This window comes from Passer domesticus, chromosome 27, assembly GCF_036417665.1.
Source record: "Passer domesticus isolate bPasDom1 chromosome 27, bPasDom1.hap1, whole genome shotgun sequence".
NCBI classification, from domain to species: Eukaryota; Metazoa; Chordata; class Aves; order Passeriformes; family Passeridae; genus Passer; species Passer domesticus.
In genome coordinates, this window is record NC_087500.1 from 3,734,796 (window position 1) to 4,007,168 (window position 272,373).

At 52.2% G+C, this 272,373-nt stretch overlaps 22 protein-coding genes across 33 annotated transcripts in view; 17 read left to right on the forward strand and 5 right to left on the reverse strand.

Moving 5' to 3' along the window:
* Window positions 1–1,468: 1,468 nt before the first annotated feature.
* LOC135286767 (keratin, type I cytoskeletal 13-like) lies at window positions 1,469–6,917 on the forward strand. Its single transcript, XM_064399989.1, has 8 exons — window positions 1,469–2,072; window positions 2,947–3,029; window positions 3,539–3,695; window positions 4,504–4,665; window positions 5,114–5,239; window positions 5,400–5,626; window positions 6,089–6,207; window positions 6,744–6,917. The coding sequence occupies exons 1-8, from the start codon at window positions 1,584–1,586 to the stop codon at window positions 6,767–6,769; spliced, it is 1,389 nt and encodes a 462-aa protein (XP_064256059.1). The 5' UTR covers window positions 1,469–1,583; the 3' UTR covers window positions 6,770–6,917.
* A 7,307-nt stretch (window positions 6,918–14,224) lies between these two features.
* LOC135286848 (keratin, type I cytoskeletal 10-like) lies at window positions 14,225–19,982 on the forward strand. Its single transcript, XM_064400089.1, has 9 exons — window positions 14,225–14,848; window positions 14,938–15,020; window positions 15,653–15,809; window positions 16,219–16,380; window positions 16,656–16,785; window positions 17,438–17,660; window positions 17,951–18,258; window positions 18,708–18,815; window positions 19,671–19,982. The coding sequence occupies exons 1-9, from the start codon at window positions 14,264–14,266 to the stop codon at window positions 19,694–19,696; spliced, it is 1,782 nt and encodes a 593-aa protein (XP_064256159.1). The 5' UTR covers window positions 14,225–14,263; the 3' UTR covers window positions 19,697–19,982.
* Window positions 19,983–22,881: 2,899 nt separating this feature from the next.
* Window positions 22,882–32,172, forward strand: LOC135286789 (keratin, type I cytoskeletal 13-like). Its single transcript, XM_064400004.1, has 9 exons — window positions 22,882–23,191; window positions 23,334–27,214; window positions 27,985–28,067; window positions 28,485–28,641; window positions 29,240–29,401; window positions 29,755–29,880; window positions 30,098–30,324; window positions 31,036–31,403; window positions 31,858–32,172. The coding sequence occupies exons 2-9, from the start codon at window positions 26,540–26,542 to the stop codon at window positions 31,881–31,883; spliced, it is 1,824 nt and encodes a 607-aa protein (XP_064256074.1). The 5' UTR covers window positions 22,882–23,191; window positions 23,334–26,539; the 3' UTR covers window positions 31,884–32,172.
* A 3,083-nt stretch (window positions 32,173–35,255) lies between these two features.
* On the forward strand, window positions 35,256–38,793 carry LOC135286817 (keratin, type I cytoskeletal 14-like). The gene is made up of 8 exons (XM_064400042.1): window positions 35,256–35,696; window positions 36,476–36,558; window positions 36,750–36,906; window positions 37,097–37,258; window positions 37,422–37,547; window positions 37,640–37,866; window positions 38,016–38,104; window positions 38,523–38,793. The coding sequence occupies exons 1-8, from the start codon at window positions 35,256–35,258 to the stop codon at window positions 38,540–38,542; spliced, it is 1,305 nt and encodes a 434-aa protein (XP_064256112.1). The 3' UTR covers window positions 38,543–38,793.
* Window positions 38,794–43,560: 4,767 nt separating this feature from the next.
* Window positions 43,561–46,504, forward strand: LOC135286844 (keratin, type I cytoskeletal 14-like). The gene is made up of 6 exons (XM_064400084.1): window positions 43,561–44,212; window positions 45,008–45,090; window positions 45,244–45,400; window positions 45,595–45,756; window positions 45,920–46,045; window positions 46,138–46,504. Exons 1-6 carry the CDS (start codon window positions 43,772–43,774, stop codon window positions 46,450–46,452), a joined length of 1,284 nt encoding a protein of 427 aa, XP_064256154.1. The 5' UTR covers window positions 43,561–43,771; the 3' UTR covers window positions 46,453–46,504.
* Window positions 46,505–56,280: 9,776 nt separating this feature from the next.
* LOC135286770 (keratin, type I cytoskeletal 19) lies at window positions 56,281–61,322 on the forward strand. The gene is made up of 8 exons (XM_064399990.1): window positions 56,281–56,891; window positions 58,272–58,354; window positions 58,667–58,823; window positions 59,062–59,223; window positions 59,360–59,485; window positions 59,599–59,819; window positions 60,538–60,566; window positions 61,057–61,322. Exons 1-8 carry the CDS (start codon window positions 56,454–56,456, stop codon window positions 61,074–61,076), a joined length of 1,236 nt encoding a protein of 411 aa, XP_064256060.1. The 5' UTR covers window positions 56,281–56,453; the 3' UTR covers window positions 61,077–61,322.
* A 3,829-nt stretch (window positions 61,323–65,151) lies between these two features.
* LOC135286759 (keratin, type I cytoskeletal 15-like) lies at window positions 65,152–70,144 on the forward strand. The gene is made up of 8 exons (XM_064399976.1): window positions 65,152–65,954; window positions 66,434–66,516; window positions 67,317–67,473; window positions 67,757–67,918; window positions 68,046–68,171; window positions 68,284–68,504; window positions 69,306–69,331; window positions 69,830–70,144. The coding sequence occupies exons 1-8, from the start codon at window positions 65,400–65,402 to the stop codon at window positions 69,910–69,912; spliced, it is 1,413 nt and encodes a 470-aa protein (XP_064256046.1). The 5' UTR covers window positions 65,152–65,399; the 3' UTR covers window positions 69,913–70,144.
* A 3,487-nt stretch (window positions 70,145–73,631) lies between these two features.
* KRT23 (keratin 23) lies at window positions 73,632–84,000 on the forward strand. The gene is made up of 8 exons (XM_064399978.1): window positions 73,632–74,130; window positions 77,587–77,669; window positions 79,008–79,164; window positions 80,618–80,779; window positions 80,869–80,994; window positions 81,738–81,958; window positions 82,633–82,658; window positions 83,254–84,000. The coding sequence occupies exons 1-8, from the start codon at window positions 73,717–73,719 to the stop codon at window positions 83,352–83,354; spliced, it is 1,290 nt and encodes a 429-aa protein (XP_064256048.1). The 5' UTR covers window positions 73,632–73,716; the 3' UTR covers window positions 83,355–84,000.
* Window positions 84,001–94,025: 10,025 nt separating this feature from the next.
* On the forward strand, window positions 94,026–98,470 carry LOC135286761 (keratin, type I cytoskeletal 20-like). The gene is made up of 8 exons (XM_064399977.1): window positions 94,026–94,523; window positions 95,289–95,371; window positions 95,577–95,733; window positions 96,236–96,397; window positions 96,479–96,604; window positions 96,777–96,997; window positions 97,565–97,599; window positions 98,249–98,470. Exons 1-8 carry the CDS (start codon window positions 94,101–94,103, stop codon window positions 98,344–98,346), a joined length of 1,305 nt encoding a protein of 434 aa, XP_064256047.1. The 5' UTR covers window positions 94,026–94,100; the 3' UTR covers window positions 98,347–98,470.
* A 1,747-nt stretch (window positions 98,471–100,217) lies between these two features.
* On the forward strand, window positions 100,218–103,576 carry LOC135286766 (keratin, type I cytoskeletal 12-like). The gene is made up of 8 exons (XM_064399988.1): window positions 100,218–100,856; window positions 101,197–101,279; window positions 101,500–101,656; window positions 101,930–102,091; window positions 102,189–102,314; window positions 102,677–102,894; window positions 103,158–103,240; window positions 103,449–103,576. Exons 1-8 carry the CDS (start codon window positions 100,224–100,226, stop codon window positions 103,544–103,546), a joined length of 1,560 nt encoding a protein of 519 aa, XP_064256058.1. The 5' UTR covers window positions 100,218–100,223; the 3' UTR covers window positions 103,547–103,576.
* Window positions 103,577–105,475: 1,899 nt separating this feature from the next.
* On the forward strand, window positions 105,476–112,120 carry KRT222 (keratin 222). Of its 2 annotated transcripts, none has more exons than XM_064399986.1 (6): window positions 105,476–105,631; window positions 107,249–107,377; window positions 108,086–108,306; window positions 108,569–108,645; window positions 108,812–108,917; window positions 110,244–112,120. In XM_064399986.1, exons 1-6 carry the CDS (start codon window positions 105,536–105,538, stop codon window positions 110,455–110,457), a joined length of 843 nt encoding a protein of 280 aa, XP_064256056.1. In that variant the 5' UTR covers window positions 105,476–105,535; the 3' UTR covers window positions 110,458–112,120. The 2 variants fall into 2 exon arrangements, with proteins under 2 accessions (XP_064256056.1, XP_064256057.1); XM_064399987.1 differs by having other exon boundaries at window positions 105,529–105,713.
* Window positions 112,121–115,041: 2,921 nt separating this feature from the next.
* Window positions 115,042–130,708, forward strand: SMARCE1 (SWI/SNF related, matrix associated, actin dependent regulator of chromatin, subfamily e, member 1). 7 transcript variants are annotated; one of them, XM_064399979.1, is made up of 11 exons: window positions 115,042–115,186; window positions 115,915–115,965; window positions 116,488–116,531; window positions 119,443–119,547; window positions 121,788–121,868; window positions 122,972–123,103; window positions 124,603–124,774; window positions 126,440–126,612; window positions 127,619–127,720; window positions 128,252–128,462; window positions 129,200–130,708. In XM_064399979.1, the coding sequence occupies exons 2-11, from the start codon at window positions 115,959–115,961 to the stop codon at window positions 129,409–129,411; spliced, it is 1,239 nt and encodes a 412-aa protein (XP_064256049.1). In that variant the 5' UTR covers window positions 115,042–115,186; window positions 115,915–115,958; the 3' UTR covers window positions 129,412–130,708. The 7 variants fall into 7 exon arrangements, with proteins under 7 accessions (XP_064256049.1, XP_064256051.1, XP_064256054.1 ...); XM_064399981.1 differs by having other exon boundaries at window positions 129,203–130,708; XM_064399980.1 differs by lacking the exon at window positions 115,042–115,186 and adding an exon at window positions 115,351–115,506.
* A 6,071-nt stretch (window positions 130,709–136,779) lies between these two features.
* CCR7 (C-C motif chemokine receptor 7) lies at window positions 136,780–148,454 on the forward strand. Of its 2 annotated transcripts, XM_064399802.1 has the most exons (4): window positions 136,780–137,060; window positions 137,696–138,023; window positions 143,858–143,907; window positions 145,201–148,454. In XM_064399802.1, the coding sequence occupies exons 2-4, from the start codon at window positions 138,014–138,016 to the stop codon at window positions 146,263–146,265; spliced, it is 1,125 nt and encodes a 374-aa protein (XP_064255872.1). In that variant the 5' UTR covers window positions 136,780–137,060; window positions 137,696–138,013; the 3' UTR covers window positions 146,266–148,454. The 2 variants fall into 2 exon arrangements, with proteins under 2 accessions (XP_064255872.1, XP_064255874.1); XM_064399804.1 differs by lacking the exon at window positions 137,696–138,023.
* Window positions 148,455–167,368: 18,914 nt separating this feature from the next.
* TNS4 (tensin 4) lies at window positions 167,369–184,156 on the forward strand. 2 transcript variants are annotated; one of them, XM_064399906.1, is made up of 13 exons: window positions 167,369–167,447; window positions 173,028–173,629; window positions 177,352–177,778; window positions 177,929–178,338; window positions 179,183–179,269; window positions 179,688–179,807; window positions 180,050–180,142; window positions 180,387–180,464; window positions 180,842–180,913; window positions 181,837–182,005; window positions 182,267–182,335; window positions 182,550–182,576; window positions 183,089–184,156. In XM_064399906.1, exons 2-13 carry the CDS (start codon window positions 173,158–173,160, stop codon window positions 183,216–183,218), a joined length of 2,154 nt encoding a protein of 717 aa, XP_064255976.1. In that variant the 5' UTR covers window positions 167,369–167,447; window positions 173,028–173,157; the 3' UTR covers window positions 183,219–184,156. The 2 variants fall into 2 exon arrangements, with proteins under 2 accessions (XP_064255976.1, XP_064255977.1); XM_064399907.1 differs by lacking the exon at window positions 167,369–167,447 and adding an exon at window positions 171,885–172,000.
* Window positions 184,157–186,141: 1,985 nt separating this feature from the next.
* Window positions 186,142–194,369, reverse strand: IGFBP4 (insulin like growth factor binding protein 4). The gene is made up of 4 exons (XM_064399908.1): window positions 193,938–194,369; window positions 188,228–188,382; window positions 187,988–188,122; window positions 186,142–187,722 (listed from the first exon to the last, which is right to left on the reverse strand). The coding sequence occupies exons 1-4, from the start codon at window positions 194,299–194,301 to the stop codon at window positions 187,594–187,596; spliced, it is 783 nt and encodes a 260-aa protein (XP_064255978.1). The 5' UTR covers window positions 194,302–194,369; the 3' UTR covers window positions 186,142–187,593.
* Window positions 194,370–196,405: 2,036 nt separating this feature from the next.
* On the forward strand, window positions 196,406–202,677 carry LOC135286746 (collagen alpha-1(X) chain-like). The gene is made up of 23 exons (XM_064399949.1): window positions 196,406–196,741; window positions 196,937–197,076; window positions 197,426–197,494; window positions 197,684–197,746; window positions 197,835–197,900; window positions 198,129–198,344; window positions 198,532–198,894; window positions 199,087–199,206; window positions 199,283–199,336; window positions 199,476–199,502; window positions 199,781–199,882; window positions 200,053–200,097; window positions 200,246–200,326; window positions 200,414–200,455; window positions 200,542–200,569; window positions 200,789–200,838; window positions 200,923–201,057; window positions 201,164–201,226; window positions 201,353–201,421; window positions 201,612–201,674; window positions 201,833–202,027; window positions 202,216–202,319; window positions 202,431–202,677. Exons 1-23 carry the CDS (start codon window positions 196,585–196,587, stop codon window positions 202,642–202,644), a joined length of 2,466 nt encoding a protein of 821 aa, XP_064256019.1. The 5' UTR covers window positions 196,406–196,584; the 3' UTR covers window positions 202,645–202,677.
* A 1,220-nt stretch (window positions 202,678–203,897) lies between these two features.
* On the forward strand, window positions 203,898–221,914 carry TOP2A (DNA topoisomerase II alpha). The gene is made up of 35 exons (XM_064399778.1): window positions 203,898–204,016; window positions 204,321–204,464; window positions 204,658–204,748; window positions 205,163–205,226; window positions 205,660–205,805; window positions 206,412–206,509; window positions 206,797–207,009; window positions 207,207–207,380; window positions 207,573–207,674; window positions 208,100–208,237; window positions 208,348–208,486; window positions 208,770–208,927; window positions 209,323–209,448; window positions 209,884–209,994; window positions 210,086–210,191; window positions 210,553–210,662; window positions 211,390–211,482; window positions 211,952–212,066; window positions 212,367–212,488; window positions 213,046–213,194; window positions 213,505–213,736; window positions 213,860–213,994; window positions 214,092–214,292; window positions 214,848–215,043; window positions 216,314–216,405; window positions 216,592–216,735; window positions 216,864–216,947; window positions 217,050–217,250; window positions 218,167–218,272; window positions 218,560–218,700; window positions 219,148–219,292; window positions 219,422–219,483; window positions 219,607–219,726; window positions 220,679–220,878; window positions 221,270–221,914. The coding sequence occupies exons 1-35, from the start codon at window positions 203,984–203,986 to the stop codon at window positions 221,405–221,407; spliced, it is 4,629 nt and encodes a 1,542-aa protein (XP_064255848.1). The 5' UTR covers window positions 203,898–203,983; the 3' UTR covers window positions 221,408–221,914.
* Window positions 221,915–223,950: 2,036 nt separating this feature from the next.
* Window positions 223,951–224,670, forward strand: GJD3 (gap junction protein delta 3). Its single transcript, XM_064400156.1, has one exon. The coding sequence runs from the start codon at window positions 223,951–223,953 to the stop codon at window positions 224,668–224,670; it is 720 nt and encodes a 239-aa protein (XP_064256226.1).
* An 856-nt stretch (window positions 224,671–225,526) lies between these two features.
* Window positions 225,527–248,123, reverse strand: RARA (retinoic acid receptor alpha). Of its 2 annotated transcripts, XM_064399890.1 has the most exons (9): window positions 247,969–248,123; window positions 240,446–240,744; window positions 229,552–229,700; window positions 229,306–229,447; window positions 228,287–228,447; window positions 228,022–228,198; window positions 227,741–227,945; window positions 227,403–227,561; window positions 225,527–226,209 (listed from the first exon to the last, which is right to left on the reverse strand). In XM_064399890.1, exons 2-9 carry the CDS (start codon window positions 240,624–240,626, stop codon window positions 225,998–226,000), a joined length of 1,386 nt encoding a protein of 461 aa, XP_064255960.1. In that variant the 5' UTR covers window positions 240,627–240,744; window positions 247,969–248,123; the 3' UTR covers window positions 225,527–225,997. The 2 variants fall into 2 exon arrangements, with proteins under 2 accessions (XP_064255960.1, XP_064255962.1); XM_064399892.1 differs by lacking the exons at window positions 240,446–240,744; window positions 247,969–248,123 and adding an exon at window positions 234,554–234,823 and having other exon boundaries at window positions 225,528–226,209.
* A 3,096-nt stretch (window positions 248,124–251,219) lies between these two features.
* CDC6 (cell division cycle 6) lies at window positions 251,220–256,001 on the reverse strand. Its single transcript, XM_064399731.1, has 12 exons — window positions 255,692–256,001; window positions 255,241–255,486; window positions 254,890–255,108; window positions 253,673–253,872; window positions 253,432–253,595; window positions 253,190–253,296; window positions 252,931–253,070; window positions 252,744–252,844; window positions 252,556–252,620; window positions 252,215–252,414; window positions 251,986–252,126; window positions 251,220–251,824 (listed from the first exon to the last, which is right to left on the reverse strand). The coding sequence occupies exons 1-12, from the start codon at window positions 255,951–255,953 to the stop codon at window positions 251,735–251,737; spliced, it is 1,935 nt and encodes a 644-aa protein (XP_064255801.1). The 5' UTR covers window positions 255,954–256,001; the 3' UTR covers window positions 251,220–251,734.
* A 325-nt stretch (window positions 256,002–256,326) lies between these two features.
* WIPF2 (WAS/WASL interacting protein family member 2) lies at window positions 256,327–267,423 on the reverse strand. 2 transcript variants are annotated; one of them, XM_064399682.1, is made up of 9 exons: window positions 267,309–267,348; window positions 261,910–261,979; window positions 261,150–261,262; window positions 260,858–260,990; window positions 260,600–260,719; window positions 259,541–260,185; window positions 258,343–258,552; window positions 258,146–258,247; window positions 256,327–257,461 (listed from the first exon to the last, which is right to left on the reverse strand). In XM_064399682.1, the coding sequence occupies exons 3-9, from the start codon at window positions 261,210–261,212 to the stop codon at window positions 257,421–257,423; spliced, it is 1,314 nt and encodes a 437-aa protein (XP_064255752.1). In that variant the 5' UTR covers window positions 261,213–261,262; window positions 261,910–261,979; window positions 267,309–267,348; the 3' UTR covers window positions 256,327–257,420. The 2 variants fall into 2 exon arrangements, with proteins under 2 accessions (XP_064255752.1, XP_064255751.1); XM_064399681.1 differs by lacking the exon at window positions 261,910–261,979 and having other exon boundaries at window positions 267,309–267,423.
* Window positions 267,424–267,944: 521 nt separating this feature from the next.
* Window positions 267,945–272,373, reverse strand: part of RAPGEFL1 (Rap guanine nucleotide exchange factor like 1) — an 11,034-nt gene continuing 6,605 nt past the window's right edge. Inside the window, exons 9-15 of the mRNA XM_064399680.1 lie at window positions 271,678–271,856; window positions 271,505–271,595; window positions 270,092–270,142; window positions 269,772–269,859; window positions 269,627–269,691; window positions 269,297–269,351; window positions 267,945–268,442 (exon numbers count right to left, since the gene is read on the reverse strand). Of these exons, the coding sequence (XP_064255750.1) occupies window positions 268,318–268,442; window positions 269,297–269,351; window positions 269,627–269,691; window positions 269,772–269,859; window positions 270,092–270,142; window positions 271,505–271,595; window positions 271,678–271,856 (654 nt within the window). The 3' untranslated portion in view covers window positions 267,945–268,317. The remainder of the gene's footprint in view (window positions 268,443–269,296; window positions 269,352–269,626; window positions 269,692–269,771; window positions 269,860–270,091; window positions 270,143–271,504; window positions 271,596–271,677; window positions 271,857–272,373) is intronic.

Consider the following 272,373-nt stretch of genomic DNA (forward strand, 5'->3'; position numbering starts at 1 on the left):
GGCCCAGTGTGTCAGGCAGGGTCCAGCTGCAGCTTGGCCAGCTTGGAGTAAATCACTTTGGGAAGCCTCTCCACAGCTGCTGGAGAGATCACTGGAATGATTCTTCCTTTCATGGCAAGGATAAGGAACATCCAAGGAGGCAAAGAAAAGGGGAGGCATCTTTCCAACAGAAATAGAGTAATAAAATGATGGGTAACTCCATGAATACTGGGATAAATCAGTCCTTAAGTAAAGGGATCATTTACCTGCCATAACAATAGCTGTTCCAATCCACAGTCCTGACACTGAGTGAGGATTTCAGCAAGAGTTTGAACTCACTTTTCTCTGGTGAAGGAGGTTTGGAGAATTTCTTACAAGGACCATTTGGGCTCAGAAAGCCATGGAATGCCTGTCCCTTGCTCCATGGCCACTGGAAAGGGGCTCCCTAGGGAGAAGGCCAGTGCTCTGGAGCCTCAGCAAAACATCTCATGAATTTTGATTACAAAAGTGTGAAAGGATTCTTACTTTTTATTTTCTTTGCTTAATTAAGATTTAGAAACGTTACTGATAGAGAGCCTCTAGTTTGTAGCAAATCCAGCTTCTCCAGCCCAGGTAGAACTGCACAGGGCAGTGACTGCTCTGCAGCTCTGTCAGGAATTCTGTCTTTATATGTCCCAGGACAGCAATCTCAAAGCTCTGATTAAAATGCAGCATGGATTGACAGAGAAATTGGCCATAGGATGTTTCTACTCCCATCCACTGTTTCAAAACCACCCTTTCCCAGCAACAATTACAATCCATAATGAGGAGAAGTGCAGAAATTATCTTTCACCGAACAACAGGAAATACTTAAAGCACTTTTACCTTCCTTTACACTCTCCACATAATGAAACAAATCCTTTGTGGATTACTGGAGAGCCACAATCATGTATGAAGAACCTTTCATCCGTGCCCATTACGAGATCCCTCCTTGGTCTCGCTTGTCTCACAGCAGTGTTTCAGATTTGTCATTTTGGCAGTGGAGAGATTTAAAGGTTAATCTCTGTGTCTCTGATCTTTCCAGAGTTCTTACATCATTCTTCATACATCACTCAAAAAGCAAACTTGGTATTTCTTCTTTCTGTTTCATCTTACATATTCCAACCTCAGCACCTTGCATCAAAACTGCTTATTCAACTCAAAATAAAATGAAAATAAATTAATGAGAGATAAAGACCTCTTTGATGCAATAACCTTTAATGATTTCTTCCTGGTATGTAATTTAGGACAGTGTTTTTCCTGGCTTAATGCTGTAAGTTTGCATCATAAACAAAAAGCTGATGATTCATAAAACATTATTGCTAATGTATTTTTGAAATTAGCAAGAGACATGTAAAGTATCTTCCTTGTCTACCAGGCTTCTTGAAAGGAAACTTCCCTTTGAGAAATTATTCTTGGCACCAATGGCTGGGGTAGCCAGCCTCATGGGAAGAAGAAGCAGTGGTGACACCCACTGTGGAAGGTATAAATAGGGATGGGCGGCCACGGCCAGCCTGCAGTCTGATTTCGTATCAAGCTGTGCATCTTGCTTTGGGCTTCTGCTTGCATTTCCAACCGCTGTCGCCATGAGTTGCAACATTAAGGAGACTATTACTGTGTCTAGCAAAGGCAGGAGCAGCGGTGGCAGCTGCATCATTGGTGGTGGTGGTGGAGCACGGATTTCTTCCTTTGGCATAGGCAGTGGCAGAGGTTTTTCTGGAAGGAGCTACTGCGGTGGAGTGAATTATGGAGGGGGACTGAGCGTTGGTAGCTTGGCTGGTGGGAGCTATGGAGGTGGCAACTGCTATGGCAATGGCCTCGGGTTTGGCATCGGAGGTGGTGTGGTTGTTGGGGGTCTCGGTGGCGACTGCTTGCTTTCATCCTGCGATGAGAAGGTCACCATGCAAAACCTCAATGACCGCCTGGCCTCCTACCTGGACAAGGTGAAGTGCTTGGAGAAGGAGAATGCTGAGCTGGAGTGCAGGATCAGAGAGTGGTACGCAACACAGGGCCTGTCCTGCGAGCCCCGTGACTACAGCTGCTACTACAAAGAGATTGAAGACCTTCAGAACCAGGTAATCCCCCCTCGGGTTGTTCCTCCCCTTCTGAAAGCCTATTCCTGAGTTTGTGTGTAGAACTTACTGCAGTTGTTGGAGGGAACTTTGGTGCTTGTGAATGTCGTTGCAAACAGAAATTTTGGCAAATTCCTCAGTGATATTGCTTAGTGTGCATGCTGCAAGGTGGTATGGGTGGGAGAATGCTCTGAAAGAGGAAAAGGATGCTTTGGTACCTTGTATTTGACCATACAATTGTAAATGTAATATTACCAATGTAATATTACCAATGTACTCTAAGGAAATGTAGTGGTGTCAGCCCCACAGGGAGAGCAAAGCAAACTATGGGACAATCAAAAACATACACTTTGGATGCTTTATCAAATGAAACATTATAAATCTCTAGGTGAGAAAGCTGAGAATTGAAACTGATTGTCACAGTGACACAAACAGCCTGATATTAATAAGTCCACAATGAAAGTTATGGCTGATCCTAAGGCTTAAAGACACCTTCCCACCATGTTCCCTGAAGGTCCTTAAATCTGAAGCCCAGAACATGTCAGCTTGAATGTCAGTTGAGATTTACTATCTTAAGGAAGGTTCTTTAGGTTTATTTTTTGAAGCATCTTTGGAACTTGCCTTCAGATGCTGAAACTGGAAAGTCCCATCCCACAACTCTTTAATTCCCAGCTCAGTGTGGTTGATCTCCTTTCTTCTGTGAGTAAAGGAGGCAAAGCCACCTCCTTCAACTTCTCTGCTTAAGGGACAAGGTAACTTAGGTAAGAAGGTAACAGAAAAAGGGAAATGTGAAGAGTTCCTACCTAACTGCAAGGCAGAAAAACCTATAGATAAAACAGGAGAGAGGAGACATCTCTCATGGTTTGCTGTTTTCCAGATTGTCTGCGCAACCATTGACAACAACAAGATCATCCTGGACATTGATAACAGCAGGATGGCTGCTGATGACTTCCGTGTGAAGTGAGTGCCCCTCTATCAACCTGCTGCCTCCCCCCTGCTCCTTTCCCCCTCCCTGGGAGGCTCAGAGCACTAATTACAGAGGCTCCAGACACGTCTCTCCACACCACTTTGGTAGGGCAGGATGATGAAAGGCATTTTGCTCCTGGTCACCAGCCCTACCTTAATTAGTGTTCTTGGGTAAAACATTTAGCAACGGCGTTTGTGGTGAGGCTGGGGACAGGCAGCCCAGGGAGTGGCCCATTTTCACCCCAGACCAGCACAGACGAGATCAACAAAGCAGAAATGCAGCTGAGTAAGTGATACCAAATATACAGTGAGCAGGAGCAGGGAAAAAAAACCTGAGAAAGAAAAGCCTTCATGTAATGACATGAAACGGCACAGAAATCCAAGGCATGCAGAAATCCAGCAAAACGCAGGTCAAAGCACGGAGCTGGGGAGGGAGATCCTGGCACAAACACGAGCCGTGTGGCACGTCCCCATCCTGAATCTGTGCTTTTCACACAACCCAGGTACGAGACGGAGCTGGCGCTGCGCCAGAGCGTGGAGGCCGACATCAACGGGCTGCGCCAGGTGCTGGACCAGCTGACGCTGTGCAGGTCTGACCTGGAGGCACAGCTGGAGTCGCTGCGGGAGGAGCTCTGCTGCCTGAAGAAGAACCACGAGGAGGTAGGTCCTGCCCTCTCCCCTACGAGCATCATGGAGTGTTGCGGTTGGTTTGAGGGGGCTCCCTGGGGAGTCCCCAGAGGGCTCCCCAAGCTGTGTGTTGGCTGGTAGCAGCAGGCAGGCAAGGAGACTCCACACAGCTTCTGAGGGTGCTGATTAGGTGAGGGTTTTTTGGGGGTCCCACCACCAGGAGCAACATGGTTACTGAGGGAGAAGGGGGGAAGGGGGAGGGAGGGGGAGAGAAAGGCCAAGAGAGAGTCTGGTCCACCTCACACAGCTTAAGAGGGAGATTCAAAGTGGGCACGGGATAAGACTTGGGCCAGTGGGGTTACAGACACATGAGACTTCAGGGCAGGAACACAGCTTGGAATAAACTGTACATTTTGGAGGGGTGAGACAGAGCCTACCATTTAACTAAAATACAACACAATGGCCCTGGTAGAAAGCATTGCCACTGTGCTTGGAGTTTAAATTGTCCACTTTCAGGCCACAGCTTTCTCACCAAGCTTTCTGGGGCTCAGGCTACTCAGCCTCAGAAGGGAAGGGAGCTCTGGCAGGAGCAGCGATGCTTCTGGGGCTGTGCTCACACTGGGAGCTCCAGAGAGGGGAAAGCTGCTGCTGATTCCAGTGGATGAAGAAACAAATTAGCCAACGGATTCCTTGGGCAAACACTTGCGCCATCCTCCAGTGCCTTTCACAGCCACAGCAGGGAGGAAGGTCGCACAGGGAGGGCAGTCCTTGGCCACTGAGCTTTGCTCTTCTGTGCTGCCTTCCAAAAACCAGCATGATCTGATCTGGGGTTTATTTCCAGGAAATGAGTTGCCTGAGGAAACAATCAACTGGAGATGTGAGTGTGGAGGTCAATGCCTGCCCGGGACCAGATCTCAGGCAAATCTTGGAGGATTTGAGATGCCAGTATGAAACACTGATAGCGCGCAACCGCAAGGAAGTCGAGGATTGGTACGAGTGCAAGGTAAGCAAACTTTGTGCTGCAAATCAGACTGACACACACAGCCCCGGGCCCATGAGCCCTTCAGAGACCAGACATGGAGACAATAAGCAGTTCTTCCTTGCCAGTGAAGCCCGAGAGCAGTACTCATTATACCCTGTGTTCCACAGGAGCCACAGGCCTGTCTGACCAGTTTGTTATGTCCCATCTGGAACAGCAGCATTTGCCACAAGGCCTTGTGGTGTGTTGTTGGAACAGAAATATTCCACATTTGGATTAAAGAAAATTAATAGCCATGAGGTTAATGGGATTTGTAAAAAGAACAAGCAGTGAAGCTGGTAGGGAACACCCTGTACACAGAGAACCTGCCCTGCTCCCTGTTTCCTTTTGATGAACACTCACCATGTTCTGCTCCTGTAAAAGCAAATCCAGCACACCCAGCTATCCCTAAAGCTCTTTTCCTGGATTTCAGATTGAGGAGGTGAATCGGGAGGTTATTACGAGCGGTCAGGAGGTGGAGACGTGCAACAACCAGGTGACTGAACTGAGACGCCAATTGCAAACCCTGGAAATCGATCTCCAAGCTCAGCTCAGCCAGGTGGGTGAGGAGCTGACTCACAGCTCCAGCTGGTCACTGCTGGGTTTCTTAGCATGAACAGCCAGACCCAGCAGCCAGCACAATGGTGGTGAATGGCTCGTTCGTTTTTGGACTGGAGGGTGACACTAAAATGATTGGGGTTTTTTTGCTTTCTTATCAGAGAAATAACTTGGAATCATCTCTGGCTGAAACGGAGTGCCAGTACAACAGTCTCCTCAGTGAGCTACAGAACCAGATCACGTGTGTGGAGCAGCAGTTGGCTGAAATAAGAGCAGAAATAGAGTGCCAGAACCAAGAGTACAAGACCTTACTGGACGTCAAGTGCCGCCTGGAGCAGGAGATCCAGACCTACCGGTGCTTGTTGGAAGGAGGACAGCAGGACCTCATGTAAGTACCTCTCCAGATCCACGAGAGAATAAATGAAAATGTCAGGGGTCTGCATTACAGATTGTGTATCCAAGCTGATCTTCAGTTCTTCTTAAGGCTTTCTCTGAGATGAAAATTTGCCTCATGAACAATTTCCTTGCGATGAACATTCCAATCCAAACTAAATGTCAGTCCTCGGGATCTGCAAAGTAGAACACCAAAGCTGCTGGTGACAACAATGTCACTCCTGGCATTATATCAGCATTTGTGACAGTCCCTTTTTTATAGTGAGATGGGTGAGAACTGTCCATGCAAAGGGGGAGCACAAATGTAAAGCAACTCTGAAAGTGAAAGAAAATTTCATGTAAAATACTGTAACACTTATAAAGGCCATAGTTTGAGACTTTGTGTCATGTAAGCAGTCAGCAGTGACATGTAAAGTTCTAAAATTCCCTATTTCTCTCACCAAATTTATCCCACTAGTCACGGAGGAGGAATTGGAACTGGTGGAGGGGTCATTAGGACGAGCCACACCTACACAACAACTTCAGGTGCCCACTGCCAGGCCCAGGTCCCACCCTGCAAGACTGGAGACATACAAGGTAAGGGCTGAGTTTTCCCAAAAGGAAAACTGGCTTTGTTCGTTTCCTCAGGCACAGGAGACAGCACGTTCCTAGGATGTGCCATAGGCATCCTCTCAGAGTCACTGTGCCACAGGGGGGGCTCTGATACAGTGGTGGTGTCACTGAGAAATGGGTTTAAAGAGAGCTTGGACTGAACACAGGGTAGAGGAAGCAAATAGGAGACAAAAAGGAGCAGTAGAATGCAAGAGGAGAAGGCCAGGGAGATAAAGCATGACAGGAAGAACTGGAAGAAGAAGTGAAGAAGACAACAGCCAAAGCTTAGCAAAAGAGTCTGGAAAGAGTGAATAAAAGAGTATATACTTATAATTTTACAAGTGAAAATTCCCATTAAAGCAAATTATTTAGGGAATTTCTGGAGTTTCCTGGGTTGCTGTCAGGTGCACCAGCTTAGCAGTATATTCCAGAAACATGGGCACCACCAGGATCTGAGATCTGTTATGTGAAAGATTTTACTTCTGTTCCAATCAAATAACACTTCTGTGTTTTCTCTCCAGTGACCTGCAGGAGAATTTGTGATTAAGGAGAAACGGACTGGAAGGTGACAGGGAAACCCAGAGACACCCCAAGAAGAGTCCCTGTTCACTGCACCCTCTGTGCAGAGAAAGTAGAAGTAACTCAGTGATGCTTGGCCACGTAGCTAAAGGGGGTGTCAGGAGCCACCTCCTCTGTTCTGCTCTTCTGTTCTGCAACGCTGTAACCTCTAGAAGTTACCTGAGTTAGTCAGGTCACTTATGCACCTGCTGGTGAAAAATGTCTCTAATAAAACTTTGCTTCTGCCTAATGCAATCAAGAACCTGTGTCTGAAACTGAGTTCCTTTCAAACACCACCTGCTGATCCATGAGCAAGGGGCACCTAAACTGGTCAGGATCATCCTGCACTGGGAACAAAGCTGCTTTGCCAGCAGGAGAGAGTGGCCCTGCTGACCTGGCAGGTCTTGTCCAGCTGCTCCCTGCTGTCACACCCTGAGGCAGATGTTGCCCATTCCTGGGTGGCACAGGAGGAGTCAGGCCAGCAGAGCTGGAGCTCATCAGTGAAAGAACAGTGGCAGAAATTTCCAAGGCTCAGGCAGGTGTGTATCCACATACAGGTACCACCTGAGCAGCCACCTCTGGTGCACATCTCCAGCTGCTCTCCAGATGTGGCAGACATTAAACTGGGAGATGTGCTGGTGTGTCAGAACCCAGGACACCCCTCTGGGTGCCCTGAATGGCTCAAGATCCTGGCAGGGGCTTGGAGACCCTGGCAGGAAGCCAAAGACACTTGGGATTTGGATCTTAACCCATGGAGCAAATTACCAACTTTGTATGAAGAATTACAAGTCACAAAAGTTTAAGTAGCATAATAGCAGTTGTCACAGGGTGAAAAGTAGAATTTTGGGATTTTTAGAATGGGGGTTTGGAGTCCCAAGATGGAGGAAGTTGGGTGTTCCCTGTCCTTATTCTTTCTTCTTCCTAACCTCCATCTTCTTGGTGATGGTGGTGTTTTTAGATTGGTTTAGAGTAGAAGGAGACAGTCTAACATAGGCAATAGGTATTGGAAAATAACTGCAAATAAAGTACACATAGATTTTAGTATAAAAAAACAACACCAGCCCAGGGGCGGGCAGTGTGCCCTTGGCAGACCTGCAGATCAGACCTCTGCACGTCTGAGAAAAAATATTTTAGATAAGAGACAATAAACAACCTTGTGAACCTCAGTGTCCAACCACTGCCAGGGAGGGACCCTGCGGGCACAGTGCCCTGTCAGCAGGGCAGGGGATGGCCGATGTCCTCAGCTCCTCTGCTCTTCAGGCAGCCGGGGGTGCTTGGACATCCACAGCTGTGCAGAGACACCCGCAGGACGGAAAGAGCTGATGGCCTGGAAGACGTTTTTGTACCGTACAAAGATTCCTCACACTTAAACACGTATGGAATATTTTGGATTCCTTTGCTGAGAAATTAAAAACCATTTGAAACATAGAGGCAAATTCATTTCCCCGAGTCCCGCCCTGACTGTGCCACACGCGTGCAAAGGAGAATTTCTGCATCTGCTCTGGCCGGTTCCTGCGCTGCAATAAACCTGGAGCAGAGAAGCGGCAGAGGGAGGGCGGAATGTTGGCAGTGAGGAAGAGGAGAAGGGACAAGGGTGATCCCTGGCGGCGGGGACGGGCACGACCAGAGATGCTCATCCCGAGCCGCGGATCCTGCCGGCAGCGCTGCGCCTTGGGCCGGGCCAGGTCTCCCCCTGCTCTTCCCACACTCGAATTTCTCCCTGCCCAAAACCCTGAACAACCCGGAGCTGCTGCTCGCTCCTCCCAGCAGAACAGCGTGAATCAGATTCTCCGTGAGCGAGAGGCAGATGCTCATCGAAACTAAAATCCTGGGAATTTGGCATCTGACTTTTCACCTTCTGCTCCATCTTGTAGCACAGAATGAAATACCAACCTGAAGAACCTGTGGAAATAGTTACACTGGGTTGGGTTTGGTTGTTTTTCCCAGAGGAAAGAGAAATTTAAAATACCTGTACTGGGTTGGTTTTGTTTTATTTTATTTGTTTTCCCAAGAGGACAGAGACATTGAGCATGCCTGAGAATACAGGGCAAAACTGGCCAATCCAAAAACTGTCCAGTTTGGAGTGAGTCTGAAACACAGGTTTGCCATTAACACTGTATTTCTGTATTTAAAGTCACATAAAAATTTAAGAGAAGCTGGAATAATCAGTAATCCTGACTGCCTGCAAATGCTTCTTGTGCTGAAAAACAAGGAAATGGAGAAAGTGCCTGGGAAATCCTGGCACTTCCCAGCTCCCCCCGTCAGGTGTCAGCCGTTCCCAGCCGGCAGATCCCAAGGAAACACTGACCTGTCGGTGTCCTGGTCCCAGCCCTGCCCTGTCCCCAGCCTGTCCAGTCCCGGCTCTGCTCCAGGTGTGAAAACAAGTCTGAAACTCTGCTTAAAAACCGAGCTTCCATTTTCCTAAGGGGCCCAGAGACGCTAAGTTAATGGAGAGCTAATCCTGACTCTGCCTAAGTAGAAGCAGTTGCTGTTAGCCTATCCAACAGAAGTACAATAATATGTGATTAAAATGATATTAAAATGCATTAATCCACGATCTGCAGCAATTTCAGCCCTGTCCAGCCCCCTTGCCCTGCAGTGGGGTGGGCAGCGCTCCTCGCCCACCATGCCGAGGGATCCTGATACATTCTGCGTGTCAGCACACGGGATATTTGGAGATTTTTTGGAGATTTGTTGGAGATGCAGGGTGAAGGATCCCGGCCCTGAGCTGCAGGTGCTCTCTAGAGGGCACTCGGCTCCCACCGAGCTGCCGAGGCTCGGCTCTCCCCTCCAGCCGGGCGAAGCGGTGTCTGCGGGACGCGCTGCGGACACCGCAGTGTCCCAACCACGGAACGCGCCACCAGCCCTGGCATCCTGCTCCAGATCCGCCCGGATTTAATGCTCACGCTCTCAGTGAGGTTGCTGTGACCAGGTTTTGGCTCCAGGGATGGTGCAGGTGTCCCCCTGCCTCCCGCTCTCGCAGGTGTGGGGGTGTGTGGGATGGGCACCAGACTGAAACTCGCTCAGCCCTTTGCTAATACCTGTTTGTTTTCCAAACGGCACCCGAGTATTTTGCATTGTGTCGTTAGGTGGGAGCACAGTGAAAGGCAGGGTCTCCTCAGGGGCTGTAAATGTGCTGTAATGACCCTTTGCTAATGAGGGTCTTGCAGCTGAGACCCCAGAGAGACAGCCGGGCCAGGGGCTGTTTGGACCCACACTGAAGCAGCTCCGAACCAAAGGGTTTGTGCTCTGAAAGTCTCCTCCAGCTCTGACTCACCTAATTACTGCTCCTATCACAACCACCATCGCTCTGTTGGGTGGTGGAGCTTTTGAAGGTGCTCTTTAATGTTTCATCACTGCTCGGCTCTGCAACAGTGAGTGAGTAACAGATCAGGCAGAATGTAGGCAGGAATTATGCTTTTCCTAAAGGAGGGATGTTTGCTGCACTGGACTCTCCCACTGCCCTTCCCCAGGTCACCTGTCCATGCCAAATCCAGCTTTAAGTGACCAGAGGGTGAACGTGCTGCATTAGGACCATTGGACACAACAGGAGAGATTCCAGGGATATTCCTGTGGCCACACACCTTGGGGTGTGGGTGGACACCAAGATTACACCCTGTCTTGCGGAATAGTTCAGGAGAGGTGGGGACTTTCTCACTTCAAAACAGATATTTTAAAACCCATCGCTTAAATAGAGCCTAAATAGTTTTTGGCATAAGGGAATCACAGAATTATTTAGGTTGGAAAATCCCTTTAAGATTCTGGAGTCCACCCCTTCACCCAGCACTGCCAAAGCCACCACTTGCAGATGATTTTCACAGAATATCACTGAGATCTAAAACAATCCTGTGTGTTTTGGGTTGTGGGAACAAACCCAAGCACACTGGTGAGGAGCCCCATGCCTGGAGAAGAATGAGGCACCGTCTTTTACAGAGTTACTTCTAATTATAAAAACACATTTTTGGAAAATCACATTTTTCACGGGAAATTGTTGGAACTGAGCATTTTTTTCCTCCAATATTTCTGGATGGAACTGCTGCCAGGCACCCACAGCTGTGTTAGTGGGAGGGACAAAAGATTCCAAACACATTGTACTCTCTCTACAGAGTGAACAATTATGAATTGTTAAGGTAGGAATTACTTTTTGCTTAGAACTCTCAGTTAATCCACTATTGAAAGAATAAACATGATTGAGCTCTAATGCATTACAACTGATCTAAATCAGATTTTTCCATTTTCAAACATCTAGCTTTTTATTGGATAAGAAGAAGATCTTCATAATTTAAATTTTAATGGGGAAGAGAACAGCTTAATGCTAAGTGTCAGGCAGCTGAAGCTCACTGGAATGAAGAGCAGAGTACAAAGAATGATGTTCACCCTCCAACACAGTCACACTGCATGGTCTGGCTTTCTTTTCTGCTATGGAGAAATCCTATGGGATTATCTGATGTTAATAAAACTGCCTGATGATCGTATAATGGGAGTTATTTTATAACATATAATTATGACAATGAGTCATATTCCCCAGGTAAATATTTCATAGTTTTTCTCTGTGTGGCAACATACAAGAATTGAATTTTCCAACAAGACCTGACCAGAAGCAGGAAGGATGGAAAAGGATCCCAGTGAAGCACCAGAAAGGGGGACAACAGTCCAGTTGTGACCCCACAAATGTGCTCAGCAGCCTCAGTGGTTCCTCCCAAACACAACAGTGTGGGGAGGGTGTGGAGCTGGGGAAGGTGGTCCTGGGGCTGAGAGGAGCTGGCATCTGCTCATCCACAGCCCCTTCCTGCTGCCACACTCCCAAAGGAAAACATTCTCCTGCAGCCTCTGCTTCAGCCAACGCACACCTGGCCGTGCAGAGCACACAGAACACGGCCTTTGAAATGCTGAGGGAATTCCTGCCCATCCCGGGAGAATTCCTGCCGGGGCTGGGTGAGCTGCTCAGGCTTAAATAGTCCATCCTCCTCTTTGGGCAGAGCTCGTGGCAGTTTCATCACAGGAAAAGGGAGAGGCCTCACTGCAAAGAAATGTGGAGCCACCTCCTCCTCCTCCTCCACATGCCCCAAACCCTCCATCCCCCCATCCCAGTTTTTGGCTGTGCTGCAGTGAGCAGCACCAGCCCCAGATTCTGTAACGTTTCACTCTCCCATTTCACAGGTACTGCTGGGGATCCCTCCAGCTCCTGAAGCTTATTGTGATCACTTTTACGTGAAGGTTTCCCAGCCCTCCAGCAGCATCTCTGGATTTTGCTGGAACATTATCTAAGATACCCAGGAAGCTCAGTGTGTTGCAAGGACAATACCATGAGACAAAACTGCAGAGAAAATTACCACCTCATAAACCAGCTTCCACCTTACAGCAGCTCTGAAATATAAAGAATTCCTTTCAGGAACCATTTGTTCTGTAACTTCTATCTCTGATCCTGGCCAGGATTTCCAGACATGATGGATCTGTCAGGCTTCTTCAGTTTTAAAGAGCTAAGTTTCACTCCTGAAGCACATTGCCTACACAAGTTCTAGGGGGAAAATGGCAAGAAATCTTCCTTTCATGTATTAAAAATGAAGTTATGCACACAAGCATCCTCTCTGATATTCAAGCCATCCAAAAATGTTATTTTGTTAAGGGAAGACAGGAATGTTGGTCTTCCTAAGGGAAAACCTAAAGTCATTCCTAAAAGGAATGACTGATACAGAAGATGTAATAAACATTCTTCCACGTTTAAAAAACAAAACAAAGCCTTTCTTCAGAATTATACAGAACAACACTGATTTGTTCCCATGTCTCTGTATCAGGGGTGTCAAAGCAACAGTTAAATGGGACAAGACCCAGGTGCTTCTTGAGCCAAAGTAGCTGCAAGTCTAGAAGAGAATCTCATTCCCTTTGGGAGAAAAGGATTTCTCACTGGAGAAAATGATCCCCCAGACTCCACTGAGCGTTGGGGTGAACCACTGAAATTTCTACAATGCAGGGGAGGCCTTGCTGCCTCAGATGTTCCAGAGATGAAGTGGAGCAGCAGGTGGAAGGTGAGGCATGTCCTCTGCGTGGGCCAGGCTGTGCTGGGAGGGGCCTCTGCCAAAAGCTGTCTCCACAAACAAAGCTGTAACAAACAAAACTTAATTAGCAACAACCACCACCACAAAGGCTGAGTGAGAAAACAGTAATATCCCAAATCAATACCGGAAATTGGGTGTCACAGCAGTTCCACCTACAAGGTGAGACAGATAACAGACTGGGATTTGCTAAGGATCAGGTACCTGGGCAGGAGGAGAGAGGTGAGAGGTACCCAGGGCAGAAATGTCACAGTCTGAGGCTCAGGGTGCTGTGAGAGCTCACAGGGCAGATGTACAGCTGAACTATCCACTGCACTGGGCAAAGATACAGTCTTGAAAGAAGAAAATGGAACATAACAAATATTTCCTACTTTTGGTCATGCTGTGTCTGTGAATGGAAACCAAATCTGAATGAAAAATGCTGTTTTGCTGTAGTTTATTGACTTAATCCCCAAACCAGGAATTTTACCTTTCTCATCCAAGTATTGTATTTGTGCTGCATAGGGAAAACATCCTGATAAAATTCTGAATCCCCTTCAGGAGCATGACCAATGACACCCCCAGCTATGTCAGGAGAGACCAGCCCCAAGCCTCAAAGCTTTCCCAGGTCTCTCAACCATCCTGTACTTCCACTTGGCCCAAGCAAGGGTTTTTCCCTGCAACAACTTGCCACACTTCCTTCCCTCAGCCTGACACAGAGCAGTTCTGCAGTTGTTGTGATACCATTTTTCATCATTAATTTGCTATTTATAAAACACAATTATAGAGGTGTGATTGAAATAATTGCTGACACGTGATTTTTGCCATTATTCACCGAGTTTTTATGAGATATTACAAATAGATCAGAGTGGTTCTGTGTACCTACAACATGCATCCTTCAGTGGGCTTTCCAAAGACATAAAGCAAATAAGGAGCATACAGCATAGGATAATGATAAACCTATGAAAATCTGAGTTAGCTATAAAAAAATCAGCCAGAATTCCTTGACAAATATCTGAGCATTGGAAGAGGGATGGGAACATCCACTGCTGTCCTGTACTGTGGCAGTGTGGGGCTGTGCTGAGAGGGCTGTGACCAGGACCGGGTGAGTGGGATGAGTTTGTTTCGGGTGACTGTGAGCCCGTGCACTAGATCTCAACAGAGATCTCCCTAATTCAGAGCCACCCAACAGAAATTACATGTTTTGTGTTAATAAACAAATGGTCACAAACACTTAGAGGAAGGGTTAAGCTTCCTGCCACTGCCAAGCATCTCCCTTTAGCAAATTAGGGCTTGCAACCACACATGGAAAGCGGGTACTCCCTTCCACGGTGACACCCACTGTCTCAGGTATAAATGCAGAGGAGGCTGCCTGGAACTTGGAGCTATGATTCCAGAACAACTGTAGGACCAGCTTTGACTTTTCACCTGACTTATTTGCTGCTGCCACGATGAGCTGTGGCTCCAAGCAGCCCCTGAAGAGCTGCCTGCGGGGGAGCAGCGCTGGAGGGGGCAGCTCTCATTCCTCGGCCTCCTCGAGGACAGTCACCTCCAGGACGAGTGGTGGTGGCAGGTTTTCTGGCAGCAGTTGTGGTGGAGGAAGCTCCCAGGGCAGCTGTGCTGGAGGCAGTGGTTTTGGCAGGCGCAGTAGCTATGGAGGAGGAATGAGCAGCAGCAGCTGTGGAGGGAGGCTGGGTGCTGCCTGCTATGGGATGGGCCACAGCAGCATGGGAACGGGCTTCAGGTCTGGGAGCACCTTTGGGGGCTTTGGTGGAGGAGGGGCTGGTTTCAGTGCTGGCAGCTTTGGCAGTGGTGGCTTCCATGGAGGGAATGTGGGAATTCTCTCCTACGATGAGAAGCTGACCATGCAGAGCCTTAATGAACGCCTGGCTTCCTACATGGAGACAGTCAGGAATCTGGAAAAGGAAAACGCTCATCTTGAACAGTTAATCAGGGAGTGGTACCAGAAGCAAGGTCCTATTGGCCCCAAGGACTACAGCCACTATTATGGACAGATTGAAGAACTTCAGAAGCAGGTAGGATATTCTTTGCTGGAGAAGTTGAAGCACTGACAGACTGAGAGATTCTCAGGAAATGTTTTCCTAACATGTTGTGTCTCTTCTAGATTGTGGCTGCAGCTGTGGAAACCCACAAGGTGCTTTTGGACCTGGATAACACAAAGATGACTGCAGAAGACTTTAGAATAAAGTAAATATATATTGCTCTTTTACAGGCACTGACTTCCTTCCTCCTGCTTTCCTGAACTTCATTCCATAGATTCATTCCATAAACAAATATCAATCCACAGGGACTTGGCTTCCTCCTGCTTCCATGGCAGCACAACTGAAATAATTTGTGAAACTTCAAATTTTTCAGTATTCCTAGAATGATCTTTGATAGGAATGCTGCCTATGGTTGTAGAGCCACAGCTTATAAAAAGTTTTATTTATAAGAAAATAAAAATTGGGATTTTCTGTCACTAAAAGGTTAACCAGAGAGATGGAGTGTGCACAAAATTGTAGTAAGAAGATACAAGGAAAGAGACCATAGAACACATTTTAATATTAAAGCTTGATATTAATATTAAACTTTGTATTGATTTAGTATAAAGAATAATAACTTTATGTTATTAAGTAATATTATTAATTAAATGTTAAGTATTGACTTAAACTTAACATTAAACGTTAAGTATTGATGATTTCCTAATTCTGATGGCTGAGAGATGCTGCAAACTCCAAAGTACAGACGCAAAAGCAGACAGTGACTCTGGGATAGGTGAATTTTCCATAAATAATGTCAGCTGGGAGGAGGGCTGACCTCTGTGCACTGCCCCTGCTCAGGTACGAGATGGAGAGCGGGCTCCGGCAGAACGTGGAGGGCGACCTGAACAGCCTGAGGCCCCTGCTGGACAACCTGACCCTCACCAAGTCCGACCTGGAAATGCAGTTTGAGTCTCTGAAGGAGGAGATCATCGACCTCAAGAAGAACCACGAGGAGGTAAGAGCCAGCTCCTTGAAATGCACTCTGGAGATGGGGGAAGCTGAGACCCAGCAGTGACCAAGGGGCACGGCCAGGCTGCTCCAGGGTGCCCCTGAGCTCAGCCCCTCAACAAGCAATGACTGGAAAGTCAAGGCTAAATAATTGCAACACAAACCCTCCAAATAGATAGATTTTTTTATATATATATATATACATATATACACACACACACACACATACATATATATATATATATATACATATATATACATATATATATATACACATATATATATACATATATACACACACACATACACACACACACAAATATATATATATATATATATATATATTTAATATATATATATGTTGTTGAAAGGCTCCATTTGTGTTCATTGTCCTCGGGCCTGGGTTTTCTCTGCAGGAAATGAAACTGCTGCAATCCCAGTCCAATGGGGATGTGAATGTGCAGATAAACACTGCTCCAGGAGAGGACCTGCTGAAAAAACTGAATGAGATGAGGCAAGAATATGAAGCTATTATTCAGAGAAACCGTGCAGAGGTTGAGAAGTGGTACGAAAGCAAGGTAAATGCGATAGCTCTTGGTAAGAATTTCCTGTAAAGAATGACACAACATCCATTGATTTTGCAAAATAACAGTAGAGTCCCTTTGGTCGAAATGAAGTAAACCACAAGTGAGCTTGAATTGCTCTGGCAGAGCCACACAAGCAAGTTTAACAGCCCCATTCTACCAGTGGCCGTTCTGCAAATTGTTGTGGTCCAGATGGTCCCATGATAAACTGCCATGTTGGCACTCCAAGTAAAACTCAGAAACTGCAATTCCCTGCATTAATTTTTCAGATGGAAGAAGTGAGTCAACAAGTGCACTCAAGTAGCCAGGAAATAGAATCAAGCAACCAACAGATCTCTGTGCTGAGACGTGAATTTCAGAGCCTGGAAATCGAGCTGCAGTCGCAGATCAGTCTGGTAGGTAACGTCTGCTCCTCATCCCCTGTTGCCACATTCCTCTTCACAGAGAAAAGCAAGGCACAATTCCTCCCAATAATATTTCTGGGTTTCACATTCTCTGAACACCAGAGAAAGAAAACACAATGTTTATCTCATTGCTGTGCCTGTGCTGTGCCAAAGGAGAATGCAATATGGAGATTGTTTAGCCAGAGTGATGGTGTTTTGTTCCCTTGGCTTCTCAGGGCCAAGAGTGTGAGTGTGAGTGTGAGTGTGAGTGTGAGTGTGAGTGTGAGTGTGTCTGGACAGTCACGACAGAGTCAAGGGAGAGTCAGGAGGTGAGTGCAGTTCTGTGCAGTTGTGTGCAGAGTGAATGCTTGGCAGATTCAGTTTAGATGTATATAATATATTATAATAAAGTAATTAATCAGCCTTCTGATAAGATGGAGTCCTCCTATCATTCCTCCTTTGTCGGGGCCTTCCCAGCACAGCAATAATCCCCTGGTAAGCAAAGAACTCGGGGGCTGCTGGAATGCCAGGATGTCTGAGAGCCAGTGAGGATCCTTGGCACATCTGACACCATGTGGGACTTCTCTCATGTTGGGCATGGGAATGATCGAATCCTGCCCCATTCCCATAAACAAAAAATTCCCATTTTGTTCTCCCTTTGCAGATAGACTCTCTGCAGTCCAACCTGGAAGACACGGAACGTCGTTATAACATGCAGCTGCAGCAGATCCAGGGCATGATCGGGCCCCTGGAGGAGGAGCTGGCCAGCATCCGCTGTGAGATGGAGAGCCAGAACGAGGAGTACAAGATGCTCCTGGGCATAAAAACCCGCCTGGAGCAGGAGATCCAGCAGTACCGGGCACTGCTGCAGGAGGGGCAGCATGGCATTAGGTACAGACATCAGTTAATTAACTTTCTATCAATGGGAAAGAGGAATATTTCTATTAGGAAGTGGTGCAAGGGATTAATCATCAATATATTTAATACAAGCACAAGAATTAACATGGACTCTAAATCTTAGCTGGCAGCATGTAAAGCTGTGCTTTTATAAAAGTGTTTAGAATTGTAATTTGCCATTTCTTCCCCTAAGTGCCATCAGGAAGCGATGGCACATCAGGAAGTGCCATTCTTTGGGAAAATGAAAGGTAAGAAGGAAATAACACACCCCTCCCTCCTTACAGCACTTCACAGGGAGGAGCTGGTGGTGGATCTTCGGGAGGAGGAGGAGGTCATGGAGGAAGTAGTGGAGGAGGAAGCTGTTGGTCCTCAGGTGGAGGAAGCAGTGGAGGAAAATCCGGAGGATCCTATGGAAGAACTTCCTCTTCTGAAAGTGGAGGAGGAGGGAGTGGAGGAAGAACAGGAGGTGGAAGCTGTGGTAAAACTTCAGGTGGAGGAGGTGGCAGTGGAGGAGGAGGAGGAGGGGGTAAATCCTGCCTCTCCCGCTCTTCATCTTCCCAGTCCCAGCCCGGCGACTCTTGTGAAAGCCCAGGTAAAAATGGAATTAAAAAATACTTCCTGCAATCCACAATTCTCTCTGAATAGCAGGAAAGGATGTAACAACTTCCTTCCTGGAAATATTTTTGCTATTTTTTCCCAGTCTTGTTTTAAGGCCACTCTGACATTTGTTCTTAGACAGTGACAAATCAACATGAGCAGCACGAAGGATGGCATGAAGAGTTGTGTCAGAGGATGGGTGAAAAGAAGAAATGGAGGGGGAAAAGGGAAAATGGTGCCAAATCCAAAGTGTGCAGGGAACTAGGAGAGTCAGAAGTTAGAAATATGACTGGCATTAAGTTGTTTAGGTTGTTTAAAGCAGGGTAGAATAATTGGAACAATGAGGACATTTAAAATATAAGGGGCATTGGCTGCAAAATACTCAAGCAGCAAAAGATGGAGATGACCAAAGGGTCTGATCCATATCTGACTTCCTGGCTCTAGTTCCAGGAAGTGCTGAAAACATGAAGCTCTGCCTGGAAGGAAATAAAACATTGGAGAGAGGAGCAACCATGGAGGAAGTGTCTGAAGCCATAAAACACATGAGACGGGGTAAGGGTCCAGGTCCAGGCAGCACCTCAGACAAAAGCCTGAAGGTGGTGAAAATTAGGAGGAAGATGAAAATTTTTAGAAATATTCAATTCCAAATTTGATTTTTTTATGAAAAGATGGGAAATGGTCCTGCTTTGAGGTTTGCATTTACTCCTTATAATGACCAGGTTCAGTCAGGCTCTGTCCCAAAGAGAGTTTGCATTGCAGACTGACAGTCATGACATGAGAGCTGGCTCTCACCCAAAGGGCCTGAAGCCATCAGTGCAAACAGTAGGAACCCTGCAGAGACACTTCTGATGCTGAAAACAAGGCAGTGAATTCAGGAGCATTTTGTGTCATGAGGAAGATTATTTGGTAAAGTTTGGTGTAGATGAGCTCTGTTTTTTAAATAATTCCTACATAGGCTTTGCAAACTCCTACACAAAAAATTTATTCCTCTGATCAAACATCCCCTCTGTCCTGCAACACTCCAACATATATTAATGCTTGGTAGCAAAGAGTAAAGCATATTATGTACTATCTCTCTTTAACTTATAAAAATCTACTGTAAATATCTGTACACACACAAATGCAGGTTCTAAGTTCACCTGTATTTGGTTTGTAGTACTGCAGCCACACTAAATTAAAGTGATTTGCACTGCCATGGCTGAGAACAGAAGCAGATCCAGGTAGTTAATTGCTAAATCTGCACACACACTGTACAAACTCAGGTGTGACACTGTCTGGACCTCTCCAGAAGGCTGGGAACGACCCTGATGCACTGAGAACTGCACAGGTGATACTTAGGAAGTAACATAAGGTTAAAAATGCTGAATTCTTCAAAAAAAATTCCTTCTTTCCTCCATCTTTCAACAGGGAGTTTTAGAAAGGTTGAGGAGTGATCAGCAAGACCAGCATCTTCCACTGCACAGCCTCCCAGTGAGGCCCTTGGACCAAGCAAGACTCTACTGAGCAAGGCTGAACGTCCCTGCACGAGCAGGAGTGAACATTTGTCCAACTTACTCCACACTGCTCACTCCAGGGGCTCCTCAGAGCCCTCTGCATGTCCTGCCTGCTTCCTCCATCTGTGTTTCTGCTCCAAATCACTGTTACCTGAGTTAATCTCTACCGTGATTGGTGTTCCTGTGGAATAAATGCTAATAAATCTTTGCTTCTCTCTGATGCAACCAGAAAGCTGTGTCTACTCCAAGTTCCTTTAGCAGAGAGTTTTGTTTGAATCAGTTACAGATATCAAGATCTAGCTGTGGAATACACAATGATGCGTCAGATAACCCATAAGACCCAAAGTTTTCAGTGACATATTCACCACTTAAGACTCACTGGGCTAAACTTTGCAGTCTGCATTGCCAGGAACAATGCTCTGCTGAGGGAAAACTCAATCAAAACCCTTCTGCTGTTGACTTCCATCAGGGACAAGAGGGTGGGTTTAAGGAACTGACTGTTCCCTATAAAAACCTCTTGAAAATATGATCTCTGTTGGGAATTTCACTTGAAAATAACCCAGAGGATTTGTCACACAACATCTGCCCACAGATTCATCCTTTCTCCTGCACACCTCTCCCCTCTCCTGCTTAAGCCCAAACAGAACAATCACTCTACGAGTCTTTCTCTCTCAGTTTTCCAACCAAGAGGTTTGTTTTTTCCCTCTGAAGAAGGCATCACCCATGGGAGAATGTTGGGAAACACAGACTGAGTGGGAGACCGTGGGAACAGGAATCCCAAACTCCTGAGTTCCAGGCAGATCTGTGCCAGTGATTCACGGTGTTGCCTTATGCTGGGCTCTCAGCCATGAATTACTATTGGAAAACAAAAAAAATCTGATTTATTTTTCCTGACCGGTGTCCCTTTGGGGACTGGAGGAACCTGCATGAAGGACTCACACACAAACACGTGCTGATGCAGCTGGCCTGACACCACAGCAATGGTGGGGATTGTTTGCCAGGATATCCCCAACTCCCACCTGTTGCAAAATCACCTTCTTCATTTTTAACCCCTTGCAGCATCACATCACACTTGTCTCTGTTTTGCTATGTGTCCCCCAAGCCTTCTTTCTCTAATCCTTCTGCTCATTTTCCACCCCTGGCAGGTGGTGACAGCTATTTCTCAGACCTGTCTGTTCAGGGTACTCAATTTGCAGTAATTAAGGAATACTCCCAATCCAGGAGCCCTGCTTCTCATACCTCCCCTAGGATCCTGCCAAGTTAACCTCAAAAATGTTCCTGCTCAGTGCCTGCTTCCTGCCTGTCCCATGGTGATTTACAGGTGACTTACCTGGCCTCTGGCCTCACCAGGAGGCTCTTGGGGTGGTGGGATATGATTTACTCACAGGAGCAGCCTGTCCATGCTGGAGTTCACTGCTCTCTGCCACTGTGGTACCACTGACACCTCTTGCTCCTGTCCTTCTTTCCAAAAATATTACTTACTTTTAGTATTTTACTGCTGGTTATCTCTGAATTTAACCCTGCAGAAGAAATTCTCCTGAATTGACCCCTGGGGGAGCACAGCAGAAACTGGAATTTGGAGCGTGGGAAGGGCAGTGAGGCAGTTCAGGGGCTGAGAAGCCAGTGCTGAGCACAGACACGTACCAGGGTGCAGCGTGTTGCAATCCTCAGTGCACTTCTGCTTTAAATGCTTATTTTGATACAAGTAACAATTTCTGAGCCATAAGGTTAAATAATACACTGCTACTTTTGCTGCTCAGCATTGATTGTACTGTCTTTTCCTTATCTAAAATCTGTGGCTTTCTCAACAAGATGTTTTTGTAATGTTTATACATTTAATGAGTTTGCATCCTCTACAAGGTAAATCAGCTTCATAATATGGTTTATTGCATGCTATGGTATGTGACAAAATAAATGCAAACCACCAATAAACTCACAGAACCCCCTACTGAATCATGGCGTTAGCACTCATTAGAGACAAAAAGCAGACTAAAATGACATGGTTTCTTACCAGACCCCAGAAGAAAAAAACAGTTTTAAGGATTCTTTCCTTTTTACATTTTGGATTACAAAATCTGCACCAGGGTTTTCACTGGCACCTGCTTACTGAGAAAACAGGTTTACATGGAGGAACAGAGCTCGAAAACTCAAACCATTGCAAAGCAGGAGTAAAAAATACAAACATTGTAGTGTCAGGTGTCAAAGCTTAGGGCTGGCTCAAAGTAGGGCAGCAGCAATACCGAGGAGTGAGGAGAACTTTGCACTTTTTATTTGCATGCATCTCATTAGTCATTAATCAGCATAATAAGCTTTAATTTTATGAGCACAAAGTGTTGCAATTCGGATACTTATCTGGTGCTCCTATTAGGGCTCTGAGAAGGTAATTGGGGTGCGTGTTGGAACAAGACCTTCAGAGCAACCTTAGGCAAAAAGCAATGTGCACACACTCCTGCGTGCTTGCCTTCAGAGCTCCCAAGCAATCCATGTGTCCATTTGAAAGCACGGATGTCGTTTCCAAATTGCTCGTGTGTATATTGTGCTGATGTCTCTTTTGTTGAGCATTCATTGTGAGTTAATTGCCTGTTAATTGCCAAATGCTACCCAGGCCATCTTGATGGGCTGCAGAATGAGTGCAGCAGGCACATCACGTCACTGGGCTGTGGGGGAAGGCAGAGCCCACCTGGGCTGTCCCTGAGTGTGCAAACCCTCTGCAGAGCTCAGCCCAGCAGGACCTTCCTCCCTTGCTACGCTGAAGGGAGAGAAGATGCCATGGATGCCACATGGGCTGCAGCAGCAGAAGGTGCCACAGCAGTGCCACTCTCCGTGTGCCATCCCACAGGGCACTGCACTGACCACAGCCAGCCAGCTCTGGGTGCCCACAGCTCTGAGGCTGCACAGCCCAAATGGACTGAGGCATCCGAACCTCAGAGAGAGGCAGGAACCTTGGCAGGTGCTCTGGCCGTGCCCTCCAGCTGCTCTGTTTTGGTACCAACAAAAGGAATTATTCCAATCTAGTTGCCTTCACCCTGTAGGAGACTGGGGAATTGACAGTGGGACCACTCTGGTTGTGGCTCAGAAAATGCTAGAAATGCTGACAGGAGGGAATTAGCAGCCTGCAAAGTGTCCCCAGCTGTGGGGCACACACCCTGACCCACAGCTCTCACAGCTACATGGCAAAGCCCACGTGTGCATTTTTAGGGTCTGAGGAACAGCTGTTCTTGTTCTTCCCATCAGCTTCCTTGCATGGAAGGTCCAGGTTATCCTGCACAAAAGGTTGTGCTGGGAGAGTGCTGGAGGTTTTAAACTTCACAGGCAAGCCCACTGCTGCCTTAGGAGTTCTTGTTTGCTTTGCTGCCTCTAATTTGAATTTCTTCAGAAACGACAGTGATTTCACTAGAACATTCTGAGCTGAAGCAGGGATGAGGAGTCTCTGAGGTGAAAACAGACCCTATCTTCTTTTAAAAATTTCTGATAAGAATGATGGGAAGAGGTCATTAAATAGATGAAAAGAAACTCTGGTAGTTGCCTGAGGCAGCAGAATGATATTGAATTAAGGGGAAACATTTCAATTTTTCAGCACACAGGCACAAAAGGGAGAACACATTTTCTCCAGGTCTGTTTGGAATGCAGCAGCTCCAGCCTGCTGGAGAAGTCTCTCTCTCTGCAGCATGGGCTGCTCCCGGGGTTTGTCACCACTCTGATGGTTGGAAGTCACTTTGATAAGGATCACAGAGGCCTGATTAAAAGGAGAGCAATAACAGAGTGAGAGTGAAGGAACACGGCTGGGCTGAGCCCGAGCAGAGGCTGCACTCTGGAACATTCCAGCACTCTGCAGGCCAGGCACTGCTGGGGACTGGAGCAACAAAGGTCCTTCCCTGCTCCCACTGGGAAACAGCAAAGTTATAGAAGGTGTGGATGCTGCATCGATACAGAAACATTAATGGTTCGACTGTGCATACATATGGGAAAGAGATGAGAGATGGTCCTAAACCTGATGGTTCCTTTTTAGGTAATTCCATAAATTTACATCACCCATATAATATGTTAGTGAAAAGCATCAAAAATCTTTAAAGGCTTTTCTAATGAGCTCAGAAATGAAAAAATCATTCTGTCCACAGAACAGATCTTCTCTGCTTTACAAGTATTTGCACAGTCAAATATTTAATAATCAAAAAATGTTTAAAAATCAGCCAGGAGGGAATTCAGTGTGTGCATCTCTACAGGAGGATGAAGGATTCATAGCTCACCTGTATTATTCAGGCACTTCAGTGTCCTGCTCCAGAGAGACACACGGTGACTGTGACAGAAAGGAAACATCCCAGGGCAGTTCTCAGCTCCAGAAACACACAGGGATATGGCCCAGCCTCATGGCCAGCAGGGTTCCTATAAACCAAGGTGCTCCACACCAAGGTGGAACTACTACCAAAAATGAAATAGCAGCAATGCTAAAGACAAAACAAGAGCACCCTATGAGCCTGTGACTTAAAAATTACCTTAGATCTATAGGCAAAATCTGTGATTTCTGATCCTCCTTTATATACAAAGAGTGGTAACTACACAAAGCTAAAATGAAATGTCAAGGTGAGTGAAAGTTCTCCCCCCTTAGTGGTTTGAACCTTTCTTTCCTTTCATTGTTGTTATTTTTTAAAGTATTTTCCAAGCCTGAAATAAAACTTGCCCTTACCAGAAGAACTCTACCATATGTACAAATCCCTGCTGTGAATACATATGGAAAAAGACACCAGTAAATAAAATAGGAAATAATGTGGGTTGTCAGAAGATAAATAAACAGATTAAGACATTATTTTGGCAATTTTTTTGCTCTTCTTTAATCATTCCAGGGAATTTTGCATTTACTATCACTAACAAACCCACAGCTCTTCTATCTTGGCTGTGCAAAGCATGTCTAAGGAATATCCCTGGAATCACTGATGGGGATTTGAACACGACAATCAATTTTACTCACCACAGCACAGTTTGTGACAAAGGGTCCCACTGAGCAAAGCAGCATTACCCAGACCCAGAGGCAAAACAGCACAAAAAACCAAAAACCTTTTGCCTGTAGCAAACTCCCTCTTTCTGCACCAATAACAGACTGTGCTAAAGCCCAGAAACTGTTTATGCTGCTGAGGTGTCACTACCAGCCTACAGCTGAGAACCAGGAGAAATTATTCCATCACCAAAGTGCTCGGAATCTTTCATCATCTTTCAGCCATTGAGAGATCAAATAGCAAGATAAAATCAGGAGGTTTTGAAAGCAATTGCATAAGCAGCAATAGAGCAATGCTGGTGCAGACACGGCAGGGCAAAGGATGCGGTCAGGAAATGTTAAATAATCCTGAATTTACAATCAACATCCCACCAAGGCAGCCTTTGGAAAGCAAGGACTGTGCTGCATTGTCATCTGCAAGAGGTCCTGGCTGGGAGAAGGAGAGCAGAGCACAAATGGCAGCTCCTTGGGCGAGCCCTGTGCTCCTGCACCTGAGGTTTAGGGGAGATTGCTGCATTTCCTAACTCCCTGCAGTCATTAAAGGCTCCATAACCCCACAGAGAGGAGGGCAGGAGATGAAGACATTTCAGAAAGAACAAAACTGTCACTAGGAAACTGTGCACGTTCTCCTGGGCAAACTGGGGACACTTTGGGTCAATCTACAGCAAGACACAAATGCTGGGGTTGTGCTGCTTTTTGCACATCTCCCTTCAGACACTTGGCTTTGGCATCCAACCTCCCTAGTGAGGATGGAAACCCTTCCATCCAGGGTCAGCTTCTGGGGATCAGGGCAACACAAGTCTGGGGTCATTTTTTGTGGTCTCAACAGTCTGATTTTATTTGTATTAAAAATATATTTCAGCTTTTCTCTCGGGATGCTATTTTAATCTCAAGGATCTTTGCTTTAAGAACAGTAGATATAATTACTTTATCACCTACAATATATGACACATTAACAATAGAGAGAGTGAGCTGCTTTATGTTAAATGATAAAAAGTCTTCCCACACACTAGTTTTTAAATAATTGTCTGAAATAAAACAACTTCTAATTGGGATACAATTGACTTTATAATACAATTAACACATCCTTGATCTTCATTCTATTTTAGATCAACAGCTTTGATGAAAAGAGTTCAGTATTATTTTTCTTTTTGAATTCTAGGACTTAGCTGGTTGTGAGCTGCCCTAGCCCTTTCTTCACAAAGAAGGGATTTTAGTTTTTAAACAAGAATCCTTCTGCATTGTTTGAAATAGCCTGCTCATATTAAATAAGATGTTTTCTAAGTGCTGGCAGGAATACACGAGTTCAATCTTCACAGACAAGTCACACAATCCTATTAATAAAACTCTTGCACTAGCACGGATGGTGAGAAAAGGAACATAAGCTGTGTAGAAAATCTGAAATGCACAAAGTCGGAAAGAACGAAAGAGAACAAACAACAATCTTTAGCAATAGCAGCTACAAAACCTTAGCAAAGGAAGTACCTATTCCAGAAACCACTCAATGAAAAGAATATGTCACCCAAAAGAAGTGAGATGTTCAACCGAGCCTCAGAAGCCCAAATGTGGGCTGGATTGCCTGAGATAGCTGCACAAAAATACTGTTCAGCAAATTATTCTTGGCACAAACAAGAAGTTTGGTAAATGCCCTGGGAGAAGGAAACACCCTGATGGTGACACCCAGTGTCAAATGTATAAATAGAGAGGGCTGGGGATGAACATTTGCAGTCCTGAAGCTTATCAGGCTGTGCAGCTAAATTTGGGTTGCGGTTTGACTCTTGCCTGCTGTCACCATGAGCTGTGGCACCAAATCTTCCACCAGTACCATCAGAATTAGCAGCGGAGGGGGAGGAGGAGGTGGTGGTGGTGGAAGATGCAGTGGTGGAGGTGGTGGAGGGGGTAGGTCTGGTGGATACTCCTCAGTGTCCTCAAGAAGATACACCTCTTCTGGAGGCAGCGGGGGCTTTTCTGGCAGAAGCTTTGGTGGAGGAGGCTCCAGGAGCAGCTATGGGGGAGGCTTTAGCAGTGGCAGCTGTGGCAGGATCAGCCGCAGCAGCTATGGGGGGAGAATGAGTGGTGGTAGCTATGGAGGAGGAATGAGCTGTGGAAGTATGGGAGGAGGACTTGGATCAGGAGGGGGTGGATTTGGGGGCATGGGAGGTGGTTATGGAGGTGGATTTAGTGGCTTTGGGGGTAGTGGTGGCTTTGGTGGTGGTGGCAGCTATGGAGGAGGCAGTTTTGGTGGCATGGGCTTTGGGGATGATTCTGGCTTGCTCTCCACAAACGAGAAGCTGACCATGCAGAACCTCAACGATCGCCTGGCGTCGTACATGGATAAAGTGCGACGCTTGGAGGAGGAGAATTCCCAACTTGAGCAGCTGATCAGGGAGTGGTACAAAAATCAAGCTCCCTCTCAGAGCAAGGATTACAGCCAATACTACAGGACAATTGAGGAGCTGCAAAACCAGGTACGATGTACTTTGACTAAATGGGAACAGGTTCCTGTTGGAATGGCGCTTTCCTCATGCAGCACAAGGCCCCTGTTTGGGGTGATATTTCCCTTCTTGGGCTTTGGCCAGGAAGCAGAGTGGTGTGGGGACCAGCTGCTGTCCATATGTTCTGCCACACGTGTTTTTGGTGCAGGAAGCATTTCTGGGAGCAGAGGCAGATCAGCACCAGTGCCCCATCACATGGCCTGTGCCATGCTGCCTTCAATGCTGGGCTGCTGGGCTCGTTCTTCACTCTTGAACTGCAGGCTTCATCCTTGCTTGTGTCGTGCTATTATTGCCATATTGATTGGATGTTTTTGTGAATATACAGGATGAGCCAGCATGTGCAGTTAGTCTCATTCCAGCTCTCAGACATTTAACAGTCACGCAGCTCTTGTGTGAACATGGCTGTTCTCAAAAGTAATGGAAATTCTGCTTTCCCAGTGTTTTTTGTTGGTTGGCTTGGGGTTTTTTGTTTGTCTGGTTTTTCTTTATTGAATATGAGGAGTTAATTTAGTTATTCTATCCAACAAGGTATTTTTAATGGATATTTAACAGTAAAGGCACTTTCTTTTACCTAGAAGCAATAAACTCATCTCTCTCAATAGCTCCTGCAGCTCTAGTCAGGCTTGAAGGCTTGACATTGCCATAAACCCCTTCTGCAAGGTGTTTGTGCACGGGTGTTTCTTGTCTCTGTCGTCAGACTGAAAAGACAACTGCCTGAATAACACCTGCCCTCTCCCCTTCAGATTGTTGGTGCCAATGTGGACCTGAACAGGATGCTTCTTGACATGGACAACACCAGAATGACTGTGGATGACTTCAGACTGAAGTGAGTCACTCCCTTCCTGGTTCCATCCACTTTGCCTCCCTTTATCCCCACGAGTTTCCATTGCCAATTAATCTTTGTAGAAGCTGGAGACTTTGGCCTACAATCACAGAATTGCAGGGAAAAGCATTTTGAGAAGGATTGCTTTGGGTTTTTATTAATATTTTTCTCCAGACAAGTTCTTGAAGAGACACATTTAAGGCACTCCATTCTAAGTTTCTTCATCCTTGCATGTAGATTTATAAGCATAATCCTCATGCTATCTCACAGAGAAACTGTACTGAAATCAAACACAGCTATTGGAGACAGAAAGAGAACGAGGTCCTTTCTTCTAAGAATTGACCAGAGATGTAAATGGAACTGAGATACCAAACAAAGAGGTCTGGCAGCACTTTTACTTCTTTCTTGTCTGTCATTTAGGTATGAGACTGAATATACTCTCCACCAGAGTGTGGCAAGCGATATCAATGGATTACGCCCACTTTTGGATCAACTGACTCTGTCCAGATCTGACTTGGAGACACAGTTTGAGTCCCTGAAAGAGGAACTGATCTTCCTGAAGAAGAACCACGAAGAGGTAAGTTTCTTCACACTGCAATAATTAAAGACAACTCAAAGAATTTCGCCTTGCTTTTTCCACCAGCAGCAACCAGGTTTTGGCCACTGGTTTTGATCCCCCAACTTGCCACAAGCCCACTTTGATGTTGAGAAGTGTGCAGAGACCATAGCTGCCCACAGCTGGCGTCATGAGACACCAGGAACACGTGAGACCAGGGCGATGAATGGCTTTCAGTACAAACTACAGTTTGCTTGCTGAACTCATGGAAGGAAAATTGCAAAGATGTTATCTAGGAGGAGTCAAAAGAAAGCATTTTTACTGTCTTCAGTGAGATTTCCCACTCAGAAGAAAAGATTCCCACAAAGAGTACACTGCACAGAATTCCTTGCAGCCTTGTGGAGGCAGTGCCAGGGTCACTGTGCAGTGCCTGGCTGTGAGCACTGGAGCCTTGGGAATATCAGAATTGTTCCATGGCAAGGGCAGGCAAGGCCCTTTTGCTGGAGTCAGGAGCTGTGTGAAGGTCCAAGTCCTTTTCCTTCCCTTTATGTGAACTGATGCCATTCCTCCTTACCTTCACCCTTTGAGAACCTCATGGGGTTTTTGTGATTTTTTTCAGGAAATGAGAGGACTGCAAGGCCAGTCTGGTGGAGATGTCAATGTGGAGGTCAATGCTACTCCTGGCATTAACTTAATGGAAAAATTGAACGAAATGCGCTGCGAGTACGAGAGGCTCATTGAGAACAACCGGAAGGAGGTGGAAAGCTGGTATGAAACCAAGGTAAAGCACAGGCAGGCTTTGATAATTAAATCCTTCACAAAGTACTGGACCTATTTACAGCTGGTGAAAGGCAATTTGTCCTGTGTTATTTAAGGGACAATAACTTTATATTACTTTAGGTAGTTTCTTACAACAGGTCAGTCCTGGAATATCAGTTTTGTGGTAAAACAAGTAGAGCCTCTGTGTTCCAGCAGCCAGTGAATTACCAGGGTGTTGGCAGAGGGGTTGGAGGGAAATAAACAGTCTGCATGGAATCTTTATTATTACTAATCGATTTCCTGATGCTTTTATGATAACCCCACAATGTTCTCTAATTATAAAAAATGCCTCAATTTTGGATGTTAATTTTTCAGATGGAAGAAGTTAATCAACAAGTCCACTCCAGTGGCCAGGAGATACAATCAAGCAACCAGCAGATCTCTGAGCTGAGGCGTGAATATCAGAGCCTGGAAATTGAGCTGCAGTCACAGATCAGCATGGTAAGGAAAGGCAATTGCTTCACCCATGACACAGTCGGTATGTGAGAAGAAGAGATACAGCCAGCAAGTAATCCATCCAAGGAGAATGGGATATTGGATTACTTACCTTCAATGATACACTTTTTTCTGAGGATTTGTGAAGATCTCCTGCTTCACACAAAAATAAATGAGAATCACCACATTCCCATAAACACTGCATTTTGTTCTCCCTTTGCAGATAGACTCTCTGCAGTCCAACCTGGATGACACGGAACGTCGTTATAACATGCAGCTGCAGCAGATCCAGGGCATGATCGGGCCCCTGGAGGAGGAGCTGGCCAGCATCCGCTGTGAGATGGAGAGCCAGAACGAGGAGTACAAGATGCTCCTGGGCATAAAAACCCGCCTGGAGCAGGAGATCCAGCAGTACCGGGCACTCCTGGAGGAGGGGCAGCAGGACCTCGTGTACGTACTGACAGAGCACAGCACTGCGGGACACCCAGCTGTGCTCAGGCAGGAAATGTAACAGTGGAGATTTGCAAAGCAGGTTTTGGACAGAAATGAGGCTGATTGGCAGCTGTCTTGGCCAATGGCCTCTCAGATGTGAGATATTTAATTCTCTTCAGAATGTAATTCAACTGAAGAAAAATTAATGCAGAAATTCTGAACTACCAGTTTGGGGCTGGACAAGAAAACCCATGTAAGAGAGTTCTAGGAAAGCCAGGAACTGGAAAGGCAGGAAAAGACTGTAAGCAAAAAAAAAAAAAAAAAAACCCAAACCCAAACCAACCAAAGTTTTCCAAACCTTTATAAAAGTTTCTGAAAGTTCAAGCTACTTCAGCCTCACTTATGCAGTGTGCCAGCTCATTCTTGGAAATGGTGCCTGAAACAGCAGCTAAAGTTTCAGTCTCTTCTTTCTGATTTTGAGCCATACACTGATGTATGTGCTAAATGTTGCAAGGAATCCCTAGGCAGAATGTGGGAAAAGCAAAAGCTCTTGCATTCAAGTTGAAGTTGGAAGAGGGGATAATTTTTGGCACTGCCTCAGCTGATTTGCTGTGCAGTGCTGGGTTCCAACCAGCAGTACAGCCCAGAGAGGTGCTGGCTTTTGGATAGCAAAGTGCTATTGTGCCATCTTTATTAACTTATTTTTCCCTTCTTTCTCTCTCTTTGCAGAATCCCAGCAGGAGGAATGGGAGGAGGAGGCATGGGAGGAGGCATGGGAGGTGGTAGAATTGGAGGTGGTGGTTATTCTGGAGGAGGAAGAGGAGGAGGTGGTGGCATGAGTGGTGGCTACGGAGGTGGTGGCAGCGGAATGGGAGGAGGCATGGGAGGAGGAAGCTGTGGAGGAGGAATGGGAGGGGGAAGTGGAGGAATGGGAGGGGGAAGTGGAGGAATGGGAGGAGGAAGCGGAGGAATGGGAGGAGGAAGCGGTGGTGGATGCATTGGAGGAGGAGGAAGAACCTCAGGAGGCATCAGCAGTTCCCACTCCTACTCTTCATCTTCCCAGTCCCAGGCCTGCAGGAGTGGCGGTGAAAGCCAAGGTGAGAACTCTGGTGTGGGCATTGTGTTCTCTCAGTCACATCCTGACTAATTTATGCACTGATTTATACCAACATACTCTTCCAGAGGCAAACAGTACTGAGGATATACTAACATTTCTGGGAAGTATTAGATTTACTGCTACTAACAATTCCTTCCTCTTCATGTGCAAAGGATCAACTCCACTCCCAGAGCACACAGTCCATTTCTATTCCATTTTGCAGGTGATATCAGCTGATCTTGTAGTTTAACCTCAGCTATTTTTTTTCCATCTGTCTCATTCTTTGCAGAATCTCATAAATCCTGCAGCCTTTGTGCCATGCTGGAGTTTTCCTTTTTGCTTTTGGAATGCTTTTATGGCCACTCCCACATAATCCTAATGTCCGGGGGATGCTGGTATCTTGGACATTCAGTGCCAGGATTGATGAAGTTTCTGCTTGTTTTGTCTCTAAACAGGATATGGAAGAAAATCTTTTGACTAAGAATTTACATCAAGGATCCTCCAGCACAAGACCTTTCAAAAGGAAACTGGCCCAAATCCGCTGCATTCCCCACACTCCCAAGGAAAGATGATGCTCTGAACAGTTCCTGGGAGGTGCAGGTGCCACCTCTCCCCTGCCCTGCATGCTCTGTGCTGCTTCTGCCCACAAAGCTCTGCAGCTTTGCTCATTGGCACTCAAACTGCTGCTTTACAGCTCCAACCTGTTTGGTACTCAGGTTGTTCTGAATCAGGAAAATGTCTCTAATAAAATTCATTTCTGTCTGATGCAACCAGAATCCTGTATGGGTTTTTTCTTTCCTTTTGTAGGTGTAAACACTTAGAAAACACAAAGTCATGCCAAGACACACCTCCAGATAGAAAGGTTGATGATACACTCCAGACAAAATTTAGAGTTAAAACACAATTTCTGAGCAGGGACAGAACAGAATCTTCTTGGGCTGTGCCTTTGTTTTTTTAATCATGTGTTAGATATTCCTGGGAGCTGAGTTCTGAGACCCAGCAGATGAATATCAACTTTAAAGGGACTGCAGAACCTCAGTGCTGAATGACTCTAATGGTGCTGGCAGCACGCGAGTGTTCACAAAGGAACACTAATGATTACAGAGCTGTGGTTGTAAAATGAAACCAATGTTTCAATTCACAAAACCTTGCTGAAGGTTAAACTCCTTGGTTTAACCTGGAAATGCACAGATAAGGGATCTTGTTTTGAAATGATAAGAAGTGAAAGGGAAATATAATTTACAGGAACATTACAAAGTTCATTTCCATCAAATGTTGACATTGACAGCAATTGCCTTCGACCTCTGAGGAATTTAGTACATGTAAAAGGGCCTGGAATGTTCACTTCTGTATGTAGCTACCAGTGTACCCCAGCAACTGAGGGGCCAAAACTGCAGTGAGGCTGCCCAAGGGGAGGGTACAGCTCACCTGCACACAACCTTGCAGGGCTGCACACAGGGAGGGGCCTCTGGGGTTGAGTTGAGAGTGAAACAAAATGTGAGTTCCACAGAAGAGCAGCAGCTCTGCTGAGTAACACAACAGATGCACAAAAGTATGGATTGAGAGAACAGATACAAGATTGATTTCCAGAAATACACGTCACACTGCCATCTCAGCACTTGGAAACCATTCAGGGAAACAGAAACACTTGACTTACACCAAGCCAAAGTGTGCTGGCATTTTGCTGGCAGGAACGAGCCTTTTCAGGCTTGTTAAACAGAGTTTGTGCTGCAGAAATGCTGCCAAGGACACACAACAGGAACAGTGAAACTCTAGTAATACTAATTTCTCTTTCTTTGGTTTAGAAACTTGGCCTACAGACAGCATCCAGAAAGAGCCATGGTGTTCATGATAGATGGTCTGAGGATTAAGAATTGTGTGTATTCTAGAGCCCCCTAAGGGAGGGAATTGCATTGTCACCTCCTACAGGTGCAGGGAGAGGGACAGGGACCTCCACTGATGTCATGCCAAGACACACCTCCAGGTAGAGAGGTGGTGATACACTCCATAGCTGATAACAAAATTTAGAGTTAAAACACAATTTCTGAGCAGTAGGGGGAGATCAGAATCTTCTTGGGAAGCTGGCCCGAACAGTCCATGCTTTAAACTAACCTTGGAAGAGTATTTCCCTGACTCCTCATTACTTTGCTGCCCAGGAGGCACTAAGTGCTACACCATGCAGTGAAGTCCAGAAGGGGTTAAAAAAGAATGAAGACAGCAACTACTGAGAGACCCAGGTGGAGGGAAAGAAAGATTTCCAAGATAATTTTACATCCGTAAGGCACAGTGTTGGGTTTGTGTGGCAGTGTTTGGGTAGCAGGGGATACAGGGGGATTTCTGAGAAGAAATCTGGTGAGAAGCTGCCAGAAGCTCCCCCTGTGCCCGATGGAGGCAGTGCCAGCCCAGGACAGCCCCGCTGCCACCAGGGCAGGGCCCCTCAGGGTAACAGAGCTACCAAGGGTGAACAAACCTGCACAACTGCAGCCAGAGACAGGAGTGGGCTTATTCTTCTTCTGTAATATGGAACTTCTTCCTGAAACACCCCGAGGTTGAATCCATCCTCCCTCTCTGTGGATAAGCTGATTTTGAGGTGGCAATTCACAGCAGGTCCCCCCAGCTCCTTGTGCTTCCTCTGCACAGCCCAGTGACTTTTCTGTAGGAGCTGCAATGCTGATATTTAATGCACAGCTGGAAATCCAAAAATTTGTTTCTATTTGAGGCTTTTCTCAGTTTCATGGGACCTTGATTAATAAAGATGGGAAAAGCAGCTCACTGCCATTCCCTATTGCACAGGCAGTGGAAAAAAATACACAAGTATTTCTGACTCTCTGTTGGGTGGTGCAAGGTATTCTGTCGTGGTTGCAAAACACCCTTCACTGTAATGAGCTCAGGTAATGATGATGTTTTTTCAGATCTAATCTTTGGCTGTTTTAATCAAACTTATTTTTTTGTTTTATTATATAATTCAAGGATGTATTCTGAGAAATTACTATTTAAATACAGTGATAAAAATATGCAAAGTAAAATACTTCTCCTCTCAATTTCCTGAGTCCATTTAAAACCGTTACAATAAAATTAGAAGCTCTTTGGTAGAAAATATTCAATATTTTTTCCCTTGCACAGTTATTTCGTGGATGTTACACAGAGTTTTCTTCAAAAAGAAAAAAAGACTGTGATCTACACACTGCATGTTCAGAGAAAGTTGAATGCCAGCAGGACCTTATTCAACACAGAGTGAAAATTTCGACGTCAAGTCTTCTGTAACAAATATGGGAATGCAGTCTTCAAAATTTTATTATCAGTGCATAAAAGTAGATTTGTATAAAGCTGATGTAATTTGAAATAAATCAATGAATGAAGAGTCCCTTGGAGCCAGCTGGTATTACGAATCATGTCTGTGACCTCAGGTGGAAGACTAAAGCTGAGCTACTGAGTTTCAAAGGATAAAGAATTATGGACCCAGACAATGAAGCAGAAGCTTCATTAGCTGCCGTTACCAGCGCGATATTGCCAGATTAACAGAAACTCAGACGTACGACATTGTTCAACAAAGTATCCAACAAGGAGCCACCCACATAAAATTATAGTGCAGCTAGGTGTGAATCAACGAAGACATATTTGCACTGAATGGTAATGCCTTTTACTTACCTCAGACAAAATTTCCCTTAGCACATCATTTTTGGCATGAGCACTACGGCTGGCAAACCCCATGGGAAGCTGGACTGCCTGGCAGGTGACACCCACCTGGGCAGGTATAAAGAGCCACCAGCCAGGACAGCCCGCCGCACTTTGGTTTCCTCTATCTCGCTGTGCACAGCTTTGCACCTGGGGCTGAACACCTGATCCCTCCACCATGAGCTGCAGCATCAAGAGAACGTCCAGCACCTCGTACAGGAGCGGAGGAGGAGGTGGAGGCGCCTGCGGCGGCGGCAGCGGCCGCAGCTCCTCGGTGTCCTGCCGGCGCTACGCCTCCTCCGTCATCGGGGGCAGCTTCGGCGGGGGCTGCGGGGGCTTCGGGGGCGGCCTGAGCATGGGCAGCCTGGCCGGGGGCTTTGGCGGGGGCTTTGCGGGCAGCTGCGGCCCCGGCGGGGACCTGCTGCTCAGCGGCAATGAGAAGCTCACCATGCAGAACCTCAACGACCGCCTGGCCTCTTACCTGGACAAGGTGCGAAGGCTGGAGGAGGAGAACGCCCAGCTCGAGCACCACATCCGCGAGTGGTACAGGAAACAAGCTCCCAGCGTCTCCAAGGACTACAGCTCCTACTACCAGACCATTGAACAACTCCAGAATCAGGTAGGATCATCCTGGCACACGTGGCTCCATCTCCCACATGCTCCTCTCTCCTCTAAGGCCTTCCTCCTTCCTCTTTGCTTCTTCCTCCTCCCTCTGTCCCCAGCACTGGGCTCTACCACCTGTGCCACGGCTGTGCTGGTGGTATCACAAACCTGCTGAGCTGCACCTCCCATCCCCTGGCTGAGCAAACCCTCAGAGCAGCCCACAGGCAACAGGGCGCAGCCCGAGGCACCAGCAGCCCCAGCAGCCACAGACACGCTGGCTCACGCCGTGTGCATCCCACGGTGTGCAGGTGGCTCCAAACCAGCCCTGTGTGGTTTGCAGAGCTTCCCCCTGCTCCCAGCCAGATCAGCTGGATGGAGCACAAAGCCAAAGTAGGATTGGAGATCCCTTTTTCCCTTCACACTCCTACAGACACCAGGTGGAAGGACTGAGGTCTTCCATTGCAATCAGGTCACACAGTACCAAAAAAAACGATTAAACAGACACTGTGAAGAAGCACTTTATATAGAAAGGGCTGCAAACACTCTTTGGGACTCATGAGAGCTGTCCCTAACTTGAGAACAGGAAGAGCATGGATTTGGCAGGATGGTCTGTGATAGCACAAGCTTCCCTGAAAAGTAAATCTGGATCGTTACTCTTCCATATGGCCCCTGCACTACTGCAAGAAACAATTCTAAGACCTCCAGTAACACCCTACCAAAGCTTAGAGCCTTATTTTTGCTTGTCTTGGAAATCTAGAACAGAGAAAGACTCCTTTCCACTTTCCCCTTTTGCAGATTATATCTGCCACTGTGGACAATAACAGAATGCTTCTTGACATCGATAACAGCAAGATGACTGCCGATGACTTCAGAATGAAGTGAGTAGCTCCCTGTGAACCTTGCTTGTCTGTAAAATCCCTCTCATCACCATCTAGGAAGGCAAGGGAGGACTGCCCTGGGTGGTATTACTGAGTCATCCTGTTTTACTGGAATACGGATCTGAGAAGGATGTGTGCTATTGACTGCAGCGTCTCATTTCCCCATTTCTCTGTCTCTGTGTGTGTGACAGGTATGAGAATGAGCTGGTCATCCGTCAGACCGTGGAGGCTGACATCAATGGCCTCAGAAATCTCATGGATGACCTGACTCTGGTTAGATCTTCACTGGAATCTGAGCTGGAGTCCTTGAAGGATGAGCTGATTGCTCTCAAGAGAAACCATGAGGAGGTACGATCCAATGATAAATAGCACAGCCAGAGACACAATCCATTCATTCTTCATGGCTTCCACCATCACATATCAAGTCCATTTCACATTATGCCATGGGATTGTCGTTCCTTTGTACCGTGGTAGTGCTTTGTCCCAGCAGAACAATGACCTGTGTGTGCTCTTGTATCTCTCTCTGGACTCCCTGCAGGAAATGAGGCAGCTCCAGTCCCAAACTGGTGGCGATGTGAGCGTGGAGGTCAATGCTGCCCCTGGACAAGACTTGACAAAGATCCTGAATGACCTGAGAGATGAATATGAGCAGATCATTGAGAAGAACCGCAGGGAGGTGGAGCAGTGGTATGAGGTCAAGGTATGGAGCAATGTCCACAGTGGAGTTTCCTTTGGTGGCACAGCCCAGACACCCCGGTACTGGGACTGGCTGATACAGAGAGGCTCCCTGGAGATGTGAGCTCTCATTCAGCAAATCTGCTCCCTCGTGGCTCAGAAAGTGTCTCTGGGCTTTGACTCTGCAGATCCAAGAAGTCAATCAGCAGGTCACTTCCAGCAGCCAGGACATCCAGACCAGCAGCCACCAGCTCTCCGAGCTGAGGCGTGAGATGCAGAACCTGGAGATCGAGCTGCAGGCACAGCTCAGCACGGTACGTGGGCAGCACCTGTGAGCCCTTCCCTCCTTGGCACGGGCAGGGAGATGTAGGACTCTGCTCCTCAACTCCTGTGTTTGTCTTTCCAGAAAAGCTCTCTGGAAAACTCCCTGTCGGAAACCGAGTCTCGCTACAGCTTCCTGCTGCAACAAATCCAGACTCAGGTCAACTGCGTGGAGGAGGAGCTGGGCAGCATCCGCTGTGAGATGGAGGGTCAGAGCCAGGAGTACAAGATGCTCCTGGGCATAAAAACCCGCCTGGAGCAGGAGATCCAGCAGTACCGGGCACTGCTGCAGGAGGGGCAGCAGGATCTTGTGTAGGTATTTTATATCATAGCAAGGGAGTACAAAGAAACCATGTGCTTATTTACCAAGAGGCTTTTTGTCCCTGAAGCTATGTCAATATATCTTTCAACTGAATATCTAATGTTAGTTTTGATTAATTCTGTTGGTTTTTTTTTTACAGTACCTCCCAAGGACCTTTCCAAGGGGGTGGAAAATCCTCCCAGTCATATTCTGCTTCCTACTCTCATTCCCAGTGTGGAGACATGTCAGGTAAGTCAACACCTTGTAAGCATGTTATTATTAGTGGGTTACATCTGCCTTAATGGCTGCAATGTATTTGGGCAGAAAAATGTTTGTAGGTTGTGTTGGGAAATATTCCGAGGTCCATTAGCCTGGGAGTGAGAAACCTCATTACTCTGTTGCAGAAGAATCAGGGGTTAAAATACAGCAAGTGCTGCTCTTCCCTCTGCCTAAATATAAAATACAGTTTATAAACTTTATGGGATGGGAAATACTTCTTTGCTTACTGGAATAATAAAAAATACAGTTCTGAGAAAGCGCCCAGGGTGCTGCTGGGCATGGAGCCTCTTCTCCTCTGCTGCTAACACTGTCAGGTGTAAGAATTCCACCCAGCAGGAACGCTCAGACTTCCCCTCAGGCAGTGATTTGCTCGGATTTGCTCACACAGGGCAGTCAAGAGTGTGCTAGGGCACAGGAGGGACCCTGGCACCGTCCAGCTGCCATGCACTGACCACGGGCAGCGAGACACCCGAGAGTTTCTGCAGCACGGCCGAGGCAGCGGGAAGGGTTTGGAAGATGAGCCTGGCCCCCTGCCCCAGCACCCCCTCCTCCACCCTGCAATGCTTGGCTTACTCAGCTTGTCTTTGGCAACTCATTCTTTGTTAAAGGGCTCACACTCTGCTGGTAATTCTGCTCGAATAAAGCTTTATGTCTGCAATTCAAATCACAACATGTCTGAGAAATTAAATTCAACCAACCTCGTGCGGGTGCTTATCCAGATCATCCACTAAACACGGGCTGTGGAGTTGTACTGGGTACATGAGCTCACATCAGTCCATTCTGCACTAGGACAATGGACACAGTGCTGGGATAGAACCACTGAGTGAAAGGAAATATCAGGAACTGTGGCCATGGCTGTGTGAGGTGAGACAACAGCCAGCCTCTGCCGAGGGGAGCTGCCGGGTGAGGCTGGCAGAACTCTCTCCTCACAAGCAAGAGGTATAAGGTTGAAAACAGAAATCTTGTTGTCAGTTCTTGACACAGTTTTTCTCCTTCCTGAGACATTAAAAACCATTTACCATTTGTGTCTTAATGGTCACTAAGGGATTGCTTTCTGGCCCCTTGCCTTCCCACTTGTACTAAAGAGATTGAATTATGTGAGTGAAAGGAGAAAGAAAATACAAATGATGGGAAACTATCAGGAGATTAACTGTTGATTTACTAAAGTGTGGCAAAGGTACTACTGTGAGTTATCTGAGTTCATTAATCTCATCACAGAGTACTGTGGGAAGGAAGGTATGACTCAGGTGAGGTTGTTCCAGTATGAAGGGGCTTCCTCACAAGTATTTCTACACCTTCAGTTGCACAGAGAATGACGTATTGCTGACTTCTGCTGGGAGAAACAGACAGCAAGACAATGGATCTGTTCCCTTCAGTGTCATGCACCAAAAACATTCCAGTGTTTTATGGCAGAAATTTCAATTTAAATACTGGTATAATACCAAGAACCCAGTTTCTGTTAGTACACACAGCTGGCTGATACTCTGCCTCAACAGAAATGAGAGGCACATTCCTTTCACTGAAGGTATTTTCTATATTTTACTGCTTAAGAACATAAAATATGCCACAAAATAAGAGATGAGACAGCAATAATAAATTAGGACAGCTCCTTTAGATGTATTTTGCTTTCTGAAGATCACAGTGAAGCCCCTTTCAGTCTCCGAAAGTTGTTGCACCAGATACACAAAATCAGCCATGAATATCACTTAAGGTGCCTGTTTGTCCCTTCCCCACTGATTAAACCTCGTTTCTAGTATTTCCCATTTCATTTCAGGCTGAAGGATTGATCTGTTAGGGTAATGCAATGAAACACTTTCTCATCACAACCAACTTAGAAGAGTGTGATTTTGTTTAGGTCTCTCAGTATCCACATGCCTTGGCTGTGCCAGCACAGCACCCCGACTGCAGCCTGCAGCTTGTCCAGAAAGAACACACTTTTTACTTCTGTTGAAAAACTTTTATCAGTCCAGCATCAGGAATTTCTGTGAATAAAAGCCTGTCTACAATGAATAAAAAGCTCATTTCAGGTTTTAACTGTATAGAAAGTGATATAAAGCAAATGCAAACATGACTTTTGTCTCTAGAGGCTGCCAGAGCTGACTCAGGTCTCAGCTGTGTTTACTGTAGCCAAAGCAGCTGAAGAAAACATCTTTTAAAGCCAGATTATGGAACCTTAAACTACAGACAGTGTCTATAACTAAATAACTGAAAGGTTATTTTGCTTCCTTCTGATGTTCCAGAAGCACAGAAAAGCATCAGAATGATCAAAAATACAATCCTCACTCAGAGAACTCCTGGGAACTCCAGAGCTGCGGTGTCTCTCCCCATTTCTGAGCCGATTTGGGAGTGTGAGGTCTTGGTGCAGTGGGTGGCACGGGGGAGAGTCCTCAGGAGTCTCTGAGCAGGATCAGCACAATGCCCTCCACACGTTCCTGCTGGTCCATAGGGCATGAACCCCCACCCAGGGATGGGCCAAGGGGACAACACACACCACAGGTGTGCCAAAGACCCACAGCCTCCACCTGAGGCTGGCAGGTGCTCCAGAAACCTTGTGCTATTTCTGTGATCAGGTATCCTGACACCACTGCCTGCTCCCAGTGCTCACTTCACTCATCCATGTCCTTAACATTTGTTCAGTGTTCTGAAAATATCTACAGGACAGTAAAAAGAAGGCTTTGGTAGGGAAGAATGTAGAATTCAATTAGTTGCCATCATTGATAACAGGAGTGCATGGAAGCAGGTAGAGAGGAAGAGAAGAGGAAAGGATCCCTTTGCTGGAAGAGCTTAATTTCCCTTGGGAAGCATCTCTAAATTTGTCCTTTTTCAGTGGTAGGAAGGACTATGAGTAATGATTTAGATCAGCTGTGGAATTAAAATGGCTCACATTTAATAGGATTTGCTGTAGGTCTATACATAAACAAGTTTATGAGCCCACCCCATGGAGTGACATAAGAGGAAGATGAGCCCAGAATGAGGGGTTGTGGAAATTCTACAGCTCTGAATGAACTCAACAAATGCACAGGTAGGTTGAGTGATGCTGCAGGACAATGGACGAGGAATGCACAAATGGAGCTCCTGATGAAACTCTTGGGAGTAGCACTCTTCTTACCAAGACCACATTTGACTCATTTACTGTAAAACAATTAATTACCAGTAATTGTATCTAGGCTTGTCCTCTCCCTCTAGTGTGACTGAAGACATACATGCAGTAATGGCACCACAGCCTCTGTGGAAACCACAGGCTGCTTTTGGTTCTTCTGCCAGTTTGGAGAACCCAACTTCACCAGTGAGTAAACAGCCCTGGAAAGGATTCACAGCACTCCTACTTCAAACAAACTTCTGACTTGCACAGGTCCATGGGGTGCACCATGAGCTAAAGGTCTGCCAGGGGAAAATGTGATTTCAAAGCTCTTACAGCGCCTTTGAATGGCTGAGGAGCCTCAACCTCTTCTACAGCAGAACACGTCTGACCTGCTTCTGTCATGGTGAAAGGTAAGGGCTCCTGAGCAGTCTTGGCTCTTTTGGCTTGTGAAGTAAATCACAGGTCCAAACTCACACAGCCAACTCAGGACAAGAGCCATGTCCACAGGACAGGACAGCCATATCCACAGAAATGAACATGGAGACAAGGAAAGACCCCAAGTCACAGAACAGTCTAGAGATGAAATGTTTGGGATGCAGTTATGGCAGTAAGGATGGTTAGATCGCCTATTCCAAAAAGAAAAGAGGAGCAAAGAGACAGAGAAAAGGCACCTGGTGATAGTATGAAATTACAGCATTGGGAAATGTCAGAAATTGTTGGGCCAGGTTTGTGATGCAACGATGCTGAGAAGGAAAAATAAAATCAACACCTCTGGCACTAACACCAATCAGCAATAAACTTCTCATAGGGGAGAATAAAAGTGCATTTCAACAATCTAATGAGGAAAATATGACTAAGGAATCACACCCTATGAGAAAATAATTTTTATTTTTTAATAAAGATGACTCAGGCTCAATAACATATGCAAAGCACCTGGTTCTGACGTGTGGATAATTAGAGAGCTACCAATAAAACAACAATCATAATTATGTAGATCAAAGGATCTGTGATATGGGGGTGGTGGTGTGTCAAGAAAGAGGGTGAATGGTTTTCCATGATCCTTCAGTCAGCCATAACACACATTAGTAACTTTATGGATCTCATAATCACTGTGGCTAAGAAAAAAAAAATCCTGCTTGAGCCACAACTGCAGGGTGTGTGTAAGTAACAGCATAAATGTGGGTAAGTTATAACTTCCAAGTAGAGATGGATTTCCATCAAAGTTCAATCCTCACATAATGAGGCCCCTTGTCTTTCAGGCTTAAGATTCCCATTTTCCAAAAGTTATTCAAAGGCAAAATTTCCTTTTCAAAGAAGGGCTTATCACAATCTGCCCCTTTACCAAAATGGTGCAGTGGTGCAGCACCAAGGGACAAAAGACTGAAGGTAAGGGGGATCTAGAGGGTCATCACAGCCACCTCTGATATACAAGGATAAAATCCACAACATCAACTGACTGAGATCAGACTTGAAACTGTCTCTTCCATCCACAGCTCCTGCAATGGAAACTCTTCAAGACCCTTTTGCCTCCCACAGTTAAAAATTTCCCCTTAGTTTCCAGCCCAAACACGCTCAAATCCAGACTGTGTCCTTTCCTACATGGGCAACAGGATTGTTCTGTATTTCAAACAGCCCTGGTACCTCCTTCCTCAAGAGCCAGCTGATAACAATCTCAACCTTCATCTGGCCAAGCCAAATCCTCTTTCCTCTCCCAGGATACAGCCAATGCAGCCATATAGATTTAATGTATATTTCAGTTTAAGATAACCTCTGAGTGATTGGAAATTTCCACAAAAATGTTTAAAAACTCACAACTTTAAAATGGCATCACTTCATGCTCATGAGACAGGAGGATTTTCTATAAGTAATACTACCAGAGTTTGGTGAGAACAGAAATAACATCACTCTGTTAAGCTCTGTGATATACCACGAAGTACTCTGAGAGACAGTGCCCACAGTGAACTTTCTTTTCTAGGGAAAAGAAATTCTAAGCCTAAACTCTAGATTCTGACCTAAAGCCTAAACTCTTAAGAGATTCTGTTTCCAGAAGTGGCAGTTCCGAGGCGAATTTGAACCAGCTTAATGTGAAGGGTGCTTGAGTTCATACTTCTCCAAATCTGAAATCAAAGCAGAGTGATTAGGTGGTGCTTTCATCACCTGTTTTCAGGACAAAAGAAAATTACTCCAAAGAACAAAGAACCACTATTAAAATGAGTCTCACTCACTAAGTAGCCAGCAACAACCTATCTCCAACAAAATCTAACTCACAGCCACCCACCCGAAATTGCAGTGCAGGCTTGGTGTGAATCAGCATGCAAACCCAGTACCTGGGGGGAGGGCTGTCCCAAGCCCCAAAAGAAATTCCCCTTAGCACATCACTTTCTGCATGAGCACTATGGCTGGCAAACCCCATGGGAAGCTGGACTGCCTGGCAGGTGACACCCACCTGGGCAGGTATAAAGAGCCACCAGCCAGGACAGCCCGCCGCACTTTGGTTTCCTCTATCTCGCTGTGCACAGCTTTGCATCTGGGGCTGAACACCTGATCCCTCCACCATGAGCTGCAGCATCAAGAGAACGTCCAGCACCTCGTACAGGAGCGGAGGAGGAGGTGGAGGCGCCTGCGGCGGCGGCAGCGGCCGCAGCTCCTCGGTGTCCTGCCGGCGCTACGCCTCCTCCGTCATCGGGGGCAGCTTCGGCGGGGGCTGCGGGGGCTTCGGGGGCGGCCTGAGCATGGGCAGCCTGGCCGGGGGCTTTGGCGGGGGCTTTGCGGGCAGCTGCGGCCCCGGCGGGGACCTGCTGCTCAGCGGCAATGAGAAGCTCACCATGCAGAACCTCAACGACCGCCTGGCCTCTTACCTGGACAAGGTGCGAAGGCTGGAGGAGGAGAACGCCCAGCTCGAGCACCACATCCGCGAGTGGTACAGGAAACAAGCTCCCAGCGTCTCCAAGGACTACAGCTCCTACTACCAGACCATTGAACAACTCCAGAATCAGGTAGGATCATCCTGGCACACGTGGCTCCATCTCCCACATGCTCCTCTCTCCTCTAAGGCCTTCCTCCTTCCTCTTTGCTTCTTCCTCCTCCCTCTGTCCCCAGCACTGGGCTCTACCACCTGTGCCACGGCTGTGCTGGTGGTATCACAAACCTGCTGAGCTGCACCTCCCATCCCCTGGCTGAGCAAACCCTCAGAGCAGCCCACAGGCAACAGGGCACAGCCCGAGGCACCAGCAGCCCCAGCAGCCACAGACACGCTGGCTCACGCCGTGTGCATCCCACGGTGTGCAGGTGGCTCCAAACCAGCCCTGTGTGGTTTGCAGAGCTTCCCCCTGCTCCCAGCAGATCAGCTGGATGGAGCATAAAGCCAAAGCACCTGGATGGCAGGATCTGATCTCCCTTCGGCCTTTCACACTCCTACAGACACCAGGTGGATGGACTGAGGTCTTCCATTGCAATCAGCTTTTTTCATAATGGGATGACTTACAGCATTGGGCAAAGCCCACACTGCCTCCTACACCCAGAGTGCAGAACCCCATGGGGTTTGGCCATCTCCCAAAATAAATGTTCTTCTGTTCTTTCCCCCATCTGTATACTCTTTCATCAAAACCTTTGGAAAGCCAAAGCCTTGCACACACCAGTCCCTGTGCTACGGCAATTCAGGAACTTTCTGTGGCCCCTGCACTACTCCCTAAAACAAGCATTAACACTCTACCAAAGCTTTGTGTCTTCTTGCTGCTTGTCCTGGAAATCTAAAACAGAGAAAGACTCCTCTCCAACTTCCCCTTTTGCAGATTATTTCTGCCACTGTGGATAACAACAGGATGACTCTGGACATTGACAACAGCAAGATGACTGCCGATGACTTCAGAATGAAGTGAGTAGCTCCCTGTGAACCTTGCCTCTTTTATGTCACAATTTTTATGAGACTCATGAATGCAGATGGATGAAGCCCTGGCCAAAGTGGTGTGATCAAGCCTACACATCGTAATGCAATAAGTGTGCAATGCTTTGCTTTCCTTTGGTACAGGTATGAGAATGAGCTGGTCATCCGTCAGACCGTGGAGTCTGACATCAATGGCCTGAGAAACATCCTGGATGGTCTCACTACCACCCGGTCTTCACTGGAATGTGAGCTGGAGTCCTTGAAGGATGAGCTGATTGCTCTCAAGAGAAACCATGAGGAGGTACGGTCCAATGATAAATAGCACAGCCAGAGACACAATCCATCTTCATGGCTCCCACCATCACATATCAAGTCCATTTCACATCATGCCATGGGATTGTTGTTCCTTTGTATCTTTGGTATTGCTTTGCCCACAGTCCCCAGCAGAACAATGACCTGTGTGTGCTCTTGTATCTCTCTCTGGACTCCCTGCAGGAAATGAGGCAGCTCCAGTCCCAAACTGGTGGCGATGTGAGCGTGGAGGTCAATGCTGCCCCTGGACAAGACTTGACAAAGATCCTGAATGACCTGAGAGATGAATATGAGCAGATCATTGAGAAGAACCGCAGGGAGGTGGAGCAGTGGTATGAGGTCAAGGTATGCAGCAGTGCCCAGAGTGGAGTTTCCTTTGGTGGCACAGCCCAGACACCCCGGTACTGGGACTGGCTGAAACAGAGAGGCTCCCTGGAGGTGTGAGCTCTCATTCAGCAAATCTGCTCCCTCGTGGCTCAGAAAGTGTCTCTGGGCTTTGACTCTGCAGATCCAAGAAGTCAATCAGCAGGTCACTTCCAGCAGCCAGGACATCCAGACCAGCAGCCACCAGCTCTCCGAGCTGAGGCGCGAGATGCAGAACCTGGAGATCGAGCTGCAGGCACAGCTCAGCACGGTACGTGGGCAGCACCTGTGAGCCCTTCCCTCCTTGGCACGGGCAGGGAGATGTAGAACTCTGCTCCTCAACTCCTGCGTTTGCCTTTCCAGAAATGCTCCCTGGAAAACTCCCTGTCGGAAACCGAGTCTCGCTACGGCCGCATGCTCCAACAAATCCAGATGCAGATCAACTCTGTGGAGGAGGAGCTGGGCAGCATCCGCTGTGAGATGGAGGGTCAGAGCCAGGAGTACAAGATGCTCCTGGGCATCAAGATGCGCCTGGAGCAGGAGATCCAGCAGTACCGGTCGCTGCTGCAGGAGGGGCAGCAGGATCTTGTGTACGTTCTCTGTTTGCAAATAAGGGCACAAGTTTTATCACAAGGTTTTCTCTCTTGGCACTCATGGAAGACAGAGCAGAATATTTGACTTGTCTGTAGCTGAAATCTAAGTTCAGCCACTTTTTTTTACGGCATCTGCATTGAAATGTGTCTATCAAAAACCACATAAGCAGATCAAACATCAAGGGAAACACAGAGCAGATTGTTACTGCCAGGTTTTGAGTTAATCAGTTCCTCTTGACCTGTTTGCACGGAGTGAATTCCATGAGGGGAATCACCGTGCCAAACCAAATTGTAATGAAGTTCCTTCTGTCAGCAGATGAACAAGCACAGCTGAACTGTGAGAGTACAAGAGTTATACTGCAACAGTCTCTTGCTCTCTCTGCTTTCATAATTTTCTACGAAAATACAGCTACATTTCATGAAATTAAAAAATATATATAAAAATGTATTTGCAAGACCCAGGAAATGCTGAGCTGTTACATGCACTGCACATGATGTCAGTATGTATTTATTTCTCCCTTCATTAAAACTCCTTTCCTTTTACAGATCATCTCAAGGAGCTCTCCAAGGAGGAGGAGGTATGTCCTCCCACTCTTACTCTTCTAGTTCTTACTGTCATGGTCAATCTAGTGACAAGGCAGGTAAGAAACATCTTTCATAGAACATCCAAACTTGTGGCTTTCCCATTTTGTGTTTCACTCCTTTTCCTGTTAATACCAACCTTGTGCTATGGCTTCCACATCTGCAATTGCAGCAGGGATTAAACCATTCACAATCTAAGCTCTTAATTTCAAAGTGGTTTGGCTCCAATTCCAGAGACAGGCTAAGCTCCTTTCCCATGCTTTTGCAAACAAATGGATATTTAAATAGTGGATGAGTCTGAAATGTCAGTGCTGCGAAGAACCTCTTGGTTTCCCTGTCAGAGCAATGGTTTCTTCTTTCTTTCCACAGGGCAGTCAAGAGTGTGTTAAGATACCACCAACGTGTTGGGCTTCCCTGATCCAGTCAGTGCCTTGGGAGCACCCAGCCCACAGCGCTGTGACCTACCCCACGCACAGACTGCTCTCCAAATGCTACTCATGAAATCACAATTAATGATTACTAGGCTTTTCCTAAAACTATCTACTCCTCCCTTTTCATACTGCCAGCACTGTGATCACTGTGCTCACACACAGGGCTCTGCAGTGTACTTGGTTCTCTAGTGAACAACAATCCCTCGAATAAAGCTTTATCTTTCTGCAATGCAAAGAAAACTCTGTGTCCAGCAGTCTATTTGGTATATTAATATTCCATTTACATTTAGGTGTAACAAGTCAGGTACACAAAGAAATTAAGGTTGCGTGAATTATTTAATATGGCTCCAAAGAAATACGTGGATTCTAAATCATATGATGACTGGATAAAATCCTGGAGATGAATAAACACATCCACATTAAACTCAAGGGTGACACCTATGGGGAACCATAATCATCTCCAGATGGATAATCCAACATTTTCAGGAGGTTTCATGAAAGGGGTGGGGGAACCCCTTTTTCATAGCATATGTTGCAAGAGGTGTGTAAGTAGCTGATTTGCCAATTCAGCAGCTGAAATGAAAAATCAGGATAAATCAACCCCAAATTTTTATGAAAATTTTGTCAAATCAAAACCACGTTCCTTAGAGTCATTGAACAAGAAATCAGTCCTATTTCCCAGCTTCTGGGTAAGAGATCTGTCTAATCTTTTTCAATTAAAGCAAAGGCTTAGGTTAGGAAATGAGTGAGGAGTACAAACGTTCTCCTAACCCAACATTCAGTTGTTGGGATTATTCCTCCTGACATGTTGGAAAATCTGAGCTCAGGTCTTTTATCTGGAAGTCCCACATGGAGGAGTGTGTTCCTGTATTCCACAGGGTCATTCCCAGATCCATGCTGTGTGGAACTCTGGATGGAGAACGGCACGGTGCAGGCAAGGTTCAAGCTGTGTTACTAAACCTACCCCACTTTGTGTACCACACTCAGCTTATTTGGGCTCAACAGGGGAGGAAAACGGGTGAAATAGCTCAGTCATTTCAAAATGAGAAATCTGCATTTCAGTGTTTGGTTTGCAGGGCTAAGGAAGCTGCTGAACAGGGTCAGCCACATAGCAGGGGAGTGACTCCACTGCCGCCCTGCCCCAGACCCTGGGTGGGTCTCAGAGGCTTCATTGTTCCCTGAACACTCCTAAATCACCCGCATTTCTTATCCTGTCACACAGCTTTACACTTACACTTTGGTTTGCAAAGAGTCGGGACAGGTAAAACATCACCACAAGGTATTATTTTAAAATGCATCAAACTGTTCCATGTGCAATCCAGGCTGAATTCTCAGCACAGCAGGAAAGGGATGAGTCACAGAAACAATTTCCATGGGAAACAAAGGTTTGTAAAGTCAAAGCAGATCTGCCTCTCCTTGGAGTCACAGCAGGACTCTTCTGCTCTGTGCAAGGAACAGATTATTCTGCCTTTTACTCCCCTCTCTTATCAGCCAATGCTGACTATCCCAAAACCCCTCAGCACCAGCCAGCTACAATGGACTTTGGGATCAAATACCTTCTTTAGGCACAGTTTAACTAGGAAGAATGTCCGCAATCCCAGAAAGGAGCCAGTTGTGCTCTAGGCTGCCTGTTGGGAACATTGCCGAGTCTCCTGCTTGCCTTCTGCTCCCTTTTAGGGGGGACACGTTTGCAGTGGCAGCATGAGGGAATGCTGTGGTTGAGCTTTATCCTGCTCCAGTGGCGTGTCCCAGGGACAGGATTTATCTGTGGGTGACGGACAGTGTGTCCATGCCTTTGGGTCAGCTCCCTGGCATCCTCTGATGGCAATTAAGGAAATAACAAGTAGGATTTGTGATACAAACTGCTCAAAACACTCTCAAAATTAAATTAAATCCTCAGGCCTGGGACGCGGTTCGTACAAGGAAAGAACAGATTCATTAATAGGAAAATCGGCACGCTTTAGTTTTAATTTTAATTTTTATTTTTATTTTTATTTTATTTCACGCCTTGGATTCCATAGCTGTGCTTAACAGCCGGGCCTGCAGGGGGCGCTCTGTGCCGCTCCCGCTTCCCAAGGCCCCAAATCCCACAGTTGGTGACTCAATCATGGAAATTAATCATCTCCAGATGGATAATCCTACATTTTCAGGCGGTTTCATGAAGAGAAGAGGGTGAAATGGCTGTATGGAGAGAAATTCAAGACCAGAACCAGAAGTGAGCGGGCTGGGCTCTCCAAGGGGTGCCACTCTGGATCAGGATTCTGCCACGCCTGCAGGATTTAGACCCACAGCCATGCTCCGTTTGCAAGGGCAGCTGTCAGGTATGGACAGGTACAGCAAACACTGCTGCTCCTGGTGCCTTTGTGCACAGTCCTGCCAGCCTCTGGCACTCTTGCCTACAAGGAAATGGAACCACGGAGGTGACAAGGCAGATTTCCCTCTTGGCCCACCACAGACTCAAGGAATGAGAAAAGAAACTCTGACTCACTGTGCCTGTAACAAACAGCAAACAAAAAGAAAGCTGCTCCTGTGATATTTCTGACATTCAGCAGCCCACCATAACCATGAAAAATAGCAGCAGCCAAGTAAGTATGAGAATTCATGCAGGAAAATCCTTTTTCTCTGTAACAATTTCTGTTGGGCTGCACATCATATAAAACACTTTGGAGTGCTAATCCCAGCAAACCTCGGAATTTCTTTAAGTGTTTCCACATTGTGGCTGCTGCATCCCTGGAGGTGTTCATGGCCTGGATCAACCTGTTCTAGTGGAAGGTGTCCCTGCCTGTGGCAGAGGGTGGGACTGCATGAGCTCTGAGGTCCCTTCCCACCCAAAGCATTCCATGATCCCATGATAAAGGACAAGTGACAGTGACCACGTAGTCTCAGGCTCACTTTTTTTTCAGAGCTGCTCTAGCAGTACCTTGTGAAAAATGCCAATCACTTGTTTTTAAATTTTTAAAAATTTAATAGTAATAAAACCATTATAAAAATTGCAATATAATTAGAGTAATAAAAATTGGGACAATTTGGATTAGGACAATATGAGATAATAAAAACAAAGAGTTATGGACAGTCAGACAGTCTGGGTACCTCTTTCTGGGCAAAATAAGCCCAAAAAAGGACCCACATTGATAGAGATTAACCCTTAAAAGCAACAGCCTGATGCATATTCATGCAATTCATACAGGATGCATAAATTCTATTCAAACAAAGGATTCTGTCTGGTCAGTGTCAACTTCTTCCTCTGAATCCTGACAGCGTCTTCAGGGCTGAGGAGGCAGGAGAAGTTAGTTTATTCTGATAATGGGGCAATAAATTCTCTTTCTCTGAAAGATTTAGGTGTCCTGTGGCTGCTATCTCAGTGCAAGTCCTTTATTTAGAAATAAAGTATCCTACATAGCATAGTTTCTATTTTAAATTTATGTTATAACCTAAAACTATATTTAACACACTACTCAAGAAAATTAATGCAGCATCACTTTCTAACATAACGCATATAATATTCATTTGAATATTTGGGAAAAGCCAATCATAAAATGCGCATTTTTCACAGCCTAAAGAGAGGTTTCTGCACGCTGCAATTACTCCTAATAGCGCAGTTTGGGAGCCCACGCTGGCTCCAGGGAACACCTTTTCCTGCACACACCTGCGCTCCCAACCCATGCCGGGCTGGGATCAAAGCCACCACAGCCTCAGCAATCAACGTTTGCACAACATTCCCAATCTCAGTTCAGTGCTTTCCCACAGCCTGATGTCAGACTATCGAAAATCACAGCTGTACCCAAAAGTTCACAGCACTCACACACACACAAAGATTTCAAATCAATTCCAACAACTTCCTGTCGAAAATGCTGTTAGAAATCATGTCACCAGATTTTTATCAGTTATTAAAGCTGAATCCATTAGGAAGGCAAGAAAAAGCACTCAGAAAGCACTTCAGTCACTTGTTTTGCTGGTGGGGGGCTGCCCAAAACACAGACAGTAGGCACAAACCTCAGGTTTTAATAAAAGGAAGATTTAAAGATGAATGTGGGTGTCAGAGTCTGGTGGAAAACCACAGCTTTTAGTTAAGGTAACAGCCAGGACTGCCCTGGAAGGGACTTTCCTGGCACACACAAACATGAGTAACACAGTTCTTTATGAAAGTGGCATAAACTGTCCCAAGCAGTGAGAAATCCCCTTTTGTTCCCTTAAAGCTGCGTGACCAGCCAGGCAGGCAGGAGCAGGGCTCCAAAGGGGTTTCCGTGGGCTGAGAACCATGGAAACCACAAGGACCAAATGTCAAAAACACCTCCCTGGGAGCAGCTCCACAAACCAAAGGCTGCAGGATTTGCCCTCACAGAGCAACAGTTGGGTTTTCTCACTGAGCCCAACCAGAGATCTTCAGGCTCTGAGAATTCCTGTCAAGAAAAACTGAGTATGAAACCACCAGGAGAATCAGGAAAGCCCAAATACAAGGATCCACCAGGAGGGTACTAAGAGGGCTCCTTGTTTTCTAATTAGCTCCAGAAATAATAATTTAAACTAATATTTAAGGCTTGCACAGTCAAATCTCTGCCCTTACTGGAAGCTGTGGCTTACCCCTATGATCAGAATATATTCTTACAAAATTAACAAGAGAAATAATAATATATAGGTCTATAAATACAAGTACATGCATGTAAATATATGAGCACATAGATATAAATAATAGACACACAAATGCTTTACTGATGGGAACAGAATACAGCTCAGCTCTGGGCTACACGCCCCATCTACTCCGTGTCCCTCCCAAGTCTAGGATTTATTTTTGAGCAGGAATTTTCCATGTGGTGGATGGGAAGATCCCTGTGGATTGCCCCAGGCCTCGTCCCTCCGTGCAGCGTGCAGAGGCCATGGCAGGAGTCCAAGAGCCACAGCTCCCCAGCCTGGGACAGCTCCAGTCCCTTGGGCTTTGGCAGAGGCCCCTGCACTGCCTTTGCTGCTGCCTGCAGGAACCTGACTGTTGGAACGCATCCTCCTGTCAGTTTGACTCTCAAATAATAGTTTCCAGCCCAATCATACCTTGCTGAGATTTACCAGCCAGATAACAGGTTAAAGGAAGTGTGAAATACATCCAGCGAGTTGATTTGCACTCCCTAGGGCTTGGTGCCCCAACTGAGCCTTCCTTCCCACATAATCTTTAATCACACGATAAGAAAATTTGGTTTATTTTTCTGTCTCAGGTACTTTACTCCAGTATTTGCTTTATCATTAGAGTTCTGGAATGATGGAGGAGTCAGGAGTTTAAAGTTAGTTATGTTTCCAGGGAAACAGGGACAATAATGAAGCATTTCCACACCACAGCCAGTTTCAAGGATTTGCAAAGTATTTACACTGCTCCCAGTTAAAGGGCTTGAGCTCTCCAGGAGGATCTCTATTTATTTTCCTCATACCAATCTGTTCAAATGTTCTATAAATGGCAATCATTGAGAAATTAAATTCTGTGCCCCAATAGCACTGCAGCAGCGTGGGCAGGAATCTCTCCAGGTCAGCTCAAACCATTGATCCGTCATTTCTGTCCTGCCGTGAACAAACCAGAGCCCTGGGCAGAAATGTCTTGTCCTGTGTCTTACTCTGACAATTTCTGTTAACACAGAACCCTTACACAACCTTGTTTCTCACCTCTTTCAGTGCAGAAACTATGCATTCCCTTCGCCACAATCCCTCTGCTTCACAAAAATAGTAATTTTGAGCAAATTCAAACAAAAATAGTAATTTTGAGCAAATTGCTCTGCTCTTCCCAGCCCTCTTCTGCAGCCACTCACAGCTGTGTGTGCATGTGCTGGGACCTGCCTCTTCAGCACAGCAGCATTCTTGTCTCACAATCTATTGGCACATTCGGGGAATATATGGCAATGCCAGGTTTTGAGGATTAAAAAAAACCAAACCAAAACAAAAAGATTTATGATGGGCTGTAAAAGCCAGACAGCTGAGAATTGTATCTTGGGCAAACCATAACTGCAGTTACCTTGGTACCAGCTGCAGATCAGAGCTTGTTGTCACTGGTTCTTCCCACAAGGAAGTTTAAAAGAAAAAATAGAAAATTTTGTGCTTGAATTAAAAAGCTGCAAATACTTCATGCCTCTGATCTTCAAAAGGGGAGAAAATCACCCCAAGCTGTGATCTTAAGAGGGCCTGTGACATGATTGGTGGGGAGGGTGGAAAAAGTTCATGTGAGCAAGAGAAGAGATGGAGACTCAAAATGTGCATGTGAAAAAGCAGCTCTTTTTCATTGATGGAAGCAAAGGCAGAAAGGAAGAATTACCAGAAGGGACAAACAGTTAAAAATTGAAAAGATAAATCCAGAATAATAAATTGGCTTTGCTCATTCATTAATAGATGTATCCATGGAACTGCAGGCACCAATAAAGTTGGTCAAAATGTTCAGTAAGTTCATTAAAGTGTAATTGCATTAGCTATCCTAGAAGCAAATTCAGCAGGATGTGAAAAGAGAGAAGGATATACCAGTGTCCTCAAGGGCAAGAGAAAAAGGGTTTACAGGACAATTAATAAACTACCCTGAAACAACATGAATGGTTTTATAAAGCAGCAGTGAGTGGCAAGGCAGAGAAGATAAAGGTAAAGCAGAACCAGACCTTAGCCAGGAGCTTGGGTGTGTCTGCATGACTCTGCTCGAAAAAATGTGTCTCCCTTCCCTTCTGATAAGGGAAATTCCCTGTGCTGACCATTCCTTATTGGGAAAAAGTGACCCTACCATAAATTAGGTTTGGAGTACTGGCAGAAAAAGAGACCAACACTGAATGCCAACAGCACCTTCTTCAGCTTACGATACTGGAGGCTTTTCCAAGCATTTAAATACACATTCTCACCTTAAGGGAGCCCTTACCAAAACAAACACATGCAACCAGTAAGGTGAAACAGAAAGTCAAAAAGATTTATAATTAAGTTTTAGCAAAAATGCTGTGTGAGGGACTGATTTAGTACTAGAGGCTTATGCTGTATTTGGTGTTATAAATCAGATTAATCCATTTGACTGTGTGTCCCAATCCTTTGTTCTTACTGACGCTTCAGCTGTACTTCCAAACTGCCCCTAAGAATTGCAGTTCATTCTCAGGGAGATTCTTCCCTGCAAGCTCATGCAGACCCAACCTGCCTGCAGTACCTGATCAATATTCTGACAGTGCAATATATGGGCATTGCTGCTTTTATTTTTTACTTTACTCAAGATATTGCAGAGGGCATCCAGGAGCCTTCCAGATGCCAGTTTTCGTGAGCTGGATCATAAAATATTATGCAGCATCACAGATGAGCTTTTCGTTTTGCAAAACCCAAAAATACACTGCATTGAGGTCCTGCTTGGGAGTTCAGGGAATGCTGAAGGGATACCTGGAGGGACAGATGTTCATCTCTCCTTGCACCAGGAGACAGATCTCAAAAAGAACACGCTGGTGTTTAATCTCCTTTCAGCTTCTTGCTTTTCTGTTCAGTGATGAAAACCACATGCACTGGTGCTCTTTACGCTCCAATTATGGACTTCAATATTTAACAAAAAAATAACTGTTCTCCAGTAGCTTTCTCTCAGTCACCTCCTGACACCACTATTTCATCTGTTCACAGCCCTTGGAGCAGTTTCTGGCTGGGCAGGTTTGTCCCACCCAGGCTGAACAGGACATTCAGGTCTCCAGAAGGAACTGGCGTGTCTCTGGCAGCAGGAGCATCCTGGGCCTCTGAGGAAAGGCTGCACAGTGCAGGATGGAGCTGTGGAAGGCAAAATCTGTACAGAGAGGAAAGAGCTCTGCCGTGGTGTCCTGGGGCTGAAGTGTGGTGTATCCTGTGTGTATCCAGTGATGGATTGCACACCTGAGTCACTGCAGAATTCCTCCTTCTGACACGGCCTCCTGCTGATACAGGTGCCTTGGCTGGCCTCCCATTTGCTGTTTGCTCTTTCCCTCCCTGAATTTGCCCCACAGTTTGACACCTCTGTACACAGGGAGTGCAGCTCATTGTGCAGCCTGAAACACCTGGAGCATTTTTCATGGGTATAAAAAGGCCTGGCTGCTCCCAAGAGCTGCAAGCGCTCCCAGGCCAGAACTTCCGTCCTCCAAAACACTTCTGAGGAGTTCCACAAAATTTGGAGGGAATGAGAAAGAAAGAGAATGGAAGGAAAGCTCTGAGTATCCCCGAGTGTGTTAGGGAAGAGCTCACAGTAACAAAAGTTTTTGAAAATCCATCTTGGATAATAGAGGACCTGAAAATTTTAGAAATAACATTTTCATGACTCTCAAAGACCAGAAGACTAAATGATTCTGTTTCTTCTCTTTGCTTCTCTCTTTCAGTAGCAATCAAAGGACTCAGTGTGTAATCAGACACTTGTTTCTGCTCACTCCCCAGGTACTCAGGGATGTCACTGCTTCTCTCTGCTACAGGTGCAGCCATGGCTGCTTCAGGAGTATTCTTGTGTCTGTAGAAAACCCCTCTCAGACACAGCACGTTCTCTGCTAGCCCAAATGGAACCGAGAGTAAAGACAGAAAGAGTGAAAACTTCCTTTCTGAAAGAACTTTTCTCAAGAGGAATGAGGGAAACAGAGGGGTGGAACGTGAAGGTCCACACACATTGCTCACCGTTCGGGCTCCTTACAATCTCTGTTATCAGGCTGAATCACCTTGTTAAAACAAGGCTTTGTGTGACTCCGCTCTGACCGCGGCGCTGACCGCAGTGGGTGCGCTCCTAACCCCTTCGTTTCCACCTAGGTAAACTCTAACAGGTTTAGGAACGCTCCCCTCGGGAGGGAGACGCCTCCTCCAAATCCCACCTTTTGCTTCTAGGCGCGGAGCTCCGGGGGAGGGGATGGCCTGTGCGGAGGTGCTGGGGGAGGCCACAGCTCCACAGCCGCTGACCAATGGGGGAAGCGCCGTGTTGGCACAAGGCTTAGGGCCGATAAATTCCATGGGTCTCAGATAACACATTCTGGAGACAACTCCCATTGTCACCGGCATAAAAGCGGAGCGGTGGGGGAGCAGGGCACTCTCCTGCCTGGGGATCACGAATCACCGAGGTGCAGCTTAGCTCGGGTCCTTGCTCTTCCTCCCCATGGCCAGTTACAGCTTCAGGCAGAGCAGCTCCTCTGTGGTGGGGGGTCCCGGCGCCTCCTCCCTCCGCTTCGGGGGCAGCTTCAGGGCCCCCAGCATCCACGGGGGATCTGGGGGCAGAGGAGTGTCCGTGTCCTCTGCCAGGTTTGTCTCCTCCGGCCTGGGGAGCGGCCTGGGGGGCGGCTATGGTGGAGGCAGCTTCAGCAGCAGCTTTGGCTATGGGGGTGGCCTGGGCGATGGGCTCCTGTCCGGGAATGAAAAGGCGACCATGCAAAGCCTGAACGATCGCCTGGCCTCCTACCTGGAGAAGGTGCGTGCCCTCGAAGAGGCAAACTCCGACCTTGAAACCAAAATCCGAAACTGGTACCAGAAACAGGGACCAAGCCCAGCTCGGGACTACAGTGCTTATTTCAAGACTATTGAGGACCTTCGAGACAAGGTAGGTGTTAATATTTATCAAAAGTCATCTTAGATTTCCACTTACAAAGGAAGTATGAAAATCCAAAAATATCCTTAAGGAACCCCTAGAAAGCATTGCAGGTCATGGGAGGGAGATGAGATTAAGTGCAAGGAATGGGTGGGGGGTTAAAGTCAATGTCAAAATGGAATTATCTACTTTTTTAAATGCTGGCCAAGAGGAGGTACAAACCAGTCAGTGGGGGATGCCCAAGTACTGAAGTTTGATAATGTTTGCTTTTAACAAAGCTTATGTTTATACACCTGCTGGTCATGCACACACGTATGACCAGTTAATGTATGTATGGGCTTGTATAAACGGATATGTAATGAGAGCCAAGCAGTGACAGCAGCCTGTCTGTCTGCAACCTCTCACCTGCCATAGAGCTTGAAAACCCTCAGAGGCCCAGACACACTGCTTAAAAAATGGAAATAAAAACGGGTTTAGAGTAATTTCTTTTTCACATTTCCTATTCTTAGCCTTGGAATTAAGTGAACTGAAACATTTGGCGTAGGAAAAAAGGAAACAGCAGACATGAAGTAATCAATCCCATATATAAATGCAGGATTTGCCCCAAGAGCCCATGGGTACCCGATAACAGATTGCTGAGGTGATACACACCCTGCATAACACAGGGAGTAGCTGATTAACTATGTAAATAAAAGAAAGAAAACTTGAGGTTTAGTTTTCTGAGTTCAGCCTGGAGTTCATGACCGCTCCCACGCAGGTTGCTTCTCCTTGCTGCAACCCATCCTGATTTAGAACCTGAGCTCTGCTGATGGCAGAACTGGCAATGGGATTTCCTCCTGTTAGTATTTTTTTCCTTTCTTTCTTTTGCTTCCCCTAGTTAGGGGTGGGAAACCATACAGCTGGTCTGTGGAGGACCTTTTGAGTTTTAGAAGTTTGAGTTTAGGCATAGAAGACATTCTTTCCAGGTAAAACTGATCAGAGATTCCTTTAAATAAAATTTCCTTCAGAGGCTTTCATGATGCATTAAAATAATCAATAAACACTATCCTGGGTATTCTAGGAAATAAAAATGTGATCAAAAATGGTCTCTCAAAGTCCTGTCCCTCTCAACCAGCACATAGTTTTGTCTTACTGTGGAACTTTTACCTAAAGCCACTTCATACACCAGACTCGAGGATGTGTCCAAACCAGAATCCTGGCAGAAGCATGTGATAAATCTGTGTTTGCTGTAGATCATCGATCCTTCCCTTGTTTGCTGTAAATCATTGATCCTTCTCTACACCTCTATTTGCTGTAGCTACAGGTGGAATAGACTCTTCACTCTTATCTGTACAGCAGGGAAAGCTGATAACAGTTGTTTCAGCCTCACTAATGAGCTCTCATTGTTTGCAGATCCTTGATGCCACCATTGATAACGCCAGGATTGTGCTGCAGATTGACAATGCCAGGCTGGCTGCTGATGACTTCAAAACCAAGTGAGTAATTTCTGAGAAGGAAAAGATCTCATGAGTAGGCAAAAATCCTTGTTGAGCTAAAGGGCAGTGAAAGAGGAAGGGGATGCCCCTAAAACCCCTGTATGAATATTGGTTTGATCCTAGGCATGCAGTTCAACCCTTCACGTCCTTGCTAAGAACACCAGTGAAAATTTTGCATACTGTGGAGAAAGGTTTAATGCTTGATGACATTTGCTACACCATAAATCCTACAAACCCAGATACATTCAATAGTGTGTTTCTTGTGGGCTGGGTGATCACTGAACCTGAATGGGTTTGTTTTGTTTTTTTAAGGTTTGAGACGGAGCAAGGTCTGCGCATGGGCGTGGAGGCCGACATCAACGGCCTGCGCCGCGTCCTGGACGAGCTGACCCTGTCCAGAGCTGACCTGGAGCTGCAGATTGAAGGACTAAAGGAGGAACTGGCCTACCTAAAGAAAAACCATGAGGAGGTAAACCCCAGGAAACATGTTTGAAAGTGGCAGTAGAAGAACAGCCTGTGGAGATGTGGAGTCCTTCAGGAATGCCCTGGGCTCTCCAACAGTCAGGGAAAAATTCCTGTGTAGGATCTCTCCAGCCAGTATCTCAGGAGGGTCAGTCAGCCTTAGCCCTTGAAGAACGGACAGAAGGTTCATGATGTTTTCAATTTACAATTGTATCCTCTTTTGTCTCCTCTGTCTTTCCTCACAGGAGCTGAGTGCCCTGAGAGGGCAAGTAGCTGGCCAAGTCAGCGTTGAGCTGGACTCTGCTCCAGGCATTGACCTGTCCAAGATCCTGGCAGATATGAGGGACCAGTATGAACAGATGGCTGAGAAGAACAGGAAGGATGCTGAGGCCTGGTTCCACAGCAAGGTATTGTACAAACACTATATTGTACAAACACTAACCAAAAATATCCACGAAAGAAACCACTATTAAAACACACAGAAAAATGCTGTGACAGCCTTACACCCCCCACATTTCTCACGTAGCATTTTCCCTGTCTCAGACTGAAGAGCTGAACCGTGAGGTCGCCGTTAACACCGAACAACTGCAGAGCAGCAAGTCCGAGGTCACCGACCTGCGGCGCACCCTGCAGGGGCTGGAGATCGAGCTGCAGTCCCAGCTCAGCATGGTACGTCACAATTGGCACTGCCTGACAGCCCCCCACTGAAAAGGGCCCGATTTCCCTCCCTACACAGAGTCCTGCAGCGGCAGCAACCTTTCCTGTGTGTGTTGCCCTGACAGAAAGCGGCGCTGGAAGGCACCTTGGCCGACACAGAAGCGCGGTACGGGGCGCAGCTGGCGCAGATCCAGGCGCTGGTTGGCAGCATCGAGGCACAGCTGGCAGAGCTCCGGGCCGACATGGAGCGCCAGAACACCGAATACAAGATCCTCATGGATATCAAGACCCGGCTGGAGCAGGAGATCGCTACGTACCGACAGCTCCTGGAAGGGCAGGAGTCCCAGTAAGAGCCCTTTGCTCGGCCTCATGAGTCTGAGCGTGTCGTGGTGCTCATTTGGCACAGCACCTTGGTTAACACAGTACTCCTGGGGTTCTACAACTTTTAACAAACTAATTTTTCTGGAGCTGTAACATTTTAGAAATGTTACAGTTGCTGTTTACATGAAGTGAGACCTCAAAGAGTTTCTAAACAGGAAGGGGAACTGACAAGCAGCACAGTAGATTAATTGCAATTAGCAGTTGAAGTGATCAGCTGCATCACAGTCAGGAAAAGTACAGTTAATAATGTTTTACAGAATATAAAAATTAATACCAAATTCCCATAAACTCCCTGTTACCAGGTAGAGAACTTTTACCCAACAGGAATCAGTGTGGGAGGAAATACTGGGAAGAGCAGTGAAGGCAGTCACTGAGTGACTCCCACATGGCAGTTCAGGCTCACCTCACACAGCCCCAAGGAAGAAAAAAATCAGGCAGGGGTTGAAAGGTTTTGGTTTGCTCTGTTACTTCTTTTCCATAATGTCTTTTCCCAATGCAGTTTAAAAGCGTATTTCCCACCAAATTCCCTGTCCTTTGCTGAGAAGGAGCACAGGGAGATGGGCGTCTCTTCCCTGACTGCACACAGTGCACCTGATTGATAGACAATTTGCTTTCATCCATCCTCATCTCATGCAGCATTTGATGTATTAACTCTCCTTTCAATTGTTCTCTTTGTTCCACAGGATGTTTGGCTCCCTTTCAGGAACTGCTGGTAAGAATCCTTTCTCTTTCAGAAGAAGTTTTGTTTTCTAAAATCACATAACTGATAGTCGTGTCTGTTCTAGAGATTGGGGCCTGCAAAATTTATCACAGAAAAAAAGTAACAAATTATGTCTCTGGTTAGAATGGAACAAATTTCAGCAATTAAAATATGTCAGATATCAGAAAAACATCTCAGACTCTGCTACAGTAAAGGCTAAGTAAAGCACAAAACACTTCATCATTTCCCCAGATGAGAGGACACAGGAATTGAAGCTTGGCCAGCTCAGGGGAATTGCAGGAACATGCCAGTAAAACCTGCCTTGAGCTGTTAGAGGTCAGCAGTGTCATAAAAGGGATGAGTCAAATCCAGGCGATGGAGAGGAAAAGTTCTGAGAGAAGGGAATGGGAGATGAGGCCCAGCCAAGCTCAGCACCCATCACAGAGTGGGCTGTGTGAGCTGGGTTAAATGAGTGCTGTTCTTTCTCTCCATGTCACTGCAGATAAAAGAGACAAGCACTGAAGGCCCTTCAAAGGTCATCTGCCATCTGAGAAAAAGCAAACAACACATGGATTGAGATGGAGAAATCACTCTGAGCTGCTGGAAATGACTGTTGAAGCACAGAAGGTTCTTGGCTACACAAAGTTTAGGCAGATTCATTCACTTAGTGATGATTAAGATGCAAATTGGGTCAGCTTTGCAATTACTCCTAGGTTTTGCATGTATTGAGTTGCTGCATCTACTCAAATAAAGATGATATTCTTGCAATCTTTGCTTCTTTGGAGTTACTGTGATAATTCACTGGAGTTTGGCTTTACTCAGACAGGAATTAGCCAGCCAGCCTCTCTGAGAGTGCTCACAGGGTGGGGAGCTTGGGCTCCATCCTGATTCTTGCTGGCTCCTCTTGTTTGGAATACAGAGGCACTGGCATCCCCAGCTCCTCAGAGGGGGACACCAGAGTGACCTGGGATTCTCACTGTGATGCTGAGCAGGGGCACTGGGATGGGAGGTGGTTCTGGAGACAGCAGGAGCTGGGAGATGATTCATAGGGTAAAATACAAAGTAAAATACTGGCTCGTAGATAATTCCTGCAGGAGCACACGGGGGTGAGCTGCAGTTGGGAGAATTCTTCACTTCCATTGTCCTTTCACACAGAGCTTACAAACCATTAGCACCAATTTCAGCCCACCTACCTCCCATGCCATTGCAAGGATATCATCCCAGCTGAAATTCCAAGTAGAATCACTTTTAGTTCCAACACCCAGAAGTTACTCATTTTATTTGCTACCAAACTGACCGGCAAGGAAACTTCAGGGATTGTGCTAAAAGCAAACCATGGCTCCAGCCCAGCCAGCACCTTCCCAGCTCCTGCTGTAACCAAACTGAGGCACAGTTTGCTCCACAGCTGGGGGGGGATGAAAACAGGGATATGCCCAGACTGAAAGTATCCCAACACTGCTCTCCCCCAGAGTTTACAGTCTTGTGTTTTAGGGAGACGTGATAAAATCCTTGAGTGCTTCTCTCCTTGGCCCTGGGAAACGTCCATGATCCCTTGTTCACAGCAGATTAATGGCTCAGAGCACCCCAAGCTCTGGACCTCCTCTCTCAAGGTGGGGCAATCCTCTCCAATCCAAAGGTGCTGGTGCCTGGGCTTGGTTCGGCAGTGACTCAGGTGACCTGTCAACATCAGCTGTCACTACTGACACGACAATCCCTGCTCAGCCTCTGGAATGAAGTACGGTGGCATTAAGCAGTGGCTTCACTTTGACAGGGGAAAACTGTGGCAGGAGAGGAGAACAGTGAAAAAGACACAGAGAAAGGGACAAGATGGGGAGAACAGGGGGAAAGATGGGCAGAATCAAAGGGAACAGTGGCCCAAGAGGCACAGGGGGCAGGGGATCCTTCAGGAGCTCCCCCATTTCTCGGGGGTTCACTTCTGGAAGAGGCAGGAGGAGAAGATCTCGTGCATTCAGTACAGGCAGATGCTGAGTGCAGACACATTAACACATAACACCAAACTTATTCCCTACAACACTGAGACCTGGAAAGCTCCCTACATGAAAGAACAAACAGCTCCAGATTTGTTTTTTAATCTTAACAAACCCCATTCCCTGACAGCAATTTCTTGTGACAAAACCAGTCAGGGTGGGAGCTCACTGCTGCAGATTTCTGGTATTGTCCAGCTGCAAATGTGCAAGTCTGACAAGAAATTCTCATGCTCCAAGATTACAAGCTATAAAAATCCTGAATTCTTGCTTTTATAGCTTAGATCTATTTTTATTTTATAATTTTATTTTATAGTTTTATTAATTTTTTCCTCTATCTGTAAGGCAGTGAAGGATTGCTGGTAAAATGTTTGATATAAATCACTCAGCCACTATAATTTTAGCATCTGGTTCAGGGGAAAAAAAGTGTTTTCTAAAGGCATGTCATGTCTCCTCTGAGTGATGGTTTTATCACTCATAGAGTGATCACTGAGATGACAAACAAGCTGCTGCTTGACTGGAACTTGCTGTCCTGAGAGGAGGGGCTGGAGTGTGTCAGCTCCATTAATCCCCCAGCAGAGGTAACAAAAGAGTTTGTGCAGCACAGACATGTCAGGGAATGTCTTCCAGGAAAGCTCTGTGGAAGATGACAAACCGAGGAGCTCAGGTACCACAGGAACAATTCTGAGACTGTGCAAAGGATGAGTCCATGTGTCATTGGATAAAAACCTCTGAGCAAAGGTAGTGAGACCAGAATAAAGGCATAACCTTGAAAGAGCCTTTCTTTTTATTTCTTTTTTTTTTTTAAATTTTAATATTTCAGTAAGTGATTGGCTTCTATTTCCCTGTACAGACTGTAAGGAGAAAATGCTGTAGAAATCATGGTCTAAATTATGTTATGGGGCATGATCTGTATTAGCTGCTTGATTTATTTTGTCTCCCAATGGTAAATATTCAACAGAAAGGAACAGTTTTTTATCTGCTACCTGGTTTTTGTAAGTGTTCATCTGACACTGATCCAGCCTGGGGCATGTCAGAAAGCAGCAAAGTGTGTTTCACCATTGACTTTCCAAAGGAGTTATCACACCTGAGTGAAAGAAGACTCAATGAAAACTCCCCAAAGTTTCCTACTAAATTTTGTGGTGTTTTGTTGCTTGGGGTTTTTTAATGGAATATGATTTTCTTATTGTGGGCTCTCTCAGTTGAACAGCCCCTGGCAGTGCTCACGCTTTGGGGCATTGATTACAGGAGCCTTTAAGACAAATTTTTATCTTCAGGAGGGCTTGTCTGAACGTGTTTCATGAGCCACCAACCCTTGGAGACACGGGGATCTGGCAAGGTACACAGACCATTCATCTGCCCAGCAGCAAAACTGAAGGGCTGTGGCAAAGGGCCAGGTTCAGTTTGAAACATGTTTCCAGAGCGGTGACACCCACCCGTGTGCTCTGCTCAGCCTGCAGAGTGGCCGTGCCCAGAGCCAGCCTGCAGGGGCACATCACAGCTGGACTCTGCCATTTCTTCCCTCCTGAGTGAAAATGCTGTGCATTCCCCGTGCTGCACTAAAATCTCAGCTGGAAATGTCAGAAACCCCCTCGGTTTACTCCAACAACTCCTGTAAACCTTGGCTTATCCAAAATCCCCATCCTGAGTTCTAAGCTCAGTTTCTGTACTGCCAAAGAATGCTAAAAACAGTGCTCTTCTCATGATGCTTTTAGCAAACATATCAGTTTTCATCTTTCAGCTTTATTTGAGGTCCCTGTGTTGTGCAGAGAACGAGGTGCTCTGCAAACTGCACAGTCCCCAGAGCCCGTCCCCAGCAGGGCACACGGCAGCTCCTGCTGCCTCACACACTGCCCAAATCTGCCCTCCCTGCAGGGCTGCAGGGCTGAGTTCCTGCATTTCACTGGCAATTTATTAGCTCAGTCATGGATTTCTGTTTCAGACTCTTGCTTTAAATGAAAGATTAAGGTGCCTCTTCTGAGTGTTTCTCAAGCCCTACTTTCAAATACTACTCCATTTCCTCGTGCACACTGGCATTAAACACATGCATTGCTACCAGGACAGTGTTATCTTAAACCCATTCTCTTTACATTTTCCAAAGTAACAGGACCTTAGTCCTCCCACATTTACTCTTTTAACTGAGTTGTTTCAATCTGTTTTACCTTTCTGGACTATTTCACAATTATTAATAAATTTACTGTTTCCGCTCTCCCTTGCACACCGATGGATGCTGACTGTTCCTCACACAGTGCCATGAATAAATACTTTTGTAACAAAAATTCAGACTCCAAAATCTAAATATTAGTTCCAAGAAAAAAATCAAGAATAAGAACATTTCTAATTCAACTCCAAAATTTTAAAGATAAAAAATGTAGATGAAAAAGAAGGAATAATGGTGAGATGAAGAGATGATTGCACATTTTTCAATGAAAGAAGAATTTTACTTAAGCCTCATTTTTAGAAAAAGTTGATTTTCTCAAGGTAGCCATGGCAAGCATTGTAAATAGGCAAGTGGGTGGGGCTGAACTCACTTTGTTTTTCCATTCTTAAATGTCAGAGAAGTAAACTCCAAGTTTCAGAACTATAGCCTGAAGAAAAAACATCATCTGATTCATGCCTTTTGTTTAATTAAAAAAAGAAACCCCAAGCCCAAGCCCCTGCGATGTGCTGCCAGCACTGCTTGTCAGGAATGTCATCACAGTTGGCCTCACCTCTAGGGAGGAGAATTTTGGAGGGAGGGCTGCAGTGGGGTTTGTCTCCAACATGAGGATATAAAAGAGGCAGCAGGGCAGTGAGGGAGCAGGCTGTCCTCTCTTGCCAGGGTGCATAACTGACCTTTGCTCCTTCTCTTGCTTCAGCCATGGCCACTTCCTACATGAGCTCTTCCTCCACCTACGGGGGTGGCTTTGGGGGCAGCAGCTCTCGCCTGTCCTCGGTGCGCGCCGGAGGCACCTGCCGGGCCCCGAGCATCCACGGCGGCTCCGGCGGCCGCGGCGTCTCCATCTCCTCGGCCAGGTACGTCTCCTCTTCAGGAGGAGGCTGTGGCATTGGCGGGGGCTATGGAGGAGGCTTTGGAGGGGGAGCAGTCTGTGGCTTCGGAGGGGGCTCCGGCTTCGGAGGGGGCTCCTGCTTCGGAGGGGGCGCTGGCTTTGGAGGCGGCGCTGGCTTTGGTGGAGGATTTGACCTTGGTGGTGGCTTTGGTGGCGGCGATGGCCTCCTCTCTGGCAATGAGAAGATAACCATGCAGAACCTGAATGACCGGCTGGCTTCGTACCTGGACAAAGTGCGAGCCCTGGAAGAGGCCAATTCGGATTTAGAAGTGAAAATCCGAGACTGGTACCAGAAACAAGCTCCCACCAGCCCTGCCCGTGACTACAGCAATTATTACAAGATAATTGAAGATCTCCGAGACAAGGTATGACATTCATGTGTAGAGGAGTTATAAGAAGGCAAGAGAATTATGGAACTGCATGTTCCATGTCTTTAACATAATTACAAAAGAAGTAGTGAATTCCTCATCCCAAATTCATTGATGTCCTGAGCATTCTAGCAGAATAGTCTCTTCTCAATTTAAATCCCAAGTATCTTATCCTGACAATGTGATGTGTGTTGAAATTAAAATGATTGCAGTAAAAGTTAGCAAAATGTGTTTAGAATTATCAATATATTTATTCAGGAATCAAATAGTAAAGAATGTGACAAGTAGGCCTCAAAGGCTGGAAAGATCATTCACCTGCCTACAGATAAGATCAGGTGTTGTACAAACACATGCTCCTATTATGGTTCTAATCCATGTTGCACAGAGTATCACAGCCCTCTGGTTTGCTCATGAAATGTGGATCAGATATTTTACCATTATTCACAGGAATTTTTCTCCATGTTTCTAATTGCCAGATCCTTGCTGCTACCATTGACAATTCCCGGGTCATTTTGGAGATTGACAACGCCAGGCTGGCTGCTGATGACTTCAGACTGAAGTAAGTTCACCTGGAGCTCATTTGTCTTCACTCTACTTGTCTTCACTCTCTCCAAGCAGTTTTTCCTTCAGTAACTTCAGATACAAACCATCCTGGCAGGCAGAATCCATTGAGACAGGACCAATTCAGAATAGAAGCCTGACAGAACACAGCATTCAGATCACTGAGCTGTTTGCATGATCAGTTACAGCCCATGTCTTCATTTCTTTGTGATACTCAAATATTTTTAGTAGCCTGAATCAGGGGAAAGAAGGCAGGAATAGGTGAGATTTTCACTTAGGAGGAACTGAGTGGCAGGAAGAGATTGCTGTGGGGCTTCAGCATTTCTCTGCTGGAGTCTGAAGTTTAGAGTAAGGTGGGGCTTTTCCAGCTCCCAGGCTCAGCAGCACATCAGATGATAAAGGTCCACGTGCAGCTGCCTTCCCTGCAGCAATGCACCTGCAGGTTTCTATTTTCCCTCCTGTGTCCTTGGCAGCCCTGCCCCACCTGTGCTTTCCTGCACAAATCTGGGAGGACACTGCAAAACTCCTGTCCTGTGTGACAGTGTTTCTATTGATGCTGATAACCAGTATTAGGTTGTGCAAGGTGAAATGTCATGTCCTCCTCAGGAACAAAATCATACAGCATTGTCTGTGCTTCCTTATGCTATATTGGAAAAAAAAAGCTTTATTGCTTTTACACCTCTAAATCTGTATGTTTTCATCTACAGTCCACTGTTCCTCCTATATGTTATCATTTTATAGCTCTACTGAATACAAACTCGGACGTGTTGCAGTGCTTGTGTCTTTTGTGAACTGCAGGTATGAGAACGAGCTGTTCCTGCGCCAGAGCGTGGAGTCCGACATCAACGGCCTGCGCCGCGTCCTGGACGAGCTCACCCTGTCCAGAGCTGACCTGGAGATGCAGATTGAGACACTGAAAGAGGAGCTGGCTTATCTGAAGAAGAACCATGAAGAGGTGAGAGTCCTGGCAGTGCAGGGAGATCACTCCCCTTTGGAATTTATCTCTTATAAATGAACAATACATGTAAATTACATGTAGATACGTGTGTCCTGTGTGAGGACGCCAAGATAGAGCTGTTGCAATGAGAAAGAAAATGTGATAAATGTTTTATGTGAGTTCCATCTGCGATATTTGATAGCACAGGTACTGTGTACCACAGCAGGGATTGCTGGGGGCAGGAGCAGTGTGAGAGGAGAGAGCCTGATCTTTTTGTGTCCTCTCTTTGCTGTTCATGCAGGAAATGAAAGAGTACTCCAACCAGCTGAGTGGAACAGTCAACGTGGAAATGGATGCAGCTCCTGGCATTGACCTGACCAGAGTTCTTGCTGAGATGAGGGAGCAGTATGAAGCTCTGGCTGAGAAGAACCGTAAGGATGCTGAGGCCTGGTTCTTCACTCAGGTACGGTCACACCAATGAACAGCACAGCACTGCCTCAGCATTACCGCCCTGGCAGGTCCCTACCTCCCTCAAAATGACTGATTTTTAATACATTTGTATGTGATTTTACAGTTGTTTTTCCTTTCAGACTGAGGAGCTGAACCGTGAAGTTGCCACCCACAACCAGCAGATACAGACCAGCAAGTCAGAGATCACGGAACTGCGCCGCAACCTGCAGAGCCTGGAGATCGAGCTCCAGTCGCAGCTGAGCATGGTACAGCACTGCCTCACACTGTCCCTTCCTCCCTCGCTGTCTCACCTCTCCTCAACTCCCCCTCCGTGGGCCAAACTTCCTTCTAACCTGTTGTGACATTGCTGTGCTTCAGAAAGCTGGGCTGGAGGCCAACCTGCGGGACACGGAGGGCCGGTACTGCGCGCAGCTGGCTCAGATCCAGGCCCTCATCAGCAGCGTGGAGGAGCAGCTGAGCGAGCTGCGCTGCGACATGGAGCGCCAGAACCAGGAGTACAAAATGCTCATGGACATCAAGAGTCGCCTGGAGCAGGAGATCGCCACGTACCGCCAGCTGCTGGAGGGCCAGGATGCACAGTATGTCACTCTGTCCCCGTGCTGATGAGCAGAGAAGGGAACAGCACTCTGTGGCTGCCAGGGGGACTCGGCAGTGCTGTCACACTCCCTGCACACGCAGCCTTTGGAGCACTGGCAAAGTCCCTGGTACTGCCATAACTCCAGCTAAATCTGCACATGTGTGGTGTGGAGGATTTGAAAATATAAATGCCACTATTTTGACCATGATGAATTATAAAAGGCACCAGGCCCTATATATATGTCTCACTTAATCCTCTGATTGCACTGGAATTAGAACCTTCATCCTGAGACAACCTATAAAAACCTGCTCCCAGTGTTTCTTTAGCTCCTGTTTTTTTTCTATTTGTGCCCAGAGGTGAAAATTAATACTCATCCTCACACACCAGTATCCCCAGCAAGAAAAGAGCCTGGAACAGACTCCAGCTTACTTCAGTAAAATCTGCATTTTCATGCCTACTTCTCATATCTGATCTATACATGGAATCACTTTTGATTTCTGAGGAGGAATCAGCTCCTTATATAGTATCTAGAAGAGGCATTTTGAGGAGAGGAGCAGTATAAGGAGACACCTCAGGACAAGGAACTGGTCTGACCACTGTTCCCATTCCCTTTCAAGTACATAGGGGAGGATTTCAAAGCTGCAAGCACCTTAACACCACCTCTAGTAACAACACACCTCAGAACCAGCCATTGAGAGCAGCTGTGTGAAATCCTGGCTGTCCACACAAATTCCTAAATGGTTCAGTGATTTCAGGGGACAAGGTCAGGAATGGTCATTAATCAAATATTTCTTTTTTACAGGTTGTCAGGACTGAACCCCAAGGATGGTAAGAAACATTTTTATTTAATGAGGGGCTGAAATGAACAGGCAAAATAGGATTAAATAAACCTTTTAGCCTTGGATTTCTTGTTACTACCACAGATTCCATTCTCCCCACAATGAGCGTGTACTGTATCATGTAGAGACAAAAATATAATACTTTATTTTATGTGCATTTTTGAAACCAGTAGATTTCCAAAATGATTGCATGAACTGCTCATGGGATTCTAAAATACCCAGATATCCTGAAGATTCATTCCTCTGCTGATTCACATAACATACAAGATGCTTCCAACTCCATATCTGATGTGCACTCCCAAGGTTTTCTGGATGAGAACCAGGAGGGAAAGCAGATAAGATGTAAAGGCAGCTCTGCCTTTGATATGGGAAAGATCTTGTGAGGAAACAAACAAACACAACCTCGTGGTTCAGCTCCTCAGGGTCTTGGCAGTGCCTTAGTGGTTTTATTGTTCCCTATTTAATTTTTTTATTCCTCCTACAACAGCATTTGGGAGCAGCACAAGAGGTCGCTCTGGCACGGACGATGATGGAAAACCTGTTTCTACCCGTGACAGGAGATACCCATAAAGAAATACCAAATCTCCACGTGGACCCAGTGCAGCCTCCACACTGGCTAATGCTGAGATAAAGAGCCTTTCACTTCCCCAAATCACAAGAATGTATCCAAGAATGTCTTTCCTTAGATTTGCTCTGCCTTTGTACATGAGCACTGGCTCGCTGGGTCAGAGATGCCAAAGCCTGTTTTCTGCTGGTGCTCTATTGTGTCCTAACAATAAAGTTTCTGTTCTGCTTCTGCAAATAAATCCAGTCTAATGGTGTTTTTTGAAGCCACTGTGCCACACACAGCCCACAGGCCCTCCCAGCATGGGCTGCTGGAACCCAGCCAGGGGATACTCTGGGAATAACAACAGCAATAACAATAATAACCTTAAAAATAATAATAAAGATAGTGATGAATGGACAGATAAAGTGCCACTACAGTCTGCCAGCCATCTGGAGCTGGTATCAGTGAAAAACAGAGAAGATAGCATAAAAAATCCTTAAGATCTTTGTTCTCAATTCCAAGGGCACAACAGGGTTACAATTCATGCACAAATAAAATGCATCTCTGAAAAAAATGCATATATTTGTGTTCCTACACTGCCTGCAGCACCAAGCAAATTCCCTCAGCTCCTAAGGAAGCAGCAGGCACAGTCCAGGTGAAACAAATTGCTCAGACTTTGCTGCAACTGTTGTGGTTTTCATCCACGAGGAAGAGCAGCCCTGGCCCGTGTCACGGCTGTGCCTGTGGCTTTAGCCCCATCACCTTCTCCCAGCTACAAATCCCCCACAAATGGAACTGAAGAGATGCTGATAAAACTTTAAGAGCCTGGTGAATCCCACAAGCACACAGAGCAGTTACCTAAGCACTGTACTTTGCTCACATAACATGTTTGAAAAAGGCATCCTTAGCCCCATCACTGGACATTCAATCCACAGTACCTGCAAAAACTATATAATTTCTAGAATTACATATTTTATTTTCCTTCCAAGCTCCTTAGAGACACTATTTTTGTGTCTTCTATTTTCTGACATTTAAGAAAAGGAAATGTACACTGCTGGGATCACCAGTTTGGCCATGAGATCATGGGTGCTGCTGGTAAGAAATGCACATCCCCTTGGCATTCCCACTGGAAGGAGTTCAGAAGAGGTTCTGGCAAACTGCAGCAAAGCAACATCACAGTCCACTAGAGAGGAAAACTGAATTGCATAAATGATATTTTTTTCCTGATCCAAAACCTCGGTGACTATTGCTGTATCACTCAAACAGCAGGAGAGGGAATTCCTGCAGCCACAGGCAGCTCTCCATCCATTTCTATTCCAGATGGAGGAGCTGAATCAATCAGTGATTGTTGCAGGACATTGACCTGTACAAGGTACCTGTCAAAATATTCTGCCTGTATTTTAACTGCAGCCTCGAAATTCAGCTCAGTTTGCCCCCCACGGTCTAATTCAGTAAAACACCCACAATTCCCAGACGAAGCAAGCCGGGAGTGCAGAGCAGCACCCACGTCCCAGGGAGCAGAGCAGTCCCCATCCAAGGGTGCCATCTGCTGACCACGGTTTGTTTCCTTACTCCGGGTGTCACTTCCATTCTCTGTTCTGGATTAAGGAGGTGACTAAACCCAAATTCAGCACTGCAGCCTGGCAAAGTCATGTCAGATTTTGAAGTTGTTTGGTCTTTTTCATCGATCCTCAACATGTGTGGATCAAAACTGTGTGGCATCTTTTCCAGTTTGGAAAGGCTGAGCCTCAGGGGAAACTCTTCACATGTCCCAGATCACCTGTACTTTGGATTAATTGCAAGAGAAAATACTATTCTGGTTTTCCTGATGTGCTAATTCCATGACATTCTCAGGAGTGAGGCTCTGTGGTCTCCCACATTGCCAGCCCCACTGCAGGCAGGGTGGGAACGCCATGGAGCAATTTCAGGTGAAACAGAGGATTCATTTTATTTCACATTCTATTCTGTACATCTCTCTGTAATTCCATCTTGGTGTGATAGGTCACAGACACCAGCTTGCTAAACTGAAAATTCAATCTGAAATTGATCTCTGGTGAGATCTGCAGGATGTCATCAGTGCTTTTATAATCTGGGGGCTTTTTTCAAGTTAAGGCCTCAGTTTTTGTCTGATGCTTCAAGCTCATCCCCCTCCCCAGCAGCAGGGCTGGCCCCAGACTGCAGCTATGGATAGTGGCTGTAACCAGAATATTTGGGGAGAGCCAAACCTTGTGGTCGCTAGAAAATCCAATTTTCAGTGATTTCTTTCCCCAAATAGTTAGAAATGACAGGATTTCTACAGAAGTAAGAGTCTGAGGAAGGAAGAGGGTAAAGTATAAAGAGAGATGGGGAAAAGGAAAGGATCAGGTGCTGAGCAGAGCCAGGGCTGAGCCACAAGGAGGAGCCCGAATCCTGCTCAGTCAGGAGTGAGGCCGGGAGGTACCGGGGAAGCTGGAGTGCAACAATTCCTTATGCTGCAGCCTTCCAAATGACACAAACAGGCAAAACACATCCCTTCCTGTCTGTCCCAGGACAGCTGAACTCTGCTTCATGCGGTGTCCCTGACCTCACCAGGATGAGCAGCAGGGCCCAGGCAGAAGGGGTTTAGCCTTCACCTAGGTAAGGAAACAGCTGCAGCATTTCTGGGACAGCCTGTGCCCACTCACTTCATGCCTCTTCCCAAATCTTCCTCCTCGATCTCATCCCTCAGTCATGGACTAGAACAAGACAAAGCAAACCCTCTACACCCAGCAGCTGCCACGGGAGCACTCCCCAGTCTGTGCCCCTTACCAGCATGAGCAGTAGGAGAATCTGCAGCAGCCAACTGCACCTTTCCCTGTTGGATACAGTTTGGCAGAAAGTTACTGAGACTTTTGAGAAAGACTATTCCTGCCAGGTCAATTTTTAGGGCTGGTAGTTTTAAATAATCATTTGAATCTTTTGAGTGCTGTTACAAACTCATAGTGAAAATATGTTCTGTAGCTAAGATAAATATCTTAATAGTATTAATGCTGGGAACAGCAAGAAATCTTTGCACTGCTGCCTATTGAGACAAGAGCACTGAAACAGGACTGCACCTCAGATCATGAGAAAATCAGTATCTAATATTCATGATATCATGGGAAAAAAAGTATCTAATATTCATATATTTCCCCTGGAAATGGGCAGCTGAAGGGAACAGCTGGGCATTACTGACTCTGGACTGAAGTTTTTTTTTTTTTTTTTTTTTTTTTTTTTTTTGTTTAGAAGATGGATGACTTCATTAAAGCCTCACATCTCCCACAGGCTGAAGCTGTTTGGTCACTGAGCTGTTTGACAGCTGATAGGACACACTGGACTTGAGAATGCACAGGTTTGAGGATCCACGGGCTGCTGTAATTCTACAGCCTGAGAATTACCACAGAAAGTATCTGCACAGCCCCATCCCTGCCCTGGCTTCCCATTTATTCCCTTCATGAGCAGGAAAACATAACATACTAACTACCGGGTTAGAGAGAAGTCTGAGGCAGAGCTGATCCTGCTCCACACCTACAGATTTTGGCCACACCTCACTATTATCATATGAAAAGAAAAAGAAAAAAAAACCCAAACAAGCGAAAGGAAAGCAACCCGGTATGTAGCTGATTCCAAACAACAACAGCGTGCAGGCTCATAAATGCTTCAGAATTGACCAAGAGGAAGCACGTTTCGTGATGACACAATCTTGTTGCTGTAGTCATTCATCGAAGGGAAACTCCCACAGGAAAAGGCATAAAGCTGCTCAGGGAAGGCGAAGAGGCTGCTCAGTGCTAGGCAGCCAAACCTGGGGTTCGATTCACACAGAGCTAAGCATGAGCACCAGCCAAGGCCCTTTCCAGTTTTTTTCTGGGTCCCTCAGGGGTAGTTCAGGGTGTGGTTTGGCCCAGCAAGGAACTTCTTACAGAGCATCAAGTGCAGATGGTGGTGCCAGCAGCACACATGCCTCCTTCTCCTCCAGCAGACCCTTCTGGCTGGCTGCAGGAGGGACAGCCTGGGGAGGCTTCGGCGAGCACTATGGGGAGAGCATCTTCCTGGGTGGGAATGAGAAACAGACTATGCAGAACCTGAATGAGCGCTTGGCTGCCTACCTGGACAAGGTCCGTGCCTTAGAAGCAGCCAACGCTCAGCTGGAGAGCTGCATCCTAGAGTGGCACAGGACAAAGTCTCATGGAAAGAGGCATGACTTCAACCAGTACGAGCAAAACGTCACTGACATGCAAAGACAGGTAAGTCAGAGCTGGGACTGTGTCATTCTGTGCTCTTCTAAGGAAGCGGGCTTCTCCTTTCTGCTGATGGCTTTCCTTTAGAGAAGTTAAATAAAACCTTTGAAATCCTCAGGAAGGTAGTTCCAGGACCTGGGCATAAACATTCTTTGTGGGCACAAGAAAGGCTGGAAGGGGGCGAGGGGGATTCTGCAGAATGAAGGGATCCGTGTGCTGCCAAGTGTTCCTTTCTGTACTGAAACTGGGGTTTGAGTAACTGCAGCTGGCAGAACTTGGTCTTTTTGACTGCACAAGTCTTGAGCAAATTACAAAGCAGGAGGAGTGCAGAGCCTGCCCCTCTCTGCTGCTGTCTCCAGACAGACTGGGGCATTCCAGCTCTTTGATTCCTGCGGTAGCAGACAATGAAACTACAGGAGTTTTGGGACCAATGAGCTTATGTAATCAGATGGAAAAATACTTCATTGTAATTAAGAAAATAGCAGTGACAAATTCCTTGTGGATGTTTTCACTATAATTAAAAGGAGAATTTCTGGTTCCTGCCAGTAGTTAATATTAATGTTCAACAGTAACTCTTTCAATCTCCCAAACTCACGTGTCTTCAAATTTAAGCATAATATTAATCTGTATTCATAATGAACATCCTTAGCACTGTAACCATCTGTGTGACTAATCAGTGTAATTAACTTTACATACCCATATGGGGCAAAACCCAAAGCTCTTCCAAAAGCAATGTTGTCGTTTGCTCTCTACTTTTCATAATACAATTACTTGGCATTCTCAAGATCCTGAGAAATTCTTTCAAGAAAGGCTTGGAAATTGTATTAATTCACATCTTTGCTGATTGGGGCCAAGGACTTAATCAAACTCCATGCTCACAGCTAAAAGTGTTGCCTCCAGGCAGAAGGTGAGGTGCTCGGACCACAGCCTGTGTATGGAGAGGCAGAACTGTCATCACCCATTTCTGTTTTAAGGATCAAGAAAGGTCACCCTCCCCAGAGCTGGCACTAGGGTACTTTTTAACAGAAAAAGAAATAAAAACGTGTTCATCCAGAACATAATGTGTTCAGGTTGATCTGGAATTAGTAAATCAGAAGGATTTAGGAAGACAGAAAGAATAAGACTATGATGCCCTCACTTTTGAGTAGGTTGTACCCAAAGAGCTTATTTTGAACACTCACCCCTTAAACAGCTGTCCCTGGCCACAGACACCTGGAGGCTGGTGGCTGTCCTGGATGGGGAATGAAAGGCCAGGAAAGGATCATTTACAGGTGACAATTCAGTGATTGAACCCAGGATTTTTACTTTCTCTATAAAACATCGCAATTAGCAGCATGTCTGCCTGTAAAATGAGTGAAAATATAGCATCTAATTATTAACCATAATTAAATTAATTAAATGTTCATTTAAAGGGTGAAACTAATTTAGCACCTAAAATAAAATTTAGACTAAATTTAGGGTCCTATATCCAATAATCCACAATGTCTGTGATATGCTGCCTGTCTGAACTTGGAGGCATATAATTGTTTGGGTTCTACATTTTTAACCACACTCTCCTGGATACCTGAATTCAGGATGAATGCCTGATGGAGCAACAAGTTTTGTGAAAAGCTTGCTCCAGCCTGACTCCATCCTAGGCCAGATACACAATGAAATAGCACCTGTTCTTCAGGTAACTGTCTCATTCAAACACCTTGTGCTGCTAAATAAGCAAAGAGATCTACAGAGCATTGCAGGAGATGGGACAAAGGACGTGAGACTTGAGAGGGAAAGTCAGTGCAGGAAGGCTTCTTAGAAAATCTTGGTTCTGAGAAGGAATTGGAGTGTATTTCCAATACAATAACATTAAGTGTGAGTTCTTAATGAAGCTGACAGTTTGCAGCCTGGTACTGGAGACACAGCCACGTTCCTGATGGATGCAGTAAGGAATTCCATGACTGTTAAGAGGTAACTGGCACATGTGAGATCCCCTGCTGGCTGCAGAGCCACTGGGGCCACACAGCAGTGGCAAAGCACTGCCCAGTGCTCAGACTGCACAGAGTCCCACAGCAGTTCTGTACACGGCACAAAGCTGAAGAACTCATGTTGTTTTCTCCTTGCCTTGTTCATTCTACAAGGCTGGACTCAAGAATTGCCTCTTCTTTGTCACCAAATTCCAGGCAGCCACGCGTCCAGGGCATTGTTGTAGTTCTTGAGCTGGCCGTGATGGTGTCCCAGGGCAGTATCCGAGGTGCAGATAATTGCACAGGAACGCACAGTCTGTTAGCAGATTAGTTAAACATTCCACAGCACCTTCTTCTTCATTACAGAGGTGAACCTTTGACACTTGAGGAGAATTTTGTCATTTCCTTGTTTCTTTGTGATTCATTGAGGTGTGGGAAATCTACTCCAAGGTGTTGAGAGCTCTGTTAATGACTTCTGTAGGGCCACAGTGCCCCTTGGTTTGCTCTGTGGATGCTGAGGGAAGGTAGCTGGTGGGATGGCAACCACACTTCTCTTTCTTCTGTGTTAGAAAAGGACACCATGTCCTGCATTTATGATTTCCCGATAATTATGTGTGAGTTCCTACTGGAGTTCTTTCAAAGATTTGGCACGGAATACTGAACTTTTTGCATTCAGATCTATAGTTAAAATCTATTCTATGTCATCAGGAGCACATGAGCCTTTCCAGTGAGTGCTGAGTGCACCAAAGAAATGAGATCATGCTTCATCCTGCACCTTTTAGGGCAATTTTCAAATCCCAAAGCAGAATCAGACACCTGAATCAATCACTGCATGCTGCTGGTCGATTCAGAGCAGCTGTAGGTGCATAACTGGATGGACCACAACAATCAGATGCCAGTGGTATTGTGCATGCAACTCCAGCCTTGGTGAGCTGAGGGTCCTGCCAGTGAGTGGCTGCCACCATCCCCAGCTCAGCAGGGTGTTCATGCACAGGCTACTTTTTAGCATAGCATTAACTCCAGTATTTCGATTGTACTCAGACACAGCTTAATGGTTCTTACTGAAATTTGCCCTGAAGATGCCCAAGGCAGCTTTGTTAGCCATGCTGAACAGGATCAGAATCCGGTCTCAAAACCTGAGGAAGGCAGTGACTGTTACTCTGTGAGAGACCATGAAATTGGTGTAATGAAACTCATATCATCTACCTGGTCAGGAATAAGATGATGCCTCTGCTTCATACCCTCAAAAAAAGTAAGAAAAAGAGAAAAGTAAGATCGCAGACAAAAATTGTAAAACACCTAGGTGCATAAGGAAACTGAAATGCTTTAATTCCTATGGTCTCCTTAGCATGGGAATTCCACTATTTATATTCTTTCTTTGAGCAGCAAAGAGGCTAAACCAGCACAAATTATTTACTGTCTAAACCAGCACAAATTATTTACTGTCTAAACCAGCACAAATTATTTACTGTCACCCCACAGCAACACCAACTCTCCTGTTGGATTCTCTGTTTTCCAGATTGAGGATAGCAAGATCACCAATGCCAGCATCCTTTTACAAATTGATAACGCTAACATGGCAACTGAAGACTTCAGGCTCAAGTAAGCTCTTCTTTGGTTTCCTCGTTAGATTTGAAAGAGGATTGAAGTAAACATTATTTTTTCTTGCTAATCCAATAGGGAAGCTATTTTACTGAGGTTTTCTGTTGATACTGCATGAATAAAAACAACATAGAACAGGGGAAAAAACCCAAAAGCATGTAAAACCCACAAATGATTGCTGAAGAACCTTGAGTCACCCTGTTTATGATACTTAGTGCAGGTCCTGACGAGCAGGTTTGACAGCAGGCACTTGATACTTGTGACAAAAGGCACTTAAAACTGTCATCTGGGATTACAAATTATCCCCTCTAAGTGCTGCACTTCCCAGTCCAGCCCAAATCTATTTCCTGGATTTATCACCTCTTCTGTCCAGCTCTGCAGGGAACACCTGTCCTCGTGTGGCTCCTTTGGAGTCCCGTGAGCTGAGCACAGTCTGATTTCCAGTGCATTGAGAGAGAGTTCTCTCTCTTAGATCTCTCTTAGAGATCAACTAAAAAGACAAAATGTTGGTACAGAACACTTTCAGGCAGGTCTTTCCAAAGGAAAGGATTCTACACTTCTGTAAAATAGACTTCTTAGGAATCAGGAAGATTTATCTTATTTTGAGCAGTTGGTGATCAGCTATAAAAAGTTTCTCAGCTTTTGGTAATATTGTGACAAACTCAGATACCCTGAGCACTGCCAGCCTTTCATTATCAGTCAGTGGTGTCACAAAAGGAACCAGTGGAACTGCTTTGAGGGATGGGACTCAGACTGAGTTTATTGGGTGGATGGAGAAGCACCAACAGAGCCCACAAAACACAGAGTAAAGGGAGAGATGCTGAGGTGTGAAATTGCTTCCTATGCCCAAGGGAAGACACAACAGCATCTCCCTTCCTTTGGCTCACTACAGACACTGCAAGAGATTAGAGGAATGTTAGTAACTGGCTGCCATCACATTTTTTGTGTTTTTCTGCAGGACTCAAAAGTTCCCATTTTGGAAAAACTAAAGCAATCAGTGCTTGCTGATAGTGTTTTCAGAGAATTGTATTCTCAAAGCTTCCACAATTAGGTGAATGTTAACCTGCAAAAAGGGAAGTGAAAAAAAGAAATTTTGTTTCCTACCACAGAGAAGTTACGAGAGAGAGAGAGAAAAGTGAAATGCCAAACTAATAAAACTCATTTTATTGTTAAGACTATCCAAAAATATTTAAATAACATAGGTTAGAAGCAGAATTGTTTCTTTGTTTGTCCTCTCTAGTTCCTTACATAGACTAAGCCAGTCTGCTTCTCCTTGTACGAGAGCCTGAATGGGGCAGTTCTCAACATGCAGGTTGTGTTTTCTCCCTCCTCACAAAGATACGAGGCCGAGAAGTGTCGCAGGCAGGGAGTGCAGCTGGACGTGGAGAACCTGCGCAAGGAGCTCGACGGCATGACCATTATTACCACAGATCTGGAAATGGAAATTGAAGGCTTGAGAGAAGAGCACATCCTCAGGAGGAAAGACCATGAGGAGGTAGAAAAAGTTCCACTTGGTTTAAATCTTATTGCACAAATCTTTACTGCCGTGTAATTAACTGAGTAAGGCCCACAATCTGGGGTAAGTGGGATTGATGATTCAGGACCTAATCCTGTTTCTGAGGCACCAGTGAGAGTCAGGTGAAGCAAAAAGCCTGTGTCTGCTTTACCAATTACACTGGGATTTCAGAGAGAACAGATTGCTGGAGTCTCTCCCACCCATCTGTCATACACAGCTAATAATAACTGACATGTTGGACAGAAATGTTCTCAGAAAGACTTAGATATAAATACACAGAGTGCTGCTGGGTTTTAGTCATCACAGACTTTTTCCTCAGTTCTGAATATATCATTTCCCATACTCACATAAGCATGGAAGAGCTGGAGGGTGGAAGGGATCTCTTTAGGCCCCCTTGTGACCCCCCTAACCTCAAGCAGGGTAACTCAGAACAGGCTGACCTGAGCAAAACACATCTCAAATTATTGAAGGATCAAAATTAAAAAGAATGGTTGGTGAAGCCAGGTAAAATTACTCATTCTTGCATAATCCTAAACACAGTAATTAGATAATTCTCAAAAGCCACACTACTCTGAATTCTCCAAAGCTATACTCAGTGCTCTCTGTTATTCCCACATTTATAATTCCAGTGCTTGAAACATGCTGGTTTCGCTTGATCTGGTGTTGTTTGCAGCTATTACCCAACACCGGACCAAACATCCTGCTCAGTGTCTGTGGGGTTTGAAAGCAGAGAATAAAACACAGGGGGTGCACAGTGGAAGGTGCAGCTGCCTTTGGCTGACCCCTTCCAGCCCAGGAGAGCTCTTGGACACAGGGGAGCAGCAGAGCCATCCCTGTGTCCAGCTGATCTGCATTCCATGATGTCATACCCCAAAAGGCTCCTTTGCCTGGGCGCTTTGAAAATGGTACCAGGCACAGAAGGTTGTGCTACACAGAAAGGAATGCTACCCTACCTGCCCGACTGGTCCTGTAATTATGTTGTTTACACAGTAATTATATGCTTTAATCCAATTATTCCTTTAACAATTACATAGAACTTTTACATTACTCTCCTGTAAACTTAGTTATAGTTCCATAAATATTAACATAAAGGGTAAGAAAGATGAAATTACTGTTAGATTTTCATCAAGGTTTTAGGTTTCTAATAGATAAATAAATAAAAAATGTCAGTGCTTCTTCACTGAGTCCATTTCTTCCAGAAACATTCTATGAAAAGATCTTCTTGCATGTTTTTTATTGAGTTCTGCCTCAGGAGCAACTATGTCATTGGTTTAAGTCACATCACAGTATTACCAATATATAAAGTTTTCAAATAATTTTAACTTAATGTATATATAACAATTACCCCCCAAACCTCTCTGGGATTCTGTGGCTCTCTGAAGACTTTCTGCTTCCATGAATGAGTTTGTTGTTCCCTCTGCCACGTGCACAGGACATGGAAGCCAATCGCTCCTCACAAGACTTCAAAGTCAATGTGAAAGTAAACGCGGCCCCTCCTGCAGACTTAGGCAAGATTCTGGCAGAAATAAGAGAAGATTATGAGGCCATAATTGAAAAGAATCGTCAAAGCCTGGACAACTGGTACAAAGAACAGGTAACAGCCAGTCCCTGCTCATTTCCAAGCCCCTGTGGCTGCAGCTGCCTGAGCAGAGCGTGAGCTTTTCTCCTGCCTCTGCTCCACAGAGTGCAGCAATGTCCCTGGCAGCAGCCCCGAATCCTGAACAGATCCAGCGCAACGAGAACGAGATCAAGGAGCTAAGGAGAACTTTGCAGTCCCTGGACATCGAGCTGCAGGCACAGATTAGTAAGGTATCTGCTGCAGACATCTTGAGCTGCTCACTCACCCCGTATATTCTCAGAAGTTGTCATGGACCAATTCTCCATTTAAATCCACAGCCTAGCATAACTTTGTTGCAGTTGTTAAAGTATGAGGGAAAGTGGAATTCAGATCATGTTCAACTTTGCCAAAATATGCAAAATAGATTCAGCAGCCGTCACCAGGAAGTGAAAAATGTATGTCTCTTCTTACAACAAAATATGAGGAGAAGAAGAAGGGATAGCTGACTCCAGGTCTAGAAAGAAAATGTGTCCAGAAGACAGACAGAAACACAAAGAATGCAAAGTTCATATTTACAAGCACTCTTATCAGGCATGAATTACACAAACTGTGAAAAATATTGGGGGGGAGCTTTCCCAAATATTACATAGCTCTTCCACAGGTTAAAGCTCACGTCCCAGAGACCTGGAGACTTTGGAGCAATTCTGGACGGTTCATGCAGAACGGACAGGACAGACAGCAGTGGCAGGAGCAGAGCTTTGGGCAGAACGGATATGGCCGGGATAAATGACTCAGTTTTGCCTTTCATGCACACACGGCACAGCTTTGTGGTTCTGCTGCCTTCACAAGAATAGTTATGCAAATGCCTAAGTGTTTAAATTACCACAGCCTTAATTTTGCAATCTTCTAGCTAGAGACCAAATTTGCTGGTATTTCTGTGTTGTATCTACCACATAAATAATAATCATGGTCTTGGTATTATCTGCCCCATCAGAAACACATGCTGGAAGACACCTTGGCTGACACTCGGAATTATTACGCTGCTGCACTTCAAAACATGCAGCAGATCATCTCCAGGTGTGAGGAGGAGCTGAGCCAGGTTCGGCACGACATGAAGCAGCAAAACAACCAATATAAGGTTCTTCTTGGGATCAAAACCCGCCTGGAAAAGGAAATTTCCACATACCGCCTGCTGCTGGAAGGCAATGCTGACGGGTAAGGCAGAGCTGCCCTGACTGGAACAGATGAAGAGTTCTCATATTTGGATTATTTATTTGTTTGTTTGTTTATGCTTAATCAAAGCTTGTGAGTCCCATACTACATCAAGGGTTGGTATTTTAATGTGATGGATCATAATAAAAAGCCAGAGCCACTTAGAGTACAGAGACACTGGTACCCATGTAATTTGGATTAACTAAATTAATATAACTTTTTATTAAAAAAAGAATAAAATTCTCCACTCCCACTGCATGGCCATCTCAGCATAGGAGAATGCTGGCCTCATTTTCGTTCTCTCATTTGATTTGTATGAAGTCGAAAAAGGAAGATCAGCAGCCTTTGGAACTGCAGCTCTCAGGCAGGCAGGACAGAGTGGCCCCAAGTGTGAGGGTATTTGTCAGAAACCAAGTTGGGATCAACCTGAGCAACTCCAAATACACACAACCAGTGCACTTGTCCCTGGGAGCAATAGTGAATGTGCCCAGGAATGTTTCCAGTGAGAGTATCTACCAAAGGGAAAGCTCACATGGTATAAAAATATCATTCTTTTTCCTTCTTTTTAAAAAAAATTATCTCATAGTGGGATGAGGTCTCCTTAGAAACAGTGAGAAGGGGAAAAATAACTTCATTAAATTAGTGTAACATTATTTTCTATTTCATTATCTTCACAGGACAGCAAGAAAATCTGAAACTAAAGGTAAAAATTCCTTACTTTGTTCTCTGTAGTGACTCTTAATTACTGTCATTTCCAATCAAATTTCACTCAGGGCAATTTTAACCTCACCTGGGTGAACTGAGGAAGGTGAGCACAGCAGGCTCACACAGGCCTTTGAGCAGCACTTCAGCAGTTCCTGGCTGCTGTGAGGGGCTCTGCAGAGCCCCTGCCCTGTCAGTCACACTCAGGGCACAGCTCAGGCTCCACACTGAAGCTTTCTGGGACACGAGGAGGCAAGGAGACTCCCCTGGGTGACTAAAACAGCGTTAGGGCTTGGGAGCAAACCGAAAATCTGCATGTCTGGAAACTTGTATGCTGGCATGGGCATGACCTGCAGACATCCAGGATAATCTGTGGATTTGCATTGGCTGGGCTCTCCCTGTGTTATTCATTTGCCCTGACCTGGACCAGACCCAGGGTGACTTTCTGGCAGCACATTTCACACAGAGCAATAATAAATATTGACTTTAAGGAAAACATGTAGAAAAAAGGAGGCAAATGACTGTAAATGAGGCTTTCCCTGCATCACCTTGTCTCAGCATTGCTCCTTGGCTAATTAAACTTTCCTTTCTTTCAGAACACTCTGGGCTGAACCGAAAGCTCAAAGCCATTGTCCACGACAGCGTGAACGGGGAGGTGGTGTCCTCCACCATCAACGAGCTCCCCCCTCAAGCCTGAAGGAAAGCTCTGCCACGCCAGCAGCTCTCCCAGCAGCAGCTCCCCTCTGGAGCAGTGTGCCAAGGGCTGCCTCCTGTGTGTCCAACAGGGATCCTGTAGCTTCTCAAATATCTGCAGCCTAACACTGCAAAGTGCCACACAGAGCTGGGTATAGCTGGCATGGGTAGTTTAAAGAGCTTTTAGTCACCAAAATGCTGGAAAAAAAGCTGTTGAATTAAAGTGACTGGCTGAGCTAGTGGCAGATGCATTGTGCACATCTCCCCAGGGCAGGAATATCCATCTGGGATTCAGTTATCGCTCTGCAAATTAGCTATAACTTAAGGGGAATAATCTCTCAACTTTTTTCCTGGTCTTATGCCTCTCATCATATACCTCACTGCAGCCAATAAATTTTTATGCATTATTTGTTCCGGTCCTTGGAATATCTGGTTTTGCTTTCCTTTAGATATGCCCAGCCCACTGTGGCAGTGCCACTGACACGGCTCAGGACAGCCAAAGCCTCATTGTTTCAGGAAGGACAATATAAGAAGAACACAAAAAAGAAAAGAGGAGACACAAGTTACAGGTGACATTTACATGAGCAAAACTATTCAACTTCCCTATACACAACTTATCAGTCACCATTTGGAACAGCATTATGAGTAGGAGTTGCAAAGTCACTTTACTAAAAATAAAGTGAAACATTTCTTTATTCTTCAGTTTGAGAGAATTTACTAGCACTGTCTTTACACACTCTCCCTCAGAGTCTGTAAGTACCTTTCCAGACACTCATCCTTTCCTGATGTCCCAGGTAATTCAAAAAACCATTTCAGTTATTTGGTCTCCAATTAATGTTCACTGTCTCTGTCAAAGGGCTCTGCAGTCAGGCCGGACTGGTGTTTACAGTGCATGCTAACATCAGGGAGAGCTGTCAGCCTCAGCCAAGCTCAGGCTTCCTCCCTTTCTCAGCTCAGCCCCATGGCCGAGTCAGCAGCAGACCCTGACAGCAATGGAGCTATGCAAGATAAAATCTGGGCAAGCACAAGAGAAATACCATTAGGATGTTTAGATGAGGAAGAGCTAAGGCAGAAGGAAGAGAGACCAAATGGAACATAATGAGTGTGTCAGGGATTTGCATTCCAAAGTCTGCGTGTCCAGGGCAGTCTCGCATTCATGGGTGACATTGTCATCATGTCCCGTCATCCCCACACCATGGACTGTCACAAAAGGGCTCCTGTTACCTGCCTTGCTTTCAAACAGGGCTCACAAAGGAACGGGGAAATCTCAAAGGAAATGCAGATTAAACTGAACAAAGCCCACTCCTGTGGTACAATGTTCTGCTGCTGGCATGTTCCAACCAGATCCTGGTCCCCCTTTGCCCCCCGCACCCCAACTCTCCACCCTGGTTGCACAAAGAGATCCCAAAAGCATTGGATGGATTACCTAATGGTTTCTTTAAACTGGCTAAAACTTGTAATACAGGATTAGTAACTCCTGGCTAATTAAGAGTGTCCTTCCTTATGGTTTACCAGATCTAACAAGCCAGACCTGGTGTTTGCAGCATCTGGACAAAATGTGCCCAGGTCTTCTTGAACAATTTTCTGTGTTATTTAAAGATATGTTCATTTATCAGATCTACATAGCAGGGTCACATCACTGTGACACAAATAATAATAAAAACTTCTAAGTAGCCCCTTATTTCTACATCAAAGGAAAGTATGTGCTTTGTGCTGGGTTATTGTGCTGAACTACAAGAAAGAAAGAAAGAAGAAGGAAAAACAAATAATTGAAGTGCCTTATGGAACACGCCTGTCTTTATTTCACATTCCTGAGCGATGCTCTGGCTTTACTCTGCCCTGGTGTCCCCTCATGCAGAGGTGAGATATGTGCCCTGTGTCACACTCAGCTGTGGTCCAAGAGGTGCTGGAGAAAAGGCAGCACAATTCTTGATAAGAGGCAGCAGAATTCCTGTTCTCCTCTGCTAAGAGGCAGCAGAATTCCTGTTCTCCTCTGCTAACAGGCAGCAGAATTCCTGTTCTCCTCTGCTAAGAGGCAGCAGAATTCCTGTTCTCCTCTGCTAAGAGGCAGCAGAATTCCTGTTCTTTCCTGCTAAGAGGCAGCAGAATTCCTGTTCTTTCCTGCTAACAGGCAGCAGAATTCCTGCTCTCCTCTGCTGAGAGGCAGCAGAATTCCCACACCACTGTGATGGTTTTAACCGTCTCTCCCAGCTGTGCTGCTGCTCTCGGTGCAGGTCAGAGCAGCACAGCTCCCAGCCCCATCCTCACAGCTCACTCCGTTACTGACACCATCGTGCACTGATGGCTCCAACACAGCCATTCAAGTGTCTTGTACTGAGTGGAGTAAACCCATGAGTCTTTAAACATACAAAGAGGTGTTACACCACATTCTGTTTGTTTCTGGAAGAAATTGCTTATTTCTGGAGAATCTTTCACAGCTTTAGAATGCTCTGTAGAACTGCAGATCTCCTTTCTGCTGAACAGCTTGTGACACTGTGTCACCAGACGTGTGCCCTGGATCTGGTGGTTACTCATTACCTCTGAATTTGTGCTCTGGTAGATAAGCTGTGCATTCCTAAATGTATTTAGGGTGGGTCTGCATCCTAAATAATAAATAATGATGCTAATATTTACCACTTGCATGCACTGTTAACATCACATTCTCACACCACGCTGAGATGAAGCCAGGGAGATAATGAATGGGGGCAGTATTATCATTCCCATTTTATTGCCTGAGAAATTGGAAAAAGAGATGACACAACTCGCTCAAGGCTGCAAAGAAAGTCACTGAGAGCCACTAAATTAGAATCCATCATTTCACAGCTTCTACTTAGCCCAGCTATTAGATAACACAACTTCCTGAAGAGCCATTCCCCACTCACAGCAATCCTGTCAGAGTCTGATGGCTCGGAAGAGATAATGCCCTTCATTCATTCCAAGTGTTTGTGGCTGGTCAGGACCCTGCACAGACTCTGATGATGCTCTTCAATGCCCCTGTGCCAACAGCCTGGCTGAAATGAGTCCTGTACAGAGCACTGTGCTGGCAGCTCTGGCAGCTTTGTAGTATTTGGGAGACTTTAAGAGCACAGGTAATGCTGCTTCTGATTTCAGAGCAGTGGCTTGAAGGGAAGGAAATATTCAGGACTGTGATGATGTATGGCTTGAAAAATTACTTTGTTAGTTCATTGTATTGAAACTGATTGAACTCTGCCAGCTCATATTTGTTCTCCTTCAGTATTCCATACACAAAGAAGTGCCATTTCTGCACCAAGAAAGTGACAGGCTCAGCCACAAAGAAACTGCAATCTGAAAAATATGAAGTATTATTAAAAACAACACCCTCCAAGTGAATAAATTCTATTTCCCATAAATGGAAAAGGATAGCAAAGAAACATGAGCAGGACAGAACAGCATTTCTCAGTCTAAGTGAATGATGCAACAATACCTCTGCAAACCAACAAGATACAGGAACTCAGCCTATAAAAGGAGGCTGAAACCATCAGCGCTCACAGCTGGCTCCTTGCAGTTTCACCTGCCATTTAAGGCAGTCCTGCACGGAATAATCCTCAGCATGATTTCCAAGAGCCTTGACTGCACTCCAGCCTGGGCATGAGTCACAGCTCATTTCACTTGTAGAAATGTTAAAACTTATTAAGGTGTATTACAATAGGCAGCTTTGGTAGGTGAAGTGTTGATCCCCTGGAAGAAGTGTGCGATGAGGTAATGCAGCCATGGTTTGTGCTATTAATCACACATTCTTCTGGGGAGCTGGCCCCACACTGCTGGGGTTCAGCCTTATTTATCAACAGCCACATCTGTACAATGAAAATTTTTGCTTTCTGCCTTCCTGGTTAATGCGGATGTAAAATTAACAAAGTCATTTCAGAAAGAGAAGAAAAGAAATCTTGCCTTTGTAGCACTGCTAAAGCCACAGGTTCTATGGATTATTGAAGCAGAGAGAATAGGTAGAAGAGCCGGTAAAACATTTCACAATGTCCACACCCTGACCTATAAAGGTTTCTAAAGTTTTGCTAGGAGATGCCTGTTCCTGTGTATGAATCATTTAGAAAAAGGACGAATCTATAAACAGGGAAGTAAGGAAAGAATAATGCTGGAGAGGCTGCATCCCCTGTCCCCCCATGTCCTGATTACACCACAAAAGCATCTTAATTATTGACTCTACCTGAATGCTTGGCTTGATGAAATCCCAACTTAAGTTTTACCATCTGTTGTTTCCTCACCATTCCTCCCTCTGTAAAAATTTTTATTTTTCCAAGCTGTACTTTTATGATATCCTTAATTGTGTGACTATATGGAAATGACCTACTTGAGCCCCTGGCCTAGGACTGGCACAAACCAATTGTCTGCAAAAATATTCCATGAAACAGAAGTGCCAGTGTTGGACAGTTTGGAGTGTCCCTATGGCAGGAGCTCCCAGTGTCAGACATGACCTAATGGTGAGGCAGGTGCAGGGCTGCTTCTTCTGGACATGCTAATTTGCTTTTTGAATGTCTGAATATGCATCAGAAGCTTAAAGGCATAAAATCATAACACCAGCTGTGGTAAAGACACTTTCAATAACTATATAGACTTCGGGGGCAAATTTTTTGGCTTTCCAATGTCCTAAGGACAAGTCCAAAAGAGTCGATGTGACAGGCTGCAATTAGACTCTATAGAAAGCAACAAAAATGAGGAATATAATTTGGAAAAATGTGTTTCAATTAAGAGGCATAATTAGCTGGAGCAGGCAGGGAAATGGAGAAACAAACATGATGAAGTAGCTACAAACTACAGTTCTTCCTTAGAACAGAAGTTAAAGGTGAGCTGCCTTAGGAGAAGTACCAGCTTTGGCTCAGCTCTGCACCCCCGAAACAACCTATGAGAAAATAAAAGATCAAATGCATCAGACAAAAAACTGGGAGTGACTCTTGCCAGAACAATTTCAAAGCAGGAAATCTGTAATGCTGCTGCAAACAGACAGAAATTGTGATCATAAAGTTACCTGTGCAGGAAAGAGAACACATTCTTATGTCCTATTAATGAGAAAAATGAGTAATTTTTGAAAGCCATTCCAGCACTCAGGCTCTGCTTCCAGGTTAATCTCACAAGAGACAGTTTCAAGACATTCTGAGAATGTATCCTCTGTTACTGTAGAGAACAAAAACCTGAAAAACACAACGAAATAAACCTTCTCTTTAATGTGTACAGCCTATCACTGCTTAAAAATTGAGATACTCAAGCATCAGTCATATAAAGGGGTGTAATTCAAAAAGATAATGAACACTCCCTGTCCTCAAACACTCACATGTCAGAGTTTAGAAAGACAGTCCGTTCTTCTTGCCATTTTTTCCAAACCCACTCCATACAAACAGCACTGGACTATGGCTGGTGGCTCCGAAGAAAAATACTCCTCTAAACGTTTGGCCACAAGAGCGATGCAACTAAATTTCCTGTGAATACAGGGCCAGGAAAGTGGACAATATGAGACATTTCCTTATGTAATCGGTAAGATTTATTCTCGTTCAAGCTCCGCAGGGCCCGTCCCGCGGTGCTGAGCGCGGGCAGGGCTGGAGGCGGCTCCGTTCCGAAGGCCGGTGGTGGCCCCTAGTGACAGCCAGGCAGATCCGCACGGAGCCCGTGCCCGGCCCTGCCCTGCCGCTCCTCGGCTGGGGAGCAACCGGGCTCGTACAGACTGTAAAATGTATTGTTTTGTACAGCTTTACTGAGAATAACACCTAGAAGGTGTTTGTGCCTTGATTATGGCTGTACCTGTGCAGCGAGCTGAGATGTAAGCATGTTTGATTGTGCTGAACGGCTTTGTCAACCCTATCGGCAGCATTAGCTCAAGGCAGGGAAAATTTCTCTCTAGTTCAGTTTTTCTGGTTTATAAAAGAAGGAAAAATACTATTTAGGAAAAAAAAAAGGGGGAAAAAAGTACAAATTGTGCAAACTTAACCACTTTAAAAGTGAGGTCTTCTACAAGGGACCAGATGTTGCAGCATCGTGCTTTTTAATTTTTAGCTTTCATTCATCTAAATCTCTATCCAAATGCAAAACATGGCTTGTTTATACATAAAACCAAATTTTGCTACAAATTATAAATGTTAGTCTTTGGTCATTCATAGTCCTTTTTTTGCTAAAGACAAAAAAATCCAGAACAATAACAGACACGTAGGGCATCACCTGAAAACCACCTGGAAATTTCTGCTGCAGCATTTGTGCAGTGAACGTTACTGACAGTGCCAGACTTCCTCCAGGAGAGTATGGAGATGGATTTTCAGCCTATTTCCTTTATTTTGCTTTTTTGCTATCTGCTTTCCTGACACAGACCTTGATGCTGGGAGGGTATTTTGGGTTCCAAGCAGCCCATAGCTTGCTCCTGGTTGTACAAACCCTGTGGGATGATATTCCAGAGCAGTCCCAAACAAGAAGATGCAGCTGTGCCTCTGCCCAGGCATTATGAGTGTAATTTCACCCTGGAGAAAAAATTGAGTTTTTCTTCTGATTTGCGGTGTGACACAAGTGAGATCCCCAGAACCACAAGAATTTTTTTTAAGTTAGCAAAAAGTCTACACAGATATGAACACATGCAATACAGTGTGGTTGTACATATCTTTTACAGTGTACAGTCAGTGTGTACCTATTTGCACATGGCCATGAAAATTGTATTTGCCTCCTGAATCACAGAAATATGCATTATTTTTTATGGGTACTGAACTACTCCAGCATTCTGGAACTGAGAGAGTCAGTAGGCTGAAATTCTCTCCAGTTCACTGGTTTTCTCCTTCCCTTGACACTTCAGCTGCACAGGGTTTTTCCAAGGGAGAGAGATCTGCCAGCAGTCCTGTGTTAGAGCTGATCTTAATGGCACTTTTGGGGAAGAAAAAAGAGAAGGTTCGTTTGTGTGGCCTGGAGCTGTTTTTGTTGGCACTGAGATCTGATTCTGTTCGAGGAGAGCAGCTGAGACAGGAAAGGCAGCTCCTGACTTTCATTTTCCACCTGTGGCTGGGCAGGGATGGAACCCACACACTGCCTCACGCAGCACTCCAGGAGCTGGAACACCTCTCTAAGTACCATAAATATGCAAGGTTTTAACTTACCCCTCTGGTCAAAGCTCCAAGCAGAAAGAAATAAGATGCAGTGGTTTGATGATTGAGATATTTTCATTGGACAAAAGATAAAAAGGAGAGGGAAATGAGGGGAAAAAAATACATGAGGCAGACAGTGTAAGATCTTGAGCTGCAAATGATCAGGGCTTAGGTGAATCCAGCTGAGTTGGTGACATCATCCAGAACTTTCTCTCCTCTGATCCCATTCAGCAAAGCACAAAATACCTTGCTTTGCTCTTTGGAGAGAGCAGGCTTCATGGGCATTAGCATTAACAGGAGATGCAGAGGTAGTTAAGAAAAGGAGGGGAATATCTCAGACCCAGAAATACTGAATACTGGAATAAGGCTGGAACACTGGAAATGGAATGCTTCTCTCTTGAATGCACTCTGCACAGCCATGTCCTTTCAGGACTGTAGTGTAGATCTTTCAGAATCAAACTCTCAGGATACTAAACCCAAATACAGGGACCAGCAAAAGGGTGTTGGACTTCACTCCTAGAATGGATCATCTCTACAGACTGAACTAGAAGACTTTGCTTTATTCAAATAATTCAAAGTCTCTATGTCAGCCAAAAGAAAAGCATCTGTTCCACCTAAAGGCAGCAAAAACGCAGACCCACAGCTGGGTGTGTCTTTTTTCCTTGAACTCTCCAGACTGGTTGCCCATGGCTGGTTAGCACAGGTGAGTCAGATGGAATGGCATCCACATTATCAGAGCCCTGCAGAACTTATCTCCATGGCCCTCCAATGCACATTAAACTTCTGTCACACAGGTGACATTTCTTCATGAAATCAAACAAATCATTAGCGTTGCTATAAATGTTTTATTATGTCTGTAAGCAATCTACTCTGACCAAGCATGTCACCGAAGGGAAGTGCTACCTGTGAACCCACAGACTGTCCCCTACAGCTGAGTCTGGAGCTGAAACTGCTCTGCTGAGCACCAGCAAACTGTTACAGCACTTCCTCAGTGCTGACCAAAACTGCAGTACTGGACAATGGATTTTTAGGCTGCCCAACATTATTTAGGTAACTTACTCTTACAAGCAATAAATAAATAAAAAAGAGGCAGCCCATGTTCTTGCAGATAATTCCTGGGCATAGTTCAGGGGTGGAGGACACTGAGGCCACTCCCAGCTGACGCCTGAGGAGCCCCTCGCCCTCCAGCCCGGCTGGGGCCTCACCCTCCCCTCACTGCCATGGCTGCAGCTTCAGGGCTCCCTCTGGCAGTTTCCACTAATTGATACAACCAGTCAAGATATGTCACATGGAAAAAAGTGTAATGAACAAAAACCAGGAGCAAACCCCATCTCTGATGTGAATCTATCCTGATCCTAGCAAGCATTTTAGCTTTTTGGGGAGGATAGAAGCATGTACAAAATGGTAAGACCAGAGAAATTGTCAGTAAACAAATGAGGCATGAGAATAAAAAGGACACTAAGAAAATTCAGCCTTTTATCTTTTCATGTCGGGTTTGCATGATGCCATTGCTCCTTGCTTCCTCTTGTGATCATCTTGGATGTTTCTGCTGATTAGTCTAGAAGAAAATAATTGCTGGAGGTTCACCTTGATCAAAAGCAGCAGAGCCATAAAACAAGGCAAATGTCTGACCTAAGCCTGATGCTCACCTTCATTCAGATCACTGACTTTTTTTTTCATTTGCTCACTAAATAAAAAAAAAAATAGAACCTCCAAATGATGTTTAGAAAAAATACCACCCAGGTAACATGGAAACTAATTTTAATACTGAGAAGACAAAGCAGAATGTTTGCTCTTAAACAGACTGCCATACAATCCTGCAAGATCTAGGCAGTGAGATACAGAGCCACGGGATGTAGACCAGCAGGATCTCTTCTGTACTCCTCTTACAGTCTAAAGGTGTAGACTCTGCTCTACTAAGATGAGCAATTCTTACTCAACCTGAATAATGTCAATGGACAAAAGACAACCCACCCTGAGTCTCTGCAGTGACACACTGAAAATACTTTGTGTACATTGCCAGTGTACTTTGGTTTCACATCTCATAAAGGCTTCTTTATTACAAGTTACACCCAAAGAAGTTCAAGGTCCAAAGACACTCCACAGCATCCTCTTAGAAAGAAAAATCCTGCCCTGCACACTGATTGCTTTGGTTTGGTTTGGAAGCTGTGTTTCCAGAACAGCCAAGTACAAGAGTTTAACTCTGCCTTGAGCCAAGACCAGTTAGACTAATCCCTAGCACAGTAACTTAAAAACTTGGCAGTACTGATTGCCTAACATATTGGGTATTCCCTAATACCCACCTATTCTGGGTTGGGTGCTCTCAGAAAGCTGAAGGTGCCTCCAGTACACAGTTCAGTGCCTCCAAAGCTCCACGTGTCACCAATTTCCTTGCCCCAAGCTCCCCAAGGGAGATCAGTATATACAGCAGCTGCTGGCACTAACACAAGCCATGTGTGCTCATTGTTGTACCTGCCAACACCAGTAACACACAGAAGCAGTGTCACTGCAATGCCCCAGGAGCTGCACTGTCCCAACACACCTGCCACCCACTCTCCTGCAGCACTAACAACCCCTCAGCAATCAGGTTCTTCCCTTGCTTTACAAATTCTCCATGCACTTTCTGTATCGAGTGTACAGCACAGGCAGCCCAGGAGCCTCCTCCACACCATCAGCAGTAGGATGGCTGAGTCTCTTCATGCCATGGAAAGGCACTGGTTTCCTGTTAATGACCACAGTCCCCAGCCTGACTCCCCAGTATGGCACTTGTTAGCTGGTGGTCTCTGATGAGGCAGGAGGGAAACTTGTTTTGCTTCAATTTCAGCCACACTGGAGGGATGGAGGCTCGTTCTGCTGGAAGCTGGAACTCAACACTTCCTGCCACTCTATGGACCTCAGCAACTCTCATGTGAAACACAGTGGGCTGTGAAGGTTTCCAATATTCTCATTCCTCCTACCTTACTTAAGGTCAAAGAAATACCCTTTCCAATCAATCTCAGCTGTACTGAAAGTTCAAACTCCACTTGCAAGGGTTTTCTAATACCAGATGAATGCATATTCAATCCAAGCTGATGGCAACAGCCTCTTCAATGGCAGTGCAGATGTTGGTTTGTGCTTACTATGAAATGAATTCACATGGTAGTACAGCTGCCTCCTTTCTAATAATTTATACACTGTTCTAGACTGTCCTGAGGCCCATGTTATTGCTTAGTCAACAGAAATATAAATATTTTAAGTCTCTTGTCACATATAGGCAGCTCTCATTTTAAATTCATGCACTGCACAGGGGGCTAAGAACCGACTCATTTGTTCCAAAGGACTACAGAGAGGGTTGGCTGCAGGTACATGGTTATAAATGATTCAACAGATCATTTTTTGTTTATCTGTTATACAAAATAACAAAGCAAGCAAACTACCCAGGGAGTGTTCCTCAAACACAGACGACCAGATGAGAACCCCTTCAAATTATGGGGAGGGGGGGGCAATATCCTGTGTGCTCTTTGTGCTGATACCAGCGACACTCTGCGTCAACATAGGTGGGGTTTCCAGCACTGTGCTTCCTCTTGGACCTGTATAAAGGTGCACAGTGCACACTCAGCTCCTCGCTGGCATCTCTATCTGCGCTGATTTACCTGCTCCAGTCCAGAAGACAAAGGGCACAAATGGCATTCTCCACCCGCAGCACCCAGTGGAGCACGAGCAGCCGCGTCCAGCCCTCTGCTCCCAGTGTCAGCAGTCTGACCGCCAGGAAAATGTCCATCCAGAAGATCCAGGCCCCCAGTGTCTATGGGGGGGCCGGGGGCTATGGCACCCGCATATCAAGCAGCAGCAGCTCTGGCCAAGGCCTCGGAGGGAGCCTCCAGCTCAGCACCACTGGGAGCGATGTGCTGCTGGCTGGCAATGAAAAATCAACGATGCAGAACCTGAACGACCGCTTGGCTGCCTACCTGGAGAGGGTGCGCTCGCTGGAGAAGTCAAACTCCCTGATTGAGAAGCAGATCAGGGAATGGTACGAGAAGAACACCGTAAGTGTAGGGCAGGACTACAGCTCCTACTTCAAAACAATTGATGAACTCCGAAATAAGGTAAGAGAGCACAGAGCCCCCCCATAAATGTAGGAATTGAAATTATCAGTGAGATAGAGAATAAGCTGTTGTAGAAAATGAACTTTTCTAAATTGTAATTGGCCTAGCTGGGAAGAAAAAGTTTATTTTTGATCAGCTACATATTAGTGACAGATTTTAGATCGTTTGTAATACCAGATACATGCCTGCAGTTGTGAGTAATCTCATACCTGAAAAATCTGTGACTCAAATTAACTAGTTCTATGACATTTGCCTTAGGTGGCTTTAATTAGAGAAAGTACTAATGGTAATCTAGGTATTTAAATATAGTTTGGCAACAGTCTATTTCAAAGTGGTTTATTAGAAAAGAAGGGCAAGCACTCAGAAAAAAATTAAAGACCACTACTTAAAACAGTAAATTACTACAGGAAACAATGAAATATTCCCAACAATCAACTGGCGGGTTTGTCAAATCATGTTTCCAGAACTTCCTTCCGTCTTTTTTTTTTTTTAATTGGTTCTACTTTTCAACATTTAAAAGCAGATCCCTTCAGAGAACAGTTCATCCTAACTATTCGATGCACTTATTTTATGGCAGGACAATTGGTCTTTTGGACATTCCAAATTTCTTTCATGCACTTCAGATGGAAGTTAGCTTAAAGCCAGCTGACCAACAGACAGCTGAAGTGAAGGAGGATGAAGCCCACTTACAGTATTCATTCCCAGGAAAGGATCAAGTGTGAATTTCTGTGCAAAGTTTCATTGCTTGTCCACCATTCCCTTTAGATTTCTGCTGCCCAGATGGAAAATTCCAGACTTGTCCTGCAGATCGACAATGCCAAGCTGGCTGCTGATGACTTTAGACTGAAGTAAGTTCCATGATTTCATAGCAATTCTCTTTCACACTCCTCTTATTTAGGAAAGCTTCCACTTACTGGAATTGGTGCCAAGAAGTGCACATTTCCCAACTTTAATTTTAATGAAATTTTCACAATGACTGTGGCAGTTACTGATTCTAACGTTTACTCCAAACTGTTGCATTCCAATGATGACAAAAGGCACTGTGTTGTCCAGGTTTGAGAACGAGCACCTGCTCAGGCAGAGTGTGGAGAGCGACATCACCGGACTGCTCCGTGTCCGTGACGACCTGACCCTGACCAAAGCTGACCTGGAGTCCCAGATTGAGAACATAACCGAGGAACTTGTTTTCCTTAGGAAGAACCACGAGGAGGTGAGAGCAGCTGACCACTGCCAGGGAGAGGGCTTGGAGTGGCATACACAAACCTCACTAGGAAGCATTTCTATCCTTCCTGGAAGCAGCATGACCATGTGTGACCCTAAAATACATTCAAGCTGTTAGGGATCAAAGGCTGAACACTCCTCCATTCCAGGAATGAAGGAGTAAAGGTTTTCTCTAAGAAAAGTTTATGGTTCTGGAATTGCTATCCCAGAAAGTACACAAATGGGAGCCATGACTTCTGCCCTCATTCCACAGATCGAGTTTTGAGGAAATCATTTTTATTATACATTTATCTATGATACAACATTTATTGCTATCAAGTAGGTGAACTGTTCCAAGATGAGGTGCACTAAACAGTACTTACAAGGTGATTAAGTCGTCCTGCCCCCAGGTACTACTGAGGATTAGTCCTGTGTGTGTAGCTGCTGAGTTTGTGTCCCGTGCAGGAGGGACAGCTCCTGCAGCTGGTGCTAACACAGTCCCGTTGCTGCAGGACTGTGACAGGCTGCGCAGAGAGGCGGGCGGCTCTGTCAACGTGGCCGTGGATGCTGCTCCCGGCATTGATCTCGCAGCTATCATGGAGAACATGAGAAAGCAATATGAAGAAATGGCAGAAAAGAACCGCCAAGAAGCCAAAGAACATTTTGAAAAGCAGGTAAAGTCAACTGCTTAAACACCAGCAAGAACCTCGTTCATGCCTGGCTGCAGGTCACAGTCCCTCCATTCTCCATTCCAGACTGCAGAACTGAACCAGGAAGTTGCCCTCAATGTTGAGAGGCTGGAGGTGCAAAGGAAAGAGATCACGGAACGGAGACAGATCTTCCAGAACCTGGAGCTGGAATTACAGTCCCTGCTGACCATGGTAAATAACAAAAATGCAAAATAAGGACTGTGGATAGCACAGAGTTACACAGAGGTGTAATAAATAGAAGATAAAAAGATAAATAGAGTAATGAGGGGCTTTACAATCAAAATGATATTTTGAAAAATGTATCCTGTGAATAATATGTCACTGTTCTTCTCATGCACTATAGAGACAGAGCCTGGAAGGCACTCTGGCTGAAACAGAAGCACGGTACAGTTACCAGCTTGACCAGATACAGGGAGCAATTGCCAGCCTGGAGGCTCAGCTGAGGCAGCTCCGGGCTGACATGGAGGCTCAGAACAGTGAGTACAGCATCCTGCTGGATGTCAAGACCCGCCTGGAGATGGAGATCGCCACGTACCGCCGGCTGCTGGAGGGAGAGGAAAGCGGGTGAGCACACACATGGCTCTGCGTGTTGGTTTGGGTTTGGTGTCAAATCTGCCTCTCTCCAACTGCTTTGGGGTGGAGAAGCACATTGTCCAGTTCACAGCCACAGAATCAGAGCTGGCTGCTGTTCAGGCTGGGCTGCTGAAGCTGCTGTGGAATTTTGAGGTGGCTCTCCCAGCCTACAGACTGTCACTCCTTGAGCTGGGAGTTGGGTAGATGTTCACATGCCAGGAACACCTGTAATGCAGTTTTTGATCAACTTGTCTGCGTGGGTTAAGCAAAAAAATGGAAATTCCCCCCAGATTCTACCTGTTCATGAACTAGATGGGGTGTACCTGTGTGACCTGAAGTCCTGGCATTGCAGAGATGAGTCTGCAGATTAACTGTACCTACAGCTTATGCTTAGCAAATTTCTTCAACTGAGAGAACTCATTTTACTGAGTTATCTTCTGATTCAATGTCTTGATGAAAGGGGATTAGTTATCCTGATCAAACTCATAGGAAATGCACAAGGATGTTCAATACACGAGATGCCATATATTTACATTTTCTAATTTACAATTTGAACAGGTATTTAGAAGAGATGCCAGTAGAGAATGAAAAAGGTATGTCCCACCAACTTCCTTCTGTTTTGATGGTGGCTTGTTGAAATGTTATGGAATGAAGTAGCATGATATAAAACAACAGCTTCGGAGCAAATAATCAGGCAGCAGAATCTCACATCAAGAAGGCAATCAAGTGTTTGGTTACCCTATGAGGACTATACAAACCTGGGTTTATACATACAATTCAGATGCCCACTATAAAATCACAGACCCTTACCCATTCTGTGATTCTGTGTGTCCTCAGAGAACCAAGAGAACAACAGAGAGTTACTGAATTCCCCTCTGGAGAATTGCAGAAGCATCTGCTTCTCCCTGCTAGCTGCACAGGGAGACAGACTTCCAAATAACATATCCAGTTTCATAGCAAAAATTTCCACTTTGGTGTAAGTCTATTCCAAGGTTTTAGGTCTACAAGTCTGTGCTAAACTGAAGCAAAACTATCAAGAGTGCTAGAGTTATTAAATCCAGTATCCACTACAGTCTATGGGCAAAATACTCAATATCCAAAAGAGAAGCCACACCCCACACACTGCAAAAAGTTTAACTCAAGGACCTATGAAAATGGTTTTTGATATTTCCTCATCGACTTCTACTACTGCAGCAATATTACCTTGTATTAAATTACTTCTCTTTTCAATTTCCTTAACAGAGTCAAGTAAGTTTAAGAAGATCAAGACAATAGTTGAGGAGGTGGTTGATGGCAAGGTTGTCTCCTCTGAGGTCAGAGAGGTTGAAGAGAAGATGTAAATGGCACCAGCAGAAAAGATGCCTCTGAGTTCCCTGGAGCTGATGCCAAAATGAAAAGGTTCATAAAGGATCTGATCTAATTCACCCTAAACCCAGAAGGATTAAAAAATGCCAAAATCTCAAATCTGTTGTTGTCATTGTTGTTTTGTGGGGGAGAGTTAATAAAAATCTGTAAGTCACAACATAGAAGACTTTAGGTTTACTTATATAGTGACTGAGTACCTGATGGAAAAAAATCAAATCAGCCTGGTATGAATGTATAATTGCTTCCAACACAGATAAAAATGGAAGTATTAGGTTTTTAAAATGCATTAAGGCATCAATTCAGCACACCTTTTCTGAATGTGAACTCCCACTCAAACATAAAGTAGTTTCACTTCATTAAAACCTGATTTTCAGATAATAAGAAGTATCAATTTGCTTTTCATAATATATGAACATGAAAAAATAAATTGAAGAAGCCTATTTGATATTTTGCACATTCTGTGAATGATTATGTCACCAGGAACTACAGCAAGCCGAGATATTTTATGGATAAAAATATATTTGCAATTATCTCCCACTTTCTCAATGCTTTCTGTGCCAATAATGTTCCATGTCCCATAGGGAGGCCCCTGTGCCACACCTGGATTCTCAGTCCCTGGAGTTTACATTTTCCTCTTGAGAACATAAACACACAAAGCTCTTCCCTATGAAACCTCACCTGTCCAGAGCTGTAGTGTACATAAACAGCTGCCAAAGAACTAATCCTCTGCTTTCACTGCCCCGAGTCACTGAGGCCAGGCTATCAGCTCATTTCCACACAAATGCTTTTCTTACACCTTTGATCTTCCGCGCTTTTCTGCCCCAAAAGCACCCCATGCTCCTGAGTGCGGATAAATCAAAAATTAACACATTTCAGTTGACAAATCCACTGATATAATTAAGCCAGGACAAAGGAAAAATGATTTTTCATTTATGAAAATGACTTCAAAAGAAAAATATACTGGCTTGGGAGGGTTCCCATGCCCAAACCTGCAGCCAGAAGCGCTGCATTTGATCTTTAGATTTGTATTCTGAAGAGCACCAAATACAGAAATCAGATTTCTTATTTTGAGATAACAGCAAACTATTCAGTAGACAGAATGGTCAGTTCCCAGCTCCCAGGTACAAATTCTTATATGCTATATATAAGACTATAAGCATATTACTCTGAGGTATTTCAGTGATGAAAGGGTTAGGGCATAAACCCAACTCCAAATCCTATTTGGTATATTTATATTTTCACATTAATTATCACCCTGCAGCTCACTGAACATCCATGTGCCCTTGGACACCTGATGGTCACTTTTCTTACTTCTTATCAAGCATCCAGGAGCACTAATCCAGCAAAGGCTCCTGACTGAAGGGCATTATGAAAAGAAAGACATTCCTGCCACACGGCCTGAGAAGTAGGGATCAAAGGGATCACTCTGCTGACTCAGCAAACTCCTGTAAGAACAGCCCCAAATGCAGGAAGCACTGCATCTGCAACGACAAAACAATTATTTAGGTGGGATTTAAATGCGAAAGGAACATTTTATGCTCCATTGCACATGGCAGAACACAATCTTGATGTCTCAGCTCCACTCCACCCATTTCCCCTCATACAAATACCTGGAGGGCACCAGATTTCCACTCCCATTGGCAATTTTGTTTGGCACATATCATTTCGGTTGGTCAGAACATACTAAACTGACATCCCCTCCAAAGAGGAGGGAGCGAGAGTGAAAGCTCTCCCCAGGAGGTGGGGACTCCTCCTGAAACACCCACTGCTGTCTCTATAAAGCTGACCCAGCCCCTGCTCTGCCCTGCTCTCTGCTGTGTCCTCCTGGGCAGATCCAGGCACCTCGAGCACCATGGCCCTTTCCGTGCGCACAGGCGGCGGGTCCCGGCAGTTCTCCTCTCGGAGCGGGTTTGGAGGGGGATCTCTGAGGATGTCCAGTTCCAGTGCTGGAGGAGGCTTTGGTGGCAGCGGGCTTGGCTTTGGTGGGGGGTCTGGTGGAGGGTTTGGAGCAGCTTCTCTGCTGGGTTCAAGCTCTGGCTTTGGGGGCAGCTCAGGTGCAGGGCTTGGGAGCAGCTTAAGCAGTGGCTTTGGTGGAAGCTATGGAGGTGGTTTGGGTGGGGGCTATGGAAGTGGCTTAGGCAGTGGGTTTGGGGGAGGTTTGGCAAGTGGTTTTGGCAGCAGTTCAGGTGCTGCTTTTGGAAGCGGCTTTGGTGGCGGCTTAGGGACTGGTTTTGGAGGTGGGTTTGGCCCTGCTGGTGCTGGGGATGGTGGCATTCTTTCTGGCTCAAAAAAAGAGACTATGCAGAACCTCAATGACCGTCTGGCTGCATATCTGGACAAAGTGAGATCTCTGGAGGATGCCAACACCGAGCTGGAGCGCAAAATCCGTGAATGGTATGAGAAAAATGGCCCTGGCACTGGCACCCCTGGATCTGGGAATGACTACAGTAAATTCTACCCCCTCATTGAAGATCTTCGAAACAAGGTAGCAAAGCAATGTATTTAATGTATCTTTATATTTGTAACTCAGTAGTATTAATGAAAACAACAAATTTCTTTCAGAAACCAAGAGCACATTTATCCTTTGGTACTGGCACTTGCAGTGACCTCTGTCACCTTGCACTGGTGATGTGGTGAATTTTTCCTGTGCATTAAAGCAGTTCTGTAGCTGTGTCACACAGTGATTTGTCTAATCTGAATAAAGGAGAAGGCAGTGACGGAATGCAGTTCTACAAACCCCTGCAGAACACAAAGTTTAAAGCCATTACAAAGCCATGAAGTCTCTGGGCTGTAACATCAATCTCTGAACACTGTTTGTACTCTAGATCATCAATGCAACCATCGACAACGCGAGGATCATTCTGCAGGTTGATAATGCCAGACTGGCTGCTGATGACTTCAGACTGAAGTAAGGATATCTTAATGCTATAAAAACTCCTTAAGGAAGAAATACTTTAGTACTAAAAATCTCTTTCCTTGTAGAATACTTGTAAGTATAATTATTAAACAGTATTATAATAATTATGTGTATTAAGTTTTCAAATTAAAGCTAAAATAAAACATATTAATAGTTTGCATTTGACCTCACTGGCCATGTAAAAAATAATATTTAATGCCTTGATGCATAGATATGAGAATGAAGTGGCTCTTCGGCAGAGCGTGGAGGCTGACATCAACGGTCTGCGCAGAGTCCTGGATGAGCTGACCATGACCAGGGCAGATCTGGAGATGCAGATTGAAAGCCTGAATGAAGAACTGGCTTATCTCAAGAAGAATCATGAAGAGGTAATTTTTTTCCTTTGTGAACTCATAACAAGACACATGAAATTGTGAAACATCAAATTACTCCCTTATTTAAGCCAGTGGGGGTTCCTGGGTTTCATTACAGGTTTTGTTTGCTGTTATTTTTTGAGTTTGCTAAGTGAAAGAGTGTGACAAACAATCCACAGATCCTTGTTGAAACAGAATTTATATCGCATATATTTCTTTACATATATTTTGGTATAACTATTTTGTCTTTCATTAACAGAACCCTCTCTTTATTTTCAATCTCTCCAGGAGCTTCAGGGCATCCAAAGCAGTGAATTTGGCCAAGTCAGTGTGGAAATGGACGCTGCTCCAGGGACTGACCTGACCAAGCTTCTGAATGATATGAGGGGACAGTACGAAGTCATTGCCGAGCAAAACCGTAAAGAGGCCGAGGCGTGGTTCAATGAAAAAGTAACAACCAGAGAGAGCAAACCCAGCAAAATGCATGGGAAATGAGTTCAGTACTTGGAACAGGAAAATTACACCCCATTCTTCCTTGTCATTTCAGAGCGGGGAGCTGAAAAGGGAAATCTCCACTCATACCGAGCAGCTCCAGTCAGGAAAGAGCGAGATCACAGATTTAAAAAGGACTCTCCAGAGCCTGGAAATAGAGCTGCAGTCTCAGCTCGCCATGGTACGTTCTGGGAAGCTGCTGACTGCTCAGAGCCAATTCAGCAACTTCAAAAGTCTTTTTAGACCTAATCCTATTCCATAGAATTGAGGATTTGCATTTCTTTCCCATTAAATCCTATATCCTTTTAGTTCCTAAATAGCAGGAATATATATAACTGGATTGCAGAGAGCATGTCACAAAGCAGATGAGTTTGTACATCACGTTTAGGGAAGTGACAAGGGACAGTTTTCAAACCGGTGTTTTCAGAAAGAAAATAAAACCTCCCGAGTAATGCAGCTGTGCTCACCCTCTTAAACTACTTCACTTGGTTGCGTTAAGAGATTTTTTCCCTTAACCAGAGATTATTTAATATCCTTACACAGAAAAAATCCCTGGAAGACACTCTAGCAGAAACAGAAGGTGGTTACTGCGCTCAGCTGTCACAAATCCAAATGCAGATCGGGAACCTGGAGTCCCAGCTTTTCCAGGTCAGGGCTGACATGGAGCGCCAGAACGCCGAGTACCAACAGCTCCTGGACATCAAGACTCGTCTGGAAATGGAGATTGAAACCTACCGGCGCCTGCTGGATGGAGAGTTTGTGTAAGGAACTGGTTGACACAAAATATCTCCTTGGGTTCATTTTCTGTAGCAAAATCCTTTCCAGGAAAAAAAGAGGTGAAATAAGTGGAACATTCTCCAAGGATGGTAAGGCACATACAGTGATCTGAAATATCACTGTGACTGAGGAGAGTGAGCCAATCTGCTCACTGTTTAAATAACCTATCAATGTCACCATGGAAAGGGAATTTATCCTGAGCCTATCGAACACCCTGCAATAGTGCCTGTCTCTGATTCCCTTTTAGGGGTGCTGGACAAGCAGTTACACTTGAAAGCTCATCCCTGACAGGGTCCAAATCTCAAACACAATCACTGGACTCTTCTCAAGGTAGGTAGGACTTGATTGAATAAAACTTTGCTTCTAAAATCATTCTTACAAATCAAATAATACATGTTATCCTGTTTAACTACATCCTAGAGTTCATTAAAATCAGAAGCCAACTGGAAAGGAAAAGGGGGTACCGGGTCATGTGCTGCTTTGGTTTATCATTTTTAACACATTAATAAATATTTTTTCTTTTGTTCATGATGTTTAGATCCAACCAAAACTAGAAAGATCAAGACAATTGTTGAAGAAGTGGTAGATGGAAAAGTTGTTTCATCCCACGTTAAGGAAGTTGAAGAGAAGATATGAGGCACAATCTGATGTGGCAAAGGATCCATTTGCTCCAAGCCAAAATGGATAAATAGTTTTATTCTTTTGTATGAAGTGATAAAACATTTGGCTTTGTACTCAGAATCTTTTAGATAAGACAAAGTTGGCACTTTCATTCCTTGCAGACACACAATACATTTCCTGCTTCACTCTGTCAGCATTACCTGTATGATTTCCACGGTGTTCTTTTAAAATATCATCAAATCTCTGTTCAATAACCAGAAATATGAAGCACACATTTAATCAGATATCTTTAGTAATCAATAGGTTAAATAATTTTGCTGTTCTAATCTCATTGTCCAGTTTTCATCCCTAATAAACAGGACTCAACAAGCTTTAAGGTATTTGTCCCTTTATTCTCCACGACCCCCTCCAGCTGTGTGGTGAGCCAGCAATAAAATATGAACACTGAAAGCAGCTAGAATTCAAAGTTCCAAAGGAACATCCTAGGAAAGATGCAACTGTTACACCTTTAGCCTTCAGGAATCTCATAGCCAGGTGTTCCTTTTACACCTGAAAAGAAGACAGAAAAAGAAAGCAGTAGTTCACAGCATCCCAAGTGCAATACCTTGTGTTTGTCTGATGGATCCCTAATTGTTTTCTTATGTAACTGTTCTCATCCCATCAATGGCAAACACTGACGATATTTTGGGTTTAGAACTACACAGAACAAGGATAATTGAGACACTTGTAGAAAAGAGAGTGGACAACAAAACCTTTCCATCTCAGTCCAGGTCAACTGGAAGACAGTCAGCCAAGGAAAAGAAAATCCAAACACAGGATCCTTTCACATGTGCCAACAGACACAGCCAAGAACAGGGAAGCCTTTTTACACCAGGAGACTTCTAAGTGGAACAATACTTTGATTTCTAAAAAGATGTGTGTCTTGTGAAAGTTTATTGCCTGTTTCATCCTTTGATTGGTGTATATTCTCATTCAGAGCCGAAAATGCATTTCTCTCTTTGCTAAATTTTAAATTTCTATTGAAATGCCAAGTTTTTTACTGCATATCTGGTATTTTGCACTACTGAAAGAAAAAAAATAAGCAAGAGGTAAAATGAAATAGGTAAGAGCCATTCTTAGCAGACAAGATCATTGGGATCACACAGTGAGCAGGAGATGAAGAAGCACAGCACCAGACAACCTGTGCTGGACCTGCCTGGGAGCTGTCAGGAAAGGGGGAAGAACCCCACATACATTGTGTGTTGTGTGTACTGAGCACACCAACACCTGGCACAGGTTCTCAAACACCATCAGAGACAACCCAGACCCTTTTCCTGACAGCAGTGATGTGTCTGAAGTGTATGTACATTCACCAGAATTTGCCCTCTGCAGAAGAGGAGCCGAAGCCCTTACCACAAGTTGCATCAGCACTACACACCACCAGAAGTGCTGGCTCCTCTCCCTCCTTGTTGTGTTTCTGCCCATAAAAGAGGATGCCCAGGAGCCCAGCTCGTTTCTGAAACGGGACAATCCTCAACAGTGGGTCAGGTCAGACACCCGAGGCTGCATCTCACGGAGTCTCAAACACCTTCAGGGCTGGAAATTCTGTCACATCCTAACAATGGTGGAGGCACCTGCCAGCGACACTGCCAGCCACCCAGCTATGCTGCTGGGAGGCTCTGTCTTTCCATGTCCTCTTGCCAGAGCACTTCATGCTGGGCAGCTGCGACTTTATCCTTTGCTTTCTCTCTCTTACCCTCACATTTCTGAGGTTATAAAACCCCACAGTTACAGCGTAACAAAAACCATTAAGACATTGATATATTAATTTCAGCGCTGATTTAGAAATAGTTTAGTGCTATGCTTTGCTGCATGAACCTGCTGCCAGGACGGGCTGCCAGGCCCTGAGCCCCCCGCGCTCCCCAAAATGGGCCGCTGCCGCTTTAACGGCCCCGCGGCCGCAGCCCCGCGCCGCCGGCAGCGGAGCCGGGAGCCGGGGAGGATGGGAGGAGGAGGAGGAGGAGGATGGAGCCGGCTCGGCTCCGCCGAGAGATCAGGGCAAAGTATGAATCGCTCATCACCCGAAATCAGATAAAGGCCGTCAGCTCAGCAAGGACGCAGGTAATGCCTCCTCACAGCCACACACCTTGCAGAGTACGGAGCCATTCCCTGGCCGTACAGTTCCTCCCGCAGCCTCTATGAGGTACAGTAATTCCTTTCAATGCAGCAGATTTTCGGGGAAGGGACGTGGATTTTACCGCAGTAAGATGTAAACTAGAAGAATCGGAAATAGATTTTGTCAAGGGGATGGATTCACGCTGAACGAATGCTGTGTATTTCATCAGAATGCTTTTCTGTCCCTGCAGCCGGGCTATGCTGGGATTTAAGGGATGATGACATAGGCTGTAAGAGGGTAACCTCTAGCTCCATGTAGTTATCTCAGAGGAAAAAAAAATCCTGAAGAGAATCCTTTTATCTACAGCAATCTTTGCCATTTTTAGCCCCCTAGTAGAGTACACTGTACCTCTGCAGGAACTATTTTCTATTGCTCACAGTAAAAACTGTGTTTTGCTCTTCAGCAAATATCAGTTGTTCTCTCATACAGCTTGATTAAATGTTACCAACACACTATGCTGCTGTTAGGGATTTACATACAAACAGCTCTAAACCCAGCTGAAATCAAACGGCAAAACAATTTTGAGCCACCAAATGTAAAGAAATTCAGGGGGAATGAGGTATTCTACCACCTTGTAGTCAGGTATTGCAGGAATGCCAGAGGTTTGTTTTAAGGACAGGCCCGAGCTGCTGCAGCCTGGCTGATCCAGCAGCAGTGCCAGACACACGGCAGCTGCACACCCGACACGGAAGCCAAGTTTATCTTGGTGTTGGCACAAAGCAGCCAATGCACATTGGTTTGATCCCGTCACACAAATTCTGCAGTGCCCAGGCAAGAAAGGGGAAGCAAAGAACATTGGGGGGGGTCACTTGTGGATGAGACAAATGGAGAAATGTACAAAAATAATCATCTGGTAAAGTTGCAATAGGTCAGTATGTACAAGGGAACAAAACCCTTATTTTCCTTGGTTCATAAGACCTGAATTAAAGAGATTTTTTTTCTTAAGAGTCAATGTCATCATAAGAACCTGCATAAAACAGTAAAATATGCAAAAGGACAAGTGCTGTTTCAAGGGCTTAGCACTTGCAGGGAAACTCAGAATAAAAAAGAAAGAGAACTTCTGTAAGCCAAACAATGATTCTGGAAGTTACATGCAGGAACATACTATCAAAATAAAAGACAAATCTAAATCTAAAATGACCCCACAGATGATCAAGAGTGGTTTAAAAAATCTACCTTTAACAGGATAAAAGGAAAAAAACCCTGAAATCAAAAAAGCATTAAAATCAAAGCACTTTATTCAAACTTGGAAGCTTGAACCATCTGTACCTCCTCTAAGCCCCTTTACTCCAGAGGTAAGGTCTCAACACAACTGGGTAATTTGTATGAGAATTCCTCTAGGACAAAGGTGCCAGGGATAGGGATGTGGCCAACCACTTCCCATCAAACAGTGGGATAAGGGCCTTTGCTCTACACACTACAGAAAATATTAAACCCTCACCGTGAGCTTTTACACATTTATACATCTCTAACAAAAATTCCAACCAGACTATTTTATGTGCCAATTTATTATCATTATTCTAATATTTTTAACATTGTTCTCTTTTGTATGTCCCCTGCAGTCAGAAGAAGGTACAAGTAAAAGAATGGACAAAGATGCAGAAGCACTGAAGGCAGCCAGGGCAGAACTGTGCGAAGCCCGGCGGCAGTGGCACCACATGCAGGTCGAAATCGAGTCTCTCCACGCTGTGGTAAGAGCCAGAAATGAAACCTGAAATCTCACAGAAAAAAGGAAGTCTTGTCCTTGATGTAAACTATCCCACAGTCAATTTCTGTGACAGTCACAGCCACCATACTGCAGAAATTCCTCATTTGGGCGGCTCCAGCTCCTCACAGAGCCCTCGCTCACGCACTGACCCAGCACCTGCTCTGGAGCAGGATCTGCCTCTCCAGACACACGTGGTGTCCTGTTTTCACTCCTCCCAAGCACATGTTTGCATGATACTCCCCCACCAAGCTCCTGGTCATTCTGCCTTACCAATTCACAGCATGTTTATGACCTTTTTTAAATGTGTGGACCAGATTTATCAATTCATTTGGGATAAAATGTCAGCCATCTGCTCAATTCAGTAGTACAGAAAAGCTCCAAGAGCACACAGACACTTTACACAGCACTGAGCTGGACATTGTTTAACTGCAAAATCAGACACCTGTAACCTCAAGGCAGTGGATTGCTGTGCAAGACACGGCTACGCTTTCATCTGATTTTAAATTACCACATATTTTACTAGAAATTTTCTCAGCCAAAGTATTACTGTGAAAGTTTTACTCCTGTTCTTAAAGAATAATCTTACAAGAACTGATGTAAAAATATACAGTTTGTTAATGAAGCCATGTACGTCTGTAACATCTTTGCACACAAACTTTCCAAACCTTAAAATATGACTTAAATTTCACAGGAAAAGGGTTTGGAACGTTCGCTGCGGGCCACGGAGCAGCAGTACCACATGCAGCTACAAAATCTGGAAGGTGAGATTGAATGCTTGGAGAAAGAGCTGTTGGAAGTGAGAAGAGGAATTGAGAAACAGCTTCGAGAGCACGAAATTCTCCTGAACACGAGGATGAAGCTGGAGGAGGAGATAGCGACGTATCGCAGTCTGCTGGAGCAAGAAGAGAGCAGGTACTCGCTGCTTAGAGAAACAGATCTCACATTTGCCTTCCATTTCTGAAGGTCTCAAATAATCAGAATTGTAAATCCATGAACTAAACATTAAAAACTTACAGTATAAAATCTTAGGAAAGGTTTCATTATAAGGTAGCTTCGCTGAGTGGGGAGTTTCTGGAGCTCAGTGTCTCACACACGTGGCAGAGCAGCAGTTAGGAATTAAAGTAATTGAATAGTACTAGATGCCTGTAATTTTTTTTTATTTTTTTTTTTTTAGGTTCCGTTGCTCAATACCTGCCCAGAAGGATGACAAAAAACCCAGCACTAGCAAGATCACCTTTACGCTGCCTTCAGGTGAGTTTCAGGCACCTTCTCCTTAAGGGATTTTGGCCCTAACTGTTCACAACTACTGACAAACTCCTGAATATTAAAAAAGGACCTTTTCCAATGCATGGGAAATACCTCCGGGGCCTGTGTACTGCCCTGCATGCTCACTGTATACCTGCATATTCTTTTACAGAGGATGTAAAGAAGCACAAACCAAAGAAGGTGGAACTGATGACAAAACAAGCAATCCTAGACGGAAATATCATGAAGGAAAGTGCTGAAGCTCATGGCACTGTACAGTAAGATAAACAGGAATTTCACAAAATAACAATTGGAAGGAAAGGGTGGAGCTTACGTCTCAGTAGCTTTGAATTTTCCGTTATTTGCTATCTGTTATTGTGCCCACATAGCCCAGGAGCTTCAGAATCACAGTGAGAGCTGCTGAAGGTGCACTGAATGGCAATGTTTAACAATACATTACATTTAAAAGTTCTTTTTATTAGCATTGGCTTCACAAGCAAACAATATCATTCTGGTGCTTCTGATTTGTAATTTCTATTTCTGTTAAGAATGAAACTATGAATAATTCATCTCACTAAGGCTGAAAGCAAAGAGCCCAGACCACATTTGGGAAGTCCCTCTGGGGCATATTTATGCACATAAATTCAGGCTCAGCTGCTCCAACTTGCTCCTTGGAAACTCCTACGTTTCCCCAAACAGGGGAGGGAGAGCCTGGCTCCCAAGTAGGCATGTGAGAGTCTGTTAGGATGTGTTATTCACCTGAAATTACTTTAATAGTATTGGATTGCCTCATTTTTTTTCCCCCTCCTGCTCTTTTAGCTTTTTTGTAGACTAATTTAATGTTACCTTTAAACTTACTGTAGTGGGCCATTCCTAGCACTGAACCATAATCAGCTGCTGAAAAAATTAATGTAATCACAAGGTCCACCAGCCCCACCCCACAGGTGACATTTATTTTTGTGCATGAGCTTTGTCCATCACACACTCAGATCTGCACAGAGCTACTCTGCTGGGTGCAGTGGACTCAGCTGGGGGAGGCCCCAGAGCCTGACTTTCAGATCTGAATCCTGACACACACATAGAGAATTGAATCGACAGGATTTGGGTGCCTCAATATTCCTGGATCAGCTGAATTTTCAATTCTCCCTGTTTTACTTCTGCCCTTTTTTCTCTTTAATGTAATATAGCCCCACATTCTGAGGTTTGAGTCTCAACTAGATTTTCTCCTCCCTATTCTGAAGGTTTTCAGATGCAGGAATTCTGTCCTGCCCACTACAGTACTGAGGTTTCTTGCAAAATTTTTGAGCTTGGATTCCAAACTTTCTCCTTGGAAACAAACTGCCTAAAGTGTTTGGAGCAGTGGTTTTGTAGCCATGTCTACCTAAAAGTACAAAAACAAGAACATAATGAACCCTCACCCTTTATTTAGCTTCTTTAGAGAATGAACCTGGAAAAAAAAAAAGTCACCACTGCTATCTCAGTATCATATAAAATAACTCAACTCTTTATGATGCCATTTCTCTCTCTGTTTCAAAAGCAGTTCTGAAGATAGGTAACTAATATAGCCTAAAAAAATCATAAATACATTTTCTTTATTGTTTCAGGACAGAAAAAGTGGATGAAGTTATCAAGGAATGGGAAGGCTCTTTCTTTAAGGACAACCCTCGCTTAAGGAAAAAGTCCGTTTCCTTGCGTTTTGATCTCCACCTGGCAGCCACAGAGGAAGGCTGTTTGCACACAAAAAAGAAAACCCTCCCCGACATCGAAGTCAGGCTGGTGATGAGGAGATCCTGCAGCATCCCATCCATCAAACCTTAACCTCAGCCAATTCCCTCAAAGTGCATCCAGGCGGGCTCCGGAAGTGAGCTGCAGATGGACTCCCACGGCTGCTGGCTGCTGCAACCACAGCATCTTACCAGGCATCGGATCAATACAAGAAAACCATTTAAGTCCTTTAAAAGAAAGAGTGAACAGCAAGGGGCTTCTGATTCCATGAAACCCAACTTCTATGGTTTTATACTCTGGGTGCAGCCCTTTCATATTCTCATGGTTGTTGTTTTGTAGAATTTCACCAAATATTACAAAAATTAAAGTAGAACTTTATAGTTTGACATATTCTGCCTTTGTAAAAGAGAACTTGTTTTCTCTTTCCAAAACTGAGAAAAGCCTATTTGCTTCTCTTAATTATTCAATATTCCATTCATATAATGACTGGTGAATCCTTGCAATAATTTATATCACAGCTGTCATACTTCTAGAAATATATTTTAAAATAATACTTTCTAACAGCAAAAATTACATGTGAAAATACTCTCAAAATACATGAACTATTAACAAAGAGTTTTCTTTTAAAAGTGGCTAGTATTTTTAAATTCCTTTTTTTCAGGCAACAACTGAGCAAAAATGTCTTTCCTCTACGTCCTTATACATCCATTTTAAAAGTGTTGTTACAATCCAGTGACATTTTAGCCATATTGTTCAACTGATTTTGAAGCAGTAATTCCCCCTGAAAAATCAATCATTTTCTTATGTGTCCACACACACCTGTACTACAAGTCTCTTAGCCAAGGCAAATGAAATTACTCTCTAATTGTTCAAATGGGAGGAGTCATTTGAATGCTGGTATTCCATTAATTTTGTTTATAATAACAATGTGCATTAAAATATCTTCTTCTGCCAAACACTACAGGTAAGTGATGCTGTTGATCTAGTCCATGTGACAAGTCACTGTTACACCAGGGTACAACTGTTACTACTTCAAATTGACTGGGCAATATAAGGGCTACAAATTCAATGTACAATTCAACCAGACCCCTTAAGTACCCCCCACTCCTACCCAAAGTAGCTGTGGGCAAACACAAACCCCAAGAGAAACCCTGCACCGGTGCACAGCGGAACAGCCATCCTCCTTTAAAACCCTACAGGACAAATTTCAAACAAAGACTCAAACAAGATTGTCTGAAGCTGAGAATGTTTGTGAGGATTCTGAAGAGGATGGATGTCACAGTTCCCACTGGAACGCTGGGATTGCTCAGAGCCTGGAGAATGCACACACAGGATTTGCTGGATTACAGCAGCGTGTAAAGGATTGATTGCAGTGTCAGTATCTGCCTTATTACTTATGGCATGTGCACAAAAGTGATACTGCAGATTCTTTCAGAGTTAATTTATGCTTCCATCCTTTGTTCATGGTAAGAACAATGCATCAATATTGCCCTGTCCTGTCTGTACTGTATCAAACTTGCTAATTATCCTTAACCTGAATCATGAGCTGATGTTGTTACCATTGAGTACTCGGCATCCTGAATGTATCAGCCTGCTCCTGTATTTTCACTATGCAGCTTTTTTTTGTGCTTAGACTCTGTACATTTTACAATACTTGAATTTAAACTAAGTTTTAATTGCTTTAAGGCACTTTAAACAGGGATACGAATTTACCAAAGTAAATGATAGTACTACAATAAAAAAGTATTAAAATGGAGTTTGTCTATGCATATTTTGTGTGTGTCAGTGTCTTTTCCTTAAGCTGAAATGAGTAAAAGAAAAATGCAAAATAAAAGTGGCAGATAGGAAAATCTGTAGTACTGTAACAACTGTTTTCTAAGATCCTCTCTGCAATTAGAAAGACAGAGAATCCCTCAGAATCTTCACCATAGCATGTGAGTGTCCTCCTGCTACAAAACTTACTCTTTTTTCCTGGTAAATCCAGTCACCCTGGCTGTTTTCTTCACGTTTATCAGTATTTTCCTGACACTGACTTCAGCAGCTTCTCCTACTCTAGGCCTGGTTCAAGTGGGCATTCTGGTTTTAACTAAGACTTTCACTCCTTTCAGCAAGTATCTATTTTTGCATTATTCACAAATTCCATCTCTCAAAATGTAAAGAACTCTCTTTTGTTCACAAAGTAATGAACTTCCACAAGTGTCAGCGTGAACGCCACACGGGCACCAAAATAATAACATTTCACCCTCATTTTTAGGTCACTTTAAAGCTGAATTTTAAAAAAATTAACACTGAAGCTTAATACTGTGGCAGAGAATTCTTCATTTCTGTGGTTCTAATTAAATCCAGACCAGCTGAGCCTCTGCCAAGCAGCACCTGCAAACGGCTGATGTAAAAACAAGTTTTATTGTCTCAATCTACTTCCCAGTGAATGTCTGTCCTCATTCCAGAGCTTATGAAACTGCTGGTAATTAAAACAGTTGGGTAAGAATTAGTTTTTACACCCCCCCTGGTGAGCATGGTGCAGTATAAACAATTCAATTAAATCAGTAAAACTACTTATATATTGTACAGGATATTAAAATTGTACGCTGGCAAAACCTTTCACTATCATAAGATGGAATTGAGTAGGAAATACAAATTAGGAAATACACTGATGGCTTTGAAAACATATAATGATTTAGAACTATTAGTGTGGAATGTGAGTTTCCATAAATGTACTTGAACACCAAAATAAACAATTCCATTTTAAAAATAAATACATTTTAAATAATTAAAATTTAAATTTTAAAGTTAAATTTAAAAATAATTAGCAAATATCTCAAATTTTTAATTTTTAATTTAACTCTAAATGCAATTTACACTATCAACAACACCATGTTATTAATAAACCAGAAGTGAATGTATGAAACTTGGGGGAAACCTAGTCAAAAGCAGGGGAGAAAACAAGTTCTTTTTCACCTCTTACAAGTATTTTCTCACCTTTTCTTTACCTTTTCCTGCCCCGGTGAAGCTGGTGAACTAGGGTGATGTATTTTGCTGGCTGAGGAATCTTTTCAACTCTTGCTTTAATATCAAATTGAAGTCACAGATTATTCTGCTGCATGGCAACAAATGTCCATTGTGGGTACAGTCAGCAGAATCTAAGCAGATGAGGGCAGAGCTCCTGTGTCTTTATTTGTTCATGAAAATAAGTGTATTTAAGCATGAAAACAAACTGAGCCAGTGGAACTGCAGGCATTAAGAAAAATGGACCCAACTTGCAGCATGTTCAGTTAGTTTTTCTTCTTTTCACCTTCCACCATCCTTTTGGGTCAGGCAGGTGCCATTCCCCTCGGCTTTCCTTCAGATCCACCCAAATTCTCCTTCATGAATGTCTAGAAATACATCTTACTGGCCACGTGAGAGCACTTCAATGTCAAACATTCAGCATCAAACTTTCAAGTTTCACTGCCAAAGGTTTCATATTTAATTTAGCCACCTTGGTAATTTGCAGTGTAAAAGGCTCTTAAAGCTGAATGCTGAGGTTTGGAAATCCTCACACCCTCAGAGCCACACGCTTCACCTTGTTTGATATTTGCGAGGGTTTTACCGATGTGTGATAACTTTGCTGATTTCTGCAAGGAATTGTGGACAATTTCACTGCTCCCGGGCTACTGGGTAATTTATAATCCTGTCTGATTCAGCAGCAGAGTGTTCTGAGTTGGTCAGGCTGATTTAGTTGACAATTATCATATATTATCATATTTATTATCCGGGGTCCATCTCGCTGCCTTCAAAGCCATCCCCTTCCTCTGACATTCTCGCACACACCGGCACCTTCCCGCTGCCCTCAGAGCTCATCGTGCTCCACTCAACCGCCGCCATCCCAAACAGCCCTTTCGGCACCACACTCTGCACCGACCAGCACCCCGCGGCACTGACGGACGGTTCACCTGCCTCCACGGCTGCTTTTATGGGATATTATTCGGGCTCGGACACGACCCCGCAGCGTTTTCCGTGGCCTCACAGCAGCCCGGGGACTGGGGCGCTGCAGGGGCCGCGCGTGAGGGGAAAAAGGCGCCGGTCTCCCCTCAGGGGCAGCGCGCAGCCCGTGAGGGGGAAAGGCGCCGAATTCCCCTGAGGGACCGCGCGCAGCCCGTGAGGGGAAAAAGGCGCCGAATTCCCCTGAGGGACCGCGCGCAGCCCGTGAGGGGAAAAAGGCGCCGAATTCCCCTCAGGGGCAGCGCGCAGCCCGTGAGGGGAAAAAGGCGCCGATCTCCCCTCGGGGCAGCGCGCAGCCCGTGAGGGGAAAAAGGCGCCGATCTCCCCTCGGGGCAGCGCGCAGCCCGTGAGGGGAAAAAGGCGCTAAAGCGCAGCGGGCACGAAGCATCTACAGGCTCTCCCTGCGCGCCCGTTCTGCGCCGCAGATTCGCCAGCGGCAGCCAGCACTCGGGGCACCGTGACCGGGGCTCCCGGCGCGGGGAAAAGGGACGAGCGGGTGTTGGGCATTGCGGGTCTGGGGCGCCTCGGGAGCCCGGCTGACGCCCCGTGAAGCAGCGCCTTCGTGCCGCTAATGGCGGGCGGGGCCGCCCCTCGCGCGGCGCTCGGGTTGCATCCCGCAGATTCGCCACGGCCCCTGGCATCGCCGCCGTCCCGGAGCGTGCGGGGACTGCCCTGGCCCCTCGGTGGGGCGCGGAGCAGCCGAACAGGCTCCCCGCCATAGTGAGTGCGGAGTCCCCGGTGGGTCGGGGCCGGCGTGTCGAAAGTGCGGAGCGGAGTGCGCAGGCGCCGTCGCCGCCGCCCCGGCCCGTGGGAACAAAGGGAGCGCGGCCGCGCCGAGCGGGTGAGTGCGGGGGGCCCGGCGGGGCTGGCCGGGGGGCCCGGGGCGGCCCCGGCCGCTCTCCGGCAGCGCTGCGGGGCTCGGGAGCGCCCTCGGGCCCGGGGAGGGAGCGGTGGGGCCGAGGGACTCCCCCGGTGGCCGCCTTGGGCCCGCTCAGGCTGTGCTCGATCTCCGCGAGCCAGCCCCGTGTGCGAGCCCGGAGCACGTCGTTGGTAGGGATTCTGGAGGAGGTTGCTGCTGCTGTGGCGTGGTTTGAAGAGAAAAGCCGAAAAAACACTTTGTTACAGCGGTGTTTGACGCGCTGCCGGGCTCGGTGCTAAAAGGTTCAGCATTGCCTGTCAGACCGCAGCTGTGGGGCTGGGTGGTTGTTTTATGTGTCCTGTAAAGGAAATACATCATTTGGTATTTATGTATTAATATCAGATTTCTGAAACAGTGAGTGTAAAATAACGGGATATGTACTTTTTATTCCTTACAGCACAAAATATATTTATTTAGACCCTTTAATATGAAGGTGACCTAAACCTGTGTGCTCTATTTAAGGCCAGATTCCTTGGAAAGTCCATTAGGTTTTCAAAGAGATAACACCTTGGTTTCTGAAAATGCTTTTGTCTCTATTCCAAAATTGACAAATTTTGATAATCACTGGTATCAATAACAATCGAGGCATCAACAGTCTGGTGGGGGGAAAGGCACAACACTTACTAGCGTGGTCTTCTTTTGTTTTGCAGAAGTACAAATATAATGTCAGGTGGCTGAAAATTTGACTATCAAAATGTCAAGTAAGTTTTTTTAAAAATATTTCTCTTTCTTTAACTTTGATGTTTTACAGATCTGGTTCCACAGAACCTGTATGTGAGATGATGCCATTATTCCTGGCAGTAAAAGAAATTAGCAAGTGTAGTGACTAAACTCTTGGCCTTAAATCGTGCTGTGGCTGATTTCTGGCATATTGTTTTTGTAGGAAATCCAGATATCACAGCTTCTGAATCCTGTTGGACTGCATTTTTGCTTTCCTTCCATGTAATTGCTGTGCATATAAATGAATTTCATATTCTTCAGTCTTGTGCTTGAATAAAAGCCTGGGACTAGAGTAATGGGGAGATTTCAGTTTTTCTTTCTTTTTTCTAATGTTGCTTTTTGCTGTTCGATGGCAAAACGCAAAGTCTTGCAGAGTAGAATTTGTTTGTTTTTGTAAAATCATTTAAAAATGTTGGCCGTAGAAGATGCCTTAAGAATTCGTTCAGATTTAAAAAAAAAAACCAAACAAAAACAAAACTGTGCTTGCATTTATATCTTAACAGAAAGGCCATCCTATGCCCCACCTCCCACCCCAGCTCCTGCAACCGTAAGTATAGTGATTTTTCTCATTAACACAAGGCCTTTAGTAACTTCCCAGAACAATAATTGTGGAGTTGCATCGCCTTCCTGTATGGGAAACACAATATTAATGTGATATGACCTGTTTAAATTAATAGAATTCTTTCTTGGGAATTTTGGGAAAGAGAAGCTGAATAAACTTATTTTGCCCTTAAGGCTGGATCTCGCAGACACTGAATTTTCTGTGAGCAGTCACTTGTCTCAAATGACTCACAGTGAATTGCAGCACTACTGGAATAGTTAAGAATCCACTCATATATTTGATTGTAAAATGTCCTGCTCAGCCTGTGCCCAAATCATGGGCAGACAGTGCATTTTTCCACGTTTCAGTTGTACTGAGCTGCTTTTTTTTATTTGCATTTGGGTGGAATGCAGGATTGTGAAACATCCTGTTATATTAGGTCAGAATAATGAAATGCTCCTGATGCCAGTCTTGCATTCCTTGAAATCACTGGTATTTTGGAGTCTAGGGCATGGGAAATATTTTACTTTCTAGTAAAGTGGCATGCCCTGACACTGAGGAAAACATGAAGAGGAGCTTTGAATCCTGCCCAGTGACATTCCTGGATGTACAAAGGTGCTGCAGTACCAGTGTGCTGTGGGCAGGAACTGTTTGAAAGTAAATGCAAATCTTTGGTCACATTTGTGGATAGTTTGGATTTTAGGACAAATCCTTTGTACAGAAGATTGGCAAAAAAAATTTCACTATAGCATCTTTTCTCAAAGTGAATTGGAAAACTGTTACCCAGTAGTGTATCCTTGATCTCTGATGGAAGTTAGAAGGAATGTGATCCTTCAATTTTTTTTTATGCCATACTTTACAGGAAGAGGCTTGAAAATTTATATAATACATAAATACAAGTTATGTTTTTATAAGTTTACATGAATAAAACTTGATTTGCATAGTTTGCTCAGAGTTTTCATTTTGCACACAGCAAAGTAGATCTGTTAGAAGGAACATGATGGATCCACTCTGACCTCTGGATTCCTGCATCGAGAGCTGTGCATACACATGTGATTCCTTTGGGATCTAGCATGGATACAGATGTTTAATGGTTCATGTTGCTGTGGTGCAGTCCTTCAGGAGGATACATGAAGCACATGCCAGGACTGCAACCAGTGAAATGCACTGCCTGTTTTACAAGCATCTTTCATTTTGTATTATATTTTATACAGTCCTTCACGTGATGGTCTGTGCTCTGCTGATGCAAGTCACAAAGTAGCCAAATAACCTTGCTTGTTCTTCCACAGCCAGTTCCAGGTGCTGCAGTCAACAAAATCCCAGTAATTCTCAAAACTGCAGTACTGTACCTGAAATAAAAATTCTCCATGTGATGCAAGGTAGTTCCTGGTAACATTTAAATCCTGTCTTGCAGAAATAAAGAATTAAGCAGACGGAGATTACAATTGTCACCTGGTTTTATTGAAGAGGTGTAGTTCAACATATTCAAAGCCTGTTGTTATGGTAATACAAAAAACTGTACTAAAACAGTGCCTTGTGAAGTAGTGAGTGTGTGTCATGAGCCAGGCATACAGATGAGCACATCAGCTGCTGTGACTGAGTTAAAAAGCTTGGCAATAAAGTCTCTGTTGAAGACTGACTGTTAAAGGATAATTTTCCTCTGCACTGTGTGTTTAGAAATAAACTCCTGCAGTGTCTCTGCATTGACCTGAAACCTTCCTAGTTACTTCAGTCAGCTCCTAAAACACTTCTGTTCAGTGTTTGTATGTGTCATACTTTGGTTCTTAGAGTCCTGAACTTACTTGTCACATTTTTATAATTGTACTGTGGAGCAGGTCCAGTCAGCAAGTCCCCGTGAAAGACTTCTTGGAATGTTTAATAGGGCTGCTGGAGAGTGGGACACTGTGGGAATGAGATTTAAATGTCTGGAAATACTCCCGGCTCTTGTGAATCCTCATGGAATCATAGAACCACCACAGTCAGAACTTAATCACAACTACCATTAACTAATCATAACTACCATAGTTGATCTTTTTTTCCAACGAAATCTGACTGGGAAAGGGGGAGATAATGGAAAAAATAAATTTATTTGAGGAGGAGAATACAGGTAACTTGATGAAACTTGAATGTCCATTGCTAAGTGAGAAGGGAATGCAAAGAATCAAGATTTTTTTTTTTTTCCTGTGTGAATGAGGTGGGAACAAATCAAACCACTTTCATGAATGAATGAAGATGTATTGATTAACTTCTGAATTATCTTGGATTTGGTGATCTGTTCAAACTAGTTTAAAGTTTTTAACTTACAGGTCTTGCTGCAGATGTAGAGTTCCTCAGCTCTGTCAGTCTACAGCCTGCCTTATAACAGAGGGATGTCTCTGGGAATTGTCTTCAGCCACTGGCAGTGGAGCACAAATGGTGCTTTGAGAGTTTTCCTCCCCTGCTCTATTTGTTGGGAAGGCAGAATTCTGGGAAGAAAAGCAGGCAGGGATTTTCATTGGTGTAATAAACGTGGGTACTGGGGATTTCTGCCCCATCACTGGGTGCTGTGTTGCCCAGTTTTCACCCTTGGGAGACAAGAGTCTTCTGAATTCCTTGGTGGCTTGTGTTGGAAAACTTTATTAGCCATGACCTGAATTTACAGAGTACTTGTTCAAATGAGTTACACGGTTAATAGAAATAAAATCACCAGTTTCAGACAGAAATTTGTAGTGACACATTTGCTTAAAAGTCCTCTTTCCTTACTAGGTTTATACTGGAGTAAGTTGTGTGTGTTGGGAAGACACCAACTGCTACACCTCATTGCTTGTTTGAATTCTGGTTGCTTTTGCATGCCATATTGCAGTTCATTTTCATTTCTGTGTTCTCCTCGTTTGAGCTCATTTCTCATTCGTGTTTTTGTCTCATTTGTTTCCATCAGCAAATGCCCAGCACCCCAGGGTTTGTGGGATACAATCCATACAGCCATCTGGCCTACAACAACTACAGGCTGGGAGGGAACCCGGGCACCAACAGCCGGGTCACGGTAGGAGAATCAACTATTACATCCTCCAGCAAGCACCAGGAGCTGACCAGAAATGGCTTTAGGGTTAGGTTCTTCGGAGTCTTGGCTGCTGCCACTTCTTTATAAAAAAAAACCCAAAAACAACTTCTGATTCTTATTCCTCACCTTCCCCCCCTTCCCCTTCACTCTGAAACCTTTTGCAGGAAAATGGGTTTTTACTCGATAGGGAAAACTGGTAATGGTGTATGATGCAGACATCCAAAAAGACAGACTTTGGTCTTCAGTGACCACTGCATGCATAGGAAAGCTTCTATAGCTGGGTATGAAGTTTTGGAGGGAGGGAACTGCTCCTTTTGCTGAGGTTCATTGGTACAAAAATAAGGAAGAACATTTTGCAAGCTGGAGATCATTAGTAGTCGTTGCATCATCCTGTTGAGCCATGCAAGAGGTACAGCCCTTTATTTTTCTTTCTAATCTTAGTCTGGTAATAACTGCACAGTACCAAGTTCAGTCATTAATTTTTCAACAAAAGTGTGATGTTGATAATAAAGTAGAATCTTCTCAGCTCGTATATGTGTCAGTGTGTGGGAAATGGATGTTACATTCATTTTTCATGGAGTAAACAAAGTGAGATGGAGACAAGTGATGAGGGAGGTGACAGCTGCTTTCAAACATGAATCAAGTCCTAGCATTGTATGCAGTTAGGAAACAAAAATAGACAGTGGAAATATAACACTTTGATAACACAACAGAAACAGACTAAATCCCTGATATTTTCTTAAATATCTCACAACTTTAAGATTTTTCCATGTAGAACTTTGTACCTCAAAACTTCTGACCAGTTTGGAAGGTGATACAAAGATTTCTCAAGGACCAAATACATGGTGCTTTTGAAGAAGTGTAGTCTTTTTATGCCTCTCACAAACCTTCTTTCAAACTTAATATATGAAGTTCATCTATTTTTTTAAAGCATTTACAGAAAGGACCTTCCCTAAAAGCTGGAATTGACTGTCCAAATGGATACTTTGCTTCTACAAGACTAAGTCAGGTTTTGTCTGAGAACTTCCATTGTTTCTGTATGTCACAAGCATACACAGCCTGCTCTGCCATGCATATCCCAGTATATGGATGGTGTCTTTAAACCCCTCTTAATTTAAAAGCATTAAACAGTTTCCGTTAATGTTTTTCCAACCCATCTGTATGTGTATCTATGTATACATTTTGGTAATGCATATACCTCATGCACATTATTTATACACAGTTCTGTATGCATTGTTCATAGAGCTCCATAAATTCAGCAAACAAAAAAAAAATAATCCTATCAGGAGGAAAACAGTATTGAACGTTTTGGGCTACACCCAAATATTGATCTACAGGCCACAGCCCTGAAAGATCTTGAACCTGCTTTGTATTTTCATGTAAATACTCCCACTTAATAGAACTCCTGGCATGTGGAAGTGCTGGAGGGTTTCAGACCCTGCAGTTAGCAGGGGCTGTGATGTCTTTGTACTGCTTTAGGAGCAAGCCCTGTCAGATGTTCTGTGGGTTGAAGGGATGCAAGGAGACCCAGCAGCTTTCCAGCAGCAGCATTCAAGCTCAGTAGCCTTTTGTGTGGTGCCAGCACAGTGTCTGGCAGCATAAAGCCAAAGAAGACAGGGCACAGGAGCACGTTCCAGGCTAATTGGGACAATTCATTAGAGCTTGGCTACAAGTAGAGCACATATTTACCTTTTAGCTGCTTAGAGTTGTTTTCATAAAGAGTCTGTTAATTGGCTCCAAATTACCACTGACAAATTTTACAGGAAAATAATTACTAAAATTATTTGATAATGTCTCGAACTTATTGTTTTTAAACTTTCTTCATATCTTTTTTCACGTGTACGGTAGCCACATTAAATTTGTCAAAACAGATAAAATAAATTAGTCATCAGAAGTGAGAAAAAACAGCCTGCTGGGATGTTTCCATGTCAGTTCCTAAGCTATCTAGTTCAGTTTTAAAAACATGGAGCCCTTTTGAGGATTTATCTAGTTACTGCTCTGTAAACTTACAGAGAAAAGGACAAACTTACATTGGAAATTATTCCTGTGAGGACCAGCTCTAGCTAGTGCTTGTTCACTTACAGACTGGGTGATTTTTCTGGTGATGTTGCTTGCTTCTCTTGGTGGGGGTGTGTGAATGCACAAGTGTTTTCCAAAACTAGTGCGTGTAGAAACTGTTCAGCGATCCCATTAACGAATGGATTTATCCCATTCTTTTATAGGCTTCCTCTGGTATTACCATTCCAAAGCCCCCCAAACCCCCAGACAAGCCCCTGATGCCCTACATGAGGTACAGCCGGAAGGTGGGTATTACAGTGTCCATCAGTAATAAAGTCAGTGTTCGTTTGTGCTAACAATTAATTGCTATGATCTTAGTTTCAGCTTCTAAACGTTGACTCCTAACAGCCTGCGCTCTCTTAAGGGGATGTAAAGTACAGAGTCTGCCCTGCAGAACAAAGGCAGCAGTAGTCTGGTCACACAGTTGCCAATTTCTGGGGGGAAAATTGCTAAAATGCTAATTCCTACCACTGTCTGCTGACAAGGATCCACCCCGCCACATTCAGAAGTTCCTGTGACTTTCTGACAGAACTTTTTTATATAAAGGAAGTATTCCTTGCGTTTTCTGGGCTTGGTGCAGTGCTGTAGCTGGACTGAAGAGTAGCAATGAGTGGACTTTGCATGTTCTCCTTCACCACCCTAGCCCGTGGCAACGTTTGCTTCGCTATTCTGAGAACTGTTTGACAGAAAGTAGGAGAGAGAGACTCTTGTGGAGTCTGGAATCTGATGGGGCATGGGGAGGGCATGGCAGCCTGGCTGAAGCAGGTGAGCCAGAAGGAATTTCTTCCACTTCTGGTAAAGTATCTTTACCAGCATGTCTGTCTTAGGCCAAAAAACATCAACACACACAAAAAAAAAAAAAAGTCAAGTGGCGCAGCAAGAAATTACACTGGCAGCTCTCCTTTTTTTTCCCTATAAAGTTAGAAACCTTTTTGGTGGAGTCAGAACTTGTTGGAACTCAGATTGATCAGCAAGACTGAAATATTGTGAAATGTTACATTCTGATCTGAAAAGCTCAGTCTCTTTGTCATAACCTACTGCTGGATGTGTTTACTCAGTAGCATTTTTTTCCCCGAGATGCAGCGATGTTCATTTAAGAAGAGAATTGAGAGGGTTAAAGGCAATATTCCCATGAGACCAAAGCCACTCAGCAATTGCCTGGTTCAGTAGCTGGCTTCCTACTGACTTCCTGCCCCAGAAAATAATCCAGATAGTTTAGCCAGACTCATTCCTAACTTTATCCTGTTTTTCATGGTGATTCCAGAAAGAACACTGAGATGACAATATAAAATGTTTAATTTGGAAGTATTTAGATATCATTAGTAAAGCTCCAGCTGTTTCTGTTAAGGTCTGGGACCAAGTGAAGGCGTCCAATCCTGATTTGAAGTTATGGGAAATTGGCAAGATTATTGGAGGAATGTGGCGAGATCTCACTGATGAAGAGAAGCAAGAGTATTTGAATGAATATGAAGCTGAAAAGGTAAATGGAAGAAATCTGGGATGTTTATTACAGCTGATTCTTCTAGGAACTGGTCTGAGAAGAAAAATTCATCTTCCCCATGCAGGGGTGTTTGAGGCATTCACGAGAGCCCTGTATGTAACTTAAATGGAAGTTTGTCCTGACACGTCTCTTAGATTTTTTAAATAACTGTGCATCAACTGTGACTGGTCAGTTTTTAGACCTAATTCAAAATGAAGTATTTATAATTGAGTGTCGATTTTAACTGTGTAATGAATGGATTTGATTGTACAACATCAGTATTGAAAAGATTGTCTCAACACCAAAATCCTCTTTCAAAACTGGTGCTCTGCAACTACTGCTGTTGTCATGAACATGTTCCTAAGAGACTTCCAGTCACGTGGGGTTTGGTTTTCCTGGTGGAACTCCACGCTGTGGCATTAATGTTTTGTTTCTTAATAGAAAATGCTACCACTCGTAGGGTTTTTCTTGTGCTTTTGTTTTGGTTTTATTGATCTTAATGACAAGAGATGACAGCTGCCTCGTGTGTAGGTTGGTAAGTGTTGAGCACCTGTACAAGACTGTTCTTGTGATTCTCAGGTACAAAGGGAGAATTGTCCTGCTGATGTGTTGTGCTTACACCTGGCAGGCACCTGAGGCTCTGGCTACCTGGTCAAATCTCAGCTGGTTTTATTCCAAGGACATAGAGAAGTACTGCAAAGCTCAGTGCTCTTAGCTGAGAAAAAAAAATCCAGGAGTTCTATTTTTACCTTGGTAATGATGTTTAGATTGTAAGCTCCTTGGGGCAGGGGCCAGCTGGTTTCTGTTGTGCCAAGGCAGAAGGATCCTGGTCCTCACCATAAACAAGCATTTTAAGTACCTTTAACAATATCATAGATTATATCCATTTTTTCATTGGAAATATCTCAAATCACTGTACGAAATCTTTTAAAACGAGATGAAAGAAAGCAATTCAAAGAGAAAAAGTATTTCAAAGAAAGTGAAAATAGTGCTGCTGTCCTGCTGCCAGGAGGAGACAGGAGTCTGGCTGCAGCTTTCTGTGCCATCCCAGAACAGGGATGGGTCAAAGAATGGACAAATCTTAAATGATTTTGGAAAGTGGTTCATGACATACTGGCATAAGGAAAGAGAAGAAATCAAAATCACAGATTTAGTTAGAACTCCAGAGAAATACTGAGAATATTTTGTGTTTGCTAATTTCATTTTACCAGAACTTGATCTTAAATGTTCTGAGGTGTTTGAATTTGAAATCTCAGAAAACAAAGCTATCATAATACTAAAAAGACCTAAGAACCAGCTGTGTTTTTAAAACACAAATGACTATAGAAGTTCTAATTTGTAAAAAAGAAAGACTGAGAGAATCTGATCACTTGTATCTCAGCCAGACGATTCAGATTCAGCTTTATCTGTGTGACCGCACTGTGCGTTCCACAGAGCGCAGCTGTGGCCAGGTGGGAATCACCCAGTGGTGCAATCAAAGCGTGTTGGTCACCTTTCAGATCGAGTACAACGAGTCCATGAAAGCCTACCACAACTCCCCTGCCTACCTGGCCTACATCAACGCCAAGAGCCGCGCCGAGGCGGCGCTGGAAGAGGAGAGCCGGCAGCGGCAGTCGCGCATGGAGAAGGGAGAGCCCTACATGAGCATCCAGCCCGCGGAGGATCCCGATGGTAAGGAGCTTGTGTGCACTCCCAGTGGGACACTCGATGGTAAGGAGCTTGTGTGCACTCCCAGTGGGACACTCGTGGCAGGACAGGCCGTGGAGATGCAGAAAACCAGCCGTGTGCACCTTCCGCAGCGCCTCACGTGGCTTCGTTTCTGCTTTGGTGCTTTAATGCCAGTTTTCATTACCACTTCTTATTCCATACAGCTGACTTTGTTCCCAAAAGTAAGGTGGCACCTGTGGCAAAAGTTATTCCAGCCCTTCTTAATTAAGTGTGAAGTAATGCTTAATAGTTCAAACGAATCAGTCTGCTTACTGCTCCATAATGGCTTTAGCACATGCTTTAGAAAAGGCTTAGATGCCTGATTTAATCTGGCCTGGGTGGAATGTTGTTCTTTATTACCAGAAGCACATAAATCTGACAGGCAGAGTTCTGGTGTGATTAAGAGCACCTGAACTTTGAATGTGTTCAACAACTGTCATTTGAGATTGTTTGGCAAGTGAGGTGCCCTTGCTGCTGACAAGTTGATGAGAAAATTCTGAAAGTTTATTTGACTGCAAGGAAATGCACCCCACCCAGTGGGAAAAGTCAGCCTCACACACCTCATGGCTGCTTTTAAATTCATCACCAAATACTTGTTGAAACCTGAGGGGGAAAAATGTGCTCAGTTACACCCTTTTTTTCCCTTCCCCCTTGTGAAAGCACACCCCTGAGATAAATCTCATAGCAAACAGCACTTTCCCCGTGTGAGGTAATTGCAACATTTATGTAAATATATTTCATGCTGGAATAGCTGGAACATGGAGAGTTGAGATTCTGTTCTGTGCTACCTGAGCAAAGTAGACTCAGGCAGAACCAGCCATTACCTCTTTTTTTGATTTGTTTAAATGAGATACAGTATAACACTTGGAAATAAACTTTCATTTAACTAGTTCTCTTCTTTGGTAGTATCTCCTGGCATGGTTTTCAGCTTAAGATTTCTGTGAATAGTTGGGATAGTCATCTATTCCTATTCCATCATATTCCTATCTCCAGTAGGAATACTTAATGTAAAACACATTAGACCTCTGGACTTTTCTACGTGGCATTGTTCTGGGAGATAATTCATACCTGTTGTTTAACTGTGTTCTCTTTAGAGAAATGCAGTTGCTAATAAATAATCAAATTCTCTTAATACATGACTGTGAATTTCCAGTGGTGAGTAAATGTGTCTCACTGCTTCATGCTTTCAGTTCTCAGTGTTTTAAAAAAATAAGTGGTTTTGATCTGTGCTACAAAGGTTATTTATAGAGGAGTCACTATCCTGCTGGCATTTTGTTCTGGAAACATGATTAATCAGGAATGGGTCTTTGATTTGGTGTATTAATAGTCCCTCTTACTGTGGAAGTGTGGAAAGCAGCAGAGTGAATAACTAGGTCAGTCCCAATTTCAGCTGTGGGAAATGCATGTGTAATCAGCTGTCAGAGCTGTGCCAGGTAAATGCTGCCCTGGCCACACTTTGTCTCCTTTTGTAATTCCCTGATGCTCTGTGTGTGTTCCTGCGAACTTTGTGACATGACAACTACGGGTCTTAGGGCTGGTATTTTAGTTTTTGAGTGGTAATTTGGGTACAGAGTCATTTCAGCTCTCGTTTTGTGGGACCAAAGCAGTTACCCCTTGAACTCCTTGCAGATTACGACGATGGGTTCTCCATGAAGCACACGGCCACGGCTCGGTTCCAGAGGAACCACCGGCTCATCAGCGAGATCCTGAGCGAGAGCGTCGTGCCCGACGTGCGCTCCGTGGTCACCACAGCCAGGATGCAGGTCCTCAAACGCCAGGTTCAGTCCTTAATGGTTCATCAGGTAAAAAGAAAGGATGAGGATGCAGCTAAAACGCGGTGGGGTTGGGCTGGACTCCAAGTCTTTGGATTATTTGGTCACCTACATGACTGTTCTTGCTGGGTGGCAATGTTCTGTGTGCTCCAGGAGCTAATCCCTGGGGTTTCTTGGGAGCTACAGAATGTGAGATTTCACCTTCTGTGCTGTTTTGTTCTTTGTGTTTTTTCCTAAGTGTTAGTTCCATAGTTCTTCATTATTATACTCAACCCTCTGTATGCAGTTTTTAAAGTCTGCTGGTTAATAAGTACTGGTAGTGTTGTGATTTTGGGTACCTGACAACTCATCTTGTTTGTAATGATTCTTTTTTTTGAAGTAAATTGTCCCTATTCTAACGTTTTTTGCTGAAAGTTAAATTTATACAAAATACATGGTGATGTCACACCTGCTTGTTTCACCCAGCTTTGGCCACATGCCTGTGTTTCCCAAACACTCATGTTACCAAAAGAACCCTTTCAGCATGGCCAGTGTGTGTGTGGGTGAAGCGAGACCAAAATTAGGTAGAGATTTGTTGGGGTTGTTTTTTTAATTACAGAAGATCTGGAGGATGGAGGGGATGGTTGTCCTTCTTTCCTGTGAATTGTGGTCTTTCTATGTTAGAGACCATAATTGATGTGGAGAGTGTGTCTGTACCTGTGAGCTGTGTATATAGAGGCCTGTGGGATATGTATACACAGACCAGAGGGTGCAGAATAGGAAGGAAAATGTGCAGATTTGATTCTGGAATCTTCACCTCAGGTAGACAATGTTTCATTTACACTATACTTGAACTGCTGCACAGACCCATGTACTGTTCCTACTTTTCAGTATGAATTTTTGAGCTAGTGGGTATCAGAGGCAAGCAGAAGGATGTTTACGTATTAGACCAATATTTAAAAATAAACCCATATGAAAATTTGTATGCTTAGCTGTACCTTTGCCCAGTTTTTAGGTGACTGCACAGTGAGGTTCTTCCTGTTTGTTTCACTTCCAGCGTAAGCTCGAAGCTGAGCTGCTGCAGATTGAGGAGCGTCACCAGGAAAAGAAGAGGAAGTTTTTGGAAAGCACAGAATCTTTCAACAACGAGCTTAAAAGGGTACAGCTCATTTTTCTCACTTACTCTGAGGAAGCTGCTGGTTCCACCGTGGTACAAGTGCTTCAGTTCTCTGTTCAGTTCTGAGTGATTGCCCAGCTGCTGGGGCAGTGCCCTGGTGTGGGTGGTAAAAAGCACAGGATGATTTCCTGCTCCTTCAGTGACCTTTAGGGGCACATTGGGCCAGTACAGTTTAGAAGTGCCTCCAGGCTGGGCTGGGTGAATTCACTCAGAGCAGCTGGAGGAAGGTGGCCTGAAGCCACTGTGGAGGGCACACTGCTCTCCTTGGCTGTGCTCAAATAACAAGTTTTAGGTTGTTTATTTATTCCCTCTCCCCTTTTTTTTTTCCTTTATATGACTCTATCTCCCTCCCTAGTTACTTTCAAGATAAACTTTGTAAAGTCAAAAGGACTGTGCTGTGTGTAGAAATAATGAACTTGTCATTGGGGTTTACTGATCATTTATTTCTCAGGGTAACTGCGGTAGTAAAAGGGCTAAAGTTTTCCTTTGTTTTGTTTTGTTTTTAATTGCTAGTTATGCAGTTTGAAGGTGGAAGTGGATATGGAAAAAATTGCAGCTGAAATTGCTCAAGCTGAGGAACAGGCTCGCAAGAGGCAGGAGGAAAGGGAAAAGGAAGCAGCTGAGCAAGCTGAGCGCAGTCAGAACAGCCTGGCAGCTGAGGAGGAGCAGGCAGCCAGCAAAGGGGAGGAGAAGAAGGAAGAGGAGAGCACTCCAATGGAGACAGGTAATGCATCTGAACATCTGCTGCAGAATCCTCCAAGGATCAGCATTAAAGGGTCTCTGAGGAGAACAGTTCACTTTGCCTTGGTGAACACAGGCATTTACTTGCTTCTCATTAAATCACTCATTTTTAAAAGAGGAGAGGATAAAATCCCACAGAGCCCCATGTCATGCTTTGTGTGTGATCTCCCCAGGGAAAAAAACATTAAACCTGAAGTTAGACTTTGGTTAAATGGGAGCAACTGGGGGTGTTTCCTTGTCCTAATGTCAGTGTCCAGCCAGGATGATGCAACAGCAATGCTTCCTATGCAGCTCTCAGGCAAATTTTCTAGCTGCTTTGTGCTCTGGACAGTGGCAGTAAGAAATGCTGCTGGATTCAGGAGTCCCAGTGACTAGCAGCACATCAGTGAGTCACTGCTGCAACAGCAGGAGCATAAGGAAAGAGGGGCCAAGGAGTTTGAATTCCAGTGCTTGTGCTTTAACAAGGAGCATGGCTTACTTATGACTGGAATTCTGAGGTCAGGCAGCTGTGGCTGACATCAGGATGCTGTGGCAGGACCATATATGTCCTCAGCACTGAGAGATCCCTGAGCTGTGCCTGTCCCTGCATGTTCTAAGTGACAGAAGTGACTGCTATGGAATACTCGGATTTATTATAGCTTCTCTTTCTTCCTAAACCCTAATTGCACAATCTAAATAAATACTGGCGTGTAAGTGACACTGAGAAATACATTTTTCCAGAAGAGCCTCACCCAGAAGAGAGCACAGAGAACCAGCAGAACGGTGAAGAAGGAACCTCCACCCCAGAGGACAAGGAGAGTGGGCAGGAAGGGGTGGACAGCACAGCTGAGGAGGGAACCAGCGACAGCAACACCGGCTCGGAGAGCAACAGCGCCACCGTGGAGGAGCCGCCGGCAGACCCCAGCGCCGAGGAGGGCGAGAAGAAAGAGTAACAGTCACTGACTCAGCTCCTGTGTCTCTGTAATGAAGTACTGTTTGATTTCAGAACGTGCTCTGCGGCTGTTGTACCTTCCCTGCCTCTGTCACTTGTCTCCAAAGGATGCCAGGGTATCAGTGTAGCAATGTGAAGGGGCCTGTAGAGGTACAGGGTGTCCTGCAGCAGGCAGAAAAGGAACCTCATATGTCTAAACACAGTGTGGAGAGGTGCTTGTATCACTTGTATTTTTTCCTTAGAAAGACACCATTGGTTTTGGTTTCTGTATGAGAAATCAGGCCTTCTCCTTTTCTTCTGGTGCCATGGACACGGTGGCACTTTTGCCCAAAGGCCCTTCCTGCCCCTTTGTGGCACAGGTGTCTCACCTGTGCTGCAGTCCTGGCCTGACTGCACAAGGAACCTGCTCCTGGCAGTGGCACTGGCTTTCTGGAGAGGCTGGAGTGTGGCTGAAACATTCAGTTCTTACTGTGGAGCAAAGATCTGGTGCCTGCCCAGGGTGTCCCCTGGAGCCTCTCCTCACCTAACAACTCCAAAGTCCCCTGTGTCCCACAACTGCTGCACTGCATGTCAACAAGGGCAATTTCTGCTGCAGCCTCCCCAGTCCATGCTTTTAAAGAAAGCTCTCAGTCCTCAGGGGCAGCTCCAGAGTGAGGCTGAAAGTCTGGGGTTTTGGGGGTTTTTGGTGTAACTTGTTTTTCTAGAGTAGCTGCTCTGCTGTGGTGGAAACTTGCTCTTGGTCTGTGTGTGGCATGTCAGGAGATCCAGTTCCAAAGGGCTCAGTGTAGTCTTGCAGGAAATGACACATCGTGAGGGATTTTTTTTTTTCTGTGGTGCAGGATTCTTTTCAACAGGCTTTTGCTTTTCTTTCCCAATTAACTCCTTTATTTGCTACCAAGAGACCCTGGTGTGGTCTCAGCCAGAGACCTGGCACAGAACAGAGCAGGAGAGTGTTTAGACACGCACATGTTCTCTGAGCAGACAGTCACTGATATGGCACAAATGGTAAAAAACAGTAATTTTGCTTGTCATGAGCTTTCAGAACCTCTGGAGACTCTACAAATGTACTGAAAAGGCCATAATTTGCCCTATATAAGCAAAACCCCACAAATAAATACACTGAGTTGTGGCAACAGCCATGGGCCACTTCTTGACTTAACAACTGAGGGAACACATAATGTTTCAATGAACTGATGTGTATTTGCAGAGCATTGGGTCTATCAGATGGTGTTTTTTAAATCCTTTTTTTTTAATGGTCTAAAAATAATAAAATCCAACATGTTTGGTTTTTTTTTAAACTCACAGTGGTCTGTTCTTGTCTTTTAAGGTAGTGCCAGTGTTTGGTTCAGATCTTTCATCAGCTGTTCTCCATCTCAAGCCAGAGGAAAATAAGCACACTGGTTTTTATTTCTTACAAAGCACCAGCTGCTGGCTGGACTGCAGCCCCCCTCCCTCCCCCAACCCTGTGGGGCCCAGGTGGGGTTCCACACCTGAGGTGCTGCAAACCCTTGTTGTGCAACAGCTTTTATCTGCAGCAGCCCTGGCTTCTGTAGGCCGGGGATGCTTTTCATCTGCTCCAAATTCTCAAGGTGTATGTAAATAACTAATTATTGGCAAAGACGGGTGTGTGCAGCTCAGGGTGTGTACGTGAAGGAGTGGGTGTTGTCTTCACGAGTGAAATAACTTGTCCAAGCACATGAGAACGTGAAGGAATGCCCATGGGAGCACTGACCAGCCCCATGGTGCTTGGCAGAGGTGCCTAAAAGGTTCAGGAGCATCAGGGAGCCAGCAAAGGAGAGGGACAGGCTTCGGGAGAAACCTGGCTCCTGCAGCAGCCCTTCCTCAGAGCAACTTCTGGTGAGCCCTGTGTGCTACAGGTCCTCAGTGGGATGTTCTTGACAGACCCTGTGGCCACCTGCAGGTCCCCAGCAGGGCCTGGAGCCTTTCCTGCCATGAGGAAGAGCCCTCCTGCTTTGCTGCTGGCCCTGCTGGAGCTGTTTCCTTTCCCCACTTCTGGGGGCTGAGGTGCAGCCATCCCCCACGGGGTGCTGAGAGCTGGTGAGTCCCTCACGCCCCCGGGGGATTGAAGCAAAAAGGCAAATCCAAGCCTTGCAACGTGCGAGGGAGTTGTTTTCTTTAGTTTGTTTTTCTCTTCAAGAAAAACCAGGGGGTTTTGAGTCTGACTCAGGCATTGTGACCTCTGACATCACCATGGTGCTGCTTCTGGTTTGCTCTGCAGGCAAAGGTTCTGGTCTGTGTTGGGTTGTTGTCAAAAATATGCTTTTATCTCACCACAAAAACACACTCCGTAAAAGTTATTAAAAAGCCAGGGTTAAAAAAAGAACTGATCTCAAAGTTTTTTGTTGGTTTGGGGGTTTGTTGGGGTTTCTTTTTTTGCATTTATGTAATTATTAGATTTTATCACCCCAAAAACCTTCTAACCTACAAAGCTGGTACACAGTAACGGGTACATAGCAAAAAGCAGGCCCAAGGGGTAAGTTTTGAAAGGGATTTAGATGTTAAAATATGAAGCAGGCATCTTGTGAGGTTGTTCAGAAATGATTCACCAGGTAAAGTGAACACAGAGCACAGGCCCCCGAGAGCTTCATGCACCCAAATCCCTTCCAAAGGCCTCACCTACACACAGGACTAAGCTTGGCTTCCCAGAAAGAAAGAAGCCTCATGTTTGTGTAGTAGCTGAACTTTCAGAGAAGAAAAAAAAGAGAGAAACAAAGAAGGTTAGGGGTTTTTTACAAATAGTAAGAAATCACCTGTGTATAACCTGGACAAGTCTTGCCAAGTTGCTCTGCCTGGAGCCAAACGAGCTGCAGACGCTGCTCACAAAAGGATTATGCTGGTGACAGAAAGAAATAAAACAGATTAAAGGAGCTTTACAGGAATAAAATATCAAAGCAAATACAAACCTTGGCACAAAGGGGTGGCTGGGGCAGCTCGTGTGTGTCAGGGAACCAGAGCCTGTTCAGAGCCTTGTGCTGAGCACACAACCCCTGACCTCGGGAGGACTGGGGGAGCAGGGCCAGAGCCCCTGATGGGGCAGCCCACATCCACACCTGTGTGCTGAGAAACTGGGGGTGAGGAGGCTGCTGAGAAGGGGAGGTGTGGGTGGGCAGCACACAGGGAGCAAGGTCAGACCCTTGCTCTGCTCAGGATGCGCTTTTCCATTTCCCAGCAGCTCCAAGTGCAGCCTCTGTGCCTGTCCCAAGGAGCCAGTGATGGTTTATTTCTCCTTGTCTTGCCCCAGGTTTTGCCCTGAACCTCCAGCCAGGCAGGCTTTGCTGTTCAGTCTTTTTTAAAAAGCTATTTTGGAATTTCTTCCTCAGTTTATCAAAAGCTACTCAAAGCACAATTGGTCAGCCACCAATCCAAACCCCCTCCACCATCAAAACGGTGCCGTGGTGTCCTTGCTCCTGTGTGACCTCCCTTCATCCCCTTAACTGATAAGTGTTCCCAGCAGTCCCAAGTGCTGGAATACTGGGGAAAAACACCCCTGGTGGCCGACTGGAGATGGAATTGGGGCAGGTTATGTGCTGGCAGAGGTGTGTGAGCTGCAGCAGGCGCTGCCACCAGGAGTCCCCATCCACCTGCCCAAAGGACACACAGCCCTAGCCTTGGCTGTAAACGTGAGCAGTGCTTTTCTTGTACAGGACTGTCAGTGCCAGCAGCAGCAGCAGGTGTGGCAGCTCATGCTCAGGGCTTGACAGAAATTACTGACTTCTGGAGTCCCAAGTGAAGCTTTACATGATGATTTACAACAAAATAAGAGGGTTAAACCCCCCCTCACCCTGAGAGCTGCTGGTTGCACCAGCTCGGAGTGAGATGCAGTTGTGCCAACTCACAGTGTGAGGCATTTGTACCAGTTTGCCAAATCTGGGTGAGGTGCTCACAGGTCACTCACCTGCAGCTTTGAGCTCTCCAGGCTCCTGGGTATGAGCTGCAGGTGCTGCACTGCAGAAGTGGAGGTTGATCATGCAGCTACTCAGAGAGGCTGGAACTCCACGTGTTCTCCCAGGCAGGCACCCAGCAAGTTCCAGTTTCATCCTGGACTGTTACAGCCAAGACTTTTCGTGCCTCCAAGGAGTTGCAGCACCTGCTGAAGGCTTTGAACCCAGAGCTTGCATCTCCGGATTTGAAACCCCCTGTGCATGCCAAGTGCTACTGACAGTGACTGGCAAACCTCTCCCAGCAGGACCTGATGACCAAGTGGCATCAGGCACTTGAATCTGACAGCCCAGCTCCTGCTTCAGGTCTGTCTTGCTGTTTGTGCTCTCAGTTCCCTTCTTTCACTTTGACGTTTTTTTCCACAATCTTCGAGGGGTTTTTTGAAGTGGTTTCGCGCGTATCGGGCTGGTGTCTTATTTTGTTGTAAGTCATCACGTAAAGCTTCACTTGTGACTCCAGAAGTCAGTAATTTCTGTCAACAACCAGTTGAAATCTGCTTTTATTACCCGACTCTGTTAAAAAGTCAAGAAAAAGCCATTTTCGTTCTGGCACCAGTTTCAGGGTGGGGAAAGGCAAACCAGAAAGAGTGACAGTAACAACAACAGAAACCAAGTGAAAAATCACATTATCATGGGTTTATTACAATCTTTTTAACCCCAGGGATGAGAAATGCCAGATCTGTAAATGAGAGGGCTGGATGAGCTCTTCTTGGAGCAAATGCTGATGGGATTATTTCCAGTTTCTAGATCCAGTTTTCATCCAAAGGCAGAAGCAGATTGGTGTTAAACCTTCCACCTTTTGAACAAGGGAACACAGCTCACAGGAGTGATGTTTCCTGGATGGTCAGGGACACTTCAACTCCCAATTATTTTTAAGGGTCATAATGCTTTATCTCTTTAATCAATATCCCTTTATCTCCCTAAACCACATCTTGTTACATCTCTAAATGATTCATTGCTCACTAGTGTTTGATATCCTGTGGGAATTGCCCAGCACTTTGCACAAACCATCTCTAGACACAGCTGGTGCTGCTTTCATGGAATGGAATCATAGAATCATTTAGGTTGGAAAAGACCTCCAAAGCCACCAAGTCCAACCTGTGACTGATCCCCACCTCACCAACCCGACCAGAGCACTGAATGCCACATCCAAGAGTTTCCTGAACCCTTCCAGGGATGGGAACTCCAGCACGTCCCTGGGCAGCCCCTTCCAAGCCTGACCACCCTGCCCATGAAGAAATTCTCACTTATGTCCACCTATTTAGTGCAGGGCAGATGCCAGTTTGGTAGATCTTTTCTTTTTCCTCAATAAAAGACCTGGAGAGCCAGGCCATCACCTAGGACATGATGTGGGCACAAAGCAGGTGAATTCCTGGTGACACTGGGTGTGCCTTTCTTTGCTGTGGCAAACACCACGGGCAGCTGTGCATCCCAATCAGAGCCTGGCACTGCACAGATTGCTTCCTCCCTCTGGGAGATAAGGATCTGTTAATAACCTGGTGGCGAGATCAAAATCATGAGACGTTTCTCAGGGCACCCCCCACACCTGCTCAAAGAACTCTGCTGGGTGAGGAATCCCAGCTTGGTGCCACTCTGAAGGTCAGGAATTTACTCATGATTTCACTTCTGCTATTTTATATTTGCCTGAGGAAGAACAACGTCAGCACCCCCCTGGAGTGACCCTGCTGACTTCCACCACAAACCCCCCTGGATGTCCCCAAACGTCAGAGGAGGGGTCTGGGCAGGGGCTGGGAGATCCCAGGCACCCCAGGTTGGCATTGCCAGGCAGAGGGAGCAGCAGGACAGACGTCAGGGTCCCTCCCTGATGTCACTGCAGGGATGTGACTGGGAAGTACAGCTGGGAAAGGGCCACCCTGAACTCAGCAAGGCTTCTGTCTGGGCACCCCTGGCTTCCTCCAGCCACGGGGACAAACCTTCCATGGCTCATGGCAGCCCAAGGGCGGAACAGGGGGACAGAGCTGGTGCTTCCATCTCAAATCAGCTGAAGCAAAACCGGTGGAAAATATGAAAAGGTTTTGAATCCAGGATGTAAGAACATCGTGTGTTGTCCTTCTCCCAGACAGAATTCCATCTCCTTGGGCAAAGCCCTGAGTTCTGATTTCCAAGGTCCCCCTTTCCAAGTGGTGCCTGGGAATCCTCTCCTGGAGCTCTGGGATCTTTCCCACCTCAGGATGTCTGTGAGACTGTGTTGAATTCCTGGACATCCCCCAGGAATTCCAGTTTTACACACAGGCCAGGGATGGGAAACTCAGAGCTGCCTTCCTTGTGATGTTCCACTGCCGAGTGAGTTGCAATTTAACATCAGGACAATTCGGGATTACACAGTTCAATTCAGTTCAGCTCAATATTACAGTTCAAGTGGAACCAATGAGAACTGAACCAAAATCTCCCTGAGCAACTTCCTGTGGAATTTATCAGGAGATGCATTTTCTTTGAGAAGTTTATGGCTGAAAGCTGGCACCCAGCTCCTGCTGCAGCCTGGGCAGCAGGTTTAAATCACTGACCTCCACTCTCCTGGGTGCTGGAAGGGAACAAAGGCACCCAGAGACTGGAATGTCTGGTAATTTGATTATTTTTATGCAGTTAATTAACTCTGGAATAACAAATAGGTTCTAGCAGCACAGTGCAATGGCTTCCACGGGCACAGCTCAGGCCTGGCACTGTCTGAGTTTGGATCACAGTTTTGTGAAGAGCAGCTCATGGACACCCAAGTTCAGGCAATGTGTCAAAGAGATGGAATCACTCAGGCAATAGGCTCCAAATATACACAATCAAATTAAGCAATGATTTAATAAATGTTCTGAGAACTCCCTGGGTATAAAACATGACTGTACAAGAAGTTTGGTGTCATACACAGACAAATTGTTTATTTTAAATATTCCCACTTAAAACATTCCCATTTTAAATATTCCCACTCTTTTTAAGAAAAACAGTTTGCTTGAATGGACTCTTATCACCACAGAACTTGGCACGTACCAAAACTTTGAAGCTGAACCTTGGGACCACGTGCAGAAAACAACCTGCAAACCACCTGCCTTCCTCCCCTCTCTCTTTGGCTTCAGCCAGCGTGGACATGGGGATGGATCCACCAGAACTCTGCCTGCTGCCTCTCCCTGGAGCAGGGGGAGCACAGAGCACCTCGAGGGGCCCCCCTGCACATCCACAGCTCGCCAGGCAGAGCTGTGACCTCGTGTGAAGCCTGTGTTACACCCCTTGATTCCGGGTATTCTGCCGCTACCCAAGGGAAGTCTTTCATCTCAGGTCCCTGTTGGAGGAAGTGGTTACGAGATAGAGCTCTCGAGGCAGCGTACCTGCCTGGATACCTGACGAGCAAAGGCAAACAGAGCAATAAATAGCTGCAGAGATGCAAACAGCACCTGCTGGCTGAGATAAAGCGCCGGGCGAGGCGCGGAGGAGTCGGTGCCGCGCACTCAGAGAGAGCAGAGGAAAACTGTCACAGCTCTCCTGCCCCCAAAAACCCCAAAATCCTGATCCTGAGTACCCCAGCTGTTCCCTGAGCACCCCAGAATGGGCTCAGAACCACACCAGCACTGGGAAGGATTTGGAGTCAGGCTGGGACCGTGTCCAGGGAGGGTCTGAAACTGGATCTGAGTCTTCAAAAAGGACCTAAGACAGCACACAGGAGCCTCAAAATGACCCTCAGCTTCAGGTATATTTAATTTGAGCTGGGATTCCATCCTGTGGTGCCCCGTTTTTCCACCTGGCTGCAGTAACAGCACTGACATAGCATGAGACAGAGAGGACAAGATGCCAAAGGCATCAGTTCTAGAGGAGCCTGGCTCAGGAAAAAAGAGAGATTGTGAGGAGCTGGAGACATTTCTGTCTGAGAGGTCTGTTTCAAGAGCAGAGCCCTGACACCCACAAAACAAAACCACTGCTTTGCCTTGGGGGAAGGCATGACACTGACAGTGCAGAGCCTTTTGGGGAAGACAAAAATACCCAGAAGGAGAAAGGGGAGAAGTCACCGAGCTGATGACAGCGTGGGGAGGGAGAAGGACATGGGCTGTTGGTCATGGGCAGTCCTGTGCACTGAGATTTTCATCCTGGACACCTTTCCAGGTCTGGGGATGGGATGGGATGGGATGGGATGGGATGGGATGGGATGGGATGGGATGGGATGGGATGGGATGGGATGGGATGGGATGGGAGGGGATGGGATGGGATGGGAGGGGATGGGATGGGATGCTCTGTTCCCTCCAGCACTGAGGGCTCCACAGATGAAGCAGGATTTGCTGGAGTGGGGAGATAAGAAAGACCCTCCTTCCCCTGTTTCCTTCACCACAGACCATTCCTCATGTGTCAGCCCAAAAGCAGAGCCCTCTTCACTTCCCCAAGTGTCAGTGACAGCTCTGGGTGTGCAGAACACCCCGAGGCAGCACCTGAGCACCCCGAGAGCTCAGCACAGCCCTGAACACAAGAGAAGGAGGAGGAGGAGGATCTACTGAATGCCGTGACATCAGGTGCCTGTGAGCTGCTCACTGGGGTGCAGGAAGTATAAAAGCAGAGTTCCCCGAGGAGGGTCCCTGGCAGGAGCTAGGGAGGCAGTGCTGGAGTGGGTGATGCTCTCCCTACCTCTGTGACTGGATCCTCTGGAACCACACCATGGATGGGGGTGAGTACCTGGGCTGCAGCCTTGGGCTGTGTCTTCAGCTTTATTAATGATGCCCAGTCCCTGTCCTGTGACACAGGAGTGGAGCACTTCTATTAGAGCATTTAGACAACATAAAAGACTTTCATCTTCCTCATTTTTACTATTAAAAAAAAAAAAAAGCATGGTTCTATTTTAGAAGCTCAAAAACCTCAAATCACTTCAGAAACAAATACCAAAAAGAGGTTCGGAGGCAATTTTAAGGGGCCTTTTTGTTCTGAAGCAAATGGAATCTTGCATAATTCACACCTTCTCTTCTTAATAAAAAAAAAAAAAATAAAAAAAAAGAGAGAGAGAGAACACTCTCCCTGGCAACATTTTAATTCAGTGAATCAATTGAGGAATTTGGAGAAGAGCTGAGATCGTTCATGAAGTCCATCCAGTCTTTTGCAAGTTATTTCTATTTTAAAATATCTGCAGGAGCACTGGGGGAAGCAGGATGCATTGGAGATGCAGGAGGTTCTGGAGATGGTCAGGGGGATGGATGCAAGAAGTTCTAGGGATTAAAGGAGGATCTGGGGATGCTCCAGGGATGCAGGATGCTCCAGAGATGGGGATGCAGGGAAAAGAGGGGGAAGGTCCCCCAGGACCCTCCAGGCAGGAGCAGTGAATGAGTCAAGGGAGTTTTCTTTCTCCTCAGAGCCTCTGGCAATCAGTGGCTTAGGAAATTCCTGGATTTTGGAATCCCTGCATCCAAACAAACACCAAACTGAATTTGCCCACCACACATCATTCTTCTTGTTTAAACTTTTGGCCTCTGCATCATCCTGTGGGTGCTTTGTGGGCTGCTTGTTCCAAGGGGTTCAGTGTCTGGGGGCAGCTGAACTTAGCTCCTAGGAAAGGTTAATCAGGAGAGGGAAAAGAAAGAGTTAATGAGGACCTGACCAGATTATGATAATGTTCCTGCTTTGGGTTTTTTGTTCTACTATTGCGTTTCAGAGGAATATTTCATTTTCCTGGAAGACACACCACAGCAGTGCTTTCTTTAAAACACACCTGGCTCACTTCTGCAGGAAATTTTTTATTTGCTTCTCTCTGCTTATCTCGTTTTTTGATTCACAGTTTCCTGAAAGGAGTAGAGGTTGATAATTATTAACTTTCTTCTGTGATAGTGATCACAGTGAACACACGAAATAAGAGCATGACTGAGTTTCACTGGCTCCACTCACTCCTGAGATGACAGTGCCTGTCCTCTGCCAGTTATGAGGAGGGGAAGGGGGCAGAGCAGGCTGGTAACTGCCAATAGTCATTAGATCACTAAAGTATGATTAACTTTTCTCAGAAATATCTGGTTCTTCCCCCAAAAGCCTCCCGTGCTGCTGGAGAAGGGGCACCAGAAGCTGGTACCTGTGTAACATACAGAGAGCACGTTAATCACTGCCTGCACGTGTGCTGAGGCCAGAACTTTTGCTTTGCAATCCCAGGTGGCCAAAAAAAATTCATTCACCACGAGGGTTTGGCCAGAGCAGGTTTGCTCGGCTTTGCCAGTGCTCCCTAAAGCAAACTCCTCCTTTGCCCTCCTGAATCTCACCCCTAAAGCATTCCCAGCTCCTGCCTTGCTCTCCTCATCCCTCAGCTGCAGCAGCAGCCAGACCCTCAGGAGCTGCTCATCCCTAAAGCATTCCCAGCTCCTGCTTTGCCCTCCTGAATCTCATCCCTAAAGCATTCCCAGCTCCTGCTTTGCCCTCCTGAATCTCATCCCTAAAGCATTCCCAGCTCCTGCTTTGCTCTCCTGAATCTCATCCCTAAAGCATTCCCAGCTCCTGCTTTGCCCTCCTGAATCTCATCCCTAAAGCATTCCCAGCTCCTGCTTTGCCCTCCTGAATCTCATCCCTAAAGCATTCCCAGCTCCTGCTTTGCCCTCCTGCATCTCATCCCTAAAGCATTCCCAGCTCCTGCTTTGCTCTCCTGAATCTCATCCCTAAAGCATTCCCAGCTCCTGCTTTGCTCTCCTGAATCTCATCCCTAAAGCATTCCCAGCTCCTGCTTTGCCCTCCTGAATCTCATCCCTAAAGCATTCCCAGCTCCTGCTTTGCCCTCCTGCATCTCATCCCTAAAGCATTCCCAGCTCCTGCTTTGCTCTCCTGAATCCCTAAAGCATTCCCAGCTCCTGCTTTGCTCTCCTGAATCTCATCCCTAAAGCATTCCCAGCTCCTGCTTTGCCGTCCTGAATCTCATCCCTAAAGCATTCCCAGCTCCTGCTTTGCTCTCCTGAATCTCATCCCTAAAGCATTCCCAGCTCCTGCTTTGCTCTCCTGCATCTGACCCCTAAAGCATTCCCAGCTCCTGCTTTGCTCTCCTGAATCCCTAAAGCATTCCCAGCTCCTGCTTTGCTCTCCTGAATCCCTAAAGCATTCCCAGCTCCTGCTTTGCCCTCCTGAATCTCATCCCTAAATCATTCCCAGCTCCTGCTTTGCTCTCCTGAATCCCTAAAGCATTCCCAGCTCCTGCCTTGCTCTCCTCATCCCTCAGCTGCAGCAGCAGCCAGACCCTCAGGAGCTGCCCTGGCCATTTTATGATCTGATTAATCACCCTCGGGGCTGTGTCTCCCTCCTCTTCCAGGCAGATGTCCTGACACCAAATTCTTGCACTGTCAGAGGCCTTTCTGGGTGCACCTGATGGGATTCTCTGCTCCTGCAGCTGCTCTTGCCTTGCTCACATTTAGCAGCTGGTGCTGAGGGAGATCCAGATGAGCTGGGAGGGATCTGCCTGTCCAAACTCACCCCCTTGTGCCCCAGCATGGCCTGAGCTGTGCCCCAGGTGCCCGCCCCAGGTGCCCACCCCAGGTGCCCACCCCAGGTGCCCACCCCAGGCACCTGAACTGGGCTTAAAAACATCTGTTTCTTTCTCTTTGCTACTGAGAGATCCTGAACAGCTCAACATCTCTCAAGGGATGAATCCCCCCTTGGGCTTAGTCTGTGGAGGCAGAGTGTAAAACTGAGGGATTCCCATGCCCTGACATGAACAGACCCCTTCCTTCCTTCACTCCCATGGAGGAATTCCCCTTTCCAGCTGTTTCCAGGTCCTCCAGGACAGGAATGGCCTCAAAGCAGCACCTCCCAGGCTGAGACACACCGGGGCTGCCACGGGGCTGTAGGGCCAGGCTGACTCACTTGCTGTGGTGGGTTTTTGGTGTATATTTATAAATGAGGTTTCTAGTTCAACTGGCTGCAGGGACTTTTGAGAGGGTTTTTTTTTTTTCCTCAAAATTTTGAGGAACAAAACTTTTAAAAACTTTAAGAAAATACCCACAGCAGCCAACTGCCAGGAGGTGTAAAAAGGAAAGAAAAAGTAAAGAAATGTACCTAAACTCCTGATAAACTTCAGAGCAAGGATCGTGTCATGATAATTGCTTCTGCCCACTGCCCCAGACCACAAGACAAGTTGGGGACATGCAAGCCCTGTCCAGTCTGACTGAAACCAGTGACACAAACATGCTCAAACTGGCACAGAGGGAGCAGGAGGCAGCAGGGCCTCTCTGGTTGTGCTTTTGCAAATGTGTAATCTGAGGTGGGGGCACTGAAGAGGGGCAGAAACAGCACGGGCTTTCTTCATATTGAAAAGTCATTTGACATTTAAGACAGTTGAAACAGCAACTGAGAAGGGGGAGAGAAAAGAAACCTATGATGATCTTCAAAGGAATGATATGGGCTGAACTGTTTCAGGAGTTGGTTGAGTCACGTTCTCAGTCCTGTTTTTCTAGACTGTCACAGGGTGATAAGAAAACAGAACAGAGCAAAGGAGCCCTCACCAGGGCTGGGGCTGGTCAGGTGAAATCAGGGCTGGACCTGGAGTCTGCAAACCAAGCCACAGAGGGCTGGTGGAGTCTGGTTTACATGGGTGCTTTTCCTCCGTGGAATGAGGGTGGTTCTTCTCTGCCACAGGGCAATTTCCTGGTGGGGCTGAGTTTCCAGCACAGGTACTCATCACCCATCACAGGCAGCCAGGAGCCCCAGCAGTCCCAGGGAAACCAGGCTAACTACCTCAAAGGTGCAGCAGAATGATGAATGATGCCGTGGTTTTTGCAGAGACAGGGACTCTGTATCCCAGGCAGGAAGGGAGTTACAGCTTGCTTAAAGCCACCTAGTGAGTCCCAGTCCTTGGAGCTTTTGGAGTATTTCCTGTGTCATATAACAAATGAAGGGTAGCAGTTTGAAGAGGTGACACCATGGCAGACACCAAACCTCTTCCTGCATGCTGGGACTGGTCAGAGGGAAAGTGACTGGTTGGACAGAGCAGAAGAAGCTTCACCCTCAGTCCCTGCCTTGCACGCCTCCATTCCTGAGTCACCTGCTCTAAGGGGACCCATGGGAACCCCTCAGACATCCCCAGGAGGGTTTGGAGAAGGAAAAGAGAGGATGAACACAACTGAGCACACAGCTGCATGAACATCAAAGATGAAAATAAGGGGGGAAGGTGAGACAGAGCTTCTAGGAGACCTCAGGGGAGGCACTCACACAGGCCTGGGGATGAGCACTATGAATTTCCCAGGCTGAGGATCTCTCTGCCCCACACATCACCCTCAGGCACTAAAAACATCTCCACTCACAGGTAACTATCTGATATTAGTGAGGCTGTTGCAAGTCCACAGGGACTTGGTGCAGTTGCTGTAGTGGAAGTTCATCATCCTGGTGCAGCACACCACGAGCAGGAGCCTGGCACAGAACTGAAAGCAAGCAGAGCTGAGTCCAGCAGACACTAAGCACAGGAATCAGCCACATTCATGAACAACCAGGCCATGAGGAGCAAGGCAGAGTTCTAGGAGGAGCAGGCAGCTGAAAGCCAAAGGTACCCCCTTGCTGAGCACCCCCAGAGCAGAAACCCACAGGGAGTGAGGGGCTGCAGGGACCACCCAGGGCCTGGAGGGACATCCTGGGCCAAGGCACCCTCAGGGAGGGACACATCTCCTCCTCACACCAGAGTGGAGCTCGGGGCTGTCTCACTGCCACCTTCCACCTGAGCAGCTTTCAGTGGCAGCTGCCTGAGGCAGCTGCTGGTACGAGCTGTAAAACCAGTGAGGAGAAAGCTTTCCCTGGCCCCTGCCCTGCTAACCACAGCAGGAAGAGCTGCTCGGCTGAGATTGCTCTCACCACCATCATACCTGGCTCTAAATTCAGTTTTTCCTCCCAGCTGTCAGCATCCTATATTTCCACATCCCAAGGCAGCAGAAGCCAATTCTTGACATTTAGAGACAAGCAATAAATTTCAGCCAGTTCCAGTTCTGTCTGTCCCACGGGGAGCTGAGCGCTCCTCTCCACAGCCCAGGCACCACACGGGCACAGCTGGCACAGATTTATGGCCCTCACAGCTGGGCATTTGCATGGATTAGGCTGCACCCTCACTGCTCAGACACCAGGGAAAAAGCTGCTGGCTGCCTGCAGGGAAAAGTAAAGGATAAAATCAAAATAAAATCAAAATGAGTGCACAGTGCCTGAGTTTAGAGTCCTCAGCTCTCAGCTTTCACTGCACAGGGTCCTGGGCAGCCTGGGCTAGGTGAAGACATCCCTGCTCACTGCAGGGGGTTGGGCTGAATGACCTTTAGAGACCCCTCCCAACCCAAAGTGTTCCATGGATCTGTGAAGCCAGAGGGGCCAGACTGCTGAGACTCCTCCAGTGCTCTGACAGCAGCACTCATGACCCTGGGTTATCTCCCTGGCATCTTTCCAGCTTCTGGTTTCCTCAGTGGTGAGGGTTCTGCAGGGTTCACAGTGCCATGGACAGCATTACCCACTACTTTTCAAAGTAAGAACCATGTGGAAACCCCCACTCAGCCACTAACACATCTCCTTCTTCCCTAGGCAAGCAGCTAAAGGTCACCCTTGTTTTCAGCCTGCCGTTGGTTTTTCAGGTAAGATGTTTTCAACAACATTGTTGAAATCCAGCTGCTTTGTGCTGTGGGTCAAGGGAGATCTCAAAAACTCAGGGCAGCCACCCACAGTCCCAGAAATGTGTGGGGACTCAGCTGCTCACCCCAGGATCCAGCTGTGGGAGGTGGGAGGTGAGAGCAGAGCCCAGCTGCAGAAAAACAAGCAAGAGAAACAAAACCAAGCCGAGAAAAATGTTGAAAAACGGAGTGAATTTCAGATGGCCTGGGCTGTGTGAGTCTACAAAATGAGACCCAAATAAGCATTTCCAGGGCAGACAGGAGTGCACTACATTGACCACAGGGAGCAGCTGGTTCCTGCTCCCTACAAATTCCTGGTCAAGGAGCTGGGCTCTGACCAAGCCCAGAGCTGGAGAGGGATGCAGCCAAGGAGAAAGAGTTCATCATCTTCCCCTGCCTGGTGCTCAGAGTGCCCTGGCCCAGCAAGGAGAACCCCAAGCACGGAGCTGCTCCCAACCCCAGGGGCTGGTCCTGGTGCCCGAGGTCTCCTGGCTGCAGTGGCCACCCCCAGCCTGTGGGGCTCCCTGGGACAGAGCCGAGCAGCCCCTGCTTTTCCCTTTCACTCTGGCAACCCAGCAGGATGTGGTGAAAGCCAAACCTGCTGAGATGGAGAGCACCGAGATGCTCTCCGATAAAGGGTGGGGGTATCCAGGGGAAACCTTTCATGTCTGTGCGATGGGGAGAAGGTTCTGGAGATTAATAAGTGACAAAAAGCAGGGCACAGATACCGCAGGCTCTGTCTGCCCCGCAGGTTATGGCAGTGTAGGAAGATGAAACAAGAATAATCAGAACTGAAATCGAGGGCCTGAATGAGATGCCGGCCCGACACGGAAACAGCTTCCTGCTGCACTCACTGTGCTTCCTCACGGGCTCACCAGCACCTTCGCTGATTTTCCATTTAGCTCTAGGATGTTTTGTTTCTCACATTTTATCTGACAGCTGGCTGTGCACACGCAGCTGGAGGTGGGTCACTCTGGAAAGCTGCCACACATCTGAGGGCTTGCAGATGTTACTTTGGCTGAGCACAAAATGTTTCTGGTGGAATTCCCACTTGGAGCCCCCCAGAAAAGCCCCAAACCTCACATATTTATAGGAAACACTTTCGGCCACGAGGTTGTGTCAGCTCTGTTTGTGATGTTGGTATGAGACAGAACTTGGGAACTCCCTGGGACTTCTCTCCAGGCTTCTTTCCTTGCACAGCCACACAGGCAACACAGTCCTTGTCCCAACACACTCTGCTTCTCTTTCCTGTTCTAGTTCTGTGCCGGGGACAATGTCACTGATTACTACGACTCCAACAGCACCATTGACTACAGCATGTTCGAGTCCCTGTGTGAGAAGGAGGAGGTCCGGAACTTCCGTGCTGCCTTCCTCCCAGCCATGTACAGCATCATCTGCTTCACGGGGCTGCTGGGGAACGGGCTGGTCGTGCTCACCTACATCTACTTCAAGAGGCTGAAGACCATGACGGACATCTACCTGCTGAACCTGGCTGTGGCAGACATCCTCTTCCTGCTGACCCTTCCCTTCTGGGCCACGAGCGCGGCCACAAGCTGGCTTTTTGGGAACTTTGCCTGCAAAGCTGTCTACTGCATCTGCAAAATGAGTTTCTTCAGCGGGATGCTGCTCCTCCTGTCCATCAGCATCGACAGGTACTTCGCCATCGTCCAGGCAGCCTCAGCCCATCGCCTGCGCCCCCGCATGATATTCATCAGCAAGCTGACCTGCAGCCTCATCTGGCTCCTGGCCTTCATCCTCTCCATCCCTGAGCTGGTTCACAGTGGTGTGAACAACTCAGGGAGCAATTCCCGGTGTTCCATCTTTGCTAATGACTTGCAGACCTTCAACACCGGCATCAAAGTGTCCCAAATGGTGTTTGGCTTCTTAATTCCCCTGCTGGTCATGTCTTTCTGCTACCTCATCATCATCAAAACGTTGCTCCAGGCCCGCAACTTTGAGAAGAACAAAGCCATCAAGGTCATCATCGCCGTGGTCATCGTCTTTGTCGTCTTCCAGCTGCCCTACAACGGCGTCATGCTGGCCAAGACCATCTCAGTCTTCAACCAGACCAGCTCATGTGAGGAGAGCAAGAAGCTGGACGTGGCAGACGACGTGACCTACACCCTGGCCTGCTTCCGATGCTGCCTCAACCCCTTCCTCTACGCCTTCATCGGCGTCAAATTCCGCACCGACCTCTTCAAGCTGCTGAAGGAGCTGGGCTGCCTGAGCCAGGAGCGCCTCTTGCAGCTCACCACCTGCCGCGACAGCAAGAGGACCTCCTTCGCCATGGAGACAGAGACCACCACCACCTTCTCCCCGTGAGCCCAGCTCCGGGCACGCCTCGGTGGAGCTGAAATGGTTCTGGACGTTTTCTCTGATCTGAACTCCTGGCAGAGCAAGGACTGCTACACTGCAGAGAAGTCGAGGGGGAAATCCAGAAGCCTCCTCCTATTTCAAGCAGCAAGGGCTGCTGGCCAATATCCCATGGGTGGAGAGACTTTACAACAGAGCTGTCACTAAAGGCAAAGCAAGGGAGAGGTGGTGAGCCTGCAATTCCTCCTGTCATTTCACCTTCAGCTTAGTCTTTCCCTGTCAAAATGAGAAACGCTCAAAACAGAACATTTACCCGAAAAGCGACAAGCACCAAGAGAAAACAGACGTTGGTGCAGCAGAACTGTCCGGGAGCATCACCCTTGCTTTGGATGTTGCTTTTAACAAGCCAACAGCTCTGCAGCCCCACAGAAATGCCCTTGCTGAGTCAGTCCGAGGCCAACCCGCAGCCTCGGGCTGGATCCAACACACAAACCCAGCTGTGGAGTACCCGAGCACACAACTGCTCTGCCTTCCCCCATGAAACGTGAGACATGACCACAGCTAATGCAAAATCCATACAAACTCTAGCCATAATTTCAATTACTTTTTATAACATTGTAGCCACTCGTAGCTCTGTCAGGAAAAGTACAAATTCTACTTTACTTCTGCCTGTATCCTGTTTCTGGGCTATCACCTGCTGACCTTGAGATAAATATGAATGTGGGTTTTCTCCTCCCTTCCCAGCCCTTCCAGCAGGACTTCAGCTGCCTTTGAAGTCAGATCTGGATTTCACTCATAAGCTACTGGGGCGTGTTTTGCATCGGTGCTGTCGGCACCAACAAAGACACGGCTCGCTGAGGTTTGATCTGAGCACTGTCCCACCTCTGCCAGGCCACAGCAGCTGAGCAGACTGTTGTCATGGAAAATCAGACCTTGGAGGAGCCCAGACTGCAATTCCAGTGGGTGCTTTTACAGGAAGAGCGAAGATTCCTGATGACAGATGAACGCTCTGGGAACCGCTGACGTGGGACAGCTGAACACCAGCTGGGAGGAGCTGCTGCATGGTCTGTGCAGCTGTCCCTGTCCTTGGCCTGTGCTCCTGTCCCTGTCCTTGTCCTGTGCTCACATCCCACAGCACCCAGCTCTCCCAGAGCCATCGCCAGTGGAGAGAGGTCTCAGCCTGGAGCTGCTCCCAGAGGAGATGTGTCCATGTTCCCCTGAACACACAGAGCCACGAGCAGCAAAACACTCACTAAACAGACATTTGTCCTTTTCTTCAACACATGGATCCATCAGGAGTGACGCAGAGAACTCTCTGGTTCATGGGTTGGAGAGCATTGCTTTAGAGAATTGAGGGTTAAACTTCCAAGACAGAATTCACTGGCTGGGTCTGAGGCAGCACTGCCAGTTATTTACCTGGCTGCCACCAAATCGAAATAAATTCTCCATAAACCATTGACCTCTGGTGTATGGGATTTTTATCAGGGGCTGGGATTTGGGAAGAGAGGATCCTGCTTTGTGTTACCTATCTGTGCTCAACTGTTGAACTCATTTTCATTTACAGTGCCCAGGTAACTGTACAGAAGTGCTGCTTCTCTGTCACATGAAACAAGGGGTGACAACAGACACTGAAGAGCTATTTGCCCTTGGTTTCTTTCTCGTCCTTATTTGGGCAAGACACAGATATCATGATTTGGCCAGAGCCAGGGACACCCCCAGCACAGGGTATTTGCAGTTCCCCTCATCAGTAACAATAGATTGTTAATGTATATTCAACATGTCAAGCTGCTTTACACAAAGTTCAATCTGTTCATGAATGTACCCCGAGAACACTCTGCCTCCATGGAACCTTTTCATGCAGAACCATTCCCCTTATCCCACCCAAGAAACTGCTCCACCAGCACAGGGAGCTGCACTTGTGTCCTGTGACAAAAGCCATTCCCCTCCTGCAAATGAAGGAGTCTTCAGGTCCTTACAGACCAGATGAATTCCAAAAGGGATCACACACATCTGAAATGAGATGCAGAGGCACCTCTGGGACAGCTGCAGCTGTGCCTCAGTGAGGCAGGGCTGATGTCAGAGTGCCTGGCTTTCCCTGCTTAAATTTAACGGACAGAACAAATTTGCATCTCATTTAGGTGAGTCATGTTAACGTTGGCCTAAGATCCCAACCTGTGGTTCCCCACCGATATCTAAAAACGGACTGTATGTTGCTACTTGAGAAAAATAAATTATAACGATTTAAACAAAATACTTCTGGTTTTCCATTGTGTTTTCTCCATCCTTGTCCCGTCCTTGTCAATCCTTCTTTCCTCTCAGGAGCTGTTTGATCAGCTCAGCTTCATACCAGTGCTGCCCTGCAGGAAAGAGAGCGTGGAAAATAAATGAAATAGAAAAATGTTGGTTTACTTCATCTGCTGACGGATTATAAAAGAAACAAGGCAGCAGATGGATTACAAAAGAAACAAGTCAGCAGCCCATTAAGGAGATTTTATTTTAACTATTAACCCACGTGTCTTGATGCTGCTCCACAGCTGGATTTACCTAACGGCCACTCACCAACCTTTAAGTGAAAATTCTTTGAGCTGTAGCATTTTATTGTTCACATTTAATTAAAATACTGTAATAAACCACCACATTCCTGTGGGAATTGCTCAGGGGAGAGGCAGCAGCTCTGGGCACCATAACCCCCAGCCACATCCAGGGTGAGAGTGGGAACTGCAAGGAAAACAATGACCACAGTGCTCCTGCCTGGCCTCCCCAGTTAATTTGTGCCTCAAAGCACACAGTGGGGAGCGAGGGGGGACCCATATCCTTCACAAAAAGTGCCTTGTAATTGTAACCACGGAATCAAAGAGGAAGAAGCTCAAAGAACACGAGGAGACAGAAGCCTGACACCGAGCGCCGGGGCTAAGGCTCATTTCTGCTTTCACTGAGTGCTGAAAGTCTCACGTTTTCTCCCAAAAGAGAAAGGACAGGGTGAGTTTCAGCATCTGGCCCAGAGGCTCAAGAAGCATCTCAACAGCAGCATAAGACAGCTTAAGATGCAGAACCTCAAACCCAGGGACCCTTAAACAAACACTGGGTCTCACCACAGCGAGGTCCTCAGGGGCCCCAAGAGCTCATTTGTGCACAAGGTTGAACAGTTTTGGAGCAAGAATCAGTTTTGGAGCAAGAACTGGGGATCTGCAGAGAGCCACAGCACTTTAACCATTCCCCTGCTCCTCTGAGGTGACTGTGAGCCAAACTCTTAATGTTCAGGAACTTTCTTGATTAAGAAAGCAGACTCTACCTTGAAGCCCTAACTTAAACCAGTAAAACTTAACCCACCAAGCAACCACACAAAATCACAACTTGGGCCACAAATACTGCAGCCAAGTCACACAGAACGTGCTACCAAAAAAAAAGAGTGTATTGCTTGGATGGATTTAACCTATTTTAGTACCTTTCACCAGCAAGAGCTGCCTATTTCCTTCCACAGCTCCAAATCTTCTTTAAAAAGCCAATAAAAAACCTGGCCCTCACTAGAGAAGAGGAAAGTTCTCCAGGCAGGGCTGTGGTTTCTCGTGTGCCACCTGGGCAGCTGCGTGAGGGAAGTCCTTGTCACCCTAAAAAAGAATGAGCTGGAGCCCAGTGAGGTAAACAAACCCTAAAAATAATGCCCGTGGGTGATGGGGAAGGGTGGGGGCACACTGCACCAGGCAGAATAGCTGAGAGCAGGCCATGGCTTCCTCCTCAAGACTTCTTTTGTAGGGAAAAAAAACCCCAAACTCCTGTTCTGGGGGTGGAGGTGTCACATCTCAGGGGAACACAGCCAACTTGTTGGCAGAGCTGCCTGGCCTGGGGCACAGTGGGGAGGTGTGAGGAGGATTTTATCCATCCCAATGTGGGGTTTCATCCATCCCTGGGCCACTGTAAGAGGGATCTGGGGAAACTGAGGCAGCTGAGACGTCACCTGCCCTTTGTTGGTGTCACCCCAAGCAGCTTCATGACCTCAAAGCAAGTGAATCAAAGAGTCTGACCAGGAATTTTTATGGATTAGAAGGTGGCAGGATCAGCTCAGAGCCAACTGTTGGCACCAAGAAGAGGGCAAGAACATGCAGTAGAGATATAAGGAAAATTAACCAGATAATCAGCAGATTGTGCTGCACTCAGTGACAGCAGCGCAATCGAGTGGGGGTCGTGTCCCCAGCCCTCCTCCTCACAGAGCCCAGCCCATCCTGCCCCTTCCCCAGGCCCTAAAACCAGGCAGAATATCCCTGGCTCTGTGCTCATCCCACACGAGGGAGCCCCCACAGCCCCTGGCTGAAATGAGCACAATTTCACACGTTCAGATTTAGCAGAAATCTGCAGCTTTCAAGCCCAGCTGTGGCAGCCACTGACCTGCCCAAAATGAAAGTTATTTTTTTTCACTTTCACTAAGACCCCAGCTCTGCAGAGCAGAGGATTGATACCAAACCAGCAGAGAGTCAAGTGTTGGTGTTCAATCACCACCTGTCACTGCCCCAGCTTGTTGTACAAACCTTATTCAGGTCTGAACAGATAAGGAGCCTTCTGGCTCCACGTGCAGGGCAGCTGCAGAGCCAGCCCAGGCATTTGTCACTGCTGAGCCCCTGAAGCTCCTCATGTGCAGGAACTGAAACTTCCCTTCCTGCTGCTTTGTTTTTAAATCAATTGTCTTTTAAAAAAACCAAAAAACAAGCTACTTTCCTTTCTGTGCTGCTGAGTGCCGGCACAAAAATTATTGTCAAGAAATCAGGGGCTTTATTGGGAAATTTCTGTGACTGAAGGACAACACTGATGTCCAGAATCATCCTGCAGGAGAGGAAAAGACCGAGTAATTTCCAGTCAAATAGACAAAAAGGCCTTCCAGGATCTGGAGTCTGTGTGTGCTGCTGTGGACCAAAATCAGAACTTCTCTCAGCAGCTGCAGTTCCTGGGTCCTGCAGGTTTTCCCCACGGCTTTGTCTCCTCACCAGGGAAGGTCCCACCTCCACCTGGAGCTCAGCGAGCACACACACGTGTCCCAGCAGCCCTGGTTTCAGCAGAATCCATCCCCACTGGGGCAAAACCCAGCTGCTGGGGCTGCACAGAGAGAAACTGCTGTTTTCAGGGCAGAGTTGACTGATTCCCTGGGAGATAATCTGTTTTTTTCTAAGTTTTGGCCACACCAAGCAGCGCGGAAGAGCTTCAACCCCCGTGCCAGGGCGGGGAGTGGGAGAGGAAAAAAACAAAGCCCTTTATGGATGACTAACCCAGGCTCAGCTCCTGGGCTGTGTTGCACGAGTCCCTTTGAAGAGTTTCACACTTTTGCAGCTCCTGGTTCTGCCTCGCCAGGGGGACACAGGTGGGGACAAAGCTCCTGCTCAGGCGTCACCCCTGGACTGTGCGCAGAGGGGAGCACAGCAGGGCTGGGCCCCCACAGACGTGGCTCCCACCAGGCTCTGGAGGCTTCCAGCAGGCCTGGAAAGGCACCAGAGCTGTACAAGACTCATCCAGCTGTGTTGGCAGCAGCTGCTGCAGGCCCCCACACCCTCCCCTCCCGTGCCAGCGCTGCCCGAGGCGTGAGGCTGCTGTGGAGCTGCAGAGAACAACGGGCAGAAAAGGTCTCCCCAAGAGCACAAACAAGCCCTGAAAAAGCTGCCAGAGCCTCCTGCCTCCTCCTCTGGGCTGCCTGGTCCAGGCACTGCCCAGGTGGGGCTGCTGGGCCAGGGGAGGTCATCATGGAATCACGGAATGGTTTGGGTTGGAGGAACTCAGGATGGGGAGTGGTGCCTTGGGAAGGCTGGGCTGGAACAGAGACTGGGCAGGGCTCAAGAATAAAGCAGGGATTTATTAGGAGGCCTCAACAGATCCACCTTGGGCAGCACAAGAGCCCAGCCAGGGGTACAGCTCAGGTGAACCCAAAATGGTCACAAAATGAACCAAAAAGGTCACAAAATGCCCACTGGTCAGGGGGTCTCTCACTTTTATAAGTTCTGCTCCATTTGCATAGAGGACTCAATTATCCAATTACAGCTCCATGAAATCCCATCCTTCTTGTTTTTCTCTCTTCAGCCCACGTTGTCTCAGGCTCTTGGGCCTGAGATTTGGATCATTTTGTCCCCAGCTGGAGAAGGAATTGTTCTGTCTCCCCACTCTGTGCAGAGAGCTCACCATCCCTCAATATGAAGCCCAGACCCACACACTAAAGCAGCACAGAGCCTGAAAAACACAAAAACTAAAACCTGAGGCACCAGGAGCAGCCCCAGAGTGCCACAGGTGCTGTCCCAGCTGCCCCAGGGCATGGAGGTGATGCTCCAGTGAGAGATCAGCTCTGCACAAAAGCTGCTCCTCCCAAGGGACTTCTGGCACATCTCCCACCCACCAAGGACCTGCTCCTGAGCTCCAGCAGGGAAAGGAGCCCCCTCTACAATCACCAGTGCAGAAAGAGCCTTTCCTGCCAGGGAATTTCCTCCTGCAGCCAAGGGGTGGTCATGGCACATGGCCTGAAACACACCATGGGATGGAAATACTTCTGAAACCAAAAAAAATAGAGATTATAGGAAAAGCCCAGCACAGAAAGAGCCTCCCAAAGTGCTGCTGACCTCTCCAGGGCCTGAGTGACCTCAGGAATGACAGGACAGCCCAGACAGGCTCTGAGTGACCCACAGCACGTCCAGGATGAGTCTGTGGTCACCATCCCCCTTTGGCTGCAGCCAGCAGAGACAGAAAGCTGGGACAGGGGACAGCAGGGACGTGGTCTCCTCTTGCCCTGGGTCAGGAGTTCCCTGTTCCTGCAGAGGGCTCCCAGCTGAACTCCCCACCAGGAGCTCTCCTGGAGAGCTGCTGACACCGTGTGGGAACGGCTGGGAAATGATCCACACACACCTGCCCTCCGAGCCAGGACTCGGGAAAAACTCGGGAAAACTTTCCCTGAAGTGAAGGAGTGGGTTCAGGTTGTGCCACTGATACCACATGGAATCCCTGTCAGCAATCAGGATAAAAAGTGGAGTTGCTCTCCTTTGGTTTCATTTAAATCTGTTGGAAGTGATTTTAAATGGTTTTGATTCTCTTGACTTTTCCCTCTTCCATGGGACTTCAATAATCCATTCTCAGTGCTGAACTCCGTGCTGTTTCCTCCCAAAAAATGACATCCCCCACAGCTCACCTTCCGCTGGCTTTGTGCCCAAATTTCCTAGAAAACCCTGAAAAGCACAAATGGCCTTTTCCAGCCACCTCCTACCACGTGGGACCCTGTGGGGAAACTCCAGTGCAGCTGCTCTGGAAAAATCCCAGCCCGGAAAATGGGATTTGTCAGGCAGCAGAAGATGCTTTTTGCAAGCTCTACACACACCCTCCTCCCCACGAGGCCTCGTTGTGCTTTTCAGTGTCTCACCACACAAGAACTGATGGCCTCAGCTTCTGAATTTGTAGCTGAACCGAGAAAAAAAACACTGTCACCTCAGCCATGAGTGACTCGAAGGCTTCTCACCGTTACTCAGGTGACAAGGAACGTTGCAGAGGTGTGAATTCTGCACCGAGGTGAAGAGGCTGGGACAGAAACCCTGACAGTAAATGGTTCCTCTGCTGGGAGGTTCTGCCACCCTGAAACCCCACCCTGCACACAAACTGTTCTGGAGTCATTCCTGGGTAAAAAAATAAAGATCTCGAGTCATTTGAGGGCATCTAAAGGGGCTGTGAGGGTGGGGGAGGACCTGGAGGGGAAGGGAAGGGAAGGGAAGGGAAGGGAAGGGAAGGGAAGGGAAGGGAAGGGAAGGGAAGGGAAGGGAAGGGAAGGGAAGGGAAGGGAAGGGAAGGGAAGGGAAGGGAAGGGAAGGGAAGGGAAGGGAAGGGAAGGGAAGGGAAGGGAAGGGAAGGGAAGGGAAGGGAAGGGAAGGGAAGGGAAGGGAAGGGAAGGGAAGGGAAGGGAAGGGAAGGGAAGGGAAGGGAAGGGAAGGGAAGGGAAGGGAAGGGAAGGGAAGGGAAGGGAAGGGAAGGGAAGGGAAGGGAAGGGAAGGGAAGGGAAGGGAAGGGAAGGGAAGGGAAGGGAAGGGAAGGGAAGGGAAGGGAAGGGAAGGGAAGGGAAGGGAAGGGAAGCTGAGGGCACTGGGCTCTTCAGCATCCTCCTGGTGGGCAGCTCTGATCTCTGCTCTGGCGACCAGAGGGAGCAGCTGGAGCTGTGCCAGGGGGGTTTAGGTTGGATTTTGGGAAAGGTTCTTATCCCAGAGGGTGCTCAGGCACTGAACACTCCCCAGGGAATGGTCACAGCCCAAGGCTGGCACAGCTCCAGGAGTGATTGTAGAACCCTCTCAGCACAGGGTGGGATTGTTGGGGTGCCTGTGCAGGGACAAGATCTGGAGTGGATGATCCTTGAGTGTCCCTTCCAACTCAGGATATTCCCTGATTCTGTCTTCATCAGCAAAGATGCACATGAAAATTAACAGTTTTTAGCACAGAAACATGCTGATTTCAGGCTCAGTTTCCAGGGGGTGCCCAAACCCTTCAGCCACTCTCCCAGCCCCTCCTGTATGTGTGAGGAACAGCTGAACCCCCATTTCCCCCCAAACCCACTCCCTGCAAACTGAAACCTCCCTGGCTCCGCACACGTTTATCCACCCGCGTTTTGCCTTTTCCCCCTTGTTTGCATAGAAAGGAAAAAAAAAACCAACCAACCAACCTTTCTTGTGGCTTCTGCACAAGACAGAGGAACAAAAACAACCCCGCTCGCCCCACCTATGCCTCTGGCTTTTATCTGCGGGGGCCAGAGCCCAGAGCCCACCCCTCAGAGCCGATGGAAACAAACACTGGGGGACAGCAAACCTGTTTTCAAGGAAAAGTTCCCACACTCCCTTACAGAACATTTCGGGTTTGGTTTTTTTTTTCCCCCCCAAAATGTGTCCGTGTGTGTCCCCTGCACGGCGCAGCACGGGAACCCTCACCTGCCTCCCTGCTGTGCTCACCTGTCCCCTCCTGCCCCCCGCTCACCTGTCCCCACCTGTCCCCACCTGTCCCCAACTGTCCCTGCGCTCTCCTGTCCCCAGCTGTCCCCACGTGTCCCCACCTGTCCCCACCTGTCCTCACCTGTCCCCAGCTGTCCCCAGCTGTCCCCACCTGTCCTCGCCTGTCCCTACCTGTCCCCAGCCGTTCTCCCCGTGCTCTCCTGTCCTCACCTGTTCCCACCTGTCCCCACCTGTCCCCAATTGTCCCCAGCTGTCCCCACCTGTCCCTTTTCCCTCTCTCCTGTCCTCTCCTGTCCCCACCTTCCCCCTTTTCCCTCTCTCCTGTCCCCTCCTGTCCCCTCCTGTCCCCACCTGTCCCTTTTCCCTCTCTCCTGTCCCCTCCTGTCCCCTCCTGTCCCCACCTGTCCCTTTTCCCTCTCTCCTGTCCCCTCCTGTCCCCCCCTGTCCCCCCTCACCTGCGCGCGCGCACTCCCGTGCCCCTGCAGCGCCCCCTGGCGGCCCCGAGCCCCGCGCGGCTCCCGCCGCCGCTGGGGGGAACCGGAGACCGCCGGATGCACCGGGAGAGCCCGAGACCCCCCCGAGACACCGGGAGAACCGGAGACCCCCGAGCCACCCCATCCACTGGGAGAACCGGGCCCACCGGAGACCCCCCTGAGCCAATACAGCCACCGGGAGAACCGGAGACCGCCCCCCAGCCACCGGATCCACCGGGAGAACCGAGAGAACAGGAGACCCCCCACCCCAGCCCACACAGCCACCGGGAGAACCGGAGACCCCCCCCCGCCACTGGAACCACCGGGAGAACCGGAGACGCCCCCCGAGCCACCGGATCCACCGGAGAGCCGGACCCAACGGAGACCCCCCCCCGAGCCACCACAGCCACCAGGAGACCCTCGAGACACCGGATCCACCGGGAGAACCGGGAGAACCAGAGACCCCCTGAGCCAATACAGCCACCAGGAGAACTGGAGACCCCCCCAGCCACCGGAACCATCAGGAGAACTGGAGACCCCCCTGAGCCAATACAGCCACTGGGAGAACCGGAGACCCCCAAACCACCAGATCCACTGGGAGAACCAGAGACCCCCCGAGCCACCAGCAGAACCATCCCTGGCACAGGTGCCCAGAGCAGATGCGGCTGCCCCATCCCTGGCAGTGCCCAAGGCCAGGCTGGAGCCCCTGCCCATGGACAGGGTGGGCGTTGAGGCTCCTTGCAGCCCAGACTGTCCTATGGGTGTGATTCCAGCTGTGATTTTATGAGCACGTTGTCACTGCGGGGCAGTGCTGCAGGAGTGGAACTGCAGCAGGGTGCAGGAGTGGAACTGCAGCAGGGTGCAGGAGCTGCAGATGCCACCAAGATCGAGCCTCAATTAACCTTGTGTGGTTTTTCTGCCCTGTGTCACCTCCCAGGAAAGTTTCTGAATGTCTCAGAGCTGTGTGCAGTGTCAGTCAGGGCCACGGGGAGCAGCTGGTGCCCTTCAGTGTTTTCATTAAGGGTCTAAAAGCTCAGTTTGGTGCTCAGATGTGCTCGTGCCTCCCTAGCAGATGCTGTTCCCACTTCCCTTCTCATCACTGCCACAGGGAGCAGGTGATGCCCAGGAAATCCACAAAAACCATTCCTGGCTGCAGCTGGCAGCTTCTCCCTCCAGCACAGCCTCACACCAGGTGAACCCTGGTGCCCCTGTCAGTGCCACCCAGCACAATTCCCACTCCTCCAAACCTTGAACAACACAGCGGCAAAGCCCAGCTGGAAATCAGGCAGGAGAACCACACTTTTTATCACTCTGGCACCTCCTGGGGGGCTCAGGGCCCTTTGGAGATGGGAGCCAAGCTCCCAGTGCGTGGCACAGAGGGAGAGAAGCGAGCCCAGGGTGATGCTCGGGCTGTGAGCAGAGCTGCTCCCAGTGTCACGAGCTCGCTCCTGGTCCCGACTTGCTGGCACTGGATTTGCAGGGCTGGAGGAAGCAGCACTGCAGCACTCGGGTATGGAAATGAGCCGATAAATAGAGCATGACCTGCGGAGCAGGGGAAGGGCACTGCAGCGGGGACGGTCTGGGAGCTGATCCCTTCCTCAGGGAGCTGATCCCTTCCTCGGGGAGCTGATCCCTTCCTCGGGGAGCTGATCCCTTCCTCAGGGAGCTGATCCCTTCCTCGGGGAGCTGATCCCTTCCTCCGGGAGCTGATCCCTTCCTCGGGGAGCTGATCCCTTCCTCAGGGAGCTGATCCCTTCCTCGGGGAGCTGATCCCTTCCTCCGGGAGCTGATCCCTTCCTCGGGGAGCTGATCCCTTCCTCCCGGAGCTGATCCCTTCCTCTGGGAGCTGATCCCTTCCTCTTGGAGCTGATCCCTTCCTCCCGGAGCTGATCCCTTCCTCCGGGAGCTGATCCCTTCCTCAGGGAGCTGATCCCTTCCTCCCGGAGCTGATCCCTTCCTCCAGGAGCTGATCCCTTCCTCCCGGAGCTGATCCCTTCCTCCCGGAGCTGATCCCTTCCTCTGGGAGCTGATCCCTTCCTCTTGGAGCTGATCCCTTCCTCCCGGAGCTGATCCCTTCCTCGGGGAGCTGATCCCTTCCTCCCGGAGCCGATCCCTTCCTCCTGGAGCTGATCCCTTCCTCTGGGAGCTGATCCCTTCCTCCTGGAGCTGATCCCTTCCTCTGGGAGCTGATCCCTTCCTCTGGGAGCTGATCCCTTCCTCCCGAAGCTGATCCCTTCCTCGGGGAGCTGATCCCTTCCTCTGGGAGCTGATCCCTTCCTCGGGGATCTGATCCCTTCCTCGGGGAGCTGATCCCTTCCTCCCAGAGCTGATCCCTTCCTCTGGGAGCTGATCCCTTCCTCGGGGAGCTGATCCCTTCCTCGGGGAGCTGATCCCTTCCTCCCGGAGCTGATCCCTTCCTCGGGGAGCTGATCCCTTCCTCGGGGAGCTGATCCCTTCCTCCCGGAGCTGATCCCTTCCTCGGGGAGCTGATCCCTTCCTCGGGGAGCTGATCCCTTCCTCCCGGAGCCGATCCCTTCCTCCCGGAGCTGATCCCTTCCTCGGGGAGCTGATCCCTTCCTCCGGGAGCTGATCCCTTCCTCCCGGAGCTGATCCCTTCCTCCCGGAGCTGATCCCTTCCTCCGGGAGCTGATCCCTTCCTCGGGGAGCTGATCCCTTCCTCCGGGAGCTGATCCCTTCCTCCCGGAGCTGATCCCTTCCTCCCGGAGCTGATCCCTTCCTCCTGGAGCTGATCCCTTCCTCTGGGAGCTGATCCCTTCCTCGGGGAGCTGATCCCTTCCTCGGGGAGCTGATCCCTTCCTCCGGGAGCTGATCCCTTCCTCCCGGAGCTGATCCCTTCCTCCGGGAGCTGATCCCTTCCTCCCGGAGCTGATCCCTTCCTCCCGGAGCTGATCCCTTCCTCCCGGAGCTGATCCCTTTCACGGGGAGCTGATCCCTTCCTCCGGGAGCTGATCCCTTCCTCGTGCCCGGACACCGCGGGTGATCCCCCGGGAGAGGCAGAGGGAGCACGAGTGCCAACCCACAAACACTCAGGAAAGCAGCATAAACCAGGGGCAAAACCGTCTTGTTCTTGCAAATACTTTCTGGCTTGTTCTGTTTTCCCACGGCGCGTTTTTTTTTGTCGTGAGAAAAGTCCTGAAAGTTCCTAATGGCAAAAATAAGAATGAAAGAGGCCGGTGTGGCACTCCTGGCACTGGGTCAGGCTCATCCCTGTGCTCAGGATCCAGCCCCGGCAGTATTTCCTTCACCTCAGAGCTCCTCGGAGGAGGATGCCGGTGTTGCCTGGCGGAAATGGGATGCTGCTGAGGCAGAGGTGAGACCCCCAAAATCCTCTGCAGCCTCACATCTCCCAACCCACCTGCCTCCGTGGTTTGCCTGGAGCTGCAAATCTTCCTGTGCCCCAATCTGTGGAAGCTGTCACCCCGAGGGATGCCAGGGCAGCCCTGGAAGTGCCAGTGAACCTCTCTGCCTCCCGGGAGGATCCTCGCAGCTCCATTAGCGCCCATTAGAGCTTCCCCTCCTTCGCCTGGCAGAGTGTGCTCCTGTGAAAGTTGGCATCGCGGTGGTCCCGGGGGCTGCCGGAGCAGGAAGGAACCGCGGGAGGCTCCGCTCCTTCCTTTTCCTGCAGCCTCGGACAATAGCAGGGCAAGGGCTGCAAAGGGATGGAGCACTGGGTTCCCCAAAACAGCTATTTGATAAAGAGACACCACTTTTTTTTTGTCCCCTGGAGGGGTTTCAGGGCGCTGGTTCTTGGCTGTGAAATGTCCCTGCTATCAGGTTATATGGGGCTATTATTATTACCATTACTATTACTATTATTATTATTATTATTGTTGTTGTTGTTATTATTATTATTATTATTGTTGTTGTTGTTGTTGTTAATTTGTTTGTTTGTTTGTTTGTTTATTATTATTGATAAAGTGGGCAAGGATGGTGAGATAGGTGAGGATCACTCAGTGCTGGAGGGCTGCCAGGGGCTGTGAGTGGGACAGGGAAGTGCAGCTCCCTCCCTGCAGCCCTGCAGGGACAGGCACATGCACGTTTCCACCTCACAATGGCTCAGCCCCACTGAAATCCGTAGCAACCTTTAAGGGACTGAGGATCAAGCACTCTCCCAGCAGCTTTCCCAGATTTTCCCATGCCATGGCCTTACCATCCCACCGGGAGAGCCCTTTGCATCCCTGGGCAAAGGGCAAAGGCTGCAAAGGAACAACTGGGGACCGTGTGGGACAGCAGTGGATGGACTCACAGGAGAGCTGTGGCCAGGACAAAGCTGCCTCTTCCCTGGCTGGCCTGAGGCCGAGGGGGATCCAGTGCCCTTCCCTCCCTGCAGCCTTCAGCAGCCGGGCTGGGCTGAGGGCGGGGAAGGCGGGAGCCTTTGGCCCCGCTGTGCCCGCACTGCGGCTGGAAACAGCCTCCATAAATACCAAAATGCTTGCAGCGTGACAAGTGTCAGCAGCTGTGAGTCAGCCCTTGGCACTGCCTGCAGCCACCAGGCGTGCTCCCACTGCCGGGGGTCCCCTGGAGTGGGAGCCCACTCCCCCGGGCTGCAGTCACACCTTGCGGCTCCCCATGCGGTGATGCCCGGGCTGCAGGGATCCGAGGGAAGGTGTCGCTTCCCAAGAAGCACTTTGTACATGGCCAGTGTGGGATTGAGTGGGGAAAATGGATCCTGAGAGCTTGTCCCAAGCTCTTCTCCCAGGAAAAATCTGAGAACAGCTGCTGGGAGTGTTTGATCCTCAGTCCCTCAAAGGCTGCTGCGGATTTCAGTGGGGCTGAGGCATTGTGAGATGGAAACGTGCATGTGCCTGTCCCTGCAGGGCTGCAGGGGGGGAGCTGCAGCCCTCAGCACTTCCCTGTCCCACTCACAGGCCCTGGCAGCCCTCCAGCACTGAATGATCCTCACCATCCTTGCCCACTTTATCCCAGTAAACCCAGAATAATCAGCCTATTCTTCTCCAGCCCTTTGTTGCTGCACCCATCCGGGGGCCCTCAGCACACCTTGGCTCTGCCTTTCCCCTTCCTGCCGTCCCTGCTCGTTCCTCCTCACCCCTGCAATTAGCAGCTGGAGCTGTAATTAACATTCTGGCTGTGCCCAGAACCCTCTCCCTTCCCTCCTCGCAGGGTTTACGGTTTTTCCGTTGGACAAATATGGGAGTAATTCCCCTGAATTGCCAATCCCTATCAGTGCTGGTGTGGGGCACCGCAGCTAGAGCAAACAGAGCTGATTGTGGAGGGGAAAAGTGAGTGTGGGAAGCAATTGTTCTCCTTGGGTTCACCTTGATAACAGAGACGCCAGTTCCAGGACAAAAGCTGTTTCACGGTTCCATGCCCTGGGGTTGCAGGAGTCTCACTCCTGAAAAAGGAAAGAATGGTGGTGTTGGTTAAAAGCACAGCTCAGAGGTGGGGGGAGAGAGCAGGCAGGGCGAGAAGAGCTGAGCTTCATTCCCTTTTCTTCTTCCACCACCCTGAAACCTCCAGCAACCCTCCTAGCCCGGAGAAGAGAACTTCACCAGGGTTATTTGTTTGGGAGCTGTCAGCAGCTGTAGTTCAGAGGTTAATGTCTCTCCCATCGCCGAGCTGTCAGGGTGTGCAGAAATGCTTCTGCTGAGAGGTCACTGGAGCGCAAACAAGGACAGGTGTGATGGCTCCATCTCACCCCATCCCCACCTGTGCACCTGCACCGTCAGCCCAGCTGCCAGCAGGATTCAGGGCCAGGTTTCCTTACAGCAGGAGCAGCAGGAACAGCCCAACCTTGCACTGATGGAAAACAAACCCCTGAGGATCTCACTCTGCAGAGGAGAAGCCTCTGTTATCCGTGGGTGCACACAAACACAAACACCTCCAGGATTTCCCCTCCAGGATTTCTCCTGCTGATTTTCTCCTCCAGGATTTCTCCTCCTGATTTTCTCCTCCTGGATTTCCTGATGCAATTTCCCCTTCAGGATTTCTCCTCCTGATTTTCCCCTCCAGGATTTCTCCTCCTGATTTTCTTCTCCAGGGTTTCTCGTCCTGGATTTCCCCTCCAGGATTTCTCCTCCTGATTTTCTCCTCCAGGATTTCTCCTGCTGATTTTCTCCTCCTGACTTTCTCCTCCAGGAGAGCCCCCCATTGCTGAGGAGCTCTGGAGGCTTCTCCCAGCACACAGCTCCCCTGGAATAGCCAGTGGCCAGTGAGTCTGAGCCAGCTTATGGATTTAATGATGAAACTGCTGCTGGTTTACTGGGTTGGGCAAGTCCTGCTGCCCAGCAGCTCAGCCTGGGAGTGACCAGGACAGCCTCCTCCAAAAATCCCTGGGATTTAGTGCTGATAGTTGCTGGAAGGGCTCCAAGTGTGGGGTTTTTTCAGGCAGCATCTCCAGAGCCCTGTGTCACTGGTCACGTACAGCAGGAGTGTGGAAGTGCTCCCTGATCCATGGCTAACGTGCTCTTTGGAGGGGTCTGAGGTGTTCTGGCAGTGCCTGGAGACCAGAGGATGGACAAACAGCTCCCAGGGGCTCCCCCACAGCAGCAGGAGTGCTGCTGCTCCCCTGGAAACCCTTCCCACCTGGATGGCCCCAGGGCCTGTGCCTGCACACCCCTCACACCCTGTCAGGGGCCTGGAGCAGGCTCTGGGGAGATCCTCTGGTTCCTGGGAACCCCCAGTTTGCAAACCCCCCTCAAACCACCCAGCTGAGGGTCCCCAGGGCTCTGCTGGCTCCGGGGGGCTCTGGTGACTCCGCAAGGGGATGGTGTCACTTGGCACAGGCTGAAATACGTCTGTGGTGGGGAGCCAGAGGCTTTGTGATTCACTGAACATGACATCAGTGAGAAATGGCTCATGGCCGGGCCCGGGGTGGATCCTGGAAGCATTTTTCTGAGGAAAGTTTTGGACAATGACGTCCCAGCTTCTGACAGAGGATGATGCCACGTGGGACAACCCGTGCTGCCTTTTCCTGCCTTCACACAGCAATTGGGAGGCAGGTACTCCACATGTGAGGTTTCCTCACTGGAAATGATCCATCAAAAGCTGCTGCAGGGAAAAGGGCTTGTGGCTAAGGAGAGAAGAGCTCAGTCTCTAACTCTTTGAGGTTCTGAGGCAAAATGCACCTGCAGATGCAGGCAGTGGAGAGCTGTGCTTGCTTTAAACCTCTGGGAAACACCCCAGGGAAATCCAAGGCGTTCATCCTGGGGGACACTTCCTCAGGACAGTGCTGAGCATCAACATCCCCTTGGGGCAGGGAGCCTGGGGATGCCAGGATGAGCCTTTTGGCACATCCTCAACAGCCAGTGTCACACAGCACCCTCCAGAACTGGGGTTTTCTCACAGCCAGGTAACTCCTGGTGGGAGCAGCAGCAGGAGCCCCCAGGTGCTGTGCCATGCAGGGCCCCATCCTGTGTCCTTGACGTCAGTGGTTTTCCCCTGGCAGCGCCCGGCGTGTGCAGGCACAGACCTGGAGCCGTGCTCAGCCCTGCCCACGCCCCTGGCTCGTTCCTGCCCTGGCATTCCCTCCTGCACAGCCCCGGCCCCACCGCAGGGCACGGAGCCACGGAGCTCTCCCCGTCCTCTCCCTGCTCCCCACCGCCTCTGGGGCTCCCAGGGGTGATGTGACTTCCCCGGAGCTTCACTTCCAGACCGTGAAAATCATAACTGGGAGGTCTAGGAAACAAAAGGGCCTTTCTGGCTGAGAGGAGGCTGATTAACACCCCCCCAGGGCAACCAAAGGGCCTCGTCACCCTTCTGAGTAAATATGTTTTGTTATTCCATCAAAAGGGTGACTCACCTGGCTACGAGGTCCCTGCAGCCACACGTGGCTGTTACAGGAGCCCCGAGGTGACAGGGTCTGGGGGAGGTGTGAGGGGCTGTCCCTGCCCCAGAAACAGCCTCTCCAGGGGTCCCCAAACGCTGAGGAGCCCAAACCCCCCCAGTGCTGAGAGCTTCGGGGTCCAACACGGTGCCCAGCAGCTCCCACACCAGAGCAAGGGGCTGCTTTGGCTGGGGGAATCTCTGGGGGTGTTTGGACAGGCAACAGGACCCAATTAGAGACCCCTGGGGGTGTTTGGGATTTTCTCTGCTGCCCTGTGCCACTGGTGGAGTCCAGGGCAGGTCAGGAACCCCTCAGAGGTTCCTTGGGAGCTGCCCAGACCTGCTCTGTACCAGCTGTGCCATCGATGCCCAGAATGCCACAGCCCTTTGTGGCTTTTTCAGCCCGGTATTGCAGCACTTCACATGTTTTCTCCATTATTTAAGGTCACAGAGGAAGGCTGTAGAAGGGAGAAGAGGAGAAGGAAGGAGGAAAATAGAAGCAGTCTGCTTTCTGCACAGATTTACTGCTCAATCAACTTCCCAGGACACTTCTGGGGTGCTGGACATGGTGTCACTTTATTTCACCTGTGTCAGGCTTCTGGAAGGTTTTCCAGAGAGTTGGTGCCGTGGCAGCTCAGGACACGGGGCAGAGCAGCTGCTTGGGCCAATTCACAAGTTTTATTTGTTCTTTTTTTAGCTGTCATGTTCATACTTTGTCCTTTACGAGCACGTCCTGGGTAGGGCCATGCCTGGAGAAATCTGCTCTGCACAGACAGGTGGGGTTTAGCCACGGAAAGAAGAGGAGCCACCTCCAGAGGGGTCACAGAGAATTCTGCCACAAACACTGCTGAGAGGGGTTCCCACACTGAAGAAGGCCCTGGAGGACAATTCCTTGTTCCAGCCCTTCCTGCATGGCCCCAACTCTTCAGGTCCAAACTTCCCACCTTGCCCACGCCCCTGGAGCTCCATGGAACCCCTCCCCTCACACAGGAGCCCAGCTCCAAGAAGAGGTGACAAAGAGAGGGATGTTTCATCCCTTTCTCCTCGTTTGCACAGGTGCATTCCAGGGAAGCACTCCCAACTCTTATTCATGACCAATATTTGTTCCTCTGAAAATGTTCTTTCATGTTGGGTCCCTCGCCGCTGTCTGGGCGTTTATTGTGCTCAAATCCCAGAAACAAGGAGCCACACGTTTGCTCAGGAGGGACTCTGAGGCTCTCTGCCTCTCTTGTTCTTCCCCCAGCCTGTCCTGTGGCTGCTCCAGTTTTCCTTGGCCATCTCCAGCTGTGAGCAGAGCGCTGTCCCCTGTCCCCCTCTCACTCCCATTTCCCTCTGCTTCCTCCTGGGAGCAGAAAAGTGGCATTAACTTGCTGCTGACCACCCCATCCCATCCATGTTGCCACGGTCTTGCCCATTTTCACACCTATATCAGCATTTATAAAGTTTAGGGATGTGTTATTAGCAATTTTAGGGCTATCCAGGATGAGGCAGAGGCTGGTTCCTGGTGGGATTTTCACTGCAGGGGAAGTTCCCCTGCACAGCTGAACTGACTGGCTTCACAGGCATTGCTTCTTCAACCCAAAACCTCTGCAGTAAATTCAGTGTAACCTGGTTCTAATTGGGGTGACAGAGCCCTGATGTAATATGTAATATTTTTACACCTTTGTGACACAGATTCAGGGGCAGGGCAGATCACCCTGCTGTGTGGAGAACCCTTCCTGCACCCCCATTAATTTTTCCCTGCTGATCTTCTGTGGGTACAGAGAGCACCAAGAAAATGTAACAGCTTGGCCAAAGAATGGAACTCCTTGGCCTCACTGCAGAACCTGCAATGTCAAAGCCAGGGGTAAATGATGTTTTTTTCTGTGATCCTTGTGATATCTCTGCATTTGCTTCAGCACTGGGGAGTTTGACAGCCCTGCTGCAAACAAACCATTTTCTACAGCAGCTGCTCCCCCGGGCCATCTCCTCATGCCTTGCACAACACAGACAGAAAAGCAGAGAGAAAAGACAGAAAAGCAACATGAGGGCAGAACAAGGATTGCAATTTGGCTTCCTAAGTGCCAATAGCAGCAACATCCCTCTGCCTGGACAGAGAATTGCATCACTCCAGGACACAGAGGCCTCTTCAGCCCGGGGCCAGCCCTGGATGTGAGCACCCAGCAAACAGCTTTGCACTGATTTCTGGGATGCTGGGCATGTTGGTGTCAGCAGGAGATGCCAGTGGAAGGTGACAGAGGATGGTGACAGTGGAGGTGACAGTGCCTTCCTCTGGGGAGGCCACTGTGGCTCAGGTGAGTCCCATCCAGTCCCCCCTCAGGTGCTGGCTGCAGCTGGGCACTGGGGTGGCACAGCACAGAGTCACTTTGGGGTGATTTGTGCCTAGCCCTGAGCACATTTTGTCCTTCTGAGCTTCCCAGGGCTGTGAACAGAGTGCTGGGTGCTCAGACCTGGGACCAGAGCATGGAGCCACCTTGTTCTACTGCCAAAGCCTTCCTCTTTCCCCAGCCTTGGTGCTTCCCTGTCCTTTAAAACCACCTGAGCACCCCAGCACAGAGGAGATGCTCAGCTTGAGGGACCCAACCCAACGTTCCTCCCCTCTGGCCCCCTCCAGCTGGAGTCAGGCTGATGTGTGTGTGACACTGAACCTCCTCAGGTTAGAAATTCCATCTGTCAAGGATGTCATCCAGGTGAACTTTACCAGCCAGGAAAAGGAAGGCTTCCAGGAAATCACTCCCAAGCAATCCCACAGATGGGAAGGGGCTGTGCTGGCTGTGTCAAACTGTTTGCCCAGGGATGTAAGGACAGGAAAAAACAATAGCTGGTAATAAATGAAAGGTTGGAAAGATTGTAAAGTGAGATGAAGGAATTTAAGGCAGGGAGTTTATATGGCCTATTTCCTGATAAAATCAGACGTTTCAAAGTGTCCTTTCACAGTGTGGCAACACTGCAGCGAGCCCAAGGCATTTATGGGCAGCAGAATAGGCAGTTTCCTTGAAAAAGGATATTTCAGAGACATGGTTTTAAAGGTTGCTCCACGGCTCTGTGCCCACTGACACTGGAAGAAGCCCTTGAGCCAGAATGCACAGCAATCCAGCAGGATGCTTGGGGGTTATTTATTATATATATTCCCCTGTTCCCAGAGTGGGAATGCTGAGTGCAGCACTCAGGCCGGTCTGCTCTGGGCTGGACACTGCAAAGGCAGGTTTGAGACTCGGCTACCTCTCAGTATGTTTTTCAATCCTCTCCCTGTAATACAGCAGGGATAACAGTGCAGTGATGACGGCGTGGCAGACCCTTGGATGGCGACAGACGCCCTTTAACCAGACTGATAATGTCTTTCCCTTTGAACCAATCTCCCTCCCTCCTCAAGGCAGCACCTTCGCCACGAGGCAGTGACCCAGGACAGGCTGTCCCCAAGCCTACAGCTCCTCCCACAATGTGTCTGTGCTGCCTGGCACCCCTGGAAAGAAGCAGGGGGAACTCAACTCCAGTGCTCCAGCTGGACAGGAGCCTGTTCTTGTTGTTCCCTCTTCATTTATTGTCACAGCTGACAGCCAAAATTCGGACAGGCTGAAGCAGAGTCCCCACCAACACCGCCAGGCTGAGGGCTGGGGGATGCAGGGGCAGCCCTTGGCAGCTGTAACACCGACTCCTCACCTGCCCCAAGGCTTTACCTTGCTCTGCTCCAGCTTCAAGCCCGTGCCGGGTGCCCCGGGGCAGCCTCGCCCCTCGCCAGCCCCGCTCTGCCACCCCAAAAACCCCAAACCCCGCGTCTGGGTCTTCCCTCTCGCACCACACCTGCGGGGCCCGGAGGGGCGGCGAGGCTCGGCCCAGGTGGGAGGGCCCGGGCTCCCGTTAAATCCCCGCTCCCGGAGGAGCCGCTCCTTGCCCGGACGCACCCAGGTGCTTTAGGAGCTGCGGGCGCTGCAGCGGAGCCGCGCCGGAGCGGGGACGAGCTGCTGCAGCCCAGGTACCCCCGAGTGCCCCTTCCCAGGGCAGCTCTGCCTCTGCCGTGCCTCTTCCAAGTCCTTTTTCTTCCTTTCAGTTCTCACACTAATGCTGCGTGCAGTATGATTCTTCCCCTTCCATCGCTCCTCTTGCTGCTGCTTTGCGTTTTGCTGGGGGTTGATCTCCTGCTTTGGGAGGAATCCTCAGGGATCCTCATCCTCCTTGCCTCAGGGGTCTCAAACAAGCCGAGATGTGGTTGTTCCTGCCCCAGCAGCGCTGCCAGGGGGCAAACACTGATCCAGGGTGGGGAAGGCTGCTGGAAAGTGCTGGGAGCAGTGGTGTGGAGTTATGCACATTGCTCTAGCTGAGCTTCTGAGCTTTTCTCAGCACTCCACGGGGTTTATGACATGAGCAATTACCTTTGTTACCCTTTTGAAGCTTATTTAAGCTTTGCAGTGGTGTTTGTTGTCTGTGCATGTGTCCAGGTGCGTGTTTCCTCAGCTGAGGTGAAGTGGCTGGGGTTGTGTGCTCCAGTGTCTCCTTCCTCCCCGTGGGAGGCTGTGGTGAGGGAGTTGTGGAGAGTTCAAGGCAGTAAAAGTGCCATGTGGGAGCAGAGGTTTGCGTGGGGCTCTGAGTGAGTTACTCAGGGCGTTGTGGTACCACTGAACCTTTTTAAGCCACAGCCAGCCAGGAAGGTCAAAGCACAGGGAATGGGGTCAGTGACCCTGTGCTGTGAAACCAAAACCAAGTTCTGGGCTCCGTGCTCGTGTCAGAGGAGAGGGATTATCAGAAGCTGCAGGTGGGAGTGCTTGGGTCTGCTGCTGGTGTAGGTAGATGTATTGAGAGGAAAATGAAGTCTGGGGAGGGGAGGAAATTAATCTAGTCCCATATCTACTTTTTGGACCCTAGGGAAGAGCCTGAAGCATGTTCTGGTGCTTCATGAGGTTTGCAGGCCTGGCTGCAGCGCTGGGCACTGCAGGGGATGTGCCCAGGCCAGCACAGATGCTCAGGGCCCTTCTGAAACACCTACAGAGTGCAGGGCCCCCCCGTGCAGCAGCTGCCAGCCTCTCCCTGCCCCTGGCACCCCTGAAATGCAGGGGAGCAGCCTCTCACAGTGCAGAGTCCTCTGATGCTGCCTGCTGGGTCCCACCAGGGCTGCAGGGAGATGTTCCCATGGTCTCAGAGAAGAAACATCCTGCCTTGTGCTCCGAGGAGCTCGTTAGTGTCTGTTCCTGTAACTCGTCTCAAACATTCTTAGGAGTTGCTAATTTAGCCTATTTTTAGACAGACACCCTGTTCTAAAGCCACTGTTGTCCCTGAGCCTCCCATGTCAACTGCTCACCCACAAAGAGGGGAGGGGAAACTTCTGCTGTGCTGGGACCTCTCTTGGAAACGAGGAGCAGGCTCTGTGCTGCTCTTGTACCCAGAGAAGCTCTTGCCAGAGGGGGAAGAGCTGTCCCGGGAGAGGAAAAGGCTGTAATGCAGTGGGAGGGGGAGCTGCTGGAGCAGCGATTTCAACATTCCTGACAACCCGCCTCCTCCAAAAGCCTGGAGACCCTTCCAGAAGCCTGAAGTGTTGCTAAACAAGCGGCACTTTGGGAGGGGGGGTCACCGGGGGTGGGTGGCTCCTGCTGGGGATGCTCTCGGGTTGCACTGGAGGGTTTCTCGTTGCCCCACAAAAACATCCTGCTCTGGCACTGCTCATGCGGCTGCTGCCCCATCCTGCGGCTCCGGGGGCTGGGCAGATACCAAGATGCTGTCTGGGATTTCACAAACGCTTCTTTTTCTTGCTGCTGAGGCTCCCAATCGCTGTGTCCGAGCGAGGGAGGAGGCTCTGACCGAGTCCCCTTCTCCCCCGGCGTGGGAGGGCAGCACCAGGTGCTGGAACCCCCCGGCGCTGGGCTGGATTAATATCTGCCATGTGATACCGCGGCTCTCCCTGCTCTGCGGGGAAAACACGGCACAACCATGGGAACTTTCTCCCTCCGTCCCCCCAGCACGCCCCTCTAATCCAGGCAAGTGGCCCGCGGTGATTAAACCGTGCGCGATGAGCTCTGGGTGTCCCAGCAGCTCCCTCTGCCCTCCCTGGCCAGGGGATGGATGTGGAACAGCCTTGTCATCGGGAGGCTCCCGGGGCTCACGTTGCAAGGAAAAACAAGCAGCCTTGGCAGCTGGCTGAGCTGTTTTGGGGTCTGCACAGGCAGGGGGCGAGGCCGTGTCCCGGCTCGTATGTCTGAGCTGCAAATAACCGCGCCGGGACACCCAGCGTGCAGCTGCCGGCGATGCTGCGGGGCAGCTCTGCCCTTTCCTGCCCCGCCCGGTGCCAGGGCAGAGCCAGCCGGGGGCTGGGGGGGTCCCACCGAGCTCTGGCAGACGAAGCAGGAGGGACTTTGCTCCGTGCGCATCCCCGGCGCTGAGCCGTGCCCGGCGGCTTTGGGAAGGGCATTTATCGGGGTGTGCCAGGCACAGCCCTGGCCCCGGGGCACCCGGCTCCTGGCAGCCGCGCCCAGGAGAGCCCTGCAGCCCTCCGAACGCTGCACCCCACGAGGGTGCCCCAGTCCCGGTGTGACACCCCCAGCCCTGCTCCTTTTCCTGCTGCAGGGGTGCCAAGCTGGGCTGGAGCAGGGCTCGCTGGGCTGACCCCACAGAGTGGGTCTCTGCTACAGTAGGTCCCTCACTGAGGACTAAAAGTGTCCATGAGGAATCTGTGACTTGTCCCCTTCAGCTCAGAGGGAGTTGTGCTCCACAGTCTGCTCCCAGTAGCAGGAACTCGGCCGTTTCCAGCCTGGCTGTGTTCGTGCCAGCTTATTTCCATCTTTCTGTGCTAGCCTGGAGTTAGCTCAGACAACAGAGCTCCTTCCCTGGAATTTCCACCCTGCTGGACCAGCCTGTCTGGGCATGGCTGCAGTGCTGGGCTTCCCCCTGCCAGGGCTGCCCTGGTTCTGCCCAGAGCCCAGGGCATGGCTCATGGCACAGGCTGCCACCTGTGCCCGTGCCTGGCCTCTCTTCCCTGCCCAGGGGGCACAGCCAGGCCCTGCCCAGCCTGTACACGGAGTGTGCCATTCCCTGTGGCTCTGGGGAGGTCCTGGTCCCTGTGGGCAGCATTTGCCATGCTGGTGGCCAGCAGCCACCCCGTGGTTCCCCTCCTTCACCTCAACCCTTCTCCTTTGCTCCTCCAAGCACAAGAGGCTCAAAATTCCTCTGAGGAGCTTGGGAGACCTCTCACTTCAACCCAGGGAAGGGAAGGGAGGAGAAATGAGGTTTGGAGGCTAATTCTGGCAGCATCACACTTGAGAAAGATCAAAAACTCGGGGCAGGAGTACAAGAAAGGAGGGAAGCTGTTGCGTGCATGCTCCTGGAGGCCCCGGCAGCCCTGGTTCATGCATCCTGCACGTTATTTCTGTACCTACTTAAATTAAAACCAGCCTTGTCTTGTGGATGCTGACTGGAGCCAGGCAGTTCTTCTCCCCAGGGGAGAATCCAATTTTCACTCCATCTCGCTTGTGTTTTTGACCTGGAATGACTCTTCTTTTTATATTTAACAAACGCTCCCTCCGAGCCTTGTACCACGCCGCACTTCTCACGCAGAGCTGGCACACGGTGCCCCTGCCATGCCAGCAGGCCTCGGGTGGCTTCCCAAGGTGGGCATCTGCTGACCTGGGCTCTGACCTGCACCCCCTGGCAGAGCTGGGCTGGAACTCGACCTGAGGTGACACAAATTTTGTGGGCAGAGCCCTGGCACGGCCAGCCAGGAAAGGGGGAAGTGGGGCTGGGTCTCAGCCTGCTGCTGCATCCTCTGTGCCCGGGGAATGGGGTCTGGAAATGCCAGGGAAGAGGCTGGTGCTGGCCATGGCACAGCCAGCAGGGAGGGCACCTGTGGCACTGCTGCAGTCAGAGGAGGGACCCCCCAACCTGCAGCCCCCCAGGTGGGGCAGATCCCTTCCCAGCTGGAACAACCAACCCCAGGCTCAGCCCATCCCCTCTGGGAGCTGGGGCAGACCTGGCTCCAACAGCACAGCCCCGAATTCCCAGAGGTTCCCACCTCCAGGAATAATTAGCAACAATTCAGAGCTGCCTTGGGCTGCTCTAATTCAGGCTCCGGAGGTGCTTCCCCTCCTGCAGCACAGCCCTGCTCCCTCCTGTGACAAAAACCTCTCCGGGGCTCAGGAGACACGGCTGCCAGCGAGGTGAAGGGATTGAGGTATTTATTCACTCCTGCAGCTCTCGGAAGCCCTGGAGGGGGCTTTACCTGCCGTGACTCGCCCGGGCCGGGTGCTGACAGCAGCAGCAGACAGCAGCGATGTTTTCCTTCTAATTCCCTACACTTGGTGAGCTCGGGGTGCTCCGGGCGTCTCTCTAGCAAGATATGGGGCTTCTCCGGGGTTATATAACCCAGCAGAGCTGCCCTGCTTGGAGCCACCCCCCGTTCCTGCTCCCAACACCTGGCAGGGCAGTTAGTCACTGATTGCAGCCGGTGACGCAGGGCACCAGCCCAGCTCCTGCTCGGCTGCCTCGGAGCAACGTGTCTGCTTCCTAATCCTGTGACTCCATCGTTAATCAGCCCGGGATAAGAGGGTAAATAAGTCAGTCGTTGGAGGCTGGTGCAGGACAGGGCAAATATTTTAATAAGAGTGCCCCTCTGCTTGTGTCACACGCTAAATCCACACGGGATGGGGAGAGGGAGCCCCGAGCTGTGGGGTTAACTCCTGCCAGCAGAGCTTTGGACATTCCCCACCAGCTCTGCCCTCCCCAGGGAGCAGAGAGGATGGCGTGGTGCTGGCACAGGCCTGGCTGTCCCCAGCACGGAGATGCCAGGCTTGGCTGCCACAGTGGGTGCAGGTTATTGTCCCCGCCCCAAGGCAAAGGAGTGAAGGTGCATGCTGCTGAGGGACAGCTCCTGCCCAGCCCCCTTTGATTGCTGATGCACCAGGAAAACTTCCCCACCTCCAAACAGCCTCCCAAGACCCTTTTTCCCAGACTTCTGATGGAAGCCAACATCATTCCATAGGGGTTCATAATGGGAAATTTTTAAAAAAACACTTTCTGCCTAAAGTGAAGTATTCTAAAGGTATCTGCAGTCAGATTCCTTGAGCAGCACCACTGAGGGAGCAGCCACGTCCGCAGCCTTCCACACTTGTGTTGTACCAGGAAAGTAAAACCCTGGATTAGCTGTACACCCTCTTGCAGGACGCTGCCCTGGCAGGCAGCTCCAGCTCTCTGCCCCACAGGGCTCCAGCCTTGCTGGCTGTCCTTGGCTGGCTCCGGGGGTCAGGGTCCCATGGGAAGGCTGCTAGAGCCTTCATTTCGTTCTTAATCCAGAAAATAAGCAAAAAAAAAAAAAAAAAAAAAAGAGCAGGATTCCGTTTTAGGTCTTTGAATCCTGCAAAGCTGCTGCCAACCAGCCCTTCGTGTGCTTGCCCGGCTGTGCTGTGGCACTGGGGGGAGAGGCTGGAGGGGCTGGAAAACCAGCACGGGGTGACTCGTTTTCATACGAGCTGAATTCCAGCTTTCACTCCAAATCCCTGTTTTTATGGACTTTTCCGCTGCAGTCTGCTCCTGCCCGGGGCATGCCTGTGTAACCACTCCTCTCTGCATTCCTCAGATTCCTGTCCTGCTGGAGACTGCATTGAAGACGGGGTCTGAGGTCCCTGGTGGAGCAAGGAGGCGAGGAGGAGGAGAAGGAGGAGGAGGTTTCCCTTGGCCTCTGAGCTGTGAAACCGGAAAACCAAAGCATGTCCCAGGTCATAGAATCCCACGTGCTGCGTGTTGGACAGACTGTGTGCATCTCCTCGCCGGAGGAGAGCAAGAGCCTGCACCCAGCAGGGTACCCGGGCTGCTCCACGCTGCCCGGCAAGTACGTCTACTACTCCACAGAGACCTGGGCTCAGCCCCCCTCCATGGTGCACCCCAAGGCTCGCCTGCTCCCCAGGTGTGCAGCCCAGCCCGTGGCAGAGCAGAATTCCTCCTTGGAGAGACCCCCAGCCCCGTGCCAGCCGAAGGAGGAGGAGGAGAACGCCAGCACGGAGCCCGAGGCTCAGCCAGTGTCTCCCTCCCTGGACATAACCATAGAGACTCTCAACCAGATGATCCTAGAGATTGATCCGACCTTCCAGCCGCTGCCCTGCAGGCCGGTGAGGGCTGCAGGCCAGCCTGCTGCCCAGGGGGACGCTGTGGCCACCAAGAGGCAGGAGCAGGAGGCAGTAGGTGAGGCAAACAAAGGGTGTGGGGCTGTGAAGCTCCCATCTGGTGGAAATCAGAGCCTGGGGCAGAGGGGTTGGGCACACGTCTGTCCTCATGACCCACAAAAGGTCCTGGGGAGGCTGGGAATGGGCACCAGGGACATTCCCTGCTGTCCCCAGGGGATCAGGGTGGGGGCTGTGTCCTGACATCGGGGTTCCAGATTAAGGAGAAGGAGTTGTGTGTCCAAGCTCTGCCTGACTCCAGGGCTTCCAGAGTGACTGCTGCAGGCCAGCCTGCTGCTCAGGGGGACACTGTGGCCACCAAGAGGCAGGAGCTGGAGGGAATAGGTGAGGCAATAGAAGGATTTGGGCCACCAAAGCTCCCATCTGGTGAAAATCAGAGCCTGGGGCAGAGGGGTTGGACACACATCTGTCCCCATGACCCACACGAGGTCATGTGCTCCTGGGGAGGCTGGGGATGGGCACCAGGGACATTCCCTGCTGTCCCCAGGGGGATCAGGGTGGGGGCTGTGTCCTGACATCAGGGTTCCAGATTAAGGAGCAGGAGCTGTGTGTCCAAGCTCTGCCTGACTCCAGGGCTTGCACAGCCATGTCTGGTCACTGTTGTTGTGTCTCATCTCCAGGCAGCTCAAAGAAAGGAGCAGGGTAACCAGCCTTTAGTTCTACCTGATGTTCACTTCCCTGTGTTTGAAGGAAACAATTCTCATTACAAACGGGACTTGCAGCTGTTGGAAAACTTCTAATCCCAGTTGTCACCACCAGTGGCTGGCCCTGGGTGCCCAGTGAGGACCCTGCTCCCCTCAAGGGCAGCAGAACCTTTCCCAGGGTCACACTTGACCTGTGGGAGCACAGGGATTTGCAGCCAGATTTCCAGAGCCCTGGGCTAAGGTATCGAGTGTTGCACAACCATCCCATTTAAGTGCTCCCAATTCTTCTGCCAGGGAAATTCTTTTTCCAGGGCTTGTGCACTCCCTGGGCAGCATACCTGGCATAGGCAAGGCAGCAGCAGCACATACCAGCCCTGTCTCTGCTCACAGTGCCTTATGTGACCCCTTGTGCAACTCTTCCCTGGCGTCCCTAAGCCCAAGCTCTGATTTGTGAGCTGCTCCTGACCCAAATGTTCCTGCCAGGGCTCTCCTGCTCGTTTTAGGTGTTTACCACCCTGTGCATGGGGCACTCCCAGCACATGGGGAGCTGACACTGCTGGCAGGACAGCTCTAGGGTGGTTCAGGTGCCTCAAGTCTCACTGCTCCCCAAAAGCTTTATTGCCTGTGCTTGTCTTTACACACAGAAATACCTCAACAATCAGTCCCCAGGCTCCTTTCCACAGCAAGGTCAACTGCGAGGATGTTAAAGACAAAAATAAATTCAATTCTCCCTGAGCCCTCTTGCAAACATGAGGGTGGTGGGGCTGGAGGAGGATGAGGTGGGTGGAGGGTCCTGGTGCTGCAGCACTGCAGGAGCCAGGCAATTCCAGAGCAGACAGTGTCCCTGCTTCCTGCTGGGATGGACAGGGCGGCCTCGCAGATAAAACACTGTGACAAAGTGCAGATGCAGCTCTGGCTGCTCAGTGCCTGACCCACTCCCTGCTCGGGGGCTGGAGCCCCAGGCAGCTCCACAGGTAACGTGTTAGTGCTCTGGAGAATCTGGCTCCAAGCGTGGAACTGAACATCTGGAAAGCTGGCCACGAATTCAGTGGGGAAAGCCTCACTCCAGCTTTCATTTTCTTTTAACAGACTTTGGTTTTTTTACACAAACTTCCTCCATAGTGCAGTGCCCTGCTCACTCACCTGCTCCAGCCCTGCAAGCTGTGCCCTGGTGTGGGGTGGCAGGGAGTGAAGGTGCCCAGGAGAGGTGAGAGGGGGCTGTTCTTGTCTAGGAGACCCTGAGGAAGCTTTAAACATGGCACTCCATCCTGATGGGTCCCTCCCAGCTCAGCACAGTCTGTGAAATGCTGCAGCAACAGGAGGTACATTCATGACAGGCACTCTTCCTTCTGGATCCTTCTAGTTCCTAGAGGAGAAAGGAGATCTTGGCTTGCGTGACATCTGGGCTCCGTGTTTGTGGCACTTTTGCCACTCCTTGGTGCTGGAAAACTTGCCAAGGTCTTGAGCAAATATTTGAGGTTTAACCACAGGTGATAAGAAGAGCAAAGGCAGAGAAGTAGGAGGTAAAAGGCCTCTCATGAGCCTGGTGCACAGACTCTTGTCAGTTCTTTAAACAATTTAAATCCCCTTTTTTTTTCTCCTTTTGGGGAGATATTGACAAAAATCATCCAGCCAGCTTGCTGTAAGGGTTTGTGCACTGGTGCCAGGATGTGTGGCACAGAGCTGCCCCGAGGCTGGGCACTGCAGGAGCTGCTGCTGGCAGCAGGGCTGAGGAGGGGCAAGGCTCTGGCTCTGTCCTGCTGTGTCCCCACTGGGGACCAGCCCTCCTGGCTCACCCAGCCCCTCCTTGGTGCTCGTGGCTGGCTGTGTTTATCCAGTCTTGTGCTGGGATTGGCACAAAGGGGCTCAGGGAGTCACTCCTGTACAGCCCTGTGCTTTTCCTGCTCATCCAGCTCCATGCCCCAGAGCTCAGGATGTTGTTTGCAGTAGCCAGGGCCAGCAGGTCCATCAGGACCTGTCAGACCCCGGGCAGGGAGCTCAGGGCTGTCAGGGCAGTTTGCTGCAGCATAAAGGATTTTCCCTCTCTGAGAAACACCTTTGAGAAGGGGAACTTTGCTGAACTCCACGGCAGGGCAAGAACCAGGCACTGAAAGCAAAGCTGGGCACGTCCAGGCTGGAAGGGAGGTGCACACCTCTGGCACTGGAGTGATTAAGTGATTAACCACGGGAGCAGCCTCCCTGGGATGTGATGAATCTGCCGTGGCTGCAAGCACTCAAATCAAGTCTGAGTGTCTCCTGCTAAAAGCCTCTTCCAGCTCAGCCAGAAATGCTGGCTTTGTCCAAGGAAGCCTGGAGCTGACATGAACCAGGCGCTGGCTGTGAGGTTGCACTGAGGGCGTTGGACAGGAGATGCTGTCAGGTGTGTTCCTGTGGCACCAATGGCACGTGGAGGGGCTGGCTCTGAGCAGGGAGGGAAGAGAAGGAAGAATCCCACAACAGGATCCAGGCACAGAGGCTGCCTGAGAAGTTATTGCCCTAGATAAATCTGTGCAGGGTGGGAGAAAGGAGGAGGGAGCAGCCAGCCCCTGCTTGGGTCTGTGCTGCTGCCAGCATGGCTGGTCCTGTACCCGAAAAATGTTGTATCTGCCCCTGTCCCACGTGGATTTTCCATTTTCTCACTGCCCAGCTGTACCTGGGGCCAGGTGACATCCCCCTGCTCCTCTGCAGGGCCTGACGTCACCCCGGGGGGAGCAGCCAGGTGTTTTTCTCTTGAGTCAGGTACAAACAGAGCAGCTGCTGGAGGGAACACCCACCTCTGGCTGCAGGTCCTGGCAGGTCCTGGCTGGGTAATGCTGGCCAGGGGGGTCTGAGCAGCCAGACGTGACCGCACGTAACCCCCTTCCCTGGGAGCCTGCCAGCACGGGGGGGTCACTCCGCCTTCCCTGGGGTCTGTGAGCAATCAGCACCCACAGGGTCTCAGCAAAGGGCCCCCAGCCCTGCAGAGGGGAGCCAAAATTCACAGCAGGAAGGACAGACATGTTCCTCACAGAGCTTTGATAAGGAGCCCACCTTGCACACACCAGATCCTTCATGATCTCCTCTCTCTTTCTCTCTGCAGACATCAAGTACATCGAGCTGACACCGGGCAGAGCCACGGGGCCCGACCTGCCCCAGGGCTCCCCCAGCCCTTCGGGCACCCCCTTCTCCAGGTCCCCTCAGACCAACAGCTTCCTGCCCCAAAAAGGAGCCCTGGCAGGCAAATACAGCACCAGTGACAGCGTGGTTTTCTCGAGCCCACCCGGACCCTCGAGTCCCCAGCCGGCCACGCTGAGCTGCACCAGAGCATCCGAGAGCAGCAGCGCACCCTGGCAGTGCCTGGCAGGACACACGGACACAGTTTCCTGCAGCCCCGGGGCTCTCAGCACCTCCCCGGGTGCTGACAATCTGCTAAAGCCCGTGCAGGTGCTGAGGGCCCGGCAGAGGGGGAGCTGGGTGTCCCAGCTCTCCACCAGCCCTGGCTCTGACACCAGCTACATCCTGGGCAGGTAAATGCCACCTGTGCCAGGTGCAAGGGGCACGGGGCAGCCCCTCCTTCCTTGGGCTGGGAGATGGAGCCCTGCGGGGTTGGCGCAGTGGCTGGGATGGTTTCTGGGTGTGAACACCCCCCTGATCCCTGCTCTGTCTCCCTCCTGCAGCAGCACCCACTCTCTCCACAACGACGACTCGGATGCTTCGGCCGCTGCCTCGCTGTCCCCCGCCAGCTCCCTGGGCAGCCCCTGCTCCCCTTCCTCTGCCATCGTGCCCCACCCCAGGGAGGCTTTTGCCCAGAGCTCCCCCCAGCCCAGGGCAGGCGGCTCCCCCAGCCCCTCCCTGGCGCAGAAGGGCCAGGCCAGCAGCTGCCCCCCCTCCATCCTCACCTCCACGTCCGACATCCCGGTGCTGCTGGTCAACGGGTGCCTGGAGCAGGGAGATGGGCCCCCCCAGCTGGCCAAAGCCCCCCCCAGCTGCGGCAGGCAGCCCCCCCCGGCCGGCTGCAGCCCGGCCCCGAGGCTCGGGGGGCTGAACAACGCGCAGTCGGCGCCCGCGCTCAGCTGCCTCTCGGACAGTGAGTCACAGGGCAGGGCAGGGAGCGGGGCACAGCCCACCTCTGCTGGGAAACGGGCAGAAAACCCCGTTCTCACTCTGCTGTAGCTGTGGGTTGTAGGCACAAAGGATGAGAGGCGCTTGCTGGAGCTCCTTGCTGTGCCTCCCCGTGGTCCGGGTGGGCTCCAGGATGAGGGTGGTGACCCAGGATTAGGCACAGCTTTGTGCCCACCGGTGTCCTGGGACGTGGGCTCAGCAGGCAGGAATGCTCTGCTCCCTCCAGGAGATGCAGATGCACCTATTTATAGTACCTGAGAATGAGAAACACCATTCTGTGCTGTCCCTGAGAATGAGAAACACCATTCTGTGCTGTCGTCCTGCCTGTTTGCAGACCCAGAGCGGGCTGGGAGGAGGGGCTGGGGCTCCCGTTTGCTCTGAGGACACCCAAAGGTACCAGGGTTCACAAGGTCCCTCATTCAAGGGCAGACACTGGGGCTATTGTTCTCTGCAGGAGATGAGCAGAGGCAGCTCTCGGGGCAGAGGGTTTTAATTGGGATCCTTATGGGAATGGCAGGAGGGTGTGTGGGTCAGATCCTGGTGTAAATCCCATGGTCCAGTGGATTGTGCAGGGCTGGGCAGGCTGGCACTGCCAGGGGACTCCATGTGACCCTCTCTGCACTACATCACAGCCTGCCAAGAGAGATAATTACATGGAGAACGAGCTATTCTGAGGAGTGGGGAGAAAAGGATTGAAAAACCTTCAGCCCCGGCCACCCTGAGAGAGAAATGTCTCTGCTGGGCTCTGCCATCTGTGGAGTCCTTCAGGTTCCTGCCTGCTGGCCTTGACACCCTGTGGTCTCTTGCAGCTCCCCTGAGGGCTGGGCAGCCCACCATGAAGTTTGTGATGGACACATCAAAATTCTGGTTCAAGCCAAGCATCAGCAGGGACCGAGGTGAGGCAGGACAGGCTCTGTCCCCAGAGCTCTCTGGTGTCCCTGTGGGGACTCACTGGGGGCATATCAAAGCCTGCTGGGGGCTGGTGGGTGCGGAGGGACCCTCTCACAGCTTGAGGGGGGAACAAGGGCTGTGCCACGGCCCTTCTGTGTCCTCCAAGCCCAGCAAAGCTTCTCCTGCTGTCACACAGCGTGGCCTGGGCAGGGTCTGAGTGTCCTGGGGACTGCAGGGACCTGTGGGACCAAGCCAGGGACGCTGCAGTCGGTGCCACACCAGGGATGTGCGTGCCCCTGGCACACGCTGCAGAGCTTTTGCTGCTGCTGCTGCCAAGGAGGGGCTCCCTGCAGAGCAGCAGGGCCCAGGGCAGGGAGCTCCCACCTGCTGTGCTCGGCTGAGCCCCTGCCTGTGCTCTGACAGCCATCCAGCTGCTGAGGGACAAGGAGCCGGGCGCGTTCCTGGTGAGGGACAGCACCTCCTTCCGGGGCTCCTTCGGGCTGGCCATGAAGGTTCCTGGCTCTCCCTCCGGCAGCCAGCCAGGTAAGGGGGTGCTCGGGGGGGGCTGCTTCAAGGGTTTGGCTGGAACGACTCAAAAAAAGCCACAGAGAAGCCACAGGACTGTGGTGTGTGGGAGGTGCTGGCAGAGCGCCTGTGTGTGCCCGTTCCTCCTCTCACTGGGGTGATGGTGGCACAAAACAGCCTGGGGCAGGACTCTGGGGTGGCCAGGGGTGACACGGTGGCACTGGGGCCGGTGCTGATGCTGATTGTGGCTCCTCTTGCAGGCGAGGACAGCAGTGACCTCGTCAGGCACTTCCTCATCGAGTCCTCCACCAAAGGGGTTCACCTGAAGGGCGCCAGCGAGGAGCTGTATTTTGGTAAGGACAGCAGCCCTGGAGTCCCAGGAGCTGCTCCCAAAGCCCCTGGAAGCACCAGTGAGTGTGTGGCACCCCTGCCAGCACAGGAACCCCCCAGCTCCTGCCTGCACTTCCCTGACAGTGACACCGTGGCTCCAAAGCAGGAGCATGAGCTCCCTGGGACACTGTTGCAGGGTGCAGGAGTGTGGTTGGGGGGGTTCCAGGCAACACCCCCCCCCCCAAAAACTCACAATTCTGGTTGCAGGGAGCCTCTCTGCCTTCGTCTACCAGCACTCCATCACCCCTCTGGCACTGCCCTGCAAGCTCAGCATCCCCACCCGAGGTAGGAGAGCGACGGGAGGGGGGCTCCGAGCAGCCCCTCCTGCTGCTCCGGGGAGGTGGGCTCGGTCCTGCAGTGGGGAGGGGTCTGAGCCCCCCGCGGGTGCCTGCGAGGGGCTGCTGCCCTGGCTGCAGGTGGAGCAGGGACCTGCAGAGCTGACCTGGGGACGGGAGGGTGGAGAGGGCAAGGGAAGTAGGAGTGGGAGATCGGAGGTGAATGGAGAGGGAAATGAAGGACAATTAAGTTAATTACTGCTCTAAACCCCTGCAATTAGAGTGGTCCTGAGCCTTTGAGCCTTCCTGAGAGATAAGGAATGGCCAAAGAGGTGACCAGCTCAGCCTGGCCTGTGGCATCACTGCTCCTGCTTGTGCTTTGTGCAGATCTCGCTGATGGAGAGGACAGCCCTGACTGCGCCCCCGAGCCTGCCCTGTCCCTGGCTAAAAAAACTGCAGGTGAGGACAGGAGCCAGCTGCTGGCCCTGGGGACAGCCCTGCTGGCAAAGGGCTGGAGCCTTGGGCACACTGTGACAGCAGCAGGTCACCCCTGTGCAGGGGTCGACATCCCCCTCCAGGAAATAGCTGCAGGATTTCGGCAGATTTTTTTCCTGGGCTGAAAGGAACCTGATATTTTTAAGGAAAGGAGACTTTGGGTCCTCAAGTTGCTTGAAAACACAGTTATTGAGGTCGTGAGGCTGATAAGAGACCCCTGGGTTGCACAGTTTTAAAGAGTTCCTGATTTTTAAGCCTCTCTCCTGATGGGCTTCAGCGGGGGTGGAACAGCTGGAGCTTCAGGAGAGGGATGGGCAGTCAGGGGCTGCTGAAATTCCCTCAAAGGACAGGATGGGGAAGGGTCTGTGCACCTCAGCCTGGGTGGGCTCCAGGTGAGAGCAAAGAATGAAGGGCAGGATGGGTCACAACGCAGACTGGGGAGCTGGGGACTGCTTTGTTTTGCTGGAAATTCTGAAAAATCAGTTGGCAAGCTGGAAAGTTTAGTTTGACCCAGAACAGCCCTTTAAACAGCTCAATCAGCCTGAAATGTCATGTTTTAGGTTGGCCGTCAGCCCTTCGTTAGCTTGGGGTATTTCTGCTTTTCATTAAAGGAAATATGTAATAAACACAAAAAAAACCTCAGCAAATGTGACATTTAGAAACGGGAAATTAAATACTTTGACTTTTACAACAATTAGCGCAAAGAATTAAGGCAAACCAAACTAAATTAGTGAAGAATTTCTGAGTCACCAAATCTTTTCAATTTTCGTCAAAACAAACCTGCCCCGGGTCCGTGTGAGGGATCTGCAGGATGACCCCCGGGACCCAGCCCTGGCTCTGGCCCGGGTCACATCCGTGCTGAGCCGTGCCCTGTGCTGTCCCTGCAGTGTGCAACGTCCTGTACCTCAGCTCAGTGAACGTGGAGACGCTGACGGGAGCGCCGGCCATCCTGAAGGGCATCTCCTGCACCTTGGAGCTGGAGACGCTGCCCACCCCAACCCTGGTGCACTTCAGGGTGACGGAGCAGGGCGTCACGCTGACCGACGTGCAGAGGAGGTGAGAGCTCAGGGTGGGCTGCACGGAGCTCCCTGCTCACCTCCCAGCCTCAGGAAATCCTGCCCTGCTTGGACAAAGCCGTGTCACCATGCTGGGATGGGTTTGGTGCCTTAGCAAGGGGTGCTGGGCGTGGTGGCATTGCAGGGGTGGGATTTTGGGGTGCTTTGAGACCCTCACTCTCCCACAAGCGCAACAGGGTTTGCAAATTTGTGTCCTTTCCCAGGCCCTTCCCTTTCCTAACGATTCCCTCTCCCCTTCCAGGGTGTTTTTCAGGCGACACTACCCCTTGGCTGCCATCAGGTTCTGTGGGATGGACCCTGAGAACAGAAAGTGAGTTTTGGGCAGCAGTGCCTGTCGGAGCCACTCGCTGTGCTCCCTTCCCTCTGGTTCCCAGTGCCTCTGCACCACTTCGAATCCCAAATCCCATAAAACTGCCCCGAGCACACAGTGCTGGGGTGGATCTAAACATAACCCTTGGCTTTGCAGCTGATGGGATGAGTTAAACATCAGCCTCTGAGCAACTCCAATTCTGTTCTCCCCCCAGGTGGCAGAAGTACTGCAAGTCCTCCAGGTAAGAGCAGGGACCTCCTGCCTGGAGTGGGGGGCTGGAATCCAGGGGAATGCTGCTGCTGCATTGCAGAGCAGCAAAGAATGAGCTCAAAAATGAGGAGGGGATGTGATAGAAGTTACCATGGTGGCAGGATGAGGCGTGGGACTGATGGGTGAAGTTTTGGCGGGGGTTGCTCTGTAGGTTTGGATGAGAGGTTTGGCTGAGGCCAGTTTTCCACATCCCCTCATGCAGAACCCCCCGTCCAAATCCCACAGCCTTCCCAGGGACTTGTGCTGGGTTCAGGAAGTGAGTTTATATCTGGCTCTACCTTGTGCTCAAGAATCTTTTCACAGCTGGGGAAGCCTTGCCAAAAATGCTCCTCCCGGCTGCTTGGCTTCCAAGGAAACGTGATTGGGGAGAGGGCCAAGGTGGAATTGCTGGAACTGGGATTTGGCTTTGTGGCTGGGCTGGTTTCAGCCTATTCCTTCGGATTCCTGGATGCAAACTGAATAAGCCTCTTTTCTTCCTCAAAGAATCTTTGGGTTCGTGGCCAAAAGCCAGACAGACTCGGAGAACCTCTGTCACCTGTTTGCAGAGTACGACACCGTGCAGCCAGTGTCCCTTGTCATCGACCTGCTCCGCCAGCTCCTGCCCAGCCCATAGGGACACAGCCCTGGGACACTCGGGGCCAGCAGCTGCCCACACACTGCTGAGCTTCTCCTGCTCCCCTTCTCCTGCTTCTGGGTTGCATTTTGGCAACAGCATATATTTTGAATTTGTTTTTGTTATGCATCAGGAGCTTCAGCTAAAGACTTTCAGCTCTGGTGGGGTGAGATGCTCCTCCGAGCCTCTCCATGGGGCACTGGCTGCCCTCAGAAGGGATGGGAGCTGTGCTCTCTATGGAACCACTGCCCCTCAGCTGGACTATGTGCTTTGAAGGACCACAAGCCACGAGGTCCCCTGGTCTTGGGGTGTCTGGGCTGGGGGAGGTCGTGGAGCTGAGCTGAGCTCCCACCATTGGGGACCCAGCCCTGACACCCCAGTGCTGCAGGAGGGAAAGCCTGGGGGAGGAATCACCCTCTGAGCAGCACAAAGAGGCAGCTTTGCAAATCAAAGTGTATAAAATGACTAATTCCTGCTGGAAACCTAGCTCCCCTCAAGGGGCAAGCAGCATCCACGGGCAGGAATGACAGAGCAGCGCGTTTTTCCTGGTGCTGGGAAATTCTCCTGCCCTTTTACGCAGCGCAGGGTTACGGGCAGGGCTCAGCCTCCCAGCATTGCAGAGAGCTGGGAAATAAATGGTGACATTTTCATGACAGCGAAACCTCAGGTTTTTGGAAATGACTTGCCTGAATTTGGGCCGGATTCTCAGATGACGTAAATTGGCAGGGCCTCGAGGAAGACGGTGCTGCCATGATCTGCAGCAGCTGAAGGGTCAGCTCGTGCTGTAGCTCAGAGCAGAAAGCAGCTCTGGGGCCACCATGCTCTTCTCTACCTTAATTCTCATTTGGTACCTCTGCTTTGGTTTAATTTTGGCCCCCATGTTAATGAACTCTCTCAGGGGTATTTTCAATAAAGCAATAGAACATTTTTCAACAACACCACGGGGATGGCAGCAATGGAGACACTCTCTCTGCCCCAGAGCAGCTGAACAGATCACCCAGGGCCGAGTCCCTGTGCTCCTGCCAGGCTGTGGAGCAGCTCCAGCTGTGGCCACTCTTGGCAATGACCAGAACAGGTATTGGGGTCACTGCAGGGGGAGCACATGGGGCACCAAGAGGAGACAGGAGCAGCTTTGTCCCCCTGATCCCTCTGCCCTGAGCACTGCAGGGTGGGCTCGGGAGCTGGTGCCCAAGGGATCCAGGTGCCTCTGCTGTCCCCATCGTGCTGCAGGGACCAGGGGGCTGCAGCTCCCCAAGGTCCCAGGCAGCTCGGGCTGTGGGAGCTGAGCCCTGAGACCCTGGGGCAGCCCCAGGACCCCCAGGGCTGGACTCTGTTATTGTGTTGCTGGTCAGGATCAGCAGCTGGGAGTGGGACAGGCAAAGCCATTGGCTCCACCCGGTGTTTTGGGGGGTCGTGCTGCCCCCTGAGCCTGGCCAGCCCTGGTAGCATCAGCACAGGGCCAGGGCACAGGAGCCTGGCCCTCTCTGGTGCCGTGCCAGCAGATTTCTGGGCTGTCTGTGTTGGCTGCAGCCCCATCCTGGAGCTGTTTGCACAAGGCCAGCACTGCCGGCGCCCCGGCTCCGGTAACCGGAGCATCGGGCTGGCGCCAGCCCGGGTGGCACTGCCAGCCCCAGGAGCCACCAAACACCGCCTCAGCCACCTCCTGGGCCATGACCCGGGCAGCACTGGCTGCAGACACTGGGACAGAGCCAAGCCACGAGCGGGAAGTGTGCAGCTGCTGAATTCCTGTGCTGGGACATCTCCCATCTGCATCCTGCCACCCTCCCAAAACACCGAGCGGGGCTGGAGATGCCCGGTGCACCCTGGCACAGCAGGCACCTGTGCCTCGTCAAGGCTGGTGGCACTGCCTGGCCGCGAGCCCATGTCCCTGGAGCAGCCGGTGCCCGTCCCTGCGTGCCCCTGAACTTTGAAGCGGGTCCAGGGTCCCCTCCCCAGCCTGGCGCCGTCTCCGGCCCCGCCGCTGCTCCTGTGTGGGGCCGACAGGGCCAATCCTCCCGGTGGAGACACCGAGCCGGCAGTCATGAGGAAGCAAGGAATTATTTGTTTCCCACCCTATCCCTGCTCAGTGAAGTTCTTGCAGAGGCTGCTGAAGCCCAAACCCAGACCAGCTCCTTGGGCAGAGGGGGTGACCAAAGGCTGTCCCCACACCAGTGGGACCCACAGCCCCCTCGTTCCTGCTCTGCCTCCCTCCCCTCCCGTAATTTAAAAGATAAAACACACTCGACAGAAACACAAATAACGGGAAATTAAATACAGCAATTACCTTTTTTGAGGATACAAAGGTTCAAGTGTACTGTAAAAGGTCGGTGCTACACGGGAATCTGACGGGACGGGCTTGGCCCGGCAGGGACGGACAGGGACCCCTTGGGCTCCAGGGGTCGCGCTGGGGGTGGGGACACTGGTACACGGCGGGGTGTAAATACAGCCCTAAACTACGGGAGAGACGCCGCGAGACGCTGGAGCCCTCGGAGCGGGACACAGGACGTGCCGTCGGCATTGCCAGCAGCCCCAAACAGGGCAGGACCCGCTGGACCCGCCCTGGTGTGCACGGGGAGTGGCCCAGGACACCAGGCTGGCGCTGGCGCTGGCGCTGTCGCCGCACCCTGTCCTGCTGTGGTGCTGCCGCAGGGGACTGGCACTGGGGCTGGCCCCGGGGGCAGGGACCTCCCTCCCCACCGAGGACTGTCCCGGGAAATGGACTCGGTTTCCAAGTTGTGTGTGAGCAGGGCACAGGGCTGGCAGGGCACAGGGCAGGGCACAGGGCAGGGCACAGGGCAGGCAGGGTCTGGCAGGGCACAGGGGTGGCAGGGCACAGGGGTGGCAGGGCACAGGGCTGACAGTGGCAGGACACAGGGCAGGCAGGGGTCTGGGAAGGGTGCCAGGGCACAGGGCTGACAGTGGCAGGACACAGGGCTGGCAGGGCACAGGGCAGGCAGGGGTCTGGCAGGGGTGCCAGGGCACAGGGCTGACAGTGGCAGGACACAGGGCTGGCAGGGCACAGGGCAGGCAGGGTCTGGCAGGGCACAGGGCAGGCAGGGGTCTGGCAGGGGTGGCAGGGCACAGGGCTGACAGTGGCAGGGCACAGGGCAGGCAGGGGTCTGGCAGGGGTGGCAGGGCACAGGGCAGAGGGTGTTTCACTAAAACTGAAACGCTTCGTTCCCATTGGGGGGGCCTCGGACAGGACAAATCCACATGGAAAACCAAAACCTACCACTGAGGCCATGGAGCCAGAGGGTGGGTCAGGAGGGGATTGGGGAGGTCCCCTCTGTCTTTGGCACACTTTCCATGGCATTTCTATGTGAAAAAACAGGTACAAAACCAGTGACAATTTCTCAGCTGAGAGCATTGTGCTGGTGAAATCTGCAGATCCCATCATGGAGACATTCCAGAATCCATCCCAGTTTTGTCACATTAGCCAAGGAGAGAAGACAGGAGCCATCACTGCAGTGCCCTGGTCCCTGGGGATGGAGAATTCCAGCCTCGGGGCCACACAGTCACTCATTAGATGCCACCAACAACATTTTTTAAATAGTAAAAAATTTGGGGAAGAAAGAAAAAAACTCAAACCAAAAGAAGCTCTTCCCCCTGGGATGTGTTTCCTGGGCATCCCTCACCCCTCCACCTCCCCCTCAATGCTGCTTGCCAGGGGATCCTGACCCCAGGATGGAGGAGGGGGAGACAGGATGGGTGGGAGGCTTTGTCCCTGCACAGGGATGGGGCTGGGATGTGGGGAGGAGGTCCCGGGCTGTGGGGCTGGGGGCTCAGCAGGGAGGGGGAAGGTCTTTTATTGCTCTGAGTGGCCACACTGCCCTTCACACACAAACTTGGGGTGGCATGCAGGCAGGGGGGTCTCTCCAGGTCCCCCAGTCCTTGCCTGGGCAGCCTCTCACCACCAGGGAGGGCAGGATGAGGCACTTCTGCTGCTGCCCGTGCAGAGGCGTGGCACGGAGGGCACTGAGCTGCGAATGCCATGCTGCCACCACCTCCCCAGAGCTGCCAGGTGTCCAAACTACCCGCGGGGCCAGGCTGAAAACCGCGGGCACCACGGGGCAGCAGCAGCAGCAGCAGCATCGAGGGTGCCCCCCGCCCACTCCACCCTGGCAGCCCGAGCCCAGGCTCCCGGGGCAGCATCACCCAGGCCGTGTCCGTGCGGGATGGAGGCGCGGCTGGCGCCCGCCGGGATCCCTGGCGGTGGCTGGTAGTGGTCATGGCGGTGCCGCAGAGCGCCGAGCCATCCGAGGCGCATCCCGGGGTCCCCCGGCGCTGCTCAGCACTCACGTCCCCTCTCCTTCTCTCCCGGGCAGCCCCGGCGGGGGTCCTGGCCCTGCACGGCGCGGGGCCGCCGCGGTGACGCTCACATGCTGTCCGCCAGCTGGTGACAGTCCAAGTCGCCCTTCAGCTCCAGGAAGCCCGGCAGCTTCACGCCCGTCTTGCGGTCCACGCACCAGCACTTGCCCCGCTGCCCGTCCAGCGCCGGGTGACACTGCGGGCATGGCTTCAGTCAAGGACACCCCGCCTGGACCCCGCGGCTGTGGCAGCCAGGAGCTCTCTTTGAGGCTTTACCACCCTCATCCCACCTGGGGTTTTTGCCCCCAGCTCCCAAAGGGTGATTCCCACCAAAGCCAGGAGCCAGGCAGGCTGTGCCGCGCCTTGTCACTGTCCCCTCTATCACGACCCCCTCCCAGTCTCACCTTGGCTCTACAAAATGCCCCTCCCAGTCCCCCGTGAGAGGTCAGAGCCCACCCTACCTGCTTGGGGTGGAAGTTGCCGTTGCGGTCGCAGTTGGGGATGGGGATGACATAGAGGTCCTCGTGCGTCCGGGTCTGCGAGGCCGCCAGCCGCTCCAGCGCCCGGTGCAGCTCGCTCTGGCACGAGCCCTGTGCCTGGGCAAAGGGAGGGCTGAGCTGGGCACATGCTCCTGGCCCTGAGCCCTAGGATCCCGGCTCTGGAGCACCCTCCCTGCCCTCCCCAGCCCTGCTGGCGCTCACCATGACCCGCGTGTCCTCGCGGTGGTGAGGGCTCCCGCTGCTGCGCATCTTGTTGCCGTTGTTGACCCTCTTCGCCTGCTGCTTCTGCAGGCACTTGCGGTCGTGGATGCTGCAGGGGCTGAAGCTGTTGTTGGGGTGGTCGATCTCCTCCTTCTCTGCAGAGACACGGACCAAGGGCAGTGTCACAAGGCAGCCCTGGGGGTGGCAGAGCCCCCACGGTGCCCCAGTGTCCACAGAGCCACTTGCACCCCGAGGAACACCATGCAGTGGTTTCTGGCAGGTGCCAAGTCACCGTCTCTGGTCCCCACAGGTGTCACTCACAGCCCTGGCACTGCACTGGGCTGAGCTCCCCGCAGCACCGGGAAAGACTCCTGGGAGTTTTTCCTACTCATTAGCCACAACTAACAACTTGTTGCCGTGTGTCTGTTATTGTAGGGTCACAAATGCCTGCTGCGAGTGCTGGGCAGTGGCTCCAGCCTGCTGGGTCTGCCTGTGCCCTTGCCAGCCACGTGTCACCAGGTGCTCACCCAAGCACTGCAGCTACACTGACACACTGACAACGAGCTCCAGGACGCCCCCGGTGCCCCCCAAAATCTGCAGTGGCAGTGGAGGCACCGGGGTGGAGCTGAGCCCCCGCCAGGCCCGGGGCGGCACCGGGCGCCACGGCCGGGAGTGGAGCCGTGCTCTGCTGTGGGGAACGGCCCTCGCCAAGACATGAAAGAAGAAATTCCTGGAATAAGAAAGTTAATCTCCCGCGGGGCCGATCCCAAAAGGCGGCACTTGGCACCCCCGCCTGCGCCAGGAGCGCAGCCAAGCTGCCGGCCCAGATGTTGGCAGCTGGACAGAGCGTCATGAGACGAGCGCTCGGCGTGACTTTAGTTTTTTAAAAAGCTGCCGGTTCCTCTGGTTTGGGGCCCGTGAAGACTCCGTGGAGGGGGGACACCCCAGGAGTCAGGGGTCCTCCAGTGCTCAGAGCTGCACCAGGCACAGCCTGGGCAGTGTTTTGCCCCCCAGCCCATCTGGGCTGTGCAGGGAAGTGGCTGAGGTTATCTTGGGGTTGGGCTTAAACAAATCAATATTGCAGCTGGCAGCAGGGAAAACCTTCCCAAACCAGGCAGGGGGTGGTCACACCCAGGGGCTCACAGTGCCAGGACAGGGGCTTTTGGGTGATGCCTGGCACTGGCCCTTCCCACAGGCAGGCAGGGGGTTAGAGCCACAGCTTCCTGCCCACTGTATCCCCACGGCATCCCGGTCCTCTTGCCACGGTCCCTGCAGTGCAGGGCTGCTGGCCCAGCTCCTGGGGGCCCGGTTAAAGTCCAGAGCGAAGCCCCAATCAAAGCCCCCTCCCTCGTGGGTGTTATTTGCTTTTTGCTTAATCTGTCCATTTTTTTCCAGGAAATAGCTCATGCCCTTGAAATTTGAAACACGAACCCAAAGCCTCCAGGACCCTGCACAGAGCGGTGCCAGCGCCAGCCCCGGCGGCACCAACCATGAGGCTGTGGTGCAATGGGGGCACTGGTGGCAGAGCCCCGCTGGGGGCACAGGGATTCTGGCAAGGATGCTCCTTGCCTCCCCTGTATCCCTGTGGGAAGACACACAGGAAGAGCTGGGCAGATCTGGCACCGGGGACCAAAGTTCCTGCAGCTCCATGCGCTGCTCCCACGCCGTGGAAAGGCAGGGGAAGCCCTCACCGATCCCCGGCACAGCCAAACCCCCCTCATCCCCCCGCCCAGCCGCCTCCAGAGCATCAAATCTCCCAGCTTAAATAAAACCAGATGCCAATAACATTTTCATAAGGTCACATGAAACGCCGGTGCCTCCGGGCAGCGAGGCGGCTCCTGACGGCGCTCGGGACCCGCGGCAGCCCCAGCATCCCTCCCTGCCGCTGCCCTCGGGGTTGCTGTCCCCTGCTAAGTGACACACAGCAGCTCAGGGAACCTCTCGCCTGCCTGGAAATCCGACTGGACCGGAAAATCAGCCTCAGCACAAAGACTTGGGAAAAGCAAGGAGCGCAGAGCTGCCACGCCCCACGCTGCCCTGATGCCAGCCAGTCTGCCACTTATGCATGAGCACCACCACCCTGGAGGGATGGAGGGTAGGGGGGTCCCGATTTGGCCAAGGAAAGCCTCTCTGCTCACTTTGGAAAGCAAAGTGGGTGCCGAGGGGGTGGCAGGGGGGGCTGACCTCGCTGGACACAAAAACCAGCCGCCTGTCCCGGGAAGAGGAGGAGGAGGAGGAGGAGGAGGATTCCTGCCGGCCTGTGGACAGGGCACACAAACGAGTCATTCAGCATCGCCTTCAATTAACGGGAGCTGCAAATGAGGTTGGTCACGTGCCGAATCCGTGATTCACAGAGCCCGAGGGAGCGGTGAAGGGCTCCGGCTCCACCGCGCGGATCCCGTGGGAGCAGAGCCTGGGGCAGCCAGCAAAGCCCTGGGACCTCGTGTGTGTGTCCATGGGGACAGACAAGTGTCACTGACCCCAGAGCTCCAGCCCTGCTCCCTCTGTGCCACCAGCCCCAGCACCAAGGAGCTCACATGCCTCAAAGGGTGGAAGGGACATCCACGTGTGTGTGACCAGCATGGCACAAGCCACAGGGAGCCCCAGCACCTCCGTGTCCCTTCTGAGTGCCCCCAGTGTCACCTGTGGGTGGTCCTGGCAGGACCGTGGCAGCGCTGGCTCTTGGCTTCCTGGGCTCTCCACTTGGCAGCACTGGGAGGGCTGTGCTCTTTGTGCCAAGTGCTGGCTCTGGAAGAGCGTGGAGAGCCAGGGATGGGGGTGGCAGGGGCACAGGCACCAAGCACCTACTGCCCCTTGGCCTGGGATGCCAGCTGGGAGCTTGGCCCGTCCCCGTGCCGTGCTCAAACACGGCTGAGCACCTCCCACCTCAGTGCCCAATGTGGGACCGAGCAGGGGAGGTCAGGATGCAGCAGAGGGAGAAGGAATGCAGGTGCAGGTGATTCCCCAGCAGGACCAGAACCTTGCCAGGAGCAGCACCCAGCCTGCAGAAACCCAAGTGTTGGTGAGCCCCCACGCCAGGGGACAGGTGGGACATGGCTGAGCCTGGCCTGGCAGAACCCAGCCTGTCCTCCCTGCCTGGGCACTGTCCTGCCACGGCTCAGCCACCACCATTCCTCCCAGTCACTGCACACAGAAAGGAAACAGGATCTGTCCCAGCTTACAGAGACCACACGGGACGAACGCAGCTCCCATGGGTCAGGTTTTCCCAGACATAATCATTTACCCAACACTAAATCACTCATCATGTGTGCTGGGGAATATGTCCTCACCTCCTCCTGGCTGCCACACACGGGCTCAGCCACCACCTCCCACCGGCTGTGATGGAAAGCCAGGGCTGGGACCTTCTGGAGCCAGCCCCTGCACGGGGTTCTGGCCGAGGAGTGGGACCCCAAAGCCAGCCTGGAGCTGGCAGTGCCAGGAGTGGGTGGCAAGGACAGGGTGCAGCTTAAGGTGCCCAGACTGCCACGGAAGACAGTCACAAATCAGGCAAGCAGCCACTGCTCCCTCCCCTCCTAAGAGTCACATCCCGTGGGTGCCACAGGTCCTGGGTGAGCAGAGCGGCTTTTCCCGGCTATGGAGCCGACATGTCCGACTGCTGAGCAAGCCCAGCCCCCCGATCCCAGCCTCTTCCCTGGAATGCGGAGCCCCCCGGCCAGAGCCCCCAGGCAAAATGTTTACTGTACGAGCCGCGCGTTAACCGCTTCCCAGCCGCCGGCCCCGGGCACAGCCGGGGGCACCTGCTCCGCTCGCCCCTGCCCCCAAACAGGCGCTTCATTCCCTCCTGCTGCTCCCGAGGGGACGCACCAGAGGCACCGCCATGCCAGGGTGCCCTCGCTGTGCCGGGCAGGGCTGTGTGGGGGCGAAGGAGCCCCCAGCCCCACACTCGCACTGCCCCCGGGGTGCTGAGCAGGTCAGGGACACACGGGGGGATGTACCCCTGGGATGCATCGAGTGAGTGTCCTGCACACATCCCGTCCAGGACACAGTGGGTTCCCGCTGCCCTCTCCTCCATCCTGCTGCCTGTGATGCTGCTGGCTAGCACAGTGCCCGGCAGGCGACCCGGCTGCCATAGCCACCCACCCATCCCCGGCCAAGCCAAAAACACCGCGGGAAGGAAGGGAAAAAATGCAAGTCTGTTTCCTAAAGGCTCTGGGAAAAAATGTTGCGTTACGCGGGGCACGGCCAAAACCAACAGGGCTTGGCAGCGCGGCGCAGCCCCGGGCCAGGGAGCCCAGACAGCTCCTGCAGGATGTGGGATGAGGACAGACAGGCAGGACAGGGGGGCTCCGAGCACTCCCTGCCAGCTCCTGTCCCAGCAGGGGGGTGGCCAGAGGGGTTTATGCAGGCACTCATCACAGCAGGGACACCAGAGGAGCTGCCATGGATCAGATATGCAAGGAGGGAGTGGAAGTGGGATCCAGCCCCCCGGATGGGCAGGACAAACATTGCTCCAGTCTCTTCTGCCCCTCAGGGGCTCCAAGTGACCCCGCATGGGGACCCAGGGTTAGCCAGACCAGATTGTAGATTATTCTGGGATGATAATCCCCACCTTCAGGGGACATGGTCCTGGTCACAGCCTGCAGGGTGGGAAAGGGGGACCACCAATGGACTAGGTCCCTACACTCACTCCCTGGGAGCAGCCTCCTTGCCATGGTGTGACCTGCACTCTGGGGTGGGCTCCCACTGCTGGCTCCACTCTCAGAGCCCAGATCCTGAGCACCAGGGGTGTGGCAGAGGGCCACCAGCACCACCTGCAAGGCAGACAGAGCACCCTGGCAGCACCTCCTGCAGCCCGCTGCCCTGCCTGGCAGGGCACACACAGCTCCCACCCAGCTCCCAGCCGGACCTGCCTGCAGGGAAGCAGGTGCCCCGTGGCCTCTTTCCTGCTCCCCTCGGCAGCATCCCAGGGGTCACTGTGCAACAGGAGCTTCCCTGGCAGCTGGGATGTGTCCCCAAGGGCTGCAGGTGCTCCCAGGACACTGTCCCACGGTCCAGGGCCACACTGCAGCCAGGGCACAGCAGGTGAAGGTTCACCTCTCCTGCACATGTGGTGGCAGTGGCTGCAACACTGCTGTGCCCACGGAGGGTAAGGAGGGCACAAATGTGAGCCAGGTGTCCTGCAGCCTATCTCTGCCCCCTCCCTGGAACGTGCTCCCTGCACTCCCATCCTGTGCTGTCCCATCCCATCCTGTCTCTTAGAGTCATGGAATTGTTTGGGCTGGAAGGGACCATAAAGACCACCCAGTTCTGCCCTCCTGCCATGGCAAACCTTCCACCAGACGAGGTTGCTCCAAAGCTCAACCCACCTGGCCTTGAACACTTCCAGGCATAGGGCATCCAGAAATATTCTGGCAACCTGTGCCAGAGCCTCACCACCCTCACAGGGAGGAATCTCCTCCTAAACATCTAATCTAAATCTTTCCTTTTCAGTTTAAAATCCTTCCCCTTGCCCTGTCACAGTCTATCCGTGTAAAAGTCACTCCTCATCATGTTTATCAGCTCCCTCTAAGTATGGGAAGGTCCCTGATGAGTCCAATCCAGTGGCCACAGCTCTTGCCGAGTGAGCAGCGAGTGGGTTGGTGCCAACAGGGGTCATGCCACTGCCCCTGTGAGGGACAAGCACCCCCAGGCACCCACCCAGGGCACCCACCCTGGGCACCCACCCTCCGCCGCCCCTCCGCCGCCTCACCTGGGGGCTGGAGGCTCTCCTGGATGGCCTCGACGTCGGCCAGGTCTGTGCAGATGCCCTGGCCGTGCATGAGGGTGCGGAGGGGCCGGGGCTCGCCGCGGGGCGGGTAGCAGCGCAGCCCCGCTCCGCAGCGCGCGGTGTAGACGCCGCAGGCGGTGCCGCGGGGCAGCGCGCAGGTCGCGCAGCACCCGCAGCCCGGCTCCCGCACCAGCTCCGCGCAGCCCTGCGGAGCCTTGCAGCGCGCCAGCCGCTCCTCCGAGCACGGCGGGCACTGGATCGCCTCCTCGCCGCTGCCCGGCCGCGCCAAGGCCGCCAGCAGCGCCAGCAGCACCGGCAGCCCCGGCAGCCGCGGCCCCGGGCGCATGGCGGCCCCGCTCCGGCCCCGCTCCGCGGCGCTGGGCTGGCGGCGGGCGCGGGGCGGCGGCGGCGGCTTTATGCGGCTTTATGCGGCCCCTGGCCACACCTCCCGCCGCCGCCACCGGGGCCACCGGCGGGGCCGCCCCCGTGGCCACCGGGAACCCACCGGGCAGCGACGCTCCCCCCGGCGGCGGCCACACCGGCACCGGCACCGCCGGTGGCTTCAGCAGCGAGGCCACCGGCGGGGCAGCCCCGGCGCCGGGCAGCGCGGAGAGCCCCCGGCCCCGCGGAAGCCAACCCAATCACCCGGCTCCTCCACCCCCGCTCAGTCCCGAGAGCAACCGGGACGAACGGGGATCACACCGTGCGGGGCTGCAGCGCGGGGAGCGCGGCCGAGACCCCTGGGGTGGGCTCCGGGCTCGGCGTGTGGGGGGCCCGGCGGGCGGAAAAGTGCTGCTGACAACGGAGCATCCCGCACGGCTCGGCCCCGGTGTGTCCGGGGCGGCCCCGGTGGCTCCCCGAGCCCACCTGCCCCCGGTTCCGCAGCCGCGGCCCCCCGCGCCCCCCGCCCCGCTCAGCCCGGGATAGGTTGAAGGCTGCCGGCACCTAGTGGCTACTCGGGAAAAACGGGAGCGGGCGGAAGCCCCGGCTGCCTCCTGGGACCCCGGCCCCGTCACCGGGCGAGGGTGGGAGCCCGGAGACGGCGGGGAGCAGTCCCTGGACACCGAGCATCACCCGGGGCTGGCTGGTGACCCCCGAGCTTCGCCCTGGGGCATCGCAGTCAGCATCGGGTTTGGGACAGCTGGAGGGACCTGTCTGGATGTGGGGAGGGGGGCGCGGGCACTGCAGGGGTGTCTTGGATATGGCAGGGGGGCCCTGGTGTGGGGGGCAGTGCAGTGGGTGGGACAAGAGGAGCAGAGCTGCCTGTCATGCAGGGCCCGGGCTGAGAACCCCAACTCATTTCATGGGTGAGTACATCAGTGCTCAAACTGGCATTTTGGGGCTTGAGTGACAGCACTGGTGGCATCGCCACCAGGGCTCTCAAGACCATCTTCTCTCTCTCTCATGCAGGTGAGTTGGGCACCAGCAAGTGCAGGCAGAACAGGGGTAAACAGGGTCTATGTCCCCCACACCCCCCAGACCCCACAAGGTATCCTCACAGCACTTCTCTGAGCCCCTGCCCTGCCGGGCACTGCTGCACAGTGGCCGTGACTCGGGGCAGAGGCGCCAGCCTTGACTCGGTGTCCCAGCAGAGACCAAACCCAAACAGGTGCCCAGTCCTGCTCAGGCTGTGGCACCTTATCAGGCCCGGGCAGCACTGCGTGCCTGCCAGGGAGACTGTTGTGTCTGCGGGCAGAGGCAGAGCCAGCAGCCCTTGGGGCACGCAGGGGAGGACAGTGTTCCCTCACCTCTGCCCAGGCACTGCTCCTCCAGGTCCCTGTCCCAGCACCATCCTGTGAAACAGAGTGGGGCTGGCCTGGTGCCCCCCACAGTTGTGCTGCCCCCACCCCAAGCACAGCTCTGAGGCCAGGCAGGGGCTCAGTGCTGGTGTTTGGTGCTCAGGTGCTTGCCTGGGACAGCCCCATGCCCCCAGTCCTTGATGGGGGGCTCTTTGGGGCTGTGGGGGCCCAAACTGGCTGCTGGTGCTCAGCCACACACCCAGCAGGGTCTGAGATGCCACAGCCCTAGGGAGAGGTTGCAGGCCAGCAAAAGGCAGGAGCAAGAGGGAGCTGGGGGTCAGAAATGGCTGTAGCCCCGCACTGAGAAACCAGTGAGTCCCTGATGAAACCAGTGAGTCCCTGATGAAACCAGTGAGACCCTGATGAAACCAGTGAGACCCTCTGGATGTACTTTGGGAAGGTGCCTGCACAGCTCCTGCAGGACTCCAACACCTCCTGCCTCCAGACACCAGCAGCAGGACAGACCCCAGGGAGGACCTGCAGCCAGTGCCCTCTGTGCTCAGCCAGCCCCCTCCTCCACTGCATTTACTCCCCATTTCCAGGCAGCTTCTCCTCCCCAGCCCTCCCTCGCATCTGGCATCTCCTCCTCGCCCTGGCTCCCTTCCTGTGGCTCCCCCTGCCCCCTCTCCCCGGGCTGGCAGGACAGACAGTGTCCTGGCTGCGTGGGGGCTCAGCACCCGCCGGATGCGGCCCGTGGGTGCGGGTGCGGGTGCGGGGCGGGCCGGGGGCGTGTCGGGGGCCGCCGATAACAGCGGGCGCCGTGCCGGGGCCGCGGGACCAGACGGCGCAGGGAGTGGGACGAGCCAAGGACCCCCCTCCTGGGCAGCGGAATGGGGTCCAGCAGCCTCCTGAGACTCCTCTGCATCGTCTCGGTGCTGGCCAGGTGCCCGCACCCTGCCACGGCCCAGTGGTTTTCCCTGGGCTCAGAGGAGACCACCCCGGATCCAGGCACCAGCCCTGTGCCCCCCAGCCTGGATGGGGAGGAAGGTAGGAATGGTGGGATGGGGACGTGGCTTTCTCAGCACCCCAAATTCCTGCACCTCAGCATGGAGGGGGCATGTGAAGGGTGGTGGGTGGGGTGCCAGGGTCTGGGCTGCTGGTGGCACTGCTGTGGCCATGGGAGTGTTGTGCCACCCCTCCAGCCCTGCCACCTCCCATCTCGGCGCTCCTTTGCTCCTGCAGACACAGACACCAGTGTGGAGCCCGTGGGGAAGGTGCTGCTGAGCAAACCTCCTCTGGCAACAGCCCCTAAACGCCGGGACCAACTCTCCAGGGCGGCAGCGAAGGGGTCAGGCCGTGCTCCGCCACGCACACGAGGCCAGGTCATTTTTCCCTGGGCAGTGCTCTCCCTCCGGCTCCTCCAGCCCTCCCGAAACTCCCCAGCTGCTGTCAGGCTCCTTGCTGTGTCCTTCCCCTTATCCTGTGTTATTCCGTGTGTGCCCTGCTTGCACACACCAGCCAGGGCACCATGCCCTGCTCCAACCCCCAACTCAGCTCCCTCTGCCCCCTCGGAAAGAAGTCACGGCAGCTCCCAGTGTCCCCACCCAGCTGCGCTGCACGGGGTCCCCACACCGAGCTGAGGGCAGCCCCGACTGGGGGAGGGTCCCATCTACCCCCCAGGATCCCCCCGAGCCCTGCACTGAGTGCTCCCTGTCTGTCTGTCCCAAGCAGCACCGACCCACGGCCGCCCCGGAGGTCTTGGAGGGGAGCGCAGTGGAGGAGGAGTTCCTGCAGATCCAGGTGCTGGAGGGGTCCTGGTCCCCGGGGAGGCGTCAGGGACAGCCTGGCACGGACACCGGGACAAGGGGCTCTGGAAGGGTGGGATGGAAGGGTGGGGAAGCCCCCAGGGGCTGGCAGGGATGGGGACGGTGGCAGTGGGGAACGGCGATGCTGCTCAGGGATGTCTCAGCCCTTTTCTCCTCCGCACAGACCACGGCCAAGGGGCTGCCCCGGCGGGTCCCGTCGGCCCCGGAGACGGACCCTGCCCTCCAGGTGGGTGAGGTGGGCACGGGGCTCCTGTGTCGGACCCCTCGGTGGGGGCTCCGGCCCCGCGGCTCACGGCTGCTCTCTCCCCGTCCAGGCGCGCAACATCTCCGGCTGTGTCTGCCCCGTGCGCCCCGGCCCTCCCGGCCCCCCCGGCCCAAAGGTGCGCTGGTCCTCCCGCAGGCACCCACAGGGACCCACCGTGCGAAACCCTGATGGGCTTTTGTCTGTGCGAAAACCCTTGTTGGTCAGGATTGGCACTCTTAACTTTGGGGTTTGGGTTGAGAAGTGACTCGGGTGGCCCCCGGGAGGGACTCAGCAGGTGCCCGTGGTGGGCTCCAGTGGAGCAAGGTGCCAGAAGGTGGAGCCAGGCTCTGGATTTCCCCGACAGGGGGAGAAAGGTGACCGAGGGTTCCCTGGAGAGAGAGGCCAGCCCGGATTCTTAGGGGAGAGAGGGAAGTCCGGCAGCCCAGGACAGCCAGGTCACCAGGGTCCCCGGGGCCCTCCGGGTCCTCCGGGACCACCGGGGCCCCCGGGACCCCCGGGAGCCTGGGGAGCCCGGGGCTCACCCGCGCCTGCTGCACTCGCTGAGAGATCAGAGCACGAGGTGAGCACCGGAGCAGGACCAAGGGCAGGCGGTGCCGGTGCTGCCGCAGGGTCCGTCCCCGGCGGGACTGGCGGGGGTGGGGAGGACCGGGACGTGAGGCTGTGCGGGTGGGCAGGGGGACCAGGGGACTCGACACGGCAGCTCATTGACTGCTCCCTCTCCTCTCTCCCTCCAACCCGACAAGCAGCTGGGAGTCTCCAGCCCTGCGGGAAACCCAGGACCCCCGGGTCCCCCCGGGCTGCCCGGCATGCCCGGACCCCCCGGCTACCCAGGCCATGATGGCCCCCAGGGGGCCCCTGGGCGGGAGGGAAAGCCAGGACCCCCAGGCCCTCCAGGAGCCGTGGGGCCACCCGGTTTCCCTGGGGCTGAAGGACTTCCAGGGTCTCCAGGCTCAGCTGGACCTGATGGACCCCCAGGGGCACCCGGGCTCCCAGGGCCTCAGGGTCCCCCCGGGGTGCCTGGGCATGAAGGACCCCCTGGTCCCCCAGGAGCTGCATCACACCCTGGCAAACCAGGGCTCCGAGGGGAGCCGGGATTCCCAGGACCAAAGGTAAGGGGGTCCCAGCCCAGCCTGTCCGTGGCCCTGGGGTGGGATGGGGTACCTGGGCTCACCAGCCCCTCGCCCAGCCCCATTACCAAACCCTCAGAGCACTCCAGGGCTGCCCCAATCCTGCCCCAGTGGGGCCTGGGGGAGCCCAGGGGCTCAATCCCACACTCACCAGCCTGTGCTATCCACCCTCAGGGTGACAAGGGTGAGTATGGGCTGCCAGGCATGCCAGGGAGCCCTGGCCGGACCGGAGAGCCAGGGTCGCCTGGCATGCCCGGTCCCATGGGGCCACCAGGACCACCAGGGGACTACAGGGTGAGTAGGGGGTCCCGGGCTGTGGGTCCTGGGTGGGGAGAACCGCAGTGTCACCCCACACATCCTCTCTTTGCAGTGTGACTCACGCCACGCTGGACACCGAGGGTTGGCCGGGCTGGCGGGCCCCAAGGTGAGATGGGCACCGTGGGCAGGGGTCCTGGCACCCTCCATGGTATCCTGCTTGTGAGGCACAGCACTGCCTGGGGGGTTTAGGAGGCCTGGGGACCCCCAGAGCTGGGCACTGACAGGATCTCTCACTTCCCTTCCAGGGAGAAAAGGGCGACCCCGGAGAGCCGGTTTGTAGCCACCAGCAGCAGTGTGGGGGGAGAGCAGCAGGCTGGGGGGTCCCATCCCTACACCCGAGTGTGCACCCCTGAGCTCTCCATGCTGCCTTGGCTCCCCCAACACCCTTCACCTCCCCCTGGGGCACAGGGTGGGGGAGGAGGGACACCATGGCACACGCAGAGGCACACATGTGCACACCTGTGCCACCCACAAACACCCCCAGGACACCCCAGAGTCCCCCCCAGGCTCAGCACAGGCTCTAATCCTGCCTCTCTCTGTGCTCACCCAGGGGTGCTGCTATGGGGAGCACGGGTGCAAAGCAGGGCACCTCCCCTTCCCCAGCACTGGCAGCCAGCCCGGCTCCTGGGGGTCCATCAGCAGGTACCAGACGGTGAGTGGCGAGGGGAAGGGGTGCCTGGGGACCCCAACCCAGCTTTGGGGACATGGTTCACCCCACAGGACCCAAACCCCAGATCGGGTGGAGGATGAAGAAGGGGAGAAGGGAAAATGGAGAGAGGGAGGAGGGAGATCAGTCTCAGTCTTCTCCCTCTTCCTTTGCAGGATGGCAAAGAGGAACCAGAGATTTATGGAGCCATCATCCCCCATGTGAGAGCCCTGCCTGGCCCGTGCTGCCCCAGGGACATTCAGCCCTGGGAGGGGACAGGAGTGGGAACATGGGGGACACAACTGGGTGTCAGAGCTGCCCCCCTAAAAGGCAGCACCAAAACTGCCCAGTCCAATCTCCACACTGCAGGGTCTTCGAGGTCCCCCCGGGAACCCCGGCCCCCCTGGGCCCCCCGGCCCCCCTGGCCCACCAGGTCTCCTCTACCTCAATGTAAGGCTGGTGTGCACACGCCTGTGTCAGAGCACACACACGTGTGAGCGTGCACAGCACCCCAAACCTGCCTGTCTTTCCTTGTAGAGGGTGCACCCCGTGCATGCCCAGCCGCCCTGCAAGCAGCCGGTAAGCCACAGCCTCGCTGCCCCCAAGAGTGTCCCTGTCCCCTCCCTGTGCCCAGCAGCAGACACAGGCTCTGTTTGCCCTCACAGGCATCCACAGACCGCAGCTGGCCGTCAGGTGAGGGCATTTCCCAGGTGTTTTGGGGGCTCCAGCCTCCTTGGAGACACCTTTCCTGAAGTCTTCCTCCCTTCCTTGGGTGCTGGGACCATGCCAGCACGAGTCCCTGGCACCACTGCTGGCTCTCCCACCCCATCCCTGTGGGGCCAGCTCCCATGGGAGCACCCAGGCCCTATTCTGGGACATTTTGTGACCCCCCACCATCTCTGGGCTCTCCAGATGCTGGTGTCCCTCAGGCAGAGCCATCGGACTCCCGCGCTGATCTCCGGGTGCGTCCAGGCTGCACCCCCAGGCAAACCCCCCCAGCTGCCCCGTAGCCCACAGCAGGACCCTCACCCTCTGCCTCCCCCCAGCGCCAGACGTGGGTTTTCAAGTCCAAGGAGCTGATGGTGAAGGCGAGCAGTGCTGTGCCCGAGGGGAGCCTGGTCTATGTGAGGGAGGGGAGCAACGCCTTCCTCCGGACCCCTGCTGGCTGGAGCCGCCTCCTGGTACCGTGTGGGGTCCCTGGCAGGATCCAGGGCTGGATTTGGCAGCAGATCCCCAGAAAGGAGAGGATTCTCCCTAACCTGTCCCTCTGTTTGTGCCATTGAGCAGCTGGAGGATTCAAAGTCGTTCTTGGCTGGTGATGACCCCTCTGCCTCCACCCCACAGTACCAGGTGAGGGGTGCAGGATCTGCTGGGTCCATTTGTGTCCCTGTATGGGGACAGAGCCCTCCTCTGCATGATGGAGTGGACAGACCTCACATGACTGTTCTCTCCTTCTTCTTCCACCTCTCCATCCAGGAGGTGAAGAGGGTTCAGCCAAGAGGTTCCAACACGCTGTCACCCGTGCAGGCTCCAGCAGACCCACTGGTGAGCCCTGCTGAGGGTCTGGCCATGCTGGGAGGGATGTGCCCTGGCAATGGGCTGGATGTCAGCAGGGCAGTGCCAGCTCGGCATGAGCAGAGCCTGGGGTCGTGTTGGTCTGGGGAGGGTGCCCCCCACTCATGGCACACAGATGGGTGTCCCCAGACTGAGCTGAGCTGTGTTTTTGCACATCCAGAAGGAGGAGGAACAACGGCTGCCGCAGATTCTGCCAACCACCACGGCCCCACGGATCCCATCTGTAAGGAATGCCTGGCCCAGGGTGGGATGAGCAGCTAGAACATGGGACAGGGGGGAGATGTGCCCGGGGGCCCCCCAATCCTGCCCAGCACTGCCAGGGGCTCACACCCCCTGGAAAAAAGGGGAGCAGAGACCTCAATTCCTCCCTGCCACGCCCAGCTCCGCCTGGCTGCCCTCAACGTGCCGCTGTGGGGTGACACGAGCGGGATCCGCGGCGCCGACCTGCAGTGCTACCGGCAGGCACAGGAGGCCGGGCTCTACGGAACCTTCCGGGCCTTCCTGTCGGCCCCCAGCCAGCAGCTGGCGTCCATCGTCAAGAGGACAGACAGGACCCTCCCCATCGTCAACCTGAAGGCAGGTACCCCGTCCCCAGGGGGCTGGGGGTGGCGAAGCCTCACGGCCCCCATGAGCTGCAGCGGGTGGGGGACCCCCCAATGCGGGGGGCTCAGGGATTTGGGGAGCTGGCAGCACCCAGAGGATGTTACTGCCCCCAAGTTCTGGGGACAAGGGCATTCCACGAGCAGAGTGGCTCGTGCCCACAGGGGCAGCTGCTGGCCAAGTCCTGGAGCTCCCTCTTTGGGGGTGCTGCCCTGCGGGGTCCCATCTACTCCTTCAACGGGCGCAGCGTGCTGGCAGATCCCCTCTGGTGAGTGTGGGTGGGGTGTGGATGGATTATTCCCTTGTGTGGGGGTCCGTGCTGGCTCCCTCCCTGGAGCAAAGAGCAGGGGTGCCCCTCTCACCCCGTGCCCACCCACAGGCCACACCGGCTGGCCTGGCACGGCTCCACGCCGCGGGGCGGCCATGCCCGCCGCTGGGACTGCCAGGGCTGGCGCAGCAGCTCCGGCACGGCCCAGGGCATGGCCAGCGCCCTGGGCGAGGGCAGCCTGCTGGCCGGGCAGCGCCACAACTGCTCCGCGCCGCTGGCCGTGCTCTGCGTGGAGGTGGCTTTTCCCTACCGCCACATGTGGTGACAGCGGTGGCGCCCAAGCATTCCCGGGGGGAACGTCCCCCGGAGCACTGAGGGGACAGCGGGCCCACAGCCGTGCCAGCCCTTTGCCCCTGTGCCACGGGGCAACGCTGGGCTGTGCCTGCAGCCCCCGCCGGAGGCAACACGGCCGCCACACAGAAATAAAGACACAGAAATGTTGGTTTTTATGACGCTGCTTTGTTCTGGGGGGACACGGCCCGCTGCAGCCAGGGGCTGAGGGGACACACCCGGGAATGGGAATGGGAACAGGGGCTGGGAGCGGGCTCCAGTCCCCCAGGGCTGGCAGAAACTGGCAGGGGACACCCTGGCACAGCTCTCCATGTCAGTGAGGTCTGTGTTTTGTGTCCCAGTGTATCCCAGCGGGTTGGCAGGTGTTGCTCAGTGTATTCCTGTGGGTTCCTGAGGCCTTCCCAGTGAATCCCAGTGCATCCCAGTGATTCCCAGTGGGTGTCCAGGCTCTGTCCAGTGTATCCCAGTGCATCCCAGTGATTCCCAGTGTATCCGAGTGGGTGTCCAGGCTCTGTCCAGTGTATCCCAGTGATTCCCAGTGTATCCCAGTGCGTGTGCAAGGTCTGTCCAGTGTATCCCAGTGATTCCCAGTATATCCCAGTGGGTGTCCAAGGTCTGCCCAGTATATCCCAGTGGGTGTGCAAGGTCTGTCCAGTGCATCCCAGTGATTCCCAGTGTATCCCAGTGGGTGTCCAGGCTCTGTCCAGTGTATCCAGTGATTCCCAGTATATCCCAGTGGGTGTCCAGGCTCTGTCCAGTGTATCCCAGTGATTCCCAGTATATCCCAGTGGGTGTCCAAGGTCTGCCCAGTGTATCCCAGTGGGTGTCCAGGCTCTGTCCAGTGTAACCCAGTGATTCCCAGTGTATCCCAGTGATTCCCAGTATATCCCAGTGGGTGTTCAAAGTCTGCCCAGTGTATCCCAGTGCATGTCCAAGGCCAGTCCAGTGTATCCCAGCGTATCCCAGTGATTCCCAGTGTGTCCCAGTATGTCCCACCACCAACGGCAAACGGGCAGCCTCGGCGCCCCCCTCTCGCTCTTCTATTGGTCAATCTCGCTGCCAATCTCACCGCTCTCCCTCCCGACTAGCCGGTTTGAACGCGCGGCGCGGCCTCTGATTGGCCAGAGGGCGGGCAGAGCTCTAGCCGTGTGCCCGCCCCCACGCTGCGATTGGCAGAGCTCCATGGGCGGCGAGCGGGGATTGGCTGCGCGTTTCGGCGGGACGAGGAGAGGTTTGAAGGGGACGTTGGCGCCGCCATCACCGCCTCAGCCGCTACCGCCACCGCCTCAGCCGCTGCCGCCACCGCCATCGCCATGGAGCTCTCGCAGCCCCAGTCGCCCCTCCGGGTACGTCCTGCGACCGCTGCCCCCGACCCTGCGGGGCTCCGTGATCCCCCGCCACACCGTCCCCTCGGGCTCTCGGGAACCCGCGAGTTCTCCCCGGTCCCCCTCAGCATCCCCCCGGGTCCTTCGCCGCCCCGCTTGGGTCTCCCTCAGGGTCTGCCCGGGTTCCTCTCTCCGCCCTTTCCCCAGCCCTTCCTCTCCTCTGCCATTGCGGTTCTCTCCGCGCCCCCAAGCCCGATCCCTTCTCTCCCCGGCCCCTCGTGTTCCCCTTGTCCGCCCCTCACGGCCGCCGCCTGTGCCCCGCCAGCCCGCCAAGGAGAACATCCTCGTCAGCAAGCCCGACGGCCCCAAGAAGCTCTCGGTGGAGCACATCTACCAGAAAAAGACGCAGCTGGAGCACATCCTGCTCCGGCCAGACACCTACATCGGCTCCGTGGAGCTCGTCACCCAGGTAGGAGCGCGGGGAGCGGGGCTGAGCCCCCCGAGCACCTCGGGGCAGGCGGGGAGTCCTCAGCAGCTGTTTACAAAGCACAAAGCATCTTATCAGTCATGCTTATCAATCGCAAAACATCTGCTTTACAAACGGACGGCACAAAGGAGGGGTTGTACCTGGTCACTTACAAACTCTTTTTTTTTTTTTACAGCAAATGTGGGTTTATGATGAAGGCATTGGCCTCAACTGCAGAGATGTGACCTTTGTGCCTGGCTTGTACAAAATCTTCGATGAGATTCTGGGTAAGCTGACATCCGTTGAGTCAGTGAGTGATGGGTTATTAACGGGGTTTGAATGGAAGAAACTGGAGCTAAACAAAAATTATCAAGAACTTATTAGCACTGCTTCATAGCAAGCCATTCAAACAAACAAAAGGAAAAAAAATTCAAAAATCCAATTACAAACCTGATTTCGTTCTGCCCAGAATTCTCCCTTTTATGTCAATGGTTGCACTGGAGGAATTCAGAGATCATTTCCAACCTTCATAATTCCGTGATAACTTGCACTCCTCTTTGTAATTTGCAAAATATTTTCATGCTGAGGTGATTATTAGTAACACCGTAGTGAGTTTTTGTGTTCATTCTACTGGAAGACTTCATAGTTTTCCCTTGATTGAAAATGTAATAAAAAACACCAATATTCTCTTTCTTTTCTAGTCAATGCTGCAGACAACAAGCAGAGGGATAAAAACATGTCGTGCATTAAAGTCACAATTGATGTGTAAGTTTGGGTTCATTGTTTGAAACATTGTATTGTGGCACTGCAGGGCTGTGGGGCTGATCTGAGCTAGCCCAAATTTAATTCACCATTGTGAAAGCCTTTCTCTCTGCTTAGTCCCCTGGTATCTTACAGAGGCTGACTGGGGAAACATCTGCTCTTTCCTTGCTGTGGTTTCCCACCTCTTCCTCTCCCTGTTCATCCTGATGGAGCACAGACAGGGGTTTTGTGTGTGGGTCCATTTCAGAGCCAGCATGTGCAGGTCTGGGCATTTCTGTGTTGCCTGTCCCCCCTCTGCTGGCAGCTGCTGCACTTGCTGAGCACAGATTTGCTCCTGGTGAAATGGTGCCTTTCCCCAGAGCCTTTTGGTGACTTCTTTCACAGCTCAGCCATTTGCAGCTTTAAAAACACACTTTTTTTTTTTTCCCCTCCCCAGAGAGAACAACACAATCAGTGTGTGGAACAACGGGAAAGGTATCCCAGTTGTTGAGCACAAAGTGGAGAAGGTCTATGTGCCTGCTCTGATCTTTGGACAGCTGCTGACATCCAGCAACTACGATGACAATGAGAAGAAAGTCACAGGTGAGGAAGGCTCAGATATGCACTAATATCTCTGAGCAGCTCCAAGAGTGTGAAAAGGGCAGGAAGGGGATCCTTGATGCAGTCTGAAAACTGAAATAGGGGAAATTTAGGTGAGATATACAGAAGAAATTCCTCCCTGTGAGGGTGGTGAGGCCCTGGCATGGGTTGCCTAGAGAAGCTGTGCATGCCCCATCCCTGGAAGTGTCCAAGGCCAGGTTGGACAGGGCTTGAAGCAACCTGGGCTAGTTGAAGGTGCCCAGCCTACAGCAAATAGTGGGACTGGATGGGCTTTAAGGTCCCTTCCAACCCAAACCATTCTGTGATTCTATGAAAATGACATTCTGAATCTATCAGAGGAGGCTCTGTGCTCTGTTTAATCATAATAACAGTGCAAACATGGGAACAGGGAAAATTGTTTTTGAATATTTTCTTAAAGCCTAACTAAATCAAAGTTTGTAGTTGCATACTGAGCTTGTAGAATATTGTTGCTTGTTGACAGTTGTCTTTGGATTGGGTGGACATTGACAAACTCCAGTTAGTCTTGGATTCTTTTAGATGGTTTTGGACAAAGAGAATAACACAAGTCTGTGTTCCTTCTAATTCCAGGGGGGAGAAATGGTTATGGAGCCAAACTGTGCAACATATTCAGCACAAAGTTTACTGTGGAAACTGGATGTCGTGAATACAAGAAGTTATTCAAGCAGGTAGGAGCACTTTTCTTTCCAAGGAGTTTATACCTGAGGTTTTCAAATGAGACCCTCAGGTTTTGTTTCAAAACTAGTTCAGTGTGATTAGAGTAAATTTGACCCACAAAATGTAATTCAAAGGAATAATTAAATTAGCAGACAGCATCAGAATCTGGTTTTTAACCAGAGGTTTTGTTTAATTTAAAGATATCTAAAAGACATAAACCATCTTACTGCTTTTAAAAACTAAGGTAGTTATGTGTGTGTGTGTTTGACTTGCAACTCACCAAAGCTCCTTTCCTCAGACCTGGACAGACAACATGGCAAAGGCTGGAGAAATGAAGCTGAAATACTTTGATGGAGATGATTACACCTGTGTCACTTTCCAACCCGATCTGTCCAAATTCAAAATGACTGTTCTGGATAAGGACATTGTAGCACTGATGTCTCGAAGAGCCTATGATATTGCTGGATCCACAAAGGATGTCAAAGTTTTCCTGAATGGCCAGAGGCTTCCTGTAAGTGAGCGTTGAAAAGAAAACACAAATATCTTCGTTTTTTGTGCCATTTAACCAGTGAGATTCCTTTGAGACCATTTCTATCATCACATAGAGCAAAGAAACACATACAGGAGGGATTTTTTTTGCAGGAGGATGTGAATTAAGTATTTATAGGAGCTATTATCAACCAGTTGTCTGCTCTCATCTGCTTGCAGGTGAAAGGATTCCGCAGCTATGTGGACCTCTATCTGAAGGATAAGGTCGATGAAACTGGGAATGCACTTAAAGTTATCCACGAGGAAGTGAATCCCCGATGGGAAGTGTGCTTGACTTTGAGTGAAAAAGGCTTCCAGCAAGTCAGCTTTGTTAACAGCATTGCCACCACAAAGGTAAAACTCCTCAGTGTGTTTAATCAAGCTAGTGCCTTACTCTTCACCTTTCACATTCTTGGTTATTTGTAAGTGTACTTGTGTTAGTGAAAAATAATGTTGCAAAGAATGCCCTTAAGGTTTTAAATAGATATTTATCGTTTTGTGGGTTTTAGTGGCCTCAATCCCAGGTCCATGTCCCATTCTCCTCAGGGTGGCAGACACGTTGATTATGTGGCTGACCAGCTCGTGACGAAAATCATTGATGTTGTGAAGAAGAAGAACAAAAACGGAGTTGGAGTGAAGCCTTTCCAGGTACAATGTCAGAATTTTCCAAGTGGGAAGCACAACTTGAGCATTACTGCAAATTAGAACTTCAGCTTAATGCATAGCAGCATTAATTAATAACACATTTTCGTTGTGCAGACAATATATAGCAGATTGCTAATTGTAGAAGTCTCATATTGTCCAGTTTAAGCCAATTAACCTCCCTTTGCAAGTCAGTGAAGACGCACTAAACCTCACTATCTGTTAGATAACACCTCTTGAGGTGGAGAGATGCCAATTCCTTGGTGTCCCAAATCATCTAACACTTCATGAATGATCATTAGCTGTTCAAAATTAACAAAATATCTACGAAAATTCCAAACCCTACAGTGATCTGAGTGATCCCCTCACTGTGTGATTGACAGGTGAGTTGAGCCTGTCCAGTGTGTGATCCTTTTTGTATTTAACTACAGGTGAAGAACCACATGTGGATTTTTGTGAATGCCTTAATTGAAAATCCAACCTTTGACTCTCAGACTAAGGAGAACATGACTCTGCAGGCAAAGAACTTCGGCTCTACCTGTAAACTGAGTGAAAAATTCATTAAGGGTGTAAGTCCTGATGTACATGGGCAGTCAAGATGTCTGTAAAAATATGTAACAAAAGTTTCTGGCATTGTTGAGGCTTTTCCCACAGCTTTGGATTGCGTTTTGTATTGCAGGCAGTTGGCTGTGGCATTGTTGAAAGTATCCTAAATTGGGTAAAATTTAAAGCTCAGAACCAGCTGAATAAGAAATGTTCAGCTGTGAAACATTCCAAGATTAAGGGTGTTCCTAAACTGGATGATGCCAACGATGCTGGTAAGTATTTGACATCCTTTGTAACCAGTTCATTGAAAAACAGTTAAAACTTGTTCGTTGAACAAAAGATTTGTCTCCTAAGGAGAAGTGAGAAAAGAAAACCTGTCATTATAGTTTTACTCCCATTTTGCAGTCCCATTTACATTTACATTATCCCCATTTACTGTGTGCAGTGCCAAAAAAACTGCCTTAAAAGATTATTTATACTTGTTCAGTCGTGAATGTGCAGCCTTGGATTTCATTTCTTAAGTAGAAAACTGACTCGATTTTCTTCTTTTTTTAGGCAGCAAGAATTCTTTAGATTGTACACTGATCCTGACTGAGGGAGACTCAGCCAAGACTCTGGCTGTTTCTGGTCTGGGAGTGGTTGGTAGAGACAAATATGGAGTATTTCCTCTTCGTGGGAAAATCCTCAATGTCAGGGAAGCTTCTCATAAGCAGGTTGGTTGGAAAATGGTTACAGTTACGTGTTGGAAGGTGTGGTGTGATTTGTGCAATGAGTTGGTGCAGCTGCACCTGGAGCACTGGAACTCCAAGGAGCAGTGTCTTAAACACCTGAGTCTTCCCTCACCTTGAGCCTGCCTCACTGGTTAAGTGGGAATATTGATTAAGTGCTGTTCAGTGATTTGCCTGAGGGGATAATGTTCATGTTGTGGGTTGGAAAATGCTTTGAATTATCTAGACTAGTTTAACCATTAGAAATTACAAGTTTCTAAACAGCAAAAAAAAAACCCCAGCAGGACAGAACTCGGCCAATGACTCACTTAATTTTATACTTTCTTGAGCTACATTTTGAGTGTGAAAATCAAGTTTTTATCCTGTGTGATCTCTTTCAGATTATGGAAAATGCTGAAATCAACAACATCATCAAGATTGTGGGTTTGCAGTATAAAAAGAACTATGAAGATCAAGAATCTTTAAAAAGTCTTCGCTATGGAAAGATTATGATCATGACAGATCAGGTTAGGTTCATTAAAATTGGAAGTTGGGAGACGATAACAATTAGCACTTAAATAAATAGGAAGAAAATATTTCTCTAACTGCTGCTATTGTTGTACCCAATTCTCTGTGTTTCTTTTTCCCATTTTACATTTTTGTGGGTCAAAATGTCTTTTCAGCCACAAAAAAAGTAAAACGGTGAGTTACATCAAACACCTAAACACGTCTCTCCATTGTGCTGATTCAAAGTCCTTGACCAGTCCTTGACACCTTTTTTCACCAAGAATACCTTCTCTCTTTCTCTTCATTTTCAGCAATTAACACATGGCCACCTTTTCAGAGGTGAAAGTTAATAGGGTCAGTTAGCTGGAATTACAGAGTCATTTACTATTAAGCCAACAATTGTCATTCCCATCATTCCATGATAAAATATGGTTTGTTTTTCTTTTATAATTCAGGATCAGGATGGATCACACATCAAAGGTTTGCTGATTAACTTCATCCATCACAATTGGCCATCTCTTCTAAGACACAATTTTTTGGAGGAATTCATTACCCCCATCATAAAGGTGAGGGCTGTGGGAGGATGAGGTGAATGACTGAGGATCCGTTGCCCAAAAATGCCTTTCATTTCACAGTTAAAATGTTCGTCCATTGTAGGCTTTTAAAAACAAAGAAGAAATTGCATTCTACAGCATTCCTGAGTTTGAAGAATGGAAAGCCAGTACACAGAACTACAACTCATGGAAAATCAAGTACTACAAAGGTTTGTAAAAACTTAATGTGGTGAAACTGATCCAAGTGAGAGCATTGATGATTTGATGCAGAAAGGATTTGGACTGGGTGTCCTCCAAGTCTCTTTCCTCCTATGATATTCCAATTAGATTTCAGTTAGCTACAGGAATTACAGACAAAATCCAAAACCACTGCATGCCACTGCTCACTTAATTGTAATTTTTATTACTTTTGTGATACATTTCATTTTGAAGTAACTTAAGTTTTCAGGAAGATATCTTCACACTGTATATTCATATGGTGCATCACAAAAACTGGGCGTAGCAAAATATTTCTTTGAATTACTTTAATTTGGCAAAAAGTAATTAGGATCACCTCTCCTGTCCCTGCAGGTTTGGGTACCAGCACGTCGAAGGAAGCCAAAGAATACTTTGCAGATATGGCAAAACACCGAATTGGCTTCAAGTATTCTGGGCCTGCAGATGATGCTGCGATCACCCTGGTAACTAACACTTGATTTAATTGCTGACTTACTACCTTTGGTATTTCACCTTGTAGAGTGCTCTGTATTTTCTCTTAAAATGCTCTTGGAGGCCTTTGGGCTGGAGACAATCTCTGTTACCAAGGCTACAGCTTTAGTTGAACCAGGAGCATCGAATCTGCCCCTCAACCTCAGGGCAAGAGTACCCTTTTAGTGATGGGCTTTAAATATAGCTTGGAACAAACTAATCACTGCAAACCAATTGACATTTTCAGACACAATAGTAAATATTCCTTCAACATTTTTCTGTGTATTCTGCAGTTTTCTCCAAGTTAGATCTCCTCGTCCTTCCCCAGTGCAAAGCAGTGGATTAAAACAGTTCTTTTTTCTGTGAACTTCACCTTAGCTGATCTTTGATTCTTAAATATTCAGCGTTGTTAGGCAATGCTAAAACATCAAGTTCTTCCCCAAAGTATTAATTTCCTCTCAAATCTGCTATAGTCTTCTGTTATTATATTAAAAATCTATAAATTTAAACCTAACCACTCTGTCTTCTACAGAGTGGTGGAAATTATGCTCTTAATATGTTTAGCTACAGAACCTTTTTATTGCATTTCTTGGGCTCTTAAATCAGCCTGTTTAGCATGTTGTTCTCCTGGTTAAGCTCTTCCTTTTCCTCAAGTGATCCAATAGTGCACAACCACAGAATGTTCTGGAACTGAGTTACTTTTCATTTTGTAACATCCAGGCCTTTAGCAAGAAGAAGATAGAAGAGAGAAAGGAGTGGCTGACTAATTTCATGGAGGATAGAAGACAACGGAAGCTGCACGGTCTACCAGAGGTAAAAGGTTTATGTTTATAAGGAAACTGGTTTCCAGTCTCTGCCTGGGGCTGTTCTCAGCTTCATCCCAGCACTCCAGAGCTGCACACAGCTCAGTCAGTGAGTCAGGTCTGGATTATAGAATGTTGAAAACGTGTCAGGATTTTGCAGAGCAGCTTCTTCTCTCATATTATCAGTGTAGCTTCATTGTCAATTATCCAGCTGTCAACTTCATTTTTAACTCTCATCTTTCAAGTTACTGTATCAATAGGAAAATGGTAACACAAGCAGAGGCAGATGAAGTCTTTATTTTCCCCAAAATGGGGGAAATAATGCATCCTGGGAAGTGTTTCCCTTTGCCATGCAAAGGGCGTCATCACTTGAGCTGTATTTAGCTGGTCTTACAAGGAGTTCCCATTTCATTGAAACTAGCCAAGGAACTGATTAGGCCCTGTTAAAATTAAGGCAATCTCCTCTCTGTTTTTCTTAGGAATACCTGTATGGGAAAAACACTGATTACCTGACATACAACGACTTCATCAACAAGGAGTTAGTGCTGTTCTCAAACTCAGATAATGAGAGATCAATCCCATCACTGGTTGATGGTAAGTGATTTCTAAGTCATGATTCTGCATGGTGTATCCCCAGAACTGAGGAAATGGGTGTTTGATGTCACATCGGAGACAGGGAACAGGCTGAGGTTTCTGGGTCAGTATCCTGAAGTCTGTTTCTGCAGTCTAAGATTTTTTCATTTTTGGATGAAATGTCGTGTCCATTTTGTAGTAATTTATTGCCAGTACCTTACTCAGCTGGTAGAGAATCTTTAAGCAGTTCTTGCATCTCTAGAGAGCCAAGTGCATCACATCACATGTTCTAACCACGAGGTCTTTTCTATTTTCATACAGGTTTGAAGCCAGGTCAGAGGAAGGTTTTGTTCACCTGCTTCAAACGAAACGATAAGCGGGAGGTGAAGGTTGCTCAGCTGGCTGGTTCTGTCGCTGAGATGTCCTCATACCATCATGGTGAGGTAAGGACCTGCCTGGGTGTGCAAAACACTTTAAAAAAAAGGCAAAAAGCCCTTCTGTTGGTGTGAGTTAAGATGCCTCTAAAGCAGAATTAGATGTTTGAGTGTGTACACCAAATGGAAGTTGCTGTTTAGCTGTTTCCACAATTAATTCTTCAGTATTAAATTAATCTGACATTGATCACTCTGCCTGTCCTGTTCTTCATGGGAAGATAGTTCATGCAAAAAGTGGAACAAGAAAACCCTCCTTAATTTGTGATGGATTTAGGCAGATGTTAATAACATTTCTGCTTGGATCAGGAAAAGTTAAGCACTACCACAAGGTTCTCTGTGGAGACTGACAGAATTGTTCACTGCAGGTTTCAGAGCAGGTAGACAGCAATAGATAAAGACATGGGTCATTAGAACACTTGAGATGGTCTTGAGATGCATTTTCCTCCAGTTTTCCATCAATTGAGTTTATCCTCTGTATCAGTTGAGTTCTTGGTGTGAATGTTGCCTTACTTTGTCCATCCCCTGAACCATTCTGCATGTTCAGCTTTGCACCTCCTTTATTGCAGGCTGCACTGATGATGACCATCATTAACTTGGCTCAAAACTTCGTGGGCAGCAACAACCTCAACTTGCTCCAGCCCATTGGTCAGTTTGGCACGAGGCTGCACGGAGGCAAAGACTCTGCCAGCCCTCGATACATCTTCACCATGCTCAGGTCAGCATTCTAAAGTTCTTGCTGTACTAAAGGACTCCATTTTACAGCAATTAGAATGAAAAGCAAGTTGGATTTTTCCCTTTTAAACTTTGGGCTATACTTGCATGCTCAGAGTAGCAACAGTTGAAGTGAGATTGATGTGCTAGATTCCATTATGGAAACATGGCTATCAGTGCAGAGAATATGAAAATAGAAGCAGAACCAAAGAGAGAAATTTGGATAAGATAATAAAAATTAAGGAGCTTTCTTTTTGCATGGCAGTCATGTTCTGTAACAAGAATTTGGGCTTAAATTCCCTTCTGTGTTCCAGTCCCCTGGCACGCCTGGTGTTCCCACCAATGGATGACAACGTCCTGAGGTTCCTCTATGATGACAACCAGCGTGTGGAGCCAGAGTGGTACATGCCCATCATTCCAATGGTGCTGGTCAATGGGGCTGAAGGGATTGGTACTGGCTGGGCCTGTAAAATCCCCAACTTTGATATCAGAGAAGTTGTTAACAATATCCGTCGGCTGATGGATGGAGAAGATCCACTGCCAATGGTAAATAATATAATTAAAAAACAAATGTCTTGCTTGTTATTGAGCTCATATTGAGCATTTTTTGGGCATAATTTAAAAAAGAGCCATCCACACAAAGCTGAATCCAGTGTTTTTGCTCCTCAGCTTCCCAGTTACAAGAATTTCAAAGGCACCATAGATGAGCTGGGGCCTAATCAGTACGTGATAAGTGGTGAAGTGTCCATCCTTGATTCTACAACCATCGAGATCACTGAGCTGCCTGTCAGAACATGGACACAGGTAATAAACAGGCAATCTGCTCTGGGAATGCACAGTTTGCTCTTTAAAGCAAAAAGTGAGTAGTGGGTTTTGGATCTGACTGTGTTTCTTTCCTCAGACATATAAAGAGCAGGTTCTGGAGCCGATGTTGAATGGGACTGAGAAGACCCCCCCTCTAATCACAGACTACAAAGAATATCACACAGACACCACGGTGAGGTTTGTGGTGAAGATGAATGAAGATAAACTAGCAGAAGCTGAAGCTGTGGGGCTGCATAAGGTCTTCAAACTCCAAACAAGTTTAACATGCAACTCCATGGTACGTGACAGAATTTGCTGAAGGAATTTCTTGGTTTAACTCAGACTCTGTGGACAGCTGCAGTCGTTGCGTGGAACAAAAATCCTCTTTGGCAGTAACCTATTCACTTCGATTTTTCTGCTGTTACTGGTTTTAAATCAGCTTTCAAAGGTCAAGAGCTGGCTTAGGAGTGGGTCCAGAGTGGATGGTTTGCCTGAAGGAGGCAAAATGATCTGAAATCACAGTTAGCAGAGCTCTGTGAGCCAGCAGCAGGGGCACTGAATGTCTGGTTGCTGACAATGTGTGAAGCTTTGATGTGAGATGTTTGTCTTGCACAGAGCTCTAAGATTCAAGTAACCTTAACTCTACTGCTTGTATTCAAGATCACTGAAATTCTAAAATTGTCTCTGCTGCTGTGCTCCACAAACTGAAGTCGTTTCTACAACAACACTGAGATTTGATAATCTGTTGGTTAATAATTCATTGGTATCATCACACCTGTGTTACAGGTAACTTTCAGCAGGTTTGGAATCAGTTTTATCATCATAACACCCTTGTTCTTTCATTTTCCTCCAGGTTCTTTTTGACCATGTTGGCTTTCTCAAGAAGTACGACTCTCCCCAGGATATTCTTAAGGAGTTCTTTGAGCTGCGGCTCCGATATTACAGCTTGAGGAAGGAATGGCTTATTGGGATGCTGGGTGCTGAGTCTGCAAAGCTCAGCAACCAGGCTCGCTTCATCCTGGAGAAAATAGATGGCAAAATTGTCATTGGTATGTTGTTCTTGGTGACTGGATTGCAGCTGGGAGAACTGGGTGATCTCTTGAGCTCTGTCAGCACCCCCTCAGCTTCAGGCTGGTTTGTACAAACCACACCAGGGCTTATCTCTGTTCTTGTGACATCTGAGAGGAAAATGCTTCACAGACTATCCTTGGTCTGTGTATTATACACATAATAATGACAATGGGATACTTAATGCAGCTTTCCTGCTCTGTTTGAGAAATTTTGAGAGAATTTTTTAATAGTTTAGCAATAATTCCCATTTATTTCTGACTTGGTAGGAGTAAGAGTTAATTATTTGTGGGTTTAGAAAGGGGCAGTGTTGGCTGTTTAATGCATTCTTAAGAATCTGTATCTCTCTCCATTATCTTGGTGAACCTCTGCAAAAATACTCCAAATCACGTTCTCAGTGGACTGGAGGTTTCAAACTTACATGATACTCAAACAACAACATCTGAGAATCATGAGCTAGAAAAAGAAGCAGATCTTTGTTCCCAACATTCACATTTTTCAATCAACCTTTCCCCCTCGGTGTAAAAGCCGGGCTGTGTTCCGCTGCCTTCACGGAGGACTCGGCCAGACAACGTGTCATAAGATGCTTTGTGGTTTGTGTCTGAAGGCAGCCCAGTAATCCCAGCAGCTCGAGTCTGTCTGACTGAACTCTGCAAGAGAAATAATTCCCCTGAAACGCATTTTCTTGGTTTTTTTTTTTTTTTGTAATAAGTAGTTCCAAGGCTGCCAGAGCTGGTTTCATTTGTATTTGTGTCTCATGGTTGATGGCTTCTGATACCTTAAAAAGGAGCAAATTCCAGTTGAAGCATTTCCAGTAGTTGAGCACTTACAGCATAAATTTCCTGGGTGATGTCTAATGAGGTGCAAGCTATACCAAGCTATCAAGGGTTTCTTTCTCCACCTGCATGTCATGATGAAACCTGTTTTATACCACCATACCTTTTTTCCCCCCAAGTTCAAAAACTACTTAAAACAGAGGAAATGCATGTATGGAAACAAAGAAAAATATTAACATTGTTGGCTGATACCAGAGCAATGTTTCCCAGACAAATCTCCTGCTAAACAGGAGTTTTCCAGGTGTTGTTCAGGCTCTTCCACATGTCCCTGCTGTGATGTGGAAAGGCTGGTTTGGAGCTCTGTAGGATGCTGAGCAGCTACAACCACAGGATCCAAACTGTGAAGCTCATCTCTCACTCCTAACAGCAACTGGTAGTGGGCACTGAGTGACAATCCTGAAATGTCTGTTTGCAGAAAACAAACCCAAGAAAGAGCTGATTCAAGTTCTTATCCAGAGAGGGTACGAGTCTGATCCCGTGAAGGCTTGGAAGGAGTCTCAAAAGAAGGTAATGCCTCAGTCATCCTTTGAATATGCCCAAACTGGCCCCAAGCTCTGAGGCTTTGTAATCCTTAGAGAGGCTCAAGTTGCTTTTCAATTAGCAGGATTCAAGAGGTTCTGTGTTTGATCAGTAGCCCTACCCATGTGTGTCAGGGTTTTTATTGACTTATGTTTGTTTCAAATCCACGTTTAGGATGAAGAGGAGGAGGAGGAGGAAGAGAATAACAAAGAATCAGCTGCAGCCTCTGGCCCAGACTTCAACTACCTGCTGAATATGCCCCTGTGGTATCTGACCAAGGAGAAGAAAGATGAGCTCTGCAAGCAGAGGGATAACAAAGTATGTGCCTTCCTTTCCTTATAAAAGCATTATCTTTACAATATATTATGTGTTATACAGTTTCTTTTTGGATTGAAATGTGTTACTAATGATTTTTAAGTGATTTTTTTATCTGTGATTCCCTTTAGGAAAAGGAGCTGGAAGATCTTAAGCGCAAGAGTCCCTCTGACCTGTGGAAGGAAGACCTTGCTGCCTTCATTGAAGAACTCGATGTATGTCAATGCTCAGTGCGGAAAATGAACTCCCTCATCTTATCCACCAGCCCTTTGTTGACTTTTGTAATTTTTTGTGTTATTTTATGCTCCCCTCTGCAGGTAGTGGAAGCCAAGCAAGCACAGGATGAGAGTGCAGGGATTGTTGGCAAACCTTTGAAGGTGAAAGGAGGAGGGAAAGCAAAGGTGAAGAAGGCCCAGCTGGCAGAAGTAATGCCATCCCCTCATGGCATCAGGGTTGTTCCTCGGATCACTGCTGAGATGAAGGCAGAGGCAGAGAAGAAAACTAAAAAGAAAGTAAAGGTAAAAAGGAACATTCCAAATGCTCAATGTTCCTTTACATCCTCTTCAGTACAGCCTTAAAAAATGTGTCTCCTTGTTAGCTGGACTTGTCCTGTTAAGCAGTTGTTCAAGGAGAGGGACAGGACCTCAGGATTTGGGAAACACTGGGAACAGGGATATCTCAGTCTGAAGGAGAACAGACTCACATATCAGGAGGTGGCTTAGAGGGAAATTTTTGGCACATTGCACCGCCAGGGATGGGCTGGTAGCTCAGAAAGGGGGGCAGATGCAAGTAAGGTTGTTCCAGGTGTCTTGGGAATTTGATAAACCCTCTAGCAGGCAGGAAGCACAGCCAGTACATTCCCTTCTCCAGAACAGCCTTTACATATCCAGCAATGCTTTCACCCACTTAATGCCATCATTGTTCTCTGTATCAAGGAGATAAAAAAGATTGAACTCTTTTTATAGGACTAGTTAAAATTGTGTCATTCAGCCATTTCCAACAGAGAGATATAACCCATCCCTTCACCTGTTTGACCCTGGAAGCCACACAGGTCACTCTTTTCCTCCACATGATTCCACCCAACAGTTTTTCCAAATAACTCTTGCTTTTGTTTTTATCCCACCCTGTCCTGTCCTGCATCCCCATCCCCCCCAGAGCCAGCACACAGCAGCAGAACCAGAGTGCTCAGGAGTGGGGCCAGAATTCCTGTTTTTGTTCATGTTGGATTTTGCCTTTTAAGTCACCTGATTTGGGGGCAGATCCTGTCCAATTTATAGATCCTGTCTGTAATCAATTCTACACACAGTTTATTTCACAGAATTAGGTTTCTTGTACCACTCCTTTTACACGGCTAAAATAAGCAGCTCCTCCATTACCCCATGTGCCTCTTTTCTGTGAGCTGACTCACTGTTTGGTATCTGCTTGCATCTGCAGAGTGAAAAAACTGAATTTGATGAGAATCAGGATGAAAACACATCCGGAGAGAAGGAGATTGCAGGCCTGAAGAAGAGATTAGCACAGAAGCTGAAGACTGAGCAAGGTAAATGCTTTGATGTTATTCCCTCCAAGATAAAGAGGGAAAGGGTTGTCAGTTTGGTTATCTGACCTCTTCCTGAGGGTGGTGAGCAGCACCTAGGATCAGTAGTTTTGGAAAAAGTAGGGTGAGAAAATGATCCTGGATAACAGTCAAGCAGGATAGATTCCTATTTCTCTTTGTTTAAGCCACAATCCTCTGAACTCAGTGTATTTCTAAGCTGAGCTTGAACTGCTGAGCCTGAGCTATACATGGAAGTTTGCTGGTTCATCCTACCTCCCAATATTTTTCAGGAGCTAAGAGACAGGCCACTCTGCCTTTCAAGCCTCTAAAGAAAACCAAGAAACGAAACCCTTGGTCTGACTCAGGGTCTGATTCAGAGTCTGACTTTGAAGCACCTCCTCAAAGAGATCGAGTGGTTCGCCAGGCAGCAGGTGAGTGAGGACAGGGATGCAGGAGAAGGATGGTCCTCCTTGTGGAGGAGCAAATGGAACAGACTATTTGGGACCTCCCAGAGCCTCAGATCACATTTAGAAATCATCTTTTAAAGGCTTCTTTATTTTACTGTCAGAAACTATTAAATATTTCTACCATTTGTGCACATTTTCAAGGAAAAGCAGAAATGGGCAACTAGAGAAATATGGCTATTTGGTTTAATTACACAACTGTCTTGGCACATTAAATGTGTTGTGGGTGAGGTTGGAAGGCTCCAAATGACAGAACACACTTTGTCATTTGGAGTCTTCTCCCTGGCAGTCTCAGCATCTGCTAGTTTTTATTCAGATCTTTATTTTTTAATAACTGTAGCTAAAATATTGAAAAATAAACAGAGCAGCATATTGCCAAATGTGTAAAATAACACATCTGTGTTCTTCCATCAGCCAAAGTCAAGCCCATGGTCATTTCGGACTCGAATCACTCCAGCTCAGATGAGGACTCTGAATTCCAGGGTGACAGTGAAGGCAACTCTGAATCGGACACAAACTCGAAGAAAAAGGCTCCTCCCAAGCCCAAACCTGCTCCCAAGTGAGTATTTTTCCATAATCACTGGAAATTAGTTGTGCTTAATGCTACACAGAATTTAAAAGCTTTTTTTTAATTCCCCTATTTAGTGCCTCATAAACTGAATTAAAAACTTGGGGTTTTGTTTTGCAGGGAAACCACTGAAAAAGCAGCAAAAGCTCCCAAGCAAAAGGCAGTGCCAAGTGCTGCTCCTGGTGAGTGTGAGACCTCTAAACCACGTGCATTGCTCTGTAATCCCTCAGCAGGGCACAGGGAAGAGCAGAGGGGATAATCTGGCTGTTTCAGGCTGACTTTCTGCTTTCCTTATCCCATTCCAGTCCCAGATGTCCCTGAGGACAAGGTGAGCCAGGCTCCTGCAGCTCCATCCGTCCCAGCGCCGAGCACCAAGGCCGTGCCCAAAAAAACTGCTGCAGCCAAGAAGGCTGGAGCCACCAAGGGTAAGGGCAGCTCAGTTTTAAAGAACAATTATAATTCCTGTGGGAAACAGTCCGAGTGATTTCGCTTGGCCTTCCAGGGCCTGGGCAACTGGAGTTTGCATTTCAGCAAAGATCTGAGGTTTGTGGCAGAGGTTCTCTGGTTGTCATGTTTGAGGTCTGTTTCCAAACATATCGTGTTCTAGTTCATGTTGGACATGCTAGGAGGGAGGGAATTTCAGTTTGGGAACAGGAAAAGTGAATGCTTCCTACAGTGCTATGTAATACTTGGCAGGGATAATCCGAGTGGAATTTGTGTCTTGCAGTCAATGTTCTACTTCGTGTCTTTTTGGGAAGAAAGCAGGCAAGCTTTTGGGGGTTAGTTTGATCTATTCAGTGCTGGATCCATCTCCAGCATTTGACTCAGGGATTTTTAAACCCCAGATTTTGACATTGTTTTGTATATTCCAAGTGGAATCAACTCAGTGTTGATCCCAGCAGGAAAATAGTGTTACTTCCACTCCTAAATTGAGAAAGCATGTTATCACTCAGAAATGGCCTGAAACGAGCTGAACTGGAAGCTGTGCTTCAAGATGCTCTTTTAAAAAGTGAAAATATCGGTAAGAAGGAATGAGTTGAGTGTCTGGGAAATTCCTTCCTTGCTGTGCAGGATTTTGAAGGTCTGAGATGGGTTATGGAGCCTTGAGAGATCAGGAGTTTTCAATCTGAAATAGTCTGGAAATTGCTTTGGGGACGCTTTAATTTGATCCTCTAAATGTAGCGGAACTGAGCAGATAAACAACCTCATTCCTCACCATCTGTGGAAGAGAGATCTTTCTAGAAAACCCAGCTTCAAACAGAGACGACCTGTGCACTGACCCCTCAGCAGCACAGAGCCTGTTTCTGTTGGAAGAAATTCCCAAACCGGGAACGAGAGAGGAGCAAAACAGGGTTTTAACACCGTGCTCTGTTCCAGAAAACCAGCCCTCCATCATGGATATCCTGGCCAAGAAAAAGGCTGCACCCAAAGCCAAGGCAGCAGCCAAGGAGGGACCCCTGCACGCCGAGGGTGACAACGCCAAGGGCAGGAAGGCTGTGAAGAGGCAGCCAAACGTCTTGGATTCAGATTCTGGTTCAGATTTTGGCTCAAAGCCTGCCAAATCTGTTGCATCAAAGGTTTGTGCAGTGAGGGAAGTGGAGTGTGGGGTGGGTTCTTCTGTCAGGAAAAGCTGGTGGAGGTCAAACCTCTACCTGGGTGTGGGGAGGGGTTGGAATATTCTGGAATCGTGGAATATTCTGAGCTGGAAGTGACCCACAAGAATCACAGAGCCCAACTCGCAGCCCTGCACAGGACACCCCAGCAATCCCTCCCTGTGCTTGGGGCTGTGACCATTCCCTGGGGAGCCTGGGCAGTGCCCAGCACTCTCTGGGATAAGAACCTTTCCCCTACAAGGGTCAGACACTCCAGATCTGCTCCCACCATCCCTGTGGCACAGCAGGTGTGTGGAGATCATGGTGTTCCCTGTGGGTGCTCAGATCCATGATTCCTTTCCTGCTTTCCCTCCAGAAATCCAAGGTAGAGGAAGACAACTTCACCATTGACTCTGGTGATGAAAGCCCTGCACCTCAGCCCCGTGCCAGGCCTGGCCGTGCCAAAAAACCTGTCCAGTACCTGGAGGAGTCCTCTGAGGATGATCTGTTTTGAGTTCTTAGGAAAACTTTAAACTCCAGATCCACAACAAGCCTTCAGCAGCGCTCCAGAGCTCCCACCAAAGACCATCTCAGCCTAGGAAATCTTCACCAAGTGTGAGCCACTCCAAAACTGTTCATTACTGGTGCACAGAGCTGTTTTTTTCTTGGTTTTAAGTAAGTTAGATCTTTTTAAACAGGAACATCCCCTTTTTGGTGAACACTGGAGCCACGTGCCCAGCAAGTACTGCCACACTTCCCTCTTCCCATTATTTGACACATTGTGGTCATTTTAGTGTTAAAGTTGACTTTAGAACATGCCAGATCCTTTAATATTTATACATCCCTCTTGAAATATCTTGTAGTACTAAAATACATGAATTTTGAATTCTACCACTCAACACAGGTGAGCTGAAGTCATTTTTCCAGCACTATTCCTCAACTATGTAAATATTTCTGTGTTTGTTCTTGTTGTCCTGAGTTTGTTTGTTTAAGTATGTGTCTAAATAAAAGTTTTTACTTATTTTCTTCACTTCACCATGCATTTTTTTGGGAAATAACAACTGCAGAGCTTGTGCTAAGCCCTCCCTCTGTCAGAGCAGAGTGCTTGGCACAAGCTCTGGGGGTGCTGGGCTGGTTGGCCACTTCCCCACTGGCTGTGGCCACTGTGGCTCCACAGCTGAATTCTTGTGAACACCCCTGTGGTCCCCAGCACGGGGGGAGCTGCTGCCCAGAGCAGCTGTGGCTGCCCCATCCCTGAAGTGTCCAAGGCCAGGCTGGAGCATCCTGCTCTAGTGGAAGGTGCCTGTGGAAGGGGATGGGACTGGATGAGCTCTAAGCTCCCCATCCAAACCATTCCATGAAACCCCAGGGCCCCCCGTGCTATCGGTGCTTTGCTGGAACCCAGTCAAGTGTGGAAAGCTCTGTCAGATTTTCCACTGGCTCTGGAGAGCGTCTCCGGCGCGTCCCCTCCGCAGGCCGGGCTATTTCCAGCCCCTCCTGCTGCACGCAGAGCCACGGGTGGGCTGTGGGCTGCTCTCAGCTCTGCCATCACCCTCGTGTGGGTGCAGAGCTCTGGGAACACGGGGTGCACCACGGAGCCCACACCAGGAGTTTCCCATCCCAAAATCCTGGATGGGGTGCTGGGGATGTTGTGGGATGGGAGTTGGGCTCTGGGCATCAGGCACTCTGCACGGCCCCAAGGGGTGAGGAGGGTGACCTGTGTTTTCCAGAGCTCTGCTCCCTTTACTGGAAGGGGGATCTGAGATCTCACCAAATGCTGTCAGCACTGGGCAGGGGCTGCCAGGAGCCCTGGCAGTGCCACACAGGGTTTTGTAGGGATAAGTCTACATGTGCCAGAGCTGGGGGCAAGCTGGGAAGATCCATGGGCCCCCCAAGAGCCCTGGCACAGCATCCAGGGGCAGAGAGGGCTGGTGCCAGCTGTGGGCATCCCCCAGGCACTGCAGGGCTGGGGTACCCAGGCTCTGACGTGGCAGGGGGTGATGCCAGCAGGGGGAGGGTCTTTGGGGGTCGAGTGGCCTGGGTACCCTGAGGCCCTGTGGGTTTGGGAAGGACAAAATTTCAGGGCATTTCTGCACTGGAGGGACCACCACCTCTCTCAGCCTGGGAGCTGCTGGCCCTGGGCAGGGCAGCTTTTGTCCTTGAGCCCCACCGGCAGCGCTGAGCCCTTCCCTCCCTCCGGGCGCCCCTGCGGGTGTTCTGTCCCTTTAAAAGGACTCCAGGCGTGGCCGTGGGACCATTATCCCATCCCAGCTGGACAGAGAGACTGGACAGTCCTGGACAGCCGGCACCAGCGGCGCTGGCACACCGTGAACCGCAGCCCACACAGGTAGGGGGATGTTGTGGGGGGCACAGCTCAGCCAGGCCGAGCTGTGCAGGGGCACCGGGGATGGGGAATCGCTGGTCCTGCTTCTGTTGGTGTCCCTGACACATCCCTGGGGAGCGAGTCCTGGGCACAGCGGGTGCCTGGGGATGGGGAATTGCTGGTCCTGCCTCTGCTGGTGTCCCTGACACATCCCTGGGGAGCGAGTCCTGGGCACAGCGGGTGCCTGGGGATGGGGAAATGCTGGTCCTGCCTCTGTTGTATCCCTGACACATCCCTGGGGAGCGAGTCCTGGGCACAGCGGGTGCCTGGGGATGGGGAATCGCTGGTCCTGCCCCTGCTGGTGTCCCTGACACATCCCTGGGGAGCGAGTCCTGGGCACAGCGGGTGCCTGGGGATGGGGAATTGCTGGTCCTGCCCCTGCTGGTGTCCCTGACACATCCCTGGGGAGCAAATCCTGGGCACAGCGGGTGCCTGGGGATGGGGAATTGCTGGTCCTGCCCCTGCTGGTGTCCCGGACACATCCCTGGGGAGCAAATCCTGGGCACAGTGGGTGACTGGGGACACTCCTGGCAGTGCCTGGCACCCTCCCATGAGCAGGCAACCACTTGGGAATGGTGTAGGGATGGAGAGCTGGAGGGGTTGTGCTGCCACAGCGGTCCAACCTGGCGGTCCCTGCGTCCCCCCAGCACTGACCCCGCTCCCGCAGCGCGGCCATGGGCGAGTGGGGCTTCCTGAGCTCGCTGCTGGACGCCGTGCAGGAGCACTCGCCCATGGTGGGCCGCTTCTGGCTGGTGGTGATGCTCCTCTTCCGCATCCTGGTCCTGGCCACCGTGGGCAGCGACGTCTTCGAGGACGAGCAGGAGGAGTTCGTGTGTAACACGCAGCAGCCGGGCTGCAAACCCGTGTGCTACGACGCCGCCTTCCCCATCTCGCACTATCGCTTCCTCGTCTTCCACATCGTCGTGCTCTCGGCGCCCGCCGCCCTCTTCGTCATCTTCGCCGTGCACCAGGCGGCCAAGCCGGGGCGCGGAGGGGCTCCCGGCCAGCGGGCCCGCCGCCTGCAGCCCTTCTACGTGGGCAGCGTGGTGGCCCGGATCGCCGCCGAGCTGGCCTTCCTGCTGGGCCAGGCGCTGCTCTACGGCTTCAGGGTGCAGCCGCTCTTCGTGTGCCGCCGCCGGCCCTGCCCGCACCGCGTCGACTGCTTCGTGTCGCGCCCCACCGAGAAAACCGTCTTCATCCATTTCTACTTCGTGGTGGGGCTGGTCTCGGCGCTGCTCAGCCTGGCCGAGCTCGCCCACCTCCTGCGCAAGGGGCCGCCGGCCCGGCCCGGCTGCTGCCGCAGGCCGCAGGAGCGCGGCCCGGCGCCCGGGCAGCCGGCGGGGGCTGCGGAGGGACCCTGCGGTCCCCACCCGCGGGGGGACCTCACCGTGTGACCGGCCGCGACGAGCTGTGGCCGGTTTCAGCCCGGCGGTGACAGCGGATCGCCCGGCCCGGAGGGGTCTCCATGCCGGGGATCCGAGCCAGGCCGGGCTGGGCCCTGCCCCGCTGCCCCCGGTTCCTGTTGTGGGCGGCGGGCAGGCCTCACCCGGCAGCTGCTGGAAAAAAAATACGGACAAAAAGAAAATAAACAGGTCCCATCCCTGCGCAGTGGCAGGAACACCCCTGACCCCCCAGCCCGGCACGGGGGGGGGCCAGGGCTGTCCCCAAACTCTGTGCTGGGAGTGTCACAAATGCATCGGGGCTGGCCCCTGGCATAGAGGGACATGACTGTGGCATCAGGGATGGGAAGATCCGAGCTTTAGGGTACTGGGGGGGACCCCAAAAGGTTCTGTCCCAGTCTTTGGGGATGAGCAGTCAGGGAGAGCAATATGGGGGGCCCTGGGGTCCTCCCACAGCAAAGAACACCCCCCCTCAAACAGGGCTTGGGGTGCCACAGCCTGACCATCTCCTCCCAACCCCTGCTCCCCCTCCTCCCCGGAACCCCCACAAGAATAACGAGCCAGGCACTAGAATAAATAAACTTTATTCTGGAGCCAGCCCCCCCCGTCCCCCCTCCCCGTCCTCCCCGTGCCGGCAGGGCCGGGCCCCCCATCCCCGCGAGGCCGGGACTGGCACCACCCTGTGCCCCCCACAGTCCCCTCCCCGCCTGGGGGGCCGGGGCAGGGCCCGCCCGGTGCCCCCCGACTCTAAATCCACTAAAATCTCAACAACAACAACAAAAAAAAAAAAAAAAGGAATTTAATAATAATAAACCGTGTGCCCCCCCCCCCCCCACTCCGCCCACCTCCCCCGGCAGCGCCCGCCGTGCCCCCTCCACCTGCACAGGCCTAAAAACCCCTCCAAACTTTTACAAAGGTTTTAAAACGTATTTATAGATATTTATAGATATTTATATATATATACTTTGCTTTCTTTTCTCTTTTAAATGACTCTGCTTCCTCGGCGTGCGGGGCTGGCCGGGCCCCCCCCGCAGACGGCCGGGGGAAGGGCGGGGGGGGGGGTGGCTCGGTGGTCGCGATCCCGTGGGTGCTGGTGCTGGTGGGGCCGGGGCGTCCCCGGGGCCGCGGCCGAGGTCCCCGCGCCCCTGAAATGTGACACAACCAACGCGCCGGGCCCGGGGCTGGGCTGGGGGGGTCCCCGCGGGGGCCGCTCCGGCGGGGGGCTGCCGAGGAGTCCGCCCCGGGGTGGGGGGCTGCAGCCGGGCCGGGCCTGGGGGGTGCCCCCATGCCGGGCTCTGTCCTGGCGCGCGCCGGGCGCGGGTCACGGCGAGTGCGTGGCCGGGCTGCTGCGGTTGGAGCTGGGGGAAAGGCTGGGGCTGCAGCTGCCCGGGGGGGGCCCCAGGCTGCCCCCGCGGGGGCCGCCCGCCTGCCCCCCCAGCGTGTCCATGCCCTCCGAGTTCTCCAGCATCTCCTGGATGAGCGGAGGCATCGAGCCTGGGATCTCCATCTTCAGCGTGATCACCCGCTCGGCGCCTGGGGGAGAGTCAGGGTCAGCAGGGTGCGGCCGCAAAGTGGCAACCCCAAAATTGGCAAGCTCAAAGTGGCATCACCAAATGGTACCCCAAAAAGAAACCCAAATGGAACACTAAAAATGGCATCCCCCCAATGGGCGCCCAAAAAATGGCACGCCCAAAACAGCAGCCTGAAAGTGGCACCCCCAAATGGTACTCAGAAAAACCCCAAAATGGCACCACCAAAAGGCACCCAAAAAAACCCAAATGGCAGCACCAAAATGGAACACTAAAACTGGCATCCACACAAAATGGGCGCCCAAAAAATGGCACTCCCAAAACATCACCCTGAAAGTGGCACTGTCAAATGGTACCCAAAAAAAACCCCAAAATGGCACGCCCAAAAGGCACCCAAAACAACCCAAATAGCACCACCAAAATGGCACCCTGAAACTGGGACCCCGAAAAGACACCCAAAGAAACCCCAAATGGCACACTAAAACTGGCACCCCCCCAAATGGGTGCCCAAAAACTGGCACCCAAAAAATGGCACGCCCAAAACAGCACCCTGAAAGTGGCACCCCCAAATGGTACTCAGAAAAACCCCAAAATGGCACCACCAAAAGGCACCCAAAAAAACCCAAATGGCAGCACCAAAATGGAACACTAAAACTGGCATCCCCACAAAATGGGCGCCCAAAAAATGGCACTCCCAAAACATCACCCTGAAAGTGGCACTGTCAAATGGTACCCAAAAAAAACCCCAAAATGGCACGCCCAAAAGGCACCCAAAACAACCCAAACAGCACCACCAAAATGGCACCCTGAAACTGGCACTCCCAAAAGGCACACAAAAAAAACCCAAATGGCACACTAAAACTGGCACCCCCGCAAATGGATGCCCAAAAACTGGGCATGCCCAAAACAGCAGTCAAGAGTGGCACCCCAAAATCAGTACTCCCAAAATGGCATACAATAAGTGACACTTTTGGTGCCAAAACATCACCCTGAAAGCATCACCCTCAAACTGACACCCCCATCTTTGCTTCTCCCTGGGCACTGAGGACAAGGGACATGGTCACATCCCCAGCATCCCTGGGAGATGCAGCGCTGGGTGTGTCCTCTTCTTCATCCCCTCTGGAGGATGCTGAGTGACCCGGTCCCCCCAGTGTCCCCTGGATGCTCCCTCAGGACCCAAATCTGCAGGAGCCTCACCCTTGGCGCTGATGCTGCGCAGGTCCGTGATCTTCATGAGCATCTTGGGGAACATGTGGGGCTTGTTGGGCCTCCTCTTCCTCACGTAGATCTTCAGTGCCTCCAGCAGCGGCTCCTGCAGCTTGTCCACCTTGTCAGGCTGCTCCAGGTCCTGGCGGTCTGGGGAGGGGGCACACAGTGGTTGGGGGGAGCAGCACATCCCCCTCGCCATCCTGAGCGCTCCCAGCTCCCACCGCCCGGGCTTCATTTGGGGTCTCCTTGCTCAGCCACTGGGGGAGGAGGGCCGGGCTGCAGCGGGGGCCCGCGGGCACTGGGCAGGTGCCCATCCCTGCACCCACCTCCGCAGATGAGGCAGATGGCACTGAGCAGCCCCGTCTCGGCGTCGTCCATCTCCAGCGGCAGCAGCTGGTTGGCGAAGGCGAAGACCAGGTCGGTGAGGGGCCCGAACCCCGCGTTGTGCATCTGCGTGCGGTTCAGCGTCAGCCCGTCCGAGAAGGTCATGGTGTCCTGCTCCGGCGTGTAGCGCGTGCAGATCCGCAGGATCTGGTGGGGACACGGCGGGGAGCTCAGCCTGGCGCCCCCTCCCCGTCCCCGCGCCCGTCCCCGCGCCCGTGCTCACCAGGATGTCGAGGCAGGCGGCTTTGAGGAGGGTGATCTGGTCGGCGATGGTGAGCGTGGTGAAGCCGGGGAGCTGCTTGGCAAACTCCACCGTCTTGATGATGCACTTGGTGGACAACTCGCTGAACTTGTCCCACAGGTCGATGTCCAGGGACACGCGCTGCTCCGAGCTGTTGTTCTGTGGCAGGAGGTGGGGGATGAGGGCACGGGGCGGGGTTGCCACCCTCCCCAGCCCCCCAGGACCCCCAGGACCCCGTGGCACTCACCGTAGTGTATTTGCCAAGCTGGCAGAGCGCGGGGAAGGTCTCCTGGTGGGCCTTGCGCACCTTCTCGATGAGCTCCTCCACCTCGGGTGTGATGATGTAGCTCTCCGAGCACTCCGGCTTGGGCACGTCCTTCTTCTTCTTGTTCCGGTCATTGCGGACGGCTGCAGGAATGGCAGGGTCAGTGTCACCTGGCCCCGGTGTCACCCAGCCCTGGTGTCACCCAGCCCCTGCCCCACCATGCTCAGGGCAGGATGGGGACCTGCCACCAGCAACGGACTCAGCTGCAGTGACAAGCTCCCATCAGCCCCACAGATTCCTTTAAACAACCCCACAAGTCATTGTTCAGACCCTGCACTCTTGGGGGGCCCACACCCCTCGCCAAGGGGACAGTGCTCTGCAAAGCCAACGCATCAGAAAGGGACCCCGGGACAGAGAGTGGCAGCTGAGCCACCACGCTGGGTGAAGGGCATGGGAGGGACCCTGGGGGTGGCAGCTGGGAAGGGGGGGACAGCTGGGAGGAGCCCCAGCCCTGCAGGGATCAGCCTCTGTGGGCTGAGAGAGTCAGGATCCCTCTTAGGTGCAGGGTGAGCCCCTGGGATGCTGACCCCCCTGGCACTTCCTGGCCCCCCAGGCTCTGCCAGGTCCTCCCAGGGGTCCCAGTCCCCCAGGGGCTGGCAGATGGGGCAGGACTCAGCTGTGGCTGAGCAGCCCTATCCCCCCGGGCACCCACCGCGGGGGCACAGCCGGGCACCATGACAACTGCCAGCGGAGCCGGGAGGCCTCCTCGGCGTCATTTATCTCTGACATTATCAATCACGTGTTGCCCAGGCAACTGCCAGGCTGTGACACAATCCCGGGGGTCCCCATCCCCCCCGGGCCTTGCTGGGCACACGGTGGGGGCTGCTGGGATGGCCCATCCCACCCAGAGCCCCCTGACCAGGACACCAGGCACGGTGTCCCATCCCATCCCTGGCGTTCATCCCTTCCCCATCCCTGTCCCCGTTCCCATCCCCACTCACACTCCTTGGACATCCCGACTTCGAAGCACTTCTGGAGCCGGCAGTACTGGCACCGGTTGCGTGTCACCTTGTTGATGATGCAGTTCTTGTCCCGGTGGCACGTGTACACCATGTTCTTCTGGATGCTGCGGCGGAAGAAGCCCTGGGGACCCCGCACGCCCCGGTCAGCGCCCGGCACAGGCACCCCGAGCACCCCGAGGAGCCCGGGGAGCCGTGGTGGCCGTCGGGGCCGGTGGCAGAGCTCACCTTGCAGCCCTCGCAGGCGCTGACCCCATAGTGGTACCCCGAGGACTTGTCCTGGCACACGAAGCAGGGCTTGTAGATGCGGGGCAGGGGTGGGGGCGAGGGAGGGCTGGGCACGATCTCCTCCGAGCTGGTGCTCTGCGTCTCGACGGCTGTGGGGAAGGGGCAGCACTCAGGGCACGGAGCCCCCCGGGCAGGGAGCCCCCCACTCTGCACCCCCCAGCTCCGGGGGTCCCGGCAGCCCCAGCCCCGCGCTGCCCACCCCGGCCCTGGCGCCAGGTCGAGCGGGGCCAGCGGGGAGAGGACGCGTGCTGGGAAGATGCAACGTGACATTTCCAGGTCACAGAGACGATGTGGAATTCAGGCAGACAAAAAAAAAAGAGAAAAAAAAAAAAGAAAAAAAAAACACAAAGAAAAGGGCCGGGATCCCAGGAGCCCCCAGCCCAGGCGGCACTGCCAGTGGATGAGGGGACAGAGGGTGCAGGGCCAGCCTGGGGGGCCAGTGCCACACACTCACTCACACATGTGGGCACATGTAGTGTGACACCTGTACATACAGGGTGACCCCCACAGCCCCAGGGTCACCCACCACCCCCAGCCAAAGCATGGCCCCCAGGAGGGGACAAGCACAGTGGCACACAGCTGGCACCCCAATGCAGGACATCCCCAAGGCCATCCCCTGTAACAAGCCGACCCTGGCAGCACAGGGGACACAGCCAGTACCCCTGCACCCCAAAACTTCATGGAACACGCCTGTTCCCTTCCTGCACCCCAAAACACGCAGGGATGTGCCTCTTGCACCCCCATCCCCCAGGGGGCTGCAGGAGGTTCCCAAATCCCCTGGGTCAAGCCTTGGCCCTGTCCTAGCACAGCCCGGGCAGGGAGGGGTTCAGTGCAGGTGGGGTTCACCCCTGGCATGGGGGGGGCTCAGCATAGTGGGGTGCACCCCTGGCATGCAGGGCAGGGGGGTTCAGCACGGTCAGGGTGCACCCCTGGAGCTGGGGAGGGGCTCAGCACAGTCGGGGTGCAGCCCCAGCACGGGGCACAGCCAGGCAGGGGTTAAGCGCTCCCCGGCTGCTCCGGGATGTTTGCGAATGTTTTTCTGCAGCAGAGCCAAGCGAACCAGTCAAACAGGATATTAAAGGCCAGGCCCGGCGGGGGAGCCTGGGCCCCCCCCCGCCCTGCCGGCCCCTGCACCCCAAAAAGGGCCCCAGGGCCGCCGGAGCCCCCCTGAGGCCGGGGACCCCCGGGTGGGGACACCCAGCCCGGGGAAGGGGCCCCAGAGGAGGGGGGGGTCTGGGGAGTGAGGGTGGGGGTCCCCAGCCCGGCAGTGCCACGGGGCCCTCGCCAAAGGCCACGGGATGGGGCCAGGGAGGGGACAACAGGACAAAGCCACCCCTGGCACTTGTCCCCAGGCGCCAACGGGGACGGGGAAAGTGCGGGGTGTGACAGGAGCGTGCGGGGCAGGGTGAGGAGCACGTGGGGTGGGATATGGGGGTGTGGGGTGGGATATGGGGGTGTGGGGTGGGATAGGGGTGTGTGGGGTGGGATGTGAGAGTGGGGTGGGATATGAGAGTGTGGGGTGGGATATGAGAGTGTGGGGTGGGATACAAATGTGTGGGGTGGGATATGCGTGTGTGGGGTAGGATTTGAGTGTGGGGTGGGATAGGGGTGTGTGGGGTGGGATGTGAGAGTGGGGGGTGGGATATGGGGGTGTGGGGTGGGATGTGAGTGAGTGGGGTGGGATATGGGGGTGTGGGGTGGGATATGAATGTATGGGGTGGGATCCGAGTGTGTGGGGTGGGATATGGGGGTGCGGGGTGGGATAGAGAATGTGGGATGGGATAGAGAGTGTGGAATGGGATACAAATGTGTGGGGTGGGATACGAGTGAGTGGGGTGGGATAGAATGTGGAGTGGGATATGGGTGTGTGGGGTGGGATATGAATGTATGGAATGGGATACAAGTGTGTGGGGTGGGATACGAGTGTGTGGAGCACCGGGGGAGTGTGCAAGGCAGGACATGAGCGTGCAAGGTGGGACACACGCGTGTGCGGGGGGCCGGGAGGGTGCAGGGAGGGACGGGAGGCTGCAAGGTGGGGTGTGGGTGTGCGGGGTGGGACACGGGGGTGCGGGTGGGACACGGGCGCGGGGGCGAGCGCCGGGCACAGCTCCCGGGCTGAATAAATCACCGCTGCCACTCGAGGGAGCGCAGCCATTAAAGTGACTGAGAGAACGTCGTCTATAATTTATCGCCTCTTTTATATAATTTAAGAACTTCCTCGTGGAGAGCTGCACTCACAAAACGCGGATTTGACAAGATTTTGATGTGCTGGGTGCGGAGGGGGGGAGGGGACCCGGCTCCCTCCGCGTCCCTGCGCTGCGCCAGCACCCCGGGAATCCCCTGCCACCACCGCCACCATCACCACGGAGGGGACACGGGCACAGCCGCCAGCCTGGCCAGCTCCCCAGGAGCAGCATCACGCCTGGGGGGCACGGGAAGGGCACAGAGCAGCGCCCAAAGGTGCCAACCTGGGCTGGGTGCAGCTGGGACCCCAACGCCCGGGCTCAGCCCACCCCCCCCCGCAGCAGGAGGGACCCCGCTGTCCCCTCCCCACCCCAGGCAGGCAGCGCAGCCCGGCTCCAGCTGCAGACCAGATGCTGCGGCTCCGCCAGATCCCGGGTGAGCGCCGAACGCGCCGCCCCCGCCCGCGGCCCCGCCGGCTGCTTCCTGCCCGCGCCGGGGGACCCCGGGGCACCCCGACACCCGCACCCCCGCCCTGGCGTGGGAAAGCGCCCGCGGGGACACCCCGTGTGCCGCTGCCCGCGGGGGACACCGGCCTCCGCGCCGCCACCACCCCGCCGTGCCTGCGGGACAGGCCCCGGCCGGCGGAGCGGGGAGGATGAGGATGAGGATGGGGGGTTGGAGGGGGAAGGCCACCCGAGGGTCGCGGTGCGGGTCGCCGGGGGTCCCCGCAGGCCGGTGCGGTGGCAGTGCCGTGCCTGGGGTCACAGCCCCCCACGGGAGGGGGGAGGCCCACCCAGGGCTTCCCTGCGGATGAGAATCCCACGTGCCCCGAATTCCTGCGCCTCTGCAGGAGAAGGGGGAGGGAGGGAGGGAAGAGGGTGCGGGAACCCAGAGCCGTGGGGTGCCCGCTCCTGCTCACGGTGCCCACCGGGCACCCTGCCCAGGACCCGGTGTCTGCCCCCTGCCAGCACCAGGGGTCCCCAAAACCCCGACACACCCATCGGTGAGCAGTTTTCCCAAGGCCATGTGAGGCCACCCTGTGCCCAGCACAGAGGGGGTGCCACGCACAATCCAAGCCCGCGTACCCCTCTCACACCCCCACAGCACTCCAAAAACCCCCAGCAGCACGCGGCTCCACAGGGGGAGGGGGTTCCCACTGTCTCGGTGGGCTCCTACAGGATTTTCCACCACCCTCAGGAGCTGCCTCGTACCTCTGTTTCCCCGTGGTGCCACCCCCAGTCCTCTCCGCGGGTGTGGGTGGGCTCCCCGCGCCCCCCGAGCAGCTCAGGCTCCTTTGCCAGCTCAACACGCCCCGCCGGGCAGGGCAGTGCCACGCTGGGCCAGCAGCCAGCACCACGGGGCCAGCGGGCACGGCCGCAGCTGGCTCTGAGGAAACTGAGGCACGGCACGGCACCGCGGAGCCCTGCCCGGGCTGGCACCCCCGGCCTGGGGAGACACGGCACCTCGTGTGACGCCGGCAGCGGGGCACGGAGCCAGGGAGTCCCGCCAGGTCATGGTCACCGCGACCAGAGCCCCGAGGTGCCCCAGCAGGGCAGGGGACACACGGCCAGCAGCGCTGCCACCCACGTGGGGAGGGGGCTCCGGCCCCCGCGGGACTGCGGGGCACAGCGAGGGGGCAATGCCCGCCCAGAGACGCTGCTCGGGACAGCCAAAACCGGGGGGCTCCGAGCAAAGGGGGAGCTCGGGAGCCCCGTGCCCACCCTGCCCCAGCGAGGCTCGGGGGCAGCCCCCTCCCCTGGCAGAGGCAGCGGGAGCCCCGCGGGTCCCCAGCGCAGACAAAGGCCCCGCGGCCGCGCTCGGTGCCAGCGCAAAGGTCGAGCGGCCCCGAGACAATGCGGGCAGCGGGACCGGGGGTCCACGGGCACCCCGCCCTGAGCGGGGTGAAAGTCCCACGGAACCCGGCAGGACTTTCCCGTTGTGGTGGCCCCAGGGTGCCAGGGGAGCGGCTGGTCGCACAGCCGGGACACGGGGACTCCTCCGGCCCCCCCAAACCTCACCGGCCCCCCAACACCGAGGGCACAAACCGCAGCAGGGCTCCACATCCCCCGGGGGGAGCAGCTCCCGGGCTGGCCGGCGCTCGGACTGCGCTGCCCGGGCCCCCCCCGCCGCCCATCCCGGTTCGGCGGTGCCCTCATGCCCTCCGTGCCCCCCTCCCGGGCACAGCGCACCGGGCCGTGACCCCTGCGGGGACACCGGGCAGGGTCCCGCCAGCGGGAACACGACTGGCCCGGCCCCGCATCCACAGCCGGGACCCCCCGGCCCCGCGGGACCCCCCGAGCCGCGGCAGGGTGGGGGCCCAGGCTGGGGCTCCCCCGCGCCTGGGCAGCAGCGGCGGCTCCGTCTGTAGTTAATTGGATTTTCCCGGAGCCTTTATCAGGAGAGAGCGAAATTCCCGGCGGAGCCGGCGCTGCCCGGACCCCGCTGCGGGAACGGGGGTGGGAGAGGCGAGAGGCGACCCCCCCCTGCCCCCCCCTCCACCGAGCTCGGCCCCGACTGCCCCCGAAATAGGGCAGGGGGTGTTTAAAGAGCCGCTGCCTTCTGCGCATGGAGCGGGTGGGGAGGAGGAGGCGGAGGGGGCCGAGCCCCGCACTCTTCCAGGACCAGCACTCAGCTCAGCCCCCCGCCCACGGCCCCCGCACCCCGCAGCCCCCCCCCCACCCCCGGTTTCGGGGCCGCTCTCCCCGGCCCCATACGACGGCCGGGGGGGCCCGTCCGCCCCCGGTGCGCAGGTACCTACAGCGGCCGGAGCTGCTCCACGGCGGGGGGCGGCGGGGGGGGCAGCCCCGGGGGCCCGGCCCGTAGAAATCCATGCGGAGGAAGGGGCCGGGGGGCAGCCCCGCCACCGCCGCGCCCTCGTACATGGCCCCGGGGCGGCGGGGGCGGCTCCCCCGGCCGGGGCGGCCCCGGGCGGTCAGTGCCCCCCCCCGCGCCCCCGGGGCGCCCCGCGCCGCGCTGCCATCGCCCCGCGGAGCGGCCCCGCCGCTCGCTCCGCGCCCGAGCGGCGGGAGGAGGAGGAGGAGAAGGAGGAGGAGGAAGAGGAGGAGGAGGAGGAGGCGGGGGGAGGGGAGGAAGGCGCAGCCCCGCCGGCTCTGCGGCTTCGCCAGCCCCGGTCCCTCCCGGCACCCGCCGCCTCCCCGCGCTTAACCCGCTCCGCGCCGCGGGGCCGGCACCGCCGAGGGGACACGGACACGGGGCACGGACACGGGGCACGGACACGGGGCACGGACACGGACACGAACATGCGGGAGGGGGACACCGAGAGGGACACAGACAGGCAGGGGGGCTACAGACGTGGTGGGGGCACGGCTCATGAGGTGACACGGACACGCAGGAGGACACGGTGGGGAAATGGACACAGGGAGAGGGCACGGACACGCGGGGACAAGGGGACACGCGGGGGCAAGGGGACACGCAGGAGAGAAATGGACACACGGAGAGGGCACGGACACGCAGGAGAGAAATGGACACATCAAGGGGGGCACGGACACAGGGCACGGACAAGAACATGCGGGAGGGGGGACACGGACACCGAGAGGGACACAGACAGGCAGGGGTGTTACAGACGTGGTGGGGGCACGGCTCATGAGGTGACACGGACACGCAGGAGGACACGGTGGGGAAATGGACACACGGAGAGGACAGGGACACGCGGGGACACGCAGGGGAACACGGACAGGCAGAGGGACGCGGACACGGGGGGGAGATGGGGAGGGGCTCAAGGCGGGGCTGGGGGTTGCCCGGCGGAGATGACGGGCCCGGGGGTCCCGGGGGGGTCCCGGGGGCTGCCCGGCGGCCGCAGCTCATTTGCCTAATGGGATGCGGGTGAACTGCGGCTGAACCCGCGGGAAGGGCTCACCTCGGCCTGACCCTCGGGCCCCCCCCCGGGGGGGGTGGGTGGGTCTGTGGACATGCATGTGCACGTGTGTTCATGCATGTTCCCAGTGCATGGAGCGTGTCTGCATCCCCGCTGCGGCTGGGCCATGTGTGCCCCTGCTATGCAGACACACGGGGAGGTGTGTGTGCACACACGTGTGTGCACTCCTCTTCCACACACACACACACGCACACATGTGTGTGACACCATGTCCCTCCTAGCACGGGAACAACTGAGAACATGAACACACGAGTGCATGCACAGCCCACTGTGTCCATCTGTGTGTGCATGCACACGTGTGTGCTGGCGTGTCGCCCCTGCCGGGCACAGAACCACGTGCCACCAGTCCCCACCACACCAGCCCTGCACACAAGCCCCTGCTGCAGCTGCCACCACAAACCCAGGGACCCCCCTGGTGACAGCGGGGACGGTCACACGCCAAGGACAGGCCCTGGGGTGCCACTTCCCTCTGTGGTGATCTCCTGCTGCCCAGCCTGGGCTGCCCTGGGGGGACAGGAGCCCCACAGCCCCCAGCTGGGCACTGCCAGGGGCAGGAGGAGCACAGGCACAGCTGGGAGGATGCGGGCATTGCCTCACACGTGGCTGCGTGTGTGTGCGGCTGTGTGCACGCGTGTGGCTCTGGGACTGCGTGTGTGCGTGTGACTGTTCTGTGTGCATGTGTGGCTGAACGTGTGTGACTGTCTCTGTGTGTGGCTGTCCCCGTGTGTGTGGCTGTCCCCATATGTGTGGCTGTACATGTGTGGCTGTACATACATGTGGCTGTCCCCATGTGTGTGGCTGTACATGTATGGCTGTAACCATGTCTGTGGCTGTACATATGTGGCTGTACACATGTGGCTGTCCCCATATGTGTGTCTGTACATGTGTGGCTGTAACCATGTGTGTGGCTGTCCCTGTGTGGCTGTCCCCATGTGTGTGGCTGTGCAGCTGTATGTGTGTGGCTGTCCTCGTGTGTGTGGCTGTCCCCATACGTGTGTCTGTACATGTGTGGCTGTAACCATGTGTGTGGCTGTACACACATGTGGCTGTCCCCGTGTGTGTGGCTGTCCCCGTGTGTGTGTCCGTACATGTGTGGCTGTAACCGTGGCTGTGGCTGTACATATGTGGATGTACACATGTGGCTGTACACACATGTGTGGCTGTCCCTGTGTGCGTGGCTGTACATATGTGGCTGTACATGTGTTGCTGTACATGTGTGGCTGTCCCTGTGTGTGTGGCTGTACATATGTGGCTGTACACGTGTGTGTCTGTACATGTATGGCTGTCCCTGTGTGTGTGGCTGTACATGTGTGGCTGTCCCCGTACAGGTGTGGCTGTCCCCGTGTGCGTGGCTGTCCCCGTACATGTGTGGCTGTCCCTGTGCGTGGCCGTCACGCGTGTGCGTGTCCCCGTGTTCGTGCGGGGCCGCGCAGCGCGGCAGCGCCTGTTTAAATAATAATGGCAAGTCGGGGCTTTGCTTAGCCAGCAGGTTTCGAACAAAAGCCCAGCGCTGCTCCAACTTCCTGCAGCGAACATGACAAATGTCTGCTCTGACTCATTTACCAGCGCTGGAAAGAATGTGGCTGCGATGGAGGGGACGGAGGGGACGGCGCAGGGGACGCGGGCGGTGGCACCGCGCGGCCGGGCCGGGGGCCGCCCCGACGGGCAGCGCTTCCCATCCCGCACCGCTTCCTGCACCGCTCCCCGCATCCCTTCCCGGCCCGCATCCCCTCCCGGCAACAGGAAGAAACAGAGATTATCCAAAAAAAAAAAAAAAAAAAAAAAAAAATCAAAGCCTTAATTCCAGAGCCAAGAGGAACTGGGCGAGGGGACACCCCGCACGTCATCCCGCAGTGTGAGGGGGACAGGCACACCCCTGGGGACAGGAAAACGGGGCCATTCCCGCATCCCCCCAGCCCCGCATCCTCCCGGCGCTGCTCTGGGAGGGGGGACAGAGCTGCCTCCAGAAGGCTGATGAAAACCCGACCCCACAGAGAACCCCCTTTGCGGGTTTGGGATCACAGGGTCACAGCCCCCACCAAACCCCCCCAGCCCAGCGCGGGGTGCTGCAGCATCCCCTCCCCCAGCGCCGCGCCGGCACCTCGGGGCCCCGCAGCCCCCCACCACCCCCCCCGGGCCCCGCAGCCCCCCTCTCGCCCGCCCACTTCAAAAGACCCCATTTATCCCCTTCAGCCGCTTTTGAGCCCGGCGAATTCCCGGCTGGAGCAGGCGGCTCCCCCCGGCCCCTGACAGTGATAGAGAACCTCCGCCTAATGGGCTTTCCCAGGCTGGGGGCCCAGCGCCTCATCAATCTTCCCCGGGCAGGGCTGGGGGGGCTGGGGGGGTCCCCAGCACCGCGCCCCCCGCGGGGCTCCCCGGCCACTGCCCCGAGCGGGGCCCCCCGGCCCCCCAGCCCGGCCCCCGGCCTGCAGGGAGCACGTTTTGCTCATTAATTTTTAAAAATTAATTAATTACGGGGCGCTGCGGGGGAGCGGCGGCGGCGGCGCGAGGAAACCGGAGCCAGCGGGTAGGGTGACAGGCCAGCCCGGGCGCGGGGCCCCCTGCCCCGGCAGCCCGGCCGGGGGGGCTGCGCTGGGGTCCCGCTGCCCGCAGCCAGGCCTGGGAATCAGGGCGAGGCAGGGGGGCTGCACAGGGACACCCCCACGGACCCCCGAGACACGCCACGGGACAGAGGAGGGGACAGGCAGGGACAGGCAGGCGCCACAGAGCCCCCAGGGATGGGGATGGGGGCACAGGCACAAGCCAGCGGTGGCACACGTGCCAACATGCGTGTACACACCTGGCACAGGGACAGAGGACACCCTGATCTGTGTGTGTCACCAACACACAGGCATAGCGGGCACTCACACACACAGGTGTGACACGTGTGCACACAGGCACAGAGGGCACTGACACATACATACACACAGATGTGACACACGTGTGCATGCACACACAGGCACAGAGGGCACTGACACACTCACAGGCACAAAGGGCACTGACGCACAGGTGTGACACGTGTGTGCACACAGAGGCACAGAGGGCACTGACACACACACACACACACAGAGGGCACTCACACACACACACAGATGTGACACACGTGTGTGTGCACAGAGAGACACAGAGGACGCTGACACACACACACACACAGGTGTGACACACGTGTGCACACCCTGCACAGCCCCAGCTGTGCACACAGAGGCACAGAGGGCACTGACACACACACACACACAGGTGTGACACACGTGTGCACACCCTGCACAGCCCCAGCTGTGCACACAGAGGCACAGAGGGCACTGACACACACACACACACGTGACACATACACGTACACCCTGCGCAGCCCCAGCTGTGCACACACAGCAGCAGCTCACTGTGCCACGCACACGCCGCCCCACGCAGAGGGCACACGCGTGTACACCCATCGTGGCAGCACACACGTGCCCACACGCAGCTCCCGGCCCATCCCGGCCCCGCTGGGCTGCCCGGTCCGACCCCAATCCCGGGAGGGGCAGCTGCACCCCCAGATCGGCCCCGGGGCCGTGCAGCTGCAGCACATCTGGAGAGGGCAGGACAGTGAGGAGGGGGGGACAGCACCGGCCCCCCGCAGGCGGGACACAGACACGGGCACCACAGGACACCCCAAAACCGCAGGACCCACCCAAACAGGGCACCCAGCTGGGTGGGTGCTACGGGGGGGGCAACACATGGTGCCCCCACCCCCTGCCTCCCTCGGGCAGCCAGCAGGGAAGGGCAAGGGGAAACTGAGGCACGGCTCGCCACCTGCTTCAGGACACCCTCCAGCCGTGTCCTCAGTGTCAGGGAAGGGGGGGACACAGGCGGCCCCCCCAGCCTGTTCCCACACGCCCGGAATGGCCCCAGAGCCAGCGCGGGGGAGTGGCCCCACCCGCCGACACCCAGTCGCTGAACTGGTCCCACTGGGTCCCACCGCCGCCGGGGCGGCTCCGGCGGGGGACAGCACCCAGGGCCGGCCCTGCCCGGACCTGCACCGGCCCCCGGGGCCAAGGACGGGCCGGGGGGGCCCCGCCACGCCCCGAGCCACGGGGTTCTCCCCGGCAGCGGGCGCCGCAGGGCACTCCTGTTGCAGGGAACAGCGCGGGGCTGGGGTGAGAAGAGGTCCGGCAGCCACCTCATGGCATCCAGGGAAACTGAGGCACGCTGGTTTGGGGGGATCCCGGGCGGGAGCCCACCTCCGGCGGCTCCCAGCTGCCGTCACGGCAGGCGGTGATTACCGGGGCCGTGATGGACGACGCTGTCACGGGGAAATGGAATCGGGAGCAGCCGCGGTGATGATTGTCTTCATGGCCTCCCCCACGGCAGCCCCGCCACACGAACAAAGAGCCGCCGTGGGGACACGGCACCCAGGCTGGTCACCGTGAGGGACAGCAACACCCAGGCCATTAACAACCAGCCACTAACGAAGGTGGCCGCAATTAACGACACAACAACCCCACCAAGGCCACTGACCGCTCCCTGCCTCAGTTTCCCCAGCAGCAGCACACACGGGGAAAAGCACCTGGCACTCGCATCATGGAGCCCTCAAAATCAGCCCCCGCAGGCGTGGCTGGGAGCAGGGAGACCCCCCCTCAGCAGTGCCACTGCCCCAGGGACACGTCATGGACCCGCCTGGGACTGGCACCCACACCCCATAGTGGGGACAGAGCCTGGCCCAGCGCTGTCCCCACACCCCCCCCAGCACTGGGGGTGCCACCAGCCCCCTCAGGTACTCACTGGCAGGTGACGGGGTGCTGTATCCACTGACGGGAAGCTGGTGCTGGATGCCAGCCAGGGTGCTGGGCGGCGAGAGCCCCCCCAGCATGTGCGGGAAGAAGAAGGCGTAGGGGGGGGGCACAGGGTAGCCATTGAGGTGCCCCCCACCCGGCGTGGGGCAGGAGCTGCTGTTGCTGGCCATGGTGGGCTCTGCACTGCGGGGGGCTCTCAGCTGCGGGGTCCCGGGGGTGAGCAGAGCATGGGGCCCGCGGGTGCCCTGCTGCCGGGCTGTCCTCACAGCTGGCGCTGGTCCTGCAGCACTGCGGGGGAAGCAGAGAGGGGCATTAGCACAGGGGCTGGGACCACTGACCCCCCCCATCCTGTGGGGTCACGCATTAGCCGTGCCTCAGTTTCCCCAGCCCCCCATGGGGTCACCCATCAGCGGTGCCTCAGTTTCCCCAGCCCTTGTGGGGTCACCCACCCGCCGTGCCTCAGTTTCCCCAGCCGTGCCTCAGTTTCCCCAGCCCCCCCCGTGGGGTCACCCATCAGCCGTGCCTCAGTTTCCCCAGCCCCCCATGGGGTCACCCACCAGCCGTGCCTCAGTTTCCCCAGCCCCCCCTGCGGGGTCACCCACCAGCCGTGCCTCAGTTTCCCCAGCCCCCCTGTGGGGTCACCCATCAGCCATGCCTCAGTTTCCCCAGCCCCCCATGGGGTCACCCACCCGCCGTGCCTCAGTTTCCCCAGCCCTTGTGGGGTCACCCACCCGCCGTGCCTCAGTTTCCCCAGCCGTGCCTCAGTTTCCCCAGCCCCCCCCGTGGGGTCACCCATCAGCTGTGCCTCAGTTTCCCCAGCCCCCCGTGAGGTCACCCACCAGCCGTGCCTCAGTTTCCCCAGCCGTGCCTCAGTTTCCCCAGCCCCCCCGGGGCCACATCCCCTCCCGGCCCCAGGAGGGCGCAGCCGGCCGGGGCTGGGGCTCCGTGCGGGATTAACGCCGATCCCCCCGATTAACGACACCGGGACGGCGGCACCGGCAGGCGCAGCTCACTAATCCCAGCTTAGCTGGCTGGGGGGGACGGGGCGGGGGGGGGAAGGTGTGGGGACGGCTTGGGGACACGGTGGGCCCCACAGGACAGCCCCTCCAGCCAAAGGCCACACCACGAGCCCAAACCTGCTCCGCCAGGCCAGGCGTGGCACACGGGGCACGCAGCGGGGCACGGAGGCAGCAGCCCCTGCCCCAGCCTGGGGGGGCTGCAGGGCAGCTGGGGACAGGGGGGGGACACACGGGCACTCTGGGGTCCCCTGAGGACAGCGGCTCCGCTCCAGGCTGGCTCTGCCATCACTGCCACGCTCCCACTCCGGCTGCTCCCCCATCCCTGCACGGACCCCGAGGGGGCTCAGCCCCCCGGCCCCTCATGGGGAGGGGGCTCAGCCCCCCAGGACCAGCCCTGGGGGCTCTGCCAGCCGCAGGGCTGGGCCGTGCCCGTCGTGACACACCCTGCCCCGTGCCATGTGCCACGCCGTGTGCCGGCAGCTCCCACGCCCTGCCCAGGTGGGCACGGACCCCTCGGCCCGGCCGCTCGGGGGGCGGTGGGAAGGGGGGCGCGGGGCTTTCACAATCCCGGGCTGGCTGTTTATTTAAGGGCTGGCGCGGGGCCCGGCGGGGGCTGTTTATTTGCCGAGAGTGCTGGCTCCCGGCCCCGCGGAGGCGGAAAAGGATCCAGAGGAACAAGGCTGGGCCGCCCGGCAAGGCGCTGGGGAGGGGCCGGGATGGGCATGGCCCTGCCCGCCCCCCCAGCACCCAGCTGCGAGCATCCACTACAGGCAGGACCCCCCTTCCCACCCACCCCAGCACCCACTGGGAAGCACCCATGGGTGGGCAGTCCTGTCACCCATAGGGTGGGCACCCATCAGTGGCTGGGTGAGGGTCACATCCCCCCCAGCCCAGCAGCGAGCGTGGCATTCCCAGGGCACCGTGCTGGACAGCAGCTCAGCACCATCCTGGGGACAGCCCTTGCGTGGGGGGCACACATGGCACTGCAGGGACCCCGGCCTGAGCGTGGGGGACTGCCCATGGCCCCCCCCCACCCCGGCCAGGCCGTGGCCCCCCGAGTTGTGCTGGCCGGGGGGAGCCAGGGGAGGGAGGCGCGGGAAGAACTGTTTATGTTTGCCGGTGCCAAGTGCTTGCCGGGCACCGTGCCAGCCGTGCCGGGGCCCAATTACTCAACCCGCTCAGGCCCCCCCACACGCGCCGCCGGCCAGGGACCGAGCGAGGCCAACGCCGCTGGCCTGGTCACCGTGCACCCCAAGAACACCCCTGACACTGCTCCACACGGCCAGCAGTGCCCAGGAGGGTCTGGGGATCATGGCCAGCCTTGCTGCCGTGGGTCCGGGTGGGCAGGAGGAGCTGCTGCCCAGAGCAGCTCCCCTGGGACCATGCGCTGCCACAGCCCCCAGCACACAGCTGGGTGTCCCCAAATGGGGGTTCTGGCTGTCCCAAATGGGGTCCTGGGTGTTCTGCACCCCAGAGCCCCCCCAGTCAGCAGCGTGGGGTCACCGTGCAGCCCCCTCGGCAGGGCCCGTGCTCTCCCGCCCCAACACCTTTTCCTCCAGTCCCCGCAGGAGCTGGACGAGGCCCGGAGCTTCCTGGAATCCAGCGCCTCGTTCCAGCCCCGTGGAAAACGTTGCTGCGGGGCCCGGGCCAAATGCAGCCACGAGGAACCTCCCACCCAGGCCGGGGGTGGCCCCCGGGAGCGGATGGACAGACGCACGGACACGCAGAGCAGAGCATTCCCAGGGCCAGCAGCAGTGCGGGACATAATCTGGGGGGCCACGGCTGGGGGGACACAGCTGCCCAAGCCACCATCCCAGTGCGACCCCAAAGAGAGCACAAAGCCCTCTACAAAAAACGCGTGCACACCCAGACAGGCCAGGCAGCACTGGCACAGTCCCCCAAGAGACCCCTCCCAAAAAGGCAGCCCCCCCCGTGTGACCCCCCAGGCTGGGCTCAGCACCCACAGCCACATCCAGCACCAACCACAGAGCCACCAGGGTCCCACCAGCACGGCCACGCCACAACACCCCCTCCCCAGCGACCACCCCAGCCCGATACCCCTCCAGCCCACCCCGACACTCCCCAAAACCCGCGGAGGAGCAGGCAGCACCCCAAGCCCGGCCCGTGCGACACCCCCAAACCCAGCTGTGCTTCCTGTTGGGGCGCACGGCGATGGCAGCGCCAGCGCCCGGATGTGACACGCCGGGGAGCGGGGGCGCCGCCCTGGCACCCCCAGCAGCGGGGGGCCAGCGGGCCGGGGGGCGCTGGGGGTGCCTGGCAGGGCAGCGGGCAGCGACCCAGCCCTTCCTGTCACGCCGGCGGGCACCGCGCTCCCGGCCGCAGCTTCCCCTTGCCACTCTCGATTCCCAGGCGGACAGGTTTCAGTTCAGCCCCGGCCCAGTTGTCACAGCCCGTCAGCCCAGACTCCCTCACCCTGCTCCCCTGCCACCCTCGAGTCTGTCGCCCCACTGACGTGTCACCCCACTGACTAGTGACCCCACTGACCCGCCAGCCCAGGCATTTGTCCCTGCTGCCACCGCAGGGATCGCCACCGCAGCATCCTGCGCTCCCCGAGCCTGGCAGCTGTGCGTGTCCCCGTGTCCCCCACCCTGAGCAGAACGGGCAGTGGGGACCTTCCCTGTGCCAGGCTGTCCCCATGGCGTGTGGGCAGAGCGGGGTTGCCGTGCTGAGGCACGGGGGCACAGGATGGCAGCCTCGGGGCAGGGCAGGAAGCGCCTGCGGAGCCACTGCGGTTGCAGCCTGCGGTTTCCTCGCTGGCAGCAGAGCCAGCCCGGGGTGGCCTCGCACGCGAGGCCAAGGGCCTGGCTGCCCCCACTGCCCCCCGCCACCGCCGGCCCCTCCAGGCCGCCCCCAGGGCAAGCCAGCGTGGTGCAGGCGGGGTGAGGTGCCCCCCTGACAGGGCTGCTGGGAGAGACCCTCTCCCGAATCCCCAAAGCTCTCCACGGTGAGTCACCGTCACGTTTCTCACGTCCCCGGGCAGGCGTGAATCATGCCCAGCCTGCGGCACGGCACGGCCGGAGCCAGCGGCACACGCTCGGCCAGAGTTGGGGCTGCTGGGAACGGGAATCTGAGGATGCTGAGAGCAGTGCAGACCCCAGGACCTGCATCCTACTCCCCGGGGCCAGCAGCCGACCCAAGGGCTTGCTCAGCCCCACAGCAGCACCGGCGTTCCAGCATCCCAACACCAGCTGCAAGATACACCGAGCCACCACGGCTCCCCCAGCTCAGCCACAGGGCCAGGGACACCACGCTGGCCCATGGGGACACCGGCAGGGATGGTGTCCGTGCTGGCCTCCCCAACCCATGGAGGCACCCTAGGGATTCGCCACTGGCCCCGCAGTGAGGGTCCTCACCCCAGCACCCCACATCTCGCTGCTGCCAGGAGCCACAAACTGAAATTCCACCTGTTGCGGCCGGGCCGACTCCGGTTACGCCGGGAACGCCGCTCCGGTTACACCTCCCGCACCCACCACCAGACGCGCCATTCTTTTGCGGGAACAGGTGCCCCGGCCCCCGCCACGGCCCCTGGGATGGCCACAGCTGTGCCACACCGCCACCGGCACCGCTCCGGCCCGGCTGCACTGTGGGTGCCGTGAGAGGAGCAGGCCAGTCCCAAAGGCCCAGCGGCGTCCCAGCCAGCATGACCCCCATCACACCGCGGGGACAGCACCCTGGGGACACACACCCACCCCTGCCAGCCTCCCCATGGAGGGGACCTCCCCAGCCACAGCCCAATCCCCTCGCTGCATCCCAATTCCAGGATGAAAGCAGCACAGGCCCAGGGTTCACGGTCCTGGAGTGCCCCATCCCAGGGGTGCCAGAGTGCCCCCATCCCAGGAATCCCGGAGTGCCCCAACCTGGGGTCCCGGAGTGCCCCATCCCAGGGATCCCAGAGTGCCCCATCCAAGGGATCCCGGAGTTCCCCCATCCCAGAGGGCCCCATCCCAGGAATCCTGGAGTGCCCCAACCTGGGGTCCCGGAGTGCCCCATCCCAGGGGCCCTGGAGTGCCTCCATCCCCGGGATCCCAGAGTGCCCCATCCCAGGGGTCCCAGAGTGCCCCATCCCAGGGGTCCCAGAGTGCCCCATCCCAGCTCCCCAGGGGCTCTGGGAAGCAGGGGGATGGTGCCCCAGCAGCCGCTCGCGGCAGTCCCGGTTGTTTTTAGCCGAGGCTGCGGCGGCAGCCGGCGCCCTGGGAATGGCGTGCCGGGAACAGCGCGGCCCCAGACAGCCCTCGCTGGCTCGGCGACAGCCGGCAGACAAGTGCAGCTGGCACGGGGCCGCTCGGGACACGGCGCGGGGGGACCCGGCGCGCAGGCGGCCGTGCGACACCCGCGGGCACCGGGGTTTGGTGGCACCGTGCCCCCAGCCTGGGCAGCCTCCAGACCCGATGTACCTGGGGGGGCCCAGACCACTCCGCGACCCACCGCGTCGTGCCCAGGCCGGCTGCCACGTCCCCTTGCCGTGTCCCTTGTCACAGCCTGGCAGCCGGGGCTCAGCGGGGACAGCGGAGGCCACGGCGGGCGCACGCGGCCCCTCGCCGGGCCCTGCCACGAGCCACCCCCCGCTAAGCCTCCTCCAGCCGCAGGGAGATTAACCCATTTTCCGTAATCAGCACATGTGTCACCGCAGATATGATCGCGCACCCCCCCCTCGCCGCGCTCGCCGTGTCCCCCCCGGGGCTGGCGCTGCCAGGGGGCCCTGCGGCACAGGGGTGCCCCACGGCATGGGGCACCTTGAGGCTCCAGGCACGCACTGCAGGGGACTCGCAGCTCCTCCAGCCCCGGCGTGCTGCAGCAGCGCCCCAAAAAGGGCTGGGGGGGACCCCCAGAGCACAGGCAGCCTCTTTGTGGCAGCGCCGGCGCCGGACGTTGCCAGGACAGTGGCTCAGGGCACGGCGGCTCAGGGCACGCGCGGCCAAATGTGGCACGTTGTCACACCAGAACCTCCTGGATATAAATAGATGCAGAGCGGCGGGATGGTGAATCCCAGCGCCGCAGGGCAGGCGGTGGCGGTGGCACAGCCGTCCCCAGGCTCCGTGGCCGCCACGCTGCTGCTGCCACGGGGACACGGAGGATGAATGAGGACAGCTGAGTGAAGCCAGGTGTCCCCGCGGGATGGAGCAGCCGCAGACACCAGGCAGCTCCGGATGAGGCGCAGGGCAGTGCCCCGCTCCTGTCATCTCGGTGTCACCGTGTCACCTTAGGGGGGCTTCGAGCAAAGGGGCCAGACACCCACCAGGCCACCCACGGGCATCCCTGGGGCGAGCACCCAGGGGAGCAGGCGCATCCTCGAGCCGCAGCAAGGTCACCCCCAAGGGCAGGGTGGGGGCCCACGGGTGACATATGGCCCGGGAGCAGCGGCCGCGGGGCCGCTAAGCCACCGAGCCGTCACCCGCTAATCCCGGCGCGGGGCCGCGGCGGGCGCTGCACCGGGAGCCGCCAGCCGCTGCCTGCCCGGCTCCACCGGAGTGGGGGGACCGGCTTGGGGACCCCCCGTGTGTGTCCCCCAGCACCGCAGAACTGGTGGCCCCTGCCACCAACGGGGTCAAAGGTCAGAGGCACAGATTTGGGGGACAGACGCACAGATTTGGGACAGACGCACAGATTTGGGGGACAGACGCACAGATTTGTCTCCGTACCGGCCCGCCCCGGCTTGGGGCGCTGCTCCCGTCCCCCGGTGGGGGTCCCCCCTGTGCCGGGGGACTGCACCCCAAATCCCCCCCCAGCCCGCCGGGGCTCCGCCGCTCCCCGCCGGGCTCCGGGCAGCCGCTGCGGGAGCGAGCAGCGCACGGCCGGTCCCCGGCCCGGCCCCGCCGCCCCCCGCCCGGCTCCCCCGGGCCCCCCCGCCCGCCGCCGCCCTGTCAGCCGCGCAGAGCGATGGCTTCCTCCGCCCGCCGGCCAGGAAACGGCGCAGACGCCGCTCCCGCCCCCCGGCCCCCGGCGCCCCCCGCGCTCCCGGCCCCGCTCCCCCGCCGGGGCCCGGCCCCGCCGCACCCCGAAAAGGGGAAGCGGCCCCGGCCCCCCCCGCCCGCCGCGGAGGGCGCGGGGATGGGGCCGCGCGCACCGGCGGCCCGGGGAGCCCGGTAAGCCCCCGGTGGGCTGCCCGGCACCGCGCTCCGCGGCGGTCGCACGGTGCCCGGTGGGGTGTAGAGCTAGCGGAGCCTCGCCGGAGCCCGGCCCGGGGTGGGGGGGGCAGCGCTGGCGCCCGGGAGCGCCTGGCAGTCGGTACCGGGAGAGGGAACTCCGGCAGCCCCGAGCGCAGGGTAGGAGGCAGAGGCCGAAGGCGCGATCCCGGACCCGCTGCGGCTCCGGTGCTCCCGGCAGCCGCAGCCCGGCGGAGTCCCTCCCCCGCTGCGGGAACCCCGGGATCACCCGTTACCGGAGGGGGATCCCCAGAGGCGGCACCGGAGCCGCATCAAGACCCTCCTTCCCAACCCCGCTCCCACGGGCAGATCCAGAGCCCCCTCATTACCTGCTCGCGGAGACTCCAACACCGAAATCCTCAAACCCGGGGAGTTCCCGGTGGTGGCTGCATGGCGGCGGCGGCGGCACCGGGAAGGAGCGGGGGGGAAGGTGGGGAGGGGGGGGGTTCGCCCCGGCTCAGAGGGGTGAGGGAGGGGTGGGGCGGGGGTTCCCGGGGCGGTTCACCGAGCGGCGGCCGCGGCCATTGCGAGTCATGTGCTCGCGGGGAAACTTTACCCGGGGCTGGGCCGGGCGGGGCGGCGGCGGCGGCGGCGGCGGCGGCGGCGGAGGGCGGGGGGGAGCGGGAGGAGGCCACGCCCCTCGCTGCGGCCACGCCCCCGCCCCGCCCCGCCGGCCAATGGGGAGCGGGCGGGGGCGGGGCGGGGGCGGGGCCGGCTGGGCTTTGTAACTCTTTGAAGTCTCCAGAAAGCGGAAGGGGAGAAAGTGGGTGCGCGCGCCGCGCCGGGGGGGGGGGCTCTTAAAGGGGCCGCGCACCGCAATTCCCGTGCCACTCTTGGCCCTCTTCCCCACCACGCTCACAGGAGGGGGTGTCCCAACGACCCCCCCCCCCCAGCCCGCTTCACTCTTCTGTGACTGTGGATACCCAGTGGGTGGAGGATTGGGGCACCCACGTGAGGGAAAACAGCGGGTGGGTGCTCCAGGGGGGGAGGGAAGAGATGGGGACACACTGCGGGGAGGAGGGCAGAGGGATGGGGAGTGCCTGAGCTGCCCCCCAGGCTCAGAGGGGAAGGGCTGGGGGCACCTGTGGCACCCCGGGGGTACAGAGTGCCTGTAGGCAGAGGAATGCCCTGCTCTGCCTGTCCCCGGAGAGATGCTGATCCTGGGAAGGGGATGGCGATGGAGACAGGGACACGGACACAGGCTACCCAGCCCAGAAAGGCCACCCAGGGCCCTGCACAGCCCAGACCCTGCAGTACGAGGGCTCCGAGGGCAGTGGGGCAGGAGCTCCCCTGGGAAGACACACAAGTGAGGAGTGTAGGCAGCCTCACCACATGCCCCGGGGGGAGTCATACTGGCCCCCCACTCCCCAGGACCCTCGGGTGCCTGTCAGGATCCCACAGGAAGGTGGTGCCCACCAGGCCACTCAGCACACCGCCGTGCCTCAGTTTCCCCCGTGTGCTCACCAGAGCGAGCCTGGACACCCAGCGCGGAGCAGCGGCCGGCCCCCTCCCCGCACACCGGGGCCCAGCCGCCGGCATGTGCTCAGCCCAGTGGAATGTGCCAAATCACTCCCAGATGTGCACGGCGGCCAGCCCGACCCCCGCCCCGCTCCCACCGGGACCCCCGGCACGGGCCCCGCGGGACCGAGCCCCCCCCGGCCCGCCCGGCCCGCGGCGTCGCGGCCCCGAGGGCGGGCAGGGCAGCGGCGGGTGCCAGGGCGGTGCCACCAGCGCCGTGTCCCCGTGTCTGCCGGGCCTCTCCCGGCGGGGTCGTGCGGGGTCCCGCCCCGCAGCCCCGCAGCCCCGCAGCCCCGGTGCCAGGCGGGAGCAGCCGGGCGGAACGGGGCTGTCAGATGGAATCTGGGTGCCGGCGGTGACGGCCGTGCCCGCCACGTGGCCGCTTATGTAAGGAGAGAGCAAGGGAGGACAGCGGGGCACCGGGGACACCGCCGAGGGGACACCGAGCCCGCGGGCGCGGCACGGCACGGCACGGCACGGCACGGCGCGGCACGGTCCCGTGGGCGCGGCGACAAGGGGACACGCGCGCTGGGGCCGGGGGACAGCCGGAGCTGGGGTGTCGCGGGGTGTCCCCGCTGCTGTCACCGCAGCGCTGGCAGCCCGCGGTGACGAGCGGCTCCGGCAGCCCCGCATCCAGCTGCGCCATCGATTCTTCATCCGCCGCGGCACAGCGGGGCTGGCACTGCCATGGCCGGGGGGGCCTGTCCCCTGCGCTGTCCCCAGCCCCCAGGGACACTGGCACACCCCCTGTGCCCACCACAGCCTCAGGTGTGCGGGTGTCCCCGTGCCCTGCCAGTGCCACCATCGGGGGGACACAGGGCACAGTGCCACCATGGGGGGGACACAGGGCACAGTGCCACCATCACCGCGGGGGGACACAGGGCACAGTGTCACCATGGGGGGGACACAGGACACAGTGCCACCATCACCGCGGGGGGACACAGGACACAGTGCCACCATCGGGGAGACACAGGGCACAGTGCCACCATCACCGCCGGGGATGGAGGTGACACAGGGAGAAGGATGCCTGCCAGCACCGCCACCACGTCACCGCGGACCCCGCGCGCTGCCAGGCGCTTCCTTCCTGCCACCGCCACCGTGCGCCGTGTCACAGTGTCGCCGTGGGGCTGCGACACTCCCTGGGCTGGCACCGTGCGGAGCTGGGGACCCCCGGGCACCCCACACGGGCAGGGGGATGGCGGTACCCACCCAGAGCCTGGGGACAGCCAGCTGGGTCCCCGCTGAGCCCTACAGCGTGGGGAGGGACAGGGACAGCGTCCTGCAGGGTCCCTGGCGGTGAGGGCACCGGGACACAGCCCGGAGTGACCCCGGCGCCCGCCCGTGCCGCCGCACACGTCCGACACACGGCTAAAAATAGCGCCGGCAGCGAGGGCTGAGCCTGCCCGGGGCCCCCAGACTCCCCCGTGCCCCCCCTGCCTCGGTTTCCCCGCTGCTCCCCCCGGCCAGCAGGGACCCGCGCGTCTCCAAGGTGTCCCCAAGGTGTCCCCCGGCGCTGCGCCCCGTTTGTGGTGGCACCCAGGGGCTGGGATCCCCTTTGTGTCCTGGTGCTGGCAGCTGGTGGAAATGTCCCCGCGTGCTGTGAGCTGCAGGGATGCCACGGAGCAGAGGGGACACGGGAGGGCCACCCCTGGGGCCACGGGGAAACTGAGGCACGCTGGGGACTCCAGTAGCGCGTCCTGCCCCACCAGCAGCACCCCAGCCCTGGCCTGGAGCTGCTGGGGGGCACCCAGGGGTCCTGGGGGGGATGGCAGAGGCAGGGTGGGACAGAGGGACGGGGGGCACGAGCAGAGCTTCATCCCCTCCCACTCCCCCCACCCCCATTTGGAGCCCCCAACACTCCCCCCAGCCCGCGACGAGGAAGCTGCAAAATTAGGTCAAAGCGTCCATTATTTAACAGAAACGGAGGAGCCGGGGCCAGCAGCTGAGGCTGGGGCTGGAGCCCAGGAGAGGGGCTGGGGAGGACAGGGCTGGGTCCCCACAGCCCTGGGGCAGGCAGGGATTGGGGGAACGGGGGTGAAACATGGGGGACAGGAGCCAAAGCTGAACCAAAATGACTTTATTTCATGGCAGAAGATAAAACGATCCCCCTTGTCCTCTCCCCCCAGGGGTCCCTGCCCCCCCTGTGCCACTGCCAGCAGCAGGACCCAGAGCAGGGCTGGCACTGGGAGGATTCTCCCTGCAGCCAGAGTGCTCAAGAGGTTCCAGAGAGCCCCAGAAAGAGCTGCGAGCAAAGATGGTCCAGGATTCATGGCAGGAGCAACACCAGAGCTCAGCATCACACACCAGGGTGGCAAGGGGGACCAGGAGCACCCCACTCCCTGCAAAAGGACTGGGGGGGCCACAGAGGGGCTGGGGGGTGTCCCAGCCTCCCCGCTAAGCTCCCACCACGCAGCAATTACAACATAACATTAATATTATTACATTAAAATATTAATAAAAAGACCCCAGACTGCCAGCCCCCGGGGCAGAACTTGACAAATGCCCAAAAACCTTGGGAGCCACTCGTCTGCTCTTGCCACAGCAGCAAAATCCCCCCTGGGGCCACGGGGAGGGGGGTCAGTGCAGCCCCCGGGCGAGGATGCTGCCCACCAGCGCCGTGTCCTGCAGCCTGTGCTCCAGCACTGCCTCCTCCAGCGTCAGGGAAACCTGGCAGGGGGGAACAGGGGTGCTCAGCGCCGTGCTGCCACGCCCTGGCACCCTGCTGCCACACCCTAGCACCATGCTGCCACGCCCTGGCACCGTGCTGCCACGCCCTGGCGCCGTGCCCCAGCGCTGCCACCAGCCCCTGCCCCACCACCCTGCCCCACCTTGGCCAGCCGCGCCTCCTTGGCCCTCTTGAGCTCCAGGACACCGCGGGACTCCAGCAGGGTGACAAGGGACAGACACTCGGCCTGGTCGACGGCGGGGAGCTGCTGGCGCCGGCACACCTGGCTGTAGGTGTCGTGGAGCTGGGGAGGGCAGGGGCGGGTTAGAACACAGCAAAACCCCCAAGGGGACACCCCGGGGACACCCTGAGAGGGTCCCAGAGCCACTCACCTTGCCCAGGGTCACCTCACGGGCGCGTGAGTGGCGGGCCAGCAGGAGCAGGGAGCAGAGCAGCACCTTCTGCTGCAGAGGGAAGGTGTCCTGGGAGCCCCGGGACCCCCCTGCCAGCCTGTCCCCAAACACCTCCGAGAGCACCCGGGAGATGTGCAGGAGTCCCACGCGCTTGGGAACGGGGGACACCGGGGAGTCACCTGTGGGACGGAGAGAGGGGATGCCAGGGAGGTGAGAACAGGCAGGTGCCCCACAAAGGGAGCCCAGGGTCACACTGAGGTGACCCCACAGGGTTTTGGCTCTGGCAGAGGCAGGGTCTGACTGGGGACTCCAGGACTCACCCCCGGGCAGAGGCTTCAGCAGGGTCTGGCTTCGCACCTCCAGCTCCACAACCTCCACAGCACGCCTGGGGAGGGACAGCCCTGAGTGCCAGGCAGAGCGGGCACCCCTGGCACCAGCAGGGAAGCTGTAGAGACTCACAGGGACCAATCTGGCCCTGGCAGCACTGGGTTTTGGGGCACACACTGACCTACAGACGTCCAGGGCCTTGCGGGCATCACCGGAGACTGCAGAGACCTTGCGGGCACAGAACTGGAGTGCAGCAGAGTCCAGCACGGGGTCACCTGCCACCTGTGAGGCACCAGGGCCATCAGTGCTGCCACCCATGTGGGCACAGGACCCTGTGTCCCCCCGCTCTGTGCTCCCCGTGTCCCCACCTGTCCCAGCCGCTCCTGCAGGATGAGGGTGAGCTGCTCCTTGGTGTAGGGTGGGAAGTGCAGCAGCTGGGGCCTGCCAGCCAGCTGGGCTCCCAGCCTGGCCAGGCTCCTGTCTGTCAGGTCCAGGGCATTGGCCAAGCCTGCAGGGCGAGAGGAAGAGGAGGATGAGGGATGTTCTCCAAGGAGGGAACAGGAGGAGGCTGCAAAGGGAAGTCTCCCAGGGCAGCAGTGCAGCCTCCTACACCCTGCACACACTCACCCACGAGGACGAGCCTGGAGCTGGGCAGCTGGGGCCACTCAAAGAGGGTGTAGAGCACGTCCTGGCCTTTGCTCTCCAGCTGGTCCAGCTCATCCAGCACCAGGAGGCTGTGGGAGAGCTCAGATCAACCCCTGCTCTGTCCCCTCACAGCACTCCAAGCAGGGAGAGCAGAGCTGCTGCCAGCCTGCCTCTCCTGGCACCCGGGGGAATCCCACTCCACCCACCAGAGCCAGGGAACTCACACCATGGGCCCCCGGGCTGTCAGATGCTTCTCCAGGCTCCGGACACGCTCCCGGCCAGTGGCCACGGGCAGCCCCAGCTGCTGTGCCAGGGCAGGGAAGACGCTGTGGGGGCTGCCCAGTGCCATGCAGTTCAGCACCACCGTCCTGCTGCCAGCCAGCTTGTCCTGCCAGGATTGGGAGCGTTACACTGGGCCCATCCCGCTGCCCCACAGCAGCCCCACGGCCTGGCCACGGCACACACCTTGCAGTCGAGCAGAACACGGCTCAGACAGGCTGTTTTCCCAGTGCCAGGGGCTCCGGACATGTAGAGGCTGCCGGGACGGCGCCCCAGGACGTGTTCCAGCAGGAACTGCCGGAGCACCCCCGTCTCCTGCTCCCTGCCCTGCAGCCGCTCGGGCACGGCCGCGTGCAGCACCTGCTTGGCCTGCTGGTAACAGGTACCTGCACGGGGAGCAAGAGCACTCAGGGAGGGAGGAGGCACTGCTGGGACCCCATCCCAGCTGATCACCATCCCCATCCACGCCCTCATCCCCATCCCTGCCTTCATATCCATACCTAGCTCTATGTAGCCATCCCCAACCCTGGCTCCATCCCCATCCTCACATCCCCATCCCCATCCCTGCCTTCATATCTAATCCTGGCTCCATACAGCCACCCCTAACCCCGGCTCCATCCCCATCCCCATCCTTTCCTCCACCTTCAACTCGACCCCTATCACCATCCCTATCCCTATTCCCAATCCTTATGCCTATCCCATCCCATCCATAACCCCATGCCCAGCGCTATCCACACTCACAATCCCATCCATAACCCCACACCCAGCCCTGCCCACACTCATAACTCCATACTCAGCCCTATCCATGTTCAGAACCCCATCCATAACCCCTGCCCACACTCACAATCCCATCCATAACCCCATACTCAGCCTTATCCACACTCACAACCCCATGCCCAGACCTGCCCACACTCATAACCCCATCCATAACCCTATGCCCACCCCTGCCCACACTCACAATCCCATCATAACCCCATACCCAGCCCTATCCACACTCACAACCCCATCCATAACCCCACAGACAGCCCTATCCACACACAACCCCATCCAGAACCCCATGCCCAGCCCTGCCCATACTCATAACCCCATCCACAACCCCATACTCAGCCCTATCCACACTCACAACCCCATGCCCAGACCTGCCCACACTCATAACCCCATCCATAACCCTATGCCCACCCCTGCCCACACACACAATCCCATCATAACCCCATACCCAGCCCTATCCACACTCACAACCCCATCCATAACCCCATAGACAGCCCTATCCACACACAACCCCATCCAGAACGCCATGCCCAGCCCTGCCCACACTCAAAACCCCATACCCAGCCCTATCCACACTCACAATCCCATCATAACCCCATACCCAGCCCTACCCACGCTCACAACCCCACGCCCACCTTCCTGCCTGAAGAGCCGGCTGCGTGCCTGCTGCCCGCTGAGCCCCGAGCTCCGAGGGGTCTCGGGCCCCCCGCTCCGTGGGGACGGCCCCGAGCCCTTGGGCTGCTCGGGGGAGGCCGAGGGGTCCCCAAAGAGCAGGCGGCGGCCCCGGTTCTCCTTGCTGCGTTTGGCCGGGGAGCAAGGTAAGGCATGGGGGACGTTGCACAGGTTGTCATCACCTGCGGGGACAACAAGCGGGTGGTGACAAAGGGCCACCCTCCCACTCTCCCTTTATGCTTCAGCCCCCCCAAAAAACCCTGCAGGAGCAACTTTTCCTCCCGAAATGGGGGCGTCCCGGGGGTGGGACTCACCCAGGCGTTTGCGGGGGCTCAGGGGCTGCGCTTTGGGGCTCAGGGGCTGCGCTGCGGTCCGGTCCGAGCGTGTGTCCGGGCTGGCCTGGCCGGAGCCAGGGGGTCCCGAGGCCTCGGAACGCGGCGAGGGGCGCGGAGCACGGCAGCCGGGGTCGCTCTTGGCCGAGGGGGCAGCGAGGAGTCGGGCGCTCCTGGTGCGGGGGAAGCCGATGGTGGGCTGCCTCTTGCTGCTGGCCATGGCGGGGGCTGCAGGAGAACCGCGGCCGGGTGAGAACGACCGCCAGCCCCGCGGGTCCCGGCCATCCCCGGCCCCCCAGTCCCGGTCCCCACCGCGCTGCCCCCGTCCCTGGCCCCCCCATGTCCCCCCATGTCCCCCCAAGCCCCCCCATGTCCCCCCATGTCCCCCCATGTCCCCCCTGTCCCCTCGGGTCCCCCCGCTGCCGCCACCGACCTTCTCGCGCCAAATCAGCCCCGGCTCCGCACTTCCCGCCACCAGGCCGAGCTGGCCCCGCCCCCTTCGCCCCATTGGCTGCCCCGCTGCCGCCGCCGCCAATCGCCGCGGCCGGAGGAAGGACCGCAACGGAGCGGCCAATCAGCGAGCGCAGCCGAGGCGGGGCGGAAGGTGCCGAGCGCGGGGCGCGGGGCATGCTGGGAGATGTAGTCTGCCCCCATGTCCACTCTGTCCCCCATGCTCCCAGGGCCCGCACCCCCATCCCCGCCTTCCCCGCACTCCCAGTGACCCCAATTCCTCCAATATTGCTTTTTTACCACCGCCCAGTCTCGTCTCTCCGCGCTCCCAGCGCTCCCCACCCCTCCTCCCAGTATTCCCCACCCCGCTTCCCCCAGGCTCCCAGCGCCCACACGTGCCAATCCCCCCTCCCCCTGCTCCCAGTACCCACAATCCTCATTCCCAGTGGTCCCAGTGCCACCAGTAACCCCGATCGTGCTTTCCTACTTCCTGTCTGTGCTCTCACTACCCTCCGCGCTGTCTGCCACCCCTGCTCCCAGCCCTTGGGGCGTCACCTCCAAGAAAGAAAAGGGGTTCCTGGGAACCTCCCCCTTAGACAGTGTCCTTGACATCATTAATCACTTTATTACTTTTATTTAAATGTAATTTCCAGCTCCTCCAAATTCCTCTGTTCCCTTTTAAAAGGGCCCCTCTCTCCAGGAGGGGCAGAACCGTTTTGAACCTTTATTTAACCCAAAGGGCAGCGCTGGGGGAGGGGGCTCATTCTCCAGAGAAACCCCCCACTCACCCCTCACCCACCTCGCTCCAGCCTCAACAGGGGAAGGTCCATCATCATAGAAAAAAAAATCCCCTGAACGAGCCCCAAACCCGTGTGCAGGGGCGGCCCCCCTGCCCCTCCTGCTATGGTACAAAGAGATCAGTAACTACGTTAGTGGGACCCCCGCCGTGGGGCTGGGACCACCCCAGGACAGGGAGTGTAAGGCAAAACATCACCGGCCCCCAGGGCCCCCCCACGTGCCCCCTGGTGTGCCAGACCCAGCACAAACAGCTCCCCCCCTCAATGTAATTAGTGTTTTCTTGTTAAAATGCTCAAGTTTTGGGGGCAGTCAGCAGTGAGAGCCAGGGGAATCCCAGGGGAGCAGTGGTTTTGAGGGGGGCACGTGGGGGTGCCCCCCTGTGGGGTCAGAGAAAGGGGGTTGGGGTGTCCCTGCATGGTCCCACTCATGTTCCCCCCTTCCTCCACTGGCTCCTGTGCAAAAAAAGCAATGGGCTGTGCTGGGGTAACAAGGTTCCACCAGGATAACGAGGCTGTGCCGGCCTGTCCCTGCTCCCCCTCGCTCTGGGGAGGGGTCTCACAGCGTGTCCATCCCCTGCCTGACCCCAGCCCCCCTCCCTGAGCCCCCCTGGTCCCAACAGCCGGCGCACGGCTCGGCCTCAAGTCCCGTGCCCGGCTCCCAGGCAGATCCCGAGCCAGGATCCGTGAGGAGGAGTGAGGGATGGACCCCTCCAGGGCGGCCACGAGGTCTCTGCCTCCTGGGGGCTGCGCAGATGAGGCGGGGCTGGCAGGGGATCCGCTTGTCCTGGGAAAACCGGCGAGGCTGGGAGCGTGTCATGCAGGATCCGGGGCGCTGGGAGCTGGGGGGGTCCGGCTGAGGAAGGGGAAGGAGCTCCACGTCTCCGCTCTGGAACATTCCACCCGCACAGCCCGCTTTCACCTGGGGATGGGGGGCAGAGGGGGAGCCCCGCGCGTAGCTGGAAGAGAAGGAAGCCTGCTGGAAGCGGCAGCTCCGCAGAGCCGGATCCAGCACGGATCCAGCACGTCTGCTCTCCCTCCTCCACGCCCCCGCGCCAGCTGCCGGCCCCCCCGACCTCCCCGCGGAGATCTGGAGCCTGGGATTTGCGCCTGGCAGCAGCCGCTGCAGCCGCACCGAGCTCGGGGCTTTTCAAACCCGCATTAAACATTCATGGCTCTAAAAATAAACGAGCATCCCATTCTCCCCGGAGTCTCCGCCGGGATCCGCAGCGCTGACGTGCAGCACCAAGGGCACTTTGAGCTCTGACGGGTCCCAGTGCTGCTGCTCGGGGCTGATCCTGGGGTACACGGAGGGTCTGCAGCCCCCCAGACCCTGCCCTGGCCGCAGGGTCCTTCGAGATCCCCTCCAGTGCCAAAGGGGCTCAGCAAAGGCAGGAATGAGCTCTGCAGCATTTCCCATCAGGCAAAGCAGGTGGGACAGGGCATCTGCACAGCCCAAATTTCTGCCCTGCCTCACAGCACACAGAGCTTGAGACCCCAGGGAATGGGGCTCAGCACCCCCAGAACACCAGCAGGGCCCAGGGCATGGCCACTGCCCCACCCCACCCTGTGCAGGGACAAACAGGACAGTGCCAGCCCCGAGGGCACAGGAGGGGAGAGGGAATTTGGGACACCCTCCTCACCTCTGTTTGTTTTGCTGGGGTAGATTCTCTGGAAGTATTTATATTCCTCTGGGGCTGGGAAGTCTTCAACGGGATGAAAGGAGTATTTGGATTCAAAGTCATCTGTGAAGAAGCGAAGGGGCAGGTGAGGGAGGGGGGCTCTGGGGGGAGCCTGGCCAAAGCCTGGCTCAGCTGTGAGGGGAGGGGGTGCCACTCACCCAGGAATGCTCTGACGGTGGAGATGGAGTCGCGGTGCCCGTTGCGCACGGGCGGCGGCGGCGGCGGGGGCCCGGCCGGGGTGCGGGTGGGGGGCGGCGGGGGCTTCCCCCGGCTGGGGGGCTCGGCGGGGCCGTGCAGTCTGTAGGGGGGCGGGGGCGGGGGGGCGTCGCGCCCTCCGTTCCGCAGCATGGGCGGCGGCGGCGGCGGAGCTGCAGGGACAGCGGGGTCAGCATTCCCGGGGCAATCCCAGGGACATCCCCCGGAGCGTTCCAGGCCAGACCGCGGCCCGGGGATGCTCCTCGTGTGCCCGGAGATTTCCTGCTCGCTCCTGACATCTGCATTCCTCATCCCTCCACCAGCTGCAGTGCAGGGACCGGCCAGCCCTGCTGACCCATGGCTCACCATCCATCCCAGGGGCTGCTCCAGCCCCACGTGCTCCCTCCCAGCCCACTCTGCACCAGAGGGGATCCCAGGAGCAGCTACGATCCGGAGAGTCCAAGGGCAGCAGCTCCACACGGAGCCAAGATGCTGCCTGCCAGGACTGGAAGCCACATCCGCAGTGTCACCAAGGCAGTGACAGGACCCACAGCCCCTCTGACCCACCTCTCACTCCTGCCCAGCCTCCCGCAGAGGCTCCGTGGCAGTTCGCGCTCCTCATTAGCCTAATTACACTCGGGCTGACAGCGCAGATCCCCAGCTGTAGCTCTGAGGAGGGATTCTGGCAGGGCCAGAAGGACGGAGCGGCTTGGCAGGGGCCCAGGCAGGAGCTGCGGTCTGGACAGGGAGCCCAGGAGTGCACGGGGGGGCACCAGGGCACAGCCAACACCAGTCCCAGCCACGGGGACACATTCCAGAGGGCTGCACACCCAGGGAAAGGCTTCTCCCTGCTCTGCCACAGCTTTTTGCACCCTTCCAGTGACATTTAGGAAGCTCAGGGGAGCTATGCTCTCACACATTGTCATCTCCCACCCCAGGAGAGCACGGGCAGGAGTTGCCCAGCTGCAACCCACCGCCAGCACCACGCTTGGAAGGAGCTGGATGGTCATGGGACATGACCAAGGACATGTGTTAAATATGGCACTGCAATATCTGCCCCAGCTCGGCCCCATCACCACATGCAGAAGACTCGCTGTGCCCCGAGGCCAACTCCTGCCTGTCACCTCCCACCCCGACCACCCCAGGGCGAGCAGCTCTTACCTGCTCCACGGCTCGGGGGGTCTCTGGCCGGCGGCGGGGGGCGGCCGCTCTGCAGGGACGGGGAGGCAGCAGCGGGCGGCGGCGGTGCCAGACCCCGCAAGGAGCCGGGCGCCTTCCTGTGCAAGGAGTTGTGTCTCTGCGGCAGCTCCGGGGCCGACTCGCTGCTGGGGCTGGAGGGGCCGTTGGGCACACCGGGGGGTTGCCGGTACGGGGGAGGTGGCGGGGCCAGAGACTGAGCGCCCGAGCGGAGGCTGACCGGGGAAGGAGGGGGTTTGATGGGCGGCGGGGCGGGGGGCCCGTCCCTGCCGCCGGGCAGGCGCTGTCCCGGGGTGGGCGGCAGTGGCTTCTCCCGGTTGTAGGGCGAGGCCTTGGCGTGCGCTGCAGGCGGGGCCGGGGGGGCGGCGGCGCGGCGGCCCGGCGGAGGGGGCGGCGGGGCCGAGGAGCTGTGCTTCATGCCGGTGCCACCGGCGGTGCCGGGCCGGGACAGGTCGGGCAGGGAGGGTCGCTGCGTGCGCGGCAGTTCCGGCGGGGACCCCCGGCTGCTGTCGGCATCGTCCTGAGGGCGGCTGTTGCTGGCCGGCACGGGGGGCCTGGGAGCAGCGGCTCGGGAGCCAGGGACTTGTAGTGTTTGTTTAGTGGAGCTGTCTGCGGGGAAGGAGAGCACAGTGAGGGGCTGGGGACAGCATGGGAGCAGTGCCCTGTCCCTGCACGAGGGCCAGGCCACAGGGACGGCCAGGGACGGCTGTTTGGCACACGCAGGGAGCTGGCACTGAGCACAGCCACACACAGCTCCTTCTCTCACCACTCTACTCTGTGGCTACCACAGAGAACACACAGAGTTCAGCAATACACGCAACTCCTGAGCCCTCCAAGAAGTCTGTGTGTGGGGCTGAGGCTCGGGGAGGGCACAGCTGGCCTGAGCCACTCATGGGATGTGATTTGGGGTCCCGCCTCTTGGCAGCTGAAATCCCCAGGGATACACAGTGAGATCCTCCACCCCTTCCTGCTCAGGGCCCTCCCCAGGGACCCCCACACAGACGACGGGCCAGTGGCCATTACCTGAGCTGTCCTTGGCTCCCACAGGTCTGAGCTTGGGAACGCCGCCTTGGAAGAGGCCGCCCTTGGGCTGGATGGCAGCTGAGCCCGAGCCGTAGCTGCTGCCGCCGCTGCCCTTGGGCTCTGAAAGGAGGGAGGCAAAGAGGTTAAGCCTGGAATTATCGGCTCCTCCAATGAGGAGCTGCTGGGAACCAGATGGGCAAGCGCCCTGAAGGGTACGGCAGTGCCCAGCGTGGGGCCGGGAGCCTCCTGGGGACTCACTTTCCAGGATGGGTGCACTCCGGTCATTGATTTGGGTCACTTTCCTGAGCTTGGTCCCTTTACAGATGTCCTGCAGGAGAGCCCCACGGCCCCGCTGCTCCTCTCGGCTCAGCTTGGGCGGTTCCGTGTTCGCCTGGAGAGGAGCAGCAGCTCAGCACCTCCCCAGGACAGGAACAGCCCAGCTCCGCATTCCCACCTCCCAGAGCACCCACCCCTGCCACAGCCAGCCTTCTCCAGGGGCAATTCCTCTGGCAAGTGGCCCCATGCGGGGACAGGCCAGCTCCCAGCCTACCTGACTGAGGGTGGGGGGCGGCGGGGGGCCGGGGGGCGGCGGCGGGGGAGGAGGGATCGGCATCCTGGCGGCTCCGGGGTCTCAGTGCTGGGGGCAGGCCTGGGCACTCATGCCTGCAGGAAGGGAGGAAGCGGTCAGGGAAAAGCCAGCGGTGAAACACAGCCCCGGGGAATTGTGCTGGTGCCCTGTGTCCCTGCAGAGCAGCAGCTGGAGCTGCTCTCCCAGGCTGTCCCAACACCCTGGAGCTGCAGGTGCCAGAGGTGGGAGCCAGCACATCCCCACCCCAAATCCCCAGGGCTCCCACAGCGCCTGCAGTCAAAACCCAGAATTGTCTCACACAACCACCTCGCCCGAGCAGACAAAACCCGGCCAGGCTGATCCTGCACCATCCATCCATCCAGCTCCTCCAGCTGCAGCCTGAGGCTGCTCATTGGGAGTGTGACAGTAGCCCGCCAGCACTGGCACGTGGCCCCTTGGCCTCTCCAGCCATGGCCAGGGCAAATCTGCCAGATGGCTCCAGCTCCACAGCAGCCAGAGCAGCACAGGACTGCCCTGTGGCTCCCTCCCATCCCTGAATTTCCCAAACTCTTGTCTCCTCCATCAATAACCCCCCAGCACTGAAGGCTCTCTGTGCCCCACAGCTCCAAAGCCCCCTCGAAGCTGTCCAAGCAGTCAGGGAAACCAGCTTTGCCAGCACAGATGTGGCAATGCTCCAGCTCCTCAGAAGCCCAGAAGGAACCTGTCTGGCACCACAGCTCACCTGGAACAGCTCCCGGGGCTCCGCGGGGCCCGGCAGCTCCGGTCGGCACTGGAGATGGAGCACAGAGGGACTGGGGACAGGAAGGGGAGCCTGAATCACTGGGAAGTCACAGGCCCTCGTGCTGCTGACAGCAGAGCTCAGGTAGGGCCTCCCAGAGCACCGGCTCAGGGAATAGCAATGTGATGACTGGAGGCCTTGCTCACCACATGGAGAGTCCCAGCAGCTCAGGACAGACCCTGAGGCAGGGGACAAATGTCCCTCTCTGGGCCACAGATGTCGTTCCCACAGGAAAAAGCTATTCCACAGTCACTAATGGGAACCATGCCACCAACAAGAGGAAAGGACAGGGCAGTTTCACACCTGAAACTCCCAATTTCCGAGCCCTGACCTCCAGGGCAGGTGACAGAGGGCACGGGAACAGCCCCCACTGCAGGGAAAGTTCCTTTATGACTCAGGTTTGTAGCAGGTATTACCAACCAGATCCCTTCTCACACTCATCTCCTGCTAGATAAACTACAACTTCCTAATCCCACAGGACACAAGTCCATCCTCTGTCAGACATTCCCAGGGTGTGAGAACGGGAAGCAGGGAGCAGCAGCATGGCTGCCACAGCAGCAGCTCCCCTGCCCTCGGGCAAACCAGTGGCTCTAGGGTTCAGGGAAATAAATAAATACCTAAACTGCCTTTTAATTAAAATCAGCTCTTCTAGCCTGTGAGAAGTCCTCAGCTACAGCTTCATCAGGAAGACATTCCTGCCTCTATCTCATGGCATTTTCCAAGTCCCTGAGGCTCCCAGCTCCCCAGTGCCCTCCCATAACAAACGTGCTGCTCCTTCTCCCCAGCCCGAGCTCGAGGCCTCCCAGCCAAATCTGAGATCCATCGATCCCTCCGGACACTCCAGTCAGGAACAACACCCAGCAAACCCATCCAGCCTCAGCCTTTCCCACTGGAGCAGGATCACAGACAGCTCTGAACGTGCTCGTCTGGGACGTGTTGGAACAGGAACACTTTTCCCTGTGCTCCTTCCCACCCGCAGTGGGATCACAGGGCCAGGGTGGCACGAGTGGCTCCGGGCAGAGCCCCAGCCGTGCTGGATCAGCTGCCGGAGGGAATGAGCAGGGATCCAGCTGAGGAACACGCCAGGTAATGAGACTCCTGACTCGGGCTCGTGTGTCACAGCCCTGAGCCAGCACAGGAGTGATGCCAGGGCCACCACCTTCCGACCCACGGGAACGTCACGCATTGTGTCCCCGCTCTGCTCCTGTGCCAGCTGCTTACTCCCAGGGTGACACTTCCCTCGCTGGCCCCTGTGACAGCAATTCATCTCACAGACACACAAATAGGGATTTGTCAGCTGGCACAAACCATCCTGTGCCACCCGTGCCAGGCCAGCACTGCTGGGGTCTCTCAGTGTGACCTGCTGACACCCTGTGACAGGCTCCAGACAGACCACAGGGACAATCCACAGGGACAATCCACAGGGACCTGCAGGACAAGGGGGGCATTTCTCATTTCTATAAACAGATCACGAGTCACTATCTCCCCTCTAAGGTGCCCTTACAGCAAAACCTGCGCTCGGATCCAGGCTCTGACCTAGAAGAGCGAGAGGAAAGGAGAGAAGAGTTTAAGCTAAAGCAGCTTGAGGATAAACTGGAGCTGAATTCCCAAGAAACAGGTCATTCCATTTCGGTGCACGGCCCCGTTCGGGCTGGGGATTAACAGCAAAGGTCACATTGAAAAACCAAAATCGAGAGGCCCCGAACTCAGCGCACGGCTGGGAAAAGCTCAGAGCTCCGGGTGGGAACGGTGCCTTTGAAATACAGCCTGGATCTTTCATGTGCAAGAAGACAGACCCAGCTGATACAGATTAGGGAGACAGGAGCTAAATCCTCCAGGAAAAGAAAAAAGGGGGGGAGTTCTCCTCCCAGCACCCCTTCATGCCTGGCAGAAGTTATCCCTGTGAACAACACTCAGACTTCTCTGCGCTCCTTCTCCTTTGTTCTTCCCTACCAGGACCTTTCCACCAAGACACATCAGAGCCTCTGAGGGCTGCACAAGCTGTGGTGGCAGCTCCCAGGGAAAGCGGCTGAATCCAGAGACACCAGTGGATAAAAGCTGGGCTGAGGCAGGAGGGGCAGGTTTACACAGTGCCTTTGCTCTTCCAGTCCAAACCAAACCTCAGGAAAGCTCTGAGCAAAGCAGGAGGAAAACAAGGTGTGAAAAGCTGTCCCTTGGGAGGAGGGAGACATCAGCAGATCGAGGTCACCCTGTGGAAAGCTGCTTCAGAGCTGCTGTTCCACTCGCTGGAGCCCACCACGGCCACAGACACCTCGGCAGTGTTTTGGATCAGCACTTCCCTGTCAACCCTGGCATCAAAACATTACTAAACCCCAAGAACTTGACATTCAGCTGCCCCTTGTCCCCTAAAAGAGGGATTGGGCAGATCCAGCCCTGCCTGGGAGACACGCCACGTTTTCCAGGCATTTTTCAAGTCCCTGTCTGCCGTGGAGGGAACTGAAACGCCCTCCCCAGCAGCAGCCCCCATCCCGCTCATCCCGGGGGGATTGCTGCTGGAGCAGGACAGGCAGCAGCAGTGACCTTCAGCCGCCTATTTCCTCGCTTTTCAGGGGGATTTGGGCTCCGGGCGGATTTGTATTTCACATTTGCAAGCCCGAGCTGCAGCGCCTCATCCTCAGGGAGGCTTTGAACTGCAGATCAAGAGGAATTTCCACCCTCTGATGTCGGTGCAGAAATGCGGCCGCACCGGTTTGGGAACGACTTCCAAGGCTGGACCTCTCCAGCACCCGCCCCCGCGCCTTTATCTTCCCTCTCTTCCCATCCAAACCCGCAGTTCCTCGTTACCCCCTCCCAAATTCCAACCCTGTCCTCCAGAGCAGCCTGACATTCCTGCCCGCTCCCGAGGAGCTGAGGATGCTACATAAATAATTTATCCTGAGCGACAGCCATCGCAGGATTTAAGGTCATTCAAGCTTTTAAAATCCTATCAGCATGCTTCCCGAGCCGAGCTGCCAGCTCCATTTGGAGCATCCCGGCGCATCCCTGCGTGCAGACAGACAGACACACTCCGGCCCCGCGGGATCCAGACGCTCCCTGTGAATTATTAACGACCCGCGGGCTCTGACGAGGCGTTTTTAACAAAAAAACCCCGATCTCCGGAGTTTCTAATTCCTCAGGGATGAGCTGCACAGCCTCAGTTTCCCCATCCACACACAGCTTCCACACCTTCAGTTTCCCTCTCCATCTGCAACTTCCACAGCTTCAGTTTCCCCCTCCATCTGCAACTTCCACAGCTTCAGTTTCCCCCTCCATCTGCAACTTCCACAGCTTCCGTTTCCCTCTCCATCTGCAACTTCCACATCCTCAGTTTTCCTCTGCACGGTTTCCCTGGCCTCAGTTTCCCATCCCCGGCCACAGAACCCCCAGCTCAGCCTGTCCCTTGCTCCCATCTCATCCCAGGTCGCTCAGCAGAGGAAACCTTTAATCAGGAACAAGGCACCCCGTCCCGAAATTCCGCTGCAGCAAAAGGAAGAGCAGGAAAAGCCCGTCCTGCCAGGCCTCCCCTTTGCCGGAGAGGCAAAAGGAAGCCGGGAAGGGAGAGGTGGCACACGAGGGGCTGGGCAGGAACCGAGGGGCTGGGCAGGAAGCGCTGAATGATTCCAGCGGGAGGAAGCGGCAGGAGACGCGGGGACTTCCCGGTTCCTTCGAGGCGGAGCTGGGAATTCCGGGTGCAGCGATCCCCGCAGGCAGAGCGGGATCCCGCGGCGCTCCCGGGGCACCGGCACTGCCGTCCGTGCTGCACCGGGAGCGGGGAGCCCTGCGTGTGCCCCCCTGGCAACTCGGCTCCGGCGCTGCCCAGAAAAGCTGCGCCTGCCCCATCCCTGGAAGCGCTCCAAGCTCGGATGGGGCTTGGAACAACCCCTTCCAGGGGAAGATGGGATTTAAGGTCATTTCCAGCTCGAGTCATTCCGGGATTCCATAGAACTCCGTGTCTGTGGTCATCCCTAAGCCACCACAGGCTCCAAAAGGTCCTTCTGTACCCCAAATAGGGTCCCCCCCTGTCCTGACAGGACCCAGTGCTGATCCAAAACCCTTTCTGGTTCTGGGCGGGGGTCCAGAGGGGTCCTGGGAGTCAGTGTGAGGGTCCCAGGGGTCACAGAGGGGGTCCACGGGGATCCTGGGGAGGGCAGAGGGGTCCCAAGGGTCATGGAAGGGGTCCCAGGGGTCACAGAAGGGGTCCAGAGGGATCCAGGGGTCATGGAAGGGGTCCCAGGTAGACGCAGGGGTCACACCAGGGGTCCCCAGCCCCTGGTCCTGCTGGTTCTGGACAGCCCCGAGGGGGTCTTGGGGAGGGGACCCTGCAGTGACCCAGGAGTCAGGGGGGAGGGGTCAGTGGGGCCATGGTGGGGGTCTCAGAGGCCACAGGGGGAGCCCCAGGGGACACTCTGGGGGCAGAGTCTCCATGCTGGGGGTCCCCATGGTGGGTCCCCAGGCTGGGGGTCCTAGGGGGGAGGAGGGGAAGGGTCCAGAGCTTCAATATGGGGGTCTCAGAGGGGTGCCAGGAGTCACAGTGGGGGTGCCAGGCCCCCAGCCCTGCCAGCTCTGGAGACCCTCAGTTTTGGGGTCCTGGGGAAGGGTCCCTGAAGTGACCCAGGGGTCAGTGCAGGGGTCTCAGGACAGTCCCAAAGGATACCCTGGGGTCAGGGTGGAGGTTTGAGACCCCTGGTTCCAGCCATCCCAAGGACAGGAGTCCAAGGAGGGGTAGAGAAGTCCAGGAGGTCAGTGTGGGGATCCCAGGGGTTCCTGGCCACTGGTCCTGCCAGTCCCAGGCACACGCAGGGTGGGGGCACAAGGAGAGTCCTGGGGAGGGATCCCACAGGTACCTCAAGGGTCAGGGTGGAGGGGTCAAGGACAGGACGGGGGGCTCAGTGCAGATCCACGGGGGTCCTGGGGATGGCTACAAGAGGTCAGAGTGGGGGTCCCCACGGTGGCGGGGTCACAAGCCCCCAGACCCGCAGGTTCTGGGCACACCCAAGCTGGGGGTCCAGGGCAGTTCTGGGGAAGGGTGCCGGAGGTGGGAGATCCCACAGGCGGCCCGGGGGTCAGGGGCCAGGGGGTCCGTGTGGGGGCTCCAGCCCCTCCGGTTCCTGTCACTCCACAGCCGGCCCCGCGGACCCCTCAGCCGGCCCCGGGCACCCCCAGCCCCGCGCAGGCCTCAGCGCGCCCCCAGCCCCGCCGCTCCCAGGCTCCGCACAGGCCCCACGCGCCCACCCCAAGCCACCACACCCCACACGGGCGTCCCGCGGCCGCAGTGCCGTCCCCCCGAGCCCCGCTCGCCCCGGCCCGGCCCCGCCGGTCCCCCCCGGCCCTCCCCCGCTCACCCGCGGCTCCTCCCGCCGCTCCCGGCCCCGGCCCCAGCCCCGCCGAACGAAATGGCGGCCCTGGCCCCTCTGCGCCTGCGCCGCCCAACAGGATGTGGGCGGGGCACGGCGGGGCGGCGGCGCCATGATGAGGAGGTCGGGCGGCTATGAGGGAGGCGCCCATCACCGCCGTGCTGGGAAGGGCACGGCGGCTCCCTGAGCGCCCAGTGCCGCCGTGTCCCGGTGAGCGAAGGCAGAGCGGCACCACCGGGAAGAAATTCCCCGCTCTGCGCCGAAACGCTGCTGAAGGCCCGTGGTGCCACGACAGAGAACGGCTGTGGCCCCTGTCCCCCCCGCCTCGTCCGCCATATTGAGAAGGTCAGCCATGTTGAGAGGGTGACGGAACCCTTTGCGGCCGCCATGTTTGGAAGGTCCAAGATAGTTCCGCGGTGCCGCCATCTTGGGAAGGTCGGCGCCACTCCGTCAGCGCCGGGGCAGTGACGTCATCGACAGCGGGGCTGTGACGTCACTCCCCCATGACCTCAATCCTTAGCATGACGTCAGAGCCAGGTGAGAAACAACCATCCATCTATAGCAGACAGGTGCTGGGACAGACTTTTATTGGGGCTCCCCGCCCCACCCCCAGCTTGATTTTTTTTTTTCTTTTTTTTTTTTCTTTTTTTCCTCCTTTTTCTTAAAAAATAAATGTACAATTCCGGACAGCGGCGGTACAAAATATACACGTCTGGGGGGGGGGGGGGGAGGAGGGGGGCGGGCCACACATACAAAAATAGAGGGGATGGGGGGGGGTTACAAGACCCCCCCCCCAGGGACCCCCGTGCCCCAGCCAGGGGAGGGGGCAGGGGGAGAGGGGGATTTGCCAGGGGGGTCCCCAAACCCACCCCCCCCACCCCCCCCCAAGGGTGGGGGCAGCACCCAAGGGCCGGGGCTGGGCAAAGTGCGTCAGTGCTGGGGGGCTCCGGGCCCCCCGGGGGGTGCCGGGGTTGGGGGTCCCGGGCCGGGCCCCCCCTCACTGGCTGCCGGGCTCCAGCTTGTAGGAGAGCTCGAAGAGCAGGTTCTGGTTGTCGATGACGCGCAGCTGCCGCACGTAGGCCTTGGTCTGCAGCTGGGCCGGGGACGCCTCCAGCTCCAGGCCTGGGAACGGGGACGGGGACGGGGATGGAGGGGTGGGGATGGGAAAAGGAATGGACAGAGTGGGGATGGAGGGGTGGGGATGGAGGGGTGGGGATGGGAAAGGGCAGTGTGGGGATGGAGGGGAACAGGGATGGAGGAATGGGGATGGGAGAGTGGGGATGGAGGGGATGGGCATGGAGGGGAACAGGAATGGGAGAGTGGGGATGGAGGGATGGGGATGGAGAGGATGAAGAGATGGGGATGGGAGAGTGCAGAGTGGGAATGGAGAGGATGGGGATGGAGAGGATAGAGGGACGGGGATGGGAGAGTGGGGATGGAGAGGAACAGGGATGGAGGGGAGGGGATGGGAAAGGGCAGTGTGGGGATGGAAGGGAACAGGGATGGAAGGGAACAGGGATGGAGGAAGGGGGATGGGAGAGTGGGAATGGAGAGGATGGGGATGGAGGGGATGGAGGAAGGAAATGGGGATGGCAACATGAAAGTGGGGATTGAAGGATGGAAGAGATGCAGGGACAGGGATGGGGATGGAATGGCCGCGTGGGAATGGGGACGTGGGGACAGGGATGGGGACAGGGATTCAGAGATGAGAGACGAAGGGACGAGGATGCAGGAATTTAGGGATTCGGGGATGCAGGGAGGTGGACAAAGAGGTCTGAGGATGCTCTGGCCACGTCCCCATCCCTCAGGGCCAGCACTGCGGGTTCAGGGCCGTGGGGGGCTCCCCTGCAGTGCCCCCCTCACCCCAAAAGTGCCCCCCCAGCCCCGGCAGTGCCCCCCTCACCCCAAAAGTGCCCCCCTCACCCCAAAAGTGCCCCCCAGCCCCGGCAGTGCCCCCCTCCCCGTGCCCCACTCACAGAGGGGGCGGCTCCGGTACTTCCTCACGGTTCTCACTTTCTCAGCGATGCAGTGCTGGGGCACAGAGAGACCCCAGAGTCAGCCCCAGCCCCCCGAGACCCCCACCCCGCCCCCCAGGGACCACTGACCCCTTCTGCACACCCCCCACCCCTCAGGGACCCCGCTGGGTCCTGCTCTGCACCCAGGACTCCCCGAATCCTCCCACCCCCCCCAGAGAGGGGAGCCCCAAACCCTGGGGGAAGGGGGGGTCCTCCAGCCCCTCAGGGGAGCCCCCTCCCCCCTGCCCTCATCCTGGGGGTCCCTCTGCCCCATCCCCCCCTGGAACCCACCAGTTTCTCCACGTTGACCAGCCCGTCCAGGAGGGTTTTGCTGCCTTCGTGCAGGAAGGTCAGATCTGGGGGAGAGAGGGGGGTCCCGTGGGGTGTCAGAGGGACCCCCACCCACCGAGGGGAAGCCCCTGAGACCCCCCCTCACCTTTGAGGATGAGAGGCACGAAGGGGATGAGCGGGGGCTTCATCTTGGCCAGCACCTCCCTGTAGGTCTTGTGGTTCCTGCAGGGGTCCTGGGGGGAAATGGGGGGGCTCAGGCTTCGGGGGGGCTCCCAGGGATGCCCTGGATCCCCCCCCCATGCTGGTGGCCATGGGTATGGGCCTGGTGGCCCGGGGGAGAGGGGCAAGGACCCCCCAGGACACCCTGGGACACCTCAGGAATGTCCCAGCACCCCAAAACACCCCCAGGGGAGGCCTGGGGACCCCCCCCCAACAGCCAGAGCAGCCCCCACACCTCTCACCCACCGTCAGGTTCTCAAACTTCCGAAAGAGATTCTTGAATTTCCCTGGGAGCTTCTGGAAGACAAAAAGAGGGGAGAGGGTTGGAAGCATCCAGCAGGGCCAGAGAGCACCAAAGGGGGGGGCAGGAGGTTCTGGGAGAGCCCAGGAAAGGCTCAGGAAGCATCTGACGGTGCCCAGAAAGGTCTGGGAGCACCCAGGGGTGGTCTGGGAGCACCCAGAGGGGGCCTGGCAGCACTGAGGTGGGGGTGAGAGGTGCTGGAGGGTTCCAGGAGCACTCAAAGCGGGGTCTGGAGGAACCCAGGAGAGGTCTGGGAGCAGCCAGGTGTGGGCATGAGCATCCCAAGGGTCCTGGGAGCACCTGGGCAGTGTCAGGGGGCACCCAGGGGTGCTCTGGGAGCACCCAGAGAAGTTCCAGGGGGGAAGGGAGCTCCTGGGGGGGTTCTAAGAACACACAAGGAGGGTCTGGAAGAACCCAGGCGGGGTCGAGGAGCAGCCAGGTGTGGGCACGGGCACCCCAAGGGCCCTGGGAGCACCCAGGGGTGGTCTGGGATCACCCAGGGGTGGTCTGGGATCACCCAGGAAAGGGTGAGGGCATGAGGGGGGCACAGAGTTGGATGTGAAGGTGCCACCAGGAGGGCACCAGGGTGGGTGACCCCTCCAGCCCTGGGACACCCCCAAGGGCCAAAACTCCTTGTCCTTCTCGGGAACTCCCTGACCCACAGGGACCCCCAGGACCCTCTGCCCTCCCCAGGGACCCCCTGACCCAGAGGGAACCTTGTCCCAAAGGGACCCCAGACCCCATAGGACATTCCCTGCCCTCCCTGGGAACCCCTGACACAGAGGGAACCTCAGGACTGAGGAAACCTTGTCCTACAGAGACCCCAGACCCCACAGGACACTCCCTGCCTTCCCCAGGGAACCCCTGACCTTGAGGGATCCTCAAGACCAAGCAAACCTTGTCCCAAAGGGACCCCAGACCCCATAGGACACTCCCTGCCCTCCCAGGGACCCCCTGACCTAGAGGGAATCTCAGGACCAAGCAAGCCTTGTCCTACAGGGACCCCAGACCCCACAGGACACTCTGCCCTCCCCAAGGACCCCCTGACCCTGAGGGAACCTTGTCCCAAAGGGACCCCAGACCCCATAGCACTCCCTGCCCTCCCTGGGAACCCCTGACCCAGAGGGAACCTTGTCCCAAAGGGACCCCAGACCCCATAGCACTCCCTGCCCTCCCAGGGACCCCCTGACCCACAGGGAACCTCAGGACCTGTCCCACAGTGACCCCAGCCCCCCCAGGACTGCTCTCCTCAGGAACCCCTCTGTGTCTGACCCCCGCACCCCCCGGACAGGGTCGGGGAGCACCCGTGGGTGCTCGGAAGGGCGCAGGAGGACGGGGCCCGGGCAGCCCAGGCTCACCTCCCAGGTGAGGCGCAGGCGGCTGACGGCGGCGTTGTTGAGGCCGATGACGATGGCGTAGAAGGAGAGCATGTCCTGGTTCTGCTTGCAGCTGGCGAGGGGGACACGGCGTGAGGGGGGGGCCGGGCGCCGCCGGGACGCCCTGGCAGCCCCCCCGTGCCCCCCTGGCTCACATGGCAGCGATCTTGATGAGCTTCTTGAGCAGGTGGGCGCGCTTGCCCAGCGCCTCGCAGAGCAGCAGCTCGGTGCCCACCCAGTGCTGCACCTCGCTGCAGCGCTGCAGCAGCAGCTCCAGGTTCGCCGTCTCGCGCCGGCCGCGCTCCCCGTGGAACACGTAATCCACGAATTCCAGCTGGGGGGACACAGAGTAGCAAACCGATTATTTTAATTTATTTTAATTTTGTTATTATGTATTCATTCGTTATTAAATTACTTATTTAATTATCATTATTTAATTATTTATGATATTTTATTATTATTTAATTATTTATGATATTTTATTATTATTTAATTTATTTTAATTTTATTATTATTTATTTGTTAATAGATTATTTAATATTATTTGATTATTTATTATATTTTATTATTATTTAATTTATTTTAATTTTATTATTATTTATTATTAAATCAATTCATTATTTATTATTAAATTAATTTATTATTCATTACTAAATTATTTATTTATTTTTATTATTTAATTTATTTTAATTTTATTATTTATTTATTATTAAATTAGTTTATTATTTATCATTAAATTAATTAACTATGTATTATTATTTAATTGTTTCTTATATTTTATTATTATTTAATTTATTTTAATTTTATTATTATTTATTTATTATTAAATAAATTATTTATTATTTAATATT

Coding starts and splice junctions, on each gene's coding strand:
- KRT23 (XM_064399978.1), top strand. CDS start 73,717: ATGAGCACCAGCCAAGGCCCTTTCCAGTTTTTTTCTGGGTCCCTCAGG. Junction 77,670..79,007: donor ACTGAAGACTTCAGGCTCAA/GTAAGCTCTTCT, acceptor CTCCTCACAAAG/ATACGAGGCCGAGAAGTGTC. Junction 80,995..81,737: donor TGCAGGCACAGATTAGTAAG/GTATCTGCTGCA, acceptor CTGCCCCATCAG/AAACACATGCTGGAAGACAC.
- LOC135286766 (XM_064399988.1), top strand. CDS start 100,224: ATGGCCCTTTCCGTGCGCACAGGCGGCGGGTCCCGGCAGTTCTCCTCT. Junction 101,280..101,499: donor GCTGATGACTTCAGACTGAA/GTAAGGATATCT, acceptor CTTGATGCATAG/ATATGAGAATGAAGTGGCTC. Junction 103,241..103,448: donor ATCACTGGACTCTTCTCAAG/GTAGGTAGGACT, acceptor CATGATGTTTAG/ATCCAACCAAAACTAGAAAG.
- LOC135286817 (XM_064400042.1), top strand. CDS start 35,256: ATGAGCTGCAGCATCAAGAGAACGTCCAGCACCTCGTACAGGAGCGGA. Junction 36,559..36,749: donor GCCGATGACTTCAGAATGAA/GTGAGTAGCTCC, acceptor TGTGTGTGACAG/GTATGAGAATGAGCTGGTCA. Junction 37,867..38,015: donor GAGGGGCAGCAGGATCTTGT/GTAGGTATTTTA, acceptor TTTTTTTTACAG/TACCTCCCAAGGACCTTTCC.
- LOC135286746 (XM_064399949.1), top strand. CDS start 196,585: ATGGGGTCCAGCAGCCTCCTGAGACTCCTCTGCATCGTCTCGGTGCTG. Junction 200,570..200,788: donor AGACCGCAGCTGGCCGTCAG/GTGAGGGCATTT, acceptor TGGGCTCTCCAG/ATGCTGGTGTCCCTCAGGCA. Junction 201,058..201,163: donor CTGGCTGGAGCCGCCTCCTG/GTACCGTGTGGG, acceptor GCCATTGAGCAG/CTGGAGGATTCAAAGTCGTT.
- CDC6 (XM_064399731.1), bottom strand. CDS start 255,953: ATGGGGGTGCGGGCCCTGGGAGCATGGGGGACAGAGTGGACATGGGGG. Junction 252,845..252,930: donor TGCAGGAGCGGCTGGGACAG/GTGGGGACACGG, acceptor GGTGCCTCACAG/GTGGCAGGTGACCCCGTGCT. Junction 251,825..251,985: donor AGGAGGCGCGGCTGGCCAAG/GTGGGGCAGGGT, acceptor CCCCCCTGCCAG/GTTTCCCTGACGCTGGAGGA.
- LOC135286767 (XM_064399989.1), top strand. CDS start 1,584: ATGAGTTGCAACATTAAGGAGACTATTACTGTGTCTAGCAAAGGCAGG. Junction 3,696..4,503: donor TGAAGAAGAACCACGAGGAG/GTAGGTCCTGCC, acceptor GTTTATTTCCAG/GAAATGAGTTGCCTGAGGAA. Junction 5,240..5,399: donor TCCAAGCTCAGCTCAGCCAG/GTGGGTGAGGAG, acceptor CTTTCTTATCAG/AGAAATAACTTGGAATCATC.
- GJD3 (XM_064400156.1), top strand. CDS start 223,951: ATGGGCGAGTGGGGCTTCCTGAGCTCGCTGCTGGACGCCGTGCAGGAG.
- LOC135286770 (XM_064399990.1), top strand. CDS start 56,454: ATGGCCAGTTACAGCTTCAGGCAGAGCAGCTCCTCTGTGGTGGGGGGT. Junction 58,824..59,061: donor TAAAGAAAAACCATGAGGAG/GTAAACCCCAGG, acceptor CTTTCCTCACAG/GAGCTGAGTGCCCTGAGAGG. Junction 60,567..61,056: donor CTCCCTTTCAGGAACTGCTG/GTAAGAATCCTT, acceptor ATGTCACTGCAG/ATAAAAGAGACAAGCACTGA.
- LOC135286759 (XM_064399976.1), top strand. CDS start 65,400: ATGGCCACTTCCTACATGAGCTCTTCCTCCACCTACGGGGGTGGCTTT. Junction 68,172..68,283: donor TCCAGTCGCAGCTGAGCATG/GTACAGCACTGC, acceptor GCTGTGCTTCAG/AAAGCTGGGCTGGAGGCCAA. Junction 69,332..69,829: donor AGGACTGAACCCCAAGGATG/GTAAGAAACATT, acceptor CTCCTACAACAG/CATTTGGGAGCAGCACAAGA.
- LOC135286844 (XM_064400084.1), top strand. CDS start 43,772: ATGAGCTGCAGCATCAAGAGAACGTCCAGCACCTCGTACAGGAGCGGA. Junction 44,213..45,007: donor TTGAACAACTCCAGAATCAG/GTAGGATCATCC, acceptor CCCCTTTTGCAG/ATTATTTCTGCCACTGTGGA. Junction 45,091..45,243: donor GCCGATGACTTCAGAATGAA/GTGAGTAGCTCC, acceptor CCTTTGGTACAG/GTATGAGAATGAGCTGGTCA.
- SMARCE1 (XM_064399979.1), top strand. Junction 123,104..124,602: donor ATGAATATGAAGCTGAAAAG/GTAAATGGAAGA, acceptor GTCACCTTTCAG/ATCGAGTACAACGAGTCCAT. Junction 126,613..127,618: donor AGTCCTTAATGGTTCATCAG/GTAAAAAGAAAG, acceptor TTTCACTTCCAG/CGTAAGCTCGAAGCTGAGCT.
- RARA (XM_064399890.1), bottom strand. CDS start 240,626: ATGGCCAGCAACAGCAGCTCCTGCCCCACGCCGGGTGGGGGGCACCTC. Junction 229,701..240,445: donor CAGCACCCCGTCACCTGCCA/GTGAGTACCTGA, acceptor CCTTCCCCACAG/CCGTCGAGACGCAGAGCACC. Junction 226,210..227,402: donor GCGCAGCATCAGCGCCAAGG/GTGAGGCTCCTG, acceptor ACTCTCCCCCAG/GCGCCGAGCGGGTGATCACG.
- KRT222 (XM_064399986.1), top strand. CDS start 105,536: ATGGAGCCGGCTCGGCTCCGCCGAGAGATCAGGGCAAAGTATGAATCG. Junction 107,378..108,085: donor TCGAGTCTCTCCACGCTGTG/GTAAGAGCCAGA, acceptor TAAATTTCACAG/GAAAAGGGTTTGGAACGTTC. Junction 108,918..110,243: donor GAAGCTCATGGCACTGTACA/GTAAGATAAACA, acceptor TTATTGTTTCAG/GACAGAAAAAGTGGATGAAG.
- LOC135286848 (XM_064400089.1), top strand. CDS start 14,264: ATGAGCTGTGGCTCCAAGCAGCCCCTGAAGAGCTGCCTGCGGGGGAGC. Junction 15,021..15,652: donor GCAGAAGACTTTAGAATAAA/GTAAATATATAT, acceptor GCCCCTGCTCAG/GTACGAGATGGAGAGCGGGC. Junction 18,259..18,707: donor CGACTCTTGTGAAAGCCCAG/GTAAAAATGGAA, acceptor TCCTGGCTCTAG/TTCCAGGAAGTGCTGAAAAC.
- TNS4 (XM_064399906.1), top strand. CDS start 173,158: ATGTCCCAGGTCATAGAATCCCACGTGCTGCGTGTTGGACAGACTGTG. Junction 177,779..177,928: donor ACCAGCTACATCCTGGGCAG/GTAAATGCCACC, acceptor TCCCTCCTGCAG/CAGCACCCACTCTCTCCACA. Junction 179,270..179,687: donor AAGCATCAGCAGGGACCGAG/GTGAGGCAGGAC, acceptor GTGCTCTGACAG/CCATCCAGCTGCTGAGGGAC.
- LOC135286789 (XM_064400004.1), top strand. CDS start 26,540: ATGAGCTGTGGCACCAAATCTTCCACCAGTACCATCAGAATTAGCAGC. Junction 28,068..28,484: donor GTGGATGACTTCAGACTGAA/GTGAGTCACTCC, acceptor TCTGTCATTTAG/GTATGAGACTGAATATACTC. Junction 30,325..31,035: donor GAGGGGCAGCAGGACCTCGT/GTACGTACTGAC, acceptor CTCTCTTTGCAG/AATCCCAGCAGGAGGAATGG.
- TOP2A (XM_064399778.1), top strand. CDS start 203,984: ATGGAGCTCTCGCAGCCCCAGTCGCCCCTCCGG. Junction 216,736..216,863: donor GCAAGCAGAGGGATAACAAA/GTATGTGCCTTC, acceptor GATTCCCTTTAG/GAAAAGGAGCTGGAAGATCT. Junction 219,293..219,421: donor AAGCCCAAACCTGCTCCCAA/GTGAGTATTTTT, acceptor TTTGTTTTGCAG/GGAAACCACTGAAAAAGCAG.
- CCR7 (XM_064399802.1), top strand. Junction 143,908..145,200: donor GCCTGCCGTTGGTTTTTCAG/GTAAGATGTTTT, acceptor TTCCTGTTCTAG/TTCTGTGCCGGGGACAATGT.
- WIPF2 (XM_064399681.1), bottom strand. CDS start 261,212: ATGCCGATCCCTCCTCCCCCGCCGCCGCCCCCCGGCCCCCCGCCGCCC. Junction 260,991..261,149: donor CGCCCCCCACCCTCAGTCAG/GTAGGCTGGGAG, acceptor GCTCCTCTCCAG/GCGAACACGGAACCGCCCAA. Junction 260,720..260,857: donor GAGTGCACCCATCCTGGAAA/GTGAGTCCCCAG, acceptor CCCTCCTTTCAG/AGCCCAAGGGCAGCGGCGGC.
- LOC135286761 (XM_064399977.1), top strand. CDS start 94,101: ATGGCATTCTCCACCCGCAGCACCCAGTGGAGCACGAGCAGCCGCGTC. Junction 96,998..97,564: donor CTGGAGGGAGAGGAAAGCGG/GTGAGCACACAC, acceptor CAATTTGAACAG/GTATTTAGAAGAGATGCCAG. Junction 97,600..98,248: donor GCCAGTAGAGAATGAAAAAG/GTATGTCCCACC, acceptor TTTCCTTAACAG/AGTCAAGTAAGTTTAAGAAG.
- IGFBP4 (XM_064399908.1), bottom strand. CDS start 194,301: ATGCGCCCGGGGCCGCGGCTGCCGGGGCTGCCGGTGCTGCTGGCGCTG. Junction 188,383..193,937: donor GGAGAGCCTCCAGCCCCCAG/GTGAGGCGGCGG, acceptor GTGTCTCTGCAG/AGAAGGAGGAGATCGACCAC. Junction 187,723..187,987: donor GCAACTTCCACCCCAAGCAG/GTAGGGTGGGCT, acceptor CCATGCCCGCAG/TGTCACCCGGCGCTGGACGG.